We start from the raw sequence: 288,358 nt of genomic DNA, 5'->3' as shown, positions 1-288,358 counted from the left end.
ACATTGGAATGGACTGCTCAGGTTGGTGGTGGATTCTCTGTCCCTGGAGGTTTTTAAGATGAGAGTGGATGTGGCACTTAGTGCCATGGCAGTAACCATGGCAGTAACCATGGCACTTAGTAACCATGGCAGTCTTGGATCAAAGGTTGGACTTGATGATCTCAGAGGTCTTTTCCAACCCAGTTGATTCTATTAGTCTATGATTCTATGACAACAAAAAGGAAAGAAGCTAATTGTTAATATTACACTGTTGAGGGACATATTCCTTAACTTGAGAAATGAGGAGAAAAAATTAGGAAAGTGTGACAGAAGTTATCAAAAAAGTTAGCTGTAACTTTGTAATTTAAAAGCAAAGACATTATCTACAAATCTTTGTGTCCAAATTTTTCCCTCAAGATTTTTATATTTCTAAGTAACTCTATGAATGACTTAGGGTTTGCAGTGGTGAGCAGTAGGTCAGAATCAGGTCCTCAGAGTTTGATTCACTCACTTGACCACAGGTATCAATTCTCAAACCTGTGAATAATTTCACAGCTTGGGCTGAAGTATTATGGTTTGTTCTCACCTCTCACTGATATATATATGCTCAGAACGACAATTCGCTTCAAAGTCATTATATATGTTCCAGTAGGTCTTAAAAGCAGTATGATCAGTACTTTTGTAGACAGAGAATTATTTGGGGCCTCAACATTCCTCATTTAAGGAGAAAACACAGTCTCTGGCACAGTCTGGAGCATGGATTCATGACCCACTCCCTCATACCACAGGCTCTTTTAGAGAATAGCAGGCTGATGCTGAAACCGGCAACATCATCAGTGCTCTCCTGCCTTTGCCCTTTCATATAGGGCAGAAAAATAGCACAAGAAATGTAGAGGGCTTTGTGAATAACAGAAGGAATAGAGAGGGTTTTTCTCAGGCCTAGTGATGTGCATACACATTTCAGGCTGCCTGAACATAGCACTCTTGCTCCATCTGGAAGGTTTCCGAGAACAAGCTTTGATTTTCTTTGGAACAAGAATATTCCAGCATATGAAGCATCTTCACAATGCTCTCCTCCTTATGGATAACATTCAAGTATTTCTGAGTGAACATTCCTCTTAAATTCTGATCAGTCCAAATCAACATGTGGATTTGGGTGGCCACAGCTGGATGAGGTTCAGTGGCCAAAGAGGGTGGGCTCATGTTCCCATTTCAGTGAAAGCAGACTTCCGACTCCGATTTAGTAGAATCTATGATGACAGCTCACAGTGTCTTCCCTGGATCAGAACAAGTACCTCTATATTCCTGGCAAAAACTTGTTATTTCTCATCTTGGCATATCCTTATAGGGCTCCAAACCTCTTTATTTTCATATCTAGAAGTTTACTTAATTTTATTGTTGGAATGGAGATAGTACTCTCCCATTCATTTTATGAGACACTGTATTGTCACCACTTTGTGAGATCCCTTCTTTGCATGTTTTTTTTTTTATCCTTTTGAGTTTGCATGGGAATAAAGTTTCAAATGTTATTTGATACTAGCTGTACTAACAGCATGTACATTCCTCTGTAGACACTGTGAAGGATTGAAAGAAACAGCCTTTAAGGATGCTAATAACAGGGCATGGCTCTAGTTACTCTGCCAGCATCTCACTGTGATCTGGATCATCCCTTAGGTCATCCCCTCATTTATTACTTTTCCTGGTTTCAGCTACAATAGACTTAATTTTCCTCCTAATAGCTGGTACAATGTCGTGTTTTGGATTCAGTACGAGAATAATGTTAATAACACATTGATGTTTAAGTTGTTGCTGAGCAGTGCTTACCTTAAATCAAAGGCTTTTCGTGTCTCATGATCTGACAGTGAGGAAGTACACTCTGGCCCCCACCCAAAGCATCCGTTTAGTTGTAATAGAGCCTTTGAGCATTACAATTACAATTACAATAACTCACTTTTCCCTGGACTTTTTGAGGCAGAAGAATTTTAGCATACAGCCTTTGTTATCTTGTTTCCTCTTCCCTAAGTGCCTTCCTGAAAACTTAAGGCTCCCATTTCTCATGAGAATGAAATGTTCTGGGGAAACACTCCAGGTGGACCTTTTAGCTGTAAAATGAATTTATTTAACTTTTAATTAAATTATTTTGGTTTTCCCCCATAATTGAGAGCCTGTGTTTCACTGTGTGACTGCTCAGGAGGTTGAAACTCTGTGCTGGAGCTGTCATCTGCAAAATGTGCACCTTGTAGCCTGAGGAAAGATGAGCAAGGATGGATACCAGTCACTTCTCCAGTTTCCCTTTCTGTGCTGCTGCATGGCTTGTTGCACAAGTGAAAAGCCCTGAGGGACCAGTCTCAATTACAGTAGCCTGCCATGCCCTTTTTCATGGCTATGCTGGAGGTGGTTGGGACAAAGCAAGTCAAACCATCTGTTGAAAGCACAGTTGTCTCCTTGCCTCCAGCAAGCCCTGTTCTGTCTGTGCTTGCATCTCCAGGGCTACATTGCCCACACTTGGATTAGCATGAGACTCCTCTCTAACAAAACATTAAACACACTTTAGTTTGGACACCGAAGTCCTTGCTTGGATTTTAACATTCCTACCTTGCTTTCATGCTTCTCGTGTCCACCTTTCAACCCATGAAGCATTATTTTGTAATACTGAAAAATAGTATAGTCCTGCTATACCTGGTCACTCACAGTTTCCAGGGCCACATTGTTGGTGGGGCAAAGATGTTCTGATGCCATTCCAAAGGGATCTGCAGGTAGTGGTTTTGCAGAACCTTTACATGCTACCTTTACTGGAGGAATCAATTAGAAGTGAAGCTTGAAGACTGTTTTTTACATATTCCTCACACTTTTTTTTTGGCAGGGAGGGGAATGGAAGATACTGAGCAAAGCATAAATCCACTGCTTTTCCCAACACTTTGCTTGCAGAACTGCAGAGCAACTAATAATGCCTAACGTTTTAAGAATAGGTTGAAACCAAGTTCTCTACTCATAAAGGACCTTAATCAACATGTCAGACATGTCAGGAATTGAGCTTGTGTAGCCTTTCTACAATCCTTCCCCATATAAGGAGCAGTCCTTTCTCATGCAAATGGTCCCTGAAACCTATTCGATTTCTGAATGAGTAATGCCATTCAGGACTGGCCCTGCTTCCTCTCACAAATCACGGCTCCTATATCCAGACAAACTTTTACCAATTTCATGAGCAAAAGGCACCCTTTTCAAAATATCCTGTGCTGGTTCTGCAAACGTTATCACTCTAAGGAAGGATATAATTATACATGCTCATTGACACCTATTAATGTCAGACTCTACCCTCTCCAAATAAGAAAAAAGAAAAAAAAAAACAAAATCAAACTCCATTGAAATGCAAAACTCTTTATACATGAGCACAGAGTTTTGGAAATTGACCAAATCCAGAAAAATAATCTAACTTCATTGAAGCTCATGGGAGTGATTATAAATCAGGCATAAGTTGTAAAAAAAGATTCTATGAATGTTTTGAACAGTAAATTCTGGCCATTTGCTGCGCAATAAAATGGACTTTTAGCCAGATAATGAAATAATAACACACTGACTGTATTTCTCTAGATGTTTCCAGGAAAGGAAATATAAAATCACTTTGGTTTTTTAAGCAGATTTTCAAATTTTTTATTTTTAATAGTTTCATTTTCAGTCAGTTGGTAAAAGAGCAATACCCAAAAAAAAAGCTGAATTGAGTCTTTCTTCCCCATGCAAGTTATGGCAGTGATTTAGACAGGATGACTGATGCTGGTTGAGTAAGATGTGGAATAATTAGCACAACCTGCCTGGGTCAGGCCCATAGAGATCATAGGGTTCAAGGGAAAAAGGACTATTTTTTAATCAAGGCATAGCATTCACTTCTGATCATACTGAAGATGAAGAGTGTTTGCAGCCGAATTCTTCAACAGTACTTGTATTTTATGCCAAACTCACCACCTTTTGAACTAAACCTTTGGACTGAATTTAAAGTTAAATTAGCAACTAAGTGATTAGTTCATTTAAAATGAACTTATTTAAACTGCCAACTCGGTGATGAAAAGTAGCTGCATGGTCTATTGAAGCACTAACACTTGAAGAAACTAACTTTCAATTCACATAAGTAAACTCATTGTTGTGCTGCAGGAGTGTTACTGTCACATCTTTGTACTACAGCCTGCACACTTGGCACATTGAGCAAGGGACATTAGGGTGCTGTGTTTAAGAGATACTGGACTAAATGCAGTTATTCAGGACTGAAATACACTCTCTTATGCTGTCTTATGATGCTTTCCACTTACTACTGAACAAAGTACTGTGAGGATATTTCTAGCCTGCTTATGAATTAATTGCATGCAGACACATGCACCAACTCACCTACTCAGCAACTGGCAGCTTAGAGTGAGGATCATTTGTTTTAGTGCAATCTGTGTTAATCTGCAGTGGTATTAGCTGAGAGAGGGAATATAAACAAGGATGTTTTGCTTCCTATCTATTATTTTTCTTCAAATAATTTTAAACATATATTTAAAAATCACCAGAAAAGAGAAGATATGATATTTTTCCCAAGGGACATAGCTGGTATATGGGATATATGGGATATAACGGATATATGTCTGATACCATCTTTAGATAAAATGCAAGAAATGTACAAAACTCCAGTCTGTAATAATTAAATTTTTGATCTACTGAATTTACACTGCATGCTAGCTAAGCTTTTCTGCTTTTTCCAAGCACACATCCACAAAGTTTCTCAGGGATCAATTATTTCTCTAGGTTTTTGTTGTTTTAATCATTACTATGTTTTATAGTGCAAAAAGGATGATCCTTTAGAACAAAACATAATCAACAGTAACAGCAAGTGACTAGAGGAATTTCTATATGCTACAGATCATTTTTTCAATATTGAGAGTTACTTCACGCAAATTTTAACTTCATTTTCCTTTTTCTATGCTATATACAATATGATGTGACATAAAAATAGTCTTAGTGCTGTAGCTCCCTTCACAACATAACAAAAGCTTTCTGAGGAAGGTTTTGGTCAGCTGAGGTCACAGAATCATTTAGGCCCAAATTTTAAATCCACTGAAAGGAAAAACATTCTTTGACTTGAGTTACTCAAAGCATGGAGCTGCAAGAGATGTAGTATGGGATCTATACTGATCCTGTCTGTACTCAAACCTTTTTTTTCAATTCCTTAAGAATGTGAGAGAGTGTAAGTGAGGAAGAGTGAGAGCATCAAGATGCTGGGAAGTCAGTCATGCCTCTTATATTTGTATCACTCTGCACTGCAAACCAACAGATCCTGACAGTCACCTCCTGCCTGTTCCTTGCTGTACCTGTGTCAGGATATGTTCAGCCCAAACACACAGAAAGGCCAGGAGGAGGATAATGGCATGGTGGAAAAGAGTTTCTACTTTGTCATTTGCACTGAAATAATAAGAAAATTTATCTGAGCAGGGGGACTTTCAGCAGCTTTTGGTGAAGAAAACTACCAAGAGAACAGTAAAGCTACTGACAAGAAAAAATGTTCTATTCAATGTTTAGGAAAGATAATAAAAAGTGTAGAAGACAATAGTTTAAATGCCTGGTTTGGCTCTGTGAAACATAAATGGCATTTGTTACTGATTTTACAGAAAAAAAAATGCTGAGGATCCCATCTTGTTCACATTTATTCTAGGAAAATTCCATTGACTTTTGGAGGAATAAACCCAGTTCTTTTCCAGGGAAATGTTCCATGATTTTATAACAACTGAGGATTTCAGTAAGTATGGTTTCACTTCAGTAGATTTTAGAATCATCCTTTAGATTTTGCAGAGCAGATACATGATTTTTTTTAAGACTTTTATTTTTTCTCAGTTTCCATAAAATGATTAAAAAACACTGAGAAACCATTACATACAGAAAGAGAGACAGGGTTTAACCTTATGTTTTCTAGACATTTCCAGGGTATACACTTTCAAAACATTACACCCATGAGATGAAAATTTGCCAACTCAGTTCTTCTAAGGCTCCCTCAACTCCCATTGAAATCAAAGGGGCATGTACTTAAACACTTTCCAGGAGAGAGACATTTTCTGGAATTAGTCATAATGAAATTAATTAATTTTGGTCTATTTCCAGTATTCCCCTAGAGTCATAGTTCTTATATTTTCCTCCCAGTTGTAGTCTGGGTGAGATTTGATGCCTGGAGTTTTTGAGCTACAGTGTTTTGTAGTCAGTAAAGCCTATTTCTGCTTAGCACAAATTCCTACTTTGCCAGTTTAGTTCTAAAGTAGGAAAAGAAAACTATGTCACAACACTAGAAATAATGTTTTCAAGAGACCATGTGTATATGTATGAAAGTAAATTAGGCTGAAAGGGAACAGATGATGTCTCAAAGTAAACTTTTTAACCTCTATATCCCAGCTATAAGGCAGTAAATCTAATTCATTAACAAAAATACAACAACCTTAAAATGAGTGATACAGGAACAGTACTGCCACCTTGCTGGAGGAACAAAATAGTCTGATTTCTATTTCTGAACATTGTTTGAATAGCCTACAATTATCAGAATTAAGTATGGTAATAACCTTGTAATTAACCATAATTTCTTTTATCACTGCTGAAATGGCACTACAGAAGCAACAGTGACCTATAAATTGTTTCATGAGTTCTAAAGTTATTAGCACCGTATTTCTAATTACCCTCGCAGTCACCCAAAGTATTACAGAGCAGTTACTGAAATGATGTCAAAGCGCACTAGATCAACTTATTTTCTTGATGAACTGACTAGAAGTTAAAAAAAAAATAATGATAACCACGATGTGACGAGCATGGGTTACTGAAGACATAACTAAAACTATTATCTGCCACTATTTAATTTTTGATAATATTAATGTATTTAAATGTGTTTTTTTTTAAATAACAAGGTTGTTATTGTTTTTGAATGTTCATTTGTAATCAAAATTTTAATTGAAAAAAAAGGAGCAAAAATTCAAGATGTTGAAGAAAATGCAAAGCAACTACATCTGTTCCTTGACCTGTCTGTTAATTGCTATTACCATCAGTGTTTTATATGCCTTCTCCACAGCAAACAGGAGAATGAGTTGCTAGTGGCAGTTTTAGTTTGATCCGGGATTTCTCATTCCTCTTCTTCCATCCCTGTGCAGCTTGCAAATGCCATTCCACATAGCTGCTTGCAGAGAAGTGCCCCCGGAGCATCTTTGTTGTAGCTGGTGTCAGAGTCTCGGCCCAAACCTGAGTGAGAAGGCCATGAGGGCTTCTTCCCACCAGAGCTAAGGAGGGGAGGGCATGCCGGGAGCTGAAGGACCACACACCTTCACATGGTCCCTTGGGAGCTATGGAGAACAGATAAAAGTCAATGTATCTCTAAATCCAGAAAACAGTAAACTGTGAGATTGGCTGAAACTGCCTTTCCTTCTCCTATGCCAAGTTTTTGTCCCAATGACAGCTAAACGAAAACATGTGTCCTGATTACCATAACAACTTAAGAGTGAGGAAGCGATTTCTGCTGAGGATGGTTCATGGTAGGAATCTCAAGGCTGCATGGCTTTTGACATCTAGACAGACTATCCTTTTGAAACTTTTATTCAGTGTTTGGATGAAGATCACTTTCCATAGGACTGTTTTAATACTTTAGAAAAAGGTAGTCAATTACTAAGTGTATTCTCCTAGAAATGGATCTTTCTGACAATGAGGAGAGGAAATGCTGCTTGAAATGGAGCTGATGGGGGCATCGGGGTGCCCTCAGCTCATCTACCTGAGTGGAATTTAATACTCTGTACAGATGTCTGTGGGTGAACATGCAGCAGAAGGGAATAGCAGCAAAAAGAACAGAAATGGTACACAAGCGAAAGCTTCTCCTTTTGTTTTTGAAAAGTTCCAGTTTCATCCCTTTGTCAGTTCCTTGCCATTGCACTTATCCACGCCAATCCTTTACCTCTCTCTATTTGCTTCCTCTGTTCCTCCCTTCACTTCTTTTGCTGTGCTTTTTAATATGGAAAGTCACTTGATGCTCAGTACTTACCTGTGAATCCATGGGTAGCACTCCAGCTTGTCTCCAGCCCAGCAGCCTGAAGGGCCGTGGTTTAAACATGCTCAACAGGTAGCTTTGGAGATTGTATGGCTCTGAGAGGCCCCCATGGTACTGGTGCCAATGAATATTAGCATTTAATCTGGCATGTATGTCATTGAAATAGCTTATGCCTAAAAAAATTATAATGTTTGCTGTTTCAACTACCATGCTTTAGATAATAAGATGGAGGGATCTGGCATTTGTAAAGTTCATGTTTGTGTATTAGCTGGCCTTAGTGGTGCTATGCCTGTGAATAACTATGTGTGTATTGATTGACTTCATGCGTCTTCTATCAAACACTTCTCCTGCAACCTGTACATCTTCATTCAAACACCTTTAAGGTTGCTATGGCCACCTTAAATACTAGAAGTTGTTAAAAAACCTGTAACACAAGCCTGTCTTCATAGCTGCTGCTTCCAGAGGCAGTTCTATCCTATGAAATGCAGGTCTGTAGTGTTTATACTTGGACGTCTATCTTTTAAGATATAGACTATCTTTTACTACAAGTTGTCAACACATGACCACATAGATCAGATAGTCCATTTAGAAATGGCAAAATATTTCTAAGAGAGAAAAGTTTCCTAAGAAGAGAAAATTTCTATTTATACATATACTTATAAAAAAAAATAAACCTGCTGAATTTCATTAAAATGAGAAAGAGATGAAAGTACATAACCTCTAGATCTCAATAAGCCCTAGATGCTGCTCTTTAAGCCATGTGAAACATCTCTGACTTAACTTTATAGACAATGAGAGCTGGCTTTCTAGAAGACATTCCTTCCAAAAAAGAAAAGGTTATTTGATCTCAGTTCTTATCTACAACAATGATGATGTACATTGCCCTCTGTCTCTGAAGCTGCAGCTGCTAGGAGCTAACCATGAGTGGGAGGTATTCACTGGGGAACTCTAAATCACCAAAGTAGTAGCTTCTGATTCCTGTGTCCTGAGCCATTTCTGGAAAAAATCTGTTCCTGGTAATCCCACTGTGCTGCATGGGCCCAGCAAAGCTGATTGCTGATGTTGTACATTACCACCATAATTACCTAATTCATGCTAGTTTTATAGCAGACCCTGAATCAGGAGGTCACAGCAGTAATTGAACTGTGAATCCTCCTTTTTCCTTTGAGTGTCTCTTCGCCTTTGGTGAACAGACTATCCTGGATGTGTGTATTGTCTTTTCCCAGATAGTCATAATTCCAGAGAAGCCAAAAAATTACATCAGTGAGACATGAACCAGGGTATTTGCAATATATGTGTGAAGTTGCTTTACTTGCTCCAAAGTGGTTAAGATCATACCACAAACCTGCCTGAGGGTGACTCTTATTTATTTTTCATTATAGAAGTTCTAGTATTTAAAATTATTACAGTAACAGCTATGTGAAAAATGTTACAGAGTTAGTTACTGTCTCTCTACATGGAGAATTTATGTAGTCTACCAGTTGTGGAGGTTTTTTTTAATATACTAAATATTCTGCAGTTTAGTCACTCAGGCATACCATGAGAACATATGAGAATCACTCTCTAAGAATGCAAATACACATTGTTAAGTAACAAATGAGTTTAGGGAGCTGAAATTACTTTAGTGGTTCTTGATGAACTTCACAGACAGTTACCTGAATTTTTTTATCTCTAACTTTATACATCTCCTTGACTAGATTTTCATGCTTCTCTTCCCTGATTTTCCTTTGTGGAATTGAAAACATGGATCTGGGGAAAAAAATCTGCTAGTTAGGCAAGGTGATAATGAATCTCCACGTTGCAGTATCCCATTGAGTGTATTGATTACTACTACCCATTCACTGTAGAGGGCCACACAATGGCTATTAAAGTTTTTGCAGCTCTCAGTCTAATTATATAGTCTTTGATTTTGCAAATACAATAAATTTTAGTGAGAGTTGTCTTATTATAATAACTCCTTTTATTTGCTTCAGGATTTAAATTTTGTACTTCTTAGTCAAAGGACGTTTTCTATTATATTTCGGAGATCGGTGAGTTATGTAAGAGATAGTTCTTATTCCTGAAAACAAACTTTGTTTGCAGAAATACAAACCTCTTGCGAAGTCTCTGACGTCACAGACTTTGTATGAACTTCGATCAACTTAAACAATGAATTTCAGAGGAGAAGTTAAATGAAAAGAAGATGATCAAATAATTAAAATAAAATGTAAACTTAAATTACAGTTCCTGCATTTATGATGAGGAGTCCATGTTTGTAATCTGTAAATGAGCTGTGGCATGTTTGTGCCTCAGTTTCTTAATGTGTAATGAAAAATCAAAAATGGGAATTACTATATGTTGAGTGTTGAAGGGCCTACATTTACAGAATCCCAAACCACTAATCCAAAAATCAGTCTGATCTTGTATTTTGTTCACTGTGGGTTCAAAGTTGGGGGAGGCCAATGGGGGAAGCTGACTCTGTACCCATTGTACACTGGAAGGAGTTTCAAGTTCATTAAAAACTAACTCAAGATTCCACAAAAACTGGGCACATGCTTGGTTGGGAAATCTTTCAGAATTCATAACGCAGAAGAGTAGGTACAAGCGGAAAAAAGGTTAAAACCTCTGCATTTTATCTGCTTTATGTTTGCATGAAAACACAAGAGAAATTCATAAACAAAGTGGAAAGCTGTCTTTTAAATTCCAGGTCAACTTTTGTGCTGTTTCAGCATATGTCATATGTCCTCGGGTCTCAGGAAGTAAAAATCAAAAATGCCTGGCTAATCTCAGAAATCACTAGTTTCATATAATTATTTTGATTGGACTATGAGTTCACAAGCGCATTTCACTAGCATGGCCTAATATGTGATGGTAAGTTACATATTGCAATGAATCACAAACTGGAGAGAAATCTGCCTAATTCAAATCCCCATTGATCCAAGCATAACTATGCTTCAACTTTAGCTCTTTCATGTCTCTTTTTGCTCTTAGATGTCAAAATGCACTGGAAAAAGAAAGCATAAGACATGCTCTAAACTCATCCGCTTGAAATGACTAGTTAGACATCATGTAGAGAGTCATGCATTTACTTGCATACAAGAGTATATACTTATGTTAACCTCACAAAGGGTTGAATTTCTCCAGCTTGGCAAACAGAAGGCAAGGAGTTAAACTGATGTTATCCTTAGCCAGAACATCTGCAGTGCTACCTGAAATTCTACATTTGTGTTTAACAGTAACTGGGAGAATCTGTCTGAATATAGGGCTCATCTAATTGATTCCAGGTGCCTGACTCCCTGGAGGGCAGGTAAAATAAGGAGAGTGGCAGGCAGAAGGGAAACAGCATGAGTTTCTTCTAGATACACTTGAAGCCATCAAATATCTGTTCTCTGTGATTAAGCTATATGCTGCGAGAAATTGGCTCATTTTTAGGGCTACCTAGTCAAAGGGAATTCTTGTTTACTTCTACAGAGTTGGTTCTAGATCTGTATGCAGTATCTATCTGCTTCCAAGTAGTACCTAGATAACACCCAGAAGGGCATACGCTTGACCATAACATTTTGTGCATCAGAGGAGTTACTGCAGGAAACCGAAGACCTGTAGAAACCGGGGGCTGGTCAAAATTTTCTCCATGTAAGTTGTAATAAAAACATCAGAAATTCTGTTCACAGTATCACAGAATCTGTTAGGCTGGGTCGTTGAGTCCAACCTATGAACCAACAACACCATGCCAACTAGTCCATGGCACCAAGTGCCACGTCCAGCCTTTCCTTAAGCACCTTCAGGGACAGTGACTCCACTACCTTCCTGGGCAATCCATTCCAAGGTCTAATCACCCTTTCTGTGAAGACATTCTTCTAATGTTCAGCCTAAACCTCCCCTGGTGCAGCTTAAGGCTATGTCCTCTCATCCTGTTCCTGAGGGGATATTCCTTTTACATGTATTGCAGAAGTGAAGCAACAGATAATTTTAAGAAAGAGATGGACTTTTTTTTGGCTCCTGGTAGCATTCTAGCAGCACACATTCATAGTCCATGCTCTGATATAGATTAAGCATTAAAAACTAGATTAAGGGTTAAAAACTATAACAAGGAAGCATGTTTCATCAGAATGTGTTGGTTTTTACAGACTTTAGCTGTACTTTGATACAACAAGAAGCTGAAATTAGAATTTCAACTGCTAAAGTTAACCAGAAGTTTGAGAGCATGTTTGAAAGAAAGAGGTGGAATAGGGATGACATCAAAAAAAACAGCTAGGCGTAAGTTTTATATAATTTTAAATGAGGGTTTTATGAATATTTTTTACTTGTTTCGAACTTTCATTAAAAGTCTAGGCTGTGTAGATTTATAAGAGGGTCTCTTGTACTGAAGAAAAGAGGAGAAAACAAAAGTGTGTGATAAATTCTTACTCTCCCGTTCCTAGACCCAGAGCCCCTCACACTTCAGAACATATCCTGGACGTGTTTCAACCTCCATAAAACTTAGGCATGCTTCAGAGAAGTCTTGAGACAATTCCATGTCCTAGCCACCAGGGCAAGTCCTTTGCATTTTCAGAGATTTGTGTGCATTTCTGTGCTCTCTCCTTTCACGAGAATTACCTGAAGTCATTGAAAAGGTAGAGAATGACACTTTTCTGTAGAGAAAATAGGCATCATAGAGAATCAGAAATATATCTTCAGTGTGGTCAAAGGCATCCTCAAGAATTTACATGTTTGCAATGCCAGAGATTTATTTGGCTGAATATAGACTCAAGAATCAATTTCACATATGAAAAAAAGATTTCTCCAGCTGTTGCCACATCTGTTAACAGGAGCTGCTACCATGCCAGTGAATGCATTTAAGCAATCATTACAAGAAGTAGTCTTTGTTTCTTTGTGTCTACAGGAAAGAGGGATCCATTGGAATCTGTGAGACATGAATCTTCCAATGCAGAATATCAAAAGTGGATTTAAATCTTAATAGAAGATAGTTAGAATACTGGGATATCAAAATCAGACTGGGAAAAATAGTACTACAGTACTAAACAAATGTACAAGTGAATGTCTTCAGAAACTTAAACATGGTATTAGGAAAATTTATGTAAAGTCGCTCCAAGAAGTAGAATGACAGACCTTCAGCTCAAAACAAAAAGACTCATGTGTAAATTGGCATGTGTTGCTGGTTTAAGTGTACACCTGTTTACTCTAGATGGACAAGAATTCCCAAAGGTTTTTCTACAATTTTAATATTTCTTGACTTATATACTATTCTCACAAATTCTGTTTTGGATCAGCATGTGAACTGAGAAGTAAGGAAGTTCTCTGAAAATATAAATAACTTGATCAGTGCCTATAGAGGTATGAAGTTCACCCTATAAAAGTATAAAATCTTGACAATGAAACAACTGGTTTAAATATATATAGATAGATAGATACTTTTAAAATAGGCAAGATTTTTTAAAAATACCTTTTATTTTCACAGTTTTGTAAGAAACTTAGAGAAATAGAGATACACAGTACATGACAAATCTTCTATGCAAGTCTTTAACAGTCTGGATAGCTGTCATGCCTGTGGTTGTTACATTGTCTTTAAAACTGTTCAATTAGTGAAGGATACCAATACAAATAGCCCTCTTCGATGATTTTCTTTTCAGGTCAGTTTTTTCAGCATGAATCAGCTTTTGGCATCTTTCTTACTGTATGTTCAGTGCACTAGTCAAACAAATGTAGTGTCACAACCATCATAAAAAGTCAAGCATTCCAAGCTGAACAAATTGGTTTGTACCTGCCAAATACTTCACAATTGTCATTTTGATACATTATGCATTAAAGCAAAATCCATCAACAGAATAGCTGGAGAGGAAATAAAAATCTTATCATCTGGGGAACCCTAAAAGACCATCTTAGTGGTACTGAAATTTCTGTGCCATAGTTTAATTTTGAAAGAACATTGTCTTATATTTTCAGTACTAGATTTTAATTCAGATAGTCTTCTCAAGAGATAGAGGTAGTAGTCCAGATAATAAAACTGCTATTACAGCTGTTTCTCTTGTACAGCTATTTCTGCACCTTAGTGTTTCATCTGGGGACTGAGGCACTCCCCGTGGTGTGCACTATCCATATATTCGATAAACTAATAGTCCTAGTTCCAAGAACATGGCTGCTATCTGTGAAGAGCAGGAAGCAAAGCAGTAAAAAGAAACCTTATCAAAGGGTTTATATTCAACAGACCTTTCCCTTTCCTCTTACCTCTTTCCTGGACTGTGTCTTCTTCACTGAGGTACTGCTTTCTAACCTGTTTTTACTCAGTCTGTTCTTAGAGTTCCAAATTCTAATCAGCATCTTTCCCTCTGAAAAGTGGAATACAGTTTCCACTGGAGACTGTAAATCCATCTTTACTGCAGAAGTGATACAACACACTTCTATCTTCCAGAAATCATTTTAGACTTCTCAGTATGACATTCCAAAGTGATAGGTCCTAAGGTTTTCTTATTAAACGTATACACGTATGTGCAAGATATCCATATATCTTGCATATACGTTATCTGGACACTTATCTGATGTGCATGCAATGTGGACTGAATCTACTTAATTAATTAACCTTTGACAGTTGTTTGTGAGTTTAGAGCAGCTTTGCTGTATGAAGGAATGAGATGCTTTAGCAGTAACAATTTTCCGTTCATTTTCAGCAAAATGAGAATTCTTACTTTTCACAAGGTGAAGGATTTGTGTTTCTCTACTTGTTATTGTGCTGGTGTTTCAAATGGGAACCGTGTTCAGAAATACTAAATCAATGAACCAGAAAATGGTACAGCACATAAAATTACAAATGGCACATTCTCCTGCTACAGATGCAAAACATCCAGGCCCATTCATAAAAGTTCCTTCTGCACACTGAGTTCTTTGGCGCATTGCTAACAATAAGCATAATTCTGGCTTTCCTCAGTAGGAGCCCAGTCTGTAATGAAGCTTTTAGGTACTATAGTCATATAATGTACGAGACATAATTATGCGAGGTTTGCCTTCCTTTGTGATGAAAAGAAGACCCTTAATGTAGTAGCAAGTGGAGGACGCTGCTTTACTTTACATTAGCCTGCCTCCATTTATCAGTGGAGTTAAAAAACACAAAAACAGAAGCAGGATGAATATTAGACCTTGTTCAGAAATCTGTTGTCCCAGGCTGTTTTGAACTGGTGCAGTGAAATTGCAAAGTACATACTGTGTAACTATTGCAGTTTTCAGTTACATTTCAGAAACATCAAAGGTAACGTGTCCTGTATTTCTCCTTTTGACCTGGAAATTGAAATAATAACAATGAGATGTGTTCCTTCTGCATGATGGAGCTCACACATTATGGAAGCTTAGTGTTGATGAATAGGTTAAACTCAGTTGAAAATCAGTCTTTGCTTCCAAAAAGCTTATTTGATTCAAGACATTTCTCATATTTTTAAATGTAAACTGATTCTCTTCAACACTTAAGCAATCACAGGTACTTATGAATAGTCAGTGCAAACACGAAAAATTGTCATTTCATTTGCTCATTTGCTTTTCTCTCTTGCTTCCTGGCAAAATGTATCAGTCTGGTTTTCTCTAACAGCAGACTCAGAAGTGCTCCTTCTTATCATGCCAAATTCTTCATGGTTGGTATATCTTTGTAAGACAGAAACATGGCATAATAATTCTGGTTTTAAATAGAACACATCTTTGCAATTATACAAGTGCCACAATAGCACAAATTCTGTTCTTGATTGTGTCATTTATATGAAAAATTCTTACCTAAACATGCATATGCCTGTGTCTTCTTTAAACATTCTTTACTGTCTTTTTCTTGTCCAACTCTTTACTACTAATAAAGACCCTTCTGTAGGAGCCACGTTCAGAACTTAGCTGGTCAGAGCACCATGATGAAGTTGGTTATGAACCAGAGACTGTTTTGCCTTTATAGTACATTTATCTTTCACTCACCAATCCTAAAAGTATTCTTGTCAATCTGCTATAAGTACTTCTTTAAACAACTGGTTTTTATATGCAGAGGAGAATTATTCCCCTAGCAACCCAGTGCAAAGAGTATCATCCATAAGGAGCTCCTGCCTTCTTCATTTGCAAGTGGAAGTTGCATGAGGTGCACACGGGAAAAGTAAAAAGAAGCCTCAGCCTTTGAGCCCTATCCAAGATCAGCATTTCTTCTGAAACAGTTTCCTTTTGTATGTTATTGCCAGACGCTGACATGGGAATTGCATGGAAAACACCACAGTTAATTCAGCAATATTCTCTGCGGAGGAGTAAGAGGGAGAATCAAGTAATGTAGGGGCTGATGTGAAGGAACAAGACTTCTTTGTACTCAGAGACTAAAGTGCATCTTGTAGTAGGTTCATACGTCCTAGGAAAAGCAAATTCACCATTTCCAGTGCAAACAGGAATGGTGACCATTTCTCTGTCATGGCACAATCAAAGGGGTCAATTTCTCAGGGGATCTTGCTTTCAGAGTAAAATGTCTTATTTTATTATGAGTGTAATCCATTTCTGTATTCACAACATGAACACGCAATAGAGAGTAATACATTTTGATTGCAAGCATCTGTTGCCATCTGATAAAGGGATGTATTACAAATATTTTAGCAAATGTTTCTCCTTCTCCTCTTTTTTCATGAAAGACTCCGAAAAAGTTGATGCGTGACTGGAAAATGTATTCCTATCTGAAGAAACTCCCCATGTTGAAACCCCAGGCAGCAGGCAATACCATTTCACAGGCACACACACCAAATGCCACCTGTTAGAGTTTAAACCTTGACTAGATGAAATGACAAGAGAGGTGTGTGTTTTAGACTGTGAAGTCTGGAGTTGATGAGGATCCCTGTCGACTAATCTGAAACCATAAGGCCTGTAAGCAAGAAGCTAGACTTTCATTATATCTTCTTGAAGTGCTCCACTGAGAACGCAGTGTTAAAATCAGAAATGTTATACTATCCCAGAAACAGGCTCTCCAGAATTGCTATTATGACTGCCAGAAAATATTTTCTGCCATAGACCAAGAAGAGGGAAAGAGAATTAATCTCTTAAGGAACTGTTTAAACAAAGTCCCATACTCAGATCTAGAGGTGAGAGAGCAATCTACAGTGACAGAGTTCCTAATCCCTAGTTTTAATATGATTCACTATTTGTTAACTTCTCCTATGAATAACGTGAGCAGGATGTGAACAGTGCTGTTATTCTATGGGAAGAGATGCTATTTGCATGCGTTATATTTAAATCCAGACCCAAAATCTTACTCTTTATATGATCAGGTTCTCATTCAAAGGTGGAAAACTACTCCAAAATTGGCTAATTACTATGCGTTTCATACAGGAAGAAAATCAGAAAACTTTGATGCACAGAGTTAATTTTTCCATTTCGTATGTACAAAAGAATTAGTAAGGTGCTGTATTATCTCCAAACCGGGTTTACAGTCTATGGGTTCCTTGCAAGTCCAGCAGAGATGGCAGGTGCTGACGTCTTCCTAGAAAATACTCTATGTCATTCAGAATACTTACTGTATGGAAAAGGCAAGCATCCAGCATTTCACTTGATATCCCTAGGCAGTTTGCTGCAAGATTAATTTCAAGTTTTAGTGAAAATAAGCAATAATGATCTAATGGCGTTTTTAATTAGAAAACATACAGTCCTTCAGCACATTCCACTAGAATTCTGGATGACTGAAAAGCAAATCAGAACAATCACTGCTGAATAAATGCTTATTCTGATTATTCTAGGATATTGTAGTTTTATACTGCATATAGTTAACACTACCATAATTTTTCTAGACATATATGGTCAAATACTGTAAATGCACATGGGATATTAATAGTACTACTATAATCATCTACACCTCCATCAGATGACACCTGTAATTAATATGAGTAAATAGACCATTAAAAAAAAAACAAAACCAAAACAAAAAAACGCATGTGCCTGTACAATACTTGTGCATCTGCTAATATGACTGATAAGGGTACAGGTTGGATCCTGATTCCTTGATCTCTGTGTGTAATTTCTGTTTACATGAGCATTTGGGAGGTGATTTCTATGGTAGATTCCTCTAAACATGAGGTGTGAATAGCCGCTTACCGTGTAAGTGAAAGCTAATCATGCTCTTGTGTTTTTATTTAAACTGCCTTCACTTTCTCAGCTTGAATGATTCACATTAGAAACTTTACCCTTATGGTTTCCTCTTTCTGCTCTTCATTTCTTTTGCTGTTAGGCTATTCAGAAAATGTAAATAGGTTAAGAGTGCTTGTGCTTTAATTAGATTTGACCACACAGAACAATATTGTTAATAAGGATCCCAGCAACTGTGAAGTGTAAGAGTATTCCTTGGATTTGCTGTTAAAAATCCTAATTCCTTTCTTCTTGGTAGCTCTTTGCTATCCTAAAGTTCCACAATGAGTACTTGTAAGTTTTTAAAATTTTACTACCTGGGAAAATCTCCACTGCATTGTTTATCACCTTGACTAAACTAGGAAGCTTGTTTTTATGAGATAAAAAGTTTTGAGTGTGTTTAATAAAGTTTCACAACAAACAAACAAAAAAAAAGGAATTTAGTAGTAAAGTAAAAAAGAAAAGAGAGAAGAAGCAATGTGAAAAGCAAAACAGCCTTCTAGGACCTAATTTTACCATTTTTAGGTAAAAATACTTCTAATTTATTCTTTCTAAATGCAACATTTTTATTATAGACTAGAAAATAAATATGCAGCCCAGTGAGAGCCAGTGAAAATGATTCTCATGGCTGTGCAGACAAAAGAGACCAATGTATGGAGCACAGAAAGCTCTGGTGTCTGAATAATCTCTTCAGAAACAAAGTTCAAAGCAGTATGAAAGAGACAGACCACTCTCAAGAATGATAAGGAGAAAGTGTCATATATTGTTTCATGGTTTGAAATATGTTTAGCTCTAAATACAATCATTAACCAGGAAGCTTTCATGCAAGAAATCATCCATAGTTACAGTCTATATATAGTCTCAGCTCTAACTCTGTTTCCCTTTTACCAGGAAATAGTTTTTGTCTGCTATTTTATATAAATGGCATAATTGCTGATTAATATTTAATGCAGCATGAACCCTTTAATGATGACAGACTTTATCTTGTGGACTTGGATCCTAGTTGTTGCAGAGGATTGCCTTCGGTTTTCTCTACATGTCCAGGTTCTAGAAAAATAAGCCGGAATTTCCACTTTTTTAGCTGACTGTCCTGTCAAAACAGGCCTTCAAAATGTAAAACAATACACAGTAGGCCATTTCTGTTACTGCATTTTTCTTGCAGATGTCTAGAGAGCAGGGGAACAGGCCAATAAATTACTTATATACAAATATGCACAAAGGAATGCACACAAGCTCTGTAGTCAGAAACCAGTTACATATGCAGTTAACTAAATGTAATCTTCCTGGTTACTTCTCCAAATCTGTAGGCTGGATCTTTGCTTTGTGGACAAGAATAGGTTGTATTTTTGTGGGGGAGGATGGACGTGTTTTGCAGGCTCAGACAGACTCTGAATATTAAATCATGGGTGCAACCTATATATATATTTTGCAAGACTTTATCCACTTGTGGTCAAAATTGTCTTCTGCCCTTATTCATCCTGACACAACCTGCTGTGTTTCCAAATATTTGGGTTTGATAATTGTTCCTCTGGGGACAGGATTGCTATGGAGGACCAATGAATATCTGGTAAATGGACACTTGTATCAGAATATTTCTGTTTAGTCTGATGATGAGGGACATACCTTGATCCTGGCAGAACATTATGTTATTAAAGCTACTTAAACAGCACTTTTTAAATTTCTGAGAGGGAAAAACTATCATCTTTATATTGTTCAAATTGAAGTTACTCATGATGTCTTAATTTTTTCTGTGCTATGGATTTTGTGAGATCTGAAAATATTATCTTTCTATTTTATATTGTGTATATATTTATATAATATATACATATATATATTTCTCTTAAGTAATAGGGAAGTAATTTCCATACTGACAACATTAATGTAAAGCTATCAAAAGAAAGTAATAGTCTGTAAACAAGCACTTCAGTTTTCTCCTTTTAGGAATGGTATAAGGTCTTCCCTGGATTAGATTTCTCAGAAAATTATTTCTCTCTTCTATATCCTGCTATCTTTCCCACCCTCAGGGTTTCCTCCACAAGCCTTCTCAAGGCCTGATACTCCTTGCCATTTTACATCTCTGCATCCCCAAGGCTACTAACTGAGCCTGTCAGATACCGTAACATTTCCTCTACTACTGCTGACAACCCGAAAACATGCCTGTGCATGAAGGTTATTTTTCATGTTTAATGAGGTGCTGTGATTATACTGGAATTTCTAGTGTTTGCCATGATGTTAAAGAGTCACCTTGTTTGACATTGTAAATGAACTGTATTTGCAAAGTAAATATTTTCTCAGAGATTTCAGTTCCCAAATCTGAAGCTGCCTAATGTCCAGATGTACTGGTATATGATTGCTCATTGGACCATGTGTTGTATTTTGCAACATTCTTCGAACAAGAGTCAAAATTTTAGCTTCTGCCATGTGTCTTGACTAAACAACATAATTATAATCACCTAGGTGATACCTGATAACTATAACATTTATCTCATTACATGGTAAGGGTGACTATACTGTACTATACCCTGCATTCTGTGCACGTACCAGTCAGTCCACATTCAACAGCTCTCTGGAGTCTTAAGTTTTCCACCTGGTTAAAAGAGCATGATGGAGATGAAAGCATTGGACTGGGTTATGTCAGCACTACACTGAAATCCCAAGTGCTGATTAGCCTTGGGGCAGAAGGGTGTAGCTGGCTACTGTTCAGGGAGCCCAGACAATGGGTGCTAGTGAAGGGTGGTGGCCCATGCAAAAAAGTGAGCTTTATCTAAGTCATCTCATTTCTGCCCCTTTCAAATGAGGAAAAGTAATAGCTTTTCTTCACAGTGACACTGTGAAATGAAGACAGTTGATTGTAAGGTACTTGAAAGTCCTCCAATTTAAGATACTGTGCAAGTGCAAATTGTTTATTGTGTCTACACATTAAACTTACCTGTGGGCTTGGCTGGCACACAATAAATGATGCGTTACTAGCACAGGCTAATTAGCTGACTTTAAGGGTGTAAAATAGACGAAGCACTCCGCCTTTAAGGTATGCTAAAATAATTCAGTTTCACCCTGATTTTGCTCTCTGCTTTCAAACAGGTAGGTGATGTGACCCTGTAATCTTTTACCCCTCTGTGGTATCTGTCTTGTCAACCTATTTCCTTAAAATATTTTTGACTGGCAACTGTGTTTATAGGAGAGAAAATCTACTTTCTCATTCTACTATTTTCTCTATGAAAAAGACTCGATTAGAACAATAGTAATAGTTCTACTGTATTAATAAGTGCTATATTACTTTTTCCATATTAAAAATCTGATTTTGTATTTTGTATTTTGTTCCACGTTTTTATAAATTTGTCCCTTGGCCTGAAAAATCACTGACTTACCATTAAAACTATTCTGTAATTTCCAGGCCTGTTTAAAAAAAAATAATCATTTTCTGCAGAAAAAAAAAGAATCAATAAAACTTTAAAAACTGTGGGAATGAATTATAACCACTGTTTTCATTCTCAATATCTCCCTGAAAGCATGGGCTGCTTTTAATATTCCTTTGGCTAAATGTCGACAGGTACATTTTCCAGCTTTCAGATTTGCTGTAAATGGTACAGATTTCTTTGGTGTGATGAAAAACTAATCAGCACTGGGAAACAGACTTTCTGGTAACCCAGTTCCACCTGATTGACAACACTTTTTTCTATAAGGCCTTTTTAAGAAAACTTCCCTTGTGCGTAGGAAGAAGTCCTATTGTCTGGGTAAGCTTAGTTGTAGAAAAAGGGATAGCAGTTCCTGTTTTCCAAATGAGTTTCTTTACTTTTCACAGTAAAGATTTTCCCTTAGAAACATGATGCCATTAATTAATGACATTAACGACTTTAATCAATGCCACTTTTCATGTAAGACCAATAACCTTTCCCTACTTAGATTAAGACTGTAGAGACAACTGGAGCATGACTTCTTACAGAGTCTTGCTGTGGAGCGAAGATCAAGCAAATTGTCAAATATCATAAAATAGGTAGCCATAAGAGCATGATAGGGGAAATGTAGACTTTGCTGAGAGCAGTGAAAACAGAGGCACTCAGGTGACAAGAGCTCAAATTGTGAATGAGTCCAGGAATGAAAGTGAAACACACCTTTGAATAGTGGCTGCCATGCCACTGTCTCTGTAAACTGCAATCTTAATAGACAACTTGGGTTTATTTTTGCAAAGATGGAGGTCTTTCCTGTCACTACTTATGTTACACAATTAACTGCAAGCCAAACAAACACCATACCACATTTAAGTAGAGGACTTTTCTTAAGCAAAGTCCTTTCACTTACCAGCCTCGACAAAGAGCCTCAGTATTTGTTTCATGTGATGACCCATAATATGAAATACTGACAAAAATGGAGATTATATTTGAAGACAGTTACAGCATTTCTTGTGTGGGCTCTAAATCTTAAAAAACAACTCAGTATGTTGTTTACTGAAATATGCTCTCTGTTCATATGTTTCAAAACAGAGCAGACCTTGAAAAAACAAACTTTATTTGTAAGGTGGTTTAAGCATTTACAGAATTTATATATTTCACAGAAAGAGTAAACTTGACAGAACATGCTCTGTCATATGTTTGAATTGTAATAGTATTAGATTACTTTTGAAGGGAATACAGAAGAACCAGAGGTCCCAGAACCCTCTGGATTTTTAAGCCTCAGATACCCTCTACTAAGTGACACCTGTGCAGCCTTTTTTTCTTGCTTATATCTATATAACTCTTGAAATTTGAATTAAGAACAAAGGATGATGTCTGCAGTTCTGAAACATTGCCTGTGTCTCCTCCTTTCCTCCCTCTCTCCCTCCCTCCCTTTCTTCCTTCCTTCCTTCCTTCCTTCCTTCCTTCCTTCCTTCCTTCCTTCCTTCCTTCCCTCCCTCCCACAGTTATTGTTTCCAGAGCACTATTAGGAAACTGTAGTTTAGTTTTTTGCATGCAGTAGAAGGCAGTGGACAGAGATCCACTTCAGGAGTATCAGGATATCTGAGCCCACATTGCCATGCTTGCAGATCTTGTCTGCCTTCCTGCTTCTGGCAGATATGCAAGTCCATCTCGCTGCTCAAGTTTGGCTGTCAGCTTGAGGATTTAGCAATTCCTGGGCATTTCAGTTGTAATAAAGTTATGTGGGCTATGACAGACTCATCTTCACCTATTAGTCCCACAACATGCAGTAAGGATGGAGGCTATCATAGTTTGTATTTCAATTTCTTGGTATGAAAGTGTTCAGTGACTCCACTTGATACTGTTACACAGATCTCTAAAGTGTATTTTTTTTTCCTGTTGTTTCCCAGCAGACTACAGCCTTTTGTCCTTCTTTTGGGAAATCTGTCTTAGTGCTTTCTCTGGCTCCAGGATCAGGACACACGGGATTTCTTCTCACAAAGTGATTTGTTCAAGTCAAGAGCAAGTCCTGGCACCAACATGTCTAAACAGTCTTTAGTTTCCCTGACTTTTCTCATCATTTAGATTATGCAAATTCAGGTTCCACAGATTTTCTTTAGAGCCACAAATTTATGCAAAAATTTTTCTTTTTCTGGGACTTAGTAGTTTGGTTTTAGTGCCCATCTTTCTCAGATTTTCCATTCATCTTTTGCAATTCGTGAGAACTACTTGAACCTGCCTTGTTATTATTAAATGTATTGCTATAGCCTCTAGACAAATGTCACTACAAGCAAAAAAAATCCAAATGCTAATCCAGTGTGAAATCTTAGAATGTTAGTAATGGTTTCTAGAAGTACCTCAGCATTTCAGAGATGTAGTGAAACTTAAACTTCCTGGGGATTCTGGTTTTATTTGTTTAGGAGGGATTTTTTAGGAAAGGCTCCCACATGTCCTTCCTATGGGATAAGAGTATAGTGTTTGAGTGTTTGACAGTTTAAACAAGGCTCCTGCCTCATTGTGGAGAAGCAGACAGCAGTCCTTAGCAAGCACAGACAATAATAACATTTTCTACATAGCTCTTTTTTTCCTGTAGAAAAGCTGACAGTGATTTTACTGTTTAAGATGCCAGCATGGTGTGATGGTTTTGGCTGAGGTAGAGTTCATTTCCTTCACAGTGACTAGTATGGGGGTTTGCTTTGGATTTGTGCTGGAAACAGTGTTGATAACTCAAGGATGTTTTCATTATTGCTGAGCAGAGTCTACACAGCATATTTTATGCTCCTCACTCCACATCACAACCAAGAGGACTAGGGGTGAACAAGGAGTTGGGAGGAAACACAGCAAGGACAACTGACTCCAACTGACCACAGGGATATTCCGTACCATATGGCATCATGCTCAACATATAAAGCTGGGGGAAGAAGAAGGAAAGCAGGGGGACATTCAGAGCGATAGCATTTATCTTTCCAAGTCACCATTGTGGGTGATGGAGTCCGGCTGCCAATGGAAAAGAGTGAATGAATTCCTTGTTTCACTTTGCTTATGTGTGTTTTGCATTACCTATTAAACTGTTTTTTTCTCAACCCATAAGATTTATCACACTTTTATTCTTTCAGTTCTCTCCCCCATCTCACCAGGTGAGTGTGAGCAAGCAACTGAGTGGGGTTTAATTGCCAGCTGGAGTTAAAACACAACACATGGGAAAGCCTAAGAAGTCATTCTAAACACATTTCCTTCTTTGTGCTTTATGCTCCATCAGGACTGCATTAGCTTCAGGAACCTGTTGTCTGTTCAAAAACAATATAAGAGTACCTATTATACTGCAGAGGGAGAAAACCTCAAGCGAAGGCTTTAATGAGCCTCATTCCTACTTTACTGGAGACAAGAAAATCCATACAGAAGTTTCTAGAGTTGGGTGCTTTCTAATTTACTTAAGTCCCTACTACTTATGTAGTGAATAGTAGAAATGTCTTTTAATTATGGAATTTCACTGCTTTTTGTGCTTCTTCCTGTGGCATTAGACTAGGAAATTTTCAAACGCCCTTCTAGAAATTCTGTACCAAATTTTCCATTAACATTTCCTAAGGGAATATGACCAGCAGGAACAGATCCCTCATTTATCTCATAGTGGACATATTTGCCATGAAATGGCTAAATCTCACCTTCTCCAAAGACTCTCTAGAGAAATTCAGCCACAGTTACCCTAGTGATCATCTGTCACCAACTATAGGATTATTTGCAGAGATGGTGAGTACTTGAAGAGATTTTTGCCACGAGGAGCTAAGGAAATGCTGAGCATTCCCTGTTGCTGGGAAAATCAATGAAATCTGTGTTGTGCACCTTGTAACACGCTCTAGTAAAGCTAATCCTTTTGAGAAAGTCAGCTCCTCCCTCATTTAAAATGGACACCTACAATTAATGCACTCTTCTGAACACTTTGATTTCACCATGACCTATCTCTCCCATCTAAGACTAGGAAAATAACAACACTTCATCCAATGGAGATTATAAGGATAAAGGCAGGCCTTACAAAGCTCTTGGATAATGTAGTGAGAAGAATTATAGAAAAATCTATGAGGAAAATAATGATTCTGCACTGAGCACAAGGATTGACTGACATATAATAAAAAGCAAGGGTGGTAACTGAATTCAGAGATTGCAGTACAGCCTGTGAACTGAAGAATATAGAACATTATGGAGGGAAGACTGTGTAGATTTATACTGTCAAAAACTATGTAAAGACAGTGTAATTGACCTTTAATCCTCTTGAAACTTACTGTGGTCATCAAGAAAGAGTTTCTTCAGATCTCAAGAAGCTCTGGCTTCAGACTAGGGAGTCAAAGTAGGGATCCCAAATGAGATTATCAAAGTAAGATGACAACATGTCTCATCTTACTCCGGTGTCATCGGCTGGCCCATGCACTGCTGTTTCACTGTGTGTGGAAAGTAATGCAGAAACCTTCACCTCACAGAGAAATTTCAAATCTTTCTCTTCGACTTTTGATGGAGATATCTAGGCAGGGGGTGTGTGTAAATAGACTCACTGTAAATTCAGACTGAACTCAGAAGTCATTTGGGAGATCTGGTCATTTGAAGTTGAAACCACTTTGTGTTTCCTCAATAAAAAAAAGGGAAAGATTATGTGTAAAGACTGGAGAAGGAAAAAATTGCCGTTCCTGCTTATTAGGATTCACCCTTAAATGTCAGCAAGCATTTAGAAATGAAAGTACATATAAATTGTTTATTTATATGCAACTTACAACAAAAAAAGCTTTTGAAATAGCAGTAAGGGGAGGCAAGCAAGACAGTGTCCTGCCTGCATCAGCTTTTCCTCCTGACATCAGCAGAAGTCAAGAGTTGCCTTTCTGAGTACCAGCAGTGAAAATTATCAAGCCACAATTTTGTCAGGGTAGATGAAAAAAGTAATTTACAGCCTGTAGTGATATATATTTTATTGCACGCTGTGAAGAAGCTGCAGTGGCCTTATACCACTGTGATGTATAAAAAGATCCACTTAATAAGTCCCAAAAATAAAATAGCACTAATTAAAAGTCTGGTAAAAATGTCATGCTGCAAATTTCAGTCAGAATGAAGGATCAAGCAAAAGTTTTAAATAGAAGTAAAATATTCCAAATATATATTTGATGATACTGAGGAGTCAGGTGTGTTTTAAATGTAGTGAAAATAGCGTGTATGATGGGTTGACCCTAGCTGGATGCCAGGTACCCATGACAGCCACTCTATTACTCACTTCCTCAGCTAGATTGGGGATAGAAAAATACAAATAAAAGCTCATGAGTTGAGGTAAGGACAGGGAAAGATCACTCACCAATTACTCTCACAGGTAAAACAGACTCAACTTGGGAGGAAAAATTTAATTTAATTTATTACCAATCAAATCAGAGTAGAATAATAAGAAAATAAAATATAAATCTTAAAACAACTTCCTCCACGCACACACTTTTCAGGCTTTATTTTACTCACAAAGGCTGTACCTTGGCAGCAGCACAGGGAATGATAGCTGTGGTCAGTTCATCACACATTATCTCTGCACCTCTTCCCCCTCCTTCACTGACCTTGGTGTCTTCAGGGCTGTTTCTTTCACATATTCTCACTCTTTTCTCCTTTGGCTTCTGTTGCCACTGCGCACTACCTTCTTTCCTTCTGAAATCTGTTGCCCCAGAGGTGCCATCACCCTTTCTGATGGTCTTGGCCAGTGGTGGGGCTCTCCTGGAGCCATCTGGCATTGGCTTTGTCAGATACATGGGAAGCTTCTGGTAGCTTCCAAAAGGAGCAGCCCCTACAGCCCTTCCCTCTACCAAAACTTTGCCAGGCAAACCCAGCACCGCATGATATTTGGAGAGGGCAGAGGAGGAGGCTCTATTTCATGCTTAGGGTACTGAACTTGTATTAGAATAGGGTTTCCCGCTTATCATCTTCCCCAGGTACATTCACAAAGGCTTTTTCTCATCCCCTCTGCAGTTCACAGATTCCTCTCCTGGTCTTTCACAGAACAGCTGCAGGGAGCAGTTTCCCCACAATTGTTTGGTTGTATTCCAGCCTGCAGTACCTCCTACACAGAAGGAGATGTCACTTTCCCTGGGAAGGAAGTAAGGGCAGAAGAGCAGCAGTGATTGCAGGAGATAGAGTGTAATTCATTTTTCAAGGGTCATGATACCAACACTGCCATTTACCTCATGTCATGTTGCCACAAGCCTTTCAGCTTTCTGAATCTGTTATTTTGAAGACTATGACTGCTCATATTTTTCTGAGGGTGAGATTTCTCCTTTGAAGAAGTGCTTTAAAGTGCAGTTCCTTTGATATACACATTTACAAATGTCTGCATGAAGTTAAAGGAGAAAAAAAAACAGTAAAGACCAAAGTGTGGTAGTGCCCACATTCCCTTTCTAAATGTGCAAAACTGTCTATGTGAGACAAACCAACATATTCAGATAGAAATGATAAATAAAACTAATGAGAATTGGGAAAAAGGATTGAGGAGAAGGGAGGGAAGTGCAGTGGAGGGGAAGGGAGGGAAGCGACATTTTATTACAGGTGTGGAACCTCTGTTTGCGGCTTTAGGAGATTTTCAGACAGATTTCAAAAAAGTTCATATGATTCATCACGTATGTCCATGTAATGCGCTGAGAACATCACAGTAGACCCTAAGGTCTTAGTATATAGATCAAATATTCTTTCATTAAATGAATTACAGTCAGTCTGGCCTGGTTTTGAACAATTTAAAGTAAATTTTATGGTTTCAAATACTCTTTCACTTTAAAGAACTCAAAACAAGCTGTATTTTTTAATAATATTTGCAGTCAACTCTTCCCAAATGGAAATTATATTAGTTTTTTCTGGTATGAAAAATATATAAAACTCAATCATATTCTTTCCTTTAGAAAAGTAGATATCGTTCATGCTTTTAATTTTACTTCTTTTTTTAATGTTAGATACGTAACTATTGAAGGTTCCTTGAACTGGGTCATGGCCTTTTAACAAGTCAATTTTAAGACAGTACTAATGAATCAATAAAATTTAGAACAGTTTGCTGTTATTAACACTTTAGAATGATCCTGGTAATCTTCTTCCTCCTAAATGCTTCATTAATACTGTTGTATCATCATGCGCCAGTGGTCATCAAACATTATCCCTGGGCCTTGAGACATAAGAAATTATAAGTGAGAGAATTCAGAGCCTGTAATAAGATATCCCAGATAAATTTAAGGTATTAATTAGTGAAATTTATGCTTCTTACTTAGCATTGCATGTTTGGTTTTTTTCATCTGGGGTCTTTGGTTATCAGTTTTCTGCCATGACTTAATATTAGTGATCAAAATGTCTATATCTCTTTGGAACCTATTTTCAGAAATAATAATTTCCATATGGAAGATCAAAACATTATTGATAGAATATGCCAAAAGGGTTTCTTTCATGAGTTTGCTCTAGATTGTTCCTCCAGAGATTGCAATCTTCATCAGCACCAAAGGCAGAGAAAATTGATTAATTTGCATAATATTTGCATAGAAGTCTTGTGTTTGTACCTGACCACAATGGGTGTCTTAATCACCACTTTCACAAAGGGATTTTGTCTGGCTCCACATGAAGATGAAACCCCTCCTTCAGAGATTCAAGTTGCATAAGAAAAGAGGGATCATAACTAGCCCCTTCCCTCCAATAAATGATTGGAACACTGAGAGCGTGTGCCCTGCCCAACACAGACATTCAGATCAACTTCACTGTTCAGAGAGATGAAAAAGGGGTAGGAAGCTGCTGAAAAGAAAAAGACTTCTATGCCTGTTCATTATAGCATCCTGGCTAACATTTTATTTGGCTAGAACCTGTTATACAGAATTTACAGAGTATGAGGAAGACACTGCCCATCTGAGTCCAAGTGTTTTTTCTAGGGTACCCTCTTTCAAATGAAATGTAAAGTAATTAAAGAATTAGAAGGTCTATTTGATATCATGTTCATTTATAATATAGGAAATAAAAATATTCGCAACTTTATAAACATTTTATGAACCATCTATCAAGTGCAAGCTGGCAAATTTTTTGGCTCAGCATGTGAGGGTAATGAGTTTATCTCATCATCAGTGATTGAATTGGTGGTTTGGGACTGATTAGTCTGAGCAACCCATTTGCAGATTTGAATTAAATAAGTGATTTGTGACTTAGGGAGAAAGAGTAATATCGATAATACAATTCCCTACAGCAAAAAGTAAGTTAACACGGAGGCAATGAGCTTATCCTAGACTCACTTTACCAGCCTATACAATAGCAGAAAAAAACACTAATAAAGTCTAGATGACTGCTGTATTTTAAGATAAGATTTAAACTATTAGGGTGTGCGACATCACATTAAAGTGAAGTTTCTTGCTCAAGCAAAATAACACACAAGTTCTACTTAGATGTCAGTCAACAAGTGTTCTGGTTTTGAGTGGGACAAAACTCACTTGCCAAGTTATTAACGAACAAGAACATCCTTGACAATGGGATTAAAATGTGAAAAAGGCAGTGATAAGAAAGAAGGTGTTAATTAATGTATGTCTGCCTCAGAACATATTGCTTTTCTGCATCAGCATTGTAAATAATTGAGTAAACTCTTGAGGCAGTCATCCAGAGGCTGTTTGTAAAAGCAGTAAATTTAAAAAAAAAAAAAAAAAAAAAAAAAAAAAAAAAAAAAAAAAAAAAAAAAAAAAAAAAAAAAAAAAAAAAACCACCACAAACCTGAATAAATGGCTATACAAAGTGTTCAGTTGTAAGCTAAAGGTCAACAAAGGTAAATACTAGGCAGGTTTCAGACCTTCTGTTGTATTTTACCTAAATTCATGTTTGACAGTGATTGGTTTTGCTTGGAGATGAAAGTACAGTGGCCCTCCTCCTCCTTCCAGCACTTTATTTTAGATTTAAAATGCCAAAATGCAGTTGTCTGCTAAATAAAATTACACTGCAAAGGGTGATTGAGTCAAAGCTCACTGCCATGACTTGAACATCAGTTATTTCTTTTATATTAACATATTGTATGGAACATTTTTCTTACAGATATCAAACAGTTAAATTAAGTTTATACATAAAATGTCATCCCTGATACTCAGAGAGTATGGACTGTAACTTTGATTTACAGAAGATCTACGCAGTAAATCCAACCCCCTCCCCTCCCCTGAGGATAAATGATTTCGGAGTTTAGGGAAGCGTGTGTCTATGTCTCTGAGTGTGACTGTTTTGCTCCTCATCATCCCCACTATTCACAACAATATTTCTTGCTGGTCAGCTTTCACTGAATTTAAAAGACAGAAGAGGTCTTAAGGAAATAAAGTTCCCATCCATTTAATGCCTTTGATGGCTAAGCAAAGAATCATAATCCTAATACTGGCACCACAAGTTTTAGGGGCAAAAGTAGGAAAAACAGCCATATACAGTTGGCAGCTGCTTCTTGAAGGTAATGTAGGATCTACCACAACCAGTGCAGTCTCTCACTCAGCTGACCCGCCAAGGAGGAGGAAAGGCCATAGGAAGGGAGTTCCATGTGCTACAATTGTCGTTAAGGGAGCACAAGTTACTGCAGTGATCATCTCAGGTGAGCCATGGAAAAGCTGATATGGGAGTGAGTATAAAGGTTATGGGGACATTATGTGCTCTCTCTCCTGCAAACAATTCTTCATTCCTTCTTTCTTAACACAGTGTCAATTTTGCTCTGCCATATTTTTTTGTTATAAACTCTAACCATGGAGAAGGAGAAGACATTTTCACATGTGTAAAAATCTTTTGAGTTCATGGGTTAAGAAGACAGGGAACAGGAAAAGACAAGAGGGTATAAGAAATGGCTTTTCTGGTGTTGCAGGAAGGAAACTCTATGTGGCCATAGACTTGTGGGAGGGAAGGGAGAAGGGTGGAGCATTTTGACACAGCAGTCCAGCAGATTAAGCAGCTCCCATGCCAGTTGCAGAATAACAGAAAAGAGGCACACGAGGGCAGAGTATGTTAGAAGACAAAGACAGCAACTAGTGCAGCACAGTAGGAAAAATCTCCGGAATGTTGTTCAACAGAAGCTGCAGAGATTTCCTTCTCCTGAGCAGGTCTTAGATCTCTTCCACTGGAGCACAATGGAGTGATCCACCTCCAGGAACTATCATAAGAAATCTGATAATCCTATTGCAGATGAACTGCTGTTAATGTTATTTCCACTCACGCTTGGGAAGCACCCAGCAAGATGACACATGCTGAAAAAAAAACTTAGCAGCAGTTGTTTGCCAGACTAAGAAACCGAAGAACATTACAAAGGCATTGTTTTGCCTTTCATTGTCATCTCCTGGAGTACCAGTGATTTGAGTAGACCAAAACTTGTTTCAGGACCCTGAAGAGCTGAGGTGCTGTCGGTGACAGCAGCAGCTGCACATTTCAGCTACACAAGGTTGGTGCACAAACAGTGCGTGTGATTTAAGCAGGAGAACCACATAGGAGAAAAGAGGGAAAAGTACATAGTGTCAACTCTTTCCATCCAAGTGAAAACGCATGAGCTTGGCTTCGAACACTCGGTTTCAGCATTGCTCAATTTACTGGAATAATTTATCCTCTTAAAGATGTCTGTATGCTTTGCTGCATACAGTACATTTAAGCAAAGTGTTGCATTCTTAGTTACCCCATTTACATTGGCTAAAATGAAACATCATTTTAGTGAGACACAGCTTTAGAAAATGAGGCAATAAAATGGAGCATAATAAGAGTGAAACCTTGTGACGTTTATTTGTTGAAGTCAGTCAGTTTGCTAGTATCTCATGGAACACCCCAAGGAAAACTATGACAAAACCCAACATTGTGGTATATCTGGTTGCTGACTTATCTGTCAAATGTTTCTGCAATACAGCTCCCCATGACTCAAGTGTTGCTTTCTTTTGGGGACATTTTAAAGAGGAGTTAATGAAGAGTTTAAAAATGTTTGTCTTCTATTTGGTCTGGTTTTCTTTCTGTTGTATTTCTTCCCAGTGTTTTTAGGAAGGGATTTGGCATTTTTGGTTGGTTGGTTAGTTGGTTGATCGGTTTTTTGGGGGGGGGTTGTGTGTGCGGTTGGTTGGGTTTTTTTGTTACTGGCTGCTGTGGTAGGAGTTTGAATGCTAGTCACTATTATCAGCCACTTGGTTCACTCCAGGAAGTCATGCTGAGCGAACTACTGCAATGTGAAAATGGTGTGACAAGTAGATTTCACATTCCCCTTGAATCAGATGAGTGCAAATTTAATTTTGCACTAACTTTGTAGCACACAATTGCTATCTGAGTAAGTTAATGGCAATGCGAAAAAATACAGAAAATTAGCCTATTTGAGCAATGCACAAATATAACAAAGTATCTTTCACCACTATCAAAATTCAGGGACTTTTAGGCACTCTGATAGAGTGATGTAAAGTTCTTTAAAGAATGCTGCATAATACATATCACACTATACAGCTTTCAAAACTAGCCAGGGACTATTACCAGATGGGCAGGAAGCAGAAACCTCCAAGGCATTTATTACCTGAGAACACAAAGCACTGTGACCTAACAGTCTGAACATAAGGAATAAAGAATTTAGTTCTATTCTATCACTGATTATCTATCTGCACTGAAATAACTTTTATTGCTTTTTTTTCCTTTGCATCAGTTTCCCCTAAGATGTTGACCTCCTGTTAATCTGTCAGTTAATGAAAACTGTAGGCTGCATTTTTTTTTTCCCCCATCCTGTGGTAATACTGATTATTAGTGGTTCATCTGGTCTTGGAATCTCACAATATGCTTTTTAGCACTCTGAAATCTATTGTTTCTGGGAAAAAACCTGGTCAAATGATATTGTTGATAATCATGTAACCATTCACCCAGGTGTGGCCTTCCCCATAGGAGAGGTATTTTGTCTACCTGCAGTCCTCACTGCTATATGGCAGAACTGGCCATGGAGAAGCTGGCGAGAGCACCACCACCTCCTTCCCACAGGGTCTGTTACTTTAAGTACAGCCAGAAATCCCTACATGCAGCAACAGTTGTTTATCTAGCTTTGTGACTCCTCTTTAACTGTCTAGTTCTGCATTCAGTCTTTCCTCTACCTGGCATATCCATGCATTCAGGGGTGGCATGAATGCAAAACATGAACACCTCTGAGTAGCCACACCAGAACCTGGGGCTTCTGGATTTCAGTGGAGCAGGTATTGCAGGCTGTGGGAATCTGCAGTATCAGACAGATTCTCCTCAGGATAAACCTGTTAGGTAGCATTTGTTCTTTATCACCATGCAACTGGGAATAGTTTCAGGGCTGAGATGTGTCCTCGGACATTGTAAAAGAGTGCTTTAACTAGTGCTGTGGCATGTGGGAGAAGAGACATTTGTACCAATGTTTGGTAAAATTTCCCTTTCAAAAATGCAGAAATACTCAAGCTAAATAGTGCATCTTCTAAATCTCACACTCTTCCATGAAACACAATAGTGAACAAGCAGCTCTGAAAAACAATGGGTTGTAGCAGCAACTTCGAAGTTCACCCTTGCACCTTTATAATGCAGGAGATAACAGTACAGAGTTCATACATGCAAATGCACCCTCTATTTCAAATGTCATGTTTGAATACCTCAGGCCTAATTGTTGGTTCAGTTGTCATAAACCAAGGGGAATGTTGACTGAAGGTCTCAAGGCAAAGGAGGATAGGGGCATTGTGTTTTAAATAACCTAGGGGATACAGGACAAAGGCTTCCTTGTTTCAAGCAGGGTAAACTCATGGAGTCCACATTGTTTCAACATGGGTTTTACCCTGGGATCAGAAATGTCTAGAATAACCAAAAACACAAAACCACAAATGATTTACAACCCTATGGGGAAAAATTACATTAAATGCAATAATAAACCAAGAAAAAAAAATCTTTATTTTTCTCCCATATTCATCTATATGTAGTCATTGTCATTTCTGCTTTGTAGAGAGATCTTGAATTTTATCACTACATAGGTAGGTTTTATGTGTCAGGGTTTTTTGGGTGGAAGGGTTTGTTCTTTGATTTTCTGGGTTTTTTCTTTGGTGAAAAGAAGGAAAAGCTGAAAGAATAGCATAACGAATATTGCATGTCTTTTTTTAAACCAAAGGATAAAAAGGCTTAAACACACTCTGAATCCTGCAATGGAAGAGGAAAGTGTTTCACATTGTTCATTCATTATTCTTTCTGCTGTAATTAAGCAGCAGTTGCTCCAGATGGCTTAATTTTAAAAATTGGTAAATTTTGGCTCTGCTGAACATTTTATTTCAAAGAGTGCAAAATACTAGCCAGAAGCTCTTAAAAACTTCAGTTTGAAATGTCCCAAAATATTGGAGACTTTTTGACATTTGCCATGTGTGGCAGAGATATAATGTCCCAAACTCTCCGCTCTGTGTGTAACACTGTGTCACTTGGCTAATGCAGTTCCCAGGATCCAGTCCATACCCAGCAGCCTTTCTGGTGCAGATTCAGCATTTCTCTCAGTTAGGCATTCCTTGTCCTCTTTGCATCAATTTTCAGGGGTGGCAAGGGATATTTGAAGGGAGACATCTGGCCCTAACACACCAGTTAAAACACGAGTCATGCTGATTGCTTGGGACAAATATGTGCAATACCACCAGAATCAGCATTAAAACGATTTGCCACAGTTGCTCCTGGAGGTCAACTGGACTGAGTTTCCATTTGTTCTCTGTCTGTGGCAGCCATCTGCTTGCTTTGGGAGGTAGTCTGCAGATACAAGTCATGTGCTTGTCCTGCACACTCAGACCTGAGTCTATGCTGGAATGTACCAGAGGGTTTTTGCCTTTGCAGGCTCCTCTAGACCAAATTAAATCCAGTCTTTAAGTTTAAATTCCTTTATCAGCAACTTAATCTGTCTCTGGGAAGGAAAATATTCCTCTGAATGTTTTGTGCAGTCTTTTCTTATAATAGCATGAACTTGTGAAAAAGCTGTTCAATGGATGATTTGTTATTTGATGTTTTCTTGCAGTTTAGTTCTGAGGATGAACTATTTTTACAAATAAACACTGCATTGAACTTAGAAGTCTTCAGGCATTATGAACACTTTTTTCGTATCCCACACCATTTTTACTGGATCATTTGTGGCAACCTTTGTTATGTAGCTCCAAACTTAATTCAAGCCTGAGACCACTGAAAGGCACATTGCTTATGTTTTCCAACGTCTTTGCTAAGGTTAGGCCACTTATTACTTAGATTGGAAAGCAAGTTTTAGCCTATAGTATGGTTTTGGGAAGGTTTCACTGATAAGATTAATTTTTAAGGCTTTAAAAGATGCAAGTTAAGTCTGCACTAATCTTACTGAACTGGCATTTCATATCGATATCTGGCACTGAAAGGGGTGTGCTCCTTTTTCTGGGTCATAGAAGACACAGAGCATGATTGTTGTTACTAGTTTCTTAGAGGTGATTCTCCCATAGTGCTGGGACACAGCTGGTTGTTTGTGTTCTCACATTCCCGAGTAGATAGTACTGAGTGATTGCAAATACCTTGTACCAAAGAAGAAAATCACTTTGTGGAATTGATTCTGGTCAGACTCCAGCCTGTGCTTGCTCTGTCTTTGCAATATCACTGCCTGGCTGCTCACTCACTGCCAGGAGCAGAGCAGAGAAGATGCACAGTGTCTTTGCTTTGTGTCAGTGTCCAGAGGTCTCCAAAGGTCACTGAAGCAATCCAAATTTGTCTTGTCCTTGGCTCTCCCAGTAGCTGAAAGATGTGTGAGATAGTGTGTGAGGTCAACATCCTCTGAGGAGTCAATTTTGCGGACAGAACTCTCCAGGTTTGGATTTATGGTTGCCACGTATTGGTCGATCAGCATGAAGCTGCTGCAACACAGTCAATATTCTGGGTCACTATTTGTGACTTTTTGCACCTTTTTGCACTCTTGCAAGTAAAGAATACTCACTGTCAGATCAAGACGATTACAAGCAGTTTGGACTCTGCCTTCTGGTTTTATCTCATATTTTCATGTGCGGATCAGTCCCAGACCTTTTACCATATTTCCTCTGAAGTTGCATTAATAAAAGAGCTTTGAATTTTATCCACCACCACTCCAAACACCTGTTTCCACCTCTGAAAACAGGCTTATTGTAACTGACTCAAACCGCAAATGAGAGCACAGGGAAAGGGATTGTTTGATTTGCTGTAAGGCCACCAAAAGCTTTCTTTCAAGCTCTGACAAACAGGCTTCTCAAAGATCTTAAAAAGCATCTCCAGGGCCAGGACCTCTGTTTACTCATTAGACTCTTAACCTACTTATGAAAGGCTGTACTTAAATGAAAACAATTCCTTTCTAAGACCATGGCCATTTGTGGTGGGCTTGCATTCTGCACAAGGAATGGTCTCTGTGCCCAGAAGTATGGGGCATCGGGCAGTTATAGAAACTGCAAGACTATGGGAGTAGTGTAGGAGCAACTTTCAGATTTAGGGAAGAAATAACTTCTAGGACATCAGAAACACTGAGAGCTGAGAGTGGGAGCAAAGAATGAAAAAGGCAGTTCTCTAAAGGATTCCCTTCTAAAGATGGCATCAACATCATACTGCTAGAAGAGTATCAGGGGTGTAGAGACTACATCAGTAACAGCAGCAAGTGGTAACAGCCCTGATAGTAAGACGAGAATTTCATCTGGGTAGCTCCTTCCAGTTGCTGCAGAAGATGTAGGAACTGAAACACAGAAGGGACACTGCATCCTCATACTGGCAAGCCTGTACCACAGCATGGAGGCAGCTCAGGAGGTTCAGCTCCCAAACCCACATCTTACTCACTGTTCTTTGTTATGTCTCCTCATATTTATACTGCTGCTTGGGAGATCAGGAGCAGGATCTGCCAGCTAGAGCAGCTAGTGGGAGGAGAGGTCTAGCAGCACTTCTGCACCCAGCCCAAGTCTCTGAGTGTGTGCTGTGCTGTGGTACTGCACACTCCACTAGCACCATAATGAGCTTCACATACTGCACTCCCTATGTTTCACAGCATTTTCATCTTCACTTGTCCTTCTCCTTCCTTAGGACTGCTTCTAAAATCCTACATCTCCTAGGTGGCTTCGAACATTCCTGTTTGTGCCTATTAACACATCATCAACAGCAACAACAACAACAACAACAAACAAACAAACAAACAAAAAAGCAAAAACAAAGAACAAAAAAAACCAGGGCAATTTCCTCCTTCAAGACAAATTAGGAACAGTCAGAATCATTCCTAGATACAGTGCAGTTTTGAAATCCTGTGATATAATGTAAAACATTCTAACTAGAAACATCTATTTAATTATTCCATTGGGGAGCTGAGGTTTAGTTTAGGAAGATTAGTTTCTAGTGCAAGTCAAGCATAAAATAGTTGTTTTTAAAGTATGTCACTTTATTGTTACCTTTTTTTATTCAAGAATATTTCTAGGATGTTCTTCTATGTCTTTTTCTCTCTTCTGCAGTTCTCTTACACACTGAAATTTAATGCAAGATAACAAAAGTGTGGTAATATGTAACAGAATTAAGCATTAATAGATAGGATTCACATTTATGCCCCTTTCACAATGCTGAGTTTTGTGAACAATACCACTACATTGAATTCACCCTATTGAATGATCCATTGCATATCTGGCAGTCCACAAAGTTAACCACTGAAGATCTCTTTTGAGTCACTCAGATCTCTGAATCTGTCACAGTCCACCCAACACCAATTAAAAGATAACCTGATGAACCCTAAGTTAGCTCAAGAAACTTTGATATAGTAAAGATAAGCAAAGTATCTTTCAGCATTTCAGTACATCTCAGGACTTAGAAAAATCTGGAAATCTTCTATCTGGAGGGGAGAGTAAGTGTTTGTTTCAGGCTGAATGACTGAGAAATTCAGCGATTTGTGTATTATTTTCTAGTTTGGTGGTTCTCAAAACAATAAATACTTTTTAAAAAAATCATACCACAATCCTGTGTGTGAACACCCACCTCTTTCCCAGCCTTAATCCAGTGTGTTAAAAAAAATATTCTTGTTGGATTGCTGGCGCTATGCTGGATTATTTTTATTACTTTTTTTAAAATGTATTTTCCATTTCCCAGAGATTTTACCTCACTTAAGGCTGTGATCTGTTATCCGTCTATTTCAACATTATATGCTGATCATTTTAAAGGGAGACTAAGAACAGTTAATATTCACAATAATGACAACTTTGAAATAATTATTCAGGTGAGACTAGTTAATTTTTGAGTGTTCCACCTTCATGGGCAATGCACAACCCTCTGGCAGGGATGGTGATCACCTGGATCATCTCAGGTTAGCCTTAGGAAAGACCATGCCTGAAGGGGAAGCAGAGTTCTCTTATCTTCTGAGCAGTGAGGAAGCTACCCACACCCAGCTCTAGTCAAAGAATGGAGCAGTGCCCTCGCTGTGTCTTCCAGTGCATGTAGTTGAGTGGTTTGGTGACTCAGCCCCACTTTAAGGCCACCTAAGACCTGAAGGAACATAACTAAGCCCTACTGCTGGTCTGGGTGCTTCCTCTGTTTCTATTTGAATAGACAATGAGTAACAGGGTACAATCCAGGTGTTTTTGCAAAATACAACAGAGTATGTTTAAGAGCAGAAACTGAATCACATAGAAGAAATTGTTAAAAGAATAAATTTCCACCAAACTTCCTTTTATTTTTTTTTTTTTCATTTGCCATTCTTAGTAGAAAATGAGAAGAAAGAGCTGACATTCAGAAATGATCCACGGGATCCATTTGGGTGGGAAAGTTTTTTGGTAAAAAAGCTCTGGTCGCATTCCAATCCCCAAAATATTTGTATAAACATTGCAATATTTTAACATTACTGAAAGCCTTTACAAAGTAAAAATAAATAAAGTGGTGCAATATGCCATTTTGATATTTTTAAAACAATTCAGCTTCTGAAACAAATTTTAAGATGTATGAAATGCTGTTTGAAAGATGTCAGTTTTACTGAAATGCCTGTTTCTGGGGCAACCTTGTTTGATTTACACTTTCTGAACAGATTTTTCTCTGCAGAAGTTTCATGCTATTACCCTCTATTGCACTCTGCAGTCACAACCTCTTCAGTGCCTATTAGTCTCTTACCCTTTCTAAAGTGCTCTGTAGTAAGTCAAAGTAAATGGGTAAGGAGAAATGGCGTTTAATATTTTACTGAGTAAACCAGGTTATAACCAGCCTCCTGTCACGCAGCTTTGGTTCTTGAAGTGTGTATCATTAATTCTTCAGTATGTCCTGTGATAGCCTTTCTGATCACCATAGGATAAAGCTCATTTCCTTCACACTTTTTTTGGAGTTCTTTGAGGTGGCTTTCATTTTTGTTTCCAGATGTACCAATAGTTTTGCACTTCTAAGCCAAATATGGTTTAAATTTCCCTTCTATTCAGGAAACGACCAAAATAATCCATGTCTGTGCTCATGTAAAGCACATCATTTGTCTCCCAAGTGCCTGCAGTAGAGTCAGGAAAAGCAACTGAGCACTGACTGTCTTTAACAATGAAACTTTCTAATTTTCAGCCTAAAACCTGTTACAGAGCTGCAGTCCATTCTCCAAAGCAACTTCAAAACATTTTGTCGTTGTGTCAGCCACATCAGTTTATTAAGTTAAAAGACAGTAGGGATATTTGAGGGAGGTGGAAATTGCTTTAGTGCTTTCTACCCCACGTGTACATTTGGCCCTGAAGCACAAAAGTGAACACGATTTCATCACAAAATTTAAAGACATGTCTGGTCTCAAATCATACCAGCATACTTCTGCCCTCTCCAGACCGTTGTTTGGAAACCCAGCTCCTGCTGAGTTTGTGGCAAAGTGTCAGGAGAAATGTCTTTTGGTTGGTATGGGAAGGAATACTCTGGGGAGGCTCAGAATGTGAGAGTCCAGCTGCCCTCAGCCCCCAGCATGAATCATCCTGCAGGTGCTGCAGTCTCTCTAGCAGCAATTTGATGGGTTGCTTTCTAACACAGTAACCTTTCAAACACTGTAACCTTGACAGTCTGGATCAGACCTGAGCATTAGGCAAAAACTTTTTTTTTTTTTTTTTGTTTTGCACATGTATATAAGCACCTCATTCATAACTGGTTAGTGTTTACCTGAGCAGGGGGAACCCTAATGCTTCTAAAGTATGAGCAAGTCAAAATCTTAGAAGAGTATGTTCAAAGATAGATGTAGAGTTACTCACTCTGTGAGTCAATATCATTGTAGAAAACAAAGATGCTGATATATGCTGTCAAGTAAATGTAATTGCTTTTCCTGTGATTCCTTGCATGCACACATATACTCACTGCTCAGCAGAGTTATATGTTGCTCTTCTGGGTTTCTATGCTAGAAAAAGAGGTAGGAGATTTTTGCTTAAACAAAGAGACAAACAGTGAATCCTTGGCTCTTGGTCTAGCAGTCTGAAGCCAAAATCACTACAAATATATTATAGCACATGTTTCAGATTAGCACAAGAGCCCACACATAGGGGAAAAAAAGTCCCTTCAAAGTTGCCTACTTTTTAAAGCATTAAGGCCTAAACTACTCTGATTGGCTGGGCCAGTGCTGGTAATTTTTATTCTCATGGTTTGTGCCATAACTCAGCCTGATACATTGTCTTTGGGCTTCTGGTTGTCCCGAACAAGTGGACGAAGTGCTCTGAACTGACTCCAGACCTGGCAGGTATCTTTGCAAGCATGCATGAGTTGCACTTGATAAAGACATTTGTCACATTATTAATATGAGAGTCTGACTTGGGAAACTGGGGAGTACTCAAGACAAAGAGCATCAAGACCTTAAAAAGCAGTAAATGAAGGGGGAAGTAACACAAATAAAACATTGCAGAATTCAGTATCTGGGGGAGAAGAAGGTACTTGTTGCATTTTTAAAGCCCATCTCTTCATGGCTCCCTGGGATGGGAAGGTTTGAGAAGTGCTTGGAAACAGCTGAAGTCTCCACTATTCAAAATAGTTTAGAATATTTCTGTTCCTAATTTAATTCTGAAAAAAAAAAAATTTGGGTAGGAGTTCAGAATGTAATCTCTAACAGCCAAAACTACTCTGAAAACCAGGAAACATTCAAACTTTTGGGATGTTCTTCTCTTGGCTTTAGCAGGCATCAGACAGACAAAATTAAACTTCTTGTAAAATTTTATGATCCAAGAAATAGAGATAGCGAGCTAATAAGATAGATTCTAGATTCATATGATATACAAATTACTATGTTGTGTGTGGTTAGAAGAAAAGAGCTTTTCATGTGAATCACTGTACGGCTTGTTGGTAATACCCCATTCCTCTAGCCAATCACTTGCACCAGGTCCTCACTTGAACACAGAGTGGGAAAGGGCTTGGTCTCACACACTGATCAGATGGCCAGAACGCATCCAGTGCCTCCTTCACACACAAGAATGTTGTTCTCATCCTCTTTACTACACTTTTTCAAGAGGTTGAGTCTCATTCTTCTCCATGCTCATGGATCAAGCCTTGTCTTAAAATGAACAGGCATAACTCATTTAAATAATTATAGCTCTCAAACCTAAATAATGGATAGACCCTCACAATGCATAGCTATACCTTGCTGTGGCATATTTTTGGTGCATGTGGTTCTGGACTATAAATGGTAAATTCAGGTAATTTCTTATTATTATTAAAATGCCTCATATCCTAATGAGAGACTTAGCCAACTAGGTCAGAGAAAACTGATCTGAACTTCCTTCTGAAAATTTTCGGTAGGGTAAAAATATAGAAAGAAACAAAAATATTACTGTTTCCTTCTAAATTATCACTAAATTTTTTGTGATTACAGTATTTTAGCTCTGGATCTAATTTTACAAGATGTGAAAGAGGAGTTGGCATTAAGCATCTAACATGTAAAAAAATCTTTCATGTAGTTGCAAGATTTATACATCACTAAAATAAAGTATTATATTCAAGCTGATAAGGTAAATATAAATTGTAGTACTTGGTTGTTTCTTAAATGAGATATATTTTAAAAACCCACTGCTTCCAAAACTAGGAAAAACAACCAAGTCATTTAAAAACATGCAGGTTTACATAGCATATAGATTACAATAAAGGCAATCATAATCCAACATAACCAAAGGTACTGGTTTGACTAATTTTTAGTCTCATAAAACTCCCTTTAAAAAACAACAAAATGTCTTTGACCTGTAGAAACAGAGGGAATTGGCCACGCAAACCCTATTCAAGTCTCCTCAAAACTGCAATTGCATTCTGTGTGCCTTAGTTCAATCAATAGCTTAAGTTTCTTACTTTTAATTTTGCATATTTAGTTTCACCCTTTAAGCAGCTATGGTTTTAAAGAGAGCTTATTAGAAAGACAAATTGATTGACTGATCATTTCATTCTTTTTTCACATAATAAATTCTGGGTCAGATTGTTTACTTTCCATCAAGTGGTAAGTATACTAGAGAGACTCCATCTGAATGTTAGCATAAGTTAATTGTACTCTGTATCCGGCCTCATTCTCTCAATGAAGTGAGTAATATCCATTTGCCTCACCTCCAGTCTGCATAGAGACACATAATTTTCCTGCACCGTTGCAAGTACATTGTATCTTTATCATTTTTGACAGGCTGCTTTCTCCACAGAGAGTATGTCTTAAACCACAGAAAACATCTGTCTGTTGAGAAATATTCCGCAGTGAGATATTTGTGTGCCTTGTAATTTCTGGTCTTTGTCAATATAGAGCATTTTGTTGTCCATAACCTTACTTGTAAAATGAAGTCTATTCTCTTTGACCACAGAAATTAATCTGTGAAAGCCAGTAGTTTTTTATTTCCATGAGTAATTACTTCCCTTGCCCACACATATTCCTAGAATAGCACACAGGTAGGACACAAGTTTAACTGCACTACTTTTTGTTTCATATATCATTCCTTCAAGTATGAGCAAGCATAAAGTGTTGACATGAGATTTGAGTAGACAAGATACATAGAAGCTGTACATATCTGAAGGTCAAACCATGTTTGACACCCCTCTTACTCCTTACTATTATCTTTATTGGACAACAGGATATCTATTAGGCACAGGATCAAATACTTTGTGCATTGTAATTTCCCACAGACCTTGCCCTTTCCCAAAGACTATAAGATGCACAGCATTTCTGTATCCACCTCTGACTAAATGTATGATTTTTCAATGTCCCATAAAACTCGAGTCATTTGAAACTGCATCTGATGTGGTACACTAGACATTCCCAGTTACTCTGTCTATCAGTGATGGTGCTCTCAGCAACTCTGAAGTTTAGTAACACATGGCTTGCAGGTAGATATTATTCCTTTCTACATTCCTGACCCATAGATGCTTTAAACAAATATAAAGAAGCAGAAATACAGAGCCCATTTTGATAATCTTCTTTTTCAATAAATACAGAATTTGGGAACCAGAAAGTTACCTGAGTTTTGTTAAACATTATGTGGTTTTGCACTTAGAAAGAGACATGTCTGTACTAACTGCTCTTGATCTTCTATTCTGTGTTATGCACAGAGGAATAGACTTCATATAACTGTAAGTGAAAATAGACATTTTTTTAACCATGGTTGACTTTTATATGTCATAGCTTGTGAAGAAGCAAATAGAAAGTTTAATTAAAACTGAGCTCAGTCATGTTGAACCTGCAACCTTTGAAATAAGTAGGGTTTTTATCCATTGGCTACCTGGTCTCCATGGGATTGCATATATTTATATATAATATATACTTATATATATGGGAGTTTACTTGCTGCACTTATGTTCCCTGAGAATAATTGCAACCTGTATAGAATACAACATTAAAAGTCATTTTCAAAATCAAATATAAGTAATATTCAGCTCAAACAGAAACCATTCCTCAATTTATACAAGTGCATAGAACATTTAGTGAAGGTTAGATTTGCAGTAGTGGTCTATTATTTTGCTTGAACCAAAGATATTTGAGTAGTTTTAAGGGCAAAACACTAGCACTATTCAGTACATCAGTTATTGATTTCAATGGGATCAAGGTTTGGCCCCCATGGCCTATTCTGGAATTCAAATTAATTTATTGTTTGACTACTTTGAAAAGTCTCTTGGCAGTGAGCTGTTGCAAATATAATGGTTTGATAATGAAGGGTCATTTTTCCTCTCTATGCTGTACTGTCTATATTTTCAGCTATTGTGGAATAGCAATATTATTTAGCAAAAGAACTATACTAACATTAAGGAGGAAAGTTAATTAAAAGTCAGCTGTAAGTGCTGAGTGCAAACACAACTCAGTCCTTACTTCTTAACTTCATATGTAAACAAAATGTAACAAAAAGTGAAGCTAATCTACTGTTTTATTTTATCGGAAAGAACTCATCTGAAAATGAGTTACATATTTCTTTAATTCTTAATCCATAAATATATGAAGAAAGATGATGCCAATAAAGTGACTTGGGGAAATGGAAGTGAATGCGCCTCTGCAAGCCCATCAAGGGACTAATATTTAAGAGCTTGGTATTAAAGTTTCCACCTGAATATAAATTATCCCTAGAATGTCAGACAATATTTAAGGCCTAGAAAAGAGTATATATCCGTGCATATCCTAGCTTCTAATTTTTTTTGCAGTGACACTGCACAATATCACCTTTTATAGGCAAGAGTGAATCATCACAGATGAGAGTGAAAATCAACATATGCCATCTCTAAAGTGAATTAAAAGAGACATCATCTCAGTAGGATGATGAATTTAAAATAACACTAAATGCTTGACAGCAGTCTTACACATTGTTGCAAGCTATTTTGAGGGAAAAAGTGATGTAAATTATGCCAAAGGAAAAAACAACGTATATACCTGCTCATTTAAGCATGAGGGCTGGCATGCCTTTAAAATGTCCCAACATTTGTGATGCGTCTTTGGACAGACACCAACTCTCAATTCAAAATTATTCTTGAAGAGCCATATTTAACAGCTCAGCCTCCAACAACTCAGCCTCATGTCAAACTGTCTCCTCACATATATGACATTGGTCTTTATCAAAAATACAGGTCAACAGCAAATGTTAGTCAACGCAACATGGTCTCTCAAACAAGTTGAGCTTGCTCACTATTCCTGAAAATCTCTTATGCCGGATGCACAGCATAAACAGGCCCTCACTTCCTCCAGGCAAACCAGGAGAGATGTGACTGGCATCCTGGGAACAGGAGGGGAAATTTTAAGTTATATAGAGCTTGAAGTATCAAGCAAACAACTAGTCAGTGACAACTAGTCACCTGAATAAACTGAAACACCCTCTATGATCTTCCCTTTTGGCTTTGGGAACTGGTTAATGGTTTCTAACAGATACATTATCTCAGTGGGAGGGAATTAATGAAAAGGACCATCAATTGATCACAGATGCACTTAGCATAGAACAAAATAATGTTTCTTTAGCTCTTAGTCGTATCCAAGCTCAACTGTGGATGCAAAAAATACCAGATACTCCATCAAGTATCATCTTGCCTACATCATATTCATGAAACTCCCTATTTAGCTGCAATCAATCATAACTATGCTGAGACAGATATGTGTTAAAGTTTAGTGTATGTTGATGGCTACTAATTTCAAGCAGCCTCTCTGACATTGCACCGTATTTATGTTTAACCAGGGAATTTTGCTTTCACAGCAGGATCATCTACAGCAGCAATGTGAGAAAGGTAAAAGAGTTCATTTTGTCCAAGTGGGAGCCACTGAGTGAAACACACTCCATGTTCACTCTGGTAACTCCTCAAATGAGAGAGTGACAGGATGCTATTATTTGCTACGAATGTTTGTTCCAGCATGTTTCAGTAGAGATCTGTTCGTGTTTGCCGACTGACTTAGGCCACTTAATGAAATTCTTTGTGTGTACAATAGCCCTCTGCAATGATATGTAGAAAAAGGGAAGAGCAGCTCAGTGGAATTGCCAAACAAAGCCAAAATAGTTATTGTGCTTTACAGTGCATCAGGGATAGCTGCATGTGTTTCTCATTTATGTATGCCATGAAGAAATTATGCCATAGTGGACAGGTCTTGAAATATAAGGGAAGGAGCTATAGAACTGACAGTGATGTGGTTTCAGGGTTTTAGTAGTCTATGTCTCAGAAACAGCTCCATTGCAGAAGCTGGGCTATTCTCATTATCTTTTTCAAAGGCATAGGTTTTATGTACCTCAGTCTTCTCCCCTCAATCATTTGAAGTCTAGTTAACTTCTTGTGACACTGATGAAATATGATTCGGGCAGGCTGAAAATGTCACCACTTGCAGCTGGAATAGTGGTCTTATTTTAACTTACATTTTAGTAGTGGTGGTGTTCTTGCTGATAGCATTAGGACAGCTAGCACCAGAACTCCCACCCTCTCTGCAACCCTTCTGCAGAGCACTCAGCAGCAGTGGGTGACAGGGCACAGACAGAGATTCTTTGCCTATTTTAACTATATAGAAAAGTAAATATATTCTTGACACACAACCTTGTCATCATTGTAGTTCAAATAGTGGGCTTAAATTATGGAAAAAGAATTCTTCTTTACTAATTCCTGAATGACAACACTCAGAGATGAAGACAAAAATTATATATTTAAGCTTACCTGTCTTTAACCATACTGCAAAACCAGTATTGGGATGTTTTTGGAAGTAAATATTCCACAGTCCTTGGACTGCAAAACCAGGCCTGTGATAAGTTAGACCATTTATAGTTACTTTCTCCATTTTCTGCTATTAGTCATCTTCTGCACCTCTTCTCTCACAAGCCAGCAATGTACTGCTGGTAGCAGTGGGTGAAAATGAAAGAGAAAGCACCTTAGTAAACATACACTTTAATGATGCTTACAAAGACTCCCTAAACATTTGTGCTATGCTTCTCCATAATTTTTAATATGGACAAAATATCTAAGAAAAACATCTAGGGAAAAAAAAAAAAGAAGCAGCAAAGTACAAAAGCCTCCTGATTAACTGTAATCCTGAGATAAATTACACGTTTATGCAGGAGGTCAGTCACTTCTTTAGCAGAGAAAAGCTAAATATCTGGTGAGTCAAGCATAACAATTGTACTCTGAACCCTTGACAATAGATAGAATTCACCATTTGATAAAATTGTTTACTCAAATTCACTTAGTAGGAATAGCCAGTATTTAAGTGAGGCTATCTCTCACAAGAGTATAATCTATCGAAATGTATGTAGCATTCCATGAATGCTAAATAAATTCATTATGATCAGCAGTATTTTCAAAGAATCTGTAGTGATGGAACCTTTAAATTAAATTGTATCTCTTGTTTTTTTCTGTGTAATCAAGTTCATCAGCCCATTCTTTTTTTTTTCCTTATTTAAGTCATCAAACCCATGAGCCCATCAACATACGAAAGCACTTTTGAGTAGCTCAGCTCAAGACCAAAACAGAGGGAAGGAAACAAAGGAGTCATTCTTCACATCGTGGAGCACCAAATTCTTTATTGTAAAAAGTACAGTGAAAAGAGGACAGGGATTAAGAAATACAGAACAAAACACTGATGCCAGAAAAATAGAAAGGACTCAATTTCCTAATCTCTATTCTACAAAGGTATTGTAATGCTTAAGAAGGATAAAATACCCTCTGACACTTGGAACAGTCAGCAAGATTTCTGAAAGACAGTTGTTATGAACCTTGACCAATTTCCTCATAATGAGACAAGCTCCCAAATCATATGGTAACAGAAAAAAACCCCACATTTTTTCATCTGTCTTTCAAACTTTTACCAGGAGCACCCCAGTGGTGCTATCAGTAGACTGTCTGCATTTGCACTGGCCAGGAAAGAATTTTCTTCCTCTGATAGCAAAGTGGGTTTTTTTAATTTGGGTGAATTATCTGCCAGAACACTTATCCAAGTGAAATACTTCTTTCATTTCTTCAACATTACAATGGAGTCATCAGAGAAACAACAAACGATCATTTTAACTACTGTCCTAGTATGATAAGAAACCTTACTCTCCTTCATCTATTAATGATGTTCCTTGTGACATCATATTCCAAACAGCACATTTCACCAGCTGCATTATTTGCTCTTACAGTGCTCAAAATCTGTAAACAGTCAGCAAAAGGCAAACCTACTAATTCTACCTAACAGTTCTGAGTTTATGCCTTCATATTTCTGTGTTGCTCCCAGTAGAATAATAGAACAAGTAGTGTCAACACTCTTGCTTTTATCTGAAACAGAGAATATGCATATGAACACCTTGAGCTTTAGTGTCTTACATTTTTTTTAAAGAGCACTGCCATCTGGAATGTATATTTTTAAGCAGAAAATTCTTCTGTACCTAGTAGAATTCTTGAAAGAGCACTTACTGACAATAAATGACAGCATTTATCAATTTAATTGTATCAGTAATCTCTATATAAATTTCAATATTTACCCCAGTGAATACCTTCTCAGATTCTTTATTTCTCTGTCAGAAATTAGTTTGAGTGCTGTATAAAAAGTGTGATTTTATTCTCTCTGTCCAGTGCACAAGCATATTTTAAAACAGAGCATCTCACTTCAGTGTATGTAAATTAGAATTAATCAAGGAATCAGAGAAACTTGATGTCATTGTTGATGACAAGTGGTATTGATAATTTTCAACTAGTCACAATGGAATTGCAGCATTCTTATTAACCAACAGGTCACAGTGTGTGCATTTTGCTATGTCAGCATTTGAAATAACTCTGTAAGTAGATTTCCTTCATCCAATTTTTCATGTATGAAAAGGTAGAGATGATACTTTTTTTTTAGTAAATGTACTTACATTTCTCACAAATATTCTTTGGTATGTGTATAAGATACATAAAGCTATAGACACGGTTGAGTTAAATTCCTTTGAAAATAGAAAAGAATCTTTAAAAAACTTTTTCTTTTTTGGTATTCATTTAACTCTCTTACAGACATGGACGTATCTTCCTGATTTTTCATTTATCTAGTTTCCTATTCAATACAGATATAGAGAAGGACACCATTTGTCATATCAAATCAGCCCTGAGGTCCATCTAATAGTGTATGTCTTCAGTTGGTGTGATAAATGTTAGATGCACCAGAGAAAGTTTAGACCATAACTGAATAAACTGTCTCTTGATGTCTGTTAATGGAGACTGACTAAAATCTTGAGGATCAAGATAATATCCCTTTCAAAATTTGTCACCACTTTGAAGTTCAGTGAGTGACTTAAATGTTCAAATATTTCATCACCTCTTCTAGCTAAAACAATGCAAAATCCTGAAAAAAATACCATATTTACTACTGTGGGCAGACGTCAAATTGAGTTCTAATGTACTTGGTGTAGCCAACACCTGCCATCTCCTGAGTTCACTGAGCACTCTTCAAACACTCATGCTCACGTGCCTTTGAATTGTTTTACTCTGTTACATCTCCCTAGAAGAATTAATAGGACAAAAAGTGTTTAGTGCATTGTGTGACCTTTCTCTTTCACTCTGGAGTGACTGCAGTAAACACATATTTACAGAAAGTAGGTAATACAACAACAGAGCCGAGATATGTCACTGCAAATATAAGTGGCTTCATGAAATTACTTCTCACTTTCAATTGTCCTATGAGATACTGTGTCAACACAGATTCCTGCTCATCAGCATTTCACTGCTCTGAGTGTATTCTTCATTTTAACATACTTTCTCAGTTTGGGCAGATGTGTATTTTCAGCAACACTATAGTCAGCTATTGAAGTCCCTACATGTGGCAGCAAAGCAGCATCTAGGCTGCCTGTGCCTAGCTCTACACACAGGCCTGGATTTCTATTGCTGGCAAAGAAAATCTCCTTTTGATCATATAAAGAAAGCAAAGCAATCCTTAATAGACTTAGCTGCTGTACAGTTTCCATTACGATTTATTAAGCCTCTCATCCAATACCCATACAAATCAATAGTCACTTTTCCTTCTTTGCATATCAATAAGCATTTAGGTAAGTCCCAAACACATCTGTTCATCTTTTCTCAAAACTGTTAATTACTATATCACAGAGAATGTTGTTTACAGTGCTACATTATTAATATCTACAAGAGTGCCATGGTGGACTTGACATGGCCCAAACAGAATGGATGATACGGAAGATGTTTACCAAGCCTTGTAAATGTTTACCATTTTACACAACAAATATTCATATTAATAAAAAAAAAAAAAAGGCCCTTCAATCTAACACAAGGTTTTTTAACATTTACTGTCTAAAGACATTCCAGCAGTAGTATTGACATGACTGTTCCAGATTCAGAGAAGTTGAATCTTTTAAATAGATTTATGTATACAGATCAGTCACGAGAAGAAAAATATTTGGAAAGTTTTGATTGGCAGGAGTTGGAAAAGATTACTATGTTTGACTAGTGGCAACTAATCAACACCTTTACAAAGGTAAGCATCAAATTTCTGTTAAGATCATGATGGCAGAAAAATGTAGTATGAATAACAATATTAAAAGTTAACTGAAAGCCAGTTATACAATCTCTTTAAAAAATTTTGTGTATGAGACTTCACTTGACTTTGACTCCTTGAAAAGGTGTGCTGCTAAAATAGAAGAACCTTCCACTTTTTTCAGACTAGAAGTAGCCTTTTCGTTTTTTTTTTACTCAAAAAAATCCAGTGAACACCTGAGGAGGAAATCTTTGAAAAATTATATTAGTTGTAAAAACTTCTCAAAGTAGTTGAAGTATTTTGGGATATGATTGATGAACCCATGACAGCCTGAGTGCTTTGAAGGGATGCACAAAAGCTAGATAGTAAGTATGCCCAAGTGAGGTGTCCTATAATAAGAGAAAAGGTCCCTGAGTCTTGCCTTTATCCTGCCCTTCTGAAATGCCATAGGAACTCCCCCATTTTTATGAAATCCTACAGACACCAAGTATTTATAGAGCCACAACTATCTCCCCAAAGTTCTTGTTGTCTTCTGAATAGGCAAAATACTTGATTTTTCTTGTAGTTCTTATGACTGTTATCTTCCTTTTCTTCCTTAACCATCTTGTTATCTTGAAATTTAACCAGAAACTGACATAAAGTTTGCCAGTCTATTAGCCTCTGATATTTTCTGCTCATTTAATAACCAAAATTTCAGAAGGTAAGGAAAGAACATACTTGTTTCAAAATGGAGGCCTTCACCAAGAAGCTTCTTTGTCTGTTATGTAAGAGGAAATATCTCTGACATACTTAGAACTCTTTACGATATCTTAACTGAAAACAAGTTGACAAAGGATTATATAAAAAGCAAAATAAAAGAACAGTGTTACAGCTCAGTGTCACTTCCTGTAGTGTTTCCCTGAAATGAGTAAGAACAATGATTGGATGCAAAGTCTATTTACACAAAATGATAGCTATCTCACCAGTGTATCAAGTAAGTTAGTATCATGGCACCAGGGACAGTGGACTGATGTTTGAACTGAACTCAGAATTCCTTGTCAAGTTCAGCTAAAAAAAAAACCCAAACCAAAAAAGGACATTGTGGCTACTACCAGGATCATCCTTCTTGTTATTATTGTATCCTTATATAAATACTTATATTTGACCTTAGCAGTAATGAAGATGAAATTTCAAGATAAACTAAACTGAGCATATGTATTGCTACTTAGTCAGTGAAATGGTCATCATTTTTCAATTTGTACTGTAAACCCATCTCAGCTGGGTGAAACTCTCTGAACAAAATTGCATTTACACATAATGTTGTCTCGAGTTATTTGGCACGTAGTTCTTTTCAACTGTTTTTATTGTCAACAGGCTAAAAAGTCCTACCCAGCAATATGCATACACAAAATTTCAAAAGGGTCTTAAATGTCTCTCTTGAAAATAGCAGCTATCCCTCAAAGGCCACCAAGTGTTCCTCTTAGATTAATTTTTGCCCAGTCAAAGATGTCCAGTTGGTTTACACAGGGAGCCACAAAGACTAGCAGTCACTGAAGTGATTTTCCTTTGAGCAAAAACAACTATAGGAATTGCACAAAACAGGCAAGTATTAGGTTCCATGGTACTGAATTCTAAAGAATTTTCAATCAAACAAACAATTGAACAAATATCTGAACAAACTCTGTACCCTACCTTGCAGGAGGTTCCGAACATTTCATGGAAACAACAGAAGTACAGCGCAACTTTGAAGTTGGTTCTATCCTGAGGGGAAACAGGACCTCCAGAAGCCCCTCCCAATCCAAACTGGCCTATGATATTGCACATCTGTTGTTCTGAGCAATGAATGACAGCTGTGAAACCAGATGCCTCATTTCTAAACACTTGAGGAGTCATTATTTGCTGTACAGCTCTGTATCTATCCAGGTAACAACTGGAAGAGCTAATGTCTGTACATCAAAGTTCTGTTTTCTCAGACAAATACAGAAGGAGTCTGAAAAACTGTAATGAGACTACTTGACTCTTCTTTGTTTAGGAAGTCAACAGTGTCTTCAGGAGATGACATATGCAAAAGATATCTTGAAAAACAAGCTACTTAAATAAAATTATTTCTCTGGATTAAGTCATTTATTAGCGTAGACATTTAATCTGCAGATCCACACATTTCCCTGTATTCCAGTCTTCCAGATGGGTGATGAGGTCTGCTAGTTGTAAGAGGATAAGCAATTGAATAAATATTAATACAATTAAATTATTGCCACAATGCTAGATACAAATAAATATGCACCACTTTCTAATTATAAACATTCAATATATAGAAAATAAAATCTATTAAAATAGGTACTCTTCTTGGCTTTTTTATATTTCTGCAAAAAAAAAAAAAAAGAAGGGAAGAGAAAACAGAGGAGTAATTTTATTTCAGTGCATGATTTAGAATGCAATATTGGAAGAATTTTTTATAGCCTGTCCTATACAAGAATAAAGCACCCTTTTTCTCGTTTTTGGCATGTACTTTTAATGCTGATTGGAATGACTACAGTCATTCAACCTAATAATACAGTAAGTTATTAAATACTGTTTGCAAACTGCCTTTATCTGTGGCCTCCATGGGTCCCTAGCATTGTAAAAACTTTCACCCCCTTTCTCTCTTTGTCTACTGTAGCTTTTTCCAAATTGTATTGTGCTAATCAGTTGTTCTGTAAAATTTTAGATATTTTATTGTAAACTTATGGCAATTTTCAAAGTATTATTTTTGTAACTTTTGTTTTGGCCAATAAAACTCTAAGAAAACACAGCTAATGTCTCTTTCCAAATAATATGACTTTCACTGTCATGTTGTAGTTTGTTTTAGCAGCAGTTAATGTAAATATGCAAGTACTCAAGCTTTTAGCTAATTTCTCATTTAAGTAAAATTCTAATGAATGCATCAAATACTATCACAATTGCTATCACATTTCTAAGTATCCTTTATTTAGTGGTCTCCTTTGAGTAAAATTCATGTTTTTTCCTAGGTCTCATGGCTGGTTAGAGCAATGGCAAGAGAGAAACATCCAGAAACAGCGTTAGCTGTGGGGTGTTTCTCAGTGTAGCAGATTGCTCCAGCAATAGTCTGGGGACAAGAGGAAGGAGGCCAACCTGAGAGAAGCAAGCCATCCTCTAGGAAACAGCACACCTCTGGAGTGGGTCCCTGCAATCCAAAAGAGGACTTGTTATTCTGCAGATGCTGCAGGCTGCAGCTCTCCAGAGCAGAAAGGCTAACACTGATGAGGGTCAGGGGATTTACTTTGTCCCTATAGGGTACTAATGGCAGTGGGCAGTCCAGGCCAAAACAGGTAAGAGTGGAACACAGTGACATCTGGACCACAAGATCTATTTTGTTCTTCCTCTAGGACAGTGGAATATAACTTTTACCTACACTACTGAGAAGACCTGAGCAAGCACTTCTCCTCCATGCTAATATAGGTGTTCTCTATACAGGTTTGAGTCATATCAGAGAACAACAGATGAAATAAGAATCACATAATGTTATGCTCCAGAAAAATTTTTGAGGAGATATTTGCTTTCACAGTTCTTAATATTTGCTCAAAACAGTCTGATCATTATCTCTGTGTTCAGTCCCACCCTTAAGGGGAAGGGAGAACCCAAGGTGCATAATGCTTGTTGTCAAAAGTAGCAACAAATGTCAGATGGTCTGCAAAAGCTTACTAAGTTCTATGAATAAATCACAGACTTATCATGGAAACTGCTGTAAATTAGACCCTGACTTCCTATATAAGCACACAGTAGTAGGTTTTGGATAAAGGGGCAGGGTGAAAGGGCAGAGAGATGAATTAAAGATGGGGAGAAAGAAAGGAAGAGATGGAGAAAGACATATCACCTGATGAGGTGTCCAGGGCCTCAAGGAATACACACTCCCGGACTTTGTGTGGGCACCTTTTTGTAGATAAGTTTTCCCCACCCTGGAGATAAATTTCTCTCTTTATATGCAAATCAATTACCATGTGCACTCGATTGTTCTAGGCCTCTGTGGAAATGGTTCAGAGGGTTTTGGGGGTGGTTAGTGGTCCTAATTCCCCCTTACTGGGTCAGTCTGTGGTCAACAGTCCATGCTCACTTCTTGACCTCATTCCTGTACTTGCACTATACTGTGTTGTGCTTATGTCCAGCATCCAGAACTAAGACATTTGTCCCAGAAAAGTGCTACCCTACCTCCATATGGCCCCTTCTCCAGCCACATCCTGTTCTTTCTCACAATGTGTTTTTACCAACAATCCTTGTTTTGCTCCACAGCTATCTGGCTGCTGGTGTTTGAGACATACACATTAGCCCCCTTAACCTCTAATCTTCTACATTGTGTGAGCAAGAATGAGTGTCAGCAACCATTCACAAAAAAAAAAAAAAAAAGTTTTCTAACAAAAGAAAAATCTTTCCTAACTGCTTCTTCTGGGGATGGATCTGGCTAGCTGAGGTCAACGTTTGGTTGAACTCTATCCCTCTGCACTGAGAATGTGAGTGGAGCAACTATCTAAATGCTGAATGACTGCAGTCATGAGTACTGTTCATACTCTCAGGACAACAAGCAGTCTAACATCTCACATTGCAGAAAAGAGTAGCAAGAGGTTTATTAGACAGTTCGGCATGGAAGAGATGTTTCCATGTGAACTCTTTAATGTTCAAAGATCTGAGTTAAAGTTTAAGTTGTGCAGACCCTGATATCACAGGTGGCATCAAGCTACATTAAAATGAGCAGCTTAAATGTTTCTTCTTTCTCAACTACCATGTTTGTGAGGCACAGAGAGGATTGGTGGTGGTCCAGACAAAAAAAGACAAGAGTATTGGAGAGGCCAGAGAGTGTCGTGGAAGACCAAAGAAATAGTAACAGATGAGGCTTGACTTTGTGAGGCAATGTGCTTCAGGAGATCTTGTATTCCTTGAGTTTTCTCTGTTTGTAGGGCCAAGTGTAAAGTTTTCTATCCTGGCTATTCACCAGTAAAGCATCATATTAGAACTTATAGCACTTTATTAATATGTCAGATTATTCCATTCAATAGAATGAGATTTCTTTCATCCAGAAAAAAAATGCATAGTATCCTACATAGGACAATGTTAGTAGATTTTAAATTTTAACTCTGTAGGAAAAATTTAAAGTCTATTTTCCTTCTTCCAACTGTTGGGTGGGTTATTTTTTGATCATTGTCACTCTGTCTCACATGTTTATTTCTTTTTCTGAAAACCCTGATTGCCTTCAGCTGTTTGTTGTTATTTGGTTTTCTGTATCACCCTTCCTCTCTCTTTTTTCTATGACACAAATTTGCTTTTCCTCTCTGCATTTCCCTTTCTCTTAAGCACTCCTCTCTTTTTCCCTCTGTTTTCTTTTATTAAATATTCTTCCCCCATCATGCGTTTACTACCATATGGTACTAGCACAGAAGAAAGTTATAAGACTCATTTATGGCTGCCATGTCTTATACAGTTGGAGTGAGAGGGCCTATGGTGGATTCAGGAGTTACTACTGTCATATGGGCTGTTGTCCTGGTTCTTTGCTATACATGGCCCAGATACAAGATCTTTTCTTTGTACTCTGGAGTCATCACAGAGAATCTCTTCAGGAAGTCCTTGCATGGGGGACAAATGCCAGAGACAGAGTACTTTGGCCATATATCTCTAACAATCTCCCCATTTGAGTCAAGGGTATTTGAAGCAGTAAGTGATAAAAATTTTGCATCTTCTACTCATAACGTAAAAAACCCTGTGCAATCCGCAAGTATAAAGAGATGGTACAATAAACAGAAACAATACTAAAAGTAAATACCAAAAATGCTGGCTTCAATGAGATCCTTCCTGCCACTTCTTTAAAGTATCCTGCAGAGGGGACTTAGGGGGAAAGGGTATGTGACTGCTGCTCCAGCCAGCAGGAGCTTGGTTGTTAACAACTGTGGGCTTTAACAAAATAAGTACTTCTGCTACTCATTTTTTCTTTCCTATTGGCGAATAACACATATGACAAACATTTGGCCCCAATGCTCTGTTTATCCCATCACTTTTATGCATATCATTCAATCTTTTTTGCAGATCGTTGCTAAAAGAAAAGGCAGTGGAAGTACATGCTTCCAGAGATCAAACTTTCCATTGTTCTTTGAATAAGAGGTTGTATTTGAGTACAGAGGTTTGCATAAGAATTACTCTCCTTTCTTGTATTAAGTCAGCTATTTTGAGCTCAGTGTAGCAATCTTTGATTTCTTGGTTGTAACTATGGCAATAAGATTAGATAGTATTCAGTAAAATTCATTTTACAAATTAGCATGGGTGGGTGCCCATGACTGTGATAGGAGAGATGTAAAAACATTGTGGAATGAGTTTAAAATTAAACCAGAACTCAGAATACTCCTCAAAATAATGATTCTCAAACTCATCCAGCACCATCTGGTAGTTTGTGAATGATTTACAGTTAGCCACAATAAACATGATGGGATCAATGGGCCTGATGGGGGTTATATTTCTTACTCAAAGCCATTTTGAAAAGGCATTTTAACCCCATTTTGGGTCGGTGCTAAATTCTTTGATCTGGAACTTTTGTAACAGTAGCAGTCAAATCAATTTCAAACACTTTCATAACAGTACAAATCTACAAAGCTCATTATAGTCTGAGAAGAAAAAAAAAGAGAAGAAATAAAAAAGTCATCCTCTAGGCCTCAGGCCATGTTATAATGAGAGTAAGAATGAACAGTGGTAGATACTATTTTGGATTCTGCCTCTGCATTTCTGCTGCATGGTACAGTCCTGTCAATTCACCAGAACAGCACACCTTAATTAGCACTTACTAAAGATGGCTTCCTGAAGTTTTGAATCATTTTCAATAAATCTTAGTATTAATTTTATTTCTTTTCTAACAAGTCTCCTGTCAATACCTAGCCTTTGCTGTTCTTAATTATATATCCCATCAAAGGCAGAAGGTAGTTAGGTTTAGATAAGGTTTTTTTTCCCAGAAGTTTAATGAACACCTTTTTTATTATTATTTGCCTTTGTCCCAAGGAAATAGTTACCTTAGTAAGAAAAGTATTGGAAAAAAAGTCTTTTCAGAAAATAATTGACTGGGATTTTTCTGTTGGTATGTTATGATATGATATTTAACTTTATATATCTGATACTGAATTGATATTGATAGGTTTCTTTTATTGTATATTAAGAAAATACCAAATTTCAAAAAATAAGTGGGGTTTTATTTTGCTTCTTCTTCTTCTAAATACGTTGCTTAGATTAATCCTGCAGTCTTACACAGGAAGACAGTACTATTGCATAAAATTTCTTCTCTCAACACAAGTTAAGATCAAATTATATCTTTCAGTATTGCATAAGTCCTGTACTAGCCCTCCATAAAGTGAGTTGTCCTCACAGAACAAACACATTCAAATTGCATAAAAAGAATAGGTAAAACAGAATTTTGCCTTTATGAATAATATGCAGCAGCTCTGGATTCACAATCTGTGCTGGTCATACTGCTAAATTGCATTACCAATTTACAGGATTAGGGGTAGCTGAACCTGACCCTTCAGGAGGAAGGGGAAAAAACAAATTATCTAGACTTATGCAGGACTATTATCTCTGTCAGGAAAGGTCCTCTTCAAGTATTTTCTTAGTGCTCAGTCCAGATATAGCAAAGATCTTAGAAAGAGCACTCAGAGCCTTTCAGGATATAGCCATTTTTTCCTGTTTGACCATTCTGGGCGTTCCCAAAGCAAATGAATGTTCAACTATGTTTACTACTTTTTTCGTCTAATACCTCCCTTTGAAGTTATTTAATTGCAAATCCTCACTGAAAGCTAGAAACAGGGACATTACTTCAGTAGACACATCATACATTATCAAAATTGCTTTGTTTTTCTTCTCAGGTAAAAACAAAACCTATTGGGGTGGAAATTTACTTGCTCTCACTATTGGTTATCTGAGTAATTGTTTGCTATTCTAAATGAAAATAAATGGATGTTTGTATACAAATAATCATAACCCATTTTCTTGTTAGCAATACATACTCCAATTGCTGGTATATAAACCATCAGTTGCTCAGTGGCTCAGAAATTACCATGCCTTTTAAAAATGGTCTGTTCTGCAGGATAAAACAGTTTCTAACAGCATAGACAAGAGCTTACAGTCGCAGTTTTAAACCCTCCATGCTTTTACAGCTCGGAATTCAGCAGTATGCTTAGTTTGCTGTGAATTTCTGAAATAAATCACATCATGGCACAAATCACCTTATACAGGGTATGCATTAAAACCAGGGGGTAAAATGCAATTTGACAGCAGAATGACAGTGCACGTACCAGATTACTAAAATCTGTGTAATATGCAGTTCTCAGTGTAACGAGTTTAAATGAAGCAAAACAGTGGGAAAACTGAAATCAAGTACTGTAATTGAGGAGACGACATGACATCCATCCTAATTTCAAGAGCAAAAGGTGAAAGGATCAGTCGGGTAGGCCTGTGAAGGCTGTTCTCTTCCCAAGTAGGAAGAGTATTAGTTGAGGACACAGTTTGTCAGGCAGCAATCTAGGTGAGAGAAGTGGAATGAGACCATACAACATACGTCAAAGTAGTGTTAAGCTCTTAGCATCTACCATAAAATACCAGATAGTCCTCCTAGGTTTAGCTTTTGCCATTTAGAAGAAACACTCCTAGAATAGGTAGGAACCTGTTAAGGACAACTTTTCAAGAATCACCATAAGGAATATCTACTATTACATTCATATGCAATGGAGAGGTTTACCTTGGATTTTAGCTCTAAATCTACTCTTGTATTCAAGTGTCAGAAGTGCTGCATAAAGACATGTTATGGGTAGCACAACTCCCTAAGTAACTATCCTTATAGCAGCTGCCAAATAAATCTCTTTACTTTTCCAAGCATCAAAGTGAATGCAGGCCCTCCAGTGCTCCCTGTTCCAAGAAAAAACATCCTGACTTGTTTCTTTATATGAGTTAAATTAGCATGTGTTCATGTAGTAGGAAATTGCTGACAGTCCAGTCAAGAGCAGATGAGGCAACAAAAAGTTGCTTAAAAAAAGCCTATTCTGCCTATCACGGGAAAAGTTGTAAATTTTGTGTATAAATAAAGAGAAAAGAAATCCACCTTAAAAGAAGAACTAATTTTCAGACACTAAACCAACCTGCAGACCTGCTTATGGCATCTCTCTCCTGTCTTAGCCAATCAGGGCAATACAGCCTTGAAATGCTGCGGGACAATCAGGTGTATCAACAGCACAGAGTGTGCTTCTGCTTTTAATTTGTGAATGCACTGTTTCATAATACCTGTCTCTGATAGAAGGAAATGCCTCAGTGTAACCAGAACGTGTGGATATGGTTTGTTCTCCTGTTGTCCTTCATATACAAGAACAATGCAGAAAATGAGTCATTACTTAGCTGACAATGTAGCAGATCAGAAGTAGCTGATATTTATCTCTGATTAGGAAAGCATCACTATAATTCTTTTTACCTGAGCAAATGGAAGGTTTAACTGATACAGCGAGGTTCACTGTCTTTTTTTAATACAGTTGATACAAAGATGATTGGTTACCATTATCACAAAAAACAGGGGCTGATCATATATGTAAATTTTTTCTGCAGTCATGTGCTAGTTCACCAGACTCATGAGGAAATCAGAGCTTAGCTTAGTTTAGTTTTGCTCTGCCTGTGCTTTGGGATACTAAGGGAACAGTGATTGATTCATAGGCATGAAGAGCACACCTTTATGAATAAGTCCATAGTAAGAACAGGAGGTTCTGCATTCAGTCTATCTGGCTTCTTCTCTAAAAATCATAACAAACCCTCCCTTGAGGATGAAAAAAATGCATGGAAAGGGGGAGGATCTTCTGAACAAGGACTTTGAGGAGTGAAAACTCATAAGAAATCATTGTGGTGAATTCATTGCTTATTCTTTACAGTTAAGAATGCAGATCAAAAACTACCTTTTCATCAGAATGCCCTTCAGCTGCTTAGTGATGGCGATACTTCTACTGCTGTGACTCATTCTCAGCTTCTCACTCTCTCATGGTTATTAAATGTATGGGTACAATCACTGGCAGCAGCCCAGCATTGGAAGTCTTTGCACCACCTGCAATTTGGCAGCCACCCACGGGTCAGCATGCTCAGAGCACAACAGAAAGTGGGACCCATCCTGAGGCCAATACCCTAACTGTGTTGTCACAGATCACCTCTGTTATTACAGCAGATCCTGTACAAGTGCCCCAATTCCCCACACAATAACAAGAACCTGTTTTCTGAATACATATTATGGTGCAGTCAATTCCTGTAGGAGATGCAGCACTTTAATGTGAAAATTTCCTCATTCAATCTTTACTTGTTCTTTCTGAACCAGTGGAGCCGCTCTTCACTGCAGAGTGCTCCTACTGTGCCCTTTCCTGATGTAAATCACATTACACCCAGCTAGAACTCTACTACCTGCTTGCTTGCCAAATCGACAGGAAGGCTCACACTTAATTTACAGGTATCTGCATTTGCTGACTTGTGCTATTAAGCATGTTGACTGGCTGTTTTACTAATTGAGAGTGCAATAAAATGAGAAAGAGGAAGAAAAAAGAATGAGCAAGCAAGCACAAACTGAGAAAACCCAGTCATTGACTTTCTGGAAACTTGTGGTAATTTACATGTGGTAACTCTGAAATGCCTGACTGTTTGATAGAAATTGGCTAATGGGTTCAGAGCTGCCAGTAAGTAGTGAGAGAATGCCAGGAGAGTAAAAAGGCAGTGTGGTTACATAGATCTCGTTTCCCTGGTGAAAGCAGCAGGGAACAAAATAGCATTAAAATAAAAACTAAAAAAAAAAAAAAAAAAAAAAAAAAAAAAAAAAAAAAAAAAAGAAGAAGAAAAAGTTGTCATGGAGATTTTTCCTCAGAAAACTCTGGCCCTATTCAGCCGCTTTAGCAATACAGTTCATCACTGGTCACAAGGTCCATGCGCCACCGAAATCTCGTATAATTTTATTTGAGGATTAAGTACAACTCAAGAGGGATGAATTTTTATTGCTTATGGTCTCTGCTCAGGCAAGCATTTCGTTCTAGTTGAGCAAAGCTTGGTAACAGGTTGAACACACAGGACATCTCTCACTTGTCACTAGAAATAAGACTAAATTGCAGATACACAAATTAGTTTTCATAGAGCTTGATGATGTTGGGATGCCTGCTGCTACTTTGGTCTATTTCTAACTGTCACAGAAAGGATAGGATCCTGTGAGAAATGTACCTTACCAGGGTGTGCTAGACACACCTAGAAAGAGTCATTAGATAGTTACCCAGAACAAGAGGTCATTGTCTCAAAACAGAATCAGCTCAAAAATGAAAGCAACCTAGAAAATTGATTCCTGCAGCTACTTTATATCAGCACATATGTAGTGCTGAAGAAGATCAATAATGTATTTTATTATAGGAGTTATGATAAGGAATATTGTACTGTTTTTAAATGTTACTGCTTAGATATTGTCCAAATAACATGCATTTTGGGTTTGATGAATAAAATGAAGTGTCAGTTGAAGTGAAATATAAAAATTTAAGCTTCTTAATCTCTTCTAAAGCAAAACCATATCTGAACCAAAAGTTCCCATTTAAAACATTTTGGATTTCAGATTTATTGAATGACTTCTCTTTAACAACATTAAAAATTCACAGATGTATTCATAAATCATATGAATTTTGCAGAAAAAAATTTACTTTCATTTGTTCGGGACACACTGTGGCCATATTTCCTAGCATTTTCCAGGGTGACAAGACTGAAATTCTTCAGAATGCATCAAATTTTTACTAGTGAAAGTCTTGACCAGGGCTTGTGACACACTGTCTCTTACAACAATGAGCTACTTGAAGGAAATACTCCAAATGGGCATTCCTTTCTTTTTCCTCTCTTGTGAAAATCTTAGCTAAACAATAGCATCAAACACAGCAAAAAATGTAGACATAGAAGATGTAGACATACTGAGGTATGGCATAGTATGCTGGTTTAGACTATTAGTGTCTATCAGAAGTGGACTGCATACGCAAATGTTTTCATTTACAGCCAAAAAATGTTATCTATGGAACTGGTCAAACTGCATACTAACATAGATACACTATCTGACTATGAATCAATTAAAATATTTATTTTCTAATTCTGCTTTCTTTTCTATCTGTAAATATTAGTTCATTTTTTCTGTGTTTCACCCAATGTATCATATAAACACATTCAGAACTCACCTAGACAAGGTTCTGAGCAGCCTTATTTAAGTTGATCCTGATTTTAGAGGGCAGTTAGACCTCCAAAAGTCCCTTCTCATCTATATTAACATACAGTTCTTTGAATTTACCTTTTAATTATTTTTTTTTAATAAGTGCCAACCAGGTGCACATGAAGGAATAGAAATAACTTCTCTGTGCCATTACAGGGCTGATGATGGACAATAGTCCTAGGCACAAACTCCTAAAGCATGACAGTTGACTTCAGGGCAGGCACATGTTTACAGGTACAAGTTCTGAAGATGGAGTGGGGTGTAAGATGCATAGCTGAGAAGTGATGCTTCTTCAGATGCTTTCTCTCAGCACTCTACTGAGTAACAGCGAGGTGCTGATATTAGGACCTTTTCATTGGTCATGCCAAAGCTTTCCCTCCACTGAGTCTCCATCTAAATTGCCAAGTTTATCAACTTGTTAATTTCTATCAAACAGAAAACTTCATCCAGCAACAAAAATTTTAAGGTCCTTCATTTTCATGACAGCTGACATGTGGGGTTTGTTTTTTTCTTTAGGGGGTGAGAGGGAGGGCCAAAAAACAGGTCATTTTTTTATATATATTGAGCCATATGTCACTTTCTGAAAAGAGTTATTGCTGGACTGGAAATAGTTCCAGTCAGTGAAACCTTTAAAAGTTAAACAGCCCTCTTAGACAGCTCTGCCAGAGCCTTGAGCCACAGCCAGTGTGACCTGACAGGAAGTCTGGGTGGCCCTGTTCTGGGAGCACCTGAAGATCCCTGAGCCTTCACTGACCTGGTAGCAGGAGGAGCTATGGGTGCATTCTGTGGCCCAGCAGTGGAAGGTTGTGGATATAGATAGTCTTCTTACCTCCATGTTCCTCTACTGTCCCATCAAGGACCTGCTGCCTCACCGTGGGGACTCATGCTCCTGTCCTGGCCCTGCTGCAGCTGCCCAGCAGCTGCCAATCCTTGGAGGCTCAGCTGTGGGGGTCCCAGCTTACCTGCAATCCTTGTTCTCAGGTCCCAACAAGGAGCTGGAGGAGATGGCAGGTTCCTCTACTCTGGGCCAGGGCAGTGACTGCTCAACTAGGGGGTCCCAGTACCTCTGAAGAAAAGGTGCAGCAGCCCCCCGACACTGCCCTGACATCAGTCCGCAGAGGTTGGCCTGCTTTAAAAAGACTGAAATAAATGATGCTTTCTTCATTTGACAAGCTCTCCCAAACAGCAGATACACCCTAAATCTGTTCTTTGAGAGAGTGTTTGAAGGAAAGTTGATAACCTGGTCCACCTACAGTTGGTGATGAATTTGGTGGAATAGGGGTTTGTTCTCTTATGAAAGGATTAGCTCTGAGAAGCAGTTTAGTTGTACCTGCTCTTCTCACTCCCAAATATTGGCAGCAGCTGGTAGGAGGCACCACACATGGATCAGCAGGATAAATAATATTTCTGCAACTTTTTATTCTGCACAAGTGAGATTAAATATGTTTACATGACTTTTTGCTACTTGAAAATTTCATAGCAAGAACCTGGTTATCCCTTGCCTTGCTTTGTTTGGGTCTTTTCAAAGCACATATAAAAGGTTGCCATTAGCAAAAGCAGAGATCTTACAGTATTTTATCTTGTGCACAGACCTGGATACACTTTATCAAGGTATAAATGATTATGCAATGTAGAGTAAAAGCTAAATCCCTATATAGTTATTCGCAGAAAGGACTGTATTTCCCACATATTTCTCTTGGGAAAATGAATGATGCATGAAATCATAAGAAATAGTCTCTGAGCTATGCCCTTTTCTATCCCCCTTCATTCACCTCTCTGAGGCATTTCTGATCCAGTCCAGTACAGATTCAGAATTTTAACTCTTTATGATAGGAACTGCGCTTTTACTTTCTAACAATTTGCAGTGTCATCATCTCCATTAGACTGTTCCTTCTTTCCATCTGAAATTACAGGCTAGTTTAAATCAAATTTTTGATTTTTTTTAATGTAAAATATGTGTTTCTTTCACAGGTGATTTAACAGAAAGCACATTTTCCATGACTTTACATGAAATACAAATGCAATGTTTGGCCACTACATTCATTTTTTTTCTTTTTGCTTTCACATAGTCATTCCAGGTAGCATATTGTAACACCACCTGTAGTAAAAATACTTCCTGTTTTTGTTTTATTTTAGCAATTTTGAGCCAAATTCCCACGTATTTATTTCTTATCAGATCCAGCTGATTTAATTTACTGCATACAGGTGAAAAACAATTAATGAATTTCCTGTACCATTGGTTATATAGAGAGTCAGATAACAATCCTTAATGTCCACTGGCAAATTTGCTTCCTCTTTCATGACATGAAAAATTTCTTTGGAGGTGTTTTTGCCTTATCTCAAAGTTGAAGCAATTCATCATCAAGAACTACAGCTTCTTTAATCAGAAAACCCTAATAGCCACTGACTCTGTTACAAGCACTGGGCATCTACCTTCCATCTTAAAGTGCTTGTTTCAACATTCGATAATTAGGAAGGAAGAAAATAAAATTTCTGTAGTGAAAGTGAGACTGCAAGAAATTTTGAACTCTCACTGAAAAAAATGTCATTTATCCAGCAAAAGGAGAGAATATATCCTTGGATACTGTTGGAAGTTGCATTCATAGTGTTTATCTGAATAGATGTGATGGAATATCCTTATAAATCTAATATTTTTATTTAGCTTAAGACAACTGTGGCCAAGATCAGGAACTCTTTGTACTAGTTTCTCTAAAGACATGTGTAACAGGCTGCTTGGCAGAGCTTACTACCTGAATAGGCAGTGAGTGAAAAGTGTGGGAAGAAGGACACATTATGATTAATGCTCATGTTTTACAGACAAGGGACTGAAACGCCAGAAGGACTGACCCTTTGAAGTGTAATAAACACACTGAGAACAGGGTAAACTCTCAGGCAAGTGGTCTGGTGCCCTGCTTTTTTGACCAGTGCCTATTCCTCTGAAGGATAATGCCAGGAATCTGAAAATTCGGTGTTGTAATAAGGATGTTCATTCTTCAGAAAATGCACACTGTAGGCAGGGTTATAAATCCATCATTTTCTGCTACTGTTTGCTTTTTTGGGAGCTAATGGCAATGTAACATCTTTGAATATGACTAGTGAGCTCTCTCCTGAAAGAGTTCACTTGAAGAGCTTGTTCACCCTTGGGCCTGGCCATAAGTACAGTCGGTGTCATGATCCCAAGTGTGCATAGTTGTGTCTGATTACGGATTATGACAAACCCTGCCAGTCTGCCTGGACTGGAGCTACAATGGCCTCTCTGGACTTTCCTAACTCAGGCAAGATCTTGGCTGAAAACAGATCTTGATAAAAAAAACAAACAACAACACCAACAAAACAACTAAACAAAACAACTAAACATACAAGCTGATGCCTAAAAGAAAATTTAGGGAGGAAAAACTCCAAAGCAAATTAGTTTTGAAGGTGAGATAAGGAAAGGGTTTTAATTTGTGCCTCTGAGGCATAAGGTTACAAGATGCGCGCCCTGCTGTTACAGATGTTATAATTTATAATACTGCTTGTCCAATCTGAGATTTTTCCACCCCCTGGTTTTTGCCCTGGACCACCCTCAATCCGCTCCTTGGGAATTGTGGCTGAGGTCTTTAAGACCCTCTCTTCATCAATCTTCATCTTCTTCAGAGCACAAAGGGTACACGGTCACCCAGTTTCTGACCGTGTTCTGTGGTTTAGGCTAAGGTACAAGTATTCTCCAAACAGAACAGGCCTATCTTAAAGAGAGACTGAACATTTCTAATGGAATCCAGGGGTAGAATTGATATAGGGAGCACAGAATGAGGTTAGAGGGTTGGTAATCTATGTAGCTTCTGCGTTAAGGGTAAAGGAATGAAATACTGTGCTTCTAAACTTACTTCTGCTATATAACTACTTATAAAACTTATAAAAATTAGAAAAATCAAAAAACCAGGTGGACCTTAAGACATCAAGCAAAGGTCACTAGTGAGGAAATATTCTCACCCTTTGACTGATGGTGTGTGCCCATTCACATCAGCCTGATCTCTTTCAGCCTTTCTCTGAAGAATTAGCCGTCGTGAGAAGGGAGCGCAAGTAGAAGGAAGTCCTGCTGCACAGGTTGTACATAGGGGACATTTCATGCCTTGAGTCTTTCTTCAGTGGGTTCATTTCTAGTTCAACCAAATAAATAATAATCCTTGAACAGAGAGAGGTTTGGTGGTGGGAAAATACAGATTAATTATTGTTCTTACAAAGATAAGAATCAATATACTTCTGGACTAAAATATAAATTAGTTTTGTGACCTCTTTCACTCTGCAGTATTCCTATTTTTGTTGAGTAGCAATTTCTTTATGTACTGAACCTGCTTCTACACTATCCTCTGCTTCTGTTTGGGTTTTTTTTTGGGGGGGGGGGTGTTGTTTTTTTTAAAATTTTCAGGTTCATTTTCCCAAGAGTTTCCAAATTATTAAGGCTTTTCACCTTCACAGAATTTGGGTAATTGATTCTTATTTACTCATATTGGCCTTTTTAGCCACCAGCGCGCTTGTAGCAAATGTGGGTAGAGCCCTTTCCAAATCTTTGTTTGCAAAGCCTAGCCATGAACCCTAAACCAGGATCACACATTACAGCAAGAATTACAGTGTCATCAAATTTTCTTCAAAATCGGGGTTTGGTGTGTACGGTTTGTTATCATGTATGTGTGTTTCTCCAACAAAGATATAAAGAATCTACTTTTTGCCAGCTCTGTCAACATAGAATACTTTCATGCTTAATTACATATTGTCATTACACCGTATGATTATTTCTGAGACATACGCAGATATGACCTTTATTATTCAATTTTTTTCTTAATGTATTTTCACATTGCTGTGCTTCTGATTCATGTAAAATAGTTTAGGTTTCTTTCTAAAATTAGACCACTTAATAACAATAATGTATGTGAGTTTTAATCTGCACGCAGCCCTGTCCTCTTACTTCCATAATGTACTAAATTGGGATCTTTTCATGCATTGTAATTTGGGAAGTTGTTCCTTAGCAATTGCACACACAGTTAAGCTAATCTTTCTTCCTCAGGATGGGAGATTCCTTCCTGATGCAAAACTAGGGACTATTATTTCCTTTTCCAGGATACTTGACTTTGACTGATAGCAGCTAACCTATTCCTTAAAATGTTCCCTGAGGCTGATGCTGGCAAGGCCAGGGCTGTGTGACCTGCCCTCCTCAGTCAGAGCATCCTGTGCGTAAAACTATTGTGTCCCAGGGTGTGTGTGAGTGGCAATCTCCGTGGGTGCATATGAGAGTGCATACAGAGAGAGTAAACCTCTTTCATTAGGGTTGATGTAGACTTCCAGCTGAAACAGTAAGTGGAATACAAACATTGAATTACAAGGCAAGAAAGAAGGGAAAAAAAGAGTATTTCAGCAGAATATAGATTTAGAAAAAACTGTGCTTTTTTTTACTATCATTAGCAAGAAAAACACATCGACATAATTCACTTGAACAGGAAATCACATGTTCTTCTAACCTATTTATGATGTTTCTGAGTCAGTTCCTCACTGTTGTGATCTGTTTCATGGTCATTTATACCTGTGTGGAATAAAAGTCTAAACGACAACTTTTTTCCTTTTTGCCCCTGCTTTCATGCTGTCCTTTCAGTTTCTGTTCGTTCTGCAGCAACAACCGCGGAGAATGAGCTTTCCCAGAGGTGCATACCAGTTCATTTCAGTATCACACTTTCCATTCTCACCTTGATAGAGGGTAACAAGTTTGCATTAATGCCATCACAGTTGCTTTAAGAAGGGATTAATTTAAGACCGTCTCCCACCCAGGCCACTGTCTGTCTGCTTCCCAGGCTCCCAACCCCCAACCAGCCAGTTCCTCCCTCCCTTCAATGCCTTCAGACTGGTGTAATTTGTCTCCCACCCATCAGGCCCTTTTTTCTGCCAGGCCTGACTGGTATTCCTTGTCCAGCATCACGCACTCTGAAATTTCAATGTCATGTTATCTTACAGCCCCTTAATTTTTGACTCCTAATCCCCGCTCCAGCTAATTCCATTCTCTATGTTAAGAAAGTAAGAAAGCCCCTGTCCTGATCCAGGCTGCTCCAAACTTCTGCCAGCTGGTGTGGCATTTATCTCTTTGATGTAGCATTGCGTATCTGGGCATCTTCAGGGAGAGCAGAGAAGACACATTCCTCCAACTCCAGAACATAGACCCTGCTACCACCCTGGCTCCTCAGGCACAGGAAGGACAGAAGATTCAATCACTTCAGTCTCTAGCCATAGGCTGTGGCATGCACAGCACAGAGTTGCTCCTCTTAGAAATGCTATTCTCCCTCTCGTGTCTTTCTGGATCACACATGACCTACTGTCTCCCAAGGGCCTGTAATGTACACTCACCATGTGATTAAAAGACCAGCTCCTCCAGTCTACTTCTGAATAACAAATGCTTACCACACAGAAAGTTGGGACCAGCCCAGAAGTTACTCACACGATGAATATTCCCTAGTATAAAGTAAATCAGAGCACATAGGAAGTTGTCTTCTGACTTGTCACAAGCATGGAGGGAAGGGAGGAAGGAGCAGAAATTAAAAAATTAACTTGTGGCAAATTATTTACTTAGACCTAACAAAGGACAGATCCTCAGGTGACCGACGCAATTTTAATCCTACTGAGGTCAAGTCATATATTTTAAAACCAGATTGGACTTTTACATCATGTAATTTGACCTCTATCAGGACACAGGACAGGAAATTTCACTCATTCATCCATCTCTTTATTGAATTTAATTGTAAATATTTGTCAGAACAGACATTAATGGGTTGTTGGACTTGGTATGTTTTTTCAGTGTTTTGTAACACTGTCAGTATGGAGCAAATATATATACTTATATATATATATATATCTCTACATAGGTTTGTGTGTATTTACATTCACTGTAGGCATGTGGTGAGTTCTTTAATGTTATGTTTATTTAATTAAGCTCAGGAAGGGACTTTTCAACTTATTTTCAGACTAGATATACCGGTATGACTGAGTGAAATTCACATCTCCAACATTTTTTTTAACAGAGCCCTCTTGTTTCCCAGTCTCTGGCTAAACCCTCTCAAATTCCAGTAGTGCACAGAGTTTTTTCCAGACTGCTGTCTTTGTCAGTACCAAGGAAACACATTCTAAGTGGCTGGTGTGAACAGAATTTTAAAAATTTAGTGATGCATCTGTGAGTACAATTGGAGAATCTGGTAAGGTACCACAGAGCAATGCTGTGTAAAAAAAAAAATTACCATAGAGGGAAGGTCCCACATCTTCAAGTCAGCATGTCATCCAAAGTATAGATGATATTAAGTGATGTTCCGATATTAAATGTTTGTTCTCTGGGTCAGTATCACAGCTGCAAAGAGTGTGGATACAGGCATAGATCTGGTGTGTTTCTTCTCTCAGCCCTGAGAAACAGCATCTGGATGCAAACAGCACAGTTAAAGCAAAAGAAGTACAGAACTGCCCAACTTGCAGAGGGCAGGTTTGACATTCTAGAAGAAACAGGTTATGTATTGGATCCGGCTGGGATGGAGGTAACTCCACAGCAACCCTCACAGTGCTGTGCTCTGCATTGGTGCCTAGAAGGGTGTTTTTAACACACCAGTGCTTTGGCTACTACTGAGCAGTGCTGGCACAGCACCAGCCTGTGTCTCCAACATTCTACCCCACACGAGTAGGCTGGGAGTAGGCAAAATCTTGGAAGGGGATACAACCAGTGCAGCTGACCCAAACTGAACAAAGACATATTCCATACTATATGACATCTGCTCAGATATAAAAGCTAGCAGAAAGGGGAAGGAAAGGGGGGCGTTCGTTATTTGCAGCATTTGGTAGAAGTGTGTTTCCCTGTTTTCAGTAGAAGTCACAGCGGCACTTGAATCACAGACAGAAACCTAGCTTGAACCACATACTATGAATTGTCTTCAGTTTTTTCATGCTAAGTTCTTCTGTATCTGTACGCGGTTGCTAATTTGTAAATACGACAGAACAAAATATAATTAAATATTTTATATTAGCTCTCACCATTAAAAATTGCTACAACTGACAACCTGTTTTCTGATTTTAGATTAATGGTGACATCTAATTCAGCTATAACTGAGCTCCAGCTGGTTATTCATGTACCATTATGGGAGTGCCCAGAGTCACAGAAAAGACTGATAGAGATCACCCTGCCTGTCCTCAATGTCTTGTGTAACTTGGGATGATAAAATCAATCATATGCAATTAGGCATTAATTTCATTGTTGAAAATCTACCGCACAGCTAAATATGTCCCTTGTGCACATTAACAAGAAATAGGGCACATCCTTTTCACTATGCAAATATTTTTGTCATCTGAAAAAATCCTGTTAAATGTCTTAAAAATTTTTAAAGAGTAATTGCTTTTAAGAAATTCCCCGATAAGTGGATTCTGATTCTTTATGCATGGTCCAGTGCAAGTGAAAAAATGTTACCTATAAATTTGAATAAATATTCTCCCACTGCTGCTTTTTCCATATTCAAATACATCTTCTAAATTGCTGCTTGTTTGTTGTAATGCTTATAAGATGCCTTTTTACCCACACTCGTTTTTGTTGCATGATACCAGCCTCTCCTTAGTGACCACGTAATCTGGTTTTTATTTTCATTCATGCTCTGCTGCTCCTAGAATTCTTCCTGCTATGTCTGTATGGAGGAGACAAGGGAGGAGGAAGGGAGTTTTGTTCTTTTATTTTACACTCTGTTGTGTCTGGCATGGTTCAAATTCGTTGTAATTCTGCAACTTCAGCTCAGATGCCTGACACCTGACCCACTGTCCTCAGTGATCATATTATCTGATACGTTTTGGATTTTAGATTGCAGTCCCTTGAGAGAAAGATCATGTCTTTGTTCTACTGCAAGTTGCCCACTACATGTATGAAAAGAGTCTGTAAACATAATGATAAAAGTTCACCAAAAAAGTTTACAAAACTAAAAGCTTTTGAACTTCTCAGAGTAATTTTTCTCAACAGTTTTACAAATAATTTTTCCTATAATTTAAGCAAGTCTATTGGTTTATTTTCTAACCTATCCTCCAAGTCTGTATATAGCATAAAAGTAAGAGCTTTGGACAAGGTCTATCAGAACAGTCATCCCTCCTTAATGCATAAATTAGGCTTTGTAATCCACAGCATTCAAGTGCTTTCATGAGGGTGTCACTCATTTAGTTCTTAGCTTCCTCAAACAAACCACACACAACAGCAGCAAAATATGAATTTGTATTTTGATCAAGGGATTTTAGTGGCAATATAAGGAATAAGAACAAAGGCAATGTGATTTTAACTCAAACTCACATCTATAAAATAATAAAAAAGACACGCAGACGTTCCAACGATGCACTCTAGGTGCAGTCTATTCATATGGCTCAGAGAAAATATGAAGAAAAAAAACAAAATCAGCTGATATACATGTTTACATTTGGAAAAAATTGTGCAAGTTACATCACATGCCTCCATCCTTTTTGGTATCATGTCACTGAATTCCCCACAGCAATGCTTTGAACATGTAAGGATAATTGCAAATATGAATAGCTTTTCTCAAGACTTTCGTTAAAACTTGGTAGTTCCTATCAGAATCACACAAAGTGGATATTTATAGCATTTTAGCTCCTTCTGTATGCTTCATTGCATACTTGAAAGCTTCACATGATCTTATTCAGCAGTCACAGAATAAATAGCTTAGAAGATTACAGCATTTAATTTTGCCAAAAGAGCTCTTTGTATTTCATTACTTTTTGCTATCTTTTATGTGAGATATTGATAGAATTGCTACACTTCAATTAACAATTACAAATGAAAGACAGATACAAAGCAGTGCCTCAAAATACAGGTGCTTTGTTTTGAATTCAGGATGGATTCACTCTTCTCCGCTAAATAATGCCATCATACCCCATCATACCTCTGTTTCTTTCTTCAGGACACGCAGCCATACTGAGGTCTTAAATAGGGGCCTAGACTTACAGTGCAGTGTTCACATGAATCTCAGCATATTTCACCAGTAATAAGTGCTGGCTTAATGGTTTCATTTTTTGGCTGGAGTTATGATTCAATTACAGTGGAGTAACTGACTTTGAAACCACAACTCGCCACAGAAAACAGAATAAGAAATCATCAGTTTTTCATGACACAGTAGCATGATGGGTCTCTGTTCATCCCAGAGGCTGAAGCCATAGTCTATTATGATTAGGGAAAAGATGGTACAGAGGGGTTAAGGTATAGAGGTCAGTGCTGATCAGCCTAAAATGGAAGAGAGAATAGTTCAGCAGGATGAGAGAAATTTTGGAGTTGAAGGTGAGGCATAATGGAGGCCATCAAGAGGAATCCTGCCTGCCATCCCTCTCCCGTCTGAAAAACACAATAAAACTATATGCAGTCTCACTTCCAAGTTTCCTTATGATTATTATGATACTAAGCAAAAGTTTTCCAAACCACAGGAATCTGAGTGTTATCTTCTATTATATTTCCATGTGTTTAGTATCCTTTTCCTTCTGTTGCTCACACAAGAGCAGTCAATGTAAGCATTCCCAAGGACATTTTGCTCCAGTTCAGCAGGGGAAATTGCTGTCTGTCCATTTGCAATCCAGACATTAGATCACAAAATGGATAGTTACTATATGCTCTTTGTTTTACCAAAATTTCTCTCTATGTCATGTGGTGATTTTCCCTTTGACATGGCATGATGTGCTCCACATTTCTCTTTAAACATTTGTCCACTCAGTAACAATATTTTTACAGGATTTTACAGGAGAGAAAGCAAAGATAAATGCTTGAGAGCTTTGTCAGCTGACTGTGAAATGAACTACGTTCCCTTCCCCCGCTCCAGCTGATGTACAACCTCTCGAGTGGTGGTCTGACAGCATAAACAGGGACAGAAATTTCTCATTCACTGTCTCATAGTTAGAGAGTAATTTCTCCTCTGCCTGCACCACAGTGTGCTATGGAAATGCAGAGCTACTACAAGGGATGATGGACAGTCCTGCTGTGCGTAACTAACAGGTGCCACACAGATAGATTTCACTGGCCAAGCTGGATGTGTCTCTGCAGAGCGTCTCCTCACAAGCTGTCATATAGTTTCTGCTCCTTCCATCAAGGCTTTATAAATCCATAGGCACATGTGTAATTTGCAGGGAGGAAAAGGAAGGTGACAGCAAACAATCTTCTATTTAAATTACTTCTCTCTCAAATAGGTTCACACAGCACAGTTTCTGATGTCATTTACAAGGGTGAAAAGGTGGACTTCCAATACTGACCTCTCTGGAGTTATAACTGGATTTACACAGGTAGGTCAAAAGTCATGTTTGCTTTCTATAGAAATCTGCATATTTATCTTTCTTGATAAAGTGCTGAAAACAGTGGGCACAAAACTGGCAGTATGCCTTAGGTACAAACCAAAAATAAAGGCAGGAAAGATTGATGACAAGTTTAGAAATTATTTTCTCACCCACATTTGAGAATCAAATGGGTTCCTACTTCTTGAATTGTAAAACCAAAAAAAAAAAAAAAAAAAAAAAAAAAAAAAAAAAACAGAAAAGACTTAGCAGTTCCTTAAGTTTGTCGCACACATTGATGAGGGAGGGGAGAAAAAAGGAAACAGTTTTATTTCTTTTCTCTTTTACAGTCAGTCTGAGTCCTCTCTGTGTAAAATGCTAAACTTTTTCTGACCTTTCCCACCATGAATTTAAAAAATGTCTCCTCTCTGCTCAGTCTCAGATTTATAGCAGAATGTCTAAGGCCTGGTTTGTGCATGCACAATTAAAAAAATAAGAATTGCTGCTAGTAATGCGTGTAATACTGTGGGGGTGAATTTGGGTGAGCATGAAAGCTCCAATGAACTGTTCACCTCCCTAGTAAATGTAGCAAACAATCCCCTCTAAGTTCACAAACTGAATGCTGTTTTCCCATGAAGAAAAACTCTTTATCATTCAGCTTGAATGTGCCCATTAGGATGGCAAAGAAGTTTGGGTCTAAAGAAAAAACTTTTTCTGGCATCTGTGGGAAGGGATTCTGCAGTTCCATGGCAGAGCAGAGTCCTCTCAGCCACAGACTCTGGATCCTCAGTGCTCCCAAGGACTGTATCCTGGCTCTGAAGCCAAATACTTCTGAATTTTCAAGCCTGACGAGTTGCCTCAATTTGCATCAGTGAGCCTGAGATCAGAACCTAGGCTATTGTGGACATTCTGTCTGAAAGATTCATTACTTTTCTCCCTCAATTTCAAGGCAGCATCTGGACTATTGATAACAATCCCAGAGCCAGAAGCTGTGAAATGTATCATGAAAACCAAGCTGAGAGTACCAGAGTGAAACAATCATTAAGGACTGTTTTCAAACTAGGGACTCAACCATCCTACCTGTTTGCTTTCATAAACACATGCCATCAGATGGATTGGGGCTAGAATATGGCTTTAACACACCTTAAGTTATCCCTAATTATAATTTGGACCTATCAAATGTAACTGTGGATTGTCTAATTAGGTACATAAATGTTTAATTAGTTTAATTACTGTTTGAATCCTACTAAGCTATTGGCCTTGGTGAGATTTAGTGGCAATGATTCACAAACCTTAGCAGTTGCAATTAGATAGCAGTAAGGCACACTCCGGAGGAGAGTGACTGACACCTAGCACCAAGTAACTCTTTCAGTGTGACAACAGGGAATTCAGGTTTTTACTACCAGAGATGTTAAAGGACTCGCTTTGTAATCCTTCTAGGTATTTTAATCATAGACTCCTATCTACCACAATTTCTGTATATGGTGGTCACTGTCAAGTTGCTTTGGTTTCAAGAGATCACCCATTGTTAGGGTTTCTTGGGTAAAAAAGGACATACTTTTAGTTTTCCTGTCTAAATGAGTAGGGGTGAAAGGGCAGAAATGTTCCTGAATTTCTTGGTCAGAGCCACTTTGCCTACCTCCTGTTGAGAAAGGTGCAGCGATGTCCAGAGACAAAGCACAGATGACTGGGATGTTTGTAATATTAAAAAGAAACTTAATCTAAAGCACAGAGGATAGCTACAGTCTTTGCTTGACTAATGCCACATGGCACAGATGTCACCATCAACCTACCCTGATGGACGACAGGATTCCTGCAGGGGCAGCACCAGGGAACTCACAGACAGTTAAAAGCTAGCATTGCTGCCTTGAGGAAGTCACTGTTGCCTGATCCATTTGAGATGGTCCAGGTTTGCCTGGGGCAGAAGGTGCAGGGCTGGATCAAAGTGCTATATGCAACTGGACCTGGTGGAGCAATGCACAGGGAGCTGTTAAAACTGCTGTCCCTTTCACCAACTCACCCAGTTCAGCAGCAGATGGAATAAAGCAGGTGTGCTTTTAGAAACACTGTCATCATTTGTCATCATTTGATGACTGCCCACCAAAGTCTGGATTCAGAGAATCATGAAATAGGCACAGGTCACCTGGGTTTGGGCTTGTTACAGTTGTCTGCCTTTCAGCTTTGAGATTCTGGAACTTGCCAGGTGGGTACAAGCTCACCAAGCAGGCAGCAATACAGCTTCCCTCCTAGGACCGATTCTCGTTACGCTTCCCTCTACCAGCAGTCTGATGATTAAAACCACATTCATAGCATAGCAAGGCACATCACAGAGAGTTTCATATAGAAAGAAAGCAAATCATGCTTGAATGCCTGTGTCTGATCTGTCTTGTGTCTTCCTTGCTATGCTCTCCTGTAAACCAGAATTTCAAGAAAATGTTACACAAAATGTAGCAACTGCTTTTCCCTTAATTTGTGACCAAAACCAGTAACAATAGTAGGTGAGGAAAAGCTTGTGAGAGATAAGCATTAGCTCTCTGAACAGATATTTCTGTGGAATACTTTATCATCTCCTAAATATCCTTTTAGAGCATTTGGACAGCCATTGCTCTAAATGCTGTTGCAGAAGAGCTTGGCTCTTGGAGCAGCTTGCTTAAGCTGCTGCTTACCATTGTTTCTAAGCCTTATGCTGTTTTTCAAAGCCTCAGTGCAGGCCAAGAGTACATTTGTTTCATTTCTAATTCCTGCATGACAAACACACAAAACAGAAATCCAGTTCTTTCACTCAAGGGAATGAAGGGCTGAGTATAAAAGGTCACGGGCTGAGGGCTGTTACTCTGTAGATTAATGTTCCGGTGGACTTTGTCTGTACATTATAATTTCTACAGAAATAAACCACTCACTTTTGGGGCTCTCTGTCTGAACCACTGTTCCCTTTGCAAAGTAGAGGGCTGCTTCCCCCAGGCCTGCATGACCACGCTGTGTGCATGTTGCAGAGCTGCAGCATACACAACACTACTGGAGACAGCATTGCAATTAGCCATCCTCCTTAGTCTGGAACAGTCCAGCAGGAGGTATTGTAACCCAGTGAAGATTGTAGGAGCGGAACTGGGAGAAACAGGTAACACATATGTGCTGAGGATTCCTCTGGGAACTGGGGAGAGGAGACCAAGCTGTTCCTCTCTGTACACCTGCTGCTTGGTGTCCTGAAAGACTGCCACTGAACCAAGCTTTCAGCTTCCTCCTGGCCCTTAGTGAGCACACTGGCCTGTGGCTCTGGGCCATATACAGAGTCTTTCCTCAAGGTGGGAAGCTCCCTTCTCCTTTCTTCCACTCTGACACGTGGCAATTGTATTCACTCTCATTTTCCCCAGGTTGACTGTGGGGAAGCTGAGCAGTGTACTGGTGCTCTTCAGAGTGAGGGGAATTCTGAAGGTGAAGACAGAAGCAGCAGGAGACCACAGTCTCCTGCACACCTCATTAATACATCTTTCATTCCGTTTAGCAACTGGCATAGTAAGTACTGTGACTTTGTTCCCATAACATTTCATCATGAGAATGAGTGCAGCTTTGGACAAGATATGTGGTAAATCACTTTAGGAGTTAGTTATGAACTAACCGAGTCAAAATCATCTCTTGTTCAAGACTAAGAAACACTCTTCCTGCAAATATGTTTGAAGATCTCGGTAACGAGCAAAGACTCTGATGATAATTAGACCTCTAACAATTGTGGTGAGTCAAAGAACAGACCTGTTATATCAGTCTTGAATGTAGTTTTACTAGCCCATTATTTAGCTCTGTTTTTTAACCATCTTGCTTGAAGGTTTGTATCAGTTCTTCCTTGTCACTTATCTCTCTGTTTCTGGACCTGTAAATTGAAACACAGATCACTAGTAACATGTTTTAAAAAAATGAAATAGTGAAACGTTAGGCATCACTGAGGATTTAAGGGAGGAAACTTTCATAAGATGTCACTCAACACATTCAAAACTATATCAAACATTTTCTGTACCACAAACATCTACAGTATTCCTTATGAAAAAAAAAGCCTCTTTCTTCTTCCTTCTTCCAAAACAGATAGAAGAGTAGAGATTATGGTTGAGAAAATGGGTTGCTTTAGAGGTTTGGTATTTTTTCCAACTGGAAAAATAGAAACTTTATGCATGCACAACAAGGAAAGAGTAACCAGGAAGGCTGTATTACGTGAAGGTTACTTTCAGTTCATCTTTGTGTTATTCTTAACTGATTCGTTAATTTTTAGAACTTCAATGCTTTTAAATGTTGTTTGTCCTCTGGGCACCTGGATCTCTCTCAGCTATTAGTCTGAGACTTACAAATTTGAAGATGAGATTTTCAAAGCTGCAGGAAGAATTTGAATGCTTAATTTGGTTACTTCAAATCCTGTCTGTATCAAAAGACCTATCCTAAGTGTTTAAAGCCAGACACCCACACTATGTTAAATTCCATTATAATGGTCATGGCAGTGTTAAGCGTATTGATTTGTATTTTTCTTTTCATGCTTAAAGTGTTTATTTAGAAAGTTAAAAATGGATTTGAGTCTGTAGCTGAGGTTCCCAATATGAATGCTTTGCCCTTATTACCAGTACGTCATACATACGCACACATACATACATACAGTCTTTAGTGTAATGGCAGCTGCTAAATAAAAGGCACGCCGCACAGACAGCTCTCACTCCTTGAGCATGCCAAATCTAGGAACTGTAGACACATCAGGGAGTGGAACAATCACTTGGAGCTTACTGGGTTACTGGCAGCACCCAACAAAATGAGACCATTATGACAGACCATTAAAAGACACTTGTGTTATACATATTTTGGACTTCATAGACTTAATGGTTAGAAAATGAGGTTTGGTGGCAAATGGTGCATGGTATATCAGTGCTGAATTGCTGTAAACTTGGTTATCAGAAGCTTCGATTTTCTTCTTAAAAGTAGTCCTAATTAAAGTGCTTAATTGTACTGTAGCTTTGATATTTAAGGGTTAACAGTTAAGTAAGCCTTGTTTAACTGAGAAACAGCTTCTGTAAAAAATATAGGGGAGAAAAAATGATATGTTTATGTCTGTGATACGTGTGAGTGAGCAAATTGCAATTAATCCTTTACTAATGAAAGACAATCTTATACAAAACTTACTCCTTAACTTAGTTTGTCAGATGTGCTTCTTTTTCATCTAGAATGAGATTCTTCTTATTCCTTTCATCCCCACCCCAGCCTTCTTTTTGTATCTAGGAAATAAAAGCATAATATCACTTAGACATCTGGGAGATCATCTGATCCAAAATGAAACAAACTAAACATTATGAAATGCATTGTCTGCATGGTATGTTTAAGGTCTTGTACAGGTTGTTGTAATACATTTGTAATGTCCATGTTCTATGACTTTAAGAAATTGCAAGGACAAACCACTTCAACAGCACACTCAGTTTTTTTCATGGAAACCCTTAAGGAACAGGGATGGTGAATTCATCCTAGGCTGGCAATATCATTCCATATGGTTCGACCAGCAAGAAGTATTACAAGTTCTTTTAATTCCCACAGTGGTATTATCTTTAAAGAAGAACATCCCGTGGTGAAATGTTGCACTTTGTTCTGCCTGATATAAATAACTGTATTAGGTTAATATGATTAATGCTAATGAGACTCTGTCTCATCCAGAAATTCTGTCATTAAAGCACATTTACTACTGTAAATTAATTAGTAAAATACAAATCAACTTTTAAGCAGGATGTGTGCCAGGGCTATTCCAAAAATGCCATCATCCTAGCATTTTCTCTGTGGTGCTTCACCTTATATATCCAAGAAAAGTACAGAAGACACAAATACACTGTTCGTGTGTGTTCTGACACTGAACGTCAGCACCCAGAGAGCAAAATTTAGCACAGGGGGAAGGAAAAAAGTGGAGTAGATATTTACCAGCATCTTCACCTCAGGGGACTGCCTCTCGACACAGTTCCCACCTGTTTACACCCTCTTTTCTGTTATATTTTGGAGGAAAAATTAGAGGAATATTTGGCAAGATTTTGTGAATAGCAGAACATAATTCTGGATGTATTTGGAGTACTATAGGTCATGACTGACCTTCTCATGAGACGTCTGTGGGCAGTTCTCAAACAACTTACAAGAAAATTTTAGGAATCACAATTAGCACTGGAAAGATGGTTAGCTTCAATTCTCTGATATTTAAAGAGGTTCTAGTTCCTTTCTAATTTACTTAAACTCTATTGAAATTGAGAGATTAATCAAATTCAAGGTGACATGAACCAAAATGATTATGTAGTCAGGCTTCTGCTGACATCACTGTGTTTCTGTAACATAAACTTTCCAGTCATTTTTCATCAAGCCTGTAGCTCCTTTTTGAGCTCAGGCATCCACTTTTGACTCCACTACGCCTCCAGGTGAATTGTTCTTACGACTGATGATGCTGTTTTATTATTACCTATCCCTGTTATTTTTTTTCTGTTAATTCAAACCAAACCTCCCACAGTTTGGGTTTCACTGCAAGAGTACTGAGCTCAGTTCAGCAGCAAGAGAGGAGACTATGCCTGACCTGTACTAACCTCCATAAGGGTTGAAAAAATTTGAGTTGTTAATTTACGATCACATTCTTAAATCAGTTGTATGATGGCCACTCTTAACTATTTCATGGCCTCTTTTAAAACCCCCTCTACTTTGTTGGCCTGAGAAGCAAGTTTATCATGGGATATGCATTTGCTAAGGACTGTTATCCTGATTTTCTGTAGTCATTATGTGAAGCTATATGGAGTTTGGTTAGAGGCTGGCTCATCTTTTATTGATCCCCAGGAGAAGCTGGTTGCTTAAGAAAACTGGGAAGTGGACAAGTTTTAGCCTTATCAAAATGTTCACAGTCTCATAAAAGAAATTAGCTAGTTAAGCTGATTATGGACTGACAAGAAAATATCAAGTCAACTTGAAAAACTCCCTGGTAAAAATGTGTCAGTTTCAGTTCACTTATTTAGTCAGGCTGTTATACTGACGTGTAAAACCTTTAATCCATTGATATCAACCAAGGTAGTGCCATCTACATTCTCCTGTCTGCTAACTACTTGTTTTCATTTAATGTATTAAGTATGTTTAGTGGTATTGTAGAAAGGCTAAAAAAGAGAGACTTGATATCATATACTGCAGTCCTTTCCACATAGTTGCATTAGGCAACAGAGACATGATTCTGTTATTCCTTTGCTTGGCAAAAGAGAGCAGACACATGACCCAGACACATGTCCAACAGACATGGTATTGTGTTGGTGCGTGGCAAAGGACAGAAGGTCAGGCCTGTGTGTGCAAATTCCCCACGCTAGGGGATTGAGTGCTCACTATGCACACTGTAATTAAATCTCTACCACACGCAGGCTGCAAAAATTGCCTTTCTTGAGAAAACAGACATAGGACAAAATTGTGATGCTGTCACCAGTCCATTTAAAAAGAACGATAGGCTTGTTCCTTGGTACCTGAGCACCTGTAAGAGATAAACAGGCAGGATCACAGAGTATGCACCCAATTTACTCTCTAGCTGATCCACAGGGACAGGAAGGTACATCATCATCAGTCAGAAAGCACATATGGGGACAGTATGCCTTTGCAACACCTTGTATGTAATTAATTTGTACTGTAGAGCAGAGCATGTAGCAATTACTGTCACCAGATGAATGTGGTTCATAAAATGAACCCTCTGGTTTGGTAGGGACTTTGGTCAGGGATTCACATCATACACAACAATGTCGCTATCTTTTTTTTGATATTTTCTTACAGACTCAAAAGGCCAAAACTTCTTGAATATTTGAAATCCACATAGTTACCACCATTATATTTCCACATTAAGATACACATTATCAAGAGCTTCTTTAAAATACACTTGCAAGTACAAAATACAGTTTTGCATATAATTTTGCATGTACTTAGTAATATATAAATGTAGAGTCAGTAATTACATATGCAAACATACAGAGCTGTGATCAGCACTAAGAGATGTCTGGAATGTGTCTGACACTAAATTGGTGGGCCAAGGAATTTTGAATTGGACTGATGTTATTATTCTTCCAATTATGTCCATCATCATTACCTGACGAATCTCATGTACAGGGTGTGTTTAACCATGATCTCTAGCTCCTATTCCACTTCCCGCTGGAAAGTTATTGCTCTCTGCAGCATTGGAAACACATTTATTTCTAGTTCAACTTCCTTTCTTATCCTTTTTTTATTATTATTTCTGTTAGATTTTGTGTTTATTTTTTTTTTAATTTCTGGGGTTTTTTATAAAACAATTCTTCAGAAGAAAACTAAATCCAGAGTTTCTGGATGTGTAGGCCTGTATTTAGACTTCTGTAATGAGATTTATGGTTTATAAACAAATAATTCGTCATCAAAGTTGTTGAGAACCCATAATTACCATCAACTTCAGTATGTATCTCGTTTCCACAAATCAAGAGCTGTGCAGGCTGGTTTTGAAAATATGCAGATCAGTGATGGTCTGTTTTTAAAACTATTTGTGAAACTAGTGGCAAGTTTAGAACTGAGGAATTCCTAGCTTCCAGGCCTATGAGTGATCCATTTATTATTATAGGTGGTTACAAAAACACAGATAATTTCCTTAAAATTCTATCTTGTTTTAACTGGAAATTCATTAGTCGTTTAAAGCATAAGGTTATTGTACACCTAGCCAATGGACCAAACCTTTTTTTTTAACAGCATAAGAAGCTACAAACCCAAAATCAGTCTTGCAGATTGGCTCCCTGGTACATGACTGTTTGTAAATTCTTGCATATATAATTTTTCATCACCGAAATGTTCTAGCAATATAAACCATTTGCTAATTTGCAAGAAAGACTCTTTGTATGTCAACGCTAAACAAAAGTGAAAGGAAACTGTTGATGAGGACAGTCTCAAAACACCTACCCATTGTGTAAACTTGCAAGGGAATGCAACTGGTTATTTAATATTTTCTTACAATGGCTAAAATATTTTTGACTTTGGAGAGAGATACTTAATGGTCAGAGTAGATGACTCTAAAGGGATTATCTTTCTTCAGCTCTGCTTTTTGCTTGCCTTTTTTGTTTTAGGTACCCTGAAGCTCATTATTCAGTTTTTGCTGTAACTGTTTCGTTGTGCTGCCCTCCTTCCACCACATCCTCTCTAGAACGATCTGCATGTTGCTGTTTGCTAAAGCTGTGTTAGATCAATTCTCTGTAAGGAGATGTTTCAGGTTTTCTTTTATTCAAAGCTTTGCAGGAGGAGGCATGGAAGCAAAGTCAGAAAAGTTAAGACTTTCTAACTTTAGTTCCTAGACGTGGCAAGATGAAAGCCTGCAGAAAATATTGCCTGAGACAATTATGTGAAGATGAAAAAGGAAAATATATTAGTTTGACACTGGGAAATGCTTTGAAAAGAGTCTTTTCCTGATGGTGTAAATTAGGGGGGTAGTATCCATTAACAATAGAACTCTTGCTAATGAAAAAGACTTCATATCTAGATTCCAAGCTTTATTTTGTTCCTGTTTTAACAGTCTGTGATGTCTGTAAGTACTTTACTGATATTCTCATATACTGAATGAAGCTGACATTCATTAACTAGTTTTTGGCTTCTGAGTATGCTTCGAGCTTAATTAATGTATTTAGGCAGTTAGGAGCTACATTTTCATGGAAATGAGAGTATAACCAGTGGAACACCTACTGATTGTTTTTTATGTATAAATAAAGACACACTTGGGAATGGACATGGTCAATGAAAAAATCCAAACAAAAAGTTTCTCTGTTTAGGGTAAAACAGAAAGAATACATAGGAAAATATGAATCATTGAAGAAGTTACTGGAAGAAATGTGACAATTATGGATGTTATAAGAAAGGGGTTTTGGTTATTTTCCTTTTTATGTCATCTTGATTAGATATTTCATTACTGTGATGCTTTTCCAGCTTGTAGCTAATTAGCTAGGGTTGATCAGAAGATATCAGAAAAATGCCTTGTACCGTATCACCATGTCATTGGAGGTAGCATAGGGCCAAAACTTGCCAAAAAGCTCCTGGAATCAGCCTGCAAAGGCTGAAAAACTTCCACTGAAAAGGACTAGGTATCAGACACAGCACAGAATTACAAAATGAAATTGCTGTACAGGGTGCATGGTACAGCAATATGCAAAAGGAATTGGAACCTATGCATGATGGTGACACACTGGTTTATGGGATGTTTATCACTAAAAGGGTTGTCAGAGCCTCTCACTAAAGGAAGGAAAGAAACAGAGCAGAGAGACCACACACAGAGCAAGCTGGCACAGGAACAGGGTCATTTCTCAAGCCTTTTCTCCACGTCCACTTCAGATTATTCATACTTCCATTTAATCTGTTGTTTGCTGCCTTGTATTAATGAATAATTTGCATTAATGAAGAGCTATTCAATGTCTAAAAATAAGCTAAGTTGGACAACCCTAAATAAGGGACAATAGTAGGGAAGCTTTTTCAGGAAAAGGGGTATTGTGCAAGGCAAGGTTGCTTTCTTTAATGAATGAATCTCAAAATTAGGATTTGCAGGCTCAAGCAATTTCACATCACAGGCTTAACTTGCTATGTAAACAATTTTTATATCAAAATATGTACCTTGAAATACATGAGACATTTCTGGGTGTCTGATGTACGGGTGAAATGCACCTCTTGATATAAATAATTTGGAGAAGATATTCTATAAATAAATATGAGCAAGGAAACATTTCTGTTTTGCTGAGATGAAATAAAATTATTTTGAAAAATTTATTCTGATTCATGAAAAATATTTGGATCAAACTGATCCTGTTAAGTGAGAGGTGAAGGGGAAAGACTTTTTTGTCCTCAGAATAGAAGGGATTATTCACTTGCTGATTTATTTCCTTCTTCTCTCTGTCTCTCTCCTTTACTTATATTATCTGAGGCTAAATGACACAGTGCTGAGTGGTAAAAGCATAAAGGTTGGTAGTGACAGTGTTGCTGCCTCTGTTGATTCCATTAATCCTTGAGACTCCACACAGGTGGCCCTGAGGGTGTCCACTGCAGCCACCCAGCTCATTAGGTTTTTGATGCAAGTGCAGGACAGGCAGCATGAAGGTGCTGTGCCCTGACTTCTTATGCTCTCAAAGTCAGCTGCTCTGCAAGGAGGATTTGGGGTCATTACTTGGCTACTGAGGCAGCTATAGAACTTCACACCTACTAAACTGTCCAAGGGGAGCAGGGATTTTGGTGTCTCTCTCTCCTAACTGCATAACATAGGACTTCTACAGCAAAGAGGTCTCATTTCCACAGGAAGGGTACATCTCAGAGCAGCCAAAATTTTGGGGTCTGTCTCTTCTCCAACAAGAGTATTTGCTCATGGTGCCATATTCATATCACAAGTTTTATGATTCCTCCCAGTGATGTAACTTCAGCTGTGGTGTGATGCTGTGAAAGTCATTTATACAAATCAAGTAAGGAACCACTCAGGGAGACTTTGCATGGTCTGCCAATCGACTCCTGTCTGCATTGGGAGGACACTCTCTGTGAGTGAGAAAACATCTCTGGTTTTTAGCTGTTGGGTGCTAAAAATACAACAGTTTTATATCTCAGATCAGTGGTTCCACTGCTCTGCTATCACATGACCAAAAGGTTTTAGTAAAAGTTGTAAGAAGGAACATTTAGGGACCCGTAACAAATACTTAAGCAATTACATGAGACAGAAGGAAATGTTTTGGGGTTTTTTTTGTGTAGGTGCACAAAAAATAAGCTTGGATTCATAGCTCCAACCATACTTCAATAGCATTTGGCAGTTAAATATATGTGTTGATCAGAGTTTCCATAAATGATGCTAATAGGCAAGATGGTTTAATAATCTTAGGTGAGGATGTTCTATGGTATAATGACCTTTTTGTAAAATAAGTAACTGTCAGATTTATTTTCCTGCAGTCTATTAAATGTTTTGATAAAGTTGGGCCAACGTTTCGGTAACTGTTAAAAAACTATATAAAATGAAACCACTGAATTCTCATGATTCTACATAAAATCTTCTAAAACTGAAACTAAGCAAGTACAATTTCACGGTCACGTACATGCAGGTGTGATTGATGTGATGTGATGGTAGAAACTGGAGATCAGTCATTCAGTTTCTTCACTTGGCAAGACAAATACCTTGTTTTAGGTTGCAGAGAAGAAGTTTAAAACCAGCTTTGCCCTCTAGTTAGGGGTCACAAGTTGTGATACTGGAGCAGCATTTCAGCTTGGACAGTGATCTAGAACACCTTTAAAACAGGATTGTGAAATTGTGTGTGAGTGCACAGAAAACACAGATAGATAGAAGTTTACTGGGTTCAACGAAAAAATTACAACAAAACCCCTGTCTGCTACCTGAACAATTAAGTTTAGATTTCTTGCCCTTCCCTAGGTACGAAAGTAATGTCACTATTTTTAAAACTCTGTTTTATTAAAATCTAATGATTTTATGGTGGAGAAAACAGACCAGGGTTTACAGTTTCTGTAAGTCTTTGGTATTTAACCTGTCCTTTGGGTCCCTGAAAACATCCAGTGCCCTCAAATTCCTAGTGAGTTCATAAGATCTTTATCCTGTTACTAAAGTTTAGACAATCACATTAGGGAACACTACATGAACTTAGGCTAATCAGGTCCTGAAATGACTGTAAACTTCCCACAGATACAAAGAGCAGAGACTGTAGTCCTTAGGATATTAGATACAGCCCAGCCTCATTTTCATAAAGGTTAGGAAATGCCAGTACTTGGTTGCTGTTGACTGATCTGTGCTGATGCCACCCTGCAGGTTCTCCTGGCAGGCCCATTGCTGCTGCCCATCTGCTCCCCACTTCCCAGCCAGGTCTTCCCAGCTTCTGTGGATGGGCAGGAGGCTGGGGGAGGTGCCAGGCCTCGCTGATGTGCAGAAGTACAAAGCACTACCTTAATCCCCAAGGTAGTACTGGGGATGCTCATGCAATACAGAGAGAAGAAGTGTTATCTCTGGCCCTTTTTTGTTGCAGAGGATGGCAAGCACAGCAAGCCAGTTTATGCCCAGAGACATACACCCAGGGTCTTATCTTAATTATCCATAATCCTGTCAGCTGTCTTTAACTTTTTAGACATACACAGTAGAAAGAGCAGGTATGTAAACACAGGTGAATGAGAGGTTGTACTTGCACACCTCCTGTACAACAGGTACAGGAGGTGTGCTGTTTCCTGCTCTTTGAGTCCAAGCTAAAAACACAGACAAGATGGTGACCAGCAGGACTGAATTGCTCTGGTGCCAGTTGAGACAGATTACAAAGTACCCAGACAGGTTACAGGTGCAATCATAGGTTGCATGTTTTTAACTGACACATCTCCAGCAGATTACACCATTATCAGAAGTACTTAGGTGCTGACATCTGGGATTTGCATCTTAGGTGGGCAAAAGGGGTTAACCACATTGAAAAGATAAATTCAGTGTAAAACATCAGCTCTAGAGAACTTCATCTGTGTTCTTTGGTTTTAGGAAGACTTTTTACTTCATTTGAATTTTTGGTTCACCTGACTAGTTTGAGGTGTTTTCCACGATGATGATGACAACAATTGTTTTCAAAAACCAAACATAGCCTCAGGTTTTCTCCCCATCTATTTCTTACTATTTATTGCGGCCATTAAAGAGAACACTGCAATAAATAATGTTAGAGCAGAAGATGTGATTTGGACATTGGAGCACTCCTATCAGCACATAAGTTCAAGCACATTTTCAGTGCTGTACCATTGCCAGTTTACCCATGAGCCAGGTTACGTATGTCACTGTGTGATTACAAGCCTCTCTCATGGGGGGGGGGGGGGAAGAAAACGAGAGAGCATTTTCTGAAAATCTACAGTTTCATCCTCAGAATGAAAATAAGTTGTCTGTCTGCCAAGCAGAAGGATGGGTCTTATATCATATCAGTGAGCTGACCATGCTTTCTCTTCTCCTCTGTAGTCTAGCAGTACAAATTCATGTTCATTTGCACACAGGTGTTCAGTGTTCCCAGCAGTCAAGTGACAAGAGATTTGACTTTATTTCATTCCAGGATTTTTACTTTCCAATTTAATGTAGTAACTTCAGTCATTTCTTGAGCACAAAGGACTCCTATGGCTGTTTCCTGAGAAACCACTTGGATGGGAATGGGACAACATTTTCTGCTGTCTTTCTGCCAAGTCTCCTGTTTCAAAAATTAGCTTTTAGGATTTCCCATTAAAAAGCTGAAGAAGAAGAAAGAAAGATTGCCACAACAATTACAGCAGAAAATAATCCTTCCGCACCAACAGCTATGGAACTTCCTAGTTTAACTTTGCAATCTTGACCCTACTAGTCAGAGCTACGAATTAACCCCTACACTGCTTGACTGCTGTTGCCATTTATTATTCATGTTGCTGCATGGACGCTCCAGTCAGTGACTGAAGTCCTTTTGCTAAACACTGCACAAGTGTGAAGCATAAAGACAGCCCCTGACCTCACCTCAAGGGCCTGATAGTTGCAGAGTTTGATCAAACACCCCCTTTTGTGCTTCTGCTGAAATCTTCTCCTTATGTTGTCACATTTATGCTCCATCTAATAGCTAAATAGTAATTAATAATTAAATAAGGGAAAACTACTGAGGTTCTGTCGTGTCTGTTTTAACTCTGCACGAACCCAGTTAATTTATAGTTAAATCTCTTCTGCACTACACCACTGTAGCGATGGTACCCTATCATGTACTTACATAAAAGCCTGCAAGAAGAGAGGCTGTTAATGGGCTCCTATAGCACCTCTATATGATGGAAAGAACACAAACCTTGCATCCAAAGGTCTCTGGGCCCTCTTATACTTCTGGATTTGTTTCTGGGTTGACTTCAAATACTGCTGTGTGCACTATTACATTGTAAAAGCAGTGAAGTCTGGTCTTTATTCTTACTTTATTTGCAGGAAGAAAAAAGGCTTAAAAAAAAAGTCTTTGAAATTGCTTATGACAGCTTATCATGAACATCATTGTTATCCTGTCAGAGAAAATACAGTAGCTTTCATTCCAGTGGAAGAGTATCCGCACTGGACAGATTCTGATCTAAATTATATAGCATAGATACAGAGAAGTTCTTTAGTCTTCCTGATTTATTGTAGTACGACTGAGCTCAAAGTAGGTCTTACTATTTAATCTGCAGATTAATATTTTATTCATATTTAGAAATATTGCCAAAATGATCCAAGATATTAATAGAAAGAGAACAACACAATGAAGAAGTAGATTGTTTTCCAAACCTCCTTCCCAGAAATCTACTACAGACTGGCTGAAGATTACAGCAACATATGAAATAGTAATTGCTTCAGATGCCTTAGATGAAATCCACAGAATAAATGCATATTAAAAGATTCGGATCAGAAATGTAACAGGTCCATATAGAGATTTCTGAAGAGAAATGCCAGTGCCTATGTGAATTTTTAAGAACCTGCTACATTTGCAGTCATCCCAGAGAGGGACCCTCAGGAACTGTTCTTGCAGTGATGTTCCTGGGCTGAATGATGATCTGCAACAGAAAAGGGAAGCACCTGTTGTACACGGGAATTTGGTTTTCTCTGTTTCACTAAATGTTACTTTTCCCCATTCCACTTTCAAAGGCAGGGGATGGTCATATATGCAACTGCTGTGTATAGAAAATCACACCAAGATTAGATTGAAGGAGAACTCAATGTTGGACAATCAAGGACCCAAAGTTCAGAATTACCAGCTGTCAGTCTCTCCTGTGTAGTCCCTATGATAAATTTGTTAGGTGTATGCTTTTACAGTGGTTTCCACTTGGTCCCTGTCTTGCTTGTGAATAAACCACTACTCAGCTCATTAGCGGCTTTTCTGTATTCTCCTCCCTTTGCTGCATGGCTGGGGCATATTGGGGTGATTTCAGTGTGAAAGTCTTGCTCTGTTCTTAGGGCAGTTTTTCTTCCTGGGATTTTCTGAGGCGCACATCAAAATTTTGTGCCAGAACCAAAGAAAAATTGGAATTCGTGTTTTGACTTCAAAAGATTTTGTGCCTGCCTGCCAAACGCTGAGCTGGTTGGCTAGGTCCCCTGAATGACATGTGTCATGAGGTAGACATTGTACAAGACGATCCCTAAGGACAAATACAGAAAGAAGAACAAGGAGAGAAAGGGAGAAAGGACCAATGGGGAGAAAAGCAAGTCCTGTATCTCTGTGGGGCTTAGAATGCCCTAGTCAATATGAGCAGGTGATACCTCCCTACAGAAAAACTCCACATCTTCAACGACTTGTGATACCTTCCTCTTGCTTTGGGGAAAGAAGCCCTATTCACTCCTTTCTTTCACAGTATAGTCACTAAAAGAAGAAAGTGATGTACCTAACCTTTTATTGGAAGCAGTAGGAGTAGAAGGGGAACATGCATAGTCTGTTTCTTCTCTACCCAAGACAACAAAGGCATTGTCCTAGAAGGCTTACAAGTTTCCTCTGAGTTGGCAAAGGGATATTCTCTTTCCAAGTCATGGGAAATGAATTCAAAATGTCTCTCAGAGGAGGTCTGCAAACAAATGTTCATAATGGGAGATATTGAGAATATCATTAATAAATCTGGGTTGTCCTTTTGTTGATTCTGTTGATACCTTATGTAACTTTTCACTTTCTCACCCTCGGTGGCCTAATCTTTCTAGTCTTGCTCAAGAAGAAGTAGTACTTTACTTCCTCATGTATTCACAGAGATATGATGTGATGACTCCTGTGACTGGCGTGTTTGAATGGAAGGATACAGGCTCTTGGGAAGGACAGGTAGGGGAGATGAGGAGGGGTATCACCCGCTATATCAATGACCAGCTAGATACAGGGAGCTCTGCCTGGGTATTGATGAGGAGCCGATTGAAAGCTTATGGGTCAGGATTAAAAGGAGGGCAGGGACAGGTGGCATTATAGACCACTAGACAAGGAAGACGAGCAGATGAGTCCCTACATAGACCAATAGGATCTACTTCATGTTTACAAGCCCTGTGCTTCATGGGGGACTCCAACAACATTGATATCTATTGGAAGCAGATATCAAGCAGCACAGCAGGGAATTAAGCTACCCAGGAGGTTCCCGGAATGCCTTCACAACAATTTTCTTCTCTAAGTGGTAGAGAAGCCAACAAGGAGACTTGCTGTGCTGGACCTTGTTCTCACCAACAAGGAGGGGCTGGTGGGGGACGTGAAGCTCAAGGACAGCTGTGGTTGCAGTGACCATGAAATTGTGGAATTTGAGATCCTTAGGGCGGAAAGGAGGGAGCACAGCAAACTCACTGCCCTGTACTTCAGGAGAGCTGTCTTGGCCTCTGCTTGGTATAATGCCATGGAATAAAGCCCTGGAAGGAAAAAGGCCCCAGAAAACCTGACTAATATTCAAGGACCATCTCCTTCAAGCTCAAGAATGATGCATCTCAATGAAAGTAAGGCCAAAATGTCAGGAGGCCTGCATGGATGAACATGGAGCTCCAGGGCAAATTCAAACATAAAAAGGAAGCCTACAGAGAGTGGGAGCAGGGACAAATAGTCTGGAAGGAATACAGATGGATTGTCCAAGTATGCAGGGTTTAGATTAGGAAAGCTAAATCCCTGACCAGGGACGTCAAGTACACAAGAAAAGCTTCTATAGGTGCACCGGTGATAAAAGGAAGACTAAGGAAAATGTGGCCATTTCCCAAAGGAAAGAGGAGACCTGGTTAGCTAGGAGGTGGAGAAGGCTACGGTCCTCGATGACTTTTTCGCCTCTTTCTTCACCAATATGTTCTTCAGACACACCTCTCGAATTGCAGAAGGTGAAGGTACAGACTGAGAGAATTCTCACAGATTGAGAGAATTCTCCCACCCTGTAGGAGAAGATCTGGTTCAAGAACATCTAAGAAACATGAATGTTCATAAGTCCACAGGACCTGATGAGATGCATCCATGGAGCCTGAGACAACCTCAGGTTAAGCCACTATCCACAATATTTGAGAAGTTTTGTCAGTCCAGTGAGGATCCCACTGACTGGAAAAGTGAAAATATAACCCCCATTTTTAAGAAAACATGTGGAACTACAGGCCAGTCAGTCTCACCTCAGTGTCTGGCAAGATCATGGAGCAGAACTTAGGCTAAGACTCATGGAAAACAATCAGATTATTGGTGACAGCCAACACAGCTTTACTAATGGCAAATCATGCCTGACAAGTTTGTTGACTTTTTACTACAAGGTTATAGCATTGCCACATAAGGGAAGAGCAACTGACATCATTTACCTGGACTTGTGCAAAGCCTTTCCCACTGTCCCACACAACAGGTTATTTGGTGAGTGTCATGGTTTGAGAGCCTTAAAAATCTAATTCTCTAGTCAAAGCCCCCTCCCACATCTCAACCTAGTATAAAATGTTTTTTCCAGACAACCACACGAGACTTAGAATGGGGGAAAGGGAATATATTACAATGACTGTACACATAAATATTATAATACATTACACACATAATCTCAACTATCTCTACCATGACAAATCAGTATTTATAATGGATCAGATCTCTTCTCCCCTCCAAATAAAAGTCCAGGAGGGAAGAAGGAAAGATCCTTTCCAGCCTCAGAGCAGCAGTTTCTCTCTAGGGCAGCAGCTTATCTTCTTCCCATGCAGTAGCAGCCGTGGCTGGATCTCTGCCAGCACACACGAGGGGGACTCCAAGCCCCCCTCGACCACTCGTTTCAAGCGAGGGTCTTCTTCCATAGGCTGTGTTCACCAGGACAAGGGTCACTTCACTACGTCATATCACGAAGCTCCGGGGTCTCCGTGACAGTCCTTATCTTTAGGGGATTCAAGCCCCTTTGCAGAGCTCCTGTACTCTGCCTCAAGCTGCCAGCTTGGCAGCAATGGCGAGGGGGAGACAAGGCCACCCCCTCTGCAGTCTTCTCCATCCTGGTCTAGCTTTCCAGGGTGCTTTGAGCTTTTCAGCTCTTCTCTCTCTCTGGTGCTGCATGTTGCATTTTAGGATTTCCATCCAGTAGGAGTCCACCACCCCAACTTAAGAGGGGTCTCAAAAGGGTTTTGGGGAGTCTGGTTTAGTTCTTACCCCCAAAACTCTGTGTAGGGTTTAGTCCTGCTCTCTCTCTCTCTTCATTAGACATCTCTGTGTCTCTCCTACCTGGCTGTAATGCCTCTGCCGCTTCTTATCTTTTCTGGCTCCCTGCCACCGTTTCTGGATGCCGCTTCTGCCGCTGCTCTGTCTCTGCTCACTCATGGTAGAGAAAACGTTTTTAGCTTTGAGCCACAGGTACTTAGCCCAGCGTTACGCTGTTCCAAGTCCCTGCAGCCCCCCCCCAGCCAGGGGCTGGGGGGCCCCAGAGGCCCCAAGGGGCTCCGAGCCCCTTTCCTCGTGGCCTCAGAACATGGCTACCACTTCTATCAACTAACTACAACTAATCTTCTCTTCTGTTTGCTTGTGGTATGTTTATATTTTGCAGAAGCGCTCATTGTATAAAACTTCAAAACTTCCAGGGTTTCCACCCCCTGGGGTTTCACCACTTTATAACTGCAAGGGGAAAACTGTTTTCCCCCTACCACAGTGAGAAGCTCACCATGTCTCAGCAGTGTGTGCTTGCAGCCCAGAAAGTCAACCATTACTGAGCTGCATCAAAGCAGAGTGTCAGCAAGTCAAGGAAGGTGATTCTCCCCTTCTATTCCATTCTTGTAAGATCCCATTTGGAGTACTGTATCCAGCTCTAGGGCTCCTGACATAAGAAGGACATGGACCTGCTGAAGAGAGTTCACACAAGGATCACAAAAATTGTCGGAAGGATGGAGCACCTCTCCTGTGAAGACAGATGAAGCATGTTCAGCATGTTCAGCATGGAGAAGTCTCCAGGGAGAACTTAAAGCAGCCTTCCAGTACTGAAGGGGGCTACAAGGGAATGGAAGAGGGACTTTTTATGAGGGCGTGTAATGACAGGACAATGGAGAACGGCTCTAAACTGCAAGAGGGTAGGCTTAGATAGAATGAGGAAGAAATTCTTTACTGTGAGGGTGGTGAGGCACTGGAACAGGTTGCCCCAATAAGTTGTGGATGCCCCACCCCTGGAAGTGTTTAAGGCCAGGTTGGATAGGGGTCTAAGTAATCTGGCCTAGCCGAAAGTGTTCCTGCCCATGGCTGGAGGCTGGAACTAGATGGTCTTTGGGATGTCTTCCAACCCAAACTATTCTGTGACTTTATGCTTAATCGTGCCAAAATGGTGCAAGTAGGAAAGACAAAGTAAAGGTCCTGTGTAGAAAAATTTTCTGAAAACAACTGATTATTCTGGGAGAGTGAATTATTATTTTTCACTATCTTGTCAATTTTTTGCCTTTGAAAGGACTTATAAGCATAAGGCCAAATCACTGATGAGTCATTTGTGAACAAAGATGTTCTGCAGTGTTGCTCTGAACATACAATTATTTGCAAATATACATGCTTCCCTGCAGACGATTAGTCTGAGAATCAAGGGCTGAGATCACAAATTTCCTTCAAGCTTGCATTCAACGTTTTTCAACCAGTGATTCCACTATGCTTTTCAGAACAAAACTGCATTGCGTGTTTTTAAATCACAAAATAGTGCTACTAGCAGCAACTCAGACTCTGAACGTCATGTAAGAAAAGGAAAAGTTGCTCCCCGAGTCACAGTGTCTTACAATAAGAAACCTTGCAGATGAGTTTATAAGCCCGAGGAAGAAGAAGAATGAAAGACAAAGGCCAACAGTAGTAGTAGCTGATGTTTTTCCAAGGCAACACCTTCAAGAATTAATTCCCTCTTTAATTCTTACTCCTTTCCACCATTCTTCTTGTCACTGATGTGACTAACACAAATGTGTTGCTATGCCACATTTACAAACATGACATCAGAGCACATCATAAAAGGGAAAAATATTTTTTTAGGTAAAAATCAAAAAGGAGCCACATTAAAAAGTAGAATGGTAAGACCTCCCACTACAAGGTTAAAAGTCCATTTCAAAGTCTCGTTATAAATTGTGCTTTACTGTGCTGCTCCCCTTCATTGTGTGAGTCGTTTGCAGCATGGCAAGCTTCCAAAGCTATTTTTCAGATGCTTCACAGCAGATGTGATAATTACAAGATGCACCATCATAGGATTTTGGCATTTATCTCTTATCCTTAATTTCAATTTTACTACCTTTCCTTTAAAGAATGGATTGAGACAATAAACTGCCAAATTCTGTATCTTATGAGGCAACCAACATCATGAAAGAAAATCATTTAAATTTTCAGTCAAATGGACAGAAATGAAAAATTCATCACAATTCCAATAGAAGCATTTAAAGGTTCCCAAGCAGGATTTCTTTTCACCTCCTTCCATTCTTTGTAATTTTGGTAGTAACACTAAACTAGACCTTGTAGAGAATTTTCATGTCCAAAATTAGATCAGGGTAATAATAGGATTCTACAGAAATTCAAGGTTGTTTCTCTTCATCTTTGCCTTGGTGCTTTTAGGAACTTCCTTTCCCCAAATAATCAGACTATGTGGCATGATTCATTCTTGCTGGTAAGAAATAAGAATGTTATGACACTTGCTAATCAGGAGGGGAAAAGGTGGGAAACAGTCACTCATCTGCTCTCAAAGAAGGATTCCTGTATCTGAGGATCTAAATATTAATAAATCAAAACTGGAATTGACAATTAGAGTAGACAGTCTGTGGACAAAGCAGCAGATGTGGCTATTCTTTTTAGGTAAAAAAAGAGGATCTTGAGCAAAGGCACTGTGCTTCTCCCTCAACCTCAGCCCCCCATCAGAATATGACATTGTGAACACACACACACACACACACACACACACACACACACACACACACACACACACACACACGCATTCATCATTACAGACGCAAATTTGTCAAGTGGTAGCAAAAGAAAATGCAACCTGCAAAGTACAGGGAGAAGTGGAGGGAAGGACATATGGTGATGTTTTCCTGTGCTTGATATTGTCTTGACATGAAAGACAACTCTGCAGGAGGATTTGCAATGCCCATCAACATGCAAAAGGCAGCTTTCAGCTAAGCAGTTCTGATAGCATTCAGTGGCTAACAGGCATGGAGAAGTGTAGGCCACCTGGGGTCACTGGATAATTAAATACAATCCTGGTTTTCTCTCCTTCACTGTGGAAAAAATACCAACAAAACACAACAGAAAACAAAACAAAACTGATGAGCCCTGACCTCAGAAAACCAAACAGATTCAAAGCTGTTTGTCATGTAATCAGTTACTTCTGATTAAGTTTTTATAATCACACATAGGAGCTCTCACATCAGTTTGATATCTCTGTGCGAGATGTCATAGGATAATAGAAGAGCTGGTGGCAAAAGTTAAGGAAATGAAGTAGTGGGAGGGGAAATCCTGTTTCCACATGAACTGTTGAAACCACTTGCTCCAGCTGCTCTTGTTGAATTATTTTGCATCAGAGCTGTTTCAGGGTTGCAAAATATTCAGGTGTTAAAAAAGCACCAAGTATTTGCTGGGCCAAAGGTGATGTTTATGCCAGTCAGCACACTGGGACAGCACACAGCAAACCAGGTTTCCCTGCAGTCACAAGAACTGTGAAGGCTTCTGGGTACCATAGGGTGCAAAGCTGGGTGAGGGTTTTTAATGAGCTGCACCCAAGTAAAAACCAACATATGTTTTGTTTTGTCTAACTGCAGCATGGCTCAGGTATGAAGCAGATTTCAACATATGAAAGCTTGGTTTTGAAATTAACCCCCCGTCAAGTATCTGAAGCTTTATTCTTACACAAGAGTTTAAATTTGGAACCAAGGATTTTTATGCAGGTAGAATTTTGTATATCTAAACACTATGCAACCAAACTGATTCCATTAACTTTGCTTTATAATTGTAGAGATTTCAGGATTTTGAAAGTCACAGCTCTTGGAAAGACTCTCTTTTTGTTTCTTTTTTAAGCTACATAAGAATACTTGGTAAAATCACTACTAATACTACTGCTACTAGTAATAATAATAATAATAATGAGCACTTATATAAAATTTTCATTTTTTCGTCTTGAATACAACTTATAAGCACTGCCTATGAAGTGGGAGCAAGTGCTATTTTTTCCATTTTACGAACTAAGAAGCTGAGGTAAAAACTAAAATTTCACTATTTTACCTCTAGTATAAAACCTTAGTTGCTGAAAATATTTTACCTTGCTTTCCTCTGTTGTTTCCACTAATTCAGCTCCAATGTATCAGAATCACTGCTAGTGAAGTTTTCAAGCTAGCAAACCAGCATTGCTATATCCTACTCAAGTTTTTGATCCTTCTTTGCTGATTTCAAACATGTTGATTATTACCTTTCCCTTTTGTTAACCTGTAATGCGTTCAGCAGTTTCCAGCAGCAAAAGAACTTTCACTTCTGTATATCCTTTGGCCTAGAAAGCATTTCTGACTATTACTGATGTTGCTCTGCAAATTATTGAACCTGAGGGCTCACTCATAAGTTACATGCTGTCTTCTGCACAAATGCTTACCAAAAAGACAATTCTTTTTAGGAGAAACTGCACTGTACAATTTAAGTACTGTTTAGGAAGAACACCTCTTTTACTTGAGTTAAGGATTTATTTAATGTAGCTTGGTGTTTCTCATTGGAACTCATAGCAGACATACATGAGACAAAATGCCCTTTACACACTTGCATTTTAAACAGGCCTAAATTCAAAACTTAGGTGAAAAGATATTTTCATCTTGCTTTGTTTGTATTTCTGCATTTCTCTCTTCTTTTAATATTTCAATCTAAAATTGTGTATTGGATTTTGAAAAGATTCAGGGGATCGTGTTAGCATGACATATATCTGACAATGTAAAAAAAGTGTTTCACCGTAAATTTTTGCCTTGAATCAAAATCTACAGTACTTACTGGAAATGTTTCTGGTGATTCGGAGACTTTCTTCAGACATTCCTTAGCAAATGCCTGAGTATTTTGCTGTGGGGTGGGTGACTGGCTTAATTGTCACCAACTTGTTTTAGAGCTGGTAATTCTGTATTATTCAGGCTATATTTTGTTTTATGAAATACCAATATTAATGATACATATTTCCCCTTGAGAAAAAAATTTAAGACAGATTATGTGCTAAAACATGTAATACCATGGAAAAAAGAGGATGCTGTTTGGAGTATAAACAACACAGGCATATCATCATTTCATCAAGAGATGCCTTGTTTTTCCTCATCCGTTTCCCCTCCTGTAGTACTGTACTTCATGAAATTATATGAAATACCCCATAAGTTACTGGTCTGCAAAAGCAAATTAGACCGTGAAATGTTACAACATACTGCATTATAACAGCTAATACATTTTACAATCATTCGTTTATTTCATTGTTCAAGTGAATATTTGCCTCCGGCTCAGAGTCACTCTTCAGCCAGTAGTATCCTTTGGCAGTCTAAGACAAAAACAGTCATCTTGGCAAGGGAAACTTATTCCATCACTCATAAATTGCAAACTGCTCTGCTTGCTGCACACTCTGCATAATCCGGCCTGAAGTCCCTGCTGCAACTGGAGTACACAGCTTAAGCTGAAGAGACCGTACAACTGCATGGAGAGTAAAAGACGTCCTTGGAGCCCCAGTGAACAGGGTGAAGACTGAGACATTGATTAACCAATCTGGTTTTGCATCTCCGCAACAATGCTTACTGTTCCATGCTGACCAGGAGGACGGCAACGTGTGTTCAACATCAACACAGTGGAGTGTTTCACTGACCGCTCTAGTTTTCTAATTAAAGAAAATAACTACGATTTTTATTTCCTCTGCAATGCTCTAAAAGTTATTTGGCCTCTTTAACAATGTAAATTAGAATTATTTCATTTTTCTTTTGCTTTCTCTGTCTGCAGCACAGAACCACGCCTTTCATATCAGGATGTCAGGGATTGTGACAGTGAGTATTTTGTGACAGAGCATATTAATGCCTCTCTATTCAACACAAGCATATAGCTTAAGGAGAAAGTATTTTTTTCTATATTTTCTGACAGCCTTTTTTGAGAAAGAAGTCTATGAATCATTCATTTTTTGGTGTCTGAAACACCCCACAATTATTAAGACTCTACAGAACTAGAAAGAGTAACACAAAACATACCCAGCAGCCATTAGCTATTAAAGTCCTGATTAGATATGACTTTTGTCAATCTGTCTCATTCCCCTTTGTAATCACATAAATTATAAGTTTTATTTATTAGGAAATTATTTTTATTTAGTTTTAAACTGGCTGAGAATTCAGATTTGTGTTTAGATATGTGCATGGGAATTTCTCTCACCATACCTGGGGCTTTCTTCTTCCCTCCCTCATGTACTGGAAGTCTGTTGAGTGTAAAAATTTATTGTAAACTTTCTGAAAAAAAATTCAAGAAAGAAAAAGAAGGTACTGTTGAAAACAAGTCCAATAGGATATCATTGAACTTGAATGAAAATGTGATATGCAGTATAGTGCCATATGCAGATACCCTTACTCTTTAACTAAACAGGAGCTGTCATATCTGCAAATCCTATGAAATTAATTGTCAGTTTGCTTGGAATTAGTTAATTCTGTATAAATTCCCTGCAATCTGTGGTTTGCAGAAGATGGGGTTTATGTCCGATACAGATCACAATTAACTATATAATCCCCCTAGGTACAATTTTTCCAACATCTGGTGCTATGACAGCTGGGATCCTATTGGGATCCATGTAAAAACTACTAAGTAAATTAAGAACAATAGGCCTCCAGATTAAACAGAAGATGCTCTTTGGTTCAGTTACACAAATAATTAAACAATAGAAAAGTGATAAAACCAACATCCGCCACTTTTAGTCTAGCATAGCCACATAGGCTGCTAATTGTATCATAAACAGTATGACCTCATAACATTACAAAGACTACGTTTTTGTTAACCAGAAAAGAAAATGTCATGATGTCTCCCATTAATTTTAAGACACAAGTCTTACCATGATTACATTTGCAGGAGCTCAGCTTCCCCAGTAAGGCCAGCATTCTCAGAAAACCCAGACATCTTAATGAATCCTGAATTTTCCATAAGCATTCAGTGCATAGTGCTGCTATTGCACGATATTTGTGGCATTTTTTTCAAAAGAGCTCAGTATTTAACATGACGAGGAAATGATTTCATGAATGCTGAGCTATTTTGAAAATCCTGGATGCGAAGTAAAATTTTCAGAAATGCCTAAGACATTGTTTCAGAAGCTAAAACACAATCTCAAATATACAAGAAGTTACTGTGAATAAACAAATCAAGCCTTACAGAATAATAAATTGTCTGCATGTACTCTGCTAGCTCTTTCTCACCTAAGCCAATTTAAGGTGCTATTATTCAATAATGCCTGAGAGAGCATTTAGGACAGCACAAGCACCTCATTAACCCATTCACTGACTAATAAAAAAGGCATATAAAAATGACAAGACATCCTCAAACACTCATAAGCCTTCAATTTCTATTGAAAGCAGAAAAGTAGATATTTTTGAAAGGAGAAAGAGGCTCCTTATCTGCGGGTACTTTAGATACTTAAAACAATTTTAAAATGTGGTTCTAAAGCACATTTGACCAATAGTATATACATTCTTCTTCTACATTCTTCTACAAGCATGTATTTGTTAAACAAGGGTGAATAACTAAAAAACTTTTAGCTAATTCAATCATATTACTTCTTTTCTGCTCAGATGTTGTCTACAAGGAGTTACGTTCACAAAAGCAAGTAAATACATATGCTCATGAGTTCCATGAATCATTTTCCAATCTAGAGTCCATTCAGCAATAGTTCACTGCAAATATTCAGAAATTAAGACTTGTTACTTAGTTAGATAAATTACATAATATTGTTTCTTTTTTGCCTGAATGGATGACTTGGATAAGTAAACTGCAACAGGAAGATTTTCAAAGTGCAATCTGAGTATAAAATCTGACATTTGGAATTACAGATGCGATTAGAAACTTGCTGAGAGTTATGTGTGTGGGTATATTCCAGTAACGGGCTCATGTATGCACATGCACATGTCTCCATGACCAGCTCTTTGGCTGGTATAAATCAGAGTTCCTCTGTTGAGAGCTGAGAATCTGGTTTGTATGTATAAATCCACTTCTCAGAGCTACGTAAATCAAGTCAACTTGTATATGCATCTTCTTCAAAGCGCTGCAAGGAGTGCATTGCGGATTTTAATGGTTGATGGACAGTGTGCAGCAAAGCAAGTAGATCCCCATGTATCCCTGTGGCAGTATTCACACTAAAGTAATAGTAATTAACGAATAATTAAAGCTATTCACATATATCCTAGTCCTAGCTCTTAGCCCAGCCGTAGCCAGCTTCTAAGCCTGAGAATAGCACTGCTTCAGGGAAGACACAAGTGATTTATTTTCTTAAGGGTACTTACTAGAGCATCCACAAGTGATACACCCCATTGCCCCTTGATCAACTTCCTAATTACCTAAAAGAGACTGGTGCAGCTGCACACTCCACACCTGATTCTGATTTTGCTTACTCTCAAGCAGGAACTGCTAAGAATACATCAGAATTTCAGAAGTCTAAACTGGATATAAATAATGATCATAATCTCCTCTGTGAAAACTTAATAGAGATCCAGATTGGCCTGTGCTCTGCCAGGGCATTAGTCAGTTTGAAAATGATGATAATGCAGCTTTAGTCAGCTGCACTTCTTTGGTCTGTATTTCTTTCCCTTAATGGAGTCAGCACACTAATGCAGATGACGTAAGACAGTGTAGACTGAGTCACTGGTTCTCTTACCGTATTTGTCCATCAACTGATCTACCATTTGGGGGATGCCACTTCACCTTTTAGAGCTTACTCATGTGTTAAGGGTATGTATTAATATTTATTTCCCTTGAGAAGTCTCTCTGAGACCCGTAAGGACCAGCAAGAAGAATCCAGTATCACTGTTGTTGCTTCAGGGTGTTAGATTTATATAGTACAAAAGTTACCAGAGTGGCATGCTGATAAACATTGTGGCACAGAGTGGCTCAATTAAGATGCTTACAATGTTGACAAAATTGTGCATCCTTATGTTACCTGCAAAGCAATCTACAGTGTAAGTTACAGTTCTCTATTTGGTATCTTGTAACATACACGTCTCAGTATGAGAAATTTTGAAACAATCGTGTTGATGAAAATTTCAACAAAAGCTCCCATACACTTCTGTGCTTAGCTGGCTGCATAACCTATATACCTGTTGAGCTATATCTCTGGGAAATTTACTCAGTGGAAATAAAGCCAAAACACTTTTTCCTAACCAAAAGGCAGGCACCACAGCTTGTTAAGTGAGTAAAATTTCTGAAGGTAGAAAATTCTTTCTTGTGAGAGAAATACAAGTATCTCAAGCAATATGGGCAGATCTAATTTCAGCCCTAGATCATTTTCAAAATTTAGCCATGGGAGGAATTTGCAACCACCATTAAAATACAAGAGTAAATCAGAAAAATTGCTCCTCTGTGTGTATAATTGAAGGGACAATTAAAATAATTAGAGAAAGAGGTGTACAGAGAGCTGTTCATAACTCAATTTTTTATCTCTCAAAGTCCTTTGAAAAATGTAGCCCTAGCAGGATTTTCTGAAAATGACAACGTATTTCTCCTTAAAATATACCAAACTATACTGTCTAGCATTCTACATGTGAAATAAAGGCAGGTTTGAGTGCCAATACTCTAAGACAGAAATATTATACCTGTGAAATAAGTGATAATGTGTGCGACATGACAGCAAGACCCCAAGTGCCTGGGAGAAGTCCTCTCTGGCAAGAATCTTTTACCTGTAACCAGAGAGAACTGAACTCTGTGAGAGGGAGAGATACAGTTCAGGGATAGTCCAAATGTATTTGATGGTAAAATTGTAGTGAGAGTCTCCAAGTCCTGAGTAATTTTTTTCTGGCAAAACTTCATTTTAGAATTGTGAAACCATGTACAGGATTGCATGTCTCCAAAAGAAGTTGCAAAAATTGAGTGTGGAAGCCTTGGTATGGATACCTGATCAGTTACCTCAAGGAATAATAGATTTTAGCAATAACATAGAGGATAAAGTCCTTTCTGGAGGTCTCTTGACAGGCTTATTCATTCTGCTGGCTTTATTTACTTCTCTGTTCCTCTAGTTTATGCTTCAATCCTTAAAGTTACTCCAACATAAAACTTGAGTTAGGTGTGAATCGTCTCTTATGATTCTGTAATGCTTTCAACTCAGTTGTGGCTGCTAAATCTTGCTGTGGCTGACTCACTATTGACTTTGCCCAAACATTCCTTTTAAATTATTTGAACTATATATATTTTACAGCAATTAAGGAAATAAGAATTGAGAATCTAGCAGAACAACATAGTGGACCTCTATAATCAGGATGACAGTTTGTGTGGTACATTTTTTTTCTGTGTTTACTGGTATACATAAATTATTAGCCTTTGCAGATCTCCTTTTACTGTGATGGATATAGAAGAAATTATAATGATCTAATAATTCTCATACTGCAAGGCAGTTATGTGTAGCTTTTGAAAATTTATTCAACTAAAATTATATAGACGGGACCTCAAAGTTATCAATGCTGACCACCCATGACTCCCACTGAAACTCATAGAAGTTAAGGGTGCTCATCACTTCTGAAAGTAGGCTAGTAATATATTCATGACAAGCTTTGTGTATACAAGCCATCCTGTGATTAGCTGCACTAATTAGGTCTGATTTCAGGAAGACTGTGTTCATACTTGCCTGCCCTGAAATAACTCCCAATCCTTCCACCATGGCCCTCTCTCACCTCTATAACCTCAGTTCCCCTTGCTCTGTTCCTAGAGCTGCCTTGACCCATGCTTCCACCTCTTCGCTTATGTACGCCCTGCCCCAATCCCTCCTTAATATTTCTTGCTTCTCCTACACCTCCCCTCGGGCACCATACACTTACTTCTTACCTCCTTTCCAGTTCTCTCCTATGCCAACTGAAAAAAAGCCTGATTCATCATTTGATGATGGGCCTGAAGTCATTTGGCCATGTTGGCTGGCCAGCTGGCAAGCAAAAGTGAGCAGGTAATTGTTTGATTTGTGCTGAAACCCTCCCCTCATTAGGAGTACTTATTTAGTTCTCTTTTCCTGTCTAGCTGCCAGTTTTCATGAAACCTGGAGAAACAGAATATATCTAACCTCTCTGTTAAATTGAGTTGAAATAAGCCAACAGAATCAGAAGTTATTTGAGGGCAGGATAAAAAAAAAAAAAATGGGCAAGTGGTACTGTTACGCAAGTCTTATTTCCTTAGGAAGTCAGGCTAGTAAAACAGATAGGCAGCTGTTCACTGTGCTTTCCTTCTCATGACCTTTCCTGTCTCCTTGGATCCCTGTTCCACAATTTCATCCACATTGGAAGACCCATTTGCCCATTTAGTATCTCAGTTACACCAGTGCAGCTACATACAGACATCACCTATGGACTGTAGACTATAGGAGCTTTAATTTCCTTTGGGCAAGCCATTTGTTTTGGATGAGCACCTTTCTGTGACAGTGACTGTTCATGATCCACCTTGATACTGCTAATAACTTAGAGACCAAATACCTCATGCACTAAAAGCTTCCATCATCTTCTTCCTTGATACTGCACAAACTACTGGGAATCTAATCCATTAACAATAACTTTACTGTTAGTATTATTATTCTATGGTGTGCTTAGAGTTGCAAGCGATGTGGGGGCTTTTTGTTTTCTTCTTAGATAGCAAAATAAATATTTTTGTTGCTTTCTTCTATTACAAAGAAATTCTATTGCAAAAAAAATGAACATTTTTTTTCTTCTCCCAGGAGCTTTTGCAGGTATCCATAGAGATGTGTCATAAGCTGAGCGGTGGTTTTTCCTCCTTGTATGGGAGCTGTGGACATGAGATAGCTGTTGATCCTCAGAATTGCCAGAGCAGTGTAAAAGTCTGTGGGAGAAAGCCTGTGTAAAGGCTGGCCAGTTGTAAACATGGATGTGCTTGTTTCCCTAGGGCAGCTGCACTAATATGGTTGGCACAGCAGAACTGAATTTTTTCATGAGTAGTAAAATAGAGTTCATTGGTGGTCCTGTGGCTTATTCCACAAAAGGAAGGACTTTTGTCCTACTGTAGACAAATTCCATACCGAGCAATTTGTGGAAAATTAATGCAGTATGGTTTTCTTCACTTCTTGCCTACAGAAGTTGGAACTTTCTTTTAGCCTCATCTAAAACCAGTGAAGTGAACTGGGTTTAGAACAGACCCTCCAGGGACTAATGCATGCTGCTCGTGAGACCAGCTCTAGCTGAGTACAAAACTCACATTAATACCATCAGCGCATCCTAAATATAGCACATGTGTATAGCAAGAGGATTTTAGTTACCACAGATTGTTCTGATCACAACTCCATATCACACTTGAAGTGATATCAGTTGTGCCACCTCTGAGAAGATATTGTTTTGCACAGACTTGCTTATCCACTACCCCTTTCACCACACCTAAGGGCACTGGCATGTCTCAACTACAGCCACTGCACACAAGCAGCTCATGCTAAACCCCAGTGAAGCAAAGTACAGAAGAGGTATTGTGGCACAGTTAAAGGCTTCCCCTACCTGACTTCCCAGCTTTGAGCCTGTTGGCCTGAAGACATATATGGAAAGAGCAGAAGCAATTCCAGCTACAAGTTCAAGGAGATGCCACTGTCACCCTTGGTGTTTCATCTCTCCAGGTGGATACAGAACCCATCAGGAATGGCTGGGCACTTGGTCTTCAGCATGCTTTTCTCTCAGCCCAGGCACTGATGCACAGAATGGTTAGTTGATCAGGTCTCTCCAGCAGTAAAGGCTAAGCAAATTTTGCTGACATGCAAGTGGAAAACAAATAACTTCCCTGGACAGGTCCTCATTTTGTCCAGATTTAATTTTTTCTCTGAGGGAACTGAGACAAGCCCTCTACCAGACTGAATGGATTTTGCCTTTCCCTGAGCTGTGAACTTAGAGGATGATGCAGGGATGGCAGATGGAAAAGTCATCACCACCTCTTTTCCTCCTCCATGGGCCTTGTTTTTGAAGTCTCAGCAGCTTGTTACTTGGCTCCATCCAGAAGCAGCTCAGTCCTGCCATTGCTAAATGCTCCTCCTGAGAGGGGAAAAGAATGTCCGGTGGTGAGGGAAGGATGTTCAGCAGCCATTGTGCAAGCACCAAGGCCATTGCTACTCCTTATTGTGGTAGTCCCTGTCCCACAGTTGTCTCCCAGGGGATGTCCCATCTGCACTGCCTGCACAGTCTACCCATGGCCAGAACTGGACTTAGTGGCAGCCCATTTCACTGGAGCCAGGTTCGGTTGCTTTTGACCACAGAGCTGGGGCAGCAACTAAAAATGATAATATAAGAGGATGCCTCCTTCTGATGCAGATACAGCTTTCTCTAATTGCTGAGGTAATGCAACAGCTTCTAGCCCGACCCAGCACACACACCCATGGTTTCTGACCATCCTGTTCAGCCACATTCCCCTCGGAAGTGTACCAAATCTTATGGTAGGTGTGGATGGTTGTCTGCTGAGTACAGCAGGGGATGAGAGCTGTTCTGCTCCTTGCACTTTTGCTTAGCTCATTCTACATTCTGTCACCTCTGAAGGTGGAAATCAGTATCTGGTTTCACACATGCAGCAAAAAAGTCTGATTTTTTCTATAGAGAGACAGCTCTTCAGTATGGCAATTTAGAGCACTATTAAACCACTCCTTGGAAAGGTCTGCCTCTTAACTGAGAGAAGGCAAGTCTGGGCTACAGAAGAACTTAAAATCTATAAGATCCATAAGATTATCCCAAGTATGTATTGTCTCAGACCCCAAAACCTCTTGCTGTGCTTCTACAGAACAGGAATGCAGCCATGAAGCTTAGATGTGAGTCACAGAAAACTAAACTGATGATAAACTCAAAGACAAGAGATAGTCTCGTGCCCTACAATCAGTTTATAGACAAACTCAGGCAAACCAAGGAGATCATCTTCCTTGAGTTGCCTAAACTAATGAGAATCCCACACTTTTGGAAAGACCCTACAAAAGACTTATGACATGATCCATAAAGACCTGGTTCTATCTAGTGTATCTTTTTCATGCTTTATTTCCATGTAATCTCAATGAAGAGGGTCTTATATGATGCAGTTACCGCTTCTGTGGAAAATCTCTTTGCAAAAGGAGACTTACACAACTGTCCTGAGAAATAAGGATGGTGGAGAAAGCTATACATATACTACTATGTACTCAGGCATCCTGTATCATCAACAGTGCTGGGTATTACAAGCATAAGTTAAAGGAACCATAAACAGACCTGTAGTTAATACTAATTTCAGTTATTAACCTTCAATTGATTCTATTTTATCCCAGCTAATACTTGAGAAATTTTGCAAAATAAAATCAAATAACATCACTTGACTTACATGTTTGTACAGTGTATTATAACTAAATTATAGAGAACCTTTTGTAATTATCTGAATTATGCTGGAGCCCTTTTTCTTTCTCAGAGGTGAGTGCAATAATGGAAGAGGAAGAGGCAGGGTTGTACTTCCCAGAGCTTCTTGTCTTGGCCAGCACCAGGTGACATTTGTGACCAAGCACAAGGAGAAATTTTCAAGAAGGAATTTGACTTAGCCGTGGCAGTCCCACAAGCCAGAGGGACTCTAGGGATCCTTGAGCGCACAACAATCTGGCAGTTGTGTACTCTGAATATTTATAAATTACTTTTATGAATAACAGTGCTGATGGTGTTTTACCATATTTCTGGCTTTTCCTAACTTCTCCCCAGGTCTCTCTGTAATTGGCTAGAGTGCCTTCCAATAAGGGGACCTTCAAAGTTGAGGCATGGCCTTCTTTTTCTCCAGCCATGAGGGTGAAGGCCTGGTGATGCTTTTCAAAGTGTTTGGATGGAGGCTCTCCATACATGGGTGTTGTCTCTGATGTGTGCTGGACTGAATTCTAAACTCTTTTTTTTCCTAGCTTTCCCCAGTAGCAATTCCTCTTAACACAGATGATTGTCTACAGAGTTAGCTCCCAGGTTCAAAAGATTTTATTACAATAGTTGTATCTTGACTAAAATAGTTCACCTACTAATTCCACAGTCTAGAGATCCTACATGTTCTTTAATGTGTACAATAATAATACAAAAGCAACCCTCTCATTAGCCTAGCAACAGCCAAATTGTACCAAATATATAAAGAAAAATGGCATAGACTGCTAGGCTTTGCAAAAACAAATCCTTAGGGGAGATTTAATCACAAAATGCTCTGAAGCTGCAGCTGAACAAAAATAACAATCCAGTGGTTGCAGGCCAGAAGAAGGAAAAATTAGAAGTCTGTTTAGCCAATAGTAACACAAACAATAAATACTCTGTGGGACTGGAGAGCTTTCATTGTGTGATATGAAAATGCATCTTATTCTTTCTGCTTATATTCAGTTCTTGGTGAAACCACTTGTCTGTCCCTTCCCCTTCTCATTCTAAAAAGGAACCATTTTTATTTCACATTTACTAACTCATTTTGTTTCTAGAAGAAAAGAGAGCTCTGTCAGTTGTAATGTCTCTTCAATACTAAACAGCAAGCTGAGGGTCTGGAAAATATACATTATGCAACAAGTTAATAATTTATAGTATTTCAAAAGTTACTTCCCTTCCAAGTTTGCTAAAGAAATATGAAAGGCTGCTAAAACCAGAAAGAAATCAAATCCTACCACTGAGAAGAGTAATGAAAAGATGTCAGTAGTAAACTCTTAAGTTTAACTCTCCGCTGCTATAACCATTAGTGGATGAAGAGTGAATCTTTTGTAATTGCAAAGAACTTGGTTAAGACTTTTTTTCTTAACCTTTTCAGCGCAAGAATGTAAAGAATGCTGTTCCTGGTAGCAACTCTTCAACTCAGTCCTTCAGTGAGACTTTTAAATACAGCTATGTGAAATGGTAGGCTTTTATCTTAGTGGGAGTTGGTAGGCTTCTCGTTTTTCTTTTTTTTTTTCAATGTTTGTGGGAGTTTCATAGGAACCTCCAAATCTCACAGCTAAGCACTCGTAAAGCGACCACTCTCTGGATAGTTTTGGCATCAGATTTATTAAACCAAAACTGGGGTCAGATTCACCAAAAACCTGCAGTTTCTCTGAGTTTTCTCTCTGCCAAACCCTCTTTGCTAAATGCGGGACTCAAAGCAGACTGAAGGCTTCTTGCAGCCCTGGGGAGCTCTTTGCTGGCAGATAGAGGAGGGAGCCCAGCCTTCTTCCTCTCTTTCCCAGCCGAAGTGTCAGGATTGGATGCAGATGCACTGCACCACCTTCCAAGTTCCTGCACTAACACAGGAAAACACAGACAAAATTAAAAGTCAGCACAGTGCAGACATGAAGTAAGATCTCTCTCTAGTCCTGGGGCTGGTCTGATGGCCACCAGGCAGGAGAAAAAGTGAGGTGAGCTCAAGCTGTGCTTGCTGAACAAATAGTTCCTCCCTATAGGACAGCAGTCTGAAAGGTAGTTCAGTCACTAGCATTTCAGCAAATTCCACTTCTGTAATACCAGAAAACTTATGTATGATCAAACTGCTCTTAAAACAGTGGGCCAAATTTCTGAGCTCAGTTTTATAGAACATGTCCAGAAAAACTTCTTAAGCCAGTAGAGTTGCTGCTGCTTAATATCAGTATTAATTTGGCCCAATGCAATTTGGCTAAACTTGCTGAAATTATGGCAAAATATGTAAATGAGGAATGATTTTAGTGTCTTAGCTCTTCTTTTGAGGGGTTTGCCGTTTCCCTTTTGGCTCCTGCTTCCCATTTAATTATGCCAGGCTCTAAAACACATGCTCAAGGGCAAGCCAAGATTTTGAGTAACTGCAAAAATGGAGGATTTCTTGTTCCGACACACACATTAGCTAATTTTCCTTCGGTTTCGATACTAACTATCAGATTCCACCACCCCACCCCCGTCTCCGGGCTGGGTTGGGTTTTTTCCCACTTGTTTTCCAATTGCGAAGCAGACATCTGGCAGCTCTCTGGTGGCAATAGCTGATACACTCACTCTGCTTACTGCACTTTACCATTTCTCTATGGGAGGTACAATAAGAGGCAAAAGAAGCCATGGTTTCAGATTCAAGCCCTTATTTTTATCATATGTAATTCCATAGGATATAGAATTATTCCTCCTACCACCCTCAAGCTTATGCTTTCTATTATCACTGACAGACCAAACTAGCAAAAAAGGCTACCCCTGCCTTTTAAATCAGGGAAATTATTTCTGGTTTCTCCTTTCGCAAACACCATTTGTTTCTTCTGCTCCTAAACCTCAGATGAACTCCTCCTTCTTCAGCAGCCCCGGAGGCAAGGGGCACCTGAACTGGGGCAGGGGATGCCCGATTCAGCACTGCCACCTGGCCTGCCTGATGCTTGCTGCCTTGGAGATCACAGTAATAGAAGAAGTGATGTGGAGAGCACCTGCCATGCTGTTTTTCTACCCCTAAGGGACACACTGACATGTGGGAGGAGGAAGAGAGAAGGGAAGCAATGCAAGACTTTATCTGCCATAATTTGCCTGTTTGTCCCTGGAGTTCTTGAAGGAGAATATAACAGACCCCTCCATGACCTCAAGCTTTCACCTTAATATTTAATAATGATTTAGATTACTGTGATGTTGATTAAGACTGAGTAAATATATACTACACATAAATGATTTCACTCTAAATCAAGAGCCACATTTTTTCCCTGTAATGATCATCATTAGCCTGGAATGTTTTTCATGCTTATAATTTTTTAATAGATTGAAATTATTTGCGTTGTGAAATAATCCCCACATGTCCCTGTGTAATTTCGAATATTAATTCGTTCCTATTCCCATATCTGTGACAATCCTGCCTGAAGTCATTTAGGATCATATGAGAACAATCAGCTTTCATGCTTATGCAAAATATAGAGTCTTCTATTCTTTTGATATCAATGCATTTCAGCTTCAACACTGATGCTGACACAAAATAATTGTCGAGACATTTCAAGTGGTCTGTGTAAGAGCCTAACTTCATGTGAGACTTTCTTCGTTCTCCATCATTGTGTACATGCCTGATAGTCTAGAAATTATTTCGATAGTTGGTTTCAGCTGTGCAGGCTTGTACACATAATGAATAGATATCTCTATCATGTTTGCATTCTACCATGTTTACCTTACTGTCTTTATTCCAGCTTAGTTACATTGCAAGAAATTGCCCCCTGATATTTAAGAAAAATGGGAAGTACTGAATGTCGATATTAAGCAGATTTATGTCTCTACAAGAATAACAACTACGATGTGTCAGCCTTAGATAACACCTTCAGGTCATTTTCTGAATAATAGTGATAATTCAGTCTCAAAACTGCATTTTTCAATTTCTAAACAAGCCATCATAATTTTTGGAGTTGTCATTTGTATATGTATTATAAAGCTTTAGTACCTCAGAATGTCTGAATGTATAAACATGAAAAAGAACATATAAGAAAGACTAAAATGCTTTAAAAATAGGCTCAACTGCTTGAAAACTCTGGTTGGAAATTTCTGTATTGTACTCTGGGAATTCACAGTAGCAATAAGCCTGGGATGTTGAAGATGTGCCATTACTTTTTACCCATGTAATCTCAGTTTGAGACTGTCAGCAGCTCTTAATGTACCCTATTAAAGGATCCTACTAGAATATGTAGAACAGGCTTGGTGAGTAGACACACAAAGAAAATCAAAAACCTGCAGCCCACAGTTCTGGCTTCACCACAAGTGGTAGTACTAATCATCACTGTTTCCTTTAAGCTTGATCACAGGGCAGGACAGTGAGGGCTTGCAAAGAAGGCTTTAAGCAGAAAACCAAGCATGAGGCAGAGTGAGACAGTGTCAAAACAATACTTTTGTGGAAGTGTCTTTTATGGTAAGCATATTTCTGTTTCAGTTTAAGAAAGGTTAACATAACGCTCCAGCTAGAGAAGGGACATTCATGTTCTGCAGCAGCAGAATTGGTCTGATGCTGGTAACAGCCTAAGGGCAGGTTTCTACCAGCACGGGGGTTTACTTATCCAAATCCCTGGTCCATTAGGACCATTCTAAGTTTCAGAGACCAGCAGTGCTACAGCTGCTGCTCATTTATCCTGCTTCCTGCTACAAATCTCTGTAAGTAGGTCCTTCCTCAGTGTGAGTATATGGGCAGATTACCTCTTCTGTCTGAACAGAGTGGGCAAGGTTACACCTGACCTGTCTGTCTGGTGTGTCACTTCCAGCACACAAAGTTTAGCCAAAGCTGTCATCACAGGTGGATGGTATATACTAGTGGTGATCTATTTGACTATTGTACTGCTTTATTTTATGTCTTCCTACATTATGGTGCCTAAGCTCTTATGTGTGTAAAGTGCTGCTGTCAATCTTAACTCAGGGTGAGCAGTCTCAGCAGGTCTCGCTAATCTTGAGGGACCGGTATTGGCTCATTGTCAGAGTTTCAATTGCTTTTAAAATTACTTTGATTACCTTCATATTTGAGGACCAAATTAGCAAAAAGGTATTTGTCTCCCCATGAAAGCTGAGGCACCAAATGAGATGTCCTCACCCTCAACAAAAGTATAGACTGGAGTCATAGATAATATCCCTGTGCTGCAATTGTTATGCATCCCAGACCCAGATCTGTAAGTCAGTTACAGTCAAGAGGGAAAAGTTAGTTAACTCATTTTAGAGGCAACTTCCATTCCAATTATTTTTCTCCGGTATTGCTTTTTAAATGGATCAGTTCTGTTCCCTGGAATTTCTGTCCCCCTCAGCTTTTTTAAAAGTGATCTACTATATATTTTAGATTCAACCTGACTTGTTTCTTGCTTGTATAGAAGTTAATCATACGTTGAATATTGGCTAAGTAAGAAAAAAAAGAGACTCAGAAAGAGAGTTGTAAGCACTTATATTTTACCTTACATTTGAGACAGACTAAGTGAATGTATATGATTGGTTACTGTGGCTCTCCTGATGTGCACTAACTCGTTGAGCTGCAGTAACCTTAGCATCTGTCTGAGCCCTGAGGGTTTCTCTACACACAAAAGTTGTTGTGTTTAACCATACTATTAAAGTGCAACATTGCCCTCAAGGACAGATGCAGTTAGTTTGATATAAAAGTATGTAAAACCACAGGACTTAGTCCTGTAAGAGAATAGCAGTAAGCTAGAGAGAATAGCAATACACTAAAGGTAGAGTAAGTATCTTTATGATAGATACTATGACATTATCTATAGGAGAATATGCCGGCATATCACTACTATATGCAATTAAACCAGCTAAAATACTGTGCAGGAACCAGGCTTGAGGTAATACAGTACCATGTCTGGTTAAAATTATAACTGAATATATATTTCAAATCCATTCACTTCTGTGGTGTGTGCCACTCAGAAGGGAAAAATAAAATTCACCCAAACTGCACTCAGGAAAAGTGTGTGGGGTGGGAGGGAAACACACAAATGATAAAATGTCACAGAGAGTCTTGTACAAGAGATATTAAACATTTTTCTTCAAATAAAAAATGGTGTATTAAAAATTCAAGACTGAAGAACAGGAAGGAATCTGAATCAAGGTCACACTGAATTGCTAAGCTTCCTACATTATGTTTTTATTTGATAATTCATGACAATTAGGTGACTTTAGGAAGGTGGAAAATATGACAGTAACATGGTAGTAATCAAACAAGTTTTTCTGGAATTCTTGTGGGAGCTAGATTTGAGACTTGAAAGCCATATATCATGTATTCAACTGTTTTACAGAGGAGCAAGAAAACATGACCCTTGCACATGCATTGCATGGGTAGACCTAAAATCTAATATGAAATACATGTTATATGCTGAATACATGTATAGAATGTGGTCTGTGAGGAAACTCTTTGTGGTAGAAGGACAGCATTGCTTCTGGAATGGAAAATAAATTACAGACCATTTCTGACATGATTTAGAATATTTATTGCAAATATCTGCCATAATATAATCTGCTGTGTGAAATAAATTGGTAAAATGTGTAGGGTGTACTCTTTTTTGTTCTCTGAGAGAAGTGTGAGGTCTGAAATTCAGTGTAGAATATGTTCCTGAAGAGGCTGGGTCATCACTGTCAAATGCAAAATGATAGCCACTGTTAGAGGTAAAATGGCCATTCTTCATTGCTAATGAACAGCTTTATGCTGTTGTATTTCCCTTTCACTTCCAAGATGCATTTATATCTTAGTTATTGGGTTTATGTGATGAGGTTTTGGTAGCAGATGGGCTGCAGAGGTGTGTGAGAAACTGAAATGTTAAGGGTTAATGACTCAAAAAATCACCCATTTGCAAAGCAGCACGTGCTTTGCTGAGGCCAGGTTTGCACCCCCCAGCCAAAGGAGAAGAAGAATGTTTTTGTGGTTTGGAAACCTCTGATCTGCATAAGAACAGCCCAGGTGCAGAAGGGATGAGCATCCACCTCAGAGGATGACTACACAAACCAACACTTGTTTAGCAACAAGCTGGGTTTTGAGGTAGATAAGGAAGAGGCTGATGAGAAGCAGATTTTGTGAGGTGGGATAATGCTTTCTATCTGCCAATGTCCTTCCTTACACAACTGACTCAGGTGTAAAACTCCCCTCCAGAGGAGGTATAGGAATATTAACAGGTAGGCCTGAAGGTATTGATCCCTTCTGATAAGGCATAACTGGCTCAACTACACTGACATGAGAAACAGCAATCATGTCTTAGGAGGTGTCATAAACTATCAATGACATCCCAAACACCCTCAGACTCATTTCCAATACCTTCCACCAGAAAACTGGACGTGATCCACAGTGTTGCAACAGTGTTAAACTCTCCCTCCCAGGAGAGATACTCAGGCATTTTCACCTGAACCTGAATGTATATTAACTCATTGAACTCTATGTTTCATGGGCTTCCCACAGCCCCAGTGGATCAAGGCTGCAACCACTACTTCAAACAGCAGAGGTCAAAATTGCAACAATCCAGTCTCATCATTGGATCTCATAGTTGGGTGATGATATCTTTCCTCTCCAGTATCTACACTTATTCTTTCTTCCTTATATATTTTCTCAAGTTTCATTTTTATACTTTCATATTGCTATATTTCTATAGATAATAAGCAAAATGACTACATACTTCCTTGCTGTTGCAACCAAATTCTTCTAAAATAAGCATGCCACATGTACATACATATAAACGCTGGTCATTCAGTGCTGTTTCACTCTAATCCACCCCAAGGGATCTATTAACAAGAACCTCAGTTACCCTTACCTTCAGCATCAAGTCATAACAGGGTGCCTTCAGTGAGAAGACTCCAAAAGGTTCTTCTCCCCATATTGGAGAGAAGGAGTTCCAGATGGCTCCAAGGTGGACCAGGTGCTGACCCAGGATAAGCCTGTCAGTGATGTTGGTGGCAACTCTGTGACTCTGACAACTCTGGCAACTCAGACATATTTAAGGAGGAGTAAAAAAAGCTGCACAACAGCAGCTGGGAGAGAGGAGAGAGAAAACATGAGAGCAACAGCCCTGCAGACATCAGGGTCAGTGAAGGAGTGGAAGGAGGTGCTACAGGTGCCAGAGCAGAGCATGGTGAAGACCACAGTGAGGCAGGCTGTCCCCCTGCAGCCCATGGAGATCCACACTGGAGCAGAGATCCACCTACAGCCCCTGAAGAAACCCATGTTGCAATAGGTGGATGTGACCTGAGGGAAGCTGGGGCCCATGGAGAAGAGCCACACAGAATCGGGTTTTCTGGAAGAAGTTGTGACCCTGCATGAGACCCATACCGGAGTAGGTATTCCTGAAGGACTGCACCTCATGGTAAGAACCCATACTGGAGAAGTTCTTGAAGAACTACAGCCTGTGGGAAGGACCCGCTCTGAAGCAGTTTGTGAAGGACTGTATCCCAGAGACTTCAGATGAAGAGATGAAGTGTCATGAGCTCACCACAACCTCTATTCCCCATGTTCTTGTGCTGCTTGAAAGGAGGAGGTAGAAAAAGGATGAGAGAAGCTGATTTTAGGAAGAAGGGTAGGGGAAGATTTTTTAGTTTTGCTCTTATTTCTCACTATATTAGTCTGTTACAATTAATTTGCAATGTATTAAATTAATTTCTCTAATTTTGATCATGTTTTGATTGTGATGGTTATTGGTAAATGACCTCCCTGTCCTTAGCTTGATCCAAAAGCTTTTAATTGTATTAAAAGTAGTGTCTGAGACGCAGCTACTCAGGATGTGAAGATATCCTCAGCAAGTGAAAATGGCTTTCCAGTCATCCTTTCTAGTTATCTCTCCCAGCTTTTAATATGCCTTCAGTATTTCCTCTGTAAGAATTGCTGTATAGAAGCAGGTGTAGGTGATGACTCTACTGGACATCATTCTTGCATGACCTGGATGGCAAAGAAGAGAAGGCGCTTTGAAGTTTCTGCTAAGTGAGTCCAACTTCCCCACAAACTATACCAGAATCTCATGTGAATTAGGTTCTAGATGGCCCACAGCCTTTGATACCCTTACTTAACACATTGAATCAAGTATAATTCATATTAGGAAAGCTGACCACATACAAACTCGTACATTGTCTCAACCATGCAGAAAAATGCAGTAACATAATGAGTTTCGGCTTTTATGAGGGACAACATATTTTGCCTCACCTTTTAAATAACCATACATATAATCACCTATCAGTGGTGCATAATAGATAAGGCAACTCAGTCTTGTATTTGAACCATGTGTTAGGTCTAATATATTTACTGTTATGTGCACATATGTATGAACTTTATTTTATATCTTCTTTTACTGTTTTTACATCTATGTATGTCAATTAAGTTCAATTCTTGCAAACATACGTGAAAGAAGAGCCAACTCCATAGATCTGAATAACCTCTAGCCTTTATAATTGCAGTTTAACCAAACAGTTCTGGTGTAAATGATCCCTTTGGTTGATTATAGACACTGCTGATACATTATGGCACACAAGACAACCTCAGCCTTGTACCTGTATCTTTCTATTTTTTCGTTCATTTGTGTCAAAAATTCTACGTCAGGTAGTTTTAATAATAGTTTTTTTAAAAATCACGCATTTATGATGCATATCCTACAATGGTAACACACTAACCACACAGCAGAGCAGGGTACTTTAGCTATACAATTGCATTTCATATGAGATCTTTGAGAAAACACAAGTTTATCCAATTTGTAAAGTAACAAATAACCAACTAAGGCCATTAGATGTAATAAATATATGAAACACGCAGGCCTCTGGAGTGTGATCCAGAATTCTGAATTAGGTGCTTTCTTCTCCATACATAGAGCCAAGGGAGCCAGGATCTCCTTGGGTGGACAATCTGGACACCTTGTAAATTCAGTAAGTGATTAGGAAATCACCATTACCAAAACTTGTGCCATCCAGTATCAGGGCTGCAGCAATGCCCCTCTGCATGCTGCAGCTCAGAGGCTGGCTTTAGTGAGCTGGTGAAACTCTACTTGTGTTTTACTGGGAGGAAAAGCAAAGTGAGAGGGATGAACAAATCCTGCCCCTCCCTGTGACTTCCTGTTTCCTACTCCTTGTAAGAGTATGAAAACTTTCTCACTGCAGTACAACAGTTTCATTCCAGTGTAGAAAGTCTCAGCTACCAAAGAGGTAATGTGCAGAGATGGAGATCCCGTGCTTTCACCAAGCACAGTGCTCTGCTGCTGCAACTTGCAGCCTCCTTTCTCATGCCTAAAATCTGAAAGACAATGAGGACAATCATAATTTTTCCTTCTTGCCTTGGATACATGGGAGTGAGAAATTACGTGCAAGTTTTCTCAGGCTATGAGGAGGACTGAACTGAAGTCTCCCGTGAGTTTTGACTGAATGGTTTTGTTATCCAGTGAGTGTTGGCTGCTCCTTTCTCTCCTGAGACAAGCAAATTGACCACATCAGCATTTAGATGAGAATCTGATCCTGACAATAAGAAGTCACATGTATTTGGAGGTAGTGCCTACACAGAGTTGTGGGTCGTATCACACAGAAACACAGAGCTCAGCTGCACTGAGAGCTGCAAAAGGATCTCTGAACCAGAGATCTGGGCACATTATGGACTTTCAAGTCAAAGAAGGATATACTCAGGGCTAAAATTGAAAGATGGCATGTATGGACCTCAGTTTTACACTTTCATGGCATTGTTCCATCCTAGTTCTACTTTAGCTATGAAAGCCCTTTATTCAGTATAATTCATGTTTTCATCTTAGCACACACAACTGGATCTTCCAGTTAGGATAAGCTGTGAGTGAATCACTGATTTTTTCAGGTGTTTGACCTTTTAAAAGTAAGATTAAAAAAAAAGCTAAGTAGGGAATATGACATGTTTCTATTAGATTTATGTTTTATATGCATACTCAAACATATCAGGAACTCTAGGACAAAAGTAGCCTCTGATGTCTTGGTGATGTTGTAGCCATTGTCTTTCCAAAATAGTGAGATGCTCATAACAGATATTCATTGAAGAAAAGTGTCTATGTCAAAAGACGTACATGTAGTGAAATATTCTTTGTTTCTTTAAAAAAAATTAGAAGGGAACAGAAAAATGTTCTTCATTAAAAAAATTCTTAAACAGTCTCCTCAGTTTTATGCAAATTGTTCATTATTTGCAGAACCTCAGTATTATAAATTTTTCAGTCTTGAAGCAAAATGCTATATACAGAGGAAAATAGAAGCTACATAAATAGTTATTAGTAGATTAAAAAAAAACAGGAACATGCAATTACTGGAGATCTATTTATTAATACTTCCTGGCCAGGCATATGTCAAATAACACTTGGAAACAAATTGGCAGAAAACCAAAGCTCCCTGCAAGTGCGAGTATGAGACAATGAAATTAACACAATCTTGAGTTAATTTTAGACGTGTATAGTTTAAAAAAAAAAGACACAAAACAAAAGACCTTATTTCAACATGTTTTTTTCTTTCTTCATTGTGTAGTTTTTTTCCCACTTAAAGACAAGCATTTGAAAAATCCTTGTCAGCTAAATTGTCTGAGATTACTTAATATTTTCAAAGATAAACATTTAGATTACACAGAAGATCCACAGCTCCAAACTAGAACTGTAATATTCAACTGACTTTTGTCACTCAGATCAATTCTTTTCCAAAGAACTTCAGATGTCATCAGCAGTTTATGACCAGTTTGAATTTCAGTCTCTATGTGTATTCTTATACCTTTTCAAAACCTTACCACAAACAGAGAAGCAGGAATCTGAGCGTTTCTGTCAATTCTGTGCCATCCCTCTCTGAAGGGGCTTTAAGAGGTTTATTTATGTATTTTATATCATATGATTATAAAAATTGCCTGAGTTGATCAGAACTTCCAGCCTATTTTCTCTAAGATTGGTCAAAAGTTATTTCCTAGAGAGATGCCTTCAGAACAAAGCAAGAATTCAGTTAGACTTCCCTTAAATTTTTCCTAGATTCTCAGAATTTGCAGCTTGAAGGATTACTGAGTCAGAGATGATTTTTCACGTCTTAGAAGGCTTCAGATATTCATCTTCCATTAGCTAGTTCAATTTTCGTTTGACCCTGTGTGAAATATTAGGTTTTACAGCATCACGTGCTGAAGAATTTCCACTGCGTAATTGCCTATTGTGTGTGTGTAAGATCCACCTCCTCTGATTGTTCTGACTTGTCCTTTTCTGGATATTTTCTAAATCTATGACAAACTTTTTTAAAGCAAAAAACTATAGGACTCACCACAGATTTACAGAGTGCCAAAATTCTATTCTCTGTATTCTTTCCTAATAATTCCAGTAGTCAGTGTGGTTTTTTGACCACTAAGAAGACTTTGTCATGAAACTTTCTGTTATAAACTCAAGTCCAATTCTTGACTCGTTACTGTCAACTAACAGACCATATTTTATATAACTCATGGGGAAAGGGAGAACAAGGGTATGTCCTGTGTTCATCAGTTTGTATTTATCTTGTTAAATTTCATCTGTAATCTTAATCCCCAAGTACAAAGTTCCACAAACAATTTCTGCAATTCTGCACAGGTAGCTCCATCACTACTCCCTAAGGACCTTGGTTTTGTCATCAAACTTTGTCGCCTCTCTATATACACCCCTATAGAATCAGAGAAGTTTCCTAGATTTGTGGCAGTCAGCTGTCATGCACATCTGTCACACCCAGGCAGGGAAAAAAGCTACAGAGATATCAGAGCCATGGAGAACAGTGAAACAGTCACAGATTTGAATTATTTGCTCATGCATTCATTCTAAGTAGATTCAAGGAGACCGACGAGGAAAAGGTGAGACAAAATCACTCTTTTGGAAAAAGTCATCTCTGAAACATGGTCTTATTCATAAAGCGAAATTCCTGCAAGGCACATCAGTTCATAATATTTTAACAGAGTTTAGACTTCAATCCAGTTTAACCTAATCACTCTTCAATCAATCCAGAACCCCTCTAGCAGACTTAAGGGGAGAAATATATCACAAAGTAGCCAGTTTGTTATTTCTTTCATAGTAGAACTACTACAGCAGATTACAGGTAGTGCTACCATGCAGACTTGGCCAAAGTGCATGAGAAATGAGACATCTCAACACACTGCATTGTTACCAGAAATAGAAAATGGATCCACAGCAGTCTTCCAGTATGCTTTATTGTGACAGGAGGCAGAAATGTTCTTCCAATTACTCATTACTTTTTTATTTATTTACATTCTAATTTATTAACACACAAGCACTGTTCAGAAATGCTGTTGTATTTATCTCAGTGAAACCCTCCTTCTAGCCTGAGCTAGCTTGTGAGTGTGTGTCTGACACTGCTGGACATATGAAAACCAGGAGGATACATACCAGATACAATTGCTGCCTGCTGATGATGAACTCCTCCTTGAGTTTCTTGAAGGCAGCACATAGCAGAATGGCATAGAAGATACATGAGCTAAGAAGTTCCCAAGCTAAATAGAAGCAGATCTATCACAGAAACAGCATTGTAAAAGTGCTTTTTAGGGCAGTGACTAACACAGAAACTGCAGATAACAGAGCATGAGAATAGCTGTGGAGGGACGTAAGCAGCAGCAGTTGTGGCCCAGAACTATTGGTTTGGATCACGACCATTTGCTGCATCAACCCAAAGCTGTGACACTCCAAGGAGGAAGGTAGAGTAAAAGACTCCAGAGCTATATCAACTGTTGAGTAACTGGTCTGGGATAATGTTGGTTTCCACATATTAATGCAACCTTTTCCTGTCAGCCTATGGACCATATATGGACCATTCTGCACTGCCTCTCCAAGCATTGCCATACCAGCTGGTTCAGCTTTCATGTATCAGGTGGCATTGGATGTGTGGTCTGCCATAGGCTCCTGAAAGGTTAATCTGGCCTTCAGCAAGGGAAATAACCTTGTATTAATCATTGTTCCAATTTTTTTTCTATGCCCTGCTGTAGTTTTTGCTCTGAGATAACAACATAATTGAAATGAAAATAGATAAGACAGAAATTAATAAAAATACCTATCTTGTTTTAGTTCTTCGAATTTCCGAATAAATGGAAGAACACTGTGTGACTTAGAAAACAGCCAGTGACCTCTGACTAGCATATTTCATGATAATGTATTTCCACTGAAAATTAAGAAGCCATTTCCTGAGGCCACCTTACTTTGCTGCTGGCTGGCTGCTCTAAAGTCAACAGCATAGTTGTGCACTCTGTGCTACCAAATGCAGATTATCGTTTAAACTATGGTAGTAGACAAAACAGCTCCACTACAAGCTGTTTATGAGTTCATGAGTTCATTTATCAAAACCTATTCCTAAACTGTCAGATGCTTTGTTAATCCATTTTGAATTTTCTGATAGAAAGTTCTGGGTTGTCAGTGAAGTAAAATTTGAGATAGCTTCTTTAAACACAGTGGTCTTGGGAGCAGTGAGGAATCACAGGTGATTATACCAAATGCCTGAGAGGAATGCTGCCCTCTTTGTCCCCTCCTAAACTATGCCCATTGTTGATAATGGCTGTCTTCCTTTTGTTGATGTTCATTGTAGAGAGAAATGCACTAGTTATTTACTGGTAAAAATGAGATGGCAGTAACAAGCAATGGAAGACAGTGTTGTTTTTCATTTTGCATTGATGCCCCTCTACAGAGGCATGCATTTCTCACATTATTCTTCTCAAAGCCTTTATTGTCCTGGCTTCCTGTTACAAATCAAGCTGGTGATGGCAGCCCCACAAAATCCCATTAGCATACTGAGAGCAGTGTATTACAGTACCAGGCAATAGAATAAATCCAGAACAATAAGTATAATAGGGAATGCATTACCCCAAGCTGAAATAGCAGCTCTGTACTGAGTACCACTCTATGAAGGTGCCTCCTCCACTGCTTGAAAACAAACAAACAGCATTTTTAGGGTTCAGTTGCACTGTCAAGTAAAATCTGACTAGTTTGAGACAAGAAAAACAGAAATAAAAAAGGAGCTACATGCCCAGGTGCAACTGTCTGTCTTCCTGTTTATGGACTCTAATTTTAATTTCTTTGATATACTGACTTTCAGGTATAAAAAGCTTCTTATTTTTTGATCTACAGATATAACTGGACCCTGCAAACAGCTGAATTGATTTTAGAGTCCTATTCTTTTCTTGTCTGGCATCAATGGCAAGCACATGACGGCAGCCTTCAGAAGAGAGGCTGTCTTTAAAAGCACCAAGGCTGATTTTTAGTATTAATTCTTGTGAAGCCTGGACCAGAAGGGAAATTGCTAGCTCATAGCCAGTCAAGAAACGGCCTGCTGTGGATGAGTAGGAAGACAGCTGGGTCTTCAACCCAGCTAATACATCAGCAATGCTGACAGTTCTCAGGGTAGGCCTGTATATGTAGGAGGTCTTAATGTACGTAGGAGGTCTTAATGGCCAACAGTAAAGGTATGTATAGTAGGCAACCTTTGGGGAAAAAAGGGATAAACCAAGTAAGATAAGGAACAATTCTGCAGAGGAATTAACACTTACCTTTGCCTCAGACAGGGACTGTAAAAGCCTCTTCAAAGATGTGGATTCCCACTGCCTGACAAATACTGATGTGTTCAAAGGTGGGAAGGCAGCTGTATTTTTCCATAATGAAAAGGATGATCACTTTGAAAGACTTTTAAGAAAAGCTGCCAAACATTTTAAAAATGTCTCTAAACCAGACTAGTATTGACATATTGTTTCTGATGACTAATCACTTTCTATTTTTGAATATAGTTTGTAATTCTGAAAGTGGTGAGTTCAGATTTTTTCATGATACAGAGTTTCTGTGTTAGTAAGTTATGGTAATATAATGACATGGAATATACTTTCCTCTCTGAAATGGTTTAATTTTTAAGTGGGTCTGTGGCTTGGCAAGGAAGTCCAAAGAATCTCTTAGACCAACAGTCTCCAGTTAGCTCTAGCACTCTCTTTGCAAAGGAACAAATGAGTAAAATATTAAATGAGAACTTCTCAATAAAAATTTGTATTAGGACAAACATTTATCAGTTTGGAGGTTCAGCTGAATATAGCTGAAGTGCATTGTCATGGGTCTTAGTACTAATTAATGTTAGATAAATGTTTGAAGTTAAGAGAGAAAGCTGACACACAGAAAAGCTTCTAGTCTGTGCTAGGTTCATTCAAGTTTTGGGGCAGCTCTGTCTTGCCCCAGAAAATGGTTGCACAAAAAGCATGTCAAACAGCAGATATAGGCCTCATTATGTGAGCACGAAGGGACTTGTAAAGATTTCCCTCCTTAGGATACCAAAGAAGATGCCCATACGGGTTTTGTATAGAAACACAGAACCTAGAAGTGTCCATTTTGGTTGCCAAGTATAGACAAGCATGAAAGAGGTTTTTAATTCACATAGATCCACAAGATCTCTACTTCACCTGTTACTGCATATCACATGCCAAAGAAAAAATTCTTTCCCCTTAAAATGGAGATCATTCAGTATAACAGGTGAAAAATGAGGTTGAACTACAGAAAGGGAGTACAACAATTCAACAGTGTTGCCTACAGGCTGCTCTAGAATTCATAAAACCCCATTTCCTCAGCAACATGTGTTTAGGAAGATTCAAGTCATCTTAGCAAACACAGTAACTGCCCTTAACTCCAGAATAAATGCTGAAGTATTCTTACTTGTAGAAAACTACAAGACAGGAGACTTCATCATCTTTTGTAATGATAACTGCTTAATTAAGGGATGGGGGATGTTAACAATGTTTTTCAAAGAAAAGCCCAAGTGGTCTAACAAATATGGAGGTACTCATATACCTACGCATAGTGTGAGAGGGAACATGCTAAAAATGTTATAGCTAATGGCAATTGATTGTACAGCTTTTGAAATTATTACCAGCAATTGTGTAATTGTTTTTCTCCCTGTAGAATCATGTACATGCATTACATGTCATAAAGATCTATGAAGAAGAAACTACGTCATGTTCACCTCCCTGCTTCAAAATATTGCCCTTGTAAGACTGTCCTTAAACAAACTTGAAGTGGCTTCTGAACCGCTCCAGAAAGTGTATATGCAGGGCAAGGTAATGGGTGAAATTATTCATCCTTCAACTACTTGGAAGTTCCCTTTTGACACAGTGGGCTCATGCTTTCTAAATTGTTAGTTGTTGTTGTACTGAGGTGAGTCCTTAAAAGATTACTGACTTAAATGAAGAGACATATGCATTTTTTTCACACTAATCTCATATTATTCAGTAGTAATGAGTTGCATAGAGAGCCGGTCCTGAAAAGTTCAGTTTCAATTTTAACTGGCCTTTGAGATTGAGTGTTCCTTAATATTTAAGTTTTCAAAATATATGTGTAGCACAAAAATTAAAATTATTAATATGATACATAATATTTGGTGTAAGAAAACCATTAACAAATATTTTAATAAAGCACATTTGTTCCAAGTCTCCATAAGAAAACCTTATTAACACAGTAATCCACTCTGTAATACCTTCTCCTAGAGCTAAAAGCAAACTGAATGAAAAACATCTCAGAGGTGTGTCTGAGCATAACTTGCTTTGAACAAGAGCATATTAAGTTTTATGACAGACTGAGCTTAATTTATAACAAGTCCATAGAAGATCTTGAACAGTCAAGCCATTGCTGTCCTGAAAACAGATGCAATTTCCCAAAGCCTTACTTTCCAGATGTAGTCTTACTTCTCCTTCAGATCTAACAATGTGAAATAATCTATTCCTCTTTGAAAAAATAAAATGAACAAGTGATGTTGTTGACTGCAGGCACTGAGGAAATTCTGTGCATTTGCATAAGTCCCTCTTAGCTATTCTGGTCAGATTAGGGTTCTACTGTGTCAAGCCCTATTGTAAAAAATGCTTCCTGTCTCACAGACCACAAGCCAGGATGCAGAGAAGACTTCAGAGATCTAAAATAGGCTTTTTCTGTGTAAATATGAATTGCAGTCCTCACAAAAGTCACTCAGCTCCTGCCTAAATCTGGAAAGGGCTCAAGTTTACAGCATTACACTGATTTACACCTAGGCTTATGGTCATTCCTAAAATGACTGAGAAGCCCTGGCAATACCACACACTAATTTATGTCTTGCACAAGCCTGGCTGATTCCCTAAGTCCAGATCTCTTTTCTGCTGGGTGGTTTAATACAATCCAAATAGAGAGAGCACATCTTTCAGATGGGGTCCTGTAGAAGGCATGGCCATTGCATTTCTCCCAAATGTGTCAGATGACAGACAGGATACACCAGTGCTCATGCTGCTTATGGAAAATCTATTTTAGTTGTCTTCCCTACTTAAGAAGAACCTAAATTATCTGCCCAGATACTTCCCTCCTTTTCTGTCACCTGCCCTGGTAAGAGAGGGACTCCATCATCAGTTTTTCCTGTTGCGGATCCACTTGCTATTGAATATATCAAAATAAAGTGGGGACAGATAGTGAGTGTGAACCTGTCCACCTGTCATACTAAGAAAAGTCCCTGTGTATTGACATCAGATATTTTCTCAAATGACTGTTTAATGTAAAACACCTAAGTAGAAAGAATAAGACAGACTGTCTGCTCTAAATGTGCACATTTTCAAGTGTACATTTTGGAGGTATGAATAACTTAAAGGAATTTGAATATAGTGACCTATATTCAGACTGTTCATTTAGTTACATCAGTCCAAAACTGCACTGCAGGATGACTGATGCTGTGTGTTGTCTTCCAGCATGCCAGTCAATGAGGCAGTCAGTGAGGTATAGCACTTCCAAACTGCTTCTTCTGGGAAGGAAGAAGGAAAGAAGGAGAGGAAGAAATGAAGGAAAGAAGGAAGAAGAGATGGAAGGGATGGGAGGAAGGGAGGGAGGAAGGAAGGAAGGATGGAAGGAAGAAAGGAAAGAAGGAAGGAAGGATGGAAGGAAGGAAGGAAGGACGGATCGACCTACTACTATGCCTGTAGAACAAGTATTTTGTAACCCTGGACTGCCTGGATACCCTGACAACTTTCAGTTTTTAATGGAGCTGAACATGTGTTTAGTCAAAAACTAGTCCTAATTTGGCAACTGATGATTCCTGTCTCTCATTTGGAATCCATCCATTGTGAGGGAGTGGGGTGTACTTGCTTTCGTTATATTCAGTTTACTCCTGTTTCTACAGTTTGTTAATGTCACAGGATTCCTTGCTTTGGTTACCTTTTTTCTTTTCCTTTCTGTAACTGTCCTGGGTTTTTTTTGTTTGTTTGTTTTTGTTTTTGTTTTTTTTTCTAATTTCAGCCAAAGCAAACAGAAAAATATTGTAAAAGAAAAAATATTTAGTGGAATTACATTTCCAGAAATTTACAGGCCCATTTCTCATCCAAAGATGTTTAGGCAAGTTTGATTAATCTTTGCATTAATCATGTAGCATAAAACTCTGCTAAAGCTCTGTGCCAAGCCACTAGCACTCTCAGTATCATCAGTATTGTATTAACCTGCCAGAGAAGTTCATTCTGACTTTACACCAGCTAATTGTCCCTGTGGCTCTGCTGGCTTGTCTTCACTAGGGTTTTCCCACCATATAGCTTGCTGACCTGTAGATGATAGTCACTAAACCTCTCTCTGAGATCTGTAGAGATCCCTAATAACATGTGTGTTCATCTAGAGGTCTCCCAGTCATTTATGGCACCCATTCTCTTATTCCTCAGAAGTGTGACTCTGGAATTGCTCCTTTATTCCCAGGAACATATCAAAGCAGCATAAGCCTAGGCTGTGCAATACTTTTGGAGGAACAGCCACAGTCCAAGAAAACTCTAGAAAAAAAATGCTCTCATTCCTACTCATTGCCTTGTCCTATCTTGTTATTATACCCCTCCTTGCAGAGGCCTCCCAACAGATTTGATGGTGGAAGGCAGGAGGATGTGATTAAGATACACCTTCACTGAGGTTAAAAAAAAACAGGTCACTTCACCGCAGATTTCTCAGGGAAACAATGTGGACCCCCCACTGTAAATGAATTACATTTTCTAAGATGCCTCAATGTTTTGGATGCTGATTCCAAGTAATTAGAAAAAATATACAGCATGTAAGTAAAGTTAATATTTTAATCAAGTGCTTTTTTTGTTGACTAATGAAACTGTGCGGGTTTTCTCTCTGGGCATTAACAAAAGGGAAAATAATAATAAAATTAAGGATTTTCTTTTTCTGTTTGAATTCTATTCAACTTTATTTTAACTGAAAAGGGAAGAGAACAGTGAGGGCCCTAGAAAAGCCAGTCTTATCAGTTCAACTAATACAATGAAATATTTTACTTTTGTATGAAAAATTATGATACTAAAAATGGTTGTTAAAGAAAGGAAGTCTCATATGTTGTCATGGTTTGAGATTCCTCAAAAATCCAATTTCGAAGTCCAAGCCCCCCTCCCACAATTTGCTTCAGTGTGAGAGGGTTTTCAGACAAAACATAACTACTCAGCACTGGGGGAAGGGGAAAATACCTACAAGGTTTATTTACATACATATGTATATAGGTAACAACCTAACTATCTTTTTTACAATAAAATAATATATTTACATTAGATTAAATTTCTCTTTTTCTTCAACAAGTGTCCAGGAAGAAAATAGAAAAGTCCTTTTGCACTTTTCAGGTCACAGTTCCTTCAAATTAGTTTCTGTGGTATTAGTTAGTGTCTTTCATTTTTAAGGCAGCAGATTTGAGTATTGTAGTCAGAATTTTTCTGTTCTTATTTTGTGAAAATCCCAATCCCTCGAGCCCGAGCCTTCAAGGGACTTCCTAAGAGACTTTCACTCCTCCTCTCCCATGCTGCTGCATTTCAGAACTCCCTTCAAGTGGAAGCCCACCTCTCTTTCCAAAAGAGGGTCTCTAAAAGGGGTTTTGGGGAGATTTAATTCAGTCTTACCCCCAAAACAGTCTTCATTGAGTTTTCTCTGTTCTGTTGCCAGCTCTCCCTCCTTGCAGGACATCTCTCTGCGTCTTTGAGCCTGGCTGCACGCCATCTCTCTGCTGCTGGCTATCTTTTTGGCTTTCAGCCACTGCTGTCTCTGTTCAGCTCTGCACACAGCTGTCTTCCTTCCCCCTCACAGAAGAGGGGAAAGAAGGTGTGATCTAGGGGTCTCTCCGATTCTTTCAGAGTCCCCCTCGATCACCAGCCTTGTGGAGGGGGCTCCGCTCAGCTACTGTGCTGCTCCAGGGCCTCCAGGCAGGGGCTGGAGGGGAGGGCCTGCTGGCGCTCCCTCCTTGTGGCTTCACAACATGGCTACAACTTTTTCAATTACCTCAACTTCCTTCTCTTCGGCCTGTGCTATATGTTAATTTTTACAGTAGCGAAATGTAGCTTCTGAGTGGCCCTGGCACACCAGGAACACCACCCCCCCGGGGTTAACCACTTTTTTAACTTTTTATCCCAGGACATATGTCTATCAGTTGCCAGCATTTTTAACTAGGGCAGAATTTACACTAAAATTTGTTATTTTTATTGTTAAGTTGTTAACAGGCTTCTCTGGGTCTGAAGCTTTCCATGAGTTTCTGTTTTTAAGGATATGTAGGAAATCAAAACTCAAGGCATTGTGAGAAAACAAAGTGCATTAATCTTTTTGAGTATTTAAATCATATGAGAAGGTAGACAAGTCACATCATTTTATTTCTAGAATTATTCTCAATAATCCTGCATATTCTAGCTGGAGAAGACTTCATAAATAAGCCCTAGACACAGTATACATATTAAGTTTAATTTTTTATAAATTCATATTTTCTCGGAAAACAAAGTCGAGTGATCTGTCTTACTTTCAACTCAGCAGATTAAAATAATCTCTTAGGGTCCTACTGAGAAAGAGTTGTACAAATACTTCATCAACCATATTTATATAAAGCTTCACTACCAGCACCTCTGCATCTACGAAGCAACATCTTTCCACAGCTCAGTTTGGGAATTTTATTTTCCCTTCATTCAACAGTGGAATCCTCAAAAATAATGAATGTTTCAGTCAGGGCTCCCACAGTTCTTTAAGAATACCACAAAGACTTCATGACTAATTGAAGAAATAGATAGCATGTGTCTTCACCAGACTTTATTTATTTTATGGACATTTTTCATCAACTTACAAACATTTTCTGATTGAAATTCCACATAATTTAATGTTCCCCATCTGGAATGTTAATACTCAGCGTGAAGAAAAGGAAGTCAAAGGGGGGGGAAAAAAAAGTAACAACATTTCTTTCACTCCCATGTCAGTAGTACCAATTAGCTACATGAATTTTCCATCTGCTTTCACTAAAGAATACGTGAACAGCTGCATCCTACAGGAAGACAACCTGATGCAGCCAACAGAAACTGTCAAGCACCTGGTCATTTCCTGTCACTAGCTTCACTGCTGCTGCAGACAATGAATCACACAGGCTTTGCCACCTACCTTAGTACAAACTCTAATAAAAAAAATTGCCACTATTTTCCTTTCTCCCAGTGAAATCCCTTTGCCTATTGATTTAAGTGTTTGGGGTTTATACTTTATCTGCATTGGATTGAATAGCATAATGCTTTATGCCTGGAAATTTATGGGTCCCACAGTCTCTAAACAATAAGTACACCAAACTAATGCTGCAAATTAAAGAGAAATCAATTACTTTCTTTGGCATGGTCTAACTCTGCTGTTAATTGGGAATATATATTTTGGTGGGTAGTTGTATCTAATCTATTTATTTTCTTGAAGGAATACCTATCACTTTGCCCTTATGTTTCACAGTATATCATGCAAATTTTCTTATTTCTCAAATATAAAAGGAGACAATAATTTTGACCCTCCTCCTCCCCCCCACACCACCCCTCTGAAAAAAATAAAACAACATGCATAGATAAGATGGATGGATGGATGGATGGATGGATGGATGGATGGACGGATGGAAGGATGGATGGATGGATGGATGGATGGATGGATGGATGGATGGATGGATGGATGGATGGATGGATGGATAACTTCAACATGTCTAGCTAGCTGACTTATAGAACTGGAAGTACTGATGTTTCCAGATGTTCTGCATGAAGCACAAAGTTCCTTGCAAGATACCTGGACCTCTTGCAGTTGTCTGCTGCCAAAAATTTTGAGGGAATACCTTTCTCTTTCCTCATTGTTCAGTCAATCTTCTTATTTGCATGTTATTGTTCAGATCTCTTGCTGAATCAGTGAAAGGCTTACATAGAGGGAAGACCATATGTGGTGTTAGGCAGAGAGTGAGAATGCTTTCTGGAAGTGTCAGGGGAATTAGGAGATTTCTGATCTTTTTAAACTCAAGGATTGTGAACACTGTAATTTTGACTTAGTTTGTTAGGAGATTTACCTGTCTGTAAAAACTGCCTTATAGACTATCTGCATTATTAAATGGGCTGATACCATGCCTGGGGTCTGCAGAACTCTAAATGCAAAACCATCTTCTTTAGAATAGTTTTTAAGATCTATATTCCTTCTAGTTCCAAATGATCCAATAAATTGTCTTTCTCCTCAGTAATGATCTAAAACAACTGTTGCAATGGAGATTTTGTATTGTACAGGCATGCATGCACTGAGAATGCAGCCAGGGTTTGCTAACAAAGCCGTGCCTAGAAATAGGGAAGATTCTTAAACAAGCCTTTCCCTGTGCTCTGAGAAGGTCTCTGTTGAAAAGACTGTGTCTGTGTGGTCTTCCCAGGTCCTCAGCAAACACATGCTCACAAAAACAGCAGTAACACGCAAGCCCACATCTGTACAGGAGCGTGAGCAGACTCTGGGGGATGGAGTTATGCTGGTGTAGCCTCATCGTTGCAACTGAATACTTCTGTTAGGCCAGCCCACACTGGGACATGTGACACAGCAATAGCTGTGTCCTTTGACTGGGAAAGACAGGTTTTATGCCACAAATGCACTGTCGTCCGTGATTTCTACACAAACATTTGTGAATCTCCTGCACTTTTAACAGAGGAAATTGAAATACAGGGGTCAGAACTATGACCAACATGTGTCTTAGCTAATTGCAGGTGCTCATCCTGTGAAAAGCACAGCATAAATTTAAAGCATTTTGAGATACTTCATAAGTTCTGGGTGAGCTGTTTCATCTCACTCCTGTGTTCACACCTGTCCCCAAAGCACCTGTCCCTCATTTTTTCCTTTCACAATTGACAGCCAAGCCATTTTCTGGTCTTAGCTCAAGGAGCTAAAAAAACCCAATTACTTGGATTCTGAGTGATGATATTGTAAGCAAAACTGAATAAGGATCTTGGAATGCAAAACGCATATGGGTGGTATTCGGCAAACTAAAGTTGTGATGGTGATTATTAAAATTCAGAGCAGAGAAGATCCATTAGAGATAACAGTGAGTTCTTTTATGCTACGTTTTACTAGTCCTCAAAACACTCAAATGTCTATATATCTATGAAAAAGCAGTGACATTTTAATATAAATAAAGATAATATCTGAAACTATATTTTAAAGATAATATCTGAAACTAAAACTTCTTTTTTTAAGATACATTTAGATCCTTGAAGACAAACATTAATGACTGACTTTTGGATCTTGAACCATTAGGTTATTATGTTATAAAGGATTTTTTTTTAATCAGAATATAGAAGCATATGGTTTATGAGAACCTTTTCTCTTCATAATCCATTCTGTTGCAGACATACCTCCATTCTGGTTTTCTCTTCTAGGAAATTGCCCTTGTCAATAACTGTTACATGACATAATTATACTTTAGATCTGAGAACAGAAGATCCCAATAGGAGATTCTCAATTAATTTTCAAAGCTAATATCCATAAACCAAAGATTAAGCTTCAGCAGATATTCATTATTGGAGCTATTTGAGCGATGTTTATTCTTGACTTTTATTCAACACCTTCTACACTTGCTTTAGCTGTATACAGGCTCCTGTTTCAAAAGATTTATAATAGCTGTACCATTGTCTATAAAACCAGTTTCTCATACTTGGCTTTTGAAAATCTGCATCTATTCTGTAAGTTCCCAGTTCTAGCTTATCCTCCATAGAAACCTCTGAAACATCTAGTCATTATTAGTATCCCATAACAGTGTAACTCTCCCTTTAAGGCTCTTTTAGGATGACAAAATCTCTGATAAGGGCTCCTGGTATATCAAGCTATATAATTATCCCTTCTGCTGTAACAGTATCCCCCTACAACAAACAAAAAAACCTAGTTTTGAAAATTGTTTCAGATTGTGTAAAGTATCCATTAGACAGATAGATACAGTATGTTATATATCTACATTAGATAGTAAGAAAAGTGGTTCATTTTTTCAGATGAGGGTCTGTCCTACTAAATGATTTGTTTTTACTGATTGACTCACTGGGTGAACGAAATGCTGCTAAGCAGGGAGTTATGTCAGATCAAAATGATGAACAATAATTCAGTTATAAGTTGAAATAGAGACAGGTGTCCTGCACTACTTTATTCAGAAAACAGGAGCATAGTGAACCTGTCAAGGTAAATTTATTTTTATTTCTTTTGATTTATAAATCCACGCATTTTGCAGTCTTTAAGCTCGACACATTTTGTCATGTAGTAAAAGTTCATACTCTGAAGCATCAATCAGCATATGTGTCTAGGTACAAGGCAGAGATCTTTTAATTCCATAATTGCCACTGTATAAACATATACACAAATCTATAGCATCAGTCACCAGTTTCCCACCAAGTGTAGGGCTCTGCTGAGAGAAGTGCTGAACCAATAAGGAAATATTTAATGCCTTTCTTATTAAATAGAATACCTTTCATTTAATCCCAATGGTTACTGCCAGGCTTAAGGATTGCAGCAGCAATAGCACACTATCAGAGAAAGGTAGGTGAGAGGTGTTTGAATGGAAGATTGTGTATTTGCACATCTCCAGAAATGTACCAGGAGAAAGAGAGACCAAAAGAGTGAGAATAAGAGGGAGAGGAGACAGAAAAAGAGAAGACAATGGTCATTCAAAGTGCAGGAGAAGCAGTGGTTGGGGGGGGGGAAGCAACATATTAGCAGCATACAGCTCTGAGGAGCTCCATTGGAGAGACAGAGAGTGCAGCTTGAAGGCACTGCAGTGAAAACCATTGGCTGTGGTGTCAGTTTTGATGTGGTTCTATCTCTGACTGCTGCTGTGGTAGTTCGTGCTGCTCACATCTATCACTCACAAGCCTGAAGGAGAAGGCAAGCTTTACAGTAGCATTGGGTAGGTGTAAAAAAAACAGTAAAGAGAGCCAGCGGACTGAGAGGGGGAAGGAAATTCTTGACTGTGAGGATATGTCAAGCCTGTCCTTCTAGCAACCCATTGTTTAAATCACAGAGCAACAGTTTAAGCTCCTCCAAGCAGTAATGTGCTATGCCGTGCTGTGCTGTACTCCGCTGTGCTGTGCTGTGCAGGGAATTACAGTTGTATTGAGCATGCAGGTTTGTGCCAGAAATTGTCAGCCTCAGTTAAAATGCATGATTTTGGATGGAAGTATTTGTGCTAGTTCTGTGAGTAAGCTTTATACTGGAGACTTCATAGCTTTATCATGAAGATTTCTTAAGGAAGAAGTTGAAAAGGTAGTACTCAGTGACTAACTTCAGATACTGCAAGCCAAGAGAAAAGATATTCAGTGGGTGTTGAACGTGCTCATATCAGTCAACCAGCAGTATCTTCTTGTTTATTCTGGATTAACAATTTTCCTTCCTTTTCAAGTCATCATGGATTTTTTTTTCCTTTTTCAGTGATATAATTATTATATAGGCAAAATCAACCACTATAAATTAATTCCTCATTCTATTTATCAAAGCTGTGGGACTCAAGCTATGTGTAAATGACAAAGACTAAAAAGAAGGCAAGTTAATTAAAAAGAGATGAGAATATGGATTGATTTTTTTCCCATGGTTCAAATTTTTTCTTATCAACTTCTATGCCCTTTCTTGATGCACTCATGTGAAAAATAATGCTACTACTTGAATCAGTCCTCCAAACTCTTTTCAAGTCTACTGTGCACTCCAAACTTTAATGACAAGCACTTTAAAAAAAAAACGCACTGTTCCACTGGATTTACTGTGAGTCTCTTAAGGGATTATTCTGGTCAGCAAACTCACTTGAAAGCTTGACAATCTAGCCCTTTTTTTAAGTTGAAGAGGAGCTAATTTAAAATCACTGGAGAAATCAAATGTAGGAAATTAAAGCAGCAAATCAAGAGAGGAAAGGTGAACAGAATTAAATGGTCAGTGATTTAACTGGTATCATCTCCTCTGATCACAGACACTTTATGTGAACTTCAACTCCTTTCCTGCCAGTACTTCTTCAAGACTTCTAGAGGTGCAGTAGTTTCTTAATACACATATTATGAGTAAAAATAATCTTAACATATTTGTTCATATATGCCTCCATTTGATTTCATGTTTCTATAGTGAAATAACTGTGAATATAAGCTATATGTTTAAAATGGCTTCCATGTAGTATGATCATGTGATCACCTAACAGGAATTAGACAATAACAGAACTACGACTGGGTATGTTTTTTTTCCTTTTGAAACCAGTTACCAGCCCATTTATTTAAGCCATAACCCTGGCTTCATGGTCCTGAAACTAGTTATAAACTTGCTAAATCATTTTTTACTTACACCATCCCCACCCCCCCAAAAGCAAACAAACAACCCTAGCAATCTTCAAAGTAGCCTTTGGAAAACCAAGGAAGAAATATCAATGGTGCCTATGCCCCTTTTCGTGTCATGAGCTAGTAATATGTGTGCTCACTCAAGATCATCTCTGTTGTCCTCCCATGAGGATTTCACATGACATCTTTTGCAGCACACTGCCTCTGTCAACATGCCAAAGTTTATTCCAAGATGATCAATCTCCCTGTTCATATCTTGTCAGCCTTACTGCTGTCTTGGTGCAGCGGCTCTTCGGATCCATGACAAGAAGTGGGATAAGTGTCATAAACAGGGCTGGGAGTGACTCTGCCTCCCAAGTCTGGCAGCATGTCAGAGGCAGCAGCACTCCCCTGGGGCTTACCAACACTGAGTCTTCTCAGAGGGAGGGAGGAGAGGATTGAGTCCAAGCCTTGCCTGAGCCATTGTACAGACCAGTCCCAGACTACTGCCACTGCAACCGCATCAGCGCTAAAAATCTGCCCAAAAGTAGACTCCACTGAACTTAAAGCAGAGCATGTGAAGTTTTCCTCACTTCACCCCTCAGCTTCCAGGTCTGCTTACCCAGTCTGTAACTCACACTGTGTTAACCACTGGATGCACAGTACCGAATGACTGTCGTTAATCAGTTGATTTTTTAAGTACTCCAACACCCAGTGACAACTCTGGCTCTCCAAGGTCAGCTTTCTGCATCCTGCCTGGATTATCACCCTCTTTGATCTGCCAGGGGAGCTGTTTGTGTGATCTTCTCTTTAATACGTTTCAATATAGACGTGTCAGACTGGCAAAGCCATAATACTTGATTTGTCTAAGGCAGATAAAATGTTGTTTAAACAGGCACATGAGGGTCTTTCATACCTATTCTCTCTGAACATATTTCAAAGACAAAACACTTGCACTAAGCAGGAGAAATGTAGAACCATTGTAACTTTGTGAGTGACTAAAAATAGCACGTCATAGGAACTTCTATTTTTTCCCCATGTCTGCTAAAAAGAGAGAAAAGCTATTGTAAATATACTGTCCTGTTTTACACAGGACTAGATCTCAACCCTGAGATATAGTAATGAACTATCAAATCACACACAGAGGTTTTTGTAAAATGCAAACCAAGGACTCTCAAACGTATTTTAGGTCTTTGTTTTTGCTTTTGGGTGTGGGCTTTTTCTGCCTTTGCCTGCTGACTCCCATGTAAAAAAATAACCTTAAATTTTATCTTCTTTGCAGAAAACAGTGATCTCTTAATTTTCAAATAATTTAACTGGAACACAGGTATTCATACAGTTTTTGTACTTGACTTTTTCAACATCTCAGCCCTGCAATAGGCACATGAAAAGACCTCCATGATGGTATCATGACCTACTCCCATTTAAAGACTCAGTGAAATCCTGCCCCACTGAAGTCAAAGGCATTTTAAGGTAGATTGCTGTGGCATCGGACTCCTTACCTACTTCCAGGAACAGCCTAGAGAAATCTAGCAACACTTTGAATCTAATGGATGAATAGTAGTTGGGGGCAAATTCGATGTCTCTGGCTTCCTGCTTGCTGCTGCAACTCTACTTATTAATTCTACAGTATGTATTTTATAGGCACCATGCAATGCCAGCTGAAGGTTACAACAGTAAAGCAGGAAAAAAGATGAGGACTACAAAGACACTGGCAGTTTATTTTAATTCAGCTAAAAAAAAGTGACTTCTGCTTTTATCATCCTTTGTATTTGGCAAAGGTTAGAGTTTATCTGTTTCACAGGCTGCCAAAATGCTGAGTAGATCCTGTCATTGTCTCAGTGAACACTGAATTGCATATTAATTGAAGATCTAAGGCTCTACATCAAACAATAGAAGTGTAACCAAACATTGCAGACCTGGGATAGGAATGCCTCTAGAGCTAGATGGGAATGTTTGATTCAACAAGGCCCTTTAAATGTTTCCTTCAGAAACATTGTTAAATCCTTTGAAACTTTGACAGTGTTCTGCTACTAGCTGCAGTTAAAAATTATTTTCTGGAGGTCAGTCCAACCTGCTTACCTTATGGTCATATCCAAATGATCAGTGTCAGGAAAAGCCCCAGCATCCCAGCTCACAGGGCTGCTTGAGATGACACATGTCACAGAGATTAAACACCTTACCTCCTGCAAGGCCTATTGATCATGCACACAGGTATGTTCTTACTGCTCCCTAATTAAAGGAGAAATAAAATGATTCCATGAGAAAAGCTGCTTATCTCATCTTTCTAGGAGGTGTATGGGTGTTGTTGCAAGGACAGAAATCAGCTGCCAAAGGAGGAGACCTAAACCAGCAAAGTGACATTTGTGCACTGCTTGAATAAATAGATGAATTCAGTCACAGTGTAATGCATTAATAATTTCTATCAGACACAGACAAGAAGACATCTCCTGGATGTCATATAGTATATGCATACACATAAAATAAAAGGAGGCAGAGAGAACTGAGCATTTATTCAATATGAGACACCAATAATATAATGTACATCACTAGAAGGGGAAACAAGGAATAATGCCTAAGAATTCAATGGATTCAAATCCATATAAAAACAAGTCTTATAATGATTCCAACATATTTGAGCTGCAGAAATTAATCTAAAGTCTATGTCTGAATAGGTTTATTCTTTTATGGAAATTTGCATTGGGTCCAGCTTTGCTGTTCAGTCCTTCTTTTATACTGCTCCTGATCTAAACCACAGAATTCCAGAATTTATAAGCTTTCTCGTTTATGTATAACCCCTCTCAAGAATGACTTGTTTGTTCAAGAAAACTCTGTGACTTAAATGCCTGCTTAAACTATACAGAGATAACTGGCAATAGTCAGTATCATTGTGTCTAGTTAAGTCCCTTGCTTTAGAAGTAGAGTCACAAATACAGGTTACAGTGTGGATATGGTATCTTAATTGCATGCTAGCTACCAACGTCCCTTTCTGGATCTGACTCCACCTAACTGCCCTCTGTATACTCTGTGCCAATCACATAGGATATTTTGCTGAGCAAATCCTTACAAATAATTTTTCTCATTATACTTATAATGCAAAAGGTAAGTAGTGCATAGATATAGATTTGCAAGTATAAGTGATTAATGATAACACCTGTAATTTTAATGAACATTCTTTTAACAGAGAATGGATGATAATCTTCAGCAAGCAATGGCATAATTTTAGATGTGGTCCAAAAGTCTAGGAATCAGACGTTCAAGTACTAAGTATCCGCCATAATTTTAAACTCTCAATGCTGTAAACTGCAGCCAGGAAAATTTGCATCCCAAGACTGGATATCATCCAGAAAAGATCTTCAGGGTCCAACAACTTCTTACAGACTTCCCATAGAAACTTCCATCTCTACCTCATCCATACAGCTGACTCTTTCCTTCTGCCCAAACTTTGGGGATGCACTCATAGATACTTTCAGTAAATACATGGGGCAACTAATCCTTAAGATTTCAAAACAGGATTGGTGAACTAAAAGATTTAAGACTCTGTCCATATTTATTACACATACTGTAAGTAACAGAGGTTTCTAGAATTTCTTTTATTTCTTTTCTTGTGTCCATTACAGAGAGTTTGTCCTACACCTACTGGAGCCAAAACAAAGAGTTCATGGTGTTGACAAGTCATTTATTACCAAGTGCCTCCTCTAAATAGTTAAACACCCATAAAATCTGTGATTCTGAGACATAGCAATAAAAATGAGAAAAAAAAAACAAAACCCAAAACAAACAAGAAAAAAACAATAACAACAAAAACCCCTACAAAACCAAACCAAAACAAACAAAAAACTCCAAACACCAAAAAAACTCAACCAAAAAGAAAAAAAACCCAGCAGGGAGATAAGGGAGGTAAGTTCAATGATTTAAGATCCATTCTGCATAAAAAACTCTACACCTTGCTGCTATCACTATAGCAAAATTATTTGACTGATGTCTGTATCTCATTGAATTCTTCCAAATGCTGGTTTACTTCATAATTAATATCTAAAGACACTAGCATTTGACAGGTTATATGTCCTAAATAAATCATATTTTGTGCTGGTATTGAAATGTTCAGTTCCATAAACAAGGAAGTCAGTGTAATAGCATCACTCCTCAATGAAAAAAGTTATAATGTAAAACTTGACTTCTAAGATAGAAGATACTATTTGTGATTTACCCAAGTGTTCAGAGGTGACTAACTATCCCCACACTGATTCAAGGTCTGACAATAAAAGAGTGCTTCCCAGGTAGTTCTTCCAAGGCAAATTACAACTTCAAAGGAAAGAGTAGATCCATTCACAAAATGGTTACCAACAAGAGCTGTCAGATGGAAGAAAACATAGCAAGCAAGAGGCATGGCAAAATGGAAAGTACTTTTTTTTCACAGGGTGATATGTACACTGCAAAGTCAATTGGAACATATACTAAAATCTCTTACAAAGTTTCACCTTTTTATTGCCACTTACAATGCAAATAAGGAATAGACTGTATTTAATCCCCACTATTTTTTTTATTCCCTCATTCACCACTACAATCATCCAATCCTAGTATTCCAGTCACATAATTTGAAGGCAATTAGTAGTGTACTGGAACCTTCTCTTCAACTCATCCAAAAAAGTGAATTGTTTAGCCAGTGTGGGGACAATGGATACATAGAAGTCCTACTTGCACACATCTGCATCCAATATGTTACCTCTTCTTCAGAAATTGTTGTCTTTTTCCTGTTGATTTGCTTGCAAAACACGTTAAAAGTGCCTCCCAATTTTGTGTACAGCCACATAGTGCAGATGGGACTTTTCAAAGAGGTGGTCACCCTGACTTAATTACCTGTGCAGTCTTACAAGCTAAGCTAATAAGGCTAATTGAGTTTCCCATGTCTCACAGTAAACTCTTCTGTAGAAGGCATCAGTTTACTGATCTAAATAGCTGGTGAATTTTGCCTGTCTTCTAATAAGTGGAGGACAGAGAAAATACAACAGTCACAGATATTTAAAAGTCCTCATTTACTGTCGTTTCCACACAGTACTTTTTTCAACACTTCCCTACCCAACTTGATGAATTGAACATAGGGCATTTCCTACAAAATGTGGTCATATTGCTGTATTTTAGGTTTGTAACAGGAGCCACTTGTCTGGCAGCACAGCACATACTTTTTTCCCATCCTAAATCCAGAAGGCTGAGAAGTTGAGTTTATCAGTTCAAAATTAGATGTGGACATACAGGACTCGCCCAGCATTTTTTTGCAGCCACATATGCAGCACTGGAATACCCAGCTTGCTTGTTTCATTGTATTTCCTCCCAAAGAGGAGCTCTAAAGAGACATTTCTTTGGCTGCTGAATGTCCTGTATTCTCTCTCTTCACTAATCATGCATACTGTGCAATGTGGAGTTTGAACTGCTAAGCATAGTGTGATTCACTTTCTTATGTGGAAAAAAAGCAGGACTCTTGCACTTCACATCAAAATCAGAGAGTTTGTAACTGCTGGGACTTTTAATGATTGATGAGAACTTTGGCATAGTTTTATTTGGAAAAGAGGGCTTTGAACCGGTGGATGAAATACCAAGAGGAGAGACTCACATAATGGGCCCATCTCCCCTAATCTCCTCACTAAAGAATACACAAGGAAGAAAAACAAGGAGTCCCTTGTAACCCTTGCAGTGACGAGCGCCTCATTTAATGTATTCAGTTACTTATTAGTAGGCCAATATAAATCTAGCACAACAGTGTGCAAAGTCAGCAGGGGGTCTGAATCCTGATGTTATTTTTCCCACCACTGAATAAATGATCCCAACCACCAGCTTCAGAAGCTCATCCTCATTAGTATGTATGAAATGAGTGGAATAAGCACTGAGAGATTTATATTGTTCTGTAATCAATTTAATTAATAAGAGACAGTGCTGATTTCTGGGAGAAAGAGGCAGTGTTCACAGATTCCTGCGCACCTTTCATTGCTATTAGTGATAGAAATCTATCACAGCATGGCAACCTTAAAAAGTGCACTCATCATTTTCTAATCCTACTGACATTCATTAACCAGACATCTTAGCAACATGCATTTTATAATCTGCCACCATCACTAAGGTCACTGTAGAGTTTTCACTATAGCTCCCTACTTACAAGGTTTTGTAACTCTGCTGGAAAGTTTAAGGATAACCAAGGAGTACTTTTGCAGTAGTCTTGCCAACTTGTAAATTCTGGGCAAGCCAAATCAAAAAAGAACAACAGAAATGCCATTTAAAAACAAAACAAAACAAAATTTTAACCCCTCCTCCCCCCCAAAAAACCCACAAAAAAAACCAAACAAAAGAAAACAACCAACCAAACAAAAACCCACAAAAACAAACAAACAAACAAAAAAAACCAAAACAAAACAAAACAAAAAAAACCCAAAACCAAACCAAAAAACAATCAACCAACCAACCAAAACCCTCACATCTATCTGTTGGTGCCTGAGAACATAGTATGATTTAAGTCACTGTGAAACCAGTTCTCCAGAGGCAGGAATGATATATTCATTTCATTAGCATGACTTAGACTGTGGGGAAAGGTGGTTTGTATATGTCTTATCTAACATACAACCTGTTGTCTATCTCCCCGTCAATCTTACCATCTGAGGAGATGAGGCTGCCTAGGTAATTAAACTGCTGGACTGATTTGAGCTCTGATTGGCCAATAGTGATGTGGGGATGATGGGGGACTTCCTGAGGCACAGGTTGATGGAGAACCTCTGTCTTCTTTAAGCTGACTTCCAGCCCAAAGAGCTCAGCTGCCTCTGTTCAATCTTAAACATCTGCTGGTCAGATTATGTGACCAATACATCTGTTCTAGAACAAGCAGCAGTCACAAGTATTGAGGCCATGTTGCTGAGAACACAGCTGCGTTGGGCAGGGCACGTCTCCAGGATGAAGGACCACCGCCTCCCTAAGATCTTGCTCTATGGTGAACTTGCCACCGGTTGCCACATGAGAGGAGCCCCAAAGAAAAGATACAAGGACTCCCTGAAACAACATCTCAGCCTTGGCCATATTGATCACCATAACTGGTCTACTCTGGCCTCAAATCGGGAGGCCTGGAGACACACCATCTATAACGCAGCTGTCTCCTTTGAGAACACAAGCAGGATCACTCTCGAGGAGAAAAGGCAACGCAGAAAGAACCGTGCATTGCAGAATATACCATCTAAGGAGTCTTTCTGCTGTGCCTTTTGCAATCGGACATGTCTGTCTTGTATTGGCCTCATAAGTCACCAACGTGCCTGTAGCAAATGTGGATAGAGCCTTCCCAAATCTTCGTTCGTGAAGCCCAGTCATGATGATGATCTAACATACAACAAGATTACACCAAAATCTGTATTTGAAATTGAAAATCACTGTCTCACTACACTGAGGTCAGCTGCAGTTTTGCAATTGGTTTGAGTAAGACCGAGATTGAACCAGACTTTACAGTCTGAGGGGAGAGGGTATTTTATTTCACACTTTTGATCTTCCTAATTTTCTGTTTTCACATATTTAAGAGGCATGTTTACAAACTGGTTAATGTTACAGATTTTGCATCTTGGGTGATGATCTGGTCCCATGAAAGTCCATGACAAAACTCCCAAAGACTTCTCCAAGTCCACTTCTTTTCCCCAAGCAATTTAGTCCACATCAAACATAGTACATTTATAAATCTACTTTGATTTTTAACTGAACATCCAAATTAAAGATTTCAATTGAACAGAGGCCCCACTAAAAATTTAATACACCAACATCAAGCTCTATTTGTGTCTTTGACAGAGTGTGTAAGTAGATATTAAAATGCACATATGTTTTCTGCTGATTTTCTGTGAACATCGATTCCACACAGGGTTGAAAGTACAATCCAAAAAACATCCACAGGAAGTCCTTGCCAAAAGTGAGAAACAATGTTGTCTTCAGGACAGACCAAAGAAAGAGACCAAGAGTATTGCTATAAATGATACCCTGGCCAATAATATGTTAATTTGTTTTTCAGCTAGTGGGAGTTTCATCACTGATGGCACAAAAACGAGGATTCCTGTGGTTTATTGCATGCAAGATAATGCTTTCCTCCATGTTCCTTTTTCTTTAGGCATAGTCTTGCCACTTCTCCACCTACAAGGTATTCTTCTTTATCTGCTAAACTTCCACATATGTACTGTTAAGTACACTCTAAAAGACTATGGTTGGTATGATGGTTTATGGAAAGGACAATGGTTTGAGCCAGGAATCAAATATGCATCTCCAAACAGTGGAAACACTCTTTTCATGGTGAGTTAAACTGACTTAGCAGTCCGTTTCTTCATGGTCTCTTGTCCTTTATGTTGGATCAGTGACTCATGTTCCAAATGGCTTTTGCTCACTTCCTCTCAATCTTGTCGCATGAATATCAAGCACAGCAGAGTGCCTGAAACTCACTAAGGCAGGACTGGAATGTCTAGGCTGTGATTTACCTGAGAGAGGCACAGTGGGGAGCAGCAGCTAGGTAATGATTGCCAGGAATGAGCAAACACAGGAAGTCACTGCTTCCCTTCCCTCATTCCTTGGTAATAGTGCAGACTTCATTAGCAAATGCTTTTCAGCTCTAATAATCACCAGGAAACTCCAGATTACAACCAGACTGGAGGGAGGGAGGAAGGGAGAGGTTGTACCTGGCAGTAATGCTGTACTTATCATCATCCTCAGATGGGCCAGAAGCTATCACCTCTGCACACAGTAAGAAATACCCAACTCCTCAGCTACCCTCAATGAAGCTTCTTGTGGAGTAAAACTCTTTTAAATACAAATACCATTGGCAGAGTATAGGTCTGGAAAAATCTAGACTACTGAATATAAGTGTCCAGAATTCTTATTATTACTTTTCCTGGCTCAATGCAATACAGGGAAAAGCCAAAAGAGAGCCCTTTCTGCACCAGTTACATGAACTAGAGCTAGAAACACTATTTGATCAGTTTTCCTCTTGGGAAAAATGATTACAGACAAGCAGACAAAGGAAAATATCCATTTCAGCTTTTTTGCTGAGTAATATCTTTGCTAGACAGAGCATTCTCAGAAATCACTGAAAAGACCCCATCAACTACCCACTGTAACCCATAAAAAACACACTGTGCTACAAACTAACAGCTTATCCCATATTCTCCATTGGAAAGGAACAAATTTCTGCTCTTCCCTGTGAGACACTGGGGACATTAACTGAACCTTGGTGAGGGAAGGTGCACAAGGAGAATGTGAGAGACGTTTCCCTTCACTTAGTTTTGCCTTCCTCACAGGTGTGAGCCAAGAGGAGCCAAACTCCATCTATCCCACACAGGATACATGACTGCTTGTCACCTTGGTGCCTTTCTAGACTGACTCACCATTCAACCTGGAGCACTGTTGTTTCCTGGCTATCCTGTGTCACTTTTTCCACACAGAATTGGGTCCAAATAGGTTGTGCTGGGAGGTAATTGACACTGATGAAAATTGCTGTGCCAAAATCAGGACACACACTTTTCTTCCCAAATACTTTGTCATGTCTTTCAACACATTTTCAGTCACTCGTCTGCATCCTAGCAGGCCATAATGTGTTTGACATTAATTTCTCCATTAGTATTTAAAAATATTCATATTATTTAAAAGCAAGTGTAAACCTAGAACAACTCAGTCTCTCATTTCTTGAATATTTCAACTCATTAATCTCACAAGATCGAAGGATAAAACCTGACTAAAAGATCATTTCCTGTCAGCTGTTCAATGGTCAAGGTTTAACCAATCCCATTTTTCCTACATTGCTTTATTATATCTCGCTAATCTTTTGCTGCACACAGAGATTATTTGCTTTCCTCTCTCCTTGTTTCTCTTCCTTCCTTTTTCTTTCCTCCCATCACTTCTCTCTAGTTTCCCTCCTTCTTGCCCACTGCAGACTCTGCTTCATAAATTTTCTCAACTGGAGCCTTCTTCTAGTCTCTTCCATTTTGTCCTGGTTCCTCTTTTCCCCTCTGTTCTTCACATTTCTCCTTTTAGTTTGTCAGTTGTATATCCTTTTTCCTACCCATTGCCATCAATTTGAGGGTTAAAAAAAAAAAAAAGAAGAAGTCAGCTGGATGAGGTTTAATGTTATGAATTAAAGTGTGTGTGTTGGGGAGGAGGATGGAATAAAGCCTCTTTATTTCAGATACTGAAACCATTAAAGGTTTCTCTTTGGTAATATTGTATTGCCTGGCAATTCCACGTACTGAATGTTCCTAAGGGCTCAGTTCAGCTGAAGGGACACTGAAAGCAATGATTTTGACTCAATAAACTAACCATTTCTTATTATTTAAAATTGGCTTCACTCTCAGTTTGATGCTGTAATGGTATTTAAAACATTTTTATTATAATATTTACTTTTTTCAGTGCTGTCTTTTCAATTACGATAAGTTTACACTTGGTTACCCCATCTAGATTTGAAATGTTCATTGTTTTTTGGAGAGCCACTGCAATGGTTCACTTTGGACCATATTTATCCTCTGCAAGAGCATAGGCAAAGCCAAAATAAATGTCTTTCCTCACTGTTCTCCTTAAGCTCTTGATCAAGCCTGATTTTATGGAGTCCTGATGAAAACAGAGAATTTACCCCAAGAAAACTCTAATAATTTACCTTAACTTTCCAATCAAAATATATTTTGCAAGTTTTCAAAGAGTGACTTGCTGTCCTCAATCCTTAGTGTCAAACCTTAATCATATAACGAGAAACAACAGCCGAAACATTTTATTCTGTTCAGTTCCTCACTGTACTCAAAAAGGATGCAACACCTAAGCACAATGTTGGAATCGCTGGGTGTGTGGATCTTATGAAATAGTGAACTAAAAATGTAGAGCACAATACTTGAAACTAAATCATCATGAAGTACCTGAGGAGCATGTTGTCTTCTCTCATAGTAAAATTGAGGGGAAATAAAATTTGAAAAGTCTCTTTAGATGCTCTCTCTATAGTTTCTGATTAATTTTCCTCTCAGAGACTCTAACTAGAAGAGACTAATGTGAGATCATCAACATCCACTGTGTGAAAAAATTAAGTTTCCCTTTATGGAAAATCCAATAGAGTTTAATAGCAAATAATTTTTCTAGTGACTTAAGTTTAAGTGCCTATGGAATACAACAGATCAGTTATATTCCTGTTGTGGAGCTCTTCAGGCTAGTTAAAAAGCACTGTAAGATCCCTTCCTCGTGAAATTTTACAAAACAGAACATCAGCAGGTGAAATCAATACAGATGCACCAACATTAATAACATTATGTTAATTTACACCACAGGAGGATTTGGCCCACGTGTGTTTAGAGTAATTTGATAATGAATCACTGCAAATTTCTGTTGGCTTTAACAACTGTTAAATTCTACATCACTTACCCATATTGATCACACTATGCTGTTTTCCTTTTTTTTTTTTTTTTAAAGGGGAACCACTCCCTTCACCATATGGTCCAGCCGCTATCCACAGTATTCTTTGCTTATTTCACCATCATGTAACACTCTACTCTTCTGGGAATTAGATGACACAGTGACATGTGAATGTTGCTCACAACGCAACATGAATTTCTGCTGATTTTTCTGGCACAGTACAGCAGGGGCTGACCAGGGTAGCCTCCTGCGTAAAACATCTGCTCTGCAGCCTTGCTTGCCTTCCAAAATCCTCCATAGTTGTAGAGACCAACCTGCACAGAATTGGCAGAGAAACATTCTGGGTTCCCAGTAGAGGCAAATCCTTCAGTGAAGGATTTCCAGTGAGCGTTTCAAACTATTTTGCTGACCTTTCAAAACATTGGGTGGTCCTTGTTAAGCATGTCATGTCAGCCTACAGTCATCTGCATATCCATTTGGAAGATGTCTGAACAAAGTGATTGGGAAAAGCGAATCCATATATGCCATCCAGCAACCTAAAAATGTGGCATTTTTAGTAAGGTCCTCAGTTACAGAAAGAATTTTGCAGGGATTCAACATTAAAAATCGCATCGATGGAGGAAACTCATTGTTCTTAATCTAATCTCATTTTACATGTTCAGAAAGATTTGTAAAATGTCTAGTAGTGCTCACATTTTCAAACTATGAACCTCACTGCAGGAGTCAATTTGGCAAAAGACCAGTTGCCATTTTAGTTTGGGAGGTTGAGAACTGTGTGTGTGTTAGTTTTTATAAGTCTTCTTTACTTTAGCTGCACTATACCCAAGAACAGCTTCTGGCTGAAGAAAAATCTGCCCACTCTCAACCACATTTTCAGCGTACAGCTAAGTTTGGTGAATTCCCCTGAAGTGATTAAAAGAAAGATCTTATTTTTCTCTGCGTAGGAGTAATTACTTTGCCAGACATTCAATAATCTTGTCTTGACAAAAATCATATTTGCAGTTTGATGTGATTTCACTATTGCTGTAAGATTAAAGAAGTCAACACTTCTTTTATATAAGATGTGCCTGCATTCAACATTTTGTTTTTATTTGTGGTGAGACAGATCTCCACAGGTAAAAGCATCTCCTCTGATGCCAGAACAGGAGAGAGAAAAAAGGAGTACAAGCCCTTCTTAGATTACAGGCTTCAAGTGCCTCATGGACATCAAAACTATCTGATACCTTCTGTGGGGCAAAACCCCCATGTGTTTCTCAGATAGCTGTCAAAATCCTCAGCTCTACCACTTGTGTGTTGTTTCTTGACAATGTAAACCTCTGCTGCACTTTGAACTTTTGAAATAGGGGCAAGAACAAGCTGAATGGAATGTTGCACATATTATTCTCATGCAGGAAGATAATGAACGGGGGTGAGCTCAACAAGGTACCATTGCAACCCTGCATCCCAGCTCCTCAGAGCTATATCTAAGGGGATGCTGCTCATAGTCACATGACTCTGGGAAATTGGTAGAGTAGAAAATATAGATGAATACAACGTGGGGCTCAGCATGGCAATTAGCATTGAATTTTGAACATCCCAACTGAATGTGGCAGTTGCTGCCAGTGAAAGAGAGCCAAATCCCTTCCTCAATATAAACCAGGTGTCCCACAAACTTTAAGTCAACATATTTCGTATATGATGGGGAAGGAAGGGTAGAGGTAACATTTTCTTATGAACTCAAGTCAAATCTTTGGTAGAGATCTACTCTGTAAACGGGTTGGAATGAGTTGGAGAAGTTCTCTATAGCTTGTGTGCATTGTTCAGATAGGGCTTTTAAAATGCACAGCTCCATGGAGACCTCACCAAGAATTTGTGACTGGAAAATCCACTGCACTCTACTGCTGCAGCTGCCAAAAAGCAGCCAGTGAAAAAATATGTCTTTTCCCATCAATAAGGGTAATAATTCCCTTCCCCAAGCCCATGTGAGTAGCCCACAGTTAACTAGTCTAGGCAAAACAAATAAGGTTGTGTCTCTGTTTTCAGAAAATCTGACAGCATGGAGAATTGAGATTGACATTAAAGTTCCAGGAAAAGAGCCTAAAAAACTTGGTGGGAGAGAAAAGTTGAGAATAGTTTATTGGATTGGGTACCGAGTGAGAAAAGGAACAGGGAATCAGGTAAAACAAAAGACAGTGGGTTTTTAAGCAATGAAGACAAGTCTGATTTTGTAAATCAGTTCTAGTAAGTTAAGAGCAGAAGGAGCAGCAACAAAGGACAGAAGAGCTGGCTGTCATTTTGGCAGAGGGCTATATGAAAAAGGGCTACAATGTATGATTTAAGTGAAGAAGTTAGGGAGTGTAGGCTTGGAAATTAAAGACAGAGAAAGAAAATGGATGAATAGAAAACACTTTCGTAAAAGAACCTGAACATGAAACTTCTAGTAACTGATGCCTTAGCTAGTACCAGTGTCTGGAAAATAGGATTTTTTTAGTGCTGTTTCTTACAGAACTTTATTCTATAAAAATCTGGTCTGTATTTTTCAAAACCCTATTTATAGGAGGGGAAAGTATTCTCTGTCAGAGAGCCTTTTTTTGATTACTGAAGAAATGTAAGTGTAAAATAAACCATTCAGTATTGCAGAAATATTCGTGAAGTGTCTGAAGCATACAGTAAAGACCAAACCTAGATCTGCCTACAGTTCAAACCCACAACAAAGTCAGTGGTAGTTTTGAACACCTCAAAACGTATGCAGTGATTGAACATAACAGAATGACAGGATGTCAGCATTTGCCATTGTCGAATGGGTATTTTCCACAAATCCTGACTATGTTCAGTCTCTGTTCTCATTTCCTGACAGAGGGAGAAGTATCATGACATGATCTAGGGCCTCTTTGTGGAAATGGGGTTAGGGATCTTTGCAAATCAAGGTACATTCATCTAGTTTACGCCCCTGACACACACTTGGGTACCCAGAAATTATTTGTACCACTTGTGTTTCTCTAATTGCTTTCAGGACTAGGGTAAGTTTGTTTCACTAAAATTTATCTGTCCCCAGCAATTACTCTGTCTTAGATTTACAGGGGCAGAAAGAAAGAAAATATATATTAAGTCTCAGTTCCTTTGGTGAAAAAATTACACTAAGTATACATTCAGTTTAAACTGTCAGAAAGGAAAGAAGAAACTTTTCCTTGATACAGATGAATGTTTTCCCTTGTAATCTAACAACTAGAAATTGAATGGATATGTGGTTAATTTTAGAACCCAAATCAAGTACAGAACCAAAACCAATGTCTCAGAGTCCTTTCATTATCTGAAAATAAAAGGAAGAAAAAGCAACTGTGATAAAAAGTAGTTATTCTAATTTTAATGCCACACTTCGTGACCTGACAGCAAATCCCTTAGTTGCATTCTGTTCTTTCACTTATCTGGTTGGGGAAAAAAATAAATATAAATCATGTTAAAGTAATTCCACATGTAAATGAATCCCCTGGAAATCAGATACCTTCGCGCTGAAGTAACTAAAGGCTCTCCTTGCAGCCTTAACTCCAGCGAGATCTACAGGGTGGAAATGACTGCTAAAACTCTTGAGGAATCACATGCCGCCGTCAAGGAAACGAGCACGCGGGTTTTGCGGGTTTTGGGCTATTTTGTAGGGTTTATAGCGCAGCCCGCTCCCGCAGCTTGTCCGCTCCAGCCCCGATGCTCTAAGAGGTCAGCGGCGCGCGGGAGCAGGGGGAAGAACCACAGGACGGACCCACGGGCGGGCGAGACGAACCCCTCGAGCAGCGGCTGAGCTTGCCTGGCCCCGGACAGGTTTGCGGCCCCCGCATAGGTTCTGCACCTCCCGCTCCCGCCGTCCTGGCACCGCGCCGGGGCAGAGGGCGGCTCGGCCGCCGTGCGCGGTGGGAGGGAGCGGTGCCGGCACATCCCCGGGGCTGGTCCGGGGATTACTGCCGGCGGCGGCGGCGGGGGACCTCGGGCGGGGACGGGGAGAGGGTGGATTAATGTATTAGCGCCGCTTGCTCCTGCTCCCAGCTGGATCGGCTCCGAGACAGGGATTAGCGCAGCCAGCGACCACCGCGGCGGGACTGGGGCGGAGGGAAGGGGGAAAGGCGACAAGCGGACGGCCAGCTGCGGCCCCGGTCCCGCTCCCCCCGGGGATGCGGGGGATGCGCCGGGGGGCACGGCCCGGTTCCATGCGCGGGGCTGCGCTGCCGCCCCAGGCACCGCAGTAGCCCCTGCTGCCGCGCCCCCGTCCCCCGAGGGGCTGCGGACGGCCGCCCTCTTCCCCCCACCGCGCTCTTAAGGCGCCCCTCGCCGACGCTCCGCGCCCCGCCGGCGTGCAGCGACTGTGATGGCTGGAGGCGGCGGCATCTGCGATGGGGCGGGCGAGGGCCGAGCGCGGCGGGTCCCCGGCGCAGGCACCTGCTCGGCACAAGCCCCGTGCCACCCGGCACCGGCCCCGAGGCGCCGCTGGCAGTGCCGCGGACCCCCGTCCCGCACGGCCGGGCCCTCCTCCCGCCCCTCCCGGCCGGGCTCCCTCGGCCTCGCCCGGCCCCGCCCCCCCGGCCCTGCCCCCTCCCGGGCGCGCGCCCCGCCCGCGGCAGCGGGAGGGGCGGGGCGGGGCGGGGCTCGGGCGCGCCCGCCCGGCGCGCGCCAGTCCCGGGCTTTGTCTCCGCCTCCGCCGGCGGAGCCGCGTCCCTGGGGCAGCGCGCGGGCGGCGGGGCAGCGGCGGCGGCGGGAGACGGGCGGCGGAGCGGTAGCGGCGGGAGAGAGAGAAAGAGAGAGAGAGAGAGAGAGGTAGCGGCTCCCTGGTCCTCGCCGCGCACAGTCCAATGCCCGGCAGCCCGAAGCAAGGAGCGACTGCGCTTTCCTTCCGTGGCACAGCGAGTGCCTCCTGCCTCGGAGTTTTCCTGAAACAGCCGTCACAGCGGGAGCACTTTTGGTAGAAAGGGACCAGAAGAAGACCACGAAATGACTTACCTCCCGAGGCTCGGCTGAAGGGGACTCGCTGGAGTGGAACCTTAGTGGAATTTGGGTCTGGAGAGGAGTTGCTAACGCTTTTTTTTGTTTTTTTCTTTTCTTCTACCTGATCCCTCCCCTTTTCGCCCATCATTGGAAATGAACAAATTGCTTTTGCAATTCAGAAAGTAGAAATATTAAATATACCATCCCCCTGGAAGCATACATGTAGTAATGACAAAGGATTGCAAAGGAGAGAGTGGCTCCAGTTTCCCAGAGAGATCCCCTAAAATGGATTACTAAATGGGACACTACATCAGCTAGTTGTCCTCTAGCTGCCCAGATACATGCACCGAAAAGGTACAGTACTCCCCCGTCCGTATTCCTGTTTGGGGGTTACTCGGAAGGGAAGGCTCCCGGGTCGCCCGGGCAGGCTCAGAAGGAGCGAGGGTGGTGTGTGGTTTGAGGCTGGCTCCTGCCTTCTGTCTCGACGTCGTTTGCAGCGCGTAGGGAGGAGGAGAGCCGCCCGCAAGTGCACACGCTGCGCTTGCTGTTGCCACTTTCCCGGCATCTCGTGGCTTCGTCTTTCTTTTATCTTTTTTTCACACACCCCCCTCTTAGTCTTCTCTCACTCCCCTTCCCCCAGTTGCCCAACACCTATCCCCAGTTGCCTCCCCTAGCCCTTGGCACGGCTTGCATGCGCGGCGCTGGGGCTCCTCGCCTCCCTCCGCCGAGTCCCGCTCGTAGGGGGTCGCGCCCGTCGAGGCACCGTGGGGCGGGGGGCAGCCGCGAGACGTCGGGTCTGAGGCCGAGGCCGCCGCCCGCCACCCCGGGCATCATGTGGGTCTGGGTGGTGGGGTCTTTGTTACAAGAACTATGTGGCCGCTCCGTGCAGAGGCGTAACCCCGCCGTCTCTGCTCTTCCCGCGAGGTAGTTGGGTCGCGGCCGATGTATTTATTTACTGGGGTTTTTTCTAAGGCTGGGTTGCTTTTTGGGGCGAAGTAGCCTGGAACCAAGGCAACTTCTTCCGCGGAGCAGCCCTCGGCGCAGCCGCGGGCTTTGTTCGCGATTGTGGGCTGGGGCCGCGGGCTCCCCTCTCCGCCCGCTCCCCGCGGACGGTGGCCGCCATACCCTCCGCCCTGGCCCCGGCCAAGCTGGGCTGCCGACTGCCCATCCGCAGCCCCGCGGAGAAGGGTGGCTCTGGGGCAGGGATGCTCCCCGCCCCTTTCTGCCTGGCGCCACCACCTCTCCCCCGCGGGCTGGTGGCTCTGCCAAGCCGCTTCTGCTCGGCCGGGGAGCGCAGGCAGACGGGCTGGGGAAGGTCGGACCCCTTCGGGGCGGCCCGGCGGGCAGGGAGCGTTGCGAGGCAGCCCGGCTCTCTCCGCCCAGCACTCGCCCTGCCGCTCCAGCGGCCCCTCTCCGCCCTCGGGCCCTGCGGGAGCTGGACGAAACGGTGGAAAAGGGAAAGTTTTTTTAAGGGAGAATAGCAGGGCCGGCCCCCGAGGAGGGGCCGCGGGCTGGCGGCGCCCCGCAAACTCCTCGCGCCGACGCGGAGCGGCCGGGCCGGCTCCGGAGCGCGGGGAGGCCGGGCGGGGACTGGGGAGCGGGGCTCCTTCGTGCCGCTGATGCCGAGGAGGGGACAGGATGCTGCTGAGGGGAAACGGTGTTGAACAAGGGAAGAGGGATTTCCCCCTGCACACACTCACACCTCCCGTCCCCTCAACTGCAGGGGCAGGGAAGAGTCCCGGCCGAGGACAGGGTGAATTAGGAGGCTGTGCCTTCATCTGTGGTGCGCTGGCGGCGCGGCGCTGAGGCACGGGGGGCGACGGCGGGGGCTCGGGCAGCCCTGGGGCGGCCGAGGGTTAACACCGCCGCTCGTTCCGCTGCCGGGGAGGGCGGTTAAAAGTTCGGGTCTCCGTCATGCGTGGAGAAAGTACCTGCTCTTTGCGTGGGCTCGACCGCCCCACCGCCTCTTCCCTTCGCGCCTGGCTATCCAAGGGAGGTGTTTCCTGGGGGTGGCCCGGACGGCGTGTGGGTCGGGGGCTGGCGGGGGAAGTAAGTCTGAGGCTGCAGCCCGGTCAGTTGCAGCGGAGATGCCCTTCTGCCCATCATCCGCTCCTCTGCCCTGTCTGGCTCATCTCAGGGTGAGTCGTAAGGCGGTAACTACTGGGTCTTCCTTAGGCAAATGGCTCTGTCTTTTTCTAACCTTGACCGCTCTGTGTTCAGGGAGTAATTTGTTCTCCTGTTCTTCTCCCGAGCTAATTGCCAATTTTGAAGTTTGTAAACAATCACGTTTGTGCCAGCATCTGTACAGCGCGGATGTTTTTAGCTGCTGCGGAGAATTATTTCACTAATAGAACGGCAAAAAAATAAGAGCTTTAGTTAGCTGTGTAATATATTGTAAAAGATGCCACTTCCTGACGTTTCAAGGTGAATGCTTCATTTTCCAAAGGAGCATACACAACATGCAGGTGTTGTAAATAACGAGTCTGTACAACCAATTTCTGTCACAGGGTTGCACGAGGTGGCTTATTATTTGACATGGATTCTGCTCACTTGTTTTATATCATACAGCAACGATATTAATTACTAACTTGACCTCAAAGATAGTAGCTAAAGGTGTGATTTTCGCACTGTCTTCACTACAGTTAGTTCAGTGATTGCTTTTGCTGTGCATTCATTTAATTTGTGTCATCCAGTAAGCCATTCTCATCCAAGTAATTTTTACTTGGCGATTAAATCCTTTGGCATCAATGTCATGAAGTCCAGTAGAGTCAGGCTCTTTTAATCACAGAATTCATTTTGAGAAATCTGTGGCATTTTTCTCAGAGTAACGTTTATGTAGCTGTTATCATGCTTAGGGTTTCCTTTGCCATTTCAGACTAGAAAAGCAAAATGATCTTGCTATGATTAGCTTCTATTTTTTTTATTTAATGAGACTATTCCAATGTATGGTGAAGAAATGTGGGTCTGCTCCAGCAAACCCCTTTCTTCATGGAATTGCCTCAGACATGGTTGAAAGCAAATACCTACTTCAGTGGAATTGGGAAGGTTTGTAACTATTAGAGAAGTACAGTTGCCAAAGTGTTTCGCTGTCGAGGGTATAATTTTATCTAGTAGGAGCCTGGTTTTAATATCGTAGCTCTCAAAAATTATAAGACCAAGAGAACTAACTCTTTTTAAAGTCAAACATGTTCTTATGCATTAAAAATTTGATTTCTGTTCTCCACCGCTCTTCACTGGAGAAAATATCTGGCTTTTGTGGAAGTTTAGTTCAGGAGCAGAGTTCCCAAATGAGATTTCTGTTTAAGTGCTAAACAAAATTTAAAATAGTAAGTAATACCGTAATGTATATTTGCAACTTTTGCTGTTCATGTAGTGGGAATCAAATGCTTGAAGGATGGGTGAATACTTTCAGGGACTACGAATTATGCAGTCACAGATGTTCTGTGTATACTCAATCAGCCAACTTGAAAACTGTATATTCTTACTTAATGGCAAAACCAACCTTATCAACAGAACTCATACTACTTGAACCAAAAAGTAATTGGGCACAGACGTCTCTGAGAAACATGGCTAGCTAACATTTCTAGCTGCTTGAAGATGAAAGTGTATATTATATGTTAACCATAGACCCCTCTTAATATTTGTAAATAGAAGATTGCAGTTACTGGAGTTTAAAACTGAAGAAGGAAGTTGATTGGGCTAAGGATGAGGAGTTGCCTTCATTACATTTTTTAAAAGAATAAAAAAAAAGAGAAAGAAAACAAGAGAGATAAAATTAATGACCTGTGAAAAATCCAGACTAGAACTGTTTGCATTAAAAAGGAAGTAGGTGATTGTGAACTTGCTTGTGCATGTTTTGTGAGGGGAAGGGAAAGTTTGTCATCTTGTTTTGAAGAGCCATACATAAATACACATGAAAGGAGTTCACATGGTTTACAGCAGGGGAGACATAAAATGTTTTAGGATTAAATTGACCTGAGCTAATACATGCCTCACATCCAACTTGTTTGCAAGAACACGTTGTAATACTACCCAAACAAATGTTTAGTGTATAGTACCTGATTCCCATACGCCACAGCAGAGTGCTGAAAACAAACAAGCCAGTAAATGCTGGAAAACAACATTCAAATTATATTACACACAGCATGTGCTAGAGAAAAGTTGAACTGTAGTAAACCAGAAGTCTTCATTATCCTAATTTGATACAGATGCTGCAGTGTTTGACCTCCTACTATTCATTTATTGATGAAGTAAATCTTTAGCCCTCATTCAACCAAGTAAGTTCTGCTGACCCAGGAAAGCCTTGCTTGCCTGAGTAATTTTCCGAGAGTAAAGACAGTTGCTGAAATATTACTTAAATGGGGACTTTTTTTCTTGTTTATGCCACAAACTGAAAATACTGTTCTCTGCTGGGTATCGATACTTGTTAAGGACCTGAAGCTACCATGTGAGTACATTTGCTTTGGATGGATCTTTAATGTTAAATCAGACGTAGGTCTGCGTGTCGTGGAACAAATCACACCTGACAAATTGTGACAAGCTTTGCTTGACGGGGCAACAGAAAAATAAGAGGAATAAGCAGTGCTCTTTAATGGTGACCATTTGAGCATTTTATGCTCAAAAATTCTGATTATCAGGGTTACTCTGAGGTGGGTGAAATGTTTTGGCAGTAAGATACAGTCAATAGCGCAGAGTCCGACTGCTGATCAACGGCATACAGCAACTGTGAACAGTGTTCTAAGGCAGAAACAAGCAACTGGGGGAAAGCCTGGTCCTGAGCCAGACAGGTCTCTAAAGGAATATTTTTATTTTTGTCCTGTTGCACCAGTCTCTTGAGTGAAGAACAGCTTAGGTGTGCATAGGTTCTGTGAAGACAGAAGTGGACTACCCCAATTCAAGTGGAAACCTGACAGACTGGAGTTTACGAGTGTTTATTTTCTTTATGTACTGTGTTACCTATGGCCATGGAAATAACTGAATGCATATGTTTATACAGTGTTAAGGGATCTTTAATTGTCCATGGTGAAGGATGCTTTGGTTTTGGATCTGGATTGCAATATGGCAGCACAGCTCCAAGGCACAGACTTAGGATTTAAAGGGAAGAGTGCCACCTACTGTGTTAGAGTTATAGATATTGCACCTCCCGTATGCTTTGTGGAGTTCCCAAACTGCTCATTTGTTTGTTTTGTTTTAGCCACTGGAAGATGTGAAAGGATTCAAAATTAAATCTGGTATGGGAACGGAGAAAGAAAAAAATAGAAAAGCATTCTGCACCTAGAAAATCAGGATATTCTGGAGGTCTTGGAAGGGGTTCTTTGAAAGACAGGCATACACAGAGGCATTTGCAGTTTTTGTCACTTCAGACTTAGACAGGCTGCTAACAGTTAATAGTGAGGGCACTGGAAATAGGGAAGGGGATGAGAGATCTATGCTTCCCCCCATAAAATAATCATGTTCTCAGCTTTCGTGCACCAGATGAATATAAATAAGGCTAATAGATTTATGCCCTCTGAAATCTAAAGTATAACTCCAGATACAGTTTAATGAAAAGGAAGTAGATTTCACTTAAAAAAAAGAACAATTTTCAAAAAGGGAAGAAGAAAATGAGAAAAACTCAACATAAATTTTCCCATAATTTGCTGCAAAACCTTACAAAGTATTTCCCAGTTTAGAACTGTAGTTATTTATCAGCCAGAAGGAGGGTTGTGCTATGCTTGATGTGAATACAGGGTCATTTTTGTATGAAAAGAATTTTTCTCTGAGCCCCAAAGTGTTTCTTCAGTGGCTGAAATAGAGATGTAAAATGAAGTAGATAAACCAGCTATTAACAGAACTGCCAGTTGCTGTATCTCTAGAGTGAAGACATATGGTAATTCACTACATTCAGTGATGACCTTTCCTTTAAAAGTATTGTTAATAATAGGCACTTCTATATAAAGTATTTACACTACATACTTGAAATTCATATATCGTGGACTACCCCATGCCATTTTTGGTTTTTTATTTTTTGAGCTACTGGCAAAACTGCTACCGAGGAACTTTCTACATAAATACACTTTGCAACATGCCTGAAGTTCTGACCTTAAAGCGTTTCCGGGGGCAGATGCACAGCACTGCTGTACATCATGTGACATGGTAGTATGTGTGCTGGCCTCAGTATGAGAGGCCTTTGGCATCATCTCTCTCACCCTCCCCAGGTAGAGCCGTGCCTTGACTGCAGGATTATACCCTTTCCATGAAGCAGGCAGAAAAAAAAAGCATTCCTACGCTTCTGTGATCTCTGTAACCAGTTGCCTTTAGAGAAAACTTAATGTTTACGGAATTAGAAAAAAAAAAGAATGTTTTTGTTATACCCTTTCACCTTAGTCTGAGGCCATCTAGTTGGATAAGGACTACTATACTATTATTTTTACTAGAGATAATAGCAGAAGTTTTATTACGTGTTTAAAAAGAAAAGGTATTCCTAACCATCATCAATTTTACAATGACCCTGACAGGCTCATGGGATGTTCTAATAATGCAAATATATAGAATATACATATAATAGATACGGTCGTGTGTTCCAGTTCAGCAGATGGAAAAAGTACTGTCCCTTATGAATCCCCAGCACAATGGGAAAAGCTGCATCCAAATATATTCCTGACTGCAGCAAACATTATTTCTACTTTCCTATCTCTGTCTGCTCAGCTTCACTCAGATGTTTTATATATTCCTCATATGGCTTTGGTTATTGTATGGGAAATTTCCTATGTTGCTTCCTTCACCATTGTTCATGAACATTTATCCATTACTTGCATTTGAGGCAGCCATTCGTTGGAATGTTAATGAGATTTTGAACAGTTTATAGTTCCATAGTTTTTTGTTGTTGTTGTTTTGAGAAGAAAAAAATTGTAATTTTTGTTGATGCCTTTTGAAATCTACTTTTTATTGGTAGATTGAGATAGATTCTATGCTAATTCCTCTAGCATTCCTGAATTATGGCCTAGCAAGGCACTGTCGCTGGGATCTTCATCTATTAATCATGGAAGCTGCTTTCTTATTCGGTTGCCATAGTTTCAGTGCCTCAGATAGTGTTGGGGTGCCTTGGGAAAGGCTTGCGATACATTCGGACTTGCAAGCCTTGCAGTTGTTTTGGCAGTAGAAGAGCTCTGAAGGAACAGACAACAGCATCCAACATTATTCAGAGTTGGATTAAAAGCGGAAACTTCTGGATATGTCTCTCTGGACCCTCTTATGTGAATGTCCAGCTGATATTTACTCCCAAGATTTGCTTTTTGTTTTTTCTTGCTGGTAAAATGGTACATTTCAGAGGCTGCTGGCTACCTTAATTCATTTCAAGAGCAAAAGAGGCTTTTCATTAGTTCTTCTGAGAAATGGTTGGGCATTTAGGGTTTCCTAAGCAATCCAGGTAATTTGTTTTACATTCCCTTTTAATCTAGCTACATACAGCATCATATCCTGTTTGAGACTGAGTTAATGTTTATTGTTACCTTTAGTAAAATTACAATAAGAACGCTTTTGTTAGCTGCAGAGCAGCTTGAATTACAAAGTAAAAAAGGGGAAATAAACTTTTTTCAGACATAACTAGTGCTCTTACAGCACTATGTTGGCACTGGCAGAATCTTTGGAATAACATTTCATTATTTGTTCACAAACTCAGTATTACAACATACATACTTTCAGAAATGCAGATCTGTGAGAAGTTAGAAATAGCTTTTTTGATGAATAAGAAAAATGGTAAAGTAGTAAATATGTCTAACAGGAAAGTACCTGAAAGACTGACTTGTCAATGTAGTGCTCAGTATTAATTGATTTGTCAGTTGTGCAGAATATAAAATAATGGACAAACATATTTCAATAAGCAAATAATGGTTTCCTTTTTCTTTTCCTATTGAGAAAAAAGCTTCATCACTTCTGTGTGAGCAATAGTAAGCTACATGTTTTAGCAGATATTTAAATCCCATTTCTTCTTTTCTTCTGGATTTTACAGTGCCTCCAGAATGATGTGATTTCCCTCTAGATCTAATAAGCAATTTGAGTCTTGCACAGATAAGCTTGATAGGTACCTTCTGTTCACAAAAAGAAAAAACCAACCTTGACTATTCATATCAATCATAGTGTTAAAAAGCTGTGTAGTTTAAAGAATTCAGTATAATTGGAACTAGTCTGGAAAATTAGCCACTTTTTGAATTTCAAATGGTTAGCTTGCACTCAAGGATGAGTTTTAAAGCTTTAGCTTAGAACTTTACTACCCAGTCTTGTCAATTTTTCAAGTGAGATCAACAAGCAGATTGAGAACATGTGCCTGTTACATATAGTCCACCCTCTGGAGTCCTACAAACTGAGCAAAGTGAAGTCCAAAAATTTCACATGAATTTTAAAACTTTTTTGGTAGCTGCACACAATATCTGTATTTGTAATTTTATACTCCTACATAACATATATAGTTTCTGGTTTGTAGTCTGGCTTCTGCGTATTCTGTTGTATACAAATATTTTACATTAATCTCAGCCTTTTTCCTAATAAACTCACAACGTGCATGTCTCTAGTAGATTGGCAGTCTGATAGAACAGAACATGATCATTTTGTAGTTCCCTTTGGAAGGGGGAGGTGGTGATTGAGTAAGAAAATTGTTGCAGTGGGGAAATATCTTGGATCAAAAACTGTAGAGGTACAAATTCTGTTGTGTTTTTCTTCTCAGAACTTACTGTACTCCATTTAGAATCTCTCTGTATAGAAATTAATTTAAGCAGTTCTGTAAGGTACATCCTTTAGCAATGATGACATTTTTTGTCTTGTTTTTTGTTTTTTACGTCCAAGAAACAGAGAGGTGGGTGATACATCAGTATAAAGGGCCAGTCTTGTTCCCACTGGATAGCAAAAAAGAATTTCTACTGAACACCTCAGCAACAAGCCCTTACTCCATTTATAGTTCACTATAGAATCATGGAATCATTTAGGTTGGAAAGGACTTCTAAGATCGAGTCCAGCCCTTAATCTAACACAGCTGAGTCCCCTACTAAACCATGTACCTAAGTGCTACATCTACGCATCTTTTATATACCTATACCCGTCTCTTAAATACCTGAGTTGATGACTCAGCCACTTCCCTGGGAATATTGCTGTTTCAGTTTATTTATGGTTGACAGTAAAAGGTTGTCTGCATCCCCAAGCAGCTGAATTTTAGCATCAAATGTACTGATCTTATCAAGAAAAGAAAATAATAATTTCTGGGAAAGTAATTGTTCTATTTGTGTCCTTTAAGCAATGTTACAGCATTTGTTTTACAAATCTTGCACATCTTACTGTCTGAATATTCCTGGGAGGCTGAAGCTTGTCTTGACTTGTGTGCCCATGGACAGACCTGAGAGAGAGTTGTCCTCTGTTTAGCCTCAAAGCTCCCCTCGTGCCTGCAGCTGGTCACTAGGTGTGGGCAGAGCACACCTATTCCACTGGTCCTTTAGAGCAGGTGGATGGGGAGGAATGACTGGAGGGCTGCTGGAGTCCTGGCCTACATGTCCAGGTCTCCATGGAAATGCAGTGGTTGCGGTCGGCACAGGCCAGGAGCATACTGCTGCATCCTGTCCTAAAATACCACAGCAAGGAAAAGGTTGGGATGAAATGCCTTTTCCGCCAGTTGCTCTACGTACCCTTTCTGTTGCCTCATGGCAGAGCAGAGGTGGAGTCCCATGGGATTATATTTGTTGAGTACTACTTCGCACCATGAGCATGGGTATGTATTTGATTCAAAATGCCTTTAGTATTATATAGAGAGGATTAGAGGCTGTTTAACTTCAATCTTGAACCTCAGGTCATAATCTTTATAGTACTGGCTTTTCATCATAGCTCTCTAATGAAAAAAGGGCATTGTGCATTAAAATCAACTTCTGAATTTAGTTTTCTGTATGAACAGAATTGGTGCTATGTGTATAAACTTCTAATAATAATCAACCCATTCCACTTCTGAATAATTTGTACTCATTAATTACAAATGTACAGCTTTTGCAATTACAATGTGCTGATCCAAACTGTAATAAATCAGAAATTACTACAGTTAAATTGATTTTTAAAAATTTACTGTAGTGTGTTACATGAGGGTGATTATGTAACATATTTTTTAAGAACTGTATCTGTGCATTAAGTCTTTGTTTTCTAGAAATATGTGGTGCAGATAATTTTTTTGTTGTTGTTCTTTAGAAGGAATTAAAGTGGAGAATCATTTCAGACTTTATGTAAAAATAAGAAGACAAACTTTATTCTAGGGATTTTTTACAATGCTTTTTTTTTTCATTCATTGAAAATATTCTTGACTGGGAATAGGAATTTGTTTTTTTCTTTAAAAAGAAATTAAGAACTGAATCCTTAAAGAGCTGTTGTGGGAAAAGGAAAGGTTTTTGCATGAACTACTACACTTTTTCATTATTATCTGCAAGGTGTTTCCTTTTAATTCTATTGTAGGAAAGTTCATCCTGTTCAGATACACTAATTAATTCCATCACGAGATACGTATATTGCAGGGTGGTGTTGTCTTTTTTGCTTTATCCTGTTCTAAGCATAAGACCTAGACATACTGCCAGAACACTTCCTTTCCCAAGATAAAAACAAAACAAAACAAAAAAAGATCCTGTTCTTGTACATCAACATGTGTAGTCCAAAAGGCAGATTTAGCCAACCTGGAGCTAATGGCCTGAAGGTGTGAGATGAAGGCTGGTGACTGGCTGGATGACTGCGAGAAAAATGCAGTTTTGATTTTCAGAACATTCTTCTTAAGAGTACTACATACATGTGTTAAGTATCTATCTGAGAAAAAATTTGAAAATATAAGGCAAACTGTGGAATAGAGTAAGTTCGCTGACACATGAATTCTAATTTCTTTTGCATTTATTACCATTTGGTCTTGTTCATCTTTGTCATAAGCTCTCTTGCCTAGCTAAAATCCTGGAGGATCCTTGCTTCCAAATCCTTACTTCATTTGCAGAAAAACCCAAAGAAATAACACCCAGCTCAAGTGTTGTTTATGTGAGAGAGGCAATTCAGCTGGGCCCTTCCTGGTAACATGTTGGTGCAATAAATGCTGGTGATGTGCTGTAGAAAATGTAGAACTGTATAATGGTTACTAATGTCAGAGAAGAATTACCTTGAATAGCAAATCAGTTCATTAGACTTCTTTTTTTTCCCCCCATAAATGGTCAGTAATCTGTTTTAGTTTGAAGCAGATAAAAGAATTCGTTGTTGTCACAGTCAAAGAATTTCAAGAACTTTTCAAAAACTGGAGCATCTACACAGATACTTACACCATTGTATTTTTTAGAAGGACTAATCCTGACCTTCTCCTTTATGCCAGGCTCCAAATATTGAAATATCTGAATTCCCAGCTGTAAAACAATTCAAACAAGTCTCTTTATATGAATGTGTCATCAGAACCAATTACGTTGCTTATGTAGATAAATGCAGAGGAGCTGGGCAGAGACAAGAAAATATGGGTTAGCAGGATCTAACTTTTGATCTGTTAGCATCAGACAGAAAAACGAGGGCACAGTTTTGGATCAGATTGCATCTCCATATTTATTTTACCAGGCATGGAATTTGTCTTGAAAAGCTAACCTGTGACTTGTTCATATTGGTGCCATAAACCTTGCTGACTTTATTAGGAGTCAATTATTACTGTTTGGGTTTTTTTTTTGTTGTTATTGTTGTTGACAAAATTAACTCACAAGCTCAAAATATCAATAATAATAGCAAAATACATTGTACTGTGATGGCATCTGTAAAATGAATTGGTATTTTAGCTTCAAAGATTCTAGTACTGGAAATTTTTCAACAGTAAACCAGCAGAGAATGTGTTAGTAGGGGGGCTGGAGTGCTACTTCACAGCTGCACTGCCTACTTCTAGACAGCCGTCCTATGACAGCCTGCTCTAACAACTACCCACATTTAAATAGCAGGGTTGTGTAAGAACGAGCACAACACACCGAAATACATCTATGGTGGGGAGAGCCTTAAATATTTCAGCAGGTGGAATATACTGAGGGAGAATCTGTTGCATTTTCACTAGACTGCATGTCAAGTCTTGGAAAAAGAGAAAGCAACTTTTCTTACTGTTGGGTAGTAGCCTTAGAAATTACTACAGGTTTCAAGAGAAAAAAAACCATTCACCTTTTGACATAGTTTCTAAATGCAGAGGTACAGCTGTAACTAATAATGTACTGACTGGAGAAACGGAGAAGAGCTTGGTGACATGTTTCCTTATGCTCAAAGTGAAAAGTGCTTCTTTAGTTTTCCAGCAGCCTGTTCAACATTGGCTATTTGCGTTGTGAAAACTCTCTCGGGGAAATGTTTTCCTTTGCATGTCGCCTGCCCTCTTGTGTTTAAATAGCTCAGTGCAGGCGCGACAGGCGTCCGGGTGACAACGGGAGAATGAAAAACACGGAGCAGAACCAAGGGATGATGGGCACAAGCCACGCTCTCCAAAGGCACTGATTTTCCCTCTGTGTTTGTGTGTGTGTGTCTTGCTGTTTGCAGTCTAAGAAGCAATATAGTTTTCAGCTTTCCTCTACAGAGGCACAGACATCAGAAAGTGGGTTAGCCAAACTGATGTGCAGAAAAGCTCTAGGAGTGAGATGGAAGCGATGGGTAAAGGCCATAATGCATATGATTAAAGTGAAACATGCTGCCTACACAAGGAATTGCTAACAAGTTTCTTTCACAGCTTCTGTGTCTCAGCCCTGCTTTTACAGAAAATAAATTCATCTTTGATTTCAGTGGTTGTGCCATTTTCATCAGCCCTACAGGATTGATAAGGCTGTCAAACTATACAAATGCAACCAATTGAACACAAAATAATACAATTTGCACTGAGCAGAAACAGCAGCTGTGCTTATTAGCAAAACGGTGTCCCAGATTAACATTCACAAGGTCTATCTTGAACTCCTCTTACTGTTTAGTTCTTCAGTATTCACAGGGAAGGGATGCTAAAAGCACAGATAAAGTTAAGGCAAATTAGTTGTTTGGTTGTTCTGTTTTGCTGGTTTGTTTTGTTTTTTTTTGAGAGAAGGGAAGATAGAAAGATATTCCATGTCCTTTAAACAGGTGGGGTTTTTTTTCTCTCCAAACAGGAGGATAAAAATTCCTTCAAGCCATTGAATAGTTTCTGGCAGTAATTCTACCACATCCCCTTGCTCCTATGAAGTATATTTTCTGTATCTCAAAAGAGTATTTAAATACTCTCTCATGTTTAAAGAGCTTCCAGAATTATATAAAGTTTTTGCAAGATGCAGAAAAATGGACTGCAGCAGCTATATGTTACCTCAGTGTTTAGAAAAATAAAGAAATACTAATTCAAGTAATTCTTTATAAGAATTATAAAAGTGGTTTAGAAATCAGCTAAAAATAGGCTTGATCCACGAATCTAAGGTCATTTTAACTTTCAATTTTCCAGTTAATTTTTTTAATTTTCTTGAGAAATATTGTGCATTTGGATTGGGATTTTACCTCAGGTCAGTCCCACGTGAATGCACTGCTCATCTCAAACTATTTCGTTTGTGTCTTGCTAGAGACAAAGCATCTTTCAGTCCTTGTTTTCTTTACAATAGTCATGTTATGGATGTAGGGAATGTAAAATGCAGATTCTGAGAGTGAGCTTCTAGCCACTCAAGAGTTGCTTTTGCATTAAGGACTCAAGACCAAATGCTCAAGTCTTAACAAAAAGGACTTGCAAGGGTTAGAATGTTTTGGGGCTGTGGTTGGTTGGTTGGTTGGTTTTTTACTTCAGAGCAGGATACTCATGGAGAAAGTTTTGTGTTTTGGAATCATTCTTCTCCCACTCCTGCTGCTCTCCTCAGATCCACACAAGCTAAGAGATCAACAGAAGGGCACAGCTGGCTGATCAAGATGCCTGTGCTCACGCATGTTGATTTTGGGCCTCTTGTGGCTTAAAACTTTTGTGTGTGTTGTGCCCCCTTTCTGAATCAATTTTACCAGGGTACAGTGGATTCCTATCTGGGGAAGACCTTTCTGAAAGTGTGGTGTGTTTGTATGTGCATCCTGCAATTGCTCTGTGGACAGATGCTTGCTTCTGACCTGAGTTCACACCTTTGTCCACCACTCAGTCCACACCTCAAGTCTTAGATCTGTCAAGCAGCTGGCATTGTGTATAGAAGAAAGGCAGTGTGTTCACAAAGAAAGCACTTAGTTCTTCAGTCTCATCTGATCAGGTGTCATTTTTTTAAAAAAAGCAAGTTGTATGTGTTTAAATGTGTCATGACTAAAATGTCTAGAGACTTAAAACAGATACAGCTCCAATGCATACATAAATAAATCAGATGTGCCAAAAGAATGATAAAAGACTCTAGCTTTCTCTTTCTGGGTGCATTGTTAAGGTGTTGTACTGGAAATGCATTGGTGTTACATGGAAGTTCATCTGCAATTAAAGATGTTTCCTGAAAATACTAGGATATCTTAAAGTCACTGCCATCATTCTCTGCTTAAAACTCCATTGAAACTGTATGTTACAGTGTGAGATATAAAAAGATGAAACATATTTCTGAAACCTACAGGACTAAATGGAAAATTTAAGGACGAGATGTCTCCCTTAACTACAGAAAAAATTCTCACTTTATCATTTCAAATGAAACCCTTTTCTTGAACCAAGTACATCATACCTAATGCATATTCTCAGCCTTAACTCAGCAGGCAAAAGATGAGAAGCTGTGTTGTCCTGCTTAAGGATACATCGGAGGCGAGTAAGTAATAGAGAATTTATCTGCTTCAATATTTGTGGTGTCTTTGAAGTGCTAATAATATTTGTAAAAGTTTATATGTCAGGTTAATGCCTGCTCTATGAGCTTGCAAGAGAGATTGCAAGCAGTGAATAATTTGCAGATTTTTTTTCCCCATAGCAAAACCACAAAGATGGTCCTGGTTGAGGTATCATTTTATCTTGACTTATTTTTTTTTTTCTTTGACTGAAGCTTCACTCAAAGTATTTTAATAATGAGAAAGATGTTTTTGATAGGTAATATTAGTGCTTTTGATATGTGTAATTTATCAAAAACATTATCTTTTAAAAATAACATCATGACTACGTCAACAAGAAACCCGTAAACCTTGAAATTATGAGCGTATGCAGCTGTGGTACCATACAGCTCTTGCTGGCTCCCAGCTTCCCTCCTCCCGCCCCCCCAAGTGGTGGGACAAACACAGATATGTTAGAGTAACTTTTAAGGGAAAAATGGTTATACTTAGCAAGGAAAGTAGCTGTAAGGTCAGGGTTGAGGGGAGTGGAATGTTTCTAGAAACAGAGGGATTAAGGGAATAGCTGTAGGTACGAAGTCAGACTGGTACAGAGAGACAGCTGAAGTGCCAAAATATAGGAGGGTAGAGCAGGAAGAAAGTGCTCTCTCTGCCTTACAAACCAGCAGTATGCTGTGGGACGATTCCTTTCTGATGAGCTGTCACCATGTAAAGTATACGGGAAGCTTGAAATGGAAAAAACAGATGGCACACGGGAGCTGAAGTGACATCGTTTGTCTCTCTGCCTGATTTCTTTACCCTTCATACAGAATTTGGTAGGTGAGGGAGGAAAAAAGTCCAGATTAGGTTCTTCTTCATCCTCACACTCTTCTCCTTGCTGAGGGAAATGTCACGAGACTCCTTCAACTTCTGTCACAAGCTATTGGTAAAGAAGGTTTTCCACCATTGCCAAGGACGTCGTGTGATTGGCTTGGAGAGGTGTTGTTTTTTTTTTTTTCTATGGGGAAGAAAGATTGACACATAGCAATGCAGAGATAAGAGGCACTAAAGACAAGTACAGTAAGCAATTTTGTTGTACTAAGTCTTAGGCAAAGACATGGAAAGTGGCTTTACAATATGTGCATTTTGAGGAAAGTTGCCAATGGGCTGTGTGATCTTCTTGACAGGCCAGTGATGAGTTGACATGTTGCAACCATGAGGGAAGGGCATTGGAATCACCCTTTGCAGCTGGCTGGTCAGCTGGCTGGAACAAGTTCGTGGCTTTTGGCCAGTTTCCACTGAACTAGTAAAGCTTCCCTTAAAAAAATCCTTGCACCTGGCACTATTCAGGAAAATTGTTGGTAGTCTCATCGGACAAAAAGAAGCCTGGCTTAGCACCAAGGTTAAAATTCCTAAAAGTTAGATTTTGGTATATTATACCTTTTTAAAAAATAGCAGCATGTGTTGTTGAAAAGAGGGGTTTAAGGGTGAGGATGGGAAAGGGTGCTGCGTGGCTCTAAAGGCAGGAGGCCTCCAGGTCTCTGCTGGACCCAAAATTCTTGCTGAGATGAGCAGGACTTGTCTCCGTACAGACAACCAGTACAGGGTTGATCTTTGTAATAGGGGAAGGGTAACATCAGTATGAGGATCATCATTTTAAGACATGATTGTGATGCTGTGGCTGTAACTGCTGATGTACCAGGAGGCATATGAAGTTCAAATTCCCTTTTCCAGTTCCAGACCTGGATATCCACAGAGGCGAAAACCTGCTGAACCAACTGCTCCAGGGTGAGCCAGGAGCATGTCATGCTAGCAGGGTAGTACCAGGAGGCAGGGCAGGATGTGTGGTGACTCTGCCTGTGTCATGACAAACGTGAGCAATCTGGTGTTTGTCACAGGTCTTAAAACTAAAACTGAGCGTAAATAAAGAACCCTACTGCAAGTGAGCAGGATTTTTGTAGCAGTTTCCAGGAATGAAATCAAACCTAAACTGCAAGGGAAATACTCTCTGCCATATTCAAACTTTGTGTACAGAATGTTTCAAATAAATGTTCTGTAAAAATGATTTAATTCTGCTGTGATTATGAACTTGCGCAAACATGATGTTTCACATTACTCTATTAAATAAATTTGATTAGTAACAGCTGTGACTCCTCGAGTCCCCCAAATTTTATTTTCTCAGTAGAAAAGGGTTGAAGAAATCCTCAAATTATTGTAAATTAAGATTTTGTTTGTATTTTAAGCTAAAATGTGCTTGACAACAGCCCAGCAATAATTACATGGGTACGCTCATTCTTGGAAAGAGTGCAATGAACTACCTTTACTTCAAAGAAGACAAACAGTCTTTTCAGTTCCTAGAGCACTCTCGGAGTATTAGCTGCTGCATGCTGAACGAGTACTAAAATCCAACAAAATATTAAATGGTGCTGCTCAGTGACAGGCTGTTTGACCCAGAAGCAGGCCACTGTGCCTCATGCCATGCAGACTGGGTGCAGACACTCATCCCTTCTCATGCACACAAATATTATATATGTTTTCTGATGGCAGTGTTTGTTTACCACCTGTGACTGTGTTGGTTTATTCACCATGTGGTGCTCCGTGAGACAGGTGAGAGTTGGGATGCTGTAGACATGGGTTGTCTTTCCCACCCGTTCCTCCCACATACAGGAAATGTACCAGGGATGTGCCCTGCTAGTTGTGCTCTATGCTGTAGAATCCACTGTTTGGCTCCCCCACAAAGATACCAAATCTCGCTTTTCAGCACAGTGTGCTGCAGAGTTTCACCTGCAGCAGGACAGACATCCCTGCCCCCAGTTCTGCCATCTACTGCTCTTGCTGCCAGCGCTGTGTGGCTTTCAGCATGTGTGACTGCAACCTACTTCTTTGCAGTCCTTGATGTGAGCAAGGGCTGCAGGCAAACTCTCCTATACAACTCTTCTGCTAATGAGCTTGTCAGCTAATTAAATAGAAAGGCAAATTTGGCAATGTCTTTGATATTTATTCTCAGTGTGGCCCTTTTGACTTGTTTAGGATTTCGGGGTGGTCTTGAGGGAAGAGATATGGTAAGCAATTGCTGAGTTTTTATTATCCTTTATCAACATTGAAATAAAGTTTGTAAAATACTGTTTTGTTTCTTCCAAACTACCTAATAAAATATAATTAAAAAGAAAAAAGCTAAAGCTTAATTCAGACCAAACTTAAAATTCAGAACTAAAAAAAAAAAAAAAAACCAAACCAAACAAACCCAAACAAACAAACCCAAACAAAAAAAAACAACAAACAAAAAAACCCTCCACCATATGGGAAAGGCCTTGCTTAATATTTTTGTGTATGCCACGTGCTCAGTGACATCCATGACAAATGACAGTCAGAGGTTAAATAGCATCTATTACACACTTTTGACCACCTTACTTGTACTTTACTTACTTTACTCCTAATTCTCCCTCAAGATTACTTTTAACCATTTTAGCCTTCTTGAACACCTTCAGGGGGCTGCCATTTTCTTACAGGAGAAAAAAACCCAGATAGCCCAGCCTGGGATAGGAAGGTTGCCTTTTTACTGAGGAAATGAAGAATGTCCTACCTAAGCAAACATTTGCCTAGGGTAAAACATATTTTTTTGCTGAGGTAGGAAATAGATTTAAAGCTGAGATCCTCTGATGTGGTAGGGTGAGAGAGGCAGATGGCTGGACCCCCAGGTGACTTGTATCTGCTCACTCACTACTCCCATATCAAGCATCAGTGCTCTGCACTATGCAGAGCCAAAGATTTCCATACCTCCAAGGAGAAATGTGCTACTCGCTGTGTGACTTACAGGTATCAGAATGTATAGCATTAGTGTGCCTGAAAAAACGCTAGATTGGGTGATTTCAAAGTTTAGAATTTTGAGTTAGTTGCTGGTTTTTCCTTTCTTCCCCTCCCTATCTACCTCTGTAGATAGAAGGAAGGTACCTAAAGCACTAAATTTGGATATTCTCAAAAATATGTGGAAAATGGCACAAAGCCATAAGTGCTTCAATTTGTGAAATACTACAAGCATTTGGTAATGCTTCTGTTATTGGCTCCACTCTGGAGGTTTGTTCATGATTGTTGCTAAAGATGGGATACCCAGGGTAGGTGAACTTCTGGTCATAATAGCCAGTATCTCCATGCCAGTGTTTTGATGGTATAGAGAGATTTGGACATATGCCTTTGTCAGCTGTTCAGCAAAAGACATACTGGTGGAGTTTTGTATGCAGATTGAATGAAAAAAAAAATATAGTGTTACTACTCTGGCTCCTTGCTGGGAATAGGGCAAAAAATAATAAAGGGAAAGTTGAGGTAACCATAAGAGCCACCTTGGTAACAGTAATTTCCATGGACTTTTCATACAGCAGAATGACTTGTGTCTTTCCTCATAATGCTAATTTCAAGACAAAGAATTAAAGGACTGCAGGCCTGGTGGTATCAAGTAATACTTGAGAGAGTAGATCCCCTTGTAACCTTTTGGCAGCCCTGATAAATGTTGTTGAACATGTGGCAACCATCAGGCTCCATGGTTCATTTACAGAGATTAGATGAAAAACAAGTGCTGTTCACATTTGTGTCTTCTGTGTGAGAAAATGGCAAGTTCAGAAATTGGCATTGGAAATAGACTGTATTGAGATTATGAAAATATGCAGACATTAAAATTTGTGTTCAGATGAAAGGTGTTGGAGGATATATGTATGCTATTTGGGATGATCTTTCTATTTCTTGGCAGTTCATTAATATTTAATATGTATGAGGACTGATCTAGACTCTGTAAAGTAAAATGGAAATATGGCTGAATACCTTTCCTTTGTATAATTGTGTAGAAGAGGAATGTGAGTTAATTGTCTGAGACCTGTTTGCTGACTGTACGTGGGAGAGCTGCACATGGCAAGGAAGGCACTGTGGATACAGTTATTTTCATTCTGATCCCCTCAGGATCATGGCTTGGTGCTGACCACTAAATATATTCTCTAGTTTCTTCGAAATAGGAAAAAAATATATTCTTTCCTATATAGAGACATGAATGGGTGCACTATTAATTACTCACTTTGTATTTTAATAGAAATAAGAATACGTTTTATTTTTTTGCTTAATAGTAGTAGGTTAATGTTGAAGGGAATATTTTACTGAAGATGCATTTGATAATATCCCCCCCCCAACACATAAAGTGTTTTTAATGTTTTATTTTCTCCCGGGGTTTGCTCTTATGATTTTAGCTTCATTTGCATTTGTGGAGGCTTAAGAGAGGTGTCACGACTTTCAGAACTGCTGAATATTCAAGAACTCCTGGTGCAGTTGGTGGCACTGTAAGGTGCAGCATGCTTTCGCAGGGCAGGCCACAGACCTGTGCTTTTTGCTTACAAGAATAGGTAGCACTGGCCTTTGCATTTTGTTAATGCAAAATCCGCATGGATCATTTGGATCAGGTAGAATCAGCCCATTCGGCACTACCATCCCAGCCCCTCGCCGGGCTCTGTTGAGCTCTACCAGTGGGCCAGAACAAGCTCACCTCTGTCTGCAAGAAGTGGTACTCAGAAAGCTCATTTCTATCAATGTTTTGAATTCCTTAGCCTGGGTCTCTTACAAGTGGTGATAAAATACGTCACAAAGTCTTTCATAACATTCATAGGAGTGTTGTTTTTCTGGAGTCTCTGGAAATGCGAAGAGACACGATGTTTCCAAGTTCTGCTGATCAGATATTAAAAATTATGAAATATGGAAGCTTGCAACGTGTCCTGAGGGACCAAAGAGTTCCCTTACTGCTGGAAAATTAATTTAATATCTTTATTCCAGAAGTCAGAGCATTGAGGAAAATACCCAATGTTATATAGCCTTGTGATAAAAAATTATAAGAGTTAGCAACACTGGCACAGAGGAAAACTTTTCTTTAAAGATATAAACATACATTGCATTAGCTGGCAAGTAATATTCTGATTCTTAAGTTATCTTCAAAAAGGTGTATGCTTTTATCACCTGCCATTTAACACATAAGATGACTTGATGAAAAAATAAAGAAATAAAGAGTTTGTAAACTCTGATGTTACTGTTCACTCATTGTCAGGTATGTCAGTAAAAAAGGAAACATTCCCTGTGAGCAAACAGTGTGTGAAACTAATAGTAGGCCTTCAGACTGTTCAGTGATGGTTTCTTGCTAGTCAGTCATTGGATTTAACTCATGATTTAAACATTTTTATTCATATACTAGGAGATTGGAAAACAAGATCAACATAGAGTCCATCCTGTAGTTAGTTATTAAAGCAGATAATTGAAAAATGCAACTGCTTTGTGTATTTAAATGCAAAATAAAACAAAAAAAATTGGGAAGAGTGTAACTTATAGCTTTTTACAACTTGTAAAGAATATGAAGAACAGTGACATTGCAGTTTGCCTCTTGAAAATTATACAAGAAATTTAGACTGTCACCAGCAATCATATTATCACTGGGAAAAGAAGTATCATATGCAGGAAAAAAAAAAGAACAGTTTTCAGAACTCTGATTGTCAGTCATGTTGGTTTGAGAGTAGGAACCAAAGCTACTGAACAACAGCTGACATAGGAAAATAATAGGAAAAGTGAAGGTTGCTGCGAATAGACTGAAGGTGATTCCACAGTCACCAGCACATCTAGCAATGACCCCACTAAAAAAACTTGCTAAAGAGCTGGGAATAGGACTAGTAAATTTGTTTCAAATACATTCACTGTCTGATGAATGAATTTGCAGCAGCCCTGTGCCCACAGCAGCTAGATGCTCTTGCAAGAGCAAACTGACAAGGAACAGCATTTTTACCCCACTGCATGTAGGCACTGAAGTGTAGAAATAGGAGGAGCATTATCACAGCTCAGTAGGCAGAGGTTTACCAGTTGTTACTTGGTGATTTTGTGCAGAACCTCCATGGCTTTATGAGCACAAGGCTCTGTCAGGGTGGAAAAACTCTGCTTTTCAAAGTCTTGTAATACACTCACACTCCTGTTTGATATAGACTCACTGTTGTTTTACTTTTTGTATAAAGCACACACAAAATGATACTTATCAGTCCTCTGGAATATTTCATGAAATGAACTAATTTACTTGAATATTTCTATATAGAAAGTGAAAAGGAGTATAAAAGCTGTAAACGTAGATATTTTCTGGTGATGTTCACAAATGAGTCAGATAGACTTATGGATATTAGGAATATTAAGATTTTGCACGTTTTCAACAACAGGATATAATCTCCAGGTAAAGTAAATATGTTAAACTAATGGTATTTCTGTTCCTAACAGGAAGATGAAATATTTGATAATTACTTGCCATTGAAAGAAACGTCCTTCTTCAGTTAACATAGAAACCATATTTGCAGCCAACCATTGTAGCGTATTAACACTTTTGAAATAAAGTCAGTTAGTGAGAATTAATTTCCTACTGGAATTCACAGTGGTTAGAAAGTATTATTCAACCCAGTTCTCACATAGCTTATTTTCAGCACTCTGAAACTCTTTCCTTAGAGAAGTAACAATACTGTAATTTTCAGGGTTTGAAAGGAGTTGGGGGAAGCTATAGACTTTGACTCTACAAAGTTGCCTTTGCCCATAATAGCTTATAAGATCCCTGAAAAGGCAGAAACCTGCAGGAATACTGCACGTGGCATGGTGACCCTTTAGAGCAGCCCTTGATTATGAAAGCCTAGCTTACGGATTTGCTGGGGGAGAGGTGTGTGAAAACCGTGTCACAGCCTGGGGCCAGCAGCACTATTCCTGGAAATCGGTAGGACACAAAGAGGCATTGTTCACAGCCTCTCTCCCTTCTTTACTTCCCATACGGTGGTGTTTTGGGAAGCAGTAGTTAAGGACACAACCTGGCAGCTCTGTGCCAACATCAGACAGTTCTCTTTCTGAAAACATCTCGTTGCAGCTCAGCTGCAGAGATTTGTGTCCAGTTTGCCCTCAGAGCCGAGATGACAGCACTGAAAGGGTCTGAACCATAAATAAATTCTATGAGCTGGTGAAGAAAGTGCTGTTTATGCTTTGCAGTTCAAAAGCAGAAATAGTTCTTTATTGTGAAACAAGAGATAAGGAAATATTTCTTAGCTTTGTTTTCTTTTTCAACTCCCTTTAATTTTAGAACACATTTTATTTTTGTTACTCATTGCACATAAGACATACTAAACTGCCAGACTTAATCTGAAAACTAATTACAGTAGACCTCAGCATTTTTACATGCCTTATGGAGTACAGCACCTGCACTCCACAGGACTGAATCCTCCACTGATGGGTCTGGAGCCATCTTCTTCCAGGGTAAATAGAGACTCCAGACGTGACTGGCTGGAAATGGTGGAAAGAGTTACTCCACATCAGGCAGTTGTTTGTACTGGCTTTATCCTTATCAGAGAACTCCACGAGTCGCTTGAGAAAAGGAACTTTTGTTTTATTTGTTCAGTAGGCTTTTGTAGTTTATAGTTAAAAATATCCCACAAAGTTTTGTCTGAAAGGAGGAAGAGAAACAAACAACTTGTGTGTCCAAATGTCACATGGACAGCTGGAAAGGAATCAGCGGTACTTGCAAACTGCTCCTGGCAGGATTGAGGTGGGAAGTGGGTTCATGTGTGAAGGAACAGTCCAATTCATGTCAAAGTCCTGCAGTCTTACCGCCTCAGCTAAATTTTTAAATAACAGGAACAGGGGAGGTGAAATATCCTGTTCTCTTACTTGAAATGCCTTTGCTGCTTTCATTATTTCCTGTAGTAATACACAGGATATCCAGCTGATTAGTCACAGCAGGCTATGTGATCTTCACAACATCTACAGGAACCTTCTAGGATGTAATCTCTTGCTGAACCTACAGAATCAACCTTTGCAATTTACTGGCAATGCATATACAGGTTCTGGAGAAACTGAGTACAGATGGTCAAGAGATGAGGATCTGGTTGCTTAGGATAAAGTCTTACTGTTATCTTGCCAACCAGGCTTTTTCAGGCCTCTCGTTTTTTCAGGTCTCTTATTTTCTTTGTGTATTATCTTTTTATATCTCCTTTTCTGTATGTCACCACATGCTTATTCTCCAGGATAGATAGGTAAGACTCATTATCTACAACTATATTTTAATTAAAGTGCATTGGCCCCTGTGTGAGTGATCTTACTCTGAAGTCATCTTACCACAGCTTAACTCTGCATGCTTCAGAAGATTAGTATGTTTTAAGAATTACCTTGAAATTCACATCTTTCTTCAATTGTCTTGACTTTCCTCCCTATCTCAGTATTGACAAGCCCTTAATCTTTACTGCAGTTCAACGAAATCCTTTCTTCCTCTGAAGGATTCATATTTCAAACCTTCTCCTTTTTTCTCTGTAATTGCAACTGCGTTTCTCTCTACATCTTGATTGCAGTGGTGCCTCCTCCTTCCTATTCTTTTTTTTTTTTTGCTTAGTTTCTGACTTTTTACACTTGATTGTTTGCCCTTGTCTTCTAGTATATGACAGCGACTCCAGAGGTCTGATCTTCAGGCTCTTTGAGGCATTGTACCATCAGTCTTTGAGAAAAACTTAAATCTCCTGAGTTTAGGAGGTCCCTGAGAAGCAGGCAACTTTTTTGCTGATTCATTCTCTCTCTCTCTCTCTCTCTCTCTCTCTCTCTCTCTCTCTGTATATATATTCTGTAAAAATAGTGAGTCTGGCATAGAAATGAAGCATTATTTATGCAAATATGAAGAAAATGTAGATGGGGTTCAGTATTTGAGCTGGAGTTCCAGTTGCAGCCTGTTCTTAGTTTTTCCTAACACAAGCAACTACTCAACCAAAAATATAATGTTATGTTGAAGGCAAAGACTTGGGTTCATTTTTCTGTATCACTGAAAATAGTTTGATTAATAACTAACCTGCTAATATGAACAGAATCATCACTAGCAGAGCTGTTTTGGTAGTTAAATAGTTTTTAATGATGCCTATTTTTGCAGCAGCAGAAGAGTTAGCTATGGCGTGTGCTTAGAGGAATCAGTCATCTGTACATCTGTCTACATGATTAGCTGTAAAACTTGTATCTTTTTAAGCTTTTGTTTAGATTATGAACTTTATGTACAAAATAGGCAGAAATATCCACCAACATATCTTCATCTTAAAAGAATGGGTGCTTTCCTGTTCTTCATCTTAACGAAAAGCGGTTGCTTTCCTATTGGTGTCGGTATGAGTGTGAGCCTCACAGCAAGAGAGAAATACTTGCACTTGTGAGGTCAGTGGAAAAACTCTCACTAACTGGGATTTTGTTCCAGGTTCTTGACAGCCTTTTCTGAACGTGTAGATTTATCCAGGGATGAAACAGCAGGGGTGCCCTTCATTACTCCTTACCTGTGGTCTCAGCCCTCTGAACTGGCAGCAGACAGAACTACCTCTGGTGCAGATCCATGTCTTTCTTGCTCACATCTGGATCAAGGCTTTCTCTCTGCTCTGAAAGCTGAAATTCAGAAGAAGTACTAGTGCACAGGTCTGTTGTGTATGTAAGAGCAGTATATACTGTAACAAAGAGCAGTATATACTTCCTGGTTTGGAAAGCTTGTAACAGTTTAAGTGTATTTATATTAACTCTGGTGTGTACATAGCTTGCAGTTTCTTCTCTTGATTTTAATGATGAACAAAGGTGAAAACAGAGATATTTTCAATTGAAAATAAATTCTCAGAAGGGAAAGAGAAATGGAGGATGAGAAAACTGGAAAAGTCGGATGACCTTTCATGTCTCAGGTTCAGTATGCTAGTAGATCCTAGAAACAGTCCAGCTGCAATCCCTGGTGATGGGGGTTGTTTCACTACATTAACAAGGAGTGTATCCAAGGTACAGTTCCTCAGGTCCGGACGGAAAAAAATAACAAGCACACCCTCTGGTACTCTGAAGTTGAGCGGGTTGCAGCTGGCACTCTTTCAAACCTGTCATCACCTTCATTGCCTTAGAAAGAACGTTTTGCTCAAAGGTGAAGGTATATGCTTTTGCCCTTGTCTCATCTGCAAAACTTTCCATAATCTTCAAGTAAATAAAAATGCCATATAGGATCAAACAGGTTTCTAGCCACAATGCTGAGATTTATGGAAACTCAGATTTATCAGCTTATTATAACATGTTGATTATTCATCCCAAGATGAGTCAACAAATGTAAGTGCAGAAAGTCTTGAGAAGGGAGCCTCATAACTGGACAACTGAGCTTTTTAAGAAGCAAAGAATGAAGTACAAAACCTGTTCAGAAAAAAAAAAAAAAAAACCACAAAAGTGAAATTAAGGTATTCTGAAAGTTCCTTGATGCGAGAAATGCCATAACTTTCATGTATGCGACTCTTGAAAAAAAGAATTCTTCATACTTGAAATTACATGTTCTTCTTAACTGTTTGTAAACCAGGCTTTTCAGTTCATTAGGCAAAGAAAAAATAGCTAAAAAAGTGGTGTATGAGGGCAATAGAAAATATGCATTAAATATATTATTTATTATTTCAGAGGGAAAGACCCCCAAAGCTGGCTTAGCAAAACACCATGTTATTAAGGATTGCAAAGGCTAAAAATATACAGTTTCTAATTAGAACCATGGAGTTGAGTTGTCCATTGAATTCTAGTAAAAAGCGTGTTGTGCCTCATTTCATTCTCACAGCAGAGGAAGCTGGGAATTACATCACTGAAGCCAATACAGTTGTTTAGTATGGATCAACTTTGTGGCAGTTAGGTAACAATCTTTTATTTTAGTGGGAACCTAATGTGGAATTTTCCTGCAGAGAGTTTAAACATGGAGAGTTCCTGCATAGTGTTTGCTATTGCTATCGCAGTATTCCTTGCTGGGACAAGTGGGTTGCATATTTTTTGATAAATTGAAGCTTGAAGTACTTCGTTTGTTCTGCTGAAAGGAGCACCATGTCAGTGAACAAATGTCAGTAAGGGTTGAGGGAGTCCTCAACACGTTCTGCAGTCCACCAGGGTAGAGTCTGCTGCACATTTTTGATTTTTTTTGTGACTGAAGGGATTTTATGAAACCTGGAAGAAGAGTGAAATAAGTCACTGAAATAAGAAAGCATTTTGTAATGGGGGTTGCAGAAGGGAAAAAAACATGTCGACAAGGACATGATACAGCTAGGCAGGAGATTTCCCATGGGGATACTTCAGCCTTCTTTATGGCTTGCAGAATTTAGAGCTTTTCCTGTCCTTAGATGTACAGCCACATGTAAGGTAGCAACAAGTCTGCTTGAATTACTAAAGTGTTTGAACCTGTAATGACAATAACATGTTAAGTCCTGGAAGACCAAAGTTATGTGAGTAGATTATCATGTTCAGTATATAATAATTAACCCTTTCCTGTGCCCATGGCAGTCTCCTTTTTAGCAGTTACTTCAGCTATATTTTCAGTATATATAGTTGTATAATATATGCATAGTATGCTTTGTGTGATCATACTATGTATAATCATTCAGAACATCATGGCTTTCAAATGAGATCTCTCTGCAGTTGTTCTTTTCCTCCTCAAAATGGACACCTTGTTTTTGTGAGACTGATAGATGGAAGGACTGCATTGTCTGATTTCACTTCAAACAAGTTCAGGATTTTTAGACTAAGCTAATTCCAGTTAATTAGTAGTTTGCTTCAGCAAGGCCAGCATGTAATTCAAGCTTTCCTTTATTGCTGGGGTTTTTTTCCTCATTACATCGTGCACCTGCCCCCCACCCCCACATCTGTGCAAGTGTTCACAGGGACGTTCAACCATCAGCCCACATGGCACAAAAACAATTGTTGACCTTTGTCATTTTTCAGAGAGCTCTGTTAAGAGCTTTTGCAGCAGGGATGAATTTTTGTGTTACTGTTGGTATGGCGTGTTGGAATTCCTGAAGTTTACACTGAAAACTTTGACACTGACTCAACTTTGCTAGTAGAAATATATTTGCAAAGAGGATTTTGGCCTCGATTTAGAGACAGAGCAATAAACTGTAGCCCAAGGGCTAAGAGAGATTAAAATTAAGCAGGGAAAAGGCAGAATTGTGCCAACTAGGAAAAGGGAGGATTCCCAGGGCACAATAACATTATTGTACTCTTGCCTGGCATCCTTTATTTGATTAACTTGAAGTACATTACAGGAATTAATGGAAGCTCATAACACCCTTGTGAAGCAGGTACTACATTACAACACTGATTTGCAAATATATAAACAGAGGTCTTGTGCAATCCTGGCACTCAGCAAAGTCATCAGTATTCTCAAGAGAGATTATAAAGGGGAGCAAAGATGAGATGACTTACTGGTGGGCTGGTGGTTACCAGTGAACCACCCATACATTGCTCAGTTGTAATTTGGCATGTCTGCGTGGCAGACATTACAACTCCAATTTTATCTCCTGGATAAAAATTGCCTTTAGTGTTAAGAGGAAAACATTAAAAAAACTCTCTCCCCTCACCAAAAATAAAAATGTTTGGAGACCTGGTATTTCATTTGGCTACTAACTGTCCCCTTTAAAGAGCCACTCCAGTTCTGCTCTGCTTTTGTCTCTCCTTATACTTTGTTTTGTTTTTCTTCTTGTTCCTCCAAATGCAGTTTAAATCACTTAACAGTGGCTTAACTGTCTGCTAACACGGGGTTCGACTCAGCAGTCTTAAGGGAATTTCCTGCCTATCAGTTATTTGGCTATGATTTATTCTTTGGGGAGAAAAAAATTGGAAACTAGGAAAAAAAATCACATTTCCCAACCTTTAAAAAATAAGCTGCAAGACCACTAGTTGGTGAGAGCTTTATACCTCCAGTGTTTGTCCCTGATAGGGAGCACAACTAGTGAGGGGAAAATGGTCCACTTAACATTTCATCATGAAAAACAGGCTTGAGTTGTACTGTGACTAAGTGTGTGATCCTTGCATGCCAAAATGCATACCTTTTAATTGACATGAAAGCGGCTTCTGGCTTGGTATTTAGGACATAACACAGCTCCTAGTGCAGTCTTGGTTTCCAGAATAGAGCACATTCTTTTCTACCATGCATGTTAATGCATTGTCCTTCTTCCTTCTCCTAATAACCCGTGAGATTTGAACTTGGAGTCAGCAAAGTAGGGGCTTTGTGAAGCACAAAAGAACACTAGGTTTTTATCACACCATGCCTGTAAAAAGAGCTGTTCAACCATTCAGTTGCTGTTCGTATTGTGCAGCTGTTATTCTGCTGCTGAGAGCATCTTGCTGTCGACACTGAAGTAGTACCTGCAGGAAACACTGGCGCGCTGAGCTTTTCAAGAGAAGCTGGGCTTGGGGATCTTCCAGATCACTGTGTGCAGAGCTGAGGTATTTTCTCTTCCCTGCCTTTCCCTTTCTAAAATCCTTGTAAATAAGTAACGAATTTTTGTCTGCTTGGCAGCCCTGTTCTGCGATTTTTGCGTGATGACATCTTCCCAACATAATGAAGATCCATGTTTCTTGACTTCCAAAACCACTTTTTCAAAGCTGACGGTCAGAGTGTGATGGCAATGTACTGTCTGGGTCCCTGGTGGGGGGATGCAGGTCTCTCACACAATGGCCCTTTCTTCACTGAGCTGATGGTCAGTATCTGATCAGGCTCATGTATTTAAGTCAGAGAAGTAAGGACCCCAGTGCTGGTGGAGAGGTTGCTTTCTTTGCTTACTAGTTAACAAGAAATTCAACCGTTTCAAATTAAGCACAAACAACTGTGTGAGGACAGGGTGAAAGAAGAGTCTGAAACCGACAGAAGGGAGGGGGATCAGAGATAAGCTCGGCCTCATTCATCCTCCAGGCTAAATTTGTCTCCGTGCAACTAGGGGTACAATTCCCACTGTAGTGCAGAGCTGAAATTTTTTTGAGTAATTAATGCAAATACCTATATTTATAGCCTGATGTCCTAAAGAAACAAGATTTGTTGTCTTGTTTCTATATAGGTGGTTGTCAGCTCCCAGTAACTTGTAAATTTTTGGGCTGACTTAGCTCAGATTGCAGCATAATGGTTTTACAAGGCCTCTTCTGAAACCAGGCAAGCAGGTGAAAGACTGGCAAAGGGCATGTGGGGAATTCTGTCCTTTTAAAGGCATCAGCATCAGGACACAAATTTGTAACAGCCAGGCTTCGCGGTTCCAGTGCTTGTTTAGTAGTAACGTTTCCATATAAATAAACAGAACATTCCTGCTGTAGGGTTGTGTGAGGCTGAATTTGGTATGTTGCGTTTCACACTGCCCAACACATCCTATAACATAAACTCACAGACTAGCTAGTGCAGAATATTAATTTCATAAAGTCTTATTTGCTGGCTACACTCCCATTGACTCTATTAAGTTAAGTGGCAGTTTTGTCTGTCTACAGTTTTTGGGATCTAGACCCACAGTTTGCATATTTTTAACAGTTTGAAAGTGTAACAGTCCACAGCTCCTGATAAAGAAAAGCTTGGAAAAATGCGTGGAAATTAATGAATGACTGTGTATAATCAAGCGGTAAGTTGGATAACATCATGACTGACTGTTAAGTGATATACCAACATCAAAGGAATTAAGTGTTCTTGCCTTAAATATCTGTGCTTTGTCTGTTGCTTTTTCACTATTGGTGTTTTTGAGAGTGAAAATGCTGAAGGATCATCATCTGTATTTCCAACTGGATCTTATAAATCTGGTGGAAATCTTTCTACTGACTCTACTGAGAGCTAAACTGATCCCTCATGTTAAAAATTAATATAATCTTCCTGTCACTTTGTATTGGTGGTAGAAAAAATTTTAAACCCTTGAAAGTACAATTTCAGACTATAAAATGGAGCATTGTAAGTCCCCTTCTCAGTTGGAATTGATTTGGTGTCTGGGATTGCCAAATCCAAGTCCGACACAAATTGCAACAGCTGAGTTACAATTTTTAAATCAACCCTGAAGAAGAAGGGTTTATAATGGTTTCATGGGAAGCATGTTTCTTTGCAGCTGTATGAAAATAGAGACCTGTTTCATTTAGATCCATCTACCCAGCTCCCATAGGCTTTCTGTATGTAACCTTGCTCTCCCTTCTTTCTTGCAGATTCCCTTCACTCTGCCTCTCCTTCTCCCCTAATTTTGTCCTTCTTCTGTCTTGCTCTTCTTCCATTCCACCTCGAGATTCAGAATTCTTTTTTCCTCCTTGTGGGCCATTTGTCAGTCCTCTCCAAGAAGGCTGCTAACTAAGGTGTATGAAAATGCTCTGCAGGAGGATGTTTTCATGTGTTTTTGTAACAAGTCCCTGTGCTTCAGGCAACAGACATGATTACTGTATAAATCAAGGCACACATGGATACACACAGGGAGCTGGGCCCAGACACCAAATCCTTCATCTCTGAAGCATAAGGACAGTTCTCATGCATAGGCAAAATTTTCTTGGCTCAGCAAGTCTCCAGGTTTTTCAGTGTGAATCTCACAAGTGATACTGTTGTTTGGTGGACCACCTGCCTTCCCACCCATGATCTAAAAGCTACTTTCCCTTTCTTTTATGATTAAATTCCATCTCTGAGACAAATACAATGATTGCTGTCATGGAAGAGTGCATTTAAGCAAGTTTTTGATGTACTTTAATGATTTAGATGGCTTGTGATCAGAGAGATGCTGACAGAAATGTTGGGGAGTTGTCTTTTCATCCTGTAGTGAGCCACAGGACACAAACCATGAACCTGTGTTTTGATGTAGTTACAGTATTCATACCTACAGCCTTCCTGTGAGCCAGCTGCTGGGAGGGAAACATCACTACCTCTTTGTCATGGTTTGAGATAGTCCCAAAATCCAATTCCCTAGCTCCATTCCCCCCTCCCACATCTCAACCTAATGTGAGATGGGTTTTTCCAGACAAAACACACCAGACTCAAAGTGGGGAAAAGGGAATATATTACAATGACTGTACAAATAAATACCATATCACATTATACACATGATCATAACTATCTCTACCATGACATATAGTATTTACAATGGATCAGATCTCTTCTCTCCTCCAAATAAAAGTCCAGGAGGGAAAGAAGGACAGATCCCTTCCAGTCTCTGAACAGCAGCATCTTCTAAGGCAACAGGTTTCTTCTTCTCATCTCATGCAGCAGCTGATAGCTGGCTTTCTGCCAGCGTCCACGAGGGAGGTATTCAAGCTCCCTCGGCCCCATCGCCTCACAACCGAGGGGTCTTCCGTGGGCTTTGTAACCCCAGACAAGGTCGTTTCACCACGTCATATCACAAAGACACAGGGGGGTCTTCGTGACGGTCTGGTATCTCTTGCAGGGCCTCTGTGCCCTGTCTCTCAGGCTGCCACCGTGGCAGCAGTGCGAGGGGGGAGAGCCAAGGTCAACTCCCCCCACATTCCATCTGGCCGTCCTGGTCCAGCTCCGGGACGCTCTGAGCTTCACAGCTCCTCTCTCTCTCTGGTGCTGCATGTCTAAAACTGCTCTCCAAAATAGGAGTCCATGTCCCTCTTCTCCAAGAGGGGTCTCAAGGGAGTTTTGGGGGCTGGTACAGTCTTACCCCGAACTCTGTCTCTCTGCTGGCTCTCTTTTTTCCCGGCTCTCCTTCCAGGAGTCCTTTCTCTGGTGCTGCATGTTGCTTCTGCTACTCCTCCAGTTCAGGTCCTTATCTCTGGCTCTCTGCCACCGTTTCTCTGGTCAGTGTCGGCTGCTGCTCTGTGCCCATGGAGAAAACATCTCCCGGCATAACTACAGGCACCTAGCCCAGCTTTATGCTGTTCCAGGTCCCTGCAGCCCCCCAGCCAGGGGCTGGGAGGGGGCCAGAGGCCCCAAGGGGCTCAGAGCCCCTACCTCGTGGCTCTACAACATGGCCACCTCTTCTACAACCGAAACTACAACTCTTCTTTTCCGGTCTGGTTGTGGTATGTTTACATTTCTGCAGGAGCGCCCATTGGGCAGAACTTCAAAACTTCCAGGGGTTTCCACCCCTTGGGGTCTACCACTTCTCTTAGCCTCTGGGGAAAACAAGGTTCAAACCACTACAACACTTGTAATACATCCCAATAATCCTGGCATCATTTGATAACACAGAAGACTTCCTTCTATCCTTCTCTCTCCTCGAATACTTCTCTGAGATTAAAAAATTGATGAGTTAGTAAAGGAACAAAAATACTGTGCACCTAAGAGACCAAATTTTCAAGCATAGACTCCAGATGAAAAGGAGTGTGATACACAACTATGTTTTCTTACTTTTTTGATTCCTTCCATGTAGCTGATGTCCTCTTACGTCCATTTTCTTAGGAATCTTCTGAATCTTTTCCCTTTCTTCTCCCTTTACCCATAGTTGCCTTCCTTCACTTCTAGAGATCCCTTTACACATACCTGCATCTGTCCTTTTGCCTCATAGTCTTTTTATGGCTATATTCAGTTTGAAAGGTCCTTCTCATCTTTGTGTTTTTTGCTGTTTCCCACTTGCCAATCATTTCTCTCCCTCCATGCCCAGATGCCATGACAGCTCTCCCTCCCTAGCCTGCTTCACCTGTCTGAACCTCCAGCTCCCAGTTTTCAGTCTTTGTACTCTGTTTCCCAGTGCCTATACTCAGATCTGTTTCCTTTTTTCCCCACTTTAGCCTTGTTCTTCCCCATTTCTTTTCCAGGTTCTTCCATCCACTGTGTGTAAATAAAACTGTACTTTCAGTCACTTCTCTTGTTTAGTGTGGGAAATCTTTATAGGAATCCAGGAGTAGAATTTCATATCAAGTCTAAAATACATTTTGGTGGTTCTCATTCTTGCTCACATTAGGCCCACTCCTAGTGTTTAGCTAGGAGTCCTAACAAATCCCTGGCACTGGAGGACATTGGATATCGTTTCTTCCGATATTAGGTGTTACTGGATCAGGATTGCCTTGAAAGCATCATAATTTGAGAAAATACTAAGGCAGCAACCACACAGCGGTGGGCTGTGAAAACGTGCAGCCAGCATCAGCACAAATGGTTGTTAGGACTTTTAATACTGCATCATCTTTCTGCATCTACACATATGTTCAGGTACATTCATACCTCTTCTGTGTCAGTCTTCACAGTAGTTTCCTCAATATCTGCTTCTGCAACTGCTCCCCATAGTGAAGTCAATAGGATTTCTACAGGCAGAATGAGTGCCAAACTCCACTGCTTTAGACTGTAAAAGCTTCCCAGGAGTAGGGAGCACATCTCTATGTGTCTGTACAGTGCTGAGCACACAGCTGGTGCTCAATGAATAATATATATATGGGCTTGGTAGGAGTGACTGTTCATCTAGTGCAGCTGAGGTGAAACATCTTTTTGTAATAAGAGGCAATGCATTATCACTTTTACTGGTTTATTTTATAATTTCGGCTTTAAATGATGAAAGTGTATTAGCCAACTAGTTCAGAGGAAGCTCATTTTCACCGCCTTCACACAACATGTCCCGTGTTTCAAATGACAGGAAGGATAGGTAGTTCTCTACAGCCGAATGCATGGTGATTAAACTGTCTGGGCACCAGCAGTAGGCAGCTATCGAGCAGATCATTATTAAGATGACTATAATTACAGAGTCAAAGCAGCCTCTTGCAGCACACTAGTAATCTGCTTTGAAAACTGGAGGCACAAAAGCATGTCTCCTTTATACATTGAGGCCCAAGCTGTGCAAAGTAACTGCAGATTTTTATGTTACATCACTCATGTCTTAAGCTGTTAACTGCTTCTGTCTGCCGTTTGGAAGCTGGCCTGTTTTCCTGGCCAGGGGCATCTGAGATAGAAAGAAATGCTGAGTAAAGGACTGCTCAAAAAAAAAAAAAAAAAAAAAGGAAGTATAGCTATGACACCTCCACAAGAGCTCTCATAGTATTGCTTTAGTCATTAGCTGAGTGGATACTTGAGCTTAATCAGTATCAAAGGGACATACACAAAGTCATCTATTTCATTAAGCTAATTTACATTACTCGACTTACCAAGAATCAAATTTTCATGTATTGTCCATCTTGCTGTCAACAAAATAAGGGGAGGGGGAGGAGTAAATGGTAAGCAATGCAAAGACTGAGATGTGATAGTGTTTATTACTTTTTTTTCAGAGAGACCTGCTAGCGTCTCAAAAGTCTTCATTGCTTTTGGATATCAAAGATACAGACTAGTATGCTTTATAAAGTTTATTTTTAGTACCTTCTACTTAGAAATCAAACTTACAGAGCTTTATTAAGTGCAAGATCCTCAAAGCAGTGCATAGTTAGGCTTTCAGCTGCGGCTGTTGAAGAAGGTAAGTGTTGGTTTGGGAGGAGGCAATGGGAGGATTAGAGTAGTTAGCTAAAATAGACCTTTAGCCTCCTCTGGTCCTCTAGAGACATCAATGAAGTGTTTTGTGTGTAGCTTCACACAACATTGCAGTCTCAAGGGAATGGCTGCTGCTGTTTTTATTGTACCAGATCTGACTGTGGCTTTAGCAGAAAGCTCTAATGTGCTGAGATGGCTGTTCTTGCTCTTCTGTTTTGTCCCTGATACTAGTGACACTCTCCTCCTTCGGTACTGAATTTTTTTCTTTCTTTCTTTAAAAAAGAAAGGTAATGTTTGATATCTTGTTTTTCATTACTGCTGGAATTTAAACTTAATTACTGTTGAGTGAAACCATATTCTTTTAGTTGTATGATTTGGTAACTGTTTGCATGTTAAACCTTCGGATTGTCCAAGACATTGTAACTGAAGTTTGCTTTTAAATGTGGATTTGTTGTGATGGTTAGATTATTCTGGTTAAGCCCAGATGTTGGAGTCTAATAATTAAACATAATTTAACTTGATTGATTAGTCAGAATGATGGAAATCTTTCATAAGACAACTAAATATGTGGGTCATCGTTTCTCTTGATATTGAACCAAGGCTGAGTGGTTAATTCTGCCGTCTGTTCCCAGGGTTTCTCAAACATTAGTGTTTCTAAAATCTGTTTAGGAAAATGATTTAATAACAACTCTTTTATTATTTGTGTGACTTCTGTAAATATAACTAGAAAAGATGTAGCTCTGACTGACCAATTGGTAATGATAGAAAAACTAAACAAATATGTGTTCGTGCTCCTTGAACTGCCAAACTGTCCTCCAAAGCCATGTCCTCGCTGAAAGAAAAACTGCAGGCAATAACTCCTCTATCTTGCGGAATGCATCCCCTATGTGTGCATGTGTGCATGATTCAGTTTTTAAGGACTTGGTACTAGGATGGAGACTAGCAATTGAATGCATTTGTTTGAGCCCAAAATGTTGATCTGAGCAGTTTGGGATGTTGGAAGTCGGTTATGGATGCTGTTATGCTGCAGAAATGCTGTCAGTATTTTTGCAGTTTAGTAACTCAAATGTTTGCTTAGAGAAAGAACAAGGCCACTAACATATTTGAATCATGAGAATTGCAGGTCAGAACAGTTTTTCTTGTACTAGCAAAAATTAAAAAAAAATAAAATTCTCCTTTATCCACAAATGTGTGTGTTGTCTATGTGGATTGTAAACTTTTTGAGACAAGGCTTTTTTTTAAAATAAAAATTGCACAGCACAAAGCATTCATGGGGTAAAACACAAATTGAGGAAAGAATAATCAAAAGGAGCTCCAGTACAGTAGTATTTTCTGCTGGTGAAGATACTTATTTTTTCTTTCTATAGGTAGCACTGATTTAATCCCAAGCAGTTTTTTGCCATTTGAGTTGTAGCCCAAACTTTATTTTTGCAACAAAGGCAGACAGAAAGTAGGTTACAGTCTTCTAGCTTATGGGAGGGTCCAGCCAGTGATAGAAATTATGGTGTTGATAGGACTGTGCATAGCACTTCGTTGTTCAGCTGATGCAGGACATCGCTTGACTGTAGATGATGTGTGATTGATTGGTTTGTGACAAAGCAGCAAGCAGTAATCATATTGCTATTGCAGGAAATCATCAATTCATCTATTGTACAGATCTGCAAAGGCAAAGAGAAAACAGTATAAGAAGAAGGAAAGGTGGATGTCTACTTGCTGCTGAATAAGCTCAAAAGAGAGGTTTCTTACCCTTGCATTGAAAACTGTCTTTCCTCTGATACCATATCTGGTGTTGCTAATTGGAGCTGCTTTATTGCAGTCTTGTCATAAAAGAGAGCATACCTTTTGTCTATGTTTACATTGTAAATACCTTAAAAATGGCATATTGGAAATGAAAGGGTTTTTTAGTTAGTTTGTGTTTTAGTTCAATTGTGGAACAGTTAGTCCTACTTGAGAACTAGGCAGGAGGACCCTACACGGGATGCATGGCTTAGCATTTTTGTCCTCATGTTTGACTTTGTGTCCTTCTAAGCGTGCATAGCAAGAGAAGAGACTGAAGTGTTAGTTGTGCTGAAAACATTTCTGTCCTCATTTGCATTTCCAGTCAGGCAAAATTCTTCTGGATGACTGTGTCCTGCCCTTGGGGAACACGCAAGAGGGCAACGCGCTTTGTTCCTGGCGGAGGGAAACAGTTATCCTTGGCAGGTATGGGGAAGAGAGGGTACCTGGCTCTGTCAGCTGAGAAAGAGCATGACAGTTGATCTGTCTCCATAATGGAAAAAGAAAGCATATGCCTGGTGGGCTCCAGGAGCAAGGAGCTTGCTCTCCATCTTTTTAATTGCCCAACTCCTGGGAGAAGGCAACCACATCTCTCTGTCCTGGTTTTACTGTTTAATACCTGCATTCAGAGCTTATCTGGATTGAGCTAAGAGAAATTAAGCCACAAGTCAGCTTTATTAAAATATACATTAAAAGATATATTCCAAGTTTAGTCATCCTTTGACCATCGAGTGCTGTTTTTTATTTATGGGAAGTACTAGCAATCTTCTTTAAACTGTCCAAAAAAGGAGGGAAGATACAATCTGTCCCCATGAGCTTGCAGCAGAAATAATGTTCTCAGCTTTTGGGGAACGTAAGGGTATGTGAATAAGGGGAGGAATCTGTTCTGGTTTAAGGAAAGCCAGATCTGTTCTTGCATGAGGAAAGCCAAGTCCTTTCATGAGAGAGAGACCCTATATGTAAGTGTCAGGAAGGGAAGAGATTGTGGGGAGCTCCCTAGGGTTCAGAAAGGAAGCATACAAGCTTTCCTCACAGACTTTATCATGGAGGCATCAGAGTTTTCAGTTTCACAAATTTCTTCCATTCTTTATGGAAACAGTTTATTGTGGAGCATTGTCAGTTGACAACTTCATCTTGCTGGTTATAGGTTTGTGTTGCCCCTCCTGTCCATGTGCTTCTCCATGCAGATCCTGTGCAGGTTGTTTCTTCCTGCCTGGGACAGTAAGTAAGACTTTTAAGGATGCCAGTGAAAAAAGGTATGGTAATTTGTTGAGGGAAAAAAATTGCTTACTACCTCTACATGGAGGAGTGGTGTTGTGGTAGGCACCAGTATTCAGGGAGGTAAATTATGGATGAATTCCCACCTTTTTTCTCCAATGCTTTAAATATGTGAGAACATACTCAATATTTATGTGTTGCAGTTTTTTAAACAAAATTTTCTTCAGCATATTCTCAGACTGCCATGTATTCCAGGGCTGGACATGCTTCTAACTTTACGTGCAGTAAGTAAAGCTTACTGGTAAGTGAACTAAATAAAGGTCCTTCTCCTCTCTGAAATTTTTGTGAAAGCATGGAGAAGCTCTGGGCAGTTTGTCTCATCAAGGTACCTCTATGGCTGGTGTCTAGGAAAAGCTGTTGCTGACCACCCTGAGGTAATGCAGGTATCGGTAATGCAGGTATCGGATACCAGGGTCCCTCAGAGCTTCCAGTAAAGATTTTGTAAGTTAAGTTCTTTATTTCAAAGTTATATTTTTCCATCAGAAGAGGAGAAATGCCTGAAATTACGTTCTTCAGATCTCTTTCTTACAGCAAGTCACTGAGAGAAGTCTTCGAAAAAAACTGTATTTATTGAGCCATCACAGTACACTCTTCAGGCATTATTGGTTCTGTTGTTCAGGATATCAGAAATTATCAATGTGTATGGACATAGACACTGCAAAATTGACTTTTTTACAAGCATATGTTGAAAATAGGGGCATTCACGTGTCAAGAATGTGTTTTACTTCAAGCTGACGTAGTGATGTTTACCATAGAAGAATAATTCTCTTTTGAATTGCTCACAGGAAAATTTTAACTAGAAGAAATAGTGTGGACCATGATCAAGACCATCTGATTTGCTTTCTCTAAGAAAGCAAAAATTCAAATCAAAATAAGAATTTCTTCTTTTTAAAGATTAGGTATAACATTATATTTCACAGGAAATTTGGATGTGATTATTTCCGTTTCCTAACATTAGATGGGAGACTTTGCCCAAAACCCATATAAAGTTAGCAGAATTTAACTGAGTCTTCATCGAAGTATGCATACTTCTATGAGGATGAAAGTATTAAATATATACAGTTCTCTGTAACCGGAAGACTTATAAATAGGTAAAGCAGCAGCATCCGTGACTGTACAAGCTGTAGAGCAGTTACAGGTCTTTCTGAAGTCTGGTGGGAATCAGTTCTCCACAGTCTAGCAGATGTCAGTGTCAGCATTTTCACTGGCATAAACAAAAACAAGGCAATACCCTTTACTTGTAACTGCTGTGTGACTGTGCTGCAAGCTGGAGACTCACTGCTCTGTGGTGCAGGGAAGCACAGTCTGTAAGACATTGTTCATACATGTGGGCAAGGCTTGACAAGGGGTTGCAGGATCGGAGTCCAGTTGAGAACATCACACCTTGATGTCTACCTGCATCTCTTCAGTCTTTTCTCTTGGGTTCAGCACAGTCCATGCATGCAGCCTTAAGTTTCATTGTAGAATAATTTGATTTTCTGGACTAATGTCTTTTGTGCATTTTTTCCCTTCCAAATGCTGGCAGGAATTTGGGTGTTGGCTGTAGATCAGCTCCTGGCAGCTTTATGTCCACATTATGAAGGCCAACCTAGAGTTAGAGGAAACTCTCTCTGCAGCATTTGATATAAATCACATAAGCAGCAGAAGTGCAGAGTAAGAAATAACAGCAGCAGTTTGTCAGCTATGCAGTCTTCTTCCTGGTTCCTGCACAGGAATTTCTGTTCTGTCAGGCAAGCTCGGAAGGATTCTTTTGGGTTCAAAAACACCTGGCAGACTTGTTAAAAAACCTTAGCTGTCTGTGACTACCCGTCAAGCAGTTTTGCTGAATTCACTTAGATGCAGTCAGCTAATGAATCACTTCTTTTCCTGTGTCACCCACCATTATGGAATGAAGCTGCAGGATGTGGGAGAGAAGAGGAGGAGGTTTGGGAATAAGTCTTTGGTTGTCTGAGAAAGCCTTAGTATTTTGATTGGAGTCACACTTTCTTCAATGAACCCCAGAGCAAGAGTCCTCCTGTCCTGACAGGCTGGAGGACATTATTTCATTGCTGGGATGATGTCTACATTCTGTTTATTGCACACAGAGTAGGTTTTTTCAATGCCATAAAATTATCTGGAATATTAGAAGTGATGTTTTCAGTTTCAGTCATTAGCTGTGTGCTGGTGCCGTGAAAATGATTTCTCTTCCTGTGTATCTCATTATTTGTAGTGGAAACCTGAATGCAGCCAATCATTCCTAAAATAGCCATAGGAAGCACAAGCATTATAGAAACATCTTTGTCTTGCTTCGGGGTTTTAAGCTGCATAGCTGAGCCTACCCTGGTGTGGGACGTGGAAACAGGCTGCTGTCTCATCTGGGTGACAGTCTGGATTGTCCTTTGCAAAACCCTGCACGTAGTATTGAAAAGGCAGAAGTTATTTCCCTCAGAAGAAAAGAATGACTTTGCCTTGCTCTAGCAATGAGCCAGAGAACAGATTAGAGGCTTTTCCTATCTGCAAGGGAGCTCATCTATCATGCCCCATTCAGGCAGTCATACTCAGTGGGTTCGTTCTCTCTTGCTACACTGAACCTTTTTCTCCACAGCATGTCTAAAGAAGCAAAGCAAATAATAACAGAGCAACTGCTTTTGCCATTTGTACTACAGGCATTTGTGAATACTGCTTTGACTTCCTTTTCTATGCTGCTCTAATTCCTTCATGCTGTGGTAAGAAGCAGGTGTGAACAAATGTGTAAGGATGCTTGTATTCTTCAGTATGTGGGTGAATGTGTGTCAGGAGAAGAGAGTAGTGTATTTCTGTGGTGCAGGGGCTCACCACTAACTGTAGTCTCTTTTCTTATTTTTTCTGACCCACACCACCTCAATTTTAAGTTTGCCCATGCAATCACATCAGATACTTCATGTTTCCTCTCAATAATAGACCCTCAGTAATTAAAATTATCTTTCACTGTTCTATTAGTTACAGGAATTGTGATTTTTATATTCAAGGGTTAATTGATTATATCTGCATACAGATATAATCTTAAAAGATACCGAATTACAGTAATTAATCTTATGTCCAGGTTAACAGTATCGTTTGCCTCAGCACTATCCTAGAAACAGGATTTTTCTTAGGTATCTGTTGACTTCTTGCTAGACCTTCTGTCTTCTTCATAAATCCGAAGTGGTGGAATGAAGAGCAGAGTGAAAAATATGTCATGTTGGCATATTGAGGTGATCTCTTTACTGAAAGGCAATCTTGAGGATAGGGTACTTTCTTGTATTAACTTGTCCATAAAGCTGTTTGGATTATATATGATGTAAAATTTGGAAATTTATTGGGCATGAATCTAGGCAGAGTAAAGCTCAGAGTCTGCCACTTGCATCTGGCAATTACTAGCAAGCTGCAGGAACTGGATTATGATAAACCTTGTGCTCATCTCAGAGGAAAAGCAAACTACATAGATTTTCTGTCTCAAAGTTAGATTTATTCTATTCCTTCCAGATTTCCAAAAATACCAGCAAAAAACCATTGAGCAATGAAGAATAATCATGAAAGATAGAGAGCTGTGTAATTCCTCTAAAGTTTCAACAAGAAAACCTTTCCTTTGATATCTGAGACTTTTAAGTTTGGGTGGATGTCTATGATGGTATAGGCACATGTGAGTGGATGGTTGTCTGAGGGAGAGAGATTTCAGAAGTGGTGCTGAGAGACAATGTTTGTTCCTAGTTAACTTGATTGTTTTGTTAGTACTCAGAGTCTTCTTTTTTTTCCCCCTATCTGTGTCTATCCACAACTATTTTAAAATTTTCCCTCAGGGACTACATTTGTTTTGTGGACATTTTTCATTTTTGGACATTTTTCATTGTTGTAGTAGTAATCTGTTTCATGCTTTTCCTTCGTGCTTTTCTTTAAGGTGTAGAGAAATCTGACAAAACTAATTTCATAAACAAATTAGGGGCTAAAATTATAAATAGATATTGAGAACTCTTTGCTTATCTGAATTTTTTTTAAATCTGTCAGACAAACATAATTTACCTTGAAGAGTTTACCAGGTTTCCAGAAGGAAACACCTTCGCCTTTTTTCTTTCTATTGTACTCAGATTGCCTGACTACAGTGTGTCCTTGTGCTGAGCATCCTTCCCCAGAATATAATGCTGAGATTTGTCTTGAGTTTTCCTGCCATGACTGGACTATTTCAGTGTGGAACAAGTGGTGGACTCTCCAGAAGTGACTGTCAGGGTAAAGTATTTTTGGGTAGTATGTTGTCCACAGCTGGAATAATTAATACATAAATGGTAATGTCTGTTCTTGAGCGTTTGCAGTGTTACAATAGATTTCATTCACATTTTAGCGTAGATATGTAGTTTGACTTTGTGTCAAAACACTTCATAACAAAGTTGATTGGTGCCTTTTGAAAAAATACCTTGACAAAACTTGCTATTTCACTCAAGGTAAATGAAGGCAGGTTAATGAGTCAATTTTTAAGTAAATGGCTTTAGGGACAGAACTGGCCAAATTGCACAACAGCTAAGCAGTGTGCTCTGACTAACAGCTGACTTAAACGTGAAGATCGCATTAAAGCATGGACACTTTAATTTCAAATGAATGGGACAAGAGTCCCGAAGAATACTGCCAGGGTTCATATTTAAGTGCTTGAATGTTTCTTGCATTAATAAAAAGCAAAGGAGAATATTTGTGATTACATTAAGCATTAAACAGAGTGATATTAAAATAATACAATCATTTAATGGTTTGGATTGGAAGGGACCTTAAAGATTGTCTCATTTCAACTCCCCTGCCATAGGCAGGGACAGCTTCCACTAGATCAGGTCGCTCAAAGTCCCATCCGACCTGGTCTTGAACACTTGGGGTGGGGCATCCACAATCACACTGGGTAACAGTTTGAAGCCATTCCCCCTTGTCCCATCTCTGCGTGTTGCAATGTTGTATAGATCCTAACTTTTTCTTCAGAGGTAACCTATGCCGTTATATATCAATCTGATCCATTATGCTGATGTAAAAAGGCTGGAAAATAAGCTTTTCCTCCTGGATAGAGGGTGAAGAAGGGCTGCAATCCATATAAGTATGTATTAGCAGTGAAATGAAGGAAATGCTAAGTATCTGCGGGAAATGGAGTTGGCTGAGCTGTGAGAGTTGTTTCAAGATTACCACCTGATCCTAATGTTATGTTTACAAGCAGGCATGTGGCAGCTGAGACAATGTCTGCAGGGCTGTGTCAAACTTTTAATCGGTGACATTTGTAAATATTTTTGTGAAAATGTACCAGACTTTGTTTTTTACCTTTTTTGTCCAAAAGAAGAAAACAAAGGGAGGACACATTACAGCTTTGGGTCACCTGCAGCTACGTAATTTTAATTCCATTCATCAGATAAGGGAATTGAAGGTCAGTTGACTGGCACTGATATTTCCCAGGCAAAATGAGGGTTGGAGAGAGTAATGGTGTTGCTAGTAGTGTATCTGTTTTCCATTAAGAATGCTGAGATGAAACAGCAAAGTATGTATTAGAGATGGTGTTCTCTCCTGTCAAAAGGCAGTGATTGCTACATTTAGCTCTTAAATCAATTCAGAATCTTGACATAGTTTTGCTGAAGTTCCGCAAATAATCAATAGACCTATTTTTATCTCTTAAATGAGTGAGGCTTTTAAAAATAATAAAGACATCTTTGTAATGACTGACCAAGCTGTTCCAGAGTTAGGTCTATTGCTCTGTATGATTGGGGGTGTTGAGTGAAAGAGGTTATTTAGGCATTGCTTTTGTTCCATTTTGCAGGTTTATAACCCCAAAATAAAATTGCAAATGTTTCTGGCAGTCCTCCTTCAGGCACAGATGGCTTTCCTCCCAGTTTTGGCAAGTCTGATTTCAGTATAAAACTGAGCAATTATTAGAAAGTGAAATATTGCATGATATAATACCACTACCAGCACTATCAGCATCATGACAAATGGAGCATTTGTTGTTCTGGTGCCATGTGAGAGAGCTAGGGCCACTGCATTACCCCTTTCTTTAAAACCTTACCTTTACTGCTACTGGTGATGCACAGATAGATGCATCTTGCTAGAGCAGATGCTTTAGCGAGAACTGTGACCATTTTCTCATTTGCGTTGGCTCTATATTTCAATGCAAATATCACTGAACAGGTGGCTGATGAGGCCCCCGTGGACTGTTTACTGTAAAGGTTACAACCAAAATCGATAGGCCTGAGATGCTTCTAATTCCATCTGGGAGATGTTCATCTTCCATCTGACAGTTCCCTCTCTGAACAGCAGCATCCTATTAACGCTGCAGTCATCAGGGATGTCTCACTCGGGTCAGCAGAAGGTTTTGTCTATTTAGGCCTCCATTTGTTCTTTACATTTTCCTTTTGCGCTGCACTGGATGAAGCAGCAATGTGGATCTTGACAGGACAGGTTGCCAGCATTAAGCATGCTGAGTTTTGCCTACTGACTTGACACCTGCTACTACCATTCTACAGGCCGAGGCTCATCACTGCTATCTGGGGGTTGTCCAAATCTTTTCAGTTTGTCACTTACTGAGGCAAGAGGTAGTGATGTTACATATCATAGCTGACATTACTGTGTGTGAGGTATGGCCTTGTAAAGGTGCAAATGAGGGGAGAGGAAAGCTGGTATAGACTCAGGTTTGTACAAACCTGAACAAAATAAGCAAGTACCCTTGAAACTTGCATGAAAATACTTTGTATTTTGGCTAAAATTTTATTTTAGACATGCACTTTTGCAAGTCTTGGTGGGAAAATCTGCATGGTCCATGTATCTGTGTTTCATCAAACTAGCAATGAAGTTTGTATTATTCTTTTTAATGAAGGTAGATGCTGTTGCTTACTATATGAGGCAAAATCACTCTCATTGGTGTCTTTCCCTTGGGCCTAATCGTCATGCCTGGCATGCAGCCCGCAGCAGCTGGGCAATGAGTAAGCAGTACTGAATCCAATTAAGTGCTAGTAAAGCGTGTATAGCAGAGGGCGCCCATGCAGTCCTCTTACAGTCAGTGAGAACTTTTTGATACACACCAAAGATGAGAGTACACTTTATACACATAATTTAGGGTCAACAGTGTTGCCAGACAGGTGGGGGGTTCCCTTGGTCACTGCCTTTCTCCCCTCACCAGCATTCAGGAGCAACCCCGTGTTATCATGAGATCTGAAGGAGTGCAGGTGATTACCCCAATGTGTTCATGCACCAGCCTGTCTGGCATGAGGACCAGCTACCTGGAGTGCTTAGAGTGCTTTTTTGGCGACATGAAGTGAATGGCCAGCTGTAGAGACAACAGGAGCAGGATAGGAGAGGAAAGACAAATGATGACTGCATCATCAGTCACAAAAAGATGTTGGAAGTTGGTAGTGAGGCATTAAGTCTCTGTGGCCACCTGCACCACCATTCAGGTGACTGAGCAGCAATCGGTAGAGAAAGTACAACACAGGCAAAAAAGCTGTCCATCCTAGGCAATGTCCTACCATGTGCCAATTCAGTTGTAATGTCTGGCACTCCATGCTGTGTCTTGCTGATAGCCACTTGTGTTTCAACTCTCTTGAGCTCCCCAAGCACTCACTGATCTACTGTTTGTTCACATCTGTCTGATCCCCTTGGCACCACTCGACGTGGGCATTTTTTATGATCCCTTCTGCTGCCTGATGCAGCCATGCGAGGTGGCTGAGCAGCAGCTAACCCACCACCCAGACAGGCATAGACAAAGGACGCTCTTCTGAACAGCTCTGCTGTTCTGGCCTAACTTTCCTCATTCTCCAGAAGCTGCAGCCTTCAGGTTGTATTCCTCTCTTTTTGTTTTTGTTGTTGCATTATTCCTAATTCCTTCCTCTGACTTGTACAGAACTCTTGTCTTTCACTTTCTAGGAACTGTGAATTTAAAGGGGTAAATAGAACTAACGGTGTTTTCCACTCAGAGATTTCCAAAGGCTTAGCCAAAGGAGTTGAAGGATACTTGCCAGCATCTCATGGCAAATCAGTACCATAGCAGGAAGCAGCAGTCAGGTTGGCCGACTGGTTTCTGCACTCTGCCTTCAGCACAGCAAAGCATGTGCTGTATAGATCAATACATGCTTTTTTTGTGGGGGTAGATCTTACTCTGTTTCTTTTGACGAGACACTTAAGTAGGACTTGGGTTCCTAAATCACTTATATGCCTTTAAAACTCTTACCACAGGAGAATCTCCAATTTTTTTAACCTCTATTATGCAACTCAAATTGGTTTCTTCCCTGTTTTTTAATGGTACTTTTGTTTTTGCTGCATATGATTCTAAGGGCTATTTGCTGAGTGTTTCCAGGACCAGTCCACTTAGGCTGCTGCTTTGCCAGTCATACTTTTTCCTTATGTAGGAGTTCAAATTCATCTGGCTTTACTTTTTAATTTCCTCACTATTTGGTTAAATGCTGTTCCTTCTTACTAGACTGTCCTTTTGAAGAATAAGTTAACTCTACATGTTTGTAGAAACAAAAGAGCTTGTTTAAGGCAGTCATGGACTTTTAGGGCTAATAGGGTTTCTGGTCCTGCTTCATACATAACACAAACCATTAAATTTTATCTGGTAATTCTCACATTAAGCTTCATAATTTGTGGATCAAAGTGCAGCTGCTTTGTATGAACACAACCCATCATGGTGAAAAGAAGGTTTGTAAAAAGTGAATATAACAAGATCTGTCCATTACTGAGCAGGTTTACTATGCCATGGGAAAATTCTGACATGGTTGCATACTTTGATTTTGCTTGGAGTTACGCTGGGATTAGCTGAACATACAGTGAGGCCAAAGCAACAACACGGGAGATTTTCTAATATGGAAGAAGCGTGTCATTGCTGTTGCTGTTAAATTTGATCTCAAGATCAAATCTGGCCTTGCACTTTTATGGAGTTTACCAGGAAGTTCGCTCTTCCATTTAGATTTTTCATTGGATTTGAATAACCATTCTGGAACTTAAAAGCCATAGATAAAATAACCTGGTTACTGCAGTATTAAGGCAGAAGCCACGTAATGAATTCCTTGGCCAAGCAGTTATTCTATGTGTACTTCCACCCAGACTGTTGTAAATGCTAAAAATATCAAGCAGCAAAAAGCAGAGTTTATCATGATGGCTTCTTGTTGGCTTGGATAGCCATGGATAACCATAGTGGAAAGCACTTGGCACAGAAATGTCAGACTTTTCTACATGTTTTGAAATGATCATTGCTTTCTTAGCTTCAGAAACTCCTTCATGCCAACAGCATGAATTTTACAAAATTAAATGACCCTAAATCCAGCATTTATATGTGAATGATAAACGGATATGAATATGTATATGTATACATAGACTCTGAATAAGTCAAAATAGTAGTAATAGCAACTTATTGCACTAGTATCTAAACATCCTACTTAGAAGTGGTTCATCTTTGGGCTGAAGTGTACAAAAAGAGAAACCTTTGATTTCTATATACATTGTGATCATATGGTTTATTTATAATTAACTATAATATGAAAAAAAGGAGGGAATCACAGAAGTAGCCAAAACAAGATGTCCTGTATAAGTATTTGAAGCCATCAGCTTCAGAAAGAAGAATAGAGCACCAGCACTAAAGCATAAAGTTGTATTTGCATTGGTTGTAGGAATGCAAAAAGCAGCTTATTTGTGGTTTTTTTGAACCTTGGAAGAAATCCAATCTACTCTGCCAACTCAATGGCTACAAGTCATTGCATTAGACATAGATTATAAAATATGCCCTTAAACATTTGCATGGCTGTATTTTCATAGCATGCTTGGTCATAAAAGACCACCAAAAAAACTCACTCTTCTTGTCACCACTAACTTCTTTCAAGAAGAGTAATAACCGTGTTAGAACATTACTAGTAGTAATGTTCTGAACAGGGAGAACTGGAGTTCTCAGAGCCAGTTCTCTCTCAGCCAGTATGGCTTAATGCAGGCCAGACTGAACTGCAGTTCAGATCTCTCCATGGAAGGTGGAGAGTTCTCCATTGATGTTTGCAAAACTTTAATTTGGAGACAGTGCCTGTACTTGCTTTGCATCATTGCCTGACTGCTCGTGCTTCATCAGACACTGCGTTCGCTTTTGATTAGAAAGTAGTTGCAGCGCAGTTGCAAGTGAGAACATTTACATCACTCCCAGGGGCCCAACCAGAGGGAAAATTGTACCAAAAATAAATGTGACCTTCTCGAATCAACACTTTTCTGAAATTCCACTGAACCAGTATGGCTTGTTCCACCATCATAAGAACTGCAAAAGTAACAATATGTCTGAATAATTATCTCTGAGTGAAAAGCTGCCTTTAGGTGCAACTTGAGTCCTCCTCCTCAGGAGGCACAGGCACAGGCCTTGGCACAGGCATTGATAAATATGTGTCATCTACTCGAATCATTAACAGATCAAAGTAGACATTTTGTATGTACTTTGTGTGAATTGGAACAATTATGTTGGCACTAGAGCAACAGAGAATTATGGTTTTTTCTCTCTTCTCCCTCTTTTCTTGTCCAGAAAAATCCCCTTAAGAATGACAGAGAATTTCATGTGCTTAAAAACCTACAAAGTTACGTCAGTTCATTTGCCAGGTAAAAGAAAACAGATCTGGCCCAATAGCATGCACATGAAATCACAAAGTAAGTGTGCTGGGCACTGTTCATTTTCCTGGAAGCTGTCTCCCATACATATTTACATAGAGCAGTACGCATGTCTGAATGAGAAGTAGGGAGTGATGGTGCAGACTCACCCATGGGAAAAGTTTTTCAAGCTCTAAAGGGGGGTGGCAGAGTTATGTCTGCAATACTGTGATGCTTTCCTCACAGCATACACATTGTTAGATAGTGGATTATGTGCTGATAGAGAGTAACAGAAAGCAACTATTCTTATGCTCCAGTCTCATTGCAGGCCAAGCAGTTTGAATTGTCAGCCTGCAGACTAACACTGTACATGAATACAGTTTAAGTGGAAGATTTGAATTGCTCGATAAATTCTTCCCATTAAACAGTTGTTCCTCATGTGCATTTCAGAAAAGATTTCTGCATTGGATTGTAGGAATTTCAAGGAGAAAAGAATTTCTATCTATTTATGTATTAAGGTAGTTCGTTTTGTCACTTTGCAGTGTGCTTATAGGGGCAAAATGTTCTGAGCAGCAAAATGACATTTTGAAATGTTACATAGAGTTAAAGGAATAAACCCCTTTAATGTGTATATCTTACTTTTAATTAATACTTCTTGAGGGAAACTGTGTTTCCAAGCGTGCTGTTTACTTCTGCTGCTTATTTCTACTTTGGGCATTCCTAAGGGCCCCAAATGACAACAAATAGAAAGAAACAGTTCCTACCCCAGAGAGCTAGCAGTCAAGAGAAAATGTAAGAGGTGACTAAAGAGACAAATGGAGGAATCAGGTAGAGAAAGGTGTTTCCAGGCAGACATAGCTGTGTCAGTAATCATACACAGCTATTGGCCTAACCAGTGCTAGATTGAAATAGTTCTCTTGGGGCTTGTATGTACTATCTTCTAGTATGCATTTTCCTATAAAGTATAATAGACAGACAGTGTCTGCATTGTGTCGCATTTATTCTTGCTATTTTTATCCTTTGCTATCCATCTGACACTTTGTTCAGTTAAGATGTCAGTCATTGCCTTACATTTTTTTCCCCAGTCTCAGTCTAACCCTGTCTCTCAGTTACTTTGTTAATAGAAATAGAGAATCAGCCAGATTTCCAATTTGTGTGTTGAAATAATAATAGGCTAACACAGAGTATAATAAATCATTAGTCCTTATGGACTCTACCACCCTGCAACAGAGCCCCTGTTCCAATCCATTTATAGGAACTGAAATTTTATTTGAAAGCAAATATCTGATGAGGCAAATTAATTATTTTGACATTTTTCAATTGGTTAAAAATGAGGAATCAGCCATATCTGTGAAATTACAAATGACAATCCAACACTCAAGACTTGTTAATGGTTTTTTTGGCATCAGCAAAGGAGACGTAGGTATCTAATATTAAATAGTGTTGCAGAAGGGCAAGTTAGCACTTTGTTTGCCAAATTAAGTTTCAAAGACTGTGTAGGTTATGAAGTTTGACTTTCTGCCCATAAATCTTGAATGACTGACAGACTACTGTAAAATAGCTTTGTTCAAAAGGAATCTTTAGCAGGCAGCATCAAAGGTTTGAAACTGTGGAAGGGATGAAAAGAAAACCCCACTTTTGCACTGATTTCCCCTGCAGATCAATGTCTCTGTGAAATTTGCCTGGGATTTATGAACTATTTACTGTATTATGTGCTGTTTTCTTTCACTGTATCCAAAGGCCCCGGTGGTTCCTTTTATCTTCAAGATTTAGGGATACTTTTGTACATGAAATGTGAATGAATGAATGCATCAGCGGAACACAGGGGGAAAAAATGCTGGGTTTGGACGGTTCTTTTCTCCCTTATTTTATCACAAATTACGGTATTGGTTTTGCAGCACCTAAATTTATGGTACATATTTTTATGGTAAAACCCAATGACATGTTCTGCATGCTCCATCAAGTTCTCTCAGTGTTTCTTCACTTGATTCACAGCTCTGCAGGGTATGAATGAGTCCCATAGTATAACCTTTAATCTCCTTTTAACCAGAATAATGTAGTGTGGGTTTTTTTATTTATGGTGTGTGTCATCATGTCATCATCCAATTTTGTAAACCAAAGGGGGAAATAAAATATTTCTTGGAAAACTCTTGTCAGCTGTTGATCAGTGCAGGGGATGAAGTGTCTTTATTGCATATAAGCAGCAGAGGTAGCAAATTCTTTGCAACACATAGGTACTTAAGTCTATCCTTGAGTAAGATGTGGCACTCTTAGGGCATGGGCTAAAGAAGAACTGACCTAGTAGGGCTGTTTCCACTTAGAAACACAACATGCATCCTCAAGTACAGTGAGAGGCTTGAGGAGAGGAAAAGCTCCCTCTACTTTTCATTGACTCTTTAAAACTGATTCAACAGAAGGTGCTTAAATTCTTGTTTGTCTTCCACAGGGTGAAGTGAAGAAGTGAAGCCTCACAGCTGAACTACTATGAGGTCAGAAGCCTTGCTGCTATATTTCATACTGCTACACTTTGCTGGGGCTGGTTTCCCAGAAGATTCTGAGCCTATCAGTATTTCGCATGGCAACTGTAAGTATAAGGGGACAGAGAACTTCATATAATACTGATCAGGGGACTTCAACATTATTTTATCACAGTTGCAGTGAATAAAGCTGTTTTTCTTGATTTCTGCCAGATCAGCCAATTTAAATTCTCAGATACTAATATAGGAACATGATCTTTCATGTGGTCTTATTGTTTGTTGATCTAATACAAATAATTGAACTTACTTCATTAAGTTCTGCTTGAGCATTAGGCATTTTTTTCTAAGCTAGAAATGTAGCTAAAAACCAAATCAAGACAAAGTATCTCCTTCACAGGATCTCCCTCCTTTCTTACCAGCAGAGATTCGCAAACTCTCCAAAACATAGGGTAACACCAACAGCTGCAAGTCATATTGAGATTTGTTGGCTAAACAGGTGGAGAACTTTCTGTGCATTTCACAGAATTTCACATTGCACATCAGGCCTAGCTTAACTGATTCCGAAGGTTTCATATGTTTTAAAGAAAGTCTTTAGGATCTGGGCCTCTAAAAGTGTCCTGGGGAGTAGCAACTCAACCAAGAGCAGGCTTGTGTTTAGGCCTAAGTTTGGTCAGGAATTTGACTTTAAAGTGAATCTTGATTGTCCTTGTTTACTGTGCTCAGGGATGGCCTTGGCACCCATAAACTTGTGTGACACCAACTGAAAGACAAGACTCCAGGCCACACCTGATGTTCTGCAAATGCTAATAGACATCTAGGATAGAAGAACAGAGAAGAACTACTCTCAAGCAAGCCCCACTGAAACCCCTAGTGTCTAGACTGACCACTGGGTCTTCACCACCAACATTTTCTCACTCCAGAAGGGTGGTGCTAATCATTCATGCTAACATACAAATAGCCAGCCTTGATCCTTGGAGAAATGGAACGTGGGATAACTTTGTCCTCTGCAGCATGGCATGCTGAGGTGCACATGAACATACAGGCCCCCTGCTTGTGCTAGATCCCTGAGTTGCAGAGGAAACATTACTGGATAGAAAACAGCCTGACAGTTAATCTTGGCATTTTGCATATAGGACGTGCTCAGAAGAATTAAGCTTCTGAACATAAATCCTGCCTGGTGTTTTACTTTGTTTCTTCAGGAGTTCTCAGCATCTGGTTTGCAGAGAAGTTCCTGTTTCTGTCCAGTTTTATCACAGGCTTTCTGACACATGGCACTTCTAGGTATTTAGCTGAAGGCATGCTGTGAATCAATATTTTGACCAAGCTTAACAGGTGGAATACTTTTAGAAGACAATAGCGGAGAACACTAAAGCAGTGGGTGAGTTTCTGAAGAAATAGACTTCCTCAAACGTATGCAGATTTTTGGGAGAGCATATTTATGGGAAAAAGGCTCAGGCATAGCTAGGTGGTAGTCAGCTCTATATAACACACACAGCAGTTCTCCACTGATGATGATGCTTGTCAGAGGACTATCCTCCTTTCTTTTGTCATTTTATTTACTTAATTGGCTCCCTGGTTTGTGCATGTAGATGTCATGATGATGTGTACGTATAGGTCTAACTGTGAAGTGGCCGCTGTTGTTATAGGTTGTACACACCGATCATCTGGGGAGCAATGGCACGCTCTGTGTATGACGAATACTCATGAAAAAATATCATGGGAATAGTCCATAAATGCTCTTGTTGACTGATAGAGTGAGGGGGAAAGCTGAGTTGTTGATAGCATAAGCTCAGTATAGGCCTTCCAGTCAGTATTCAAGTATTCAAGTTGTCTACTTGCCAGAAGAACTGGCGTATCAGACTGGTTACCAGATTAAGCGAGGACTTTCACTTCATAAAACTCAAGCGGTGAATTCTCACTGTTTCTCAGAAATCCCTGCAGCTGTTGTATGATGGCAGTCCAGTCCTGTAGAAAACTCAGGGAACTGGCAGTCTGAACCAAGGAGAGCCAAGTCTTTTGCTTTAGCTAGTACCAGTCCAGTCATTGTGGTGATTGATGGGCCACTGTGGAACAGCTTTGTCCTGCTGGACACACTTTGGCAGCCAGGAGCAAGCATTTGAGCTCTGCAAGCAGTGAAAGAAAAACTGTGAGAGAGTACCATTACCTGTGTGCCAAGAGCTCCAGAACAGCTTTATCCTTAAACAAAATTCACAGTTTTTGTCTTCTACAAAGGTGTTGACTTTTTCCTTTGCAGCTGCAGAGACTGTAACCTTGAAGAACTCTCCAGCTCCCTATGCTCTTGCCTTCCAACCCCAGGCTGTGTTTCCAGAACAGAACAGAAGCCACACATTTCTCCTCTAGCTGGGCCCCATAACCCATGGTAGCACTTCAGTTTGTTATCCTCTTTTGACCCTGTTGACTTTTTTTCCTTCCTACAGATACAAGACAGTATCCGGTGTTTGTGGGTCACAAACCAGGGCGGAACACCACACAGAGGCACCGGCTGGACATCCAGCTTGTCATGGTCATGAACAGGACCCTCTACGTTGCTGCTAGGTCAGTAGTCTCCTGCTTTGATGCCCCACTCTTACTGCTTTAAGAGGAGGAAGGAGAAGACGAGGAATGTTCTGAGTTCTTCTCTGATGGACACGTTATTTTTAGGATTTTCTTACACTCAGAGAGAGCTTTGCAAGTAATTAGTAAGACAGATTGGAAACCTTGTTAGTTGGTCTGCTGAAGTTCAGTTTTGTGACGAGCTACACCTGTGTTTCAAGACTACAGACTTCTGCCTCCCCTTAAGTCCTGCAACAGGGAAGATGCCAGAGAAATTTCTTACTCCCATGGAGGAGGAAGTCTGTCCTCATCCTTTTATTTTGCTTCTGCTCACCAATAATGATAATTTTAGAGAATGATTTTGCTGGTGCACAAATGCACTTTTTGATAAGTCTTATTAAATGTAATTTTGCTGGTTTAGGCATGATTTTTTGTCTTAAGACAAAAAAAAAAAAGAAGCAAACATGCTTCTGCAAGGTTAACTGAATTTAGTGTCTGGATTTTTTTTGAGAGTTATGCTGTGCAGACACAAGCACGTCTTATTATAAAAATTGCATATAGAGCCACTCATTCAGTTTACATAGCTCAGCTTGGCACTGTCAGCCTCAGTGGAGCTACACCCATTATACAGCTGCCAACCTGGCACAGATCAGATATTAACACTTCATTTCCCTGCCTATTGTTAGCAAAGGGGATTTTAGAGTAGGAATTACACAAGGGATGCAGAATGAGTGCAAGATGGGTCCAGAGTAGCAAGGGTGGTTAGTCCAGGTTAAGAGCTCTTGGACCCAGATCCTGTTTGAGACCTCCCTGCAAGCTGCCTCTCCAGTAGCAGCTCGTTTTCTGCCTGTTTTCTGGTCCTCCACTGGAGAAATACATACCCTTCTGCATGTGCCACAGAGAGCCAGGCGGTTGCTGCAGATGGGAGAAGCGATGGGTGGGATGGCCAGGAGGTGAGAGGGAACAGCTGCTGAACAGGCAGCCTCTCACCACCAGCTCTGTCCTCAAAGCCCTTGGCAGCCTCCAGGAGCTGCCTGGCTTTCTTCTCAAGCAGCCACTCCCCATCTTCTGGGTGGTCGGATGCATCTTGTGGGGGAGATCTGCCCGTGGATCTCCATCCAGCACCAAGTAATTAGTTGTGTTACACCAGTACGGTCACTGAGTGACATTTTCAGAGTCATGTCCCTGGCTGCTAGAAGAATACACTTCTAACTGTTGCCCTACTCAGCCATTGCAGCTGCATGGCCTAACTGCAGTTTCTTCAGGCTTCTTTCATATGCCGCTTTGCACAGGGTCTGGGTGACAGAGCTCAGGGTTCTCACTCACGCCAAACATTCTCATCGAGCCCAGGCAAAGAGCAAGTATCCTTGCAGAGGAGCTATGGTGGTGTTGGTTATAGGGCACAAGGAGAGGACAGCCCTGCACCAAGTGGCAAAGCCTTGTGCTTTACCAGAACTCAGAGACAGTATTTTTGCTGCATTTAGTGTCATTATTGAGTGTGACAGGGAAGAGGGCTAAAGAGATTTGAAAGGTGGTGGCAGGATTTCCTTCTTTTCATGGCTGAGCTCCCTTTGCTCTCCTTGTTTGTTTCCCTTTAAATTAGAAAATCATTTGCAGTGAGATGGTGGTAAATCTGTTTTGTGGATTTTACTTTGCTGTTTTCATAGTTTATTCCCAGACTGAGATTGACACAATTAGAGTGTTGCAGTGCCCAAGCAACTGGCATTACAATGGGAAAACCCAGATAAACAGTTTTGGGATATGAAACCACTGCGTGCACAAATTATATAAAGAATGCTAATATTTGGGAGACAGCACGTGTACTAGTATATGAATATGCATTTCTTGTATTTGTATAAAACAACTTGCTACAATGAGGTTCTTATATACTACTAGGGTCTTGTGACCTACAAAAAAGAATAAAGACCTTGTCTGTTTTGTGCTTATACAAGCATGTAAAAAATCTTCTTACAGTTCTTTTCCTTTGGTAACTCAAAAACCCTTTGACGTATTCTTTTCCCCATCTGTGTGTAACTGAATAAGGTCCCTCTTGAGCTGAGAAGTATATGCAATACAAGTTAAAATTTGAAGGTCATTTTTATTTTTAAGTAATAAACTTCAGAAAATTAGTCATCCTTCAGTATCTAATGTGATTCAAAGTTTGTAATTCAAATACCACATCTCCTTCAGAGGCAGTAGTAGAGACTGAAAGCAAATTGTACGCAGTCAAAGGTGTTTCTCAAAGAGTTTTGTAACAAGATTCATTGAAAACTGTAGCTAACATAAATCTCTTGGCTGTTATATCAGATGTTGCTTTCATGGGTTTTTTATACATTGAAATATAGCAATGCTAAGTTTATATTTGTACTCAATTATCTGAAAAGCAATCAAAACAAATGATTAAATATTGAGAGTATTTATTTTAGGACTGTTGTGTTTAGGTTGGGTTTTTTTGTTTGCTTGTTTTAGAAAATCCAGTGTTGATTTTTGCAGACAGTTTCTGTGCACCAGAGAGGCTAACTCAGATTTGAGAATTGCTAACATTTTATTAGTGAGCAGCTGATGTAAAGCAAAATTTCTGTCAGTTGCTTATTTTGTTGTATGAGATACGTGACTCCAGTATTAGCTATTACCAAGTAAAATTTTGTGTCACTTCAGAAAGGCTTTATTTCATGTTATCGGGCAGAGATACCCAACCAATATAAATCAGAATAACTCAGCCAAAGCCCAGGAAGCCTTACTGTTTGAACATCTGACTTGCAGTCTGCAAACGACCAGCTCTGTTTTCTCTTTTTTCTCGTGGGAAGGGTACTCCCTCACCATCTCACTTGCACTCGCTCACTCCCACGCCCACACCCCTTTTTCTAAGTTTGCTGTGTCTCCTCCTCCCATTGTCTCATGCAGTGCCAGCATTTGTTCATGTTATCTGCCACCCCTCATGTGTATGTACAAAACAGATCTCGGAGCACTGGGATGGGATGGCTCCCTCCTCATTTGCAGTTACATGTTTCCAGACGATGCACTGAGTGGCCAAGGGTCAAGCACAGCCGGTGGCATTATTTAAATTCCCTTCCTCGACAAGATTATGCCATGGCAACAAAACTCGGTTCTGCTCATTGGAGGTGGGAAAAACGGAAGCTCTAGGATTAAGTAAATTTGTGTTAGAATAACTTAATTAGCAGTAAGCTGTACACATACCACAGCTAGTAGATAGAAGGAGTTGGGCGGCAGTGGGAAAAGGAGGGCAAGAACAATCCCACATTGTCTGTGGTTAGCTGGCCCTCCTCCGAATTTGACAGCTCTTTCGCTCTCTCCTGACACTGTCAGCAACTATGTTTCACATTCGGCATGAGAAAATTATATGTAATTTTCCTGATGCTAACCCTCTTTCAATCCCATAACTAGGCATCTGAGTTTTCTTTGAACTGTTTCTTGAACCAGAAATAAGTCCTCTGAAAGCTGTTTTATTGAGAGTGGAACTAAATAACTCTACTCTTTTTGAGTACCACCACTGTATTTTCTAATTGTCTTGTTGAAAATGAAAAGATTGTAACTGCTGGAAAGCAAGACCGATGATTAAAATCAAGAGCTGTGCTGGAAGAAGGTTTTTAGAGGTCCACCAGCACCTCATTTACAATTCAAGAGATTTTTTTCCACCACTGTTTATATAGCAGGAGTGACAGCAACAGAAAGCAATGTACATAAAGAGAGAACTGTGCTGTAATCTGTGAAACTGATATCATGCTAATAGGTAATTTTAGTCCAGCACCAACACTGACCACTGCTCTGATACTAAAGTCAGGTAAACAATAAACTGAAGCATTAAACCAATATTGGAAGAAAATGACAGCTCTAGTTTTACAGTCTGGAGGAGAAGAAAACCCACAACTCTTCAATTTGGCATCTTACAAAGCAAACAGCCTCAAGGTCCATAGCAGACAAATTTTTAAACACCAGTTCCCCACACCAGTGCTGCCTCTTTCTCCACCTGAGAGAAGTTCTGCTTATTTCTCTTACAGCAGTATTTTGTGTTTGCTTTGTTTAAGAGACTAGTACTGTTTCCCCAAAACCCAATAAAACAAAGCTAACCTTGAGAACAGGGATTTCTAAAATGGAAACAGCCTGTATCCTGCTTTCAGCAGACCCCTCAAATGCTGCGGATCGTGCTTCGGCTGCGCAGCTTCCCGCATGTTGAAAAAAGCCAATGTTATTTCAAGGAAAAATGAGACGGTTAGTCCCAGTTTGATGTGCTGGTTACTACAGCATTGTGGGTTGGTGGGTTTTTTCAAATTTTGGTTTCCATGCAGAGCTGTCTTTGTTCTCAGCTTACACGGAGGAAAATGCTTAAAAATATCTCTTTACCTGAGTACCTGAGTCTATTTGCTCTTTCCAAGAAGAGATTGGCGGTTAATTTTAGAGAGGGAGAGGTTCTCAGTAAATGTGAGGGGAAAAAAAAATGAACTTTTTTTCAGAAAAGTATTTTACAGTTTAGTTTGGCCAGCAGTGTGTGAAGAGAAGAATGATTTCTGGGAATGGTTTTGTGGCTGTCAGCCTTTTGTCTACCATATTGTCAATCAAATTATAACAGCTGAGGTTAGACACATAATTAAAAAGGAAAAAAAAAAAAGAAAGAAAGAAGCATTAACCTCTTTTTAACCCTGAATGGCTAAATGTGACGCAGTGACTGCTAGCACAGGAATCTGGCAAAGGCTGCCCAAGAGCTATTGCAGCTGATTTCAGGATACAGAAAACATCTGCATGCTAGGTTATGACATCTGCTGTAGGACTGATAGAAGAGAAATCATATAAGACTCATCTACTTTCCCAAATCTCATTTGTTCAAATAATTGCTTTTGGGAAAGAATCTTACTTTGAACTTTGGTATAATTTTTCTTTTTTTTTTTCTTAATGCGAAGGCAAACAGTTTATATGCAAAAGTGCTTTTCTGGGAGAAGGAGGCTATGCTGCCAGTAATGTTTCCTCGTAAGACCTGTGATTTTTTTAAAAAATGTATTATGGATTATCTTGTAATAGATAGCTCTCTTATAGAAAATGAACTGTCTGACTACTACATTTGACTTTGTATTTGTTTGCCTTTGTTTACAGGGACCATATTTATACTGTTGATATGGACACATCACATACAGAAGAAATTTATTTTAGCAAAGTAAGTAGCTTTTATCGTCATCCAGAAACCAAGGGCACTAGACAAGTTTGAAATAAATAGGAAGATGACATTGTTTCAAAGAACTTGCCAGTGCTGCTGTAAAAACTGTAATAAGCAAGTAAGATGGCATTGCTAATCATATCTGGAGAAAGCTAGAAGAGCAATCGTGTCCTCTGCGAATTTCTGATAAGTGATTTATCTGGGTTGTTAAGCAATCTGTGCTGAAATACAGTGAGGTCCCTGATGGAACATCTGTCAAACATCTATTAATTTATATGCAGCAGCTTTCTATAACATTTATACTATCCCAATTAAGTATACTGAAACTTTCATCATAAAAAGCAAGTTACGTATTTTCATGCACACAAATTTTTTTACTCATGGAAATACTGACTAAATAAAATCTTATTGTAACATCACTGTGTAGATGCGTTCACGTTATCTCCATGGGAAGTTACATTCAAACTAAGAAGAGCTTTGTCTGCATTACCATATTGTATATTAACGTGGAGATACTGAAAATAATCTCCCTTCAGCTCCTTTGCATTACAGTCATATTGTGTAATGTGTACCAAACACAGCCTTGGTCCAGCAGAAGCTCATACAAATTTGGGCACTGGATGAATTCCACTGTAGAAAGAGGACAGTGCTTCATTATAACTATGAATGATGCTGAAGATGAACTGATGCCCAATTACTCATCAAAGAGTGAGGGCACAGGCTTTTAGTTGAAATAAACATTTATGTTTATGGTTACTCTTTCTTCTTGGAGCCCTTCATGAATACACAGTGCATCAGTTTACTTATCAGAAACACTGTCAGAACTACTGTGGCAATAGTGTCTAAGGTGATACTGTCCTAGGCCATATGATTTTAACCAAAGTGTTATTATAATTAATGAACCTTCCACATTTGGCCATTCCTGAAACTCATCGCAAAAAAATCCAGGGTGGAATTCACCTGCAGATATTCTGGAGAGAGAGTGTTAGCAGATAAAGTCAGCAGTGTCTTGGTAGGGCTTTCTGAGCCTGCCAGCTGAACTGAACTGATAAGAATTACCTGAATTTGATTTCTTTGCTGATCTAAAATGTTGTCTTCCATAATACATATTTCATTTAGAATCCATTAAAGCTTCATAGTCCGTAAATGTTTATTCTGATTTGCAGAGCAATATAAGTTTAAAAGAAGAGAGCATCTAGTACTTTTAAGAAAAGTACACGTTTCTCAAAGTTGGCCTGTTGTTAAGTTTTGTTGATTTAGGCTTAAAAAAAGAGGGATAGGATTCCAATCTAATGAATAGATGGCAAAACAAAATTAAGTGATGCTCCACATCACTGATCTTTCATTGTTGTGGTGAATTAATCATGGAGAAAGAGTGTAGAAAACTTTCGACAAATATATGTTCAACAGCTAGTCCCTCCTAAGGGACTTTTACTTCTGAAATCAAATGCAAAATAATTCTGAGTTCTAATTGATTTCTTTCTTGATCCTTGCAGAAATTGACATGGAAATCTAGACAAGCTGATGTAGACACATGCAGAATGAAGGGAAAACATAAGGTAGGCAATTTTCATTTTGTCTGCATCTGCTACTTTAGTTTAGATGCTTCACTATTATCTCAGGCTGCTGTCTGTGATGTGGAATGGATCATGCCATTCACTTCTTGCCAGTAATTGCTTTTTTCATCAACTTACTGAAGGCTTTAATTTGCAAAAATAATTCACTTTGAATGTGATAAAATATTACAACAGAAGCCACAGTAATATCCTGAAATGCTTAAAGCATTGAGAGTTTTGGACTCAATGCTTAGTGCACTGATTTCGCTTACCATTGTTTTAACGCTGCTGTCCATCTCCCTGCAGGAATTTACTGAGACGTTTGTGTAAAGCTTCAGAAAGCATGAATGTATGGTTGTAGAAGGACTGTTTTTCACACCAATTTCACCTTGCTGTAACCTGTGACTAACACAAGTAGTAACATAATTAAACATAGACTCTTTGATTCTGCACATCTAGTTCCCCTTATAGTTACAGATGCTTTATGCCAGTACATTGTAGTGGTGATGCTACTGTCTGACAGCAACATAGATGAGAAGATCATATTCAGTCTTGAGTAAAGCAACATCTTCCAAACAAAAATTCACCTATGTGAACAGTAGCAAAATATGAGCTGTAATGTGAATGTCACATCTTCAGTTCTTTGTAATTTTTAAACCACTAGAATATAAATCAGTTGCAACTTGCTCATTGTCAGTTTAACACAGACAAAATAAAGGTCAGAAAATCACAGTGGCTACCAGCCAATTTAATTTTAAACCTGACAATGAAATATCATGGTATAAAAATACAGATACCCAAGATGCAGTAGTTGAAATAGTTTTTATTATTTTTCTTCAGGATGAATGTCATAACTTTATTAAGGTTCTTCTAAAAAGAAGTGAGGATACACTGTTTATCTGTGGAACAAATGCATTTAACCCTTCTTGCAGGAACTACAAGGTATGTGATCTGTTTTTGGAGTTTCATTTATGCCTTGTCTTTTGGTTGGATTTATTGTGACTCTGCTGGCAGCAGCATGAGGTTGTCATTCAGCTATGCACCATTCAACTCTGAAGCATTTTTCCTGACTTATTTCAGCGCTATCGAGTTCAGTGTTGATTGGATTTCTGAGAATTTCTCAGATTGATTACCTCCTCCTTTACAACTCCCGCCCATCAAGAGCATTGCCACTTTGCATTGCCCTCAGTAAGTGCAAGAGTCCTTCAGATCTCTGCTTGGGGATGTAGTCACTCCTCAGTAAGATCCTCAGCTTGTCACTGATCAAGTCATAGACTAATGCTGGGGGTTACTTCTGGAGTAGCATGTTTTAAATTCTCTGTTATACTGTTCTCAATGCCAAAATGAGTTCTCTCATTGCTTGAGGACAGCAAAACTTGAGTTTAGTGTTGGGGACCCAGTGGATAGGGAAGCTGTGGAGACCCTACGGCATTGTGTGCTGTGGAAGTGATTGAACCGTAAATCTCCATAGGGAACAATACAGCAGGACAGTGATGTATTCCTCACTAGCTGGGGATGTGCAAAGCCAAAACATTTTCTAGAGCAATGAAAAAAAGTGCACTGGTCCATGCATACTTGACATTAATGCCCTGAACCCAGTTTAGTGCTTTGGTATAGTGTGTCTCTGTTACTTGCATTTCAACAGGACCCATTTATTGAAATATTTCCTATTTTACTTGGGTGCTTGATAGCCAGACCCTGCTTTTCCAGGCACTGTTAAGTCCCACAGGTCATTTCTCATTCTTCTTCTGGAAAAAGAAAATTTAGCTTTGTTAATACTGCTTCTGACAAAGTCATAGCACAATTCTCATTTACTTTTTGGGTTCAGAGTTATTGTAAAAAAAAACAAAATAAAGATATTAACATCCAGGAAAACTACTTTCTTAGTGGTGTTCACTGTGACTGCTGCTCTTCCTCGATTTTTGTGCAGTGCTGCTTTACCTTGTCTATCTACTGTGATGGCTGCAGTCTAGGAAACACAGGAGAGAAGTTCAGGATAATGTTTTCTTTCAGTCTGTAGAGGAGTAAAAATACAAGCCTTTGTCATGGTAACTGTGAGGTACAGGTAGCCGCTCTGTTAACTGCTGTTTCTTTTTTTCCTTCTTTCCTTGCCCACTCCTAGTGCAAATTGTAATTTTTTAACTCTCAATGTCATTAATGAGGCTAACAAATCTCAACCAGTCCCCTTGATAGAAAGCTGTCTTTTGAATACAACTACAAATTTCTTTACCATCCTAATGTGAGGGATATAAATGGCCCTCCTTACCCTTACTCCAGGTGTTTCATTCCCCATGATGCACAGCCTCTGCAGATTGCCTCACCTGCTGCTGAGCCAGAGGACTGGGTAGTGATCCCTCTGACAGTCTGCAGAAGGTCCCTTGAACACCTACCCTGGCTTCCTGCATGTATTCCTGCATTATACAGAGAGAGAACTAGACATGTGCTAAACAGAAGTCAGGGCTGTCCCTCAGCCATTCCAGTGGATGTGGGGATGAGCCTAGCATGTGGAGCTTGGTGCAGGAAAAGTTGCTCAGGATTGTAACTCCTTTCCTCTCACTATCACATGAAATGCTTTTCAGCTGTTGAGTAAACAGAAAACGAATGATGCAAAATCATCCAGTGGAGGATGTGGAAGCTGTAACATACAAACTAGAAGTTGATTGAAGTAGTTGATGGTGCCATGCGCGTTACTTTTCATGCTCTGTGAATCTGTACTGTATGTGATTTATGCAGTATGAGCTGCTTAAATTACCTCAATATGCTAGAAAGGTCCTTATTCCAAAAATACAGTAGTATAAGAATCTTAAGGAGGTAAGAGGTGTACATGTACTCCTTAGCTCATTAAACATTCTTGAACTTAGCATAAAGTCAATCTGTATATTTGTGTCATTGTCAGGGCCCAGGGTGATTTTATTTTCCAAGAGTTACATATAAGCCTCAGATTTTACAATTCCTACACAGATTAATTCTTGCCTGATGGTAAGAGGATTTCTCCATGAGACAGACTCAACTGATAGTAAAGCTTGAAGAGCATCTTTCTGAGTATGCAAATCAAGGAAGAGAGCACGAGTGTTGAGAGTAGAGCAGAAGGATCTCCGAACCTGGAGGAGGAAAATGCACATAGAGATAATTGTTCTAATGCTGTTTCTTCTGACTGCTGTGGTTTGCAGTCTTCTGTGTGTGTAAGAGCGTCTCTGTTAGGTCCCTGTTGAGGATAAATTTTGAAGCCTTGCCAGAACCATAGACCACATAGCTGCTACAGTTCAAAACAAACCTTGTGTACAGATAGAATATAGACTGAAGACTTTTGTAAAATATGTTGTGTTAAGAGTGATTAGTTCCAAAAGAATGCCTGACTTACTGGACAACACTTTCTTCAGACTGATTTTATTTAACAGCATGATTTTTCTCAGGTTTTTACTTCATAGTTAGGAGCAGAGTTAGAGAAAGGACCTTCCTCCCTGCCCAGAAAAGAAGAACACTGTCATAAGCCTCATTTTGGGTAAGAAATTCTGTTTCTCTGTCTGAGGAGCTCCCTTTGGTTTTTCAGATGGATACCTTGGAGTTCCTAGGAGATGAATTCAGTGGAATGGCCAGGTGCCCTTATGATGCAAAGCATGCCAACGTTGCGTTGTTTGCAGGTAAATTCATGGAGATGAACTTTTGCTTTCTGTCCTGAAGCCCAGGCTTGCCATAACACTGTGCCTCTTGTTTGAGTCCAGAATGCCTAAATCTAAAGGGTGGTAAAGGGAGTGAACAATGACTAAAAATAGCGGGCATAAGGAAATCCCTAGCAAAAAAGCCTTCCTTGCTCATAAACATTGCCTGAAACTTCAGTTTCCTGATTCAGTATTTCGGTATTTCCTGTATTCTTGACCAATGAGACACAATTTCTGGTGGCATCCAGCTTCTGTAAAAGTCAGAGGAAGTCAAAGCTTGTGTGAACTGTAATGAGGATTGGGCAGGATGTTCTCTTTAACAACTCTAAGCCTAAGTTAACATTCATAATAAAAAGAAGTTAGGGAAAATGCTGTGATGTGCCCTTTTCTAGATCTAGAAGGCAATGAAAATTGATTTTATTTTAAAGCTGAAAACATTTCAGTATGGTCTTACTAGCTGTTGTAGGCAATGGAGAGAAGTGTGTTGGTTAGAGGTGATTTATACTGCATGCAGCAGAATACAATTAGCTCTAATTTCTTCTACAGTAGTTAGAAAATAGTTAGAAAAAGTGAGAGCTTATAATGGGGTTAATTTCGGCTGTGGTTGTGTAGTATTTTTGTATGTCTCTTCATGAATTCCTGATTAAATTTTTTCTTTATTGAACTTCTCTTAGAGTGAATCCTGGTGATCTGTTTTTAGATTTGGCTGTAAAATAGGCGGTGAAGAAAATAAAGAAGTCATCCAGGATAATGTCAGTCCTCTTCAACAGGTGTGATGCTAGAAAGCAGAGCCTGGGTGCTCACATGGAAATATTTAAGATTTAAGAGTGCAAAAGTATTTCAGCCACTCTCAACTGAGTCTGTGGCCAAAAGGCTCTATTAAGCACTACTGTGTTTGAGGTATCATCATCTGCCTCACAAAGGAGAGTTTCTTTAACAGATTTCATTTTTTTTAAAGTTTTTTTTTATTCTTTATAGTATAAAGAATAGTGGTGATGATGATGGTGGTAGTATGTAATTTCTTAATTACACTTAAAAGAACATACAGGACAAATTCTCTAATTGAAGCAGGTAATTCATAAAGCATGGAAAGAGAAAAACAGCTTCAGAGAAATAATTTTCCCATGTATCTCAGATTCCCTATCCTCAGGGCAGTCTGAATGACCTTTCAGAAGGGCCTTTTTCACTATACTGGCCAAGAAAGCATTTGTGACCAGCCTATTGTAAACATTCACTTTGCATGCAGATGAAGTTCGGTAAGATGACTCCCACTTTGCCATAATAAGAAATCTTCGTATTATTTGAAAATAAAGAGAATATTTATAGAAATGGTCATACTCTTTCTTGGTGATTCAGAATAAATTTGATACTGTTCAAATAAATACTTGTAGAATATACCCTGTAAATCTACTAGCTTCAGAAAATCACTGTTTTACAAGCCATACATACTGATACCCATGATAATTTTTCAGAGTGCAGTGAAAAGCCACTTCAGAGCGGTTTGGGGCACTAATCCAGGTCATCTGAGTTTGTTGGGTGCACTTATGTGAATATGGCTCTTCTTGCAGCCTGTAGCAATTACAGCTGATATGTGGGAATTGTAATTGGTCACATGGTATTCAGGAACTTGGCAGGAAAGAAAATAAATGCGTGGTTGTAATAACAGGAGTTCAGACATCCATATCTAAACAATTCAGCTTTTTATTCTGTTTTAAATTTGGGTTTCGTATCAGCAGAGGGGGATGTTGTAATTATTTTTTCTGTTTTGCTAAATAAAAATGCTCATTTTGAAGTAGCCAGATAAGGACAAGAATTGCATGACTCAGAACAAGGCATACAGTTCTGCTAATGAAAAACAGTCTGAATTTTAAATCTGGAGCTGAAATTCACAGAATCAGAGTTAGAGTTAGAAGGGACCTCTGGAGGTCATCTAGTCCAACCCCCCTGCCAAGGCAGGGTCACCTAGGGAAGGTTATACAATGCATCCAGGTGGGTTTTGAATGTCTCCAGAGAGGGAGACTCCACGACCTCCCTGGGAAGCCTGTTCCAGCGCTCTGCCACCCTCAGTGTAAAGTTCTTCCTCATGTAGAGATGGAACTAAACTTGTGTTTTAGTTTATGGCCAATGCTCCCTGTCGTGTTGCTGGGCACCACTGAAAAGAGTCTGGCACCATCCTCTTGGCACAGACCTTTGACATCTTTATATGCATTAATGAGATCCTCTCTCAGTCTTAAAGTAAATGATGTCTGAAAGTACAATGAGGAGACCTTGACCAATAAAAGCCTCTGTACTTTGTCCTGGGTATGTCCCCAGTGCTGCTGCCTTCAACATAATCTCTGTCAAAGGAGATGTAGGCAATTCTAGTTTTTATGCAATGCAACAGAGACACAAGTTTCTGTCCTCATGCTGCAATGCTTGTGCGCGTACCAGACATCGTGTTTCGAGATCTGTCTCAAACATGAAAACAGTCCTATACAGTTACCATGACCTGCAAACAGATTAGGCAACAAATAAAATTTAAAAATATTGCTAAATCTCCTGGTTTTACCTCCTGATAGTGTTGCATCTTTTGGTTGTCCTTGGGGTGCCATTTTATAGACCCTTTCTTATCACTAGTCCTCCACTTCTTAAGAGAGAGGAATGCATAATTCATGCCTAAAATGCATGTTAGAAAAGAAACGTTGACGGGCAAACCTCCTCCATCTCTTTGCATCGCTGTTTCGGCAGGGCTCCCAGCACGCTATTTAATTTTTTCCTAGTGATCTTTGGCAGAGGAAAAGTGCTCTCAAGAGGAGAATTTTTCGTAAGTGTCAATTAGCCTACAGTCTCCAAGACCTGTCTGGTTTGCACTCCCAGTTAAAACTAACAGTTCTGTTATATTTGTTTTGCTCACTTAGGCAGGATTTCTGAGCATTCAACCAGAGGCTTGTGCAGAAAAACTGGATAAGGTAGTTCAGTATGACATACCTAAACTGGAGAAGAATTATTCCATAAGGTTTCTTCTCCTACAGCATCCCTCTGAAATTACCATTTTGCAAACTAATGACTTGCTTTTGTTCAGTACTCAGTCCCATTTACCCAGCTGGATTTTTTTTCTCTCCAGTATTCCTAAGGAGATTGTGATGGTTTTGTGTCGTCCATCTCATTTGACTGGTGATAGAAAGCAATTGCATTATTTGTAATGCTCCTTCCCCTTTGTTTCTTCTTTCCTTACTCTCCAGAGGGAAAGCTGTATTCTGCCACAGTGACCGACTTCCTTGCAATAGATGCAGTCATATACCGGAGCCTTGGAGACAGCCCAACTCTGCGAACAGTTAAACATGACTCCAAGTGGTTGAAAGGTAGATAAACAAACACACGATGAAAAAAGCGGCATCTCTGATGAGAGACTTGAATTCCTGACAGACCTCTTTGTCATTTCACCAGTGCTTTCTGGCAGAAAGAAGGAACTAGATTATATCTCTTGCTTACCCTGATCTGTTTATCTCTTCCTCTCTTCTCCTGATCCCAAGTTACTGGACCTGACAGAACCTGTGAGCTAGGTAGATCAGAATATGTATTCCAGTGAGTTTTCCAAGCTGAAATCCACCAGTTTACATCTGTTGGGTTGGAACTTGCAGGGCTCAGTGTGCTTTGGCTGTGTTTGAAAATATTCCTGCCACAGGACTTTTAGGTAACAGTCAAGGCTTTATGAAATATAGAAGGTTTATCCAGTAATGTTAAGATTCATTAATGAACATAAATTATGGGAATATTGCACAAAGCCTTTCTGTTATAGTTCTTAGGGACTGTACTGCTGTCATTAAATTAGGCAATTTCTGTGCTCTAAATGCCCTCATTGTTAAGAACGGTGCTGTTTAGCTTTATGTAGGTGTTAGGAATAGTTAGCATTTGTAGTGATTTTAAGTTAGCATTTTAGAGTGAGCAAAGCCATAGTTTGAAGTCTTTTTCTGCACGCAGAAATGTTTTGCCAGATGTCAACTTTAGCTGTCCCACTTTGCTTGATGCTACAGACACATGTGGGCAGAAACAGTTACCTCGTTTGTTATTCGCTCCGCTCATAGCCTGCATGCCATAAAAAGCACTGCTTGGACCCCTCAGGCATACAGTTATAAATGCCTGTTTACTTCTCCTCTTGCAGGCAGACATATTAGTGGCAAAGACTTAACTACTTTGCAGTGATGTTGCACAGACTTGTCCCCAGTTCTCCTGTCCCCAGACAGTGATTCTTCTGTGGCGATGTTGTTAGTTCTGAAAACTGATCAAGTTTCTCAAATGCAGATGTTTCACCTCTGGATATTAAGTGTGAATGTATTTGGCTTCTCTTGGCATGCTATATGTTGTATGTGGTGCCTAAATAGGATATCTTCGGTTGTTTCTTTCTAGAACCATACTTTGTTCAGGCAGTGGACTATGGCAATTACATATACTTCTTCTTCCGGGAAATAGCAGTGGAATACAACAGCATGGGAAAGGTAAGGGCAAAAACATCGCCTTGAATGACTTTGTCAGATTCAGGAGGAGGAAAACTTATGCTATTCTTGGACCAGTGCTGTTAGGAGTGACCTTGAAATGAGCACTATAAATCATGATGACAAGGTCATCATTTTGAGAGGATTCCTATTGCTCAAACCAAAAGGTTGGTTGGAGGGAAACATTGCACTATCTTGAAAGGAAACTGTGGTTTCTTACAGTGATGGTTTACGCTGGAGTCGCTTTTCTGAAATTATAAAAAGCTTAAGGCTAATGTAGTTAGTTCAGTATAGTAGATAATTGTTAAAAATGGATTCCAAAGAAGGGAAATATTTTTCTGTCAGAAATATGAATTGGAGTGCTGAGTAAACAGGTGTAGGAATTTTGTGCTCTGCTATTCTGCAAAGAATAATTAAACACTTTCTGCATTTTTGCTAATTTCACAATAGCTTTCTGACTAAGCAGTCAGAAAAGCTGACCAAGGTCACAAAGGTGGAGAGCAGGAATAAAAGCCCAGCAATATTTGCGTAGTTTTTAAGTGCTGAAAACACAAGAGTCAGAGCAGGCAATGTGGGTTGCAGGGATTGTGAATATGAAATGTGCTTTTGTTTGGGGAAATAGAAAGCTAAGCAGTCTGTATGGAAATGAGTTTTATATGGGTTGAGGACAGATCTCCTGAAGGATTTATGGCTGTATAGTAAATGCCACAGTCTTATCTTTCATAGCACACTGTTCCAAAGCTTAATTTTTCTCTGTTTCTTATTTGTCACAAATTACAGAAATGTGGTATTAAATTAAGCACCTTGCTGTGTTATTCCTAATGTTTTAAAAGCAGTATTCCAGCAAAATCTTTGGTTCAAACAGTCATTTAATTTTCTCCGTTATTTTTGCTCTGTTCCTTCCAGGTAGTTTTCCCAAGGGTGGCCCAGGTTTGCAAAAATGACATGGGAGGATCTCAGAGAGTGCTGGAAAAACAGTGGACTTCCTTTCTCAAGGCCCGGTTGAACTGCTCAGTTCCTGGTGATTCACACTTCTACTTCAACATACTGCAGGCAGTTACAGATGTTATCCATTTCAATGGCCGGGATGTTGTTTTAGCTACATTCTCCACTCCATATAATAGGTAATAGGCACAATAACCTTTTACCTTCTATTTCCTTTATGTTTTGCTTTTCAGTGCAGTTTTTTTTCACTTTATGAAGGTACAAGAAGTGATTGCTCATACACTATAATTTTTATGTGCCATGTACTTACCAATAGTTTGTGTTTCATTTTAAGGAACCCTGGTGTTGCTTATTGCATTTTATATCTGATGACTAAAAGCAGCTTTGAGCCATTAACTACTGGGACACATTCCTTGGACATACTTTTCTATCCATGGGAATAATTCACACCAGCCACCAAGAAGTGTTACAGCATGTAACTTGCAGAATGTTATTCCAAAGAGAAAATACCATTTTTTTTTCCTCACAAAGAAAGGACTGGGTCTGCCAAGAACCACATTATCTCCTTCCCTTTATTTCTTGCATCCCTGCTGACTCTTGCATTGATCCTTGACCCTGCATTGACCCTACTGACCTTTGACTCTCCTGGGAGATTCAAGGTCCTAAGCTGTCTTGCTGGCTGGGAAGAAGCGTCCCCAGACCACCTATTTCATGGTTCATGTGTTTATCCAAAAGTGTGCATTTACCTGCAAAGACTTTATTACTGTTACACATTATAACATGTTTCTCCAGAGTTTATTAGAAGTTTTATCCAACTACTGAGGACTGCCGGAGAAGTTAAAATAAAATAGTAACATTCTAATTAAAAACTATATTGCAATTTCACAGAGTAACATTTGAGCAAAATGGGAGCTTCGTTAGTGAAATTCATCTAGTTTTGCTATACACTAGTTATACATCTAGTTTTGCTACCTCTTGTCAAAGCCTGACCTCAATGAGGTCAGTCACAGAACTGACTTCAAATGAGAGTAAGCCTGAGCCTGTAATGTATAATCACTGCTTTTGACGTCAAAACAATAGGAACTGCAATGGAATAATTATGCTACCAGTAGGGAATACAAGCTTAAATTAAGATGATCTCTTTGCATGCAATCTGGCTTAATAAAAACAAGTGAACAAACAGAGATTCAACATCAGAAAATAGATTGTATCTTGCAATTATCTCAAAATTAAGATTGTCTTCCCACTCTGCTAGTATTTCCTGTGGTGTCATGAATAACTCTTTTCCTTAAAGCTTGCATCTTAAAATCCAAGTTCTTGGTGTAAAAATCAAGATACTACTTTATAGGCCCCAGTTGTTGCCAGACACTGAAGATGACAGGAAGCGTATATTCTTGGAGACACTCTGTTAGGCAGACCTGGCAGCCAGGAGGGCCAACAATGTCGTGGGGGGCATCAGGCAAAGCATCACCAGTTGGTCAGGGGAGGTGACTGTCCTGCCCTGCTCTGCATTGGGGGAGCCTCACCTTGAATATTGTGTGCAGTTCTGGGCACCACAGTGTAAGAAGGACGCTAAAGTCTGGATCCCTTTCCCCACCCACGACGTGGGGGAGCCCAGCTCTAGTTCCTTCTCCATCTGAAGAGCCATTCCGACGTCTTGAAGGGACGGGGAAAGGGGACTCCAGCGACAGGGTTTTTCAGGCCCCGAGCCTGGAGGGGAGAGGTGCCCTCCCCTCCCCCCAGCACCCACGTGGCTCCATGGCAGGCACAGAGACAGCACACCGGGCGTGGAGAGGAGGCAAGAGAGAGTTTATTGTTGGGAAGGGGTTTATAAGGCTTTTAGGAGGGTCAAAGGGGAACCAATCACAAGTTCAGGGTCACACAGAAAAAACCATCAGGTAAAGGGTCAACAGCCAATAGGAAGGGGTTAACAAAGGACCAATGGGACACCTCAGGACACCTTTCCCAGGACATTCCTGCATGGGAGATAACAGTTGCTGTGGGGGGTGTTGGGGAGAAGAAACACGTGTTTGCAAAGGGACCACAAAGAGCCATTTTAAGACATGTTTAAACAAGTTTCTCATCAGATTCACTGCTACACTAAAGTATTAGAGGGCATCCAAAGGAGGGCTACGAAGATGGTGAAGAGCCTTGAGGGGAAGCCATATGAGGAAAAGCTGAGGTCACCTGGTGTGTTCAGCCTGGAGGAGACTGAGGGGAGGGGCAAGCACTGATCTCTTCTCTGTGGTGACCAGTGACAGGACCCAAGGGAAGGGCCTAAAGTTGTGTCAGGGGAGGCTTAGGTTGAAGATCAGGAAAAGGTTCTTCACCCAGAGGATGGCTGGGCAGTGGAACAGGCTTCCCAGGGAAGTGGTCACAGCACCAAGCCTGAGAGAGTTCAAGAAGTGTTTGGACAACACTCTCAGGCACATGGTGGGATTCTTGGGGTGGTCCAGTGCAGGGCCAGGAAGTGGACTTCAGTGGTCCTTGTGGGTCGCTTCCAATTCAGCATATTCTATGATTCTGTGAAATCTCTAACGTGGATGTATCTCTTTCATTCCTCCTTCACTAAGGAAAAGCTGTAACAAATACCTTTGGTCTCTGGAACAAAATTTCCCCCTAGAGTGAACTGTAAGAGATTCCTCAATCTAGTCTAAGGTCACTCCGGGTAGAAGCTGGTGATGGATTGTAGTCCAGTGGCTCGGAGATGGCATGGCTGCAACCCACGGCACTCCATCCTTACCACTTCATTGTGCTACAGACCCACAAACTGCCATCCTTAATAGTAAAAGATGTTGCAATCCTCTTTGCAATAATAGTAAAAGATGTTTGCAATCCTGCAATCCCTCCATCATGTTGAGCACAATTCTCAGCACTTTTAGTTCTGTAAACACCCCAAGATTTTAGGTTCGTTGTTTTTTTCTTTACAACTGAATTCAGCAAAATGCAAAATCTTATTGCTAGAGTGGATTTTGAGGTGTCTTTTAGGGAGAGGGCCTCTCTGTGGCCACATATACCCTTGACCATGTTTTACATCAACGTACGTGGGACTGCCTCCATTTTAAACTTCTGTTGTGTAGTATCACATTAATATAGAGCTTCAAAGTTTCCTTCCCTGTAAAAGCACAATCTGTGGATATCAAAGTAAGACTAATACTGTCCCCCTACTTATTTTTCTTCAGTAACGCGCATTTTGAAACCTTTTAATGTGCAAACTGTTATTTTTCTATCAATTTATATACCTTTATGAGTTTAGTTTTATTCTCTGTAACAGTATTATAGTTACTGTATTTTGTCTCTGGGTATAATAAACTACTAGATAAAAGCAGGATTGAAAGCCTCAGCCAGCTGAGTTCATGCTGTTTACACAATAAAATCAAGTGGTGAAAGCCAGACACAAATAGAGTATTTCATGTATAAAAAAAGGAAAGAAGAGTAGTTCATGTGTTAAAAAAAGGAAAGGTGGATAAATGAATAATTCATGTTTCCAAGTGACTGACCATGGGAAACCCCTAAGACTTTCAGAAACTATGTAGGTAAGAATATAATTATGTTTAGGCAATGCTGTTGTACAGTTGCATGTAAATATTCAAAAAGTTGAAATTTGCAACATTATGATCTAAAAACAACACTGAATTTGCTTCTGTAAGCTCTTTACATCTCATTGAGTACAGCAAATTCTGAGCACAGTTAACTCCTTTCCATTGGGAAAACTTTGTGGAGGTCAAGCCGTGGGAGGATGGAGTAATTACACGTAAATGCCAGGTCAATGGCACATTGCAGCACACTTTCAGTTTGATTAGCACCAACTTCTGAACTGTCTACAGTATATTTTTTGAGGCATGGCAGGGACTGTGAGAGTTAGTACTGAGAGATGTTATGACTTACAGGAATGTAGATTTCCAAATAATGGGCTTTGAATGAGACTGGCCATTACTCTTCATGCATTGCCAGTGGTAGCCAGAGTTTCCCAAATTCTTTCCCTTCTTCAAGATCATTGCAATTACCTCTTTCTGTAGAGGCTTTGAAATAAATTCTGCTGGCAGGAGCTGTCTGCTGATTGGTATGTTTCAGGCTTTTCCATGGGGCTGGCTTTTCCTGTCAATACTGGATTCAGAGTTCAGAAGTGAGTAGCCTGTGACACTAAGACTCCTACAGAGCATGTTTTTTGCTCAAGGTTTTATGCGTAACTGCGGAATGAGTAACAATTTCTGGGAAATGTTACTTTGCAGCATCCCTGGCTCTGCAGTCTGTGCCTATGACATGATTGACATTGCCAATGTATTTACTGGGAGATTCAAAGAACAAAAGTCTCCAGACTCCACATGGACACCAGTTCCTGATGAACGAGTGCCCAAGCCCAGGTACGTTTCATGTATGATGATATTGTTCTGTTCCTTCATGCAGGTTTTTTGGTAATTTGAAGAGCCTTGTAAGGTGCAACAGTAAATGTTGCAACAGTAAAATAGAAGTTCAGTTGAATTTGGATCTAAAGTATACAAGCAAGAATTTTTCCACTTAAAGAAGATTTGTGTAACATAAATCAGGCCAGCATCAGATTCACTTGGTCAGAATAATCACTTAAGAGTTGTGTGAATTACACACCTGTTGCAAATTGGTTGGGTAATGGATATATCCTATTGCAAAGCCTGCACCAGTTCTGTAGTTTGCTGTTCTATGATTACCATGGAATTTAGGTGCCACAGTGGATGCATTATGGAAAGAAAAAAGAGCATTCCACCGAACTGGAGATTCAGTTTGCCTCATTCCTCCTATGAGTTGTTTTCCCTATTTCCACTTCCTTCATGTTTCCATGCACCTCCTCTATTACACTCTCTTTGTACTTCCTGAAAGTACCCATTTCTTACAAAATGCTGTTGACAGACAGTTGTTAACTCATTTACACCAGTCTCATTTTGCTCTGAGCTATTGATATGCATGTAGATAAATAAAATTCATTTATCTCAGTTAAGCTCTATCACTTAAATGCATGTTTTACATTGCTTGTAATACCTTAATTAACTTTAAAAGAAAAACACATCTGGAGTGCTCTCTGCAGTATTTAGTACCACAATATAAAAAGGATCTAAACCTATTAGAGACATCCAAAGGAAGGCAACAAGGGTGGTGAAGGGCCTTGAGGGGAAGCCATAGAGGGAGTGACTGAGGTCTCTTGGTTTGTTCAGCCTGGAAAAGAGGAGACTGAGGGGAGACCTCATTGCATTTACAACTTCCTTGTACGGAGAAGAGGAGGGTAAGGCACTGATCTCTTCTCTGTGGTGACCAGTGACAGGACCCAAGGGAAGGGCCTAAAGTTGTGTCAGGGGAAGCTTAGGTTGGAGATCAGGAAAAGGTTCTTCACCCAGAGGATGGCTGGGCAGTGGAACAGGCTTCCCAGGGAAGTGGTCACAGCACCAAGCCTGAGAGAGTTCAAGAAGTGTTTGGACAACACTCTCAGGCACATGGTGGGATTCTTGGGGTGGTCCAGTGCAGGACCAGGAAGTGGACTTCAGTGGTCCTTGTGGATCACTTCCAGTTCAGGATACTGTGTGATTCTATGACTTTACAAAGCTTTATGGTGGCAACTGAGCTTCTGCCTAATCTGAATTTGGTCCACCATGTTTTGGAATTGCCAAGTGTAGCGTTCCTGTGCTGTCTTTATTCTGAAGTTGTCTCTCAAGAGAAGAACTTGGAGGTGACTGGGAAATCTGACAAATTCTGTGTTTGTTTTCAGTCTGAGACTTGGTAAGGCACCTTCAAGCGCTGTTGCTGGATTTTTTTCTGCATTCTTCAGTGTTTCAACAAGTTGTTGACATGATAGGCTGCCATGGGACTGCAAGGCTGCCCGACAGCTCCAAGGTCATTTGTTTAGAACTTACTCAGATAGTGAATATTGTCAGGGAAGAGGGAAAGGAGAAGGACGAATCTCTTTCAGTGAGAAGGAAGATAAGAAAGTTGCATTATGAGTTCGGGATGAGCCAATAGCAGGCTAACAGTTATGATGAAGATGGGATAATACTTCTCTTTTTAAGCCTGCAGGAGAAAATGTGAGGTGAATTTTGAACACTATTTCATGTAACATTTGGCCATCAATCTGCTTAATAGAAATAATCACTACTTCTAACTCATGTTGAAGTACATGAGAGGCACCTTTGAAATAAGGCCATTTTTAATATGTCAAAATGGTACAGAAGCAATTCTGCCCCTATTGATCCCAATATTTCTCAGAAACCTACTGGAGCCTTTCAGGGGCCTTGCTTCCCTGTTTGGCCAAACAGCAGGGTTTACTTGGCATTATGTTTACTGGATTAAACCAGTTTTGAGATTAAAACAGGATTAATCCAATCATGCAATTAGGATTTAGGAGTAAATAGGCCTCCAGCTTAGATATACAGAAAGCCTAAGTACCACGGTGCCAGAAGGTGTAGGCTGCTCCCTCAAGTTTTCTGGGAACGTTGCCTCATGAGTCAGAGCCCTTGCAGGGACCTAGGAAACTAGTGATGCCCTTGGTTTCTCCTTCTCTGCCTCTTTTGCTAGTTCTACGTGCAGTTACAAGACAACCAAAATATTTTGGAAATGAAGAGGCAAGAGGACACAGTGTCTGCATGTAGTTTTCATTCCTCAGCTCATATGGGACCAGAGTTGTCGATGCAGCTGGTTCCTTCCAGTCCTATGCTACCTTCCTACATAAGATTTATTTACCTAATGTTTGAATATTTATCTGAATTTGAGCAACACATATGATAGGACCAGTGTTGTATTTTGTTCAGGTTGACATTACTCCATTGATGTCAGTGACTATCCACATAGAAGTAGATGAAAATTGGACACTGCTGTGTCTTTGTGAGTGAATGGTCCATCTTTCATCTTCCCGTCTCACAGTGGCTCAAGGATTTAAAGAGTCCTAGTTCTCTAGAAAATGACATCAAATGCACCTTTTGTTAGAGAAAATGGCTCACAAAATACAAACAACATACAAAGCATTTTTCTGCTTCCTTTGTAGAGATGGCTTGTCCAGGCACGAAATTTAAGCTACCTCTTAGGATCAGGGTAGATTTTAGAAATAAGGTGAGCCATTTTGCATTTAAAATGCAAAGAATGATAGATAACATTTCAGTGAAAGTCCTCAAAGTGCTGTCATTCTTAAGTCATCTCATCCAAATTAAGTGAAAGGTAAAACCAATGTTTACGTGGATGCTATCTGTGTTGTCTTCTCCGGTACTCTGCTTTCTACCAGACAGGACTGAAAGTGGCATTCTTTCACACCTTGTTAAAAAAATCAACTTCCTTCTGTATTATAGGGACTGCTTTTATTCCACAAAAGAGCAGTCAACTAGGCAAGTTACAAATAGGAAAGTACCTGTGCCAGTGGGCAGAATCAAGCCAAATGCATGCATGCAGTGATTAGGTTCCATGTGAGTGGATAAACTACAAATGCTCTGTGTAACACTCCTGATGAAGAAATGCCTTTGTGCTTTTAGGTGACGTGAAATTCTTTTGAATGGAGGATAGAGCAAGATTTTAGGCTTACTTTGAGGGGCTAAACAAGTCCACTAGACTTCTCAATCCTCCATTTAAACTTTTGTAAAGCACATCAGATTTCGGTGAGGGCCTCATAACAAAAGGAAGTTTGCTCTTGATGTCAAATAAATTTTCTGGTTTTACTCTCTTGTTTTATGTAGGCCTGGTTGCTGTGCTGGCTCTGCATCATTAGAAAAATATGTAACATCTAATGAGTTCCCAGATGATACTCTGAACTTCATCAAAACACATCCACTGATGGATGAGGCTGTACCTTCAATTGTTAATCGACCTTGGTTCCTGAGAACAATGGTCAGGTACGTACCACTAAGTGAACTCTTGTCCTCATTGTAGCTGTCAAGTTGTGCTAATAGCCTTGTTCCAAGTACTCTCCAACTCTGTAAATGTCCTTGGTGTGCTGGGCATGAATCCAGCAAGGAGCGGTGGCAGAGCTGAGCAGATGCTGCAGAATTCCCTGAGCAGCTTTCAAGATAGGAAAAACCCTCAGTCCTTTCCAACCACGCTATGCTGAAACTGGATCTTGGAGGAAATGCTGTGCAGGGAAGGTTGACCCACCTGCCAGGTTATATGTCAGTATTTGAGAACAGCTCTGTAGAAAAATTTGGGCAAGGATCAGCAGACAACACAGGAATATGTATACAGGATACAAACATGTCTGCCAGGATATGTTCACAGGATATGTAGATGTATGTCAGGTTATGTACTGGTATGCTTTAATGTTTGCAAAAGTATATAGGCATAAGTAATCACATAGTCTTTATCCTTTCTATGGCAACAAAAGACAAATAATAACAGATTTGAACAAAGGCTCATACATCAGCAAGTGGTAAATACACCATCACTTTCCTATCAAAATATATTCTCACTCTTTACTGTGGTCACTATACTACTTTTCTACCTTCCAGCTGTGAGCAGAATAATATGACTAACTTTTGCCATATTTTCCTCTCTTCCTCTGAACAAGGGTGGAGTTTTGTGCTGGGCAGTGTTTAGCTCTGAAGAAGCTGACTTTAGTAATGTGTCTTATGTCAGGTTTTTATGTCAGGTTTTATGCCTCCAACCAAAGATGAGAGCAGCAAACTCTGCAGAGTGCTTCCACTTGATAGCCAGTACCAGCTAACTGCTACCAAATTACCAGTATATTCATTTTCAATAAATTGAGTCATCCCAAGATTCGATATCACCCCAGTACTGAATTTGCTTGGTGGGGGTTGTATTTTTAGTAAGGTAAAATGGTGTTTAGTATTTTAATATTGTACTGATACAGCTTTTCCTAACCAAAAAAAAGTTGAATCTCGTTCAGTTATCATTATTGCTGCTTTTAATGTGACAGAGCATGAAATTTTGAAGATGTTCACTGTGCTGACTCTTTCCCTGCCTGAAGAAATTACCAGGCTTTTCCTTTTGATCAGAACGATAATTCCTAAATGCCCTCAGACTCTTAATATCCCTTCAGCTTTCTGTGGACAATTCTGCTTGCTATTGGTCATATGGACATGCAAACACATGAAAATTCCCCAACATGTGGGGAGCCAAACTGGCACAGTCTGTGTTGACTTATAGGCAGGTAGGAAAAGTGCTTCAATGTGTTATATAGTTGCTAGAAGGCTGCAATGCAGTTATCTGAAGTGGCAAAAGTGATTAAAAAAATTACGATCTAACCTCAAATGATGCAAAATGCTGTATTTTTATTTTAGATACCGACTGACCAAAATTGCTGTGGACTCTGCTGCTGGGCCTTATCAGAACTACACCGTGGTTTTCTTGGGGTCAGAGAAGGGAATCATCCTGAAGTTCTTGGCACGGACAGGAAACACTGGTTTCCTAAATGACAGCCTTTTCCTGGAGGAGATCAGTGTTTACAATCCTGAAAAGTGTGTATCTGATTCTTTGTAGTCATGTATGGGTGACTTTGAACTTCTGATTTCCCAGAGAGTAGTTTGTCCGACAAAAAGGGAAGTGGTTAGAGAAGCCAAGTATTTTCTGTAATTTTAAATTGTTTGGGGAAGGGATGTCTGCTTATCAGTCTCTACATTGCAATAAGATTTTTTATTTAGTATGTGTAGAAACTAGCCCATCCTATGCAGCAGCTGATGGATAATTAAAAGTGAAGTTCTGCAAAGGAAGATTAATTTTCTAATCCCATAAAAAACCCTGATTTCTCTCCAAATAATTCAACAACCAGGAAGCTGCTCTCAAAGGGAAGCTTTCCACACATCAGCCTTCCTGAAATATGCCTAAGGGGGCTTTGAAGTGGGCCATAATCATGCAGAAATTTCAGCTACTTTGAGTACTGGAGAAGAATAAACACAAAAAATGAAGGGCCCTCAGAAGCTTGTCTGGTGTTCTGTCTCTCTCCAATTCTTATTCCCCTGTCCCATGCATTTTTAATACTTGCTTATGTGTCTATCAGTGTTCCTAGTGGCTATTGTAAGGATTTTTTCCTCGGCTTGTTCAATTCTATCTTTCTTAGGGGTTTTTTGGGGGGAGTTTTTTGTGGGGTTTTTTTTCAGCTTGAGGAATCACTAAGGTTTCCTCTGGTTTCCCAGGAGAACCAATCTGCAACCTTAGCTCACTTTTTTCCTAATCAGGTGCAGCTATGATGGTATGGAGGACAAGCGGATCGTGGGCATGCAGCTTGACAAGCCCAGCAGTGCCCTGTACATCGCCTTTTCCACCTGTGTCATCAAGGTTCCCTTGGGCCGTTGTGAGCGTCACGGCAAATGCAAAAAGTAGGTGTTTTCTGATGGTGTCGGAAGCCTGAACAGTAGGCGTAGGAAGTCGGAAGCGCTCACAAATGCCACCTTGTGCTCTTCTTTCTCAAGGGCCTGCATAGCGTCCAGAGACCCATACTGTGGATGGGTGAAGGAGAGCGGGGTGTGCACACAGCTGGTCCTTGGCTCCAAGTGAGTAAGAGCTCTGGCTGGATGGGACGCAAAGCTCTGGCAGTGGCGCCAGGCAGTCTTGGGCACGGCTATTTGAAACATGGGGCTCTTAGGGAAGGAAAAATGTGGGAAGTGTTTGTTTCTACCTTATTTGCATTCACTTCTGAAATGTCTCACAAATTTTTTTGACGTGAAGTGTCAGCTGATTGGTAACTGCTGAAAGAGGAGGAAGAAGAAAATGAAAGAGCTGTACTAAGGTCCGCGTGTTACTGAAAGGAGCAAACTGGATGGATATGTCTGGACCAGCCTACACTGGAGCCATCACAGCTGATTAAAGAGGCAATAGAATCCAAATTAAATTACTTAAGCAATTTGTCCACTGAAAACAAAACCAGTCTTTCTAATTTACTATGAGGAATCACAGAGCACAGTAAGGGCTTAAAGCAGATTTAGAGAAGTGCTGGGTCTCCCCTTGCTTAACAGTAAAATTTCATTATTTTATAATAATGAAAGTCTGTGAAGGCTACAGGGAGCAGACCCACTTCAGAGCTCACATTTCTTGGCCACTTCTGACACACCTCATGATTGCTCACTCTGAGGTATACAGCTATACTTCCTCAAGGTAGTAGTGAAAGTGTAGCACAGACATCGCAAGCATAGCCTTGACAACCCCACAGCTGGCCCCACTCAACCCTGCTTCTGTACAGGTCTTTGGTATGTAATGGACAAAGTTACAATCCCTGTGCTTCTGTCTTGTTCTTAACTTGCTGTTTCAATTAAAATTATTTTGTCCACTGGGGAAGTTATAGCTGTATAGAATCATAGAGTCAGCTGGTTTGGAAGGGACCTCAGAGATCATCAAGTCCAACCCTTGATCCACTACTGCTGCGGTTACTAGACCATGGCAGTAAGTGCCACATCCAGTCTCTTTTTAAAAATCTCCAGGGACGGAGAATCCACTACTTCCCTGGGCAGCCCATTCAAATGCCTGACCACCCTCTCTCTAAAGAAATTCTTTCTAATATATGTGTCTGTATATGCTTTACTATAAAAGTGTGGGCCGTTCCTGACTGGACATTTGGTAGAATAATATTAAAATGCACCTGTGCCCGTATCAGTTTTTTTCAGCATTCCAAAAGTGTTTGAGTCTTTTTGAACTTCCATGGCAAGCTCTATGGGACTTCCGTACCTTACGGAATGCAGCTTCCGCATTCATCAGTAGATCCATCAAGACACAGGCAGTGCAGCTTGCAATGGTGAAGTCCAGAAGTGAGCAAGACACCTCATGCTCTGTCCAGTGATTAGAAAGGGGTCCAGAGCAGCTGTGGAGATGTCTGGTGGACTTCTAAGCTAGCCACCAGGAGGCAGAGATGTGAGCTGCCCTCCTGGAGCAGGTGGTGGTTGACCAGGAGTGGAGAATGAGTTTTCTGCAAGGGTAATTATACTTCAAGGGCAGGATCCTAACTAATGTAGACAAGGGCTTGTGTTGGAAGTTTTTCAAGGTTCTTGTTGTTCGCTTTTGACCTTACAGGAAGTTGGAAGAACAGCTTCACTAGTTATCCAAAATCACAGGCAGAGGTTGGGAGCGTAAACTGAGGATGTCAGAAAAGCCTGTGAGTGTTTTTCAGTAGAGCACCTTGAGTTGAAGGGAATACATTCTGTGGGCTGGACCATATGCCTTGCAGTCTCATCCGTCATAGTACCTAAATGATTGGAATGCAGATTGTCTTCCCCCAGCACAGTACCTGCCCAGTTGGTTAGCTTCCTTCTCACACCAAAGTATCAGTGCACCTGGTCCACTCTGTGAAGAAGTTAAGGTTACATTATAGTTGCTCCCAATAATATCACATATTTAACAGTTTAAAAACCACAAATCTCTTTTCCTCCCTTGGTAGTGAGGCATGCAGTGGATTTTTTAGAGGTAATAATATAAAGACAGAACATCATCAGAAGCCAAGAAATCATTAAGCAGTGATGAATAACTCAAATGTCTGTATTAAAATTTTTCAATCTTTGTGTGGAATTTCCAAAGAAATGGCCAGTTTCAGTTGCACATTTGATAATTTTTTTCTGGTTATGCCTGTGACTGTTGTTATTCATACTGTTTTCTTTCTTTGTATTATTCAGACTGGCGTTTGAACAGGACATAGAACATGGCAATACAGATGGCCTGGGTGACTGCCAAAGTAAGCAAAGCTTTTACCCTCTCTTTACCATGTGTCACCGTATCCTTCTGAATGCCTCAGAAGGATGCCTCAGAATGCCATTACCTGTCAGGCATTCTTTTGTAGCAGTGTAAGCCCCAACAGGGACAGCAACTGCAGCTAACTATGCAGGTTCAGAAGAGGAACTGTTGTTTAAATGTGTTTGAGAAAAATAGCCCTGTTTGTGTAATTTATACAAACATCAGACTTCAGAGCACTTACATAGTGAGAAAAGCTCAGCTCTAGAGGATATTGATGACAGCAATGACATAATGAATTGGTGTTCACTGTCTTTATTAGCCATGGTGGTTGGATTGTTTATGTACGGAAGTGGTTTGGTTTCTTAGTGTAGTCTGTGATGTGGACTACATTCCCATGCAGCGCAGGGAGACAGTGAAATATATCTTCAGTTTTGGATCTGAATCAAGAAGTGACAACTGCTTAGTTTGTGAAACTTAGAGGATTTTATACACAGTCTGGACAACTTAGTGGTATTAAGGGTTATGTACCACTGACTCCGCCTAAGAAATTTCAATAGTAAACCTTAGGTACTGACACCAAGAGTTGAAAGCTTAAACACAGTCTTTAAACATTTACGGTTTTGCACTGAAATGCGTAAAAGTGCATAGATTGCACTACATGCAGAGGAGCCTTGCATGCTGACTTCTGAGCCTTCAGGAATACCAACATCTGTGTTCAGGACAGCTCTTGTTCCAAATGTTCTCTCCAAAGTTGGTTTAATTCTGAGCCCCAAATATTATTTATGAACCTCATGAAATCAAGACACATTCTTTTCAGTGCAATTTGCACTGATGCCTGTAGATGCAATAAAACTGATGAAGCTGAGGAATTAATGTACAGTTAGAGAGTCATTACTGCTGTAATACGGAGCAAAATAATGGAGGGCTGGAGTGTGCCATGGGATACAGTGTGGACCAGCTGCTTTGTAGAAAGGCAGAGCTTTCTCATGCCTTGTGCATCCTTATTCAAGAGCTGTTAATTACTGTGATCACTGTGTTTGAAGGAGTGCGAGGATTTCAGCCTCTGCCCTAAGACGGGGTAGCGTAGGCTGTCTCAAAAGATTTCGAAGGAGGTGTACACATACTCTGCCCTCTGTTCCCTGTAAAATGAGTTAGAACCAAAATCAGGTCAGTTCCCAGCTGGTCCATCTTTGCCCTTTTCAGCCAGTTCTGCTCTCCTTGGGCAAATAGGTTAGGCAGGAGTGGAGTGTACCTGATATCTGTTACATATAAAAGAAGGGGTAGGAAATTATTCAGGAACACCACATTGTGCTCTTGGAGAGAGATCTGCTTCTGTGCAGAAAGCAACAAAGCCCATACCCTGCTTAAATCCCTCTTTAGCCCTGAATGATGCGTTGAACCTTGACACTGCACAGGGGTAGATTTCATTCCCTGCTAAGCCAGCTGATCTTATTACTTCATGTGGTCATGGGTCATCTGAGTTTTGTCCTTATTGCTGGCTGCATCCCTTGCAATGCCTTGCATTAGATTAGGACTTGTAAGGAAAGCCATGGCAGGGAGGACACTGGCCTTCCCACTTGCTACTTCTTGTACAGAGCTGGTCATGAACACTTTCAAAACCCAACATTGTTTTTGGGTATGTCTGAATAATAGTGTTGCCTGGGTCCTTAGTGTACTAACGACATACTTATAAATGTCAGCTGAAACATAAATGCTTGCTAGCAGGAAACTATTTAAAAGAAAAAACAAGTGAGAAATAATGATTTTTCCCTTGTTATTTGTCTTTCAGATTCCTTCGTAGCCCTGAATGGTAAGGAAGTTCTTAGTTTCTTTATTTACTGACAGCAAATACTTTTTGGAGGAATCACTTTTTACTAAACTTTTAAGTATTTTCATACTTCTGTTGTATTAAATGTTTCTTCCCAATTTATTTTGTTCATAGACATTTCAACTGCTTCACCTGATCATGAAATGTCTTACGACACACTGTATGGTCAGTTTATGAGTGTTTTTAAAAATTCTCCCCAGATCCTCATGTTAGTTAGTAGTTCCTGTACTCACATAGCTGTTACCCTTTTTTACTTGTTTTATGTTGGTTTTTAGGGCCCGATTCACTAATCACAATTAGGATTAAGTCATACCTCTTGATTTTCAATCCCTCTTTTCTTGTCCTCCCTCAAAACTGTCTCCACTGAAATAAAGTCAGATAAGGCCCATTTTAATGGCATGCCAGCAGAAATGATTAAGAGTATGCTTCATCTGAACACTCAAAGGAACACTTGGGTACAGTGATGCATCTTACCTGTTCACCAGGAAAAACAATATAGCAGCTCACATCCCACTCATGAGCCGTCCAGGCTGGTGTCATTACTGCTACAGCAGCCAGTCAGAGATACCTTACGGAAAGGAGGGGAACTACCCTTGGGTAGGAAGATCTCTCGTAAGGAAAACTAGCCATGTGAGTTGAGACTGGATTATGTGTCAATTCCTGAAGGTTCTTGTTGCTTCTAGGGTGAGTCATTTATGTTGTCCATTCTTGCAGTATCTTATTGCCTGAATGAGGCCCAGTCTGTAAAAAAGAATAAAAGAAATTCATATAGCAAATTAAATTACCTGAGCTGAAGAGGATCATTTCTGCAAGCCTACAGTACCAGTTTCCCATGAGGCAGCTGTTAAACTGTGCTCACAGTGCTTTCTATCACTTTGTTCTGCATATTTGGAAGTGGATTATGCAAGAGTGAAGAACAAATATCTTCATGAGGAATCATTGCAGAATAAATAATCACTTTAAATTCAAACCTAGGCATACATTGAAATAGTTTTTCTTTATAGACATTCTGAACAAAGATAAGTTCTCACAAGCTGAGGATATGTGGTATTGCTCCCAGTGAAATCAGTGGGAAATTTCCATATGGGGTTGGAGCTTCCTTGTGGTGTTGCTTTCAGGATGTACAAGACTAGCAGTTCAGCAAGGCTAGGACAAATTCACCATATATTTGACTGAACAAAGCAAGAGATAGGTTAATGTGAAGTTGAGAGGAACTTTTAATTGATCCTTTCATCTCATGCCTGCAGAATATGTAGGTGTAAAACAGAAGCAATGACAGCTCAGTACAGCAGCATATAAATAACTGGAGGCACAATAGTGCTGTTCAGCATTTGTAAAACTAAAATCAAATTCCCCTTGTTGTTTATTACCAGGAAATGAAAAATGTGCAGGTGAAACTTGTTTGAAAATATGATAATGAAAACCAGTGAAGGGAGTGTACTAAATCAAAGGCAAGTTAAGACTTTGTAATATATGGAAGACTCACAGTTTCATTTGCATATACAGTTTGTACTTTCTTTCATTATAAAATTGCTGTATTTCCAATGCACAGAGCAACAATTGAAAAAGAGTAATAACAAAATCAATACTGCTGAATGTAAAGCTAAGAAAATGGTTTTGGACATAGTGCTGATGTGCCAGAAATGTTCTAGATTTGCTGTTTCTAAGTGAATTCATAGGCTACAAAGTTATAGCTGTGAGATTGTGGTTCTGGATCCTGCTAACTACAGTATTAGTAGGAACTTCGGTGTAAACTGATATGACTAAAAAAGCAAAAGAGTGTTTCAAGTGAGCAGCAGAGTGAAAAAAGCTGGAATCCAAAAGAGTAGGGTTAAAAAAAAGGGGCTTCATTTTATGAGTTTAGTTAAAGTATCCGTTCTGATATTATTGCAGTCAGTCTTTCTTTTCACCTATCATGGCAAAATATGAAAGAAAATGCACTAGTCACCTCTATTGATCTTCCACATCAGAAGTGCAAAAATCCCAGGATGAGGTAGTAAACCAGTCTTAGTAAACCTGTTCATGTTTGCTAACTGTAGTAACTGATCTGAGTAATTTTTTTCTTGAGAAAATGAACATTTAATGAGTTATCTATTTTAATGTTACTGAGTACAGTTTAATGCATAAGTAAATGGCATGTTGTAATAGATTAAGCCTCAGAACACTGGAATAAACCAGAATACCAACCAAGTGAATGCTCAGGGGTTTTTTCGATTCGGTGGGCCAAATATATCCAAAAGCATCTGAAACTAAGACAAAAGAAGTCTTAAGGCCTGATTCTCTTGATTTTCTCCACTGTAAATCGCCCTCCTTCGACAGACTTACTGCCAATCTGTAGCGGTGGGAATGAAAGGAGAATCAAGCCCTTAATCTTTGTTCTTGGCACTAAACTCCTCATGAGTTTGGCAAGTGGGCTTCTTTCTAGGGCAGTCTTACATGATCAATTGCTTACAAGTAAAGTGCAAAGTCCACACAGGTGACTATTCAAGTGACACTATTCAAGGGGATAGCAGACTAAAGGTCTGGCTGCAGAAGGTCAGAGAGAAATTATGCAAGAGCCACATATTTAAACAAAGAGATTAGGCTAGATTCCTCTGCAAAATTCTAAGCAGCTTCAATTACCTTTGGAGACATCAATTCTTAGTGAATTGGGCCCTTATTTAACCCTCTAGCTATAGTCCTTTCTCCCTCTGTAGTATTGATTTAGCTTTTCCCTCTAATTGTCTAATTAGGTTGCTATAGCTGTTAATAGGATAGCACGCAGACATCTTAACCTCTGAGATCCTAATGACTTGTGCATATTAAAGCAACTATCAAATACGTATTGAATCTCTGTCTTTGTTTTAAACCTGAAAAATTCTGCTTACGTTTTACAAGTGCACTTCAGAACAAGCTCTAGTTACAGAAGTGCAGCCTTTCTGAATCATTATCTGTGCTTGTAGACACTAAGTGCTTTTACTCTGCCTCTTACTTGATTACAGCACTCCAAATGAAAAGTTTTTGCAAATAATGGAAGCACCTAAACCAGATTTTTTAAAAGTGTGTCTGTTTGATTTTTACGTGTTTGCTTTAAACAAAGACATTTGAAAAGCACTATGTGTGCAGTTATTCGGACTCTTTGCTTTAAAACAAAGGCAGAATTGGTTTTTCAGATGATTTTGTATTAACCATTATTAACACAGAGGTACTGGCCACATCTCAGATGTGCAAAGGTCTCTTTAAATTTCAGCAAAGCCTATTTGCACAGTCAGAGTGGTAAAAATGGTGTAATGGGAAAAAAAGGCCCACTATGTGCTGCAAACTATACAACACATTGTAAAGGTTTAACAATGGCTGTGTGTGAGAGGGCCAGGACTGGGTTGCCTGCCACTTCAGTCTTTTCTGTTTATGAGAGAAACTTAAGTAGCTCACACATCTGTGGTGCCACTCTGCTCAGAACTGAAATTCACCCAGTGGGACTGGCTATTCAGACACTTACAGGGCACTGTGATACTGCTTAAGGGAGCAGTATCACTGCCCAGTAGTAAGTGTTTGCAGAATACTGCTCTAGCACGACTGGGACAGGCTAAGGTTTACTCTGCTCCTGCCCTGCTTCCTCAAAGTCAAATGGAAGAAAGTTTATCTCAATTAGCTGTGGAAGCTTGCTTCTTAGTGTGTACTTGACTAACACATTAGTAACGGAGAGAATAGACTGATTTCTTTCTTTTGTATAAAACCCCTCTCCACCTAGTGACCATCTGGTACACATTAATATCTTCACAAAGCCTTAGCTTTCCATTACAAGGAAGTTCTCTGTGTATTGGCAAGATATGGTTGAGGAAATATTTTTTTTTTCCCAGAAAATGTGTCCTTTAGGCATATACTTCCTCTAGATTACTGTATTATGACATGTTTTTCTTTGACTTTACTTATAGCTTTTCCTTAGAATTCCCCCTTTAAACACATTTAAAAGTGCAAGTGTCTGGACAGAGATATGGGTATATAAATGCATATCAAACACAGGCAAAACCATGATTGCTACTTGGCAAAATTTTCTTTTACCTCCTTATCAAGCAATGACTAATTGCTTTCTTATGTTGAGTGCAGCACTATTTGTAAGCTGACCAAATACTGTACACATTATTGTGGTTGCTGAATGAGGTATTAACTCGGAGTCTGGAACACCATGAATGCTGCAACTGTGGATTAGTCCTTAGGGAAAAGAAACCATAAAAATCCCATAATTTCCATTTTCTAGTATGTTCTCTGCCCTGTTATTTGTCTTATTTGTTGGGGATGAGCACAGGAATTGACAAGCATAAAATGGTGTCGAGTGAACCCTTTCATGCTCCAGCATATTCTTACTTCAAGGGAATATGTGTGTGCTTTCGATCACTGGACCTCTACCTGTCCTTTTGGAAACAAGCAGAACTGCTGCAGGACTGCTGTGGAGGAGGCAGCACATTTTGATCAGAGTCCATCATTATCTAACTGTGTGTTACCAATGTTCCCAGCCATGCTGTGGCTTATGAAAACCTTTTAAAAGACAATAACGTTTTGGCTTCTCTTTTCTATTTGAGTGACATTAAAAGCTCTCTCTTAACAAAATACAGCCTTTAATTTGCCATGTTAAAGAAAGATGGCTGGGAGAAACCAGACTTTCTACCATGAGTGGGTAAAAAATAATCCAGTGCCTTTGTCAGTATAAGCCTTCAGACTGAAGTCCAGAGCTAAATTGTGTTGCTTTGAATTTGACCAGCTTTCTTTTCTAAGCATACAAGTTACAGGAGTTCATTGTGTCCATGTCCTGTGCTAAACACAGTCCAAACTGTTTCCACCTATAATCCTGTGCAGGAAATCAGAAGGGCTCCTTGAAAACATACAGAGGAGCACAGACATTTTTTTCCTCATTAATATTCGGCAGGACTTCATAACAGCATCTTAATAGAAGTTGCAGTATTTTGCTGACTTCCTCAGTAGCTCAACACCATGAAGCTGGTGAAAGGGCTGGATAAAATGAAGCACATGGGTACTTCAAAAAGCCTGAGGACATTGGTGGCCAACATTTAGATTTTGGTTGCTGGAGTGGAATTGAGGATCTCGGTTCATCATCTCTTTCTTCTCTTCTGAGAGTTGGGGCTGGATGGCTTTAGAAGGCATTTAAACAGTTTTTTTGAGATGCAGCTTCCAAAAGCTTTGTGCTTATCCAGTGACTGTTTAAAATAAACTATAGAAGCACAGGCTCTAACTGCCCAGCTCTAAGCCTTCTCTGGGAGGATTTAAATTTCAGCTCCTTGTGTTGATCTGTCTCTGCCCCAGTGAGTCTCAAGTTATTCTTCCAAGCAGTGAAGCAAGATCAAGGGAAGGAGCAGGGAAAGGGTCCCTGCTAGGGCAGTCTGTAGCCTGGTGATTGGACTCTTCTCCAAGGGAGATTCATCTAAGGAAGGAAAATTAGTTTGCTGGTTTGTTCAAAAGGAGAAGGGCTCCTGTCAGTCTATCTAGTGTTATCTGAAGAAAAAGCGCTATATGCCATTCTGTCTGTGAATAATCCAATTCTGTTAGTTTGAGCATGTGTCACAAACACCTCTTTCGATAGGCTGTCTCAGAAAAGTAGGCAAGGGGTAATACACTTACTCCACCTCAAATTAAGGAGGCCCAGAACTCCTTGGGTCCTGCTCAAAATAACTCACTTTGGCACATGTGCTGAAAGGAAACTTTCAGAGTGGTTTTGAGGTCAAAATGGTGTAGTGTGGATAGCTTTTGGTACTTCCTCCCCAAAGCAGCTGAGCCGTCTTCCAGAGACAGTAGACTCCAAGCATCTCAAACGTTTTGGGTGCTACGTCTCTGCCTGAGCCAATCCACCTTTAAAATTGTGCCGTGTTTCCAGCGGGGCACATTCTGTGAATGTGCTGTTGGTTGAGGTGTTTGATATGCAAAGAGCGAATCAGCCTTATTCAGGACAGCAGTAACAATGTGTAGAGCATTTGTAATGGATAAAAGGCACCTGAGACCTCAGTCCAGCTGCTGCTGGAGTCATGGGTTCTTGGGCAGATTCACATAGTGAGACACTGTCTTAACTGTCACTCTGAGCAGAAACCATATTCAGTTTTGTGCTTATTTCAGAGTCATTTTGGACCATCAGCTCAGATGGTACCAATAGTGATGGTGCAAGCGGGTGCGAGCAGCTGGCCCTGGACATATCCCATCTGGAGAGGGATGCCACAGTGTGAGCACACTGGTGCTTGGCTGTCCTTCATTCCCCTGGGGGCATGAGGCAGAGTGCCACTGATGTTGCCATTTAGTAGTTCTGGCATTCCCATTCAGTTTTGGCCATTTTAGAAGTATTTCTGTTTTAAATTCTTTTTAAAATTGCTTTTTAACTAAGCCAGTACCATGACAGTATGGGCTGACACTTCAGTTTCAGTCAGGCTGTGTACTGAATCCAGCCAAAGGATACTTGACTTGAATGAAGTGTGCTTACCCTCTTTCACACGTGTTTAGCTCTGTTGAGTTAAAGCAAAGAACTGCGAGCTCAGTGGCAGCACCTCTTAGCACCCTGATCTGAAAGGTTCAAATCTCCTCTTTCTTGGGGCTATGTTTTGAAGGAGTTTTGCTCAGCCTAAGGCAAGATGTTCACCCATCATGGAAGCAAAGCAGTCCGTGTGTTCCCGAGCATGGGGAGGTAGAGTGGTAAGTGACTAATGAGACTTGTCTTCCCTACCTGTATTTATAATGTAAACAGGACACTCCAGTTCCCTAGTCCCAAGCACCACCACTTCTGACTCTCGCGCTCGACAGGGTTATGATGCTAGGGGACGCTTGCTGGATTGGAAGGATCCGCTTGGTTCATCTGAAAATACAGATCCATATGTGGCAGTTTCATCCCATAATCATCAAGACAAGAAGGGTAAGGCCTTGGAAATGATGTCCTGTGGTGAGGAGGGAGGGGGAGGAGGACTAAAGTGTAACTGCTTCCAGCTGGCTTGGAGTAACATGTAATGAAACTCTTGTGCTATAATTAAAAGCTTATCATAAAGCCTGAAACTAAACAGCCAATCTTAGACTCAGTCCTAGATAATTCACTGCCTGAGGAAACCACACAAAACAAACAGAAGTGCATGCCTTTACAGAGTGTCTTATGTATGAAAGGAAGGGAAATAGTGGGGATTTAGACCTCTTTAAATTTGATTTGTTCTCTGAAAGAGCAAGATGCGGGCTTCCCATTGCTCTTAAGGGTGCACTTTTATGTTTATTTGTCTGAATTCCTAGCAGATCTCAGCTAATTTCACATTATTTCCTTCTCTCAACAACCATAGAATCATAGAACCGTGAAATGATTTGCATTGGAAGAGACCCCCAAAGATCATCTCATTCCAACCCCTCTGCCATGACCAGAGACACCTTCCACTAGACCAGGTTGCTCCAAGCCCCATCCAACCTGGCTTTGAACCCCTTCAGGGATGGGACATCAGCAGCTTCTTTGGGCAACCTGTACTAGTGCCTTACCACCCTCACAGTAAAGAATTTCTTCCATATATCTAATCTAAACCTGCCCTCTTTCAGTTTAAAGTCGTTCACCCTTGTTTTATCTCTACTTGCCCTTGTAAAAAGTTCCTCTTCAGGTCTTTTGTAAACCCCTTTAAGTACTGGAAGGCTGCTATAGGGTCTCCTCAGAGCCTTCTCTTTCCCAGCCTGAACAACCCCAGCTCTCTCAGCCTGTCTTCATAGGAGAGCTGTTCTATCCTTCTAGTCATCTTTGTGGCCCTCATCTGGACTTGTTCCAACAGGTGCTTCCCACAGGTCTTTCCTGTGCTGAGGGCCCCTGAGCTGGATGCAGCACTGCAGGTGAGCTCTCACCAGAGCAGTTTAGAGGGGCAGAATCACCTCCTTCAGCCTGCTGGCCACGCTGCTTTTGATGCAGCCCAGGATGCAATTGGCTTTCTGGGCTGCAAGTGCACATTGCTGGGTCATGTCCAGCCTCTCATCCACCAGCACCCTCAGGTGCTTCTCAGCAGGGCTGCTCTCAATCCATTCAACCCCCGACCTGTATTCATACTGGGAGTTGCCCTGACTCCAGTGCAGCCCCTTGTGCTGGGCTTTGTTAAACCTTTTCAGGTTCTCATAGGGCCACTTCTCAAGCTTGTCCAGGTCCCTCTGGATGGCATCCCATCTTCAGGTGTGTCAATCGCACCACTTAGCTTGGTGTCACCTGCAAGCTTGCTGAGGGTGCACTCAATGCCGCTGTGTCATTGCTGAAGACATTAATTAGCACTGGTCCCAGTACGGACCCCTGAGGGAACCACTTGTCGCTGATCTCCATCCGAACGCTGAGCCATTGACCACTATCCTCTGGATGCAACTGTCCAACCAATTCCTTGTCCTTCAAACTGTCCACCCATCAAATCCATCTCTTTCCAATTTAGAAAGAAGGATTTTGGAGGGTGTGTCAAAGGCCTTACGGAAGTCCAGATAAATTATGTCAGTAGCCACTTCCTTGTCCATTGATGGAGTCTCTTCATTGTAGAAGAACTTGTCAGACAGCACTTTCCTTTGGTTAAGCTGTGAGCTGTGCTGCCTGTCTCAAATCACCTCCCTGTCCTCCATGTGCCTTAGCAGAGCTTCTAGGAGGATCTGCTCCATGATCTTCCCAGGCACAGAGGTGAAGCTGACAGGTCAGTAGTTCCCAAGGTCCTCCTTTCTACTCTTTTTAAAGATGGGTACAAGTTTCCCTTTTTGTTAGTTGCCTAGAACTTCACCTAACTGCCACACTTTTCAAATGTCATGGAAGTGGCTTAGCAATTACATCAGGCAATGCCCTCAGGACTTTGGGATGCATCTCATCAAGTCCAGACCGTGTTCCTATACTCTTCCCAGAATACTTGTGCCTACTTCCACCATTGACACATTTCCTTCTTGCCCTATAGTTTGTCCAGCAGATCCTGACACAACCATGCCAGTCTCTTGCCTTTCTTGCCCGGTTTCTTTCACCTGGGGATCACTAGCTCTTCCATCTTGGACCAGCTAGGTCTAATACAAGCCCTTTGGCCTCCAGTCTCCCTTTGTGATACATACAGAGAATTAGGCAGAGAATTGCCTAAATTTGCCACTAGAACATACTCAGAGAAAAAGAGTCTCCTAGGTAAGGATGGTGATGCCCCTCATTGCATTTTGACCCTCATCACTCTCCCAACTCCTTTTAATCTGTATCACAAAGAGTTTAAAATTGTTCCTTTTAAACAGAGGAGTTAGGTTCAAATAGCTCCACTACTAGAGAGATGTGAGTCCTTGTTATTCTTCTCCAGGGTGTTCTTAGATCTCTTTTTTCAATCTCTGCTCTGTTGAAGATGTTTTGCTCTGTGTGGACTAATTAAGTACTCAGTGGGTTAGAAGGAAGATGGGTATGAGTAAAACTCACTTGCTGAGTGGTTAGGGCACTCACCAGGGGCAGGAACACACGTGAGCTTCAGTCCTTTCTGCTATGAATACTTGATATAAAACACTTAAAATATTAATTGAAATGTGGATTCCAGTCTCTATTGTTCATGCATTTTACATGAAAAACTCATTAGTCAAAAGCATCATCTGTTCCTGGAGAAGCTACTGGCATGCTAGACCTCATGCTTTGCGTTGTCTGCCCAAACTAGTAGATTACTAAATCATACTCCTTTCCCTCCATCTGACCCAGTGAATCTTGAATTCTCTGCATTGGCTGAGGAGGCTTTCAGCAGGGGGTGATGAGCACATTAACATCTCAGAACAGTCTTCAGAGCTGCATGAACAGCTGCCGGTGGTCTGGACCCAAACTGTGACCTCAATGCCTGTTATTCACAACAGCCCCAGATACAGGATGCCTCCCACAGTCCTGGGATATCCGGGGTTTCTCACTGAACTCCCCAGGACTGACCTCAAAGAGCCTTCACAGTTTGTAACCATAAAGGCAATGGGCATCACCTGGCTGGCCCAGCAGAGACAAAGCCTTAAGCATTTTTCCATTTGAGGAGGCCAGTCAAATTAGGCAGGGGATTCAGTAAAATTTCTTGAGATACCATGGCAAACATTAATCTAGTAGCCTTGGCTTTTAGGCTTGTTGGCAGGAAATGGAATATGAAGATTTCGATTCCCTCAGGCAAAGATATGAACTTGTCCCCTACCTCCCAGCTAATTAGCTTTTCCTATAAAAAAGGGAAAAACTGCCCCCATTTGAACAATTTTTTTTTTTCAGAGCTTGATCCTGTAGACATTCTGGGAGAATAACTGCAAATCTAAACCAAAAAAGAGAATTTCTAGAACCTCATCAGACTTCTCTGTGTGTTAAGCACAGAGCCTATTTGCACTCTGCACACCTGTGGGCTGCTAAGCCTTGGCAGATGAAGAATTTCAGGCAGCTGCAATACTTAAACTGAAAACCGTAACTTTGGGTGCAAGTGACTTATGGTGCTGAAGACAAAAGCTCAGACTCCTAATTCCTATTTAAACCCAGTTTGAGATATTATCCTCACTTTTTTTAATTCCTCATCCCTCTCTCTTCAGCTGTGAAAGGACAACTGAAAAAAAAAAAGCGGTTTCTGGGTATCACTTGTGTAGAGAGGAAAGAAGGCAGATAAACTTGCATGTCCTCCTAAAGATGTATGTGATTTAACTAGCTCTCCTCTTTCATCTCAGCAATAAATCATTGAGAATGCTGACAGCCAAAAAATAAGGCTCTTTTCTTTCTCTGTCCAGTCTGCTAGTAACACTTGTCATTCAAAATGCTTCAGGTGAGAGGACATTTCTTAGAAAATCTAGTGTTCCCTCTTCTGAAAGTAAGTGGTATCTTTCTCTCATCCGCCCTGAAAGGGGCAAATGTCATTAAGCAGATTTAAGAAGGAATGAAGGACTGAAGGAAGGATGGATGGATGGAAGGAAGGGAGGGAGGGACAGAGGAAGGAAGGAAGGGAGGGATCCTTAAACCCAGCTCTTCTGCTAGTGTCAGACAGGAGAGCGGTGTCAGAAACCAATAGTGGAAAATCTGGCCCTTTATGTACCCAAAGGAATGCAGAGATGTGTATGCATTTTAATGGCACTATTTGTTATGTGTGGGTCCCTGCTTCACAAGTCTTTTGCAAAGCAACGCTTAATAGATGGAAAGCTAGCTCTTAAAAAGCATCCTGTATGCAAGTAGCAGCTTTCAGAAGCGCATGCAGTGACAATATTAATAAATGTATAGCTATTGGATTTAATATTTTCGCTTCAATTCACTGACTGATGAGGTGGCTTACATTTCATGCTACCCTCCCCAGGGAGGGATGGTTACCAAAGAGCCTTATAAACACTTGACAGGGTCATTTAAATATCACACATTCTTTGGTGCCTAATTATGAATATTGACAAAGCTGGAAGCAGTCTACACCAATGAAAACAATGGCGGCAGAGGTGACCGCATGGTTGTTTACCATTACCATCTACTTGTGTGTTGTTACTTCTTGCCTTGCCCAGTCAGAGCCAGTTGGCTCCCAAATTGCTATTGAGTTGTTGTTTTAACAGGGCAAAGGAAGGAGTTCTTGCACAAAATCAAATCAGGAAATGTTACGCTTACTATCCCTTTATCAAAATTTTGTTTTCACTTTTGCTGTGATTTCTTTTGCTTTCACACATTCACAAAGAAAAAAAAAATTAACATTTTCTCCTGATTTTGCAAGGTGCTTTGTGTTGTTCTTCATTGGTTTTGTCAAATTCTTTGAACAGTGTTTTCTTTCCTTTTCTGTGCCCACAAATGGCTCCTTACTGATTGTACTAATTGTATAGAATCCACTTACTGCTTTCTTTTCTGTAACATGGTTCCTTTGATGATGTCACATCCATCCATATGCTTCACTTTTAATTCAGTGCAGGCATCTTGGGGAAGATCTGGGGGGGGGTGTGAAAAGGGGTTCTTTAAAAGGGTTGACTCATGGGAATGTGACATTTGTGTGCCACAGCTTTGGTAGCTAAATATACTCTGGGACTGTTGTTTTGGAGCTACATCACATTTCTTGCCAAGATGAAAATGTGTAGTGCAGCCCGTAGGGTGGGAATTATGCATTGCCATCCCATTGGCATTTTCATTTTGGCCATTAAGGAATCTGCCCTTTCTATTGCAGAAAAAAAACAAACAAACAAACAAACAAACAAACAAAAAACCAAAAGAAAACAAACAAAATCAACCAAACAAAACAATGCAAACAAAAAACTATCTCTGACTGCACCCTCCTTTCCTCTTCTACTCCCATTCTTCCCCAGCAAACAAAAACAAACTAACAAAAAAAACCCAACAAACAAAAACAAACCCACAAAAATCCCCAAAACACATGTTCTAGAGTATGTTTACCTTTTATTTTCTTTCCTTGCTGTGTTTTAGTGTTGATTTAATTGTGTGTTTCTCACCTTTGTTGAAACAGTTTCCCTAACCTCATTGTCTAACCTTCCCCCCTGCTGCCATTGTACTTGGTCTTCCTCCCTTTGCAGTCACAGTCATGAAGCTCCTCCTGTGGAGCACTCCAAGGCTTTACCCTCTACACCCCAGTAGTGCCGTAGTGCTGTATCTCTCTGTAGTTGTCCTACTAACGAAGGAGGGAGTAGAGATGTACAGCTCTGCAACAGGCCTCCATGAAGAAAACAAAGTGATTTTCTTCAAGAGTAGCTGGCCTTGTCCCTCATTACTCTGCTGCCCTTCTCTGCTGCCTCCTGTCCTTCCTGCCCTCCCTTCAGAAACGCCTCATGCTTTTAAATCCTGGGTTCATTAGCGCAAATGTAGCCAACAGCCCAGCTCTCTCACTTGCTCCCTTAATTGCCTGGAACCCACCTTTTAATCACAGTTTTGATAAATTAGTTTCAAATTCAGCTTACGATTTAATGGCTCTGCTACAGCTTCTCCACAGCATTCAGGTGGAGTGGCCTGAGCTGGGCACTGAATGACAAAGGTGTAGTGTTGCTGTTAGCAGGCTTTAATGTTTGTATTCCTTCTTGTCTCAGCACTCATTAGGTGAAGATTATGAGGTGGTATCTCCTTTCCTTAATAAGCCTTTTGTCGATATCCATGTAGCAATAGTAAAAAAGCTGATTAAAAGCAGCATGTGATGAACAGTTTACAGAGTTAGGAGTTGCTGGTTTATTTGAATATCAACAGTGATCCTTTAGAGACAGTATCTATATAGATTGTCGAATCTATATTATTAGTAGTAGTAACTGCAGCTCTTCCTCTGATACAAAATTGGGCATGATTAGCAATAGTCAACTCCTTTATTTGGAGAGGACTGTGCTCTTGGGGAGCCCAAGAGCTGTTCCTTTCAAAACCTGCCTCAAGAAGATTTTTATATTGTACACAAGTGGCAGTGTTACTAAATTTTACTGTGATTATCACTACCTGAAAGATTTGCCAAGTGCTGACAATGCTTGTCTCTGGAGAGTCTGCAAATGTTCAAGCAGATTCTGTTGCAGTGAGACAGAATTATATGAAACTTCAGGTACAGTTATGATAAAGAACATAAAGTGCTGATATAACAAGATACTTTACAAGTAGACTTGAAATGAGAGGGGGAAAACTCCATGGCAGAACAAAGCTTCAGACTCTTTTTTTTTTTTGCATAAATTAAGCATCTGTTGTTCACCACGGGAGAGCTGAGTTTTGCACCAGAAGTACATTTGCAGAGTATGTTTTTACACAAAAATATTGTTATATGCTAATATGTACACGGATCTTAAAGATTCAAAGTGAGTTTTAATCAGAGAAAGCAGAGGAACGTTGTTATTATCTTGCTGGCATTATGTAATAATTCAGATGAGGAATTAAAGTGGCACAAAATTTGTGAAAACTTAGCTTTTGAATCAGTTTTTGCAGGTCTGAGTAGGAGGGCTTGGACTTCATCAGTATCATCATCCTGACACTATCAGAAGGAACTGACTGATCCTAAGAAAAGTGTAAGGCTAATGGCAGAAGGATTTGCACCATGGTCAGTTCTGCATGGGGGGCCTTGGGAAGAGATGTAAACTCAAAGCACATGCACCTGGGAGAAAACTAGGCAAACATTGCTATTCTTTCTCATATCTCAAGCCATTGTACCGCACAAAGAAAACATATTGCAAGTACTTTGCAGATCACTGTGTTTTGAGTTCTGAGGAAATAATGAAGATTGAATCAGACCAGATCATTCACTTACTACACTTTTAAGTCTTTTGCCCACAGTCTAGTCAAAGAATGTTGTGAGAAAGGGAGTGGAGAATTTGCCCTGACTCTGTCTCTGATTACATAGTATTTGACTGAGATTTGGAGTGAGAGGTGTGGTTACTCAGAGCTGCAGTGCTTCACAAAGGGATTTTACCTAGACAAGACAAGGTGACTTACTTTTTCCATTAGGATTTAAACAGAGGTTGGTTGAATGAGTCTATGATAAACAGAGAGCTATAGATTTTTTTCCATAAATGTTCTTAGGTAAATTAGCATCAGCTTACTGTAAACGTCCATGTTTCTAGAGGGAGGCCTTATTTATGTTTGTCACATATACTAGTTGCTTGGTCGAAATACTAAAGAAACCACTTTTTTAGAACAAACAACCCTATATTTGCCTAAAATGCCTCTAATGAGCAACTTGTCCAGGAAAGAAAGGTCTCATAGACTAATCACAGCGTACCTACTGTGGAGCACCATTTTAACCTTTGTATCAGATGAATACCAGAAAGCCACTATTAGCAGTTAAATGGGACCAAATTGTACAGCATAGTTTTTAGTGGCCAGATACCTGTGTCACTAAACGAGGCTAATAACTAGCAAACATGCCAGAAGATTGATGACTTCACCACACTGGAATTGCTGGTATCCTGTGACATACACCAGAGGGCTGTACAGCCAGGATTAAGGGAACACACCAGACTTGTCCAGAGAAATGACACTGATCCTTCCTCTGTCTGTCTTGCATGTATGAGCTGTCTGCTCCCAGGGCTACAGACAACTAGTCATCTCAGATTACATCCTCAAGTTCAAACAGTGGCAGTAGAACACAAGATACTAATTAATAAAATGGAAATTTTATATAAAATTCATGAAAGAGGAATACTGGAAGGATGCTTCTGACAACAGACTTTCTTCAAACTTGTTTTCATTGTGTTTTTGTAAGTTTCTATGAGAACAAGAATAAAGAGAGAGTGTGGAGACAAAGCGTTCAGCAAAGATGTCAGGAACTAAATCCCTGAGCAGGGCCACATCCTTAAGCCAATTTTAGTCAAACATGAGCATTATAATAGAGTATAGGGCAGTGATTTAGAGTGCCTTCTCTGTGACTAAGTCTTCATTTCAAACCTTACGTACAAAAAAAGCTCCAGCTCATTTAGTAACAGATTTTCTATTGTAGCCATTTGAAAGTGTAAGGAAATGAACAAATTTAACTGCAAAAGATAGGCAAGGATAAGTAAATCAAAATAATGGAGGGGCAGTATTCCAACACATGCCAGCTGCCTGTACCACACTTAAAGAAATGCCTATACTTCAGCACTGGCACTCACTTAACATTTTCAGAGCTGAAAATGTTTCTACATTTCACTAGCAGTACAGATTTCAGATTTAACTAGCACAAGTCAAAGCGTGAGTAGTAAGATTAGAATCAAGATCCATTTGCTGTTTAGTAGCCAAAAAAAAAAAAAAAGACGTCACTGGTAATAGAAGAGGTTGTATCAATTTGCAACCTCTAGTTATGGAAACAGAGCTCTTATGCTCCCAAATTACTGGATCCTACAAGTAAAAGAATGGTGAAGTTTAAAATAGGTAACATCAAATGTCAAATGTGGCTTCAGGAAACAGCAGGTATCCTTGACCCGTAATTGTCCACCTGCATAGATTTCAAGTCAGGCTATCCATTTCCAGGCTGCAATGAGCAGTAGAAGCTTGTCTTACTAAAACAGAGAAAAACTGTCATTGCCCCAGGACCTTGATCTGCTTTTTCAATAAAAGAGGTCATGTCTAATTTGTCAAGGCAGCTGCTCAGGGTTCAGGGCATTAGAGCTATTGTGTGATGGACTAGATCCCCAGCTACATTCATCCACAGTCACCCAGTGAGGACAGCTCGGTGGAGGAACAGACTGCCTCATGCTCTTTTTTGACCCTTGTAGCACTGACATATTTATCAAGAGCTGTGAATTCACTGTAGGATGTGCTTGCTCCACAGGGCCACTACTCTATCTGGAAATAGCAAAGCATAACCAGTGGACAGGATGTTGAGTAACACCCAGTTTCATTTTTGTGATGTTTATATTGATTATAGGGAGATGTCGTGCCATACAAAGATGATGAATTGAAAGGGCAGCCTAGCCCTTTAAACAAGAGATTTCTAAAATTGCTTTGAAATTTGAAAATTGACAATCTTGTAGCTGAAAGACATATAAAGCACCTTTTAGGGTTCTTAATGCCAGTATACTATTAAAATGTCAATGTGCTGTTAAAGATATTTGAGTGATTCATTTTCCTCATATAAGATGTGCCTAGTTTCAAATATTGTATTAATTAACCAGTAAGATGTCCTGTAGTAATTTTACAATGACCTAAACACCTACAGTCCTGGTTCAGAGCACTTTTAATACGATCTGTAGTTTAATTACATGCCATGTACAAAACACCACCTACATTTTTCTAATATAGATTGTCTTTTAGTTAATGGTATCAATATCCCTCTTAATATGTAGGAAGGATCCCAGATAACTCTTTTCCATTTTTCTTAGTGTTCTTTAAGACTGTAAAAAAGGCACACTTAATTCTTTGTGTCAGCATGGGCTGGTGCTCACTGATCAACAGCATGTAGTTAATTAAAAAATGAAAAACCTGGAGAGGGCATAATTGAGATTTCGAAATTGTAATTTTATTGAACATTAAATAGAGATAACAAATGTCATTGTGTTTGGAAAACAGTCGTTCCTATGAATTTCCTTAGTTTAGTCAGGTGTTCAGGTAGGTGTTACTTCGAACTTTTTAATAGTCATTTAGTGAGACACTGTAGTCTCTTGTGTCTGATTACCATTGCTATTACTTTTGCTAGACTTCAGTCATGTGTTCCAAGATTGTGCCAGTAGCTGAGAGAGGATAGGGAAAAAATATGTTGTTATTCTCACATTACACAAAAAAGAGTCTTAGGCATTTTATTGAGAAGTTTTTCAGCAAATAGTGTGAATTTACTATTGTATCAAAAATGTGCATCCTGACATCCCCATGAGGGAGAAAAGAGTTTTGTTGGCCAAGCTGTAAGTTTTTTTTTTAAATCTCATTCCCTCATGCCCAGAAGAGACTCATCACAATTAGGCAACTAAATACACAAACAACTCTGTGTACATTGAGGTGTTCCTAAACCACCAGCTGATAGTCTGACAGTTCTCACTGCCCCAGCAGAGCAGAATAAGTCAGAGTCCCTGCTGAAGTAGATTTTAACAGCTCCATTGGCATTAGAAGAGCTTAGGGCGGTTTATAGAGTAGTTGCTCAGGAAGCATTAAGAGGCATTTCTGGCACAGGTATACAAGGCAGCAAACATTTGGAAATGGTTAACAGCACATTCATCACCAACTTTGTGTTGGCCAGGATATTAAACTGTCTTCTACCAGCAACCAAAGATTGCTATCTTCTGTGAAATAAAATCTCAGCTGAAGGTGCAGCTTGATAGCATTGTCACAACTGGGCATAAACTAGACAGTTCTTTCAAATGCCCAACAAGGATTTTTTTAATTGGAAAATAACGCCAGCTGCATGCTGTCAATAACATGCCATCTTGTTCATGTTCCATCCCATTTTACACACAATTGTGATAGAAAATAAAAGAACAGCTGTTATTAAAAAAAAAAAACAGGGAGGGGGGTAAGCAGGCACATTTTTGAAGCCCTACAAAGCTACTGCTATTCACTATCATGTTCTTGTAGAAAGAAACAGAGGGGTATGTTTGGAGAGCCTGAAAGATCTGCATTTACTGAACACAAATAGTACCAGCACAGACAAGGTATTTAAGGGTGTGCAGAAACACCTGACCAGCACTACACCAAAGCCTTCACTAAAATAATTCCAAAAGTCTTTTGAGAAGCACATATGTTCCAAGTGTTTCCTTATTCTTTAAGTCAGAAAATTATACTGAGTTCCTGTTTGGAAGAAAGAAGGATGTGTGAGACAAGCTACAGTGCTGGGTGAACACTAAGTACCACTTTTTTTTAAAGACACTAACAGAGGTTGGTCTTATCATGTGGTGCAGAAAAGGCCATTGGTAGTTTGGTTGAGCCTGTGGCCAGCACTGGAGAAATTGAATTTCTGCTACAAGCTTATAGCCCCCATCAAACAGTTCAACAATTCTCGATGTGTATTCATTGCTGAATGAGTCCCAGTCAGTGCTTCTCAAAGAAGGGCACAGAGCAGGAGTGCCCTCTGTCCCTTCTTCTGCCTGCTCTCTGCACTGAACCTCTTGCATTCACCACAGCCTGCCCAGGGATTTGGACAATCAGGGCTCATAACAAGGAGCATAAAGAGCACTGCTCTTTTTTTGGAGAGAGCATTCAACTTTATCTCTACAAAACGGTAGACTCTATTCAGTGTCTTAAAGAAGTCTTACAGTCCTGCAGCACTTTATATGTTTTTTGTCTAAATATGATCAGCTACAGACAATGTCTTGAGGCAGTCATCCAGTAAGACCAATTAATTTTGCGTACGCAGGGGGATTTGTATATCTCAGTGTGCACTTCCAGTCATTGAACTAAATTACTAATATCAAATCAGCAGCTACTTTCATATACCCAGAATCAAGACCTGGAAAGACAAAGTTTATCTCTAGTTGCTCATAGCAAGACAAGTTGATAACATCAGCTGTGCTTCCCTGAAAGGTTTGGTCTCACCTACACTGTGTTTAGAAAAGAGGAGAGGGAATAAATATAGGTCACTGAGGGAAAAGAGATTGTGATGAAATTTTCTAGGGTTCCAATACTAGGAAAAAATGAGGCTTTAACCTCCCACTTAGAAGTTTGTATATCTGTAGATCAGTAAACGTATCTTGAGAGCTAGTCTACAAATGTGAAAAAGCCAGTCACGTTCCTTGTTATAGCACCTACACATACACCTATAGCTGTACAAACTTCCTGTTTTCCCTGCAGCATTGGAAAATGCTGTGTTAAAGAGCATGAGCAGAAACAACTACAGTAAATCCAGAAAAGTGAAATTTGATCCAGAACCAGAACTGATTGGAAGGCTGGGGGAGTTGGTGTTTGCAGCAACACTGCTATTTGTGAGATATTTGGTAAAGCAAACACAGAGGTATGCTGGACAGTCAATAGGGTGTCTGGATGGGATTTAAATATATGTTGGAGAGGACACTGGCTTGCCCACACAACTGTGGTTAGATTACTGCTGGCCCCAGGGCAGCTTTATTGGAGCTGGGACAGGTACCTACTTGCCAAAGTATGTCCTCTCAGAGTAAGCTACAGGTTCACCTCATCCAGGGAAGCAGACCAGCCCTAGTAATTACTGAGCATGTTAAAAAAATGCACAAAGGAAACATCCATGAAGTTCTGGCATCAAAGTATAAATGTATATGCATTGCCTGCAAGGTGGGGAGGTGCTAAAAAAATTAGGTTAAAAAAAAGCCAAGAACTATAAGTCTGACATACAGAAAAATGCAAATCACTACTGAAGACAGAAAATTAAGTAAGAGAGAGATCATAGCAGCACCAGGGCAAGAAGTCCACCAGGGAAATACTGTTTTTTACCTCAGGATGTGGCTGGAGTGACTATGCTTGCTTTACTGGACATACTGTGGTTTCAAATTTATGTAACAGAGAAAGAAGTGTGCTGATATTTATATTTGAAGAATAGTGAGATGTCGATGAAGAACTAGCAGTAAAATGAGTCTTGCTGACTGTTACAGCCAGTGTTTCAAACTCATCGCAATTCCTCAGTCACTTAATGTATCCATAGGCAGATGAGGCTATGGGATTGCAATATAAACCTAATATCAGATATGTATAAGCTATTTTTTACCTACATCACCAGCCCTGCAAATATTTCTGGAAGAAGTCTTGTCTTTTACTAATGAGTGATGGGGGCATGTTTTAATTCTTAAGTCCAGGTCTTTTAACTACACCTGCTGTGTTCAAAGTGTAGGAGAAATGAAGAATTAATCCACAATGTTTGCAATATACAATGGTAGCATTTTAATAACAGAAGAGGTTTCATCCTTTCTCTGTATAAAAGCAGACCTGGTCCAGCCATATTCTAACATGCATCAGCAACCCAGCTGTGGGCAGCAGGACTGTTCCTAAGAAATACAGTCTATGTGCATGAATAAACATTGTTGGCTTAGTCACATAGTTGTTCAACAGTTTAATAATAATTTCCAGGGACCTCAGGGAATAGGAAATATAGAGTAATGTCTTATTTAAATGTCTTGAATGTATAATAGATAACTCCTTTGTTAGTTCAGCTGTGATGTGTTCAGTTACACAAGTAGCTCAAAATTAGCATTTATATTTTTGTGCCTTTAAAGAAGATCAGAGCTGATGAGGAAACAATTTTCACTTTTAGGTCATATGCAGTATTTGAAATTTAACCCGAATTCTTCCTTAAAGCTGCTTTGAGCTTCAGCCTGCTAAGCAGAGCTGCTAATGTTGACATTCTGCAAACTTCACTTTTCCCTGTTGTGCAGAAAGGCCATAGTTCAAAACAGGCTGTATAAAAGGAGAGGAAAAGCCACAGAATTTCTCAGTGACAGCTTCTCTTTCCTTGACACTGTTCATAAAAACATCTTCCAGAAAGGCACTGGCTGTCCAGAATACAAAATGCTCACATCAGGAATAGAAAAAGAAAAAAGAAAAAAAGAAAAAAAAAAACCAACAAAAAAAACAACACCCAGCATTTGTTCTGCACCATCAGAGGAGCTCCATGCAGTGAAATGGGAACTGTGAAGATGAGAAATTCACTTTGCAAGCTACAACAACTTCTCTAGAGCCCTGAAATCATGCATATTCAGCCAAACATATGTAAATCTCTTTTAACCCAGCTGTGAAAGATCCCCCGAAGTAAGCTAATAAAGAGCAGCTGGATATGTTTAAGCTCATCCCAGGCATAGCAGAAAGGTCCCAGAATGTATACTGAGCTTTTTTTACGTCACTAGAGGAAATACTGCAGACTTTAAAGGAAATTTGTGTTTTAAGAAGCAAAGCAGCATAAAGTTTGTCTCTGCCGAGACAAACTACAAAAGAATTAATTTTCCTTGACATTTGAATTTTATACTTCTTGTTTTTAACTACTGTGAATGCCCGTGTTTTACTTTTTTGTAAAGGACATGCTATGTCTGCTTTTTGCCATCACACAGGCATCTAAAATTATCATCACTCACTGGGAAAGGGTGAGAGGTGAAGGAAAGTACTGAAATCAGGAGAGTTCAAAGTGATCAGTCACTGCATACCACCTACCAGTGGGACAAAGGTTGTCAAATGCTTTCTAGTGCAGGAGCTGGCCCTGAGCTTAGCCTCTGGGACAAACAAAATTGAGCTGGCTTCAGGACTGTAATGACTTTCATTATTATATTACATATGCAGGAGGTTGTGTCAAACGACCCTTCTCCCATACCTGCAAACTTAATAAACCGGTTTATTTACAGAGATACTACTCAGAAGTAACACCATTAAAAAAGCTTTAAGAGCTTGCTGTTCCAGTCTTTTCAGGTCTACCTCCTCCTCGCTTCAGTGGGTGTGAGAGTTGTCTGAGCATGAACTTTCTGGTTTAGATCTTGTCATTTCCATCTATTATAATCCATTGTTTCTAATCTCTCAAATTTCATAAGTGTGAGTTCACAAGGCTATGGTGTGGGTTTTGTGTGGCCACTGTGACATGCAGAAAAATTATGTTGCAGGCTCATTATCAAACTAAAAACAGATAAGTTAAATCCATTCTGAAAATATTACTTCGGGAGAGTCACAAGTTATCTCATATGGACAAGTTCATCTCTCCTCCTTTTGTAAGTTACAACCATCTTTTTTCCTATGGAGAGCCGTGTTGGCAGTCTGTCATGAAATGTGAAGAGAAGTGATGTAATTTGAACCAGTCAAAAGGAGAAATAAAACCGCTATTGGAGATCAATTGATGAACCTATCCTCGAGGGATTGTTTCTGAAATAGGTCAAATAAAGGGAGAGAAAACCCTAACAAAGGCTGATCTGATTGCTTGGATACTTTTCAAGGCTTTGTTATCTGTTATTTCAGTCACATTATATATTGATTTTGTTTTCACAGTTCTGAACTATGATTTCTCCTTATGCCTCCAATGATCCTCCGGTCTCTTGTAACTGAAGGTTTTTTCTTTATCACCTTCATTATTCTCTCCAAGTGTAGGCATCCACTTTTTCTTTGTTGGGTATCTCAGACTACTAGCTCAGGCAACTGGCTTTGAGAGCCCTAGGGTGGAATCTGAGGGGAGGTGGATTACTGTTCTCAGCACAGTCATGCAAAACTTAGAGTTGCAGACCTTTACAAGTCAATAATACAGCTTTACTGCGAGAGGAGGTGGAAAAAGCATTTGCCAGCAAGTTTAACTACAAATGTTTGAGTTGATTTTTTTTCTAGCTGGTGACACTGAGAGTCCAGAAAAATGGGTACTGTGTTGTATTGCCCTGAATCAGCAGAATGAGTTCTTGGAGCTGGAACAAAGATGAAGGAAAAAAGCTTATTTATTGTTTTCAAGAAAGCAATTCCATTAAAGTGTCAAACACCAAATCATTGGGATTATAATGTGTTTTGTTTATGTCAAATCTTGAAATTATTCCTTCAGGAAAACATGAGATAAGATCTCAGAAATCCATGGTAGACTCTGATCATTCCTGAATTTTCTATCACTTTAAACCTGGCTGTCCAGTCTAAATTTGTCAGCCTTTTTATTACTAGTTTAAAAAGAGGTAGAAAGCTTGTTTGTACCTGTAGGGATTTTCCAGTCTGAAATAGTCTTTTAGCAGCATGAGACTGCCTGTAAACATAGTTCTAGCACCTGGAGACACATGTTGAAAACCTATTCAGTGGTATTTAAAAAATATATTCTGAAGCCCATAAAAGTCTTAATTCATAATGGGTTTTTACCAGTGTTTCTTGCAAGCCTAAGGAGAAGAAGATGTACAACAGACAGAGAAGCTTGCACTGAAGAGTGAAATTATCTGCAAAGTTTTCCCCTTAAATAATAACTGTGAAGAAATCATTGTGTCTTTCTGGAACAATGACTTGTTCTGTAGAAAGTCTCGAGTGATTTTGTAGGTGTTGTAGATGGAAGTAGGCACATTCCCATTTAGCTAGAGAGGTGAAGTTTAAGGCAGCAATGACACTCCCTTCCTAATTGCTGTTAATGTGTGCTCTAGAGATAAATATTACCTGATTTCCTGATAGTTAGTCCCTCACTTCCCTTCCAAAACATCATTCTTCATTTCCCACTTCCATGTTTCAGCTTTGTGTGCCACCATTTAGGGTTATTACTTTACAAACTCTTTGAAAAGCTGAGCAACTTTGGGCAACTTTGAAAAGCTGAGCAATGACAGCTTCCTGCAGAGCTGATCACAGAGTGATCCTGGTGCACATGGGATGTGGTCTTCCCATTGTCCAGGGTACACCTCTTGCAGCCATAAATCATTTCAGGGACAAAGGTGTCTTTGTCTCCACACTACAGCTAACTGTAGTGCTCAAACTGAAAGGTGTTCATACAGGGGATCTTGTAGTGATCGGACCAGGTATTGCTGTCTGTCCTCTGAGTTTTCCTCACCAACTTCAGCTTGGTTGTGGAAGAAGGCAACATCCAAGCTATTGTATCACTAAAACAGCCTCACATTAAGCTATTCAAACTGGGAAGCTAGACTTAAAAGAAGTTACTATGGGGTTTTTCTTGATGTTCTGCCATTCTTGTCACACAAGGGTCACAGGTGAGACAAGGAAATTTAGGCTTCATCATGACATGTTTCTTTTTAAACTGTATATAAGTATAAAAGGACACAGCTCTTTTGCTAGGCCTCTGGAGTTGAGGTCTTCCTTTCTGCAGATGCCTGTTAATTGCTGTTCTCTTGAGACATGCACCTTACTTCAGATCTCTTTCCAGGTAGAACTTTGATCAGTACTTTTCAGCTGCAACTTTTCAGCAGGTTTAACTCACTTTCATATACTTCTGAGAAGATAAGTCAAAGACTTCAGAGAAGTCAAAGAAAAAGTAAACCTTTTTTGTTTTCATGAAAGGAAGTTTGTCTGGTTTAATGTAATTTATTACTGAAAAATTTGCTCTGGCTTTTTTTTTTTTTAAATACTTTATCATCCTTTGAATGCTCATAAAGTTGATTGTTTTATCACTTGTTCTATTGTCATCACCAATCTAAAATTGTACTAGCAGGTCTGTGTTTTGTTAGGTCTTCCCTTTGGCTCTTCTCAAAGGCAGATAGTATGCTTGTCCCTTTCCAGAGCTCTTCTTACTTAGATTACCTCCAGTGTTGTCCAAGATACTGTACAATGTCTAGAAATTGCTTTGGCTAGCTCCTTAAGCTGCTGGGGACAGATTCCATTAGACAATTTGAAAATGTCGACATTATCTAAATATGTTTACTTTTTTCTCTCTATCATGGTCAACACTTATTCCCTGACTTTGTTACATTTCTGATCACAGATCAGAGTGGGGAATTTTGTTGAAAAGTGAAGCAGGAGAAGGAGTAAATAATTAAGTCTCCATGTCTTGCCTTATCTATCCTCCTTTATTGAAGATTTTTGTGTTGATATTCATTATTCTTTTTCAGCTCTGCTCATGCCATATATTCTTTAGAATGATGAACTCTATTCCTTTGTGATTATTTCATCCTAATTACATTTCTGCCCTTGGAATTTCTTTCCTATTAAAATTAGTAGGAGAAGAGCATGCCCAGAATAGCTTCATCAGCATTTTCATACAGTAATGTTTTCAGCCCTGTGCACATCTTGCTTTTTAATTTTTTGGGTTTTTTAGCATATATACTGTCCTAGCCCTTAATACTTTTGTTAAGAAAAGCCTTACTTTTTGTTAAGAAGCAGCCTCACCTTCCAGCTTATGATAATCTAGTATACAGGAGATCTATATCATTGTATAACCTCTGGTCTTTTCTGTCTTATTTTTACCCAGAGACATGCCACAAGTCTGCTTCTTTTCCAGAACTTTAGAAAAAGTATATGTATTACTGACATAAAATGTAATATCTCCTTGCTTTTTTCCCCAGCTACCTTTAGTGAACAAGCTAGATCAATGCTCTTCATGTGATTCATCCAAGCACTAGCTCATTTTAGAATTTAATCACCCTTAAGGTTTGGAAATATTTTTCTTAATGTCCTCCTACCAACCAGCCAGCCAAAACAGTTTACCTTACCTACCAGCTCTGCGGAAGAAGGAATGAATTATGTATAGCAGAACAATGCAATACCATATCAGGTCTTCTCTCTCATTAGATGAGTAAGAAGAGGTGATTTTGCACGTTCCAGACTGTTATAGTACCAGGTATAAAGAAAATGAATGGTGAGGTTAGGAGATGCAGACAAAAAGACACAGGATGAAATTACAGAAAGTTAGTGGAGGAAGAAGGATCAGGTTGTCTGTGAGAATCAGAATGGCCATGAAAAGGGGAGAATATCGGGTGACTAGACTGGCTATTTTAGTAGCTAGAAATAATAATGCATCACTTGTAGGAAGACCCTGAACTTGTAAGCCCAGCTGTGACTTGTAAGGAAGAGAGCTTGATTTAAATGGAAGACTTCAGGGAGGTCAGTAAATGCCAGCATGTTTGTGGCATTAGTGACATGTAAGGTCTGATCCTTGAAGGTGCAAATATTTAATGTCATCTGCATCTTTGTAATATTTTCAGTTTTACTGTTATCATCTTTACCACCACACATCTCCCAAGTATAATGTTAATACAGGTAACTCTGTCAACACTGTCCCTTTCCAAAGAATAGCTTGTTGTTATCCCTAGTGATGTCTCACTACAGAAAACAGTTAGGAGTATGAAGTAAGCAATGTATTTTCACTTTTAAAAATGATACCTTGCAAACAGGAAAGTGATAGACATAACACTTTAAAAGTATTTAATTTAGAATAATAGTTTTATTATTAAATAAGATAAAAATAATGTGGTGATAATTATATCAAACATATTTTACAGTCCCATTCCATTATATTTTATGCAGCCAGCCCAGTCTGTTTTGCAGTACATGATGTCTTAGAAGTATGTCAGATAACATATAGCTGTAAGATTTTTTTAAGAGCAGGTATTTCCTCAAAAGTGAGAGTCTGAATACTTTACTTAACTTTCAAAAATGTAAGCCCTACATTTTTCTGATTACTTTCTCCATTAATTTTAATTCCTTGAATAATGAGTGCAAATGAATGAGCCATGGGGTCTGTGTTGTTCTTTAAGAACTGTGGGAAAGGTAAAAGCACATGCAGTGCAGTTTGTAAAGCAGCATGAACACTGTCCTATCTGTTTGCTTCAAACTGGCTTGTTTGGGATCACACACCTGTTTATTCATCCCAGTCTGTGAAGGCAGTTACTACTGATGTTAGGGGCTTGAGATACTGATAGACAATAACCACAATTATCAGCCCATTTTGTATTAAATTCCAACCCCTCACCCCCCACCTGCCCTGTGGTCATGACAGTAGAATGCTGAACATTTTTCCTACTTTTTCATTACTTAGTTTTATCTATTCCATAAACACTAATGCAGGGTCAAATCTCACCCATTTATTTTATTTACAATGAAGTTAGTGGGATTGCTTGCGTAACTAAAGATACATGGATGTGATCCCTGATAAAAAAATAAATTATTAACCTGGCATTGTGTCCAGAGAAGATCCGCCTGCCTAGAGCAAAACCACTAATGTTAAATATCCTGTAGTATAGAAAACATAATAAACATCAGGAAGGTTTGAGTTCCAGTGGAACTAGCTGGAATCAGGCTGGTTTAAGACCATCATAAATTTATGCAGATAAAACACCTGCAGTATGCACAGTCTCATTCCAGCTACCCCTCCCATGAACACAAATGGTTATTCAGTCTGGACTGTGTGGTAATTTTGTAATGTGAGTGCTAATGATTTGATATCTGTTGGTAACCTAAAACTGAAGATTTCTTGTTGCTTTTGTATGCAGTGATGCATGTTTCTGTTTAAGGCTATCACTTGCAGAGTAGGACTTAGCCTAAAGCAGAAGGCTGAGAGTGTAGAACTTGAAGTTTGTCTTAGCTAGTAGGAAGTGTCAGGCACAAACATGAGGTTTAAGCTATTTCATTGCATCCTATCACCAGATACCTGAGAGAGAGAACAGTACTTTTCCTCTCCCCTCTCCACCATGAGGAAGTTGTACACAGCCATGTGGTTGACCCTGAGACTAGCTCAGTTGATTAGAACATGGAACTACTGGTCATGGGTTTGATTCCTGTATGGGCCATTCACTTAAGAGCTGGACTCGATGATCTTTGTGGGTCCCTTTCAACTCAGAATATTCTGTGATTCTGAGGTCTCCTCTAAGCTGAACAAATCAAATATCTTCATCCACTCCTCATAAGTGATGCCCTGTAGTCTTTTCACTCCTTTGGACACATTCCAATATTTTTATACAGTTGACCCTTTTATCTACCAGGACATGTTGTTGACTCATATTGAGTTTACCATCAATCAAAACTGCCATTTCCCTTCCCACAGGGCTGCACTTCAGCCTCTTGTTCACAGTCTATACTGTAAAGTCTTTAATAACAGGATATTAGAATAACAGCATCATAGAATCATTTAGGTTGGAAAAACCTCTGAGATCACTGAGTGCTGCCATTAACCTAGCACCACCACGGTCTCTGTTAAACCATGTCCTCAAGTGGCATGTGACAGCAGTGACACACACTTTTCAAACAATTCCAGGGATGATAATTCCACCACTTCTCTGGGCAGCTTGTTCCAATGACTGACCACCCTTTCAGTGAAGAATATTAAGTTACTAAGATATGACTTTTCCCTCCATGAACCCATGCTGGCTTTGACTGTAGGTGCTTGCACCATTAGGTGGGCACTTGTTGCCAAATACTCTGAAATTGCTGGGATAAATAAAACTCTCTAACACCATCATTTTAGCATTAGAAAGCAAGGCATTACCTTAATTCTGGCCAGAGGTGTGTGTGTAAGACTAACAGAGTTCAGTCAATCCCACATAGACCCCAATACATAATTTATCTACCCATTTATACATTTTTAGCAAACAGTTAAATTAATTTTCCTTGGTTCTTAATTACACAATTCTCTTTCATTAGTTAGTATTTACTTCCTATTAGTTATTAATTTTTTGCTTTTTATAATAATTAAGGTCACATCTTTAGTCCTTTTAGTATCTTTGTCTTGGAAAGGACTTTCCATCACATATATTGAGTCTTTGTTAGCCGCCTTCTTTATCTGCTGATTTCTGCAAAAAGTCCTCGCAGTTCATAAATCTTGGGTTCCAGATGTCCAGCTTCAACAATACATCTTTCTCTCTCCTTAGCTTTGTTCACTGAAGCGTATCAAGGTTAACCTTTAACAAAACTTAGTTTCAGTACTTTTCCCAAGCTATGTTCCCACAAAAGTAGCTTATGACAACTTCTTGCTAAATGCTGGCTTTAAAGAGATTTAAGACCTAACACAGCATCTATGATTAATTAATACAAGTAATCAAAAGGTTAATTAAAGCTATTAAAAATTAGACAACTATATCATTTCCAACACACTGAGTGGGGATTTTGAGTCTTTTTTGTGCAAAAAACATTGGACTTAAGTGCCCAAAGGGGCATATCTGAGAAGTTTGTGCATGAAAGGTGTCCATGAAATTAGGCTTTTTAAGTATCTGTATCTGTAACTGATTCTCCAGTTAATGACTGCAGTTTTACCAGTGTAAATAAATTTGGTCTCAAAATGCTGCAGGGTCTAGCACATAAATATCAGCAGGTGAAAGTCCACAGGAGACCAACACATTTGCAGTGAAATATTGTTTTTGCTGATTGTGCTGTAACCACTAGTCTGGGCTTCTACATACAGCAATTTTGTACATGGATTTAAATTACAGAGCTAGGTTTTGCTGCTGCTTGTTAAGCACTGATGACAAAGAATAGAAAAATCTGCCTCTTAAGAAGCTGCTGGGCTTTAAAAGAGGGTTCTCTTAGAAACGCTTAATTTGAAGATTGTTTCTAATTATATATTGTTTTCTGAGATTTACTTTCCTGCCCTTACATTTTTACTATTAAGATATTTATATGGATGCCGGATCTTATTTTCTTAAGTGATCATCCACTCTTGATAATTATTCACCTTGCAAAACCATAATCCTCTATATTGTCATAGCACAATAATGTCTGTGGCAACCAGCTGTGATGTCTCATGCAGGTGCTTATGATTTCAAGAGCTTTGCTTTTAAATATAAAGTTCCTGTCTTGTAAGCAAATATCCCTTGTCCACCTAAATGCTGCAATTAATTTGGGACAGAAAAATAGGAACAATACTATATCTAGCCAGAATATATATAGAACAATATATATATATTATAGAACAATACTATATCTACCTGTGGGGTAGAGGCAGCTTTTCAATGCTCTTTTAACATAGTTTGCTGAGGAGCATTTTGGTTCTAATTCTGGGCTGCAAATACCTTCTGTACCAAATACATGAAAAGACATTATTTTAGAAGAAGTTGATTTACAACATGAAAGTTTTGTATTTTCATGAAGTCTCAGGAGAGCCTTGGAGGTATATTTTCTGTCTTCTTGTCTCTTGCTGAGCATGTGGAGTTTTAATGCCCTGGCACTTAGGTCCTCTCTGGAGAAAGAGGTGGGAGAGATGTTCCTTCAGTTGCTTGTCAGACTGTGGCTGCTCTGTGTTAAGCAGTAAGAACAAAACCAGAAATTAAACAAAGCAAACTATAGGCTTTGTGCTTGTGTTTCATTAGTGCTGCTGGCTTCGTGCCCAACCATATCAGAAAAAAAAAAAAGAAAACAAACTACTTTCTTCAGAAATTCAGAGTATTCATTAATGCTGCAGTAGGGACTTCAGATGGAGGAGAAGCGCTCTGCCAAAGACGCCTTCTCAGACAGCAGGTGCTCAGAGGGCCAAGTAAGATTTGACAATGACCTGACCACAGCACAGGACCGCAAGATGAGGCACTCAGATGAGAAAGCATAGGCTTCAGCACAGAGGTCAGCCTATTCATGTGTTTAGAAAGGAGACAGCTTTTAAAATTAAAATAGCAAGGACAGTCATCTAGCAGGCTCAATAAATTTCAACACTGTGCTCTATCCTTCATAGTTACTTAAGCATCCTCCTGAAGCTCAGGCATGTGACACTGACTTAAAAAACATATGACAAAGATAACAGAAGGAAGAGCAGAGAACGAAGCCTTAAACAATGTGGGATGCACCTCTCTGGTATTTGCAGAGATTCTATCTCCTCTCCTCCTTTTAGAGGTTTTTCAATGTGAATGGCTTACCATAGTAAAAATAAGAGAGTATTAGACAAGGAGATATCAGAAAGAGGGAGGCGAGGGATGAGCCATATGTCAGAGGAGCAGAGCTAATAGCTCTGATCTGCTGAAGTTAGTGTGAGTTGCCCAGGGCCAGGATTTCAAACCAATTGCACTTGCCCTCTCCCTTCCCGAACTTTGTAGTCTCCAGCTGTACTGAAAAGTCAAGGCTGCACATGCAAGATGTGGCTGACAGGTACAGTATGTCTCCAAATTTGGGCAACCTGATAAACAAAATCACCTTGCAAAACAAAAACTAACCTCCCAGAGGCATGCCTTTAAATGAAGTAGTTAATGATAAGTTGCTTCCCCCACCTCCCTGCTCCTCCTTTGTCCTTAATTTGTTTAATCACTGTATGCTGTTTATTGCAGGAGTGATTCGAGAGAGTTACCTGAAGGGTCATGATCAGCTGGTGCCAGTCACCCTGTTGGCCATTGCTGTTATTCTTGCTTTTGTCATGGGGGCCGTGTTTTCAGGAATCATAGTGTACTGCATTTGCGACCATCGCCGCAGAGACATGGCTGTTGTGCAGAGGAAGGAAAAGGAGCTGACCCACTCCCGACGTGGCTCCATGAGCAGCGTTACCAAGCTCAGTGGCCTCTTTGGGGATGCTCAGTCCAAGGAGCCAAAGCCTGAAGCTATCCTCACGCCTCTGATGCACAATGGCAAGCTGGCTACCCCAGGCAGCACTGCCAAGATGCTAATCAAAGCTGACCAGCACCATCTGGACTTGGCTGCCCTGCCAACCCCTGAGTCCACCCCAACCCTGCAACAGAAGAGAAAGCCCAGCCGAGGCAGCAGGGAATGGGAGAGAAACCAGAACCTCATCAATGCCTGCACAAAAGATATCCCCCCGATGGCCTCACCAGTGATCCCAACTGACCTGCCGCTCAGAGCTTCTCCCAGCCACATCCCCAGTGTTGTGGTCCTGCCCATAGCCCAGCAAGGCTACCAGCATGAGTACATTGACCAGCCAAAAATGAGCGATGGGGCTCAGATGTCTGCAGAGGACCAGAATGCCACTCTTGAGTACAAAACTATCAAGGACCACCTCAGTAGCAAAAGCCCCAGCCATGGGGTTAACCTGGTGGAAAATCTTGACAGCATGCCACCAAAAGTACCCCAGCGGGAAGCTTCCCTCGGGCCCCCAGGGGCCTCGCTGTCACAGAGTGGCCTGAGCAAGCGGCTGGAGATGCACTCTTCTGCTTACAACGTGGACTACAAGAGAAGCTACCCTACAAACTCACTCACAAGAAGTCACCAGGCATCAACTCTCAAAAGAAACAACACTAACTCCTCCAACTCGTCCCACCTCTCCCGCAATCAGAGCTTCGGCCGGGGTGACAACCCACCACCAGCCCCGCAGCGAGTGGACTCGATACAAGTCCACGCTGCTCAGGCACAGGCTGTGACTGTATCTCGGCAGCCAAGTCTCACCACCTACAACTCACTGACGAGGTCAGGTTTGAAACGCACGCCCTCGCTAAAGCCAGACGTACCTCCCAAACCTTCCTTTGCTCCTCTTTCCACATCCATGAAGCCGAACGATGCATGTACATAATCAGAGTGGGGGGGGAGCGGGGCAAGGACAGCAATTAAGCAGAAGTTGCCCTTGAAAGCCAGTGTTCTGCAACTGTCATCACTCGCTCCTCTGAGAAGATGGTGGTTGCAAGCTAAAAATGTGTTGGATTTCTGCTCTCTGGGAAAAGTGGAATATTTTTTTAAACCCGAGCCATATGACCCATGGTTGAAGGTTTCAATTGCAGGACTCACCCCCACAACCTGCCAGTTCTGTGCTCAAAGACTAATCCTCCATCACAAACACTGAGCCAAAAGCACACAGGTGAAAGATGACTGTGACATTTCACCCCCTAGCCCCAACTGCACAGTGCATTCCTGAACTGGGAAAGAGTGCTCTGAAAAGCAAAACAAATGTAAAAAACAAACAAATGGGGGAAAAAAAAAAAGAAAGAAAAAAAAAAGAAAAAAATCAATTGATAAAGCTAACTCTGACTTAACAATGGCAGAAGTTTACTACTTGCAGGTACTGTGAAATGATGCCCATCAGTGTTAACACCCATTCGGTCACAACAGTTAAATGCCGGGTTGGGCAAACTATGTCATAGATTTCCTCTACTCTTCTCTTTTAATAAATAACACTTGACTGTTAACACAAGTAACTCCTCTTATTTATTGTTCAAATTTTGTTTTTCCTAAAGAACTGACCTGCATATCATCCTGTGAGCAGCTTTTCAGAGAAGTACCTTGAAAATTACACCTATTTAACGTGAATCTCATTAACTGGAGTAATTAGAACTCTTTTATTTTTCCAAGAAATTTACTGAGTTAGATAAGTTGGAGCTGGAATTCTGAACTTTGTGCCTGGACTGCCTGGTTAGCTGAAAAAAAAAGGGGATATCTATTTAAGTCTCTCAGCTAATTAGCTGGCTGGGCCTCTGACCTAAGACAGCAACAAATACTGCAAGTTCATAACTTCTAAAGCAACTGCAAGAGAATCTTAAAAGCTGCACATCTGTGCACCATTGCTATCAACATGGCTTTGTCAGTAGCTAATACTTTCTGTGAAGGCACCAGCTTGTGATGTGCCATCTCATTTCACCTTGCATGTGAGACGGCAAACAAAATCCTCAAACAGTGTGAACTAGCTAATATGCCGGCTGTTACCATGCATAAATTATGGTCTTATCACACGGGTTTTTCGTGGGAATATATCTGTGAATAGCCTGTTTTCTTCCACATGTAAATTTGTGCCTTACACCCTCAGTTGTGTATATTTGTGAGCTGTAGTATGTAAAACCTTTTTCTTTTTCCCCTTTGAGTAATGCAAATATTTATTGATCCTTCCTTCTCCACCAAGCCCCTTCAAAAACTGGAGTAAAGACATTGAAAGAACGTGGTGGTTATTGTCATAACCCCACATCCCTAAAGAAACTAGGCTAGCACCATACCCTCCACTGCAGTTTGACTTTCTAGCTGTGCCAAGTCCTCTCTCAAAACCACCCACAAGTGGTGATGCTCCCAATGCACCATGCTGGGGGTTCTGCCTTGCCCCGCCTCCCGCTCCCCTTTTACAGCATGGAGATCATTCTCACTGGGCAGCAGGGAAATGACTAATGATGTCCACGGAGCTGGTATGTCCCCTGGCCAGGGATGAGCACCGGTGAGAGGGGCCAAGCCCTGCCGAAAGCCCAGCCACACATCCTGCTGCCTGCAGGGCACATGGAGCTAGGACAGGCAGGCAGGCTCCTGCTGTAGCTACCTGCTGCTCCAGAAGGATGCTGCATATACTTCTTTGGGGAAAAACGCGGGGTTTTTTTCCTTTGTTTCTTTTGTGTGACTGTGCACGTAGCTAGTGTGGGAGTGTGTGCGCGCCCAGGTGTGTGCGTGTGTGTGTGTGCGCGCGCGCAGGTGTGTAAGTTCCTTTCCAGTCTTTCAGTTTATGCAAAAACGTAGTTGTGTTTTTAATCTGTTACAATAACTGTGTCAACATACTGTAGAAAAATGATGGGGATCGCTTCTAAGCTTTTTATATATATATATATATATCTCTACTGAACAGTATGTTCGAGTAAGGTGGTTGTTTCTGTTTCAATTTGTTTTTTAAAATTTTATACTTCCATTTGTTTTTCAGGGTTTTGGTTTTGTTTCTGAATGATTGAAAAGATCGATTTTAAGTCCGTTAGTTTATAGATGGTATATATAAAGTCTGGATAGTCTACACCAAAGTGTGTAACAAGGGTGCTTGCATGTTCTTTCAATTCATCATGGCTTCTTTTATGAAACAGTTTTGTTCACCCGTAGTGAACTATGCAGACTGGAGTAGATAGATCTGTATCCAAAGCAATGTTGTTGTTTTAATAAAAACAAACAGAAAACCCTTTGAAAACAGTAGGTAGCAAGGTAATTTTTTTTAAAAGAACCAACTCACAACCTTTTTACCAAGCTCCAAACCCCTGAAGCACCAAACACGCAGGTTCCCTTGATATTATCCCTCAAAGCATTCTCCCAAAACATAGAGATGAATAATCACGGCAACAGCTTGTGCAGAGATCTGCCTTCGCAGTGTACATCACAGTTAATGAGTTGACCTTGAAATGTGCATTTCGTACTCAGTGGGTCTTCTGTGTTCATCCTTTCCCACCCCCAGTTCCCTTCCACCCTCTGTTTTGAGGGGTTCATGAACCTATGTGTGCCTTTGCTTTCCACCCTTGCTATACACTGGTAGATGCAACAAATTCAGACTCTCATTTGTTGTAAAGTTGTAAAGTATTGTGATGTCACCAGTTTCCCTTCATTTCCACTTCCCCCTAACATATGATTCACAACTTAATGTCGGTTGTAAAAAAAAAAGGCAAGAAAGAAAAACAAAAAAGGAGGAGAAATGGGAAATAAAAGCTCTTGATTACATATGGTAATAAAACCAGACTGTTCTACTTTGTTTCTTGTTTCCAGCTTCTGTTGTTTCTACAATGATTTATCCTTTTCCTTTAAAAATACAAACAAATGCAATGCTGATCATTTAGGTTATAGTGAGAAAGAAGTTTGTTACTTTCTGCCTCTTAAAGAAGATGAACTTGAATGTAGTGGTGCTGATAATTAAAAATTGAATCACACATTTGCTCTCCCTCTATTCATATTTTGCATTTTGTTTTTATAAGCTTGTTCATTGTCAAATATTTATGGCAGACTTAATAGTTTGAAAGATCAAGCCTGGGATTTAAGCACAGGTGGTCCACCAAAATAGATCATCATACAGATGTGACTTCATCTCCAGACTTTACATATTAATAACGGAGGAGCCTGTATTTTCTTTTAGCTGCATAAATCTGTTGTGCTTCATAGGGCTGATTTAAAGGATGATACCTGAGACTAATTCTGCAAGAAAATAGTAGAAAACAGATAACAAAAAAAGAGTGTAAAATCACCCTACTCCTGGGAGTCACTAAAACATAGCTGCATTCTCCACATTTATTTTGTGTAAATGGGGATCACTTATGCACAACCATTACCAACAGTACAGAGAAACACTTGGTTATGTTTGTAACTGGACTTAGTGGGTTTGTTTTGTGAGAGGAACAGGCAATGTGAGAGTGTGATCCCTTAGAAACAAGGGATCTAATCCAGTAATCTACCCTTTCTCTGATCATGTTTGGGCTTTTCTGCCCTGCCAGTACACCCTGTTCTGGATCTAGAGCCCTCCTGATATGTGCCGCATATGTGACATGCAAATGCAGAGCATTACTAATACCATTTTTCAGTGCCTTCCCCACATATTCACCTGGTTTTTTCTCAGTTCAGGCTCCCTTCAAGCTGGGCACACTAGCATGCAGATATGTGGTGTGGATGCAGGGAGGATGTCTTCCAGGACCGGGGTGTGCCCCAAGTAATGCTAAAGGACCTGCTGGTCTGGGGACTGAAAGCACTGTACAGTCACACAGTGCTCCATGCTCTGCTGCATTTGACCTGCACACTCCCAGAGCTGCAGTAAATAGGAAAGTGAAAGCTCTCTGGGTGCTTAGGGACCTGTATCATTTTCAGTCCTGCAGCCAATCCTTTGTCTATAAATGTTTGAAATGCTTCATATGAGCAACACCTGCAGAAGCTATTCAAAATTAATATACCTCTATTTTAACATTAATATAAATATTCCTCTATAAACAATTGCAAGCTACTACCTGGGGGACAGGCCCAGGAACGCCTCTAGTAGTGGTGCTGGATGACTCCTTTTGCATAGCTCCTCCGTGTCTTGCCTGGAAAAGGAAGGTCCATTTAAAGCATGGGCATGGGTCCATTTAAAGGAGAGAGGGCAAGAAGGTGCCCTGATGCACAAGCCATTTGGGATAACTGCTCTGCTTATGTGTCCAAAACCTGCTGCCAAAGGGAAAGTGTGAACCTAGCCCCTTAAAGAATTATTCCTTCACAACACCTCCCCAAAGGTACACTTCTGAGATGGCATGAACAACAGTCTCTGACAGAGACTTGTCTTACCTTCTGCTGTGCAGGAATGACCGGGAGAGGAACTGAAGGAACCACTGCCCCGGTGGGGTCTTGGCAGCAAAGCAGAGTGCAGGCACCCACAGCAGCACCCTGCTAAGGAATAGTTCTTCAACTGAGCACCCACAGCTCCCCACCCCAAAAGAGGCAGTGCCTTCAGCCTGCAGTATGCTGGCTTTTGACAGGGGAGGAGACCACTGAGCTACATGCTGTCTATTTGAATCATGAGATCTGTCCCCTACAGGGACTGCTAGTGCCACACTGAAGAAGCTCCCTGAGGCTGAACAGGGCAAACAAGAAACCCAAGAGAAAGCAAGGATGCTTTGAGCACTTCTGTCAAGTTAGTGTCATCTTATTTATCGCATTAATGGTACTCATGTTGACCTTATTTAGCATGTCATCAATGATGCATGGAAGTTCCTTTCCAATCAGCATTAATTTGCATACATGTTTTTACACAAAATGGAACGCAGCTGAATGACTCAAAACAATAGGCCTCTGTAAATATATCCTGGTCCACCGCCCTGTTCCTCCCCTCTCCCTCCAACAGATATATATTTTCAAACTACCCAAGAGTATAATTTCAAAGATAACTGGAACTCGTGCCCCACTGTAGCTTCTACAGCAGGGAATATTTTGCACCTGAAAGCTCCTCATGTGAAAAACAATTAGGCAATCAGGAAAAGCATGCACAGTTCAGTGCATTTTACTGCCAGCAGGATGGCAGTACACAGGGCTGGTTTTGCATGAAAGGGGGTACCAGAATGAAGTGCCGTAAGAGTAATGCATTGACACTAAGAGCAACACAGTGATGGCCAGAGCAATTTCTGGGATGCAATTTCATATCATTCTTCTGCCATGGAATTTGTAGGATTACTCTATGTTCTCTCCCAGGGCTGGGCATGGATTCTTGCTCCCTGATGTTTGCTGATAAAGCTTGTTTAAAGCAACATCAAGGACCTCAAGTGGTAGTCTTATCCACCCCACTGCACTGAGGAAGGATCAAGCAAACCTAATCCATTCGTGATGGCTGATTGTCTAACCTCTCCTTCTAAACATAATTTACCCCAAGAAGAAGTGAAAGTCACCCAAGGGATTAACATCAGGCATTTCAGAGAGTAAAGAAAATAATAAGCTAAGAAAGTGGGCTGGACTGGCTTAGTTAAAGCCAGTTTTTAATTTATCCAATTAAAGTTAATTTCCCAGAAGTATGGCACCTGCTCCAATGAACAAGTGTTAGAGAGACACACTGTGTGTGTAATATTCATATGCTTCCTGCTGATGCATGTGTCTGCTAATGAGTCTCTAAGTAGTCTTTTTATTACTTTTTTTCCTTTCTTTTGAATAGTGGAGATACTTTTCAGAATGAGTACCAAGCCCATCTTCACATGCCTTGTTCAGGAGAACAATGATGTGTTAGACTTCTTTGTATGAATAGAAATAGGTAAATAGTCATCTACCCCCTGACTGTAATTTAAACAGTGTAAGTCAGTAGGGAAAGGCTATAATTGGAGTCAGAGTAAGTGAGGTGAAAATTGCTAGGTGGCAGTACCATCTGCATCTTGGTTTAATTAGCCAAGTTTATTGTCAGAATATAAAACTTTCTGCTATTCAAGTCCATGGTTTATTTCAGCCATCAGTTCTAAGTGATTGCCACATGTCTAGGTAAGCACAATTACTGATCAGCAAAGGAGAATTATCCTTTCCACTGATCTGGCTAACAGTTACCATGTCTAGGAGTAGGGACAAAGATATGACTAACCAAGATCTTTGTCACATCTGCTTAGTGTTCCATGACAAACTCTATTAAGGCTAACAGAACCACTGTTAATTCAATTAGATCAGTGTTTTCCTTTGCTGGCCATGATGCATTTGGAAGACCAGCAACCGTATGCAGTCCGTGGCTGGCAGTCCACTGAAAGGAATAATAGCATCATAAATAATATATTAAGACAAAGACAAATCTACCATGCTGCAGTCAGAGCACATCAGCCTTATAGATGAATCTTGTAATATCACAAGGAGGTGGGGGAGGAAAAAAGTAGCTATGACAGGAAATTATAGCAAATGTAAATGACAGGGACTACAGGAGGGAACAAAACTCATTAGGTCAGCTCTTTACACAAAGTGCAGGGGAAGCACAGGACAGCCTGTTGGCAGCGGTGGAGGCCCTGTGAGCCCTCACATTCATTCTCCTTAAAACGAAATAGCAGACATCGAGTGCTGCATTTAAAGGAAGATGATAAATAACGGAAAAGAGCTCAGTGGAAAGCCTTATCTTTCGCTGGCCTGCAAGCCCTGCCCTAGTATTCAGGACTTCCACGCCTGTCTGCAGAGCAGGACTGAGGTGGTTGCACCCTCCAGAGCAATCAGGCTGCACAGAAAGATCCCCTACAAGCATCAGCTAGGAAAATGCCCTGTTTTGGGGAAGCACTTTGCACAGCCAAGGGACCCAGCCTGCAGGAGTGAAAGCCACAGATAGTTCAGCACAGATGAGTCCTTTGTTCCAGCCTTCTGGATTTGGGCAGGTCACACCCACAAGCACATGGGCACCGCAACGCAAGGGAGTTGGAGCAATGATTGTGGAAATCCTGTTCCACCTCTTCTGTGTTTAAAGGGAAACAAAGCAAAATGTACTTTTGCTTCAGCCAACATACTCGTAAAACGGTGCTAAGAACTTCCCAAAGCACTTTCCAAGAGCTTCACAAAGCAAAAAAAGCCCTTTGGGGTTTTTTTTGGTGCTGTGTTGTTTTTTTTTTTTCTTTTTCTATACTGCCTTGCTAGTAGAGAAAGAGATTCCATGTCAGAAAAAAAAAGAAAACTAGAATATTCTCTGATTTTTGGAAATTATGACATAAACTTATCAGTTCTCAACAAATACAGTCTAAAGTATTCAGACTGCTGATAAAGATATTGCTTCTGATAGTGCAGCAAACTACAGATTGAGCTTTTATTAAATGCATAATTGTCTGTGAAACAACCTCCTTATGAGATATGGTGGTTCAAACAATTTTACAAAGAGCAGGAGACAAAGAGTTCCTTTTACACTAAACTGGTTTCCTAGGAAACACTGCAAAGTGTAACATGATATCTCTTCGTGCAAGTTCAAGGACTTGTGTGTGCGAGTGTGTGTTTCTCCTGACCCTCTTTTTTTTTTTCATGGTGTGGTGTATGGTATCACTGCCCAATTTTACCTTTTGATGGTATCACAAGAACAGAATAAGCCTGTACCACAGCAACCCACAATCTGAGGGACATTTTCCTCTTTGATAATCAAATCTCTAAACAGAAAAGAAAAATGTTGATAGAAACCAAGTCTTTTCATCTGTAGCACTGTGGTTTCAGAGTAAGGAAAAAACAATGACTGAAAATACTCAGAGACAAATTTCAGGTTTCAGACAGTCCTGACCCAGTGTATTTTGTCATATGTGTGTAGCCTATATTAGACAACATAAATCAGTACTATTAAAGCAGAAATTAACAGCCTGCAGTGCTAATCAGAGATCTAGACATGTGTGGTACAGGAAGATCAGACACATGTCCAGATCCTCCTCTTAATTAAAGGCTAATAATCTGCCCATTTGAGACAAGCACTTTGCCCTTCCCTATGTGCAAGCAGTGTGTCCCCAAAAATGCAAAATTCCTAACTGGGATGATTCAACTGTTTATCCTAACAAGAGGTAACTGTGTCTGAATTTACCCGACTGCATGCCCTTTCATTAGTCATACTACTCTCATAGATGCTAATAGTGACATAGCATTAGGTGCACTTACTACACATGTTAAAGACTGCAGAAATATGGATATATAAAACCCTTTTCCCCAGACGTGACTATTCTCAAGACCTCAATATGCTGAAGTCCCTAGCTAGACAATACATGACCTCATGCAGTGCTGCAAGGTGTCCGTTATCCTCCCAGCTGCATCCTGGGCACTCAGATCCATGCAATTCTGCCCAGCACTATGTCCAATTACAAAAGCATGCTGGCCCAAGTGCAGAAGTGCTAGGACAGTGCATACAAGCCAGCAGAGCCAGACTGACAGGGCCCAAGCCCTTTGCCTGCCCAAGCATGGCAAGTGGCAAAGACACGCCTCATTTTGTGCAGGGTATTTTACAAGAAATTACTTTGCAAGGGACCATCACTGGATAAAAGCTTTGAACAGGGCTGGGAGTATGAATTAGGTCCTAGGACTCCCTTTGCCTGGTTTGGAGAAAGGGCAAGCAGGTATTTCAGAAGTAGTTGCACTCAGTTTAAGCAAAATGTCATTCATAGATGACAGAGGCAGCACTGGCTGTCTCCGGCTACCTCAGCCGGCAAACCTCCCCGAGTTAACCAGACTGTCTCTTTGAGAAGCACACACCTGATGCACTGATCCCTAGTGCTGCCTCCCCATCCCAGTCACTAAATTTTACAGCCTTGTTGCAGCAGATGGTCCTTTGTGCCTCGAGCAGACTCTGGGACAGTGGCAAGCTGAAATGTGTACGGTGATGTGTCTGGATCTGGTGCTGGGAAAGGTCCCTGGAGCATTTCTGTGCTGCAGGTAACTGACAAATGAGGAAAAACTCACAGAACAAAGTCCTGAGAGGTTAGCTCGTCTTTATAAGCACAGCATAGACCAAGCAACAGGCAAGATAAGGGCTGACATTTACTGTCAGTGCAGAATGTGAGTTTTGGGGAACTACTGAATTTGTCAGGTAATGAAGAAAGTGGCATTTGGATGCAGATGTGCACTCTGAAAGACCTGGAGTGCATTCCTGCTGGCAACAAAGATGCTGACCTAGGGAAACCATTAACTTAAAGCACAATTTCATCCACTGAGCTTCCTGTTTTAAAACCAGGGCAGAACAACCGCTTTTCTGGGCAGGGCCACAGGGTGCCTCCTGAAGAAAATATGCCAACCACATTAAGAATGGTGCTGAGCTTCTTCCAAACTAACCTAGGGCAGACAGCCATTCATCCTCCATCAAAACAACTGCCTTCCAAGCCTGTAAACCTAAAGGAGTTACCTGACAAAGCTGAACAGGCATAAGGCAGTTCCATGCCAATGAAGGTAAATTACAGACTCGGGACTTGCTTCCACTCTTCTGGTCCCACTGACTCTGTGAACATATTGGTTAGTCTGTGTGGCACCCAGGAGCTGTCCTTATGTGCACGGGTGAAGCACCAAGGATAAAGGAATAGGGCTTGGCTGTTGCAGCCTGTAACACTGTTTTGTTCATCCTCTGCTGTACTAAGAGGATTAAAATGCATTTAACTGAAATTTCATCTTTAAAATTAGCAAGTAATTAAGCCCATGTCGATGCATTACATTTATATAAACACTTTCTGAGTAGAAATGCATCCTACTTCCTCACTGTCCAAAACACTTTATTCAGAGTGCCCAGTTACTGAAGATTTAAATAATTCACACCTACATTCAATAGCTTTCCTTTAGTGTAATTTGTATGTTTAAATATCTCCTAACTGTAGTACATCTGCATTTAGAGTTTAAAACCCCTGTACAGACAAACACATTTACCAGTACGAGTTATACCAAATACTAGTCAATGCAGGGAAACCTGACTTTCAGACAGGGGCTTTCTGAAATGGAAGAGTCATGAGTTGGACAGCTTGCAATGCCAGGGTTTTACATCTGTCTCCCAGCATAACCAGCTCAACACATAGGTGATTTAGACTGTCCAGTCTCACCCGTAATCACAGATAATATAAGATCTTATCTGATACACAAATACAAACTCCATTAGTCTGACAGACAGAAAACTAAATAGTCTCCAGAGTATATGCTTTTAGATGAACATGCCATTTGTATAACAAATGCAACTCAGTAGGGGTTTTTGTTCACCAAAATTTTTTAATGCAAGTAGGAAAAGCAAGTCTACCTGAAGATTGAACTATTAGCTGTTATAAATGCTGGGAAGGACTTTACTCAGAGTTGGTCTAAAAGCAATAAAAAACAATTTGCCATCTTTTGATTCTGTGACTGCCTCATATAAGAGAAAGGACAAACTCTCCCCTGACCTAGATAAATATGTATGTGGCCTTTCCCTATTGCTTTGAAAATTGAAATTAAAAACTGTCCCATTAGCACTGATCATCCAGGCAGCGCTTTAGATGGACTTGGCATGTCTGTGGGATGGGGAATGCCTGAGAGTCACTGCTGTTCCTGTGGCTGGCACTGCAAAACACAGGTGCAGTGAGTGCTGCAGGAAGGGGTATAGACTGCAAGGATAAGGCAGTGGCAAGGATGCTCCCAGTCCTCTGTGGTGACTGCACAAAAGTAGCCCTTGCTCCCTTCCAGCCCAGAAGTCTGTGTGCATCCACGGGTAATTCAATCTGATTTGGAGAATGCAGGGAACCTCCATGTATTTAAAAATGGGTTTGTGTTCCTTTTTAAATCTTTCTTTTCTCTCTCTTTTCCCTCTTATCTTGCTACCTGCCCGACTGGGACCACTTAGATGCAGGAGAAAAGGCTGGATGACCCATTTTAAGAGCAAGGAAAGTGAGGACTGAAGCCATTTTGTACCAGGCTACCTTCAAACCTGCAGTAAGGACAAGGGCAGTCACAGGTTCCCAGGTCACTGTCATACACATTCTCCTCTGAATTGCACAGTTTAACTGGCAGGTTTGAGGAAAAGCACAACCCAGAAGCCCACAGAGTTTAGTGGCAGAAACAGACAAAAAAAGGAAAAGGGTTTGAATAGAAAAGAATTCTCTTTTATCAAGAAATTCTAAATAGGGCAGGCACACAGGTATTCCTGTTTCAAGCAAAAAGAACCAGGAATAAAACTGAACCTTCCCATAGGGTGGAAGAAGAACAAAAGAGAAGCTGCTGGTGCAAGAGAAGGAAGAAAAGCAAAGTGCTGCCCCAGGGGGCAAGGGCCATGGGTTGGTCCAGCGGGATGTCTGCAGAGCACCTCACTGCCTTCTCTGGCGAGGTGTGTTCCACCTGCAGGTGATGGACTGTGCCCCAGCTGAACCAGCAGTTCACACCAGCCCCATGTGCCACACAGCTCCCACCCTGCCCTTGACACTGCCCGGATGCTCACAGCACAGCCAGCTGCCAGAGGACAGACAGGCAAGTGGGATGCCTCCAGCATCATGGGATTTCTGCTTTCAGAAACCCTCCTGCAGCAAACTGATCATAAAACTTCAGCTTTACTGAGGGAGGGGGGGTTGGTGTATATATGTATATATACACATACACACACATAAACACACACATATATAATATACAATTATATAGATATAAATATATATCTATAAATTATAGAGATATAAATATCTCTAAGATATAGTGCAATATATTATACTTATATTAAATATAGTTTATACCTATTAAAAAGGAATACTCCTCCTGATATTATATGACAAAATAACTACTAGTATTCGGGTCTTGGTACAGTAACTTGCAACTTGTTCACAGCAGTGGGGATTTGTGAAGCTTCCACAGTGCTGCAGCCTGGGGGAGGTGGATGCAAGGAGGGGGCTCTCTCCCCAAGGAGCAGGTCTGCCCCCGGGGGGAGGCACAGCAAAGTGCCCAGGAGTCTCAGAGATCTCACCTCCCCTTCAGTAATGAAGTGTGACGTCACGGTCACAGGAGGAAGCAATGTCAGGGGTTGGGGGAGTTGCAGCAGCAGGCTTTTCCATCAGTAGGGTAGGAGTAGACGGTCTTAGAAAACCAGCCACCTTCCCACGTAAGAAATAACCTTATGAGACAAGAATTTAAGTAATCTAAGAGACATGCAACTAATTAAACGTTACCTCACGTAAAGGAAAAAAGAAAGTGTAACGTTCCTAGCAATAAAAATGATGAGTGATTTGTTTCCAAATTGTGCCAAAGACAAACAACCCACAGAGCCAGAAAAGTTTTTTCCCCTACTCCTCCAGGGAATGAGGACTGCAGGCAGCCAGCTGCCTCCTGCCCAAGGGGCTGATGCCAGCCAGAGCAATTAAAAACTAGATTGCAATTAGGCTTCGGTGAGACACCTCTCTAATCAGTCATCAGCTGTACTGCTGCTGTGGAAGTAGCTTGATGTTCTTCACTTGGTCTTTCTGTTTATTTATGAAGAGTTTGTATGTGTTTATTTTTATTTTGACTGGAAGCTATTGCCAGCAACATACAGCTATTTCGGCTGCTGTCCCTTTCCCAGAGCTGTTCTGTACTCCTGGTGAGACAGCGGCAGGAAGGCTCAGCAGATGAAGCAGCTCTCTGAAGTGGTCAGCAGGACCAGGAGGATGCACATGGCAGTGCCTTTCTTTTCCTGCTTTCTTTTCGTGTCGTGTGTGCCCATCTGCACTGGGGCAGGGGAGGACCAGCAGTTCTGCCAAGGAAGCCTGGAAGGTCTTCAATCCCAGCAACTTGGAGCTGGACCACATCCTTTTCCTCCTTCCTCTTGTCTCAGGATGTTTTTGCTCCCTGCTGTGACCGTGACTGTGCCAGAGAGGAAGTGCTGGAGATCTGTAACACCCCCAACACAGGTTAGCCAAGCTTTTCTGGGCAGCAGTGTGGACTGGCAGAGATAAACGCAGGTCCCCAGACTACATAATGAAGTCATAATTTTTTAACGTATATCTCTGTATGTTACAGAATCCAGATGTATTCACAGGCCACAGGACAGCTAAGGCTGGAAGGTACCTGCAGATGCCAATCCCATCCAACCCCCTTGCTCAAGCAGTGTCAGCTAGAGCAGGCTGCTCAGGACTATGTCCACTTGGGTTTCAAGTATCTCCATAGATGGAGGCAGCACAGCCTCTCTTGGCAACCTGTTCCAGCATTAGATCACCTCCACAGTAAAAAATTATTTTTCTTATGTTTGAACAGAATTTCCTGTACTTCAGTGTGTGCCTATTGATGCTTGTCTTGTGATTGCATAACATTGAGAAGAGCCTGGCTCCTTGCCATCAGGTATTTGTATATTTTTATGTGTTTTTTTAAAGCCCTATGGGCTTAAAAGAAAAATAAAAGCGAGCTTCAGTAACCAAAAAAAGAATTGAGCCAAATAACACATAAAGAAAGAGAGGCAAACTTCCAGGAAAGCAAAAGTGGAATGCAAAGGTGCATGGTAAAATACATAGTAAGCTTGCCTGTCTATATATAAGAGCATCAAGAAGATTTGTTGTTAGAGCTAAAAATCTTACTCAGATCATATATTTACATGTCGCCCAAAGTGAATGTTTCAGTCAGTGTGAAAACGATTTTCACTGGGCTAACACCACTCTAATCCCCCACTGCATTCCAAAAGCTTTCACTGTTGCAAAGCACATCTGAAACCTCAAAATGAGAAGGTGTTAGAGGCCTTCACATGTGGCAGGGACAAGCTGCCTCATGGTGGCTGCACAGACCACTGTTCTTGGCACTTCCAAAGCACCATCAGTTCCAAACACCCACGTGGCTGAGGTCACTGAATTCCTGCTGGACAAAGCCTGATGATACTAAACAGCAGCAAACAACTTCTTGCAGTGGAAAATATTGGACAGCCTTAAGTGCAAGTACACATTACCCACATCCTATCATGTCCATTAATACAGGTAATGTTACTGCAATTAAAAACCATGCATTTCCCAAGAAACCACAGTTAACTCAACTGTTCAGAATAGCTTATCAGAATAATATCTCGGATGCCACTCTGTGGTAAGTGCTGGTGAATAACAATGTTTTTAATGGTAAGTACTTTGTGAAACATTCTAATTTGAAGACCTTTGTGCATTAAGGAATTTTCCTTCTGAACAGTTCAATTTAATTTCTTAGTTTTCATTTAATTTGATATGCAGTAGTAGTAAGCACAAGTCAGGTAGTTTTATTATCCTCTACTTAGGGTAAAGGATTACCATAAAATATTCACAAAATCTCAGTGAAGGCCATTTGGAATTTTTTTGAGCTTTTTTGAACCCACCTTCATAGTTATATCCACCACATCGCCACTTGAATTTCTGGGGCACTTACCATCAGTTAAAGGACATCTCTATAGGATACAGCAGCATCAAATGAGACCAATCTTTCTGGGCAGTGCACACTGCTGGACAGTACCATGCTCAGAGCCTCAGACTTCTTCTCTCTGTGCTGCTTTATGCCTTATTAAAGCCTAAACTATCTGTAAGTTCAAAAACCTATTTGAAATTTTGGCTGCAAAGCCTCATACACTTGCCCATATATACTTCAGATGATGGAGAGAAATAATATAATCTATAAAACAAAACAAAATTCCAGGGGAGACTGAGGTTATGGTGGCTCTGATTTTCATGGTCATCCATTACTTGGTTTGCATTTAGGAGAAAAAGACTTTACAGACAATTTCTTATTTACTGGGCACACGAAAAAAGAAAAACATTTGCAGATGAGGCTAATCACAGAGGCTTCAGGTTGCTGTTTTATACAGAGATAAAACCCCTTCAGCTGGCAGGCTATTGGGCAGGATGGCAAATATCCATCAAGTGCAGGAGGCCTTACAAGAACCATAGATAATAAATGCCAGTCAAGCAGGTATTTTTGGTAAAGTATAAAATAATTCTTCTGCCTAAAGCTATGTATTTCCTCAAAAAGTTTACAAGGAAGAGATGGAAACAAAGATTTCTGCTTTTATGTCCCACTTTCTTATAGGCTTTCATTTTTGGTTATAGATAAAACAATTCGTCTTTCTAGGAAAGCAATTTCTTCCCCTGTATGGACATGCAAAATCACTTTATTATAATAAGACATTATTCTGTTTGTACCATTTATTCACATCTCTGAAGTCTTTTAAGAACCATGGATGAAAGGTGCTATACAAGTGCCAAGTACATCATAAATTATTAAATGTTTCTTCAAAATCTGCTTGCTCAGTCTTTGTTTCATCTGCTGATGCTGGATTTCAGAATGAGTTACAAAAGGCCTTTATGAAACTTTCCCATTCTCAACATCCTGCCTGCACTGTGCAAGATGAGGCAGAATCAGAATGAATCAGAATATATGCTGCTTTCTGTAAGGAATAGCACGCTTCCTGGGTGACCTAACACTGCTCTGTACTTGAGAAACTTTGCAGGCCACTTGAGTTTCTCAAATTAAAAAAAAAAAAAAAAAAAAAAAAAAAAAAAAAAAACACACACACACAAAAAAAAGATGAAAAAGAGCAAGGAAAGACAGAATGACAGAGAGAGGAAGGAAGGAAGGAAGGAAGGAAGGAAGGAAAGCAGGCAGGAAGGAAGGGAGGAAGGCTGATTATTTGCAATTACACGATTTGAGACTGTGTCTCTGCAAGTGCCCCTGCAAGGCAGGGTTCCTAAGGGCAGCAAGGTTAAAAGCAAGTAGCAGCCATGTACAGCCCTGCCGTGCTGCTGTGAACAGCCATGCCTGGGTAAGGCAAATTATGCTGCTGCTGGGCATTTAAGATGTATATGAACAAGCTGTCAGTCCAAGATCTAAAACTTATTCAGTTATTCAAACTAATTCAATTTCATCACCAAGCTCTGACACACCTAGCACTTGCTGCAGACCATTTTAATGGGAAGTGATATGTAAGTGCAAACACCTGGGAGGCAGGCAGCAGGAGATTTTTCTGATACAACAGTCATCACCATGGTTGTTAACAGCAGTGGCATTTATGTGATCCTAATTACTCTGTAAGCGTAAGACAGGAAGACAGGCAAGGAAAGTTCACACTCCTCTTCCTACACTGCTCTCTCACCATCTGCAGGCTCCCACTGCCCCTGAGAATGTCCCCAGACCTTGCACATCCCCCCACTGACCTGTGTGTCCCACACAGCCTCCACTGACAATCACAGTCAGCTGTGCTGCCTCACTCACCCTGTCCACAGACACAGGCAATAACATTTCATGTCTTGAATGTCCCTGGTAGGGCTGACATCAGTATTTTTCAAGCCTTCAGCATCTCTTAGGTCAGATCAAGATACCAAGGAGTAGCTGGAAAGAAAACAAGAACAAGAAACAAGACAATGGTAGAACTTTCGCCTGCTAGTTGGCCTTCAAACACTGTGCAGACTATTGCGACTGTTGCAGACCTGATATGACCACTCACTGTATTTATATTCGCATATCTTTCTGAGAATGATAAGAGTATGGAAGGAGGTCTTACCTTGAGATCGAGTTCTGATTCCATCTGCAGATCTTGTCCTCCAGAATGGCAGGAGTTTGGAACAAGATAACCTTTAAGGTCCTTCCAACCCAAACCATTCTATGATTTTCAAACACCAGTAAATTCTAAACATGGATGTTTTGGTTCCAAAACAATATTTTAATAATTGTCCCTGAAGATAAATTACAAACTAGCTCTCTGGTAGATCCTAAAGCATGCTTAATAATGGGGCTAGATCCAGCAGGGTTCTCACAGGACTGAGTCTTGGGACAAAATTATTTAATTTGGTTTTAATTAGTGTTTCAAAAGATGATAAAAATCTTCAGTGTCGGAATCTGCAGGTGCTATACTGGTCACCCAGCATGGAACAGCAAGCAGGACAAGTTGTGTCTGCTGAAAGAGTTGAGCTGAATGCCACATCTCAATAATTTTTGGGGTATGCAGGAACCCACCACCACAGTTGGGTAATCCAGGTGGCATGCAGGGAAAGGTTGGCTCCCACATGCCATATGGGCTCAGTGTGCACCCCACCTTGAGGTAGTAAGAACCATGTCTCTGTAGGAAAACACAGTAATAGTCATGGTCAGTGAATGCAGGAGAGGGAGTGGAGTGGTTTTTGACCTTGTTGAAGGACACAGTCCAGCTGCCAGGGATGTGACAGCAGTGTCCCAACACCTCTGTGTCATGTAAAGCCAGGGCTGCATGCTGTGTGGCTGCTGGGATGTGGCCTTTGCAGTGTGAGATGGCTCAGTCCCGCTAACACCCTCCTTCACCTGCAGGATGCACAGTGAGGCCACCAGGCAACCTAATAGTCTGTGATTTACCAGGGGCCGGGCTGAGATCACTTAGTGATCAATACTCAAAATGTGCAGAGCTCTGCTGAGATGCTGTAGTTTATATAAAAGCTGCAATCACCAAGGTCAAAAATCCAAGGAGGTGGAAGGCAAAACAGAGCTGAAGTGACTTAGTTCAGGTTTTATATCCCATTAATAGCAAAGTCAAGAGCAGAATCTGCTTTCCCTGCCCCCAACCTTGCCCCAGGCTGAGCCTTTTCAACAGTGGCACTGAACAGAAAACCAGCTTTTGATGAAGTTTATCAAGTTGTTTTTTTTAAAGTACAATGGTAGTTTTCATGAACTTGTAAAGTAATTCTTTATTTGCAAGTAGCAGCTATCTTTGCCATTAAGAGGGTTGTTGGTGATATTTTCTTTTTTTATTATTTATTTATAGAAACCTTTACATTTGAAGCTTCTTCAACCACACAGGCCTATTGTGTCAGATCATTTCATATAAGGCAGAAACTCAGCCTTCTGCCTTGGACAGGATGGCTCCTCAAAAAACAGAAAGCTGCAGGTCCAGTCCCAAGCAGTGCCTGCCAAAGGGACTGGGAGTGCATCAGGTCATTTCAGACCCACAGGAGCCACGTTATTCATATTCCCCCTTCCCAAAACCTGCAGCTGGAAAAAAAAAAAAAAAAGCACCCCTTAGAAGGCATTTTTGAAATCACTGATATACAGGTTAACCATAGACTTGTTTCATCACAAGAACACAAGGCAATAAATGGCACAGTGATGCAAGCACCAGTTTCCTTGGCTTCTACCACACAGAAACTTTGTGTCCTCCACAGAAAACAGTGCAGAGAGGATCCCAGAGTGGGACAGCTGCGTCCTTCTGACACACCAAACATTTTGTGGGGTGGACAAGCAATGACACATGTCAAAGCAGTAGGCAAAAGTGCTCTTGACTTTGTTTTGTAAAGTGCATGAGTACAGAGTGATCGTAGTCAAAAGAATAAATACTGCAGATCCCTCAACAGAATTTTCCTGATGAAAAATTGCTTTCTTTTGGCATTTGTTGTGCATCTTGAATGAATCAGTTATCAGAGCAGCAAAATTTGCTAGTTCTCAAATCAACAGTATTTTCACTTACCATTATCATCTTGTAGCTGTGCAAAAAGAAAAAAACAAAACCCAATAAACATGACTGCAGGTCTTGTTCATTTTACCGTTCAGAAGTAAAACCTATACACATCTAAAATATTCTCTGGTTTCTTTTCCAGACTCACTGAAAGCAGCACAATTCAAGCTGAATTTCTAAATACTTATAATTTTCTCACACTAAGGACTTTGTTTGCTTAGGTCTTTTTAAATGATTGTGTCGCATTGTCCTGGATTACACAAAAATTCTGGTACCCACCTGTTCTTTTCTCTTTTCTCCAAATATCCCTTTTTTTTGCTTTTTGGTGTTTTGCTTTCTTTAAAGGGACTGAACTGCTCAAACTTGCGACCACCCGCAATGACCGCCCAGGTGCTGGGAGAGACTGGACTGTTGGTGCTCATGGCTGAGCCAGCACTGTGCTTGGCTAACAATGTGCAGAGTGGCCACCTAGGCCAGGGGCTGAAGGCACATCTGACACCTCAGGCTACAAGGTGAGTGTTAAACAAGATAAGGAAAGAGACAAACCCTATGAGGTGGGGTAGTGTTTCTCTTTCCTGACACAGATGACTCAGTTGTGATAACTCCCTGGGACATTCATACCCAGCCTGAAGGTTTTCATCTCTTGTTGATGATCCATAATGGGCCATAGTGGACTCAGCTGCACTGATGTAAGAGACAGGAACATCTTAGAAGGTGTCAAAGACTCCCGAAGTGTCCCATGACTCACAGTGTTACATCATCCGGTGTAAAACTCTCCACCCCAGGGGAGGTACTGGATGTTCCCACCTGAACCTGACCCTGCATAACTTCAGGGCTTCCCTCACCACCGGGGCTTCCACTAACACCTCAACTGATCCGGACTTTGACACTTTGACAGCACTAAAACCACCACTTTGACCAATGAACATCGAAACTGTAACAACCAAGTCTCATCACTGGTCCAACCGGGGTCTTGCGGGTCATTCCAGTCTCCTGGGGGGTCCACAGCTCTGCTCCGACTGTCTGCACCAGTCCTGCAGCCTCACTCCAGTGCCATGCAAGCATCTGCCAGTATTGAATCCCAGCTATCTGCCATTTCCTGCCAGTACTGGCTCTCCAACCATTCCTGCCAGGTTTTCCAGGCATGGGGGAGGTCAACCACATGGAAGGGTGGCCATCTTGTCTCTGTCCTGTGGCCACGTGTGTTTTTCCAAGAGGGGGAGGCCATCTGCCATCTTGATTTGGTCTGGTGGACAGGGCTCAGGAAGATTCTCCTCATCAGTTTAACCCAGTTTTATCAATATTGTTATTAGTGTTGGTAAATTCTTGGTAAAGAGTTATTTTTCCACTTGCATCCTGGTATATTTGGTCTCTCTCTCTGTACTGGAGAAACCAGGACTATTGAATCCAAGGGATAAGACTTCAGTCCAAGGTCTCTGGCCCTCCAAATTTTCTCAAACTAAGACACGCACATAATAGGAAGAATAAACACCATCAATTCTATTTAACATGTAAATTGCAGTAGGGCATGACAGACCTTATAATGCAAACCTCAGCCCTTCAGAAATGCAAGGCATACAATCCATGGATGATTCCTGGCACAGGGACAGTGGGGAATGCCGGAATGAAGGGGGGACTAGCCAGGGGGAGGAGGATGGGGCCCCAGCAGTCTCCTAGCTGGTTCCTTTTTTCTTTCCATGCCTTTGCACATTGGGAGCAAACACCTATGACCTGATTATCCCAGGGACAGCTATGAGGGAGAAGTGGCACTATGGCTTTTTGCCCCCAGCCAGCCTGCACAGACAGCCTTGAATTTAGACAGAGTGCTACACACTGGTCCAAGGCAAATCAAACAGGATTAGGACCAATTTGCAAACAATAATATCTCTCTCAGGATGTCTATAGGTGAGGAGATAACTCCAAGGTTTTGGTTTCAAGCTACTTTGGGGAAGGGAGGGAAAATGCAGGTTATGAACATATCTGGATTTGTCTGCTTTCTCAGTAAAAGAGGGATATGGATAGGAATAGCTGGTAGCAGTCAAGTTTCACTTAAAAAGGCAGTAAGTCACGCTCACATGGTAGTTTTCAAAGAGAGCAAGGTCTGTTGTTAGCTGTAAATGGGGAGAGCAGCATGTGGGAAGCAACTCAATTGACAGGCATGTACCCGAAAGGTCACGTAATAGGGTTCAAAGTCTGTTTAACCATGCACAGCCAAGCTGGGAAAGTGTTGTCTAACAAAGCATGAGGTAGGTGAGGCACAGCTTACTGCATTAAATCACACTCTCTGGGCTAAATCACCAGAAAAGCAAAGCCCTCTGCACAGCAGCCATGTTGTTAATGGGTGCATCCCTGTGCTGTCCCGCACCACCACTTGCATGGGCAGGCACACTTGGGTTTGCAGTCCCTCACCCCTCCGCTTCACATCTCCCCCTTCTCCACATCCCATGAGGCGCAGGGTGGGGGCTGGGGGA

The 288,358-nt window shown here is 39.9% G+C and overlaps 1 protein-coding gene and 2 long non-coding RNA genes across 8 annotated transcripts; 2 read left to right on the top strand and 1 right to left on the bottom strand.

Annotated features, from left to right (window-relative positions):
- Nucleotides 1–150,387: 150,387 nt before the first annotated feature.
- Nucleotides 150,388–270,344, top strand: SEMA6A (semaphorin 6A). Of its 6 annotated transcripts, XR_005564865.1 has the most exons (21): nucleotides 151,359–151,954; nucleotides 202,555–202,692; nucleotides 205,024–205,141; nucleotides 210,245–210,305; nucleotides 211,802–211,864; nucleotides 212,702–212,803; nucleotides 215,412–215,502; nucleotides 218,742–218,861; nucleotides 219,907–219,995; nucleotides 220,899–221,116; nucleotides 225,170–225,301; nucleotides 228,620–228,775; nucleotides 230,177–230,353; nucleotides 231,071–231,211; nucleotides 231,305–231,385; nucleotides 233,492–233,550; nucleotides 235,339–235,359; nucleotides 235,492–235,542; nucleotides 242,099–242,263; nucleotides 266,257–269,282; nucleotides 269,315–270,344. XR_005564865.1 is itself a non-coding variant. In XM_039384817.1 (20 exons), the coding sequence occupies exons 2-20, from the start codon at nucleotides 202,593–202,595 to the stop codon at nucleotides 267,444–267,446; spliced, it is 3,135 nt and encodes a 1,044-aa protein (XP_039240751.1). In that variant the 5' UTR covers nucleotides 150,388–150,445; nucleotides 202,555–202,592; the 3' UTR covers nucleotides 267,447–270,344. The 6 variants fall into 6 exon arrangements, 5 of the variants coding, with proteins under 5 accessions (XP_039240751.1, XP_027607919.1, XP_027607922.1 ...); XM_039384817.1 differs by lacking the exon at nucleotides 151,359–151,954 and adding an exon at nucleotides 150,388–150,445 and having other exon boundaries at nucleotides 266,257–270,344; XM_027752118.2 differs by having other exon boundaries at nucleotides 266,257–270,344.
- Nucleotides 268,183–279,349, bottom strand: LOC120323922. Its single transcript, XR_005564867.1, has 3 exons — nucleotides 279,235–279,349; nucleotides 271,582–271,656; nucleotides 268,183–270,781 (listed from the first exon to the last, which is right to left on the bottom strand). It is a non-coding gene; the product is annotated as an uncharacterized LOC120323922 (long non-coding RNA).
- A 664-nt stretch (nucleotides 279,350–280,013) lies between these two features.
- Nucleotides 280,014–280,712, top strand: LOC120323921. Its single transcript, XR_005564866.1, has 2 exons — nucleotides 280,014–280,380; nucleotides 280,490–280,712. It is a non-coding gene; the product is annotated as an uncharacterized LOC120323921 (long non-coding RNA).
- The last annotated feature ends 7,646 nt before the right edge of the window (nucleotides 280,713–288,358 follow it).

The sequence above is a fragment of the Pipra filicauda genome, unplaced genomic scaffold (assembly GCF_003945595.2).
Source record: "Pipra filicauda isolate LSUMZ 115617 unplaced genomic scaffold, ASM394559v2 scaffold37_size4185640_pilon, whole genome shotgun sequence".
NCBI classification, from domain to species: Eukaryota; Metazoa; Chordata; class Aves; order Passeriformes; family Pipridae; genus Pipra; species Pipra filicauda.
Note: the sequence above shows the minus strand (reverse complement) of the source record. Positions and strands in the feature narration are given on the sequence as shown.

Bases quoted from the DNA above. Each gene is read 5' to 3' on its own strand.
- SEMA6A (XM_039384817.1), top strand. From the start codon at position 202,593: ATGAGGTCAGAAGCCTTGCTGCTATATTTCATACTGCTACACTTTGCT. The intron at 202,693-205,023 runs GTAAGTATAAGG...TCCTTCCTACAG, and splicing joins CAGTATTTCGCATGGCAACT to ATACAAGACAGTATCCGGTG. The intron at 211,865-212,701 runs GTAGGCAATTTT...ATTTTTCTTCAG, and splicing joins GAATGAAGGGAAAACATAAG to GATGAATGTCATAACTTTAT.